Source organism: Xyrauchen texanus, chromosome 8, assembly GCF_025860055.1.
Source record: "Xyrauchen texanus isolate HMW12.3.18 chromosome 8, RBS_HiC_50CHRs, whole genome shotgun sequence".
Taxonomy (NCBI): Eukaryota; Metazoa; Chordata; class Actinopteri; order Cypriniformes; family Catostomidae; genus Xyrauchen; species Xyrauchen texanus.
Window position 1 is genome coordinate 27,739,837 of NC_068283.1, and position 288,358 is coordinate 28,028,194.

The following is a 288,358-nucleotide window of genomic DNA, read 5'->3' on the forward strand; positions in this document are numbered from 1 at the left end:
CATTTGCTTTCTTGTGACATTAGCATTCCTCGTAAGAGCCGACATTTCAGTGTCCTGACAATCTTTGTTAGTGACTTGCTGCTGCAGACTCTTCACTTGTTTCTTTAAAACAGCTATTTTTCCTTCCTGCTGCATGTGACTGGTACTTGCACTAGCACTTAGTATGGGCTTGTGTGTTACTACTGACTGTGGTTGCACTTGACTCGTCATAGCGGCAAATTGGGACTTTAGCTCTTTAATCTCAGCTTTAAGAGCTTGAATGTCCTTGTGTTTAGTATCATCCTCAATACTTGTACTGATTTTATGTACTCTGGTGGACAACCTGGCACGAGAAACTTCGTATTCCTCTTCAGCACGTATTTCGCTTAACAGCTCAAGAAAAGTAGGGGGTACTGTCTTTCTTTCCCTAATTCTCAGACGAAGCAGCATCATATCTGAGTTTACTGCACCTCTCAGTAATTGCTCGATGCAAACTTTATCTCGGAAGTCAGCCGGTATGCCTCCCCTCTGAATCACTTTGGTCAATGCACGCTCTAGCCGTCTTAGAAAATCTGATAATTGTTCCTTAGACTGCTGCTGCATCAGCCAGAATGCAAAATAGAGATCATCACCCTACTCAGCGGATCCAAAAGCTTGCTCGATGGCCTCCAAGTATTCTTCTGAACTAACAGCTGCATCAGTATCGCGCACTACTTTAACTATTTCTAAAGCAGGCCCTCTTAGACTCTCAATAAGCCTCCTTTTCTTTTCTTTGTCAGAACAGTCACTTTCTTCTACCATCAAATGTGCTTGTTCGATCCAATTTTCATACGGTTCTTCACCTGAAGGAATAGGTATTGTACTGGAAAACATTCTCAGACGTCTATAACCTCCACTTTCATTGGAAATTTTTCCTGTCTTTTCAAGCAGATCTCCAACAGCACGTATAATGTCATCAGGGGTGGGGATTCCAGCATCAGAGGGAGTAAACATGGCCTGAATATCCTCAAAGGTTTTCCCCTCACTGTGAAGGAGGGTTTTTAATTTCTTAGAAAAATCATCTGAACTATCATCAACTCCACTTGAGGTGACTATTTGCCAGGATTCAGTTCCTGAGGTGAGTGAAATTTCAGGAGGAACTTCTTTTGGATCAACTTTCTCTTTACTTTCACACAGCACTAGAAAACACTGTAGCTTTTCTTTGAAAATTCTGTCTCTTACTCTTACTCGACCAAGGCATTTTATTGTCTGCATTGTTTCTTCAATTTGTGCTATATCCCTTTCTTCAGGGATGACAACCATCACAGCATAGTCTTCGTTCAATGCCTCCCCCTTACACCAGCCCCGAAGCTCTTCTCTTAGTGTTTGCATAGTGACTATTACTGCACTATAGTTACTGAAAAGAAAAGGAACTTCATCTTTCCGCAAACTTAAAATATATTAGGGAATTAACATGGGAAACATCCCAGCGGTGCCTCCATTTTATGTAGCGCTCCTCTCCCGAATTTAGATGGAAAAGGCCCTGAGTTCTTATTCTCTCTATTTCTCTGTGTATTTAATTTTCCCTATGTATTTATCCCAAATAAAACCTACTTTAAACTCTTAACTAGATTAACAATTTTTGTCTCTTCTCAGTTAAATATGTACCTTACTATTTTTACTATAGTTAAAATTACCTTTTCCCTCAATAAGGAAACAAAACACAATACAATACAATGTGATATATAAAATATAACGAGTCTGTTTTAATTAATTTAAATAAATGAAATCAATAAAATAAACAATACCCTTTTTACAATTATAAAATAACCCTTAAATTATCAAATGTAACACATTAAGTGTTTACAGTGTTCACAACACCTATTCACATTTCACTTTAGACTCGTTGTAACATAACACTCAGTTCTTACCTTCAAATATCACATCACAGGTGAAACATCCTGTAAATGTGACTCATAAACATAAATTATAACAAAATGTTTTCCCCTTCAAAATGTCAATAATCATGTGATATGATCAAACTGAACCCCAAAGTCTTTTAAATAAAATAAAATAAACGTTGCAGGCCTGTTACTTTGATGGTGCACGTGTTTTGAACAAGATGGATACCTCACTGTTAGCAATCAGAGTTTTTCTCCACATCCGAGAGGAAATCGCGAACGATCGGTCCATGGAACACAGCTACCACGATCATTCCACCGTGGCCAGAGGAACCACTGAGATATTCCAGGATCTCAGGGCCCTATCTGGGTCTTCCTACACCTCTTTGGCGAGAATCAGTCAACCCCCTTCACTTCGTTGTTCACGAAGCACATTTATGGTCTAACTCAATACGTGATCTCTACGACGGAGAAATCAAAACACAGCCTCTCGATATGCCTGTTACCGCGTATGAGAGAAATTGCTATCTCTCGCTGCTTAAACAATACACACACTAATCAATTAAAAGCGTCCTTTGCAGTAGCTTAAAGATTAGCGTTCGCTCTCGTCTAAACTTTTACTCACAGCTCCTCTCTACCGTCCGCCATCTCTCTTCTCTCCTCTCCTCTCTCCACCAATCACAGACATTATAACAGTTACATACACTTAAACCATCAGTTCACATCAAAGTTTTCGTTTCTCTTTTTTTTCTTCTTCATTGCAACATCAAATAACATGTAGATTCATTTTACCCATATTAAACATAAAATAAAATATATAAAATAAATAAACAAATAAACAATCCATTAAGATACCTTAATGTTTAAATCCAGGTTACATTATAACATTTGAACAGATCTACACTAATATTTTAGCAGGGCTACAATTCTGAAGTTAAATTTCTTCTCTATGCAGATGATCTGGTGCTGCTGTCAGCTACTGCACAAGGGCTACAGCAGCACCTGGACCTGCTGGAGAACTACTGTCAGAACTGGGCCCTGACAGTCAATCTGAAAAAACTAAAATTATGATTTTCCAGAAAAAAATCCATATTACAGGACACCAGATACACATTCACTCTGGAAAACACTGCAATAGAACACACCCGACACTACGACTACCTCGGCCTAAAAACCAGTGCTTCAGGCAGTGAATGCACTAAAAGAGAAAGCAAGAAGAGCATTATATGCTATTAGGGGCAAATTTACCCAAGTTGACATTCCTGTAACAATCTGGTGTAAGATCTTTGATAGTATTATAATGCCTATTGCTCTGTACAGATGTGAGGTTTGGGGTTGACTGTCTGGCAGATTACTCGAGATAGGACAAACACCCCAGAGAATCCCTGCATGCAGAATTCTGTAGAAACATTCTAAGAGTTCAGAGAAGAACACCTACTAATGCATGCCGGGCTGAACTAGGCAGATACCCCCTAATTATACATATTAAAAAACAATCCCTCAAATTTTGGACACACCTAAATTCAGTTACCCTAACACACTGCAACATGAAGCCCTTAAAACCCAAGAGCTGAAGCCTAAAACCAGTCCCCTTTGTCAGCTGGCTCTGAAACTCACAAACCCACTAACAACTAACAAACACCAGTTTCAGACCAGCACTGCTGAACAAAACCAGATCAGAATAAACCAAATCATAAAAGAAAGCAAAAATTCATATTTGGACCATTGGGAAAATGAAAGTAAAAACCAAAGCAAACTGGAATGTTATTGGGCCCTAAACAGAACATATAATCTGGCAGAATATATGCACACTGTAAGAGATCCAAAACAGAGATGGATCCTCACCAAATACAGACTCAGTGATCACAGTCTGAACATAGAAAAAGGCAGACACAGACAATCATGGCTTCCAAAGGAAGAACGAGTCTGTGCTCACTGTGACACGGGTGAGGTCGAGACAGAGACACACTTTCTCCTTCACTGTGAGAAATTTACAGAGGTGAGAGAGAAATACCTCCACAAACTCTCAAACCTCATGCCACAGTTTTCCAGTTTGGCAGAAACCGATCAGATGCTGGTGTTACTGGGGGAGGACCATCATGCATCAGTTGCAGCTAAATTCATTTTTGAGCTGCACACTCTCAGAAACCAATTACTGCCTTAATGTACTGCATTCACAGTACTTTTATTCTTATGTTTATAATGTTGTGTTAAATGCTTATTTTATTTTATACTGTATAGTGTATATTGTTATTATAGTTTTTATTTTATTTGATTCATTACCTGGCACCTTATTTTAATTATATCTTTATTGCTATTTGTTACCATTTTATTATTATTATTTGTCTTGTCATTATCTGTTCTGTGTATTAATGCTTTGGCAATATTGTATGTAAACACAATCATGCCAATAAAGTACTTTTAAATTGAAAATTGAAAATAGTATGTCACAAATTAAAGCATTTTATATTATTTCAAACAATCCATTGGTGGAAATATCTTACTGGCATGTGTCGGAAATTATCTAAACGAGTATACATTAAAAGAAAATTGCATGATCTTTACCAATTCAAACACCCAAGAATATTGCTACTATCGCCCCAGGGCCCGGTTTTTCAAAAGTAATCCACTAGGATTTTGGATAACGGATTGGATCAAATCTTGAAAATGGGTTTTTCAAAAGAAAAAAATGGATTACATAATCGGATTAGATCACGTAATCCAATCTTGGTTTTGATCCGGATCAAACCTTTAGTTTGGGTTTTTCAGAACTTTTTTGTATGATTTGGATCACTTTGATCCAAAAAATCTGGATTAAACTGATCCCATCAGAAGGGTGGATTCAGCGTGGATTTCATGCCCAAAATGTAATGAAAACTATAAAATGTATCAAATAATACTATATTTGGCTCATGCAGTATCTTACAAGATATCCTATTTATTCATAAGGTTTTAATTTTATTTGTTCATCCGTCAGGCTACAGTGATTAGGTAGGCTTTAACGTATTCAGCCTTTCAGTATAGGCCTACAGCAAAATAGAAAGAGTTTGGCTTCATAAAATAATCCCCCAAACAGCTGTCAAAATTGACCAAAAACAAAAAATTTTATTCTGTCACTAATTGATATATATATTCATCACAATCGAAAATATTTTTGTTTTTAGAATATTTATTAGTGATGCATGCAATGATTACAGAATAACCAAAAAAATGCAAAGAATGGCAATCACTGATTTTTGAAATCCAAAACAAATCCAAATCAGAAATAGTGTCTAACTATTGCATCCCTTGTTGCACGTCCTGTTTGCTCGTTCTGGCAGAATGCAGGAGGTTGGTTAGGGTCTCCAAGGGGCTCAGGTGCATCATTGTCAGCACAGAGAGGGACATTGCGCTTAGTAGCGATGTTGTGCAGGACAATACAGGCAAGGGTTATGTTGCATGCTTTCTGTGGTTCCGCTCTCAGGTAGTTAAGGCATGCAAAGCCTCTTAAGAACTCCATTTAAACGCTCAATTGCACATCTTGCTCTGCAGTGAGCAGTGTTGAAGCGTGCCTGCGCCGGTGTATTTGCTGTTAGAAAAGGAGTCATCAGCCATGGTAGGAGTGGGTAGGCACTGTCTCCTAATATTATGCCATCCGGTCTCTATATAGAGCTCTCCCTCAGGATGCGTGCATCATGGACAGACCCAGGCCACTTGACAACGCAGTTGGTGATGATGAGGTCAGCATCACACACAAGTTGGACATTGATGCTGTGCCTCCCCTTTCTGTTTATAAACTCCCATTCATTCTCACGAAGTTGCTTGTATATGCACATGTGTGCAGTCGATTGCTCCAATAGTATTGGGCATATTCCCCAAAAGAAAAAAGCTGCGCTTGGCCTGGGCAATCTGGTTGTCCTTTGGAAAAGAAACAAATTCATTGACCAGGCTGGCCAGTGCGATTGACACATCTCTCACCACATCACACACAGCTGATTTCACCACTCCCATAGAGTCACCAACAACTTGATAGAAAGTCCCACATGCATAAAATCGGAGAGCAATGAGGATCTGGTCTTCCACAGACAGACCGTGACTCCTTTGGGTTCTGTGTTGAAGTTTTGGCCTGAGAAGGTTCACAAGGTACTCTATATCAGCCTTCCCAAAGCAAAACCGGACATACTGCTCCTCAGTGGTGTATTGCTCCAGTGGCTTGGTACGTTCAACATACACCCTTTGACGGTATCCTCTCCTGGCAAAGTGGTGGTGGCGGTGGACAACACCTGCCATTTCACTGTCTCTCTGTGAATCCTCTGAGAAAGGCTGATTTATATGGCTGTGTAGTTGGTCTTTTCAAACACACCTATTACAACTGATCAGTTTTGGCTTGTGTTCAATTGAGGCAATTGGACCCAAGGCCTATAATTGATGAACAATGTTCACTATAGTAAAGCAACAGAACCATGGACTCAAGAAGCTGTAACTTCACTGCTGCTGAAACCAATGCACTACTAGAGGGTGTTCGGTGCCATTATGGAACAATAGTGGGAAGTTTTAATTCTGCTAAGGATACCAACAAAAAGAAAAATGATGTTTGGATTTTAATCACAGAAAATGTGAATGCCATAGGGTCTGGCCAGAGGAGGACCACAGACCAAATCAAATTGCGGTGGAAGAATCTTAAGGCCAGGGCAACAAAGGACCATGCTGAAGCCAAAAACCCACAAACAGGCAACAAGCCATTTAAGAGGGGAGATTACACAGATGTGGTCCTCGACATCATTGGAGGTGAGAAGTCGCAAGCTCTCCATGGTATTCAAGGTGTTGTAGGGGATGGCGAGCCTTGGATTGAGGAGGAGGAGAATCTGCCAGTTCCTCCTGAGGCTGATCCAGAGAGCTTATTTATATTGAATCTCAGCTCTGTTCCTGTGGAAGAAGCTGGATCCTCATTGGTTGAGCCAGTGGTAGTTGCCACAGGATCTCAGAGGAAAGGCTTGAAGCGCCCTTCATCAAACAAAGATGATGATTACAAGGCACTTCTGCAAAAAGAGACTGAAAGGGCAGAAGCACAGCATCGTCTGGCAGAGGAACAACTGACTCTGACCAAACTGCAGCGAACCAAGGCCAGACTTGAGATCCGCCTCCTAAAGGCTACGCTCAGACAAGCTGGTCTCTCCACATCAGATGAGGAAGTCTGAAATTATTGTGGAGTATTTGACATTAAGTCTTTTTTAATTCAATACATCTATATTTGAAACTTGTTATAAATATCCTCAATGTACAGTGTTTGTGTTGTAGGTCTCAGATGAGCGGACTGCTGGAAGAGGATGACCCCACACTGGCTATTCTACTTGTTGCTCTTTATATATCTATAGTTCTACATTGTGATTTCCTATCCTGTTTGAGCACTGGTTATCCAGATTTGGTGATCCTGAAAAGTTCCTATCCGGATCAGATTGATCCAATCCGATGTTGCTTTGAAAAACTGGCTCAAAAGTAAACCGGATTACGTGATCACGGATCGCAAAAAAAAGGATTACTAAATCCGGATCAATTTTATCCGGATTAAACCTTTTGAAAAACCGGGCCCTGGTGTCCAATCCGGAAGGCAGAGATCAGATCAGACCAGACCTCTGGGGCAATTTCTTCCACTCGGACTAGTTTAACACTCATCTCTCTGCAGCAATGTCAGCGCTCAGGACGGTGAGTTCAAAGTGCATTACACTTATACTGTATCTCGCACTACATCTCCAAATCCTTCTATTAATAATTTATAGATCTGTCTAAACACACTCGTCCTCTCTAGATATATTTAACAGAGGGTCAATCTTGGCGTTTAAACTGCTGATGATCGAAGTTACACAGAGCTTCCTTATTTCCTGGACATTCTTCACGTTATTGAGACACTTGAGGATCTCTGGATTAAACATCAGAGATACATTTTTTGATTCTTACTCTGAATTGGTCATTGTTATGAAAAAGTGGCATGTAAACATTATGAATACGAACGCCTGTGCGGTCAGTGAGAGAAGTCTTTGCGCTTTCCACATAGTTCCACATGTACGGAAGAGGATTAGGGCCAAGCAATAATTAAAAAAAATAAAGCCATCTCGAGATTAAAGTCATTATAATGCAAGATTAAACTCGTTAAATTTTGAGAAAAAAGTCGAAATACAATCTTGAGAATAAACTCGTTAAGTTTAATCTCGCATTATAATGACTTTATTCTCGATATTTAATGAGTTTATTCTCAAGATTGTATTTAGACTTTTTTCTCGAAATGTATCGAGTTTAATCTCGCATTATAATGACTTTAATCTCGAGATGGTTTTATTTTTTTATTATTGCTTGGCCCTAATCCTCTTCCGTACACATGCATTCATACGTAGACGCGTTTTATTTACCAAAATATGCATGGAGTTTGGCAAGCAAGATCACCCTCCAAATCAGCGAGCTATTATGTTTCACAGGTTCATGTATTATGTGTTGTTATTTATTAATTATGCAAACAAATATGAAATAAAACGTCAACGATAAATGAACGCAACAGAACGCGGGATTATCGAGACTCGATTCTAAAAGTCGACGTTCTAACCTGACATGGCGTTTAAAGTACGTTGCGCAACGGTCAAATACGTTCCTCTAGTCATTGTTTACGCAGAAAAAATGTATGTACTGAATGTGTCAAGTCTATCAGCAGGTAAATGCCTCTATTTCATATAATAGGTTGTTTTTTTCTTTTAAGGCACTGAATGGACGCTTTTTCAGCCTCTCCCTCTGTCATTTGGGTCGTTACGGTTCGCAAGTTCTTCCTTCAAGGTATTCAACAAACTAATAGAGGTAGTTCTATGCCATTCCTGTTTCCCATGCCACCACAACTCAGCCTTGGCCACAGATCAGTCTTGTGACTGTGTGCGGGTGGCACCGCTTATGTAACGGTTTTCACTTTTGCCTCAAAGTGGAACTATCATGGTTTATGGAGTGCTGTTTATCAAGTCTTTTCCAGACCTATAAAGTTTTACAACTTATCCTGAGTTGGATTTCCTTGTGAAGTTCATTGTGAGATCTGACTTCTCTTTCTTTCTTTCTTTCTTTGTACCTTTGCTCTCTTGCTCTCCTTCTTTCTTCCAACAACCCCGCCTCCCTTTTACTCATTGCAATTTAATTGAATTTTCATGAAGAGCTTGACTGGCATGATGAATCCAGAGTCATTTTTCAAATTCTTGTGCAATCAATGATAATTAATTAAAAACCTTTACACCTCTCCACACACCCGCTGTACTCCCCGTCCCTCTCTCTTGCCATTTTCCTTCTCTCTCTCTCTCTCTCTCTCTCTCTCTCTCTCTCTCTCTCTCTCTCTCTCTCTCTCTCTCTCCTTTTTTTTTTTTTTTTTTTTGTGTGTGTTAGGCTGCAGATCTCACTGTAGAGAGGAACCCTGTACTGAAGCCAAAGCCAGATCCTTCTACCCTTGTGTTTGGCAAGCAGTTTTCAGACCACATGCTGACCATCTATTGGTCGGCTGCAGGAGGATGGCAGGCCCCTGAAATTAAGCCTTTCCAGAATCTGACCCTTCACCCTGCTTCCTCAGCCCTGCATTACTCCATAGAGGTGAGGAAGTGTGCTATCCACATAGATGTAACTTCTTTTATTGTCTCATTTAGCCAAAAGCAGCTGGAATTTATTCACTAAAATTCATTTCACTAAAATAAATAATAATTGACGATTACATTCCTTAGAGGAATAGTTCAGCCAAAAATGAAAATCCTCTCATCATTTACTCACCCTCATGCCATCCCAGATGTGTATGACTTTCTTCTGATGAAGACAAACAATGATTAGAGGAATCCCTCAGGTCTTCTGGTCCATACAATAAAAGTGAATGGTGATCAGACCTTTGTAACTCCAAAAATCACATAAAGGAAACAAAATTAATCCATGCGATTACAGTGGTTAAATCCAAATCTCAGAAGTTATATGATAGGTGTGGGTGAGAAACAGAACAATATTTAAGTCCTTTTTAAACTCTAAATCTCCATTTTAACTTTCACTTTTGGATGTAAAAGTGAAAGTGGATATTTATAGTAAAAAAGGACTTCAATTTTGATCTGTTTCTCACCCACACCTATCATATCACTCCTGAAAATATGAATTTAACCACTGAGTCATATGGATTACTTTTATGCTGCCTTAATGGGATTTTTGGTGCTACAAAGGTCTGTTCACCACACACCGCACTGTATAAACATACTGGGCTGAAATATTCTTCTCAGAATCTTTGTTTGTGTTTTGGTGAAGAAAGTAAGTCATACAAATCTGAGATTGGGGAGGGTAAATGATGAGAGACTATTCATTTTTGGGTGAACTATCTCTTTAAGAGTTATTTGACCTTGGCTTAATATTAGTTAATTTATATCAAGTTTAAACTGTAGTGCTTAGTGATAATGTTTTAACATAAATATCCAACTGGTGTTCTTGGTAGTTTACACACCTTTTCTTTTCCTTTTTTTTCTTCTTTTTTTTCTGATCCTTTTTTTACTTTTTTTGTTTCAGCTCTTCGAGGGTATGAAGGCATTCCGAGGAGTAGATAACCACATCCGTCTCTTCAGGCCCATGTTGAATATGGAGCGCATGTACCGCAGTTCTGAAAGGAGCTGTCTGCCTGTTAGTCTTTATTTTACCCCGTTGAGTGCTTAAAGACTTGATGCTCTGTGAGATTATCACTTTTCCACAAAGCCAATCTGTGGGCTGTTTCTTCTCCCATCTCCTTCAGCGTTTTCTCTTCCTCTCTCCATCTTAGTTGTTTGATAAGGGCGAGTTGCTAGAATGTATTAGGAAGCTGGTTGAGATCGACCAAGAATGGGTTCCTTACTCCACCGATGCCAGTCTATATATCAGACCAACCTTTATAGGAATTGAGGTAATTTCATGCCTCTGAAAACTGTCCTCAGCCAAGAGCAGAAAATCAGCTGTTGTAGGGTTTTTCCATCCTAAATGTTGGTGCACATGCTTTGGTAACACTCTTGTATTTCAGCCTTCTCTAGGTGTGTCTCGAGCAGGCAATGCTTTGCTGTTTGTCATTGTTGGACCTGTTGGACCTTATTATGCCACTGGAGGATTTAGTGCAGTGTCCTTGCTTGCAGATCCTCGGTAAGTCAGGGCCTGCAGGGGAGGTGTTGGTGAATACAAGATGGGAGGGTGAGTTTTTACAAAAACATCCCTTCAAAAGCTTTAAGGGGTCTTAAGGCCTCTGTACACTTCCTAATAAATCAAAGAATTGTGAAGTGATGAATGGGTGTGAAGTCATTTAGAACTAAATCTGGCCAAAAAGGCGTTTTTGAGTTTGTTTCTGTTGTTCGTACTGGTAGAGTATGAACAACAAGGCATGTTTTGTGTTGGAGATTCCAGGGAACCGACTCAAAAGAGATGTTCATTTGGGATTTGGCTTCACTGATAAGTCATGTTTTTTGTGGTAGATTCCAGCGAACTGACTCCAAAGAGCCATTCATTTGGGATTTGGCTTCACTGGTTGTACATGTTTTGAGTTGTAGATTCCAGGGAACCGAATCAAAAGAGCCATTCATTTGGGATTTGGTTTTACTGGTCTGTTTCATGCTGTAGATTCAAAGGAACCGACTCAAAAGAGTCATTCATTTGGGATTTGGCTTCCCTGGTCGGGCATGATTTGTGTTGTAGTTTCAAGGGAACCGATTCAAAAGAGTCGTTCATTTGGGATTCGGTTTTACTGTTCTTGCATGTTTCGCGCTGTAGATTCAAAAGAACCGACTCCCAAGAGTTATCCATTTGAGAATCAGACAACACTGGTTGCTGTGTATGTTTCACACTAATGATTCAGGAGTGGTGTTGTGGCGCCACTGTATAGCTGTGAAGGAAACACCGGCATAGTATTTTAGTGTGGTGTACCACGGAAGGAACACCACTCTAAAATACTATTTCATTGTTTCGTGCATTGCTATTCAGTGGTGCTACAACACCACTTCTGAAATTACAGTGTGTATTGGCTGAAAAATACACGCTCAAAAACTGTTAAAGGAACCAAAAGTCAGTAAATCATTCGGTTCCGGTAAACAAATTGAACCGGTTCTCTGTTTTAACCCTAATATGTCAATATAACACAAAATAGCACAATCCAGGATAGAGGTTAAAGTTGTTTTATGTTTGTGTGTTTTAAGGGTGAGATCATGAATGGCAAAAGAGCAATTACAACTTCACTGGAGCTTTGTAATTTGTGCCACATATTAATTTCCCTTTTGAATGAGTCAAGACAAACATCAGTGTCTATTATTAGCACCACTGCCAATTTATAGTTCTTAGGATTAGCTTACATTACAGATTATGCCAGAAAAACTCAGTTGCTTGTATAAGGACCATAGTAGGCTTGTATATAGCCTACTGTGCATGAGCAACTTGGATTTGTTTTAAATCCTATGCAGTCTGACCCCTCACACTAATGTGCCACTGGCTTCTGTTTATGTGATGACTCTAATGATAATGCCTAGATGGCTGGTGTATTTATATTATGAAATCACAATAGTTTTTTTACTGTTTGTTTTGTCATTGTGTCTTTGCTGCCTTCTTGGCCAGGTCACTCTTGTAAAAGAGGATTTTCTCAATTAGTTATTTTTCCAGGTTAAATAAAGATTACTGGACTGTTATAAACCTGTGTGAACATGAAATCATTGATTTGTGGCTGGAATGTACCTCTGTAATGTTGTCTTTATTTTCCCAGTAACTATGGGCAGACAATTGCTGTTCAGAGTGAGGCGGCCAAGAAGGGCTGTCAACAGGTCCTATGGCTGTACGGAGAGTATGAGGAGATCACTGAGGTCGGAACCATGAATCTCTTCATCTACTGGACCACAGAGAAAGGAGGTGAGGAGTGTGTGAGAGGAAGAGTTGCTGGTAGAAACTGTAAATCATAGATCATAGCAATCCTAGCTGTTGAATTGAGGGATGTGTGTTTTAGCACCTAAAATTTAGTGCTCTTGTAGACAGATGTAATGGACAAGTAGTGGCACTTGTTTGAGGGGATACTGTACTAGGGCTTGGCATAGCATACAGTCATACTACTCATACTATTTTGTGTCTTAGTTATTATCTCAGAAATAAATGTTATTTAGCATTTTTAAACATTTTTGTCTTAACTGTTATCTGTCCAATGTAATAATGAGTTAAATATTATTATTTTTTTAAACTGCAGTGGATTATTGCTCTAGGTATGAGTAGTTTTGAATAATGTAATTACAAATACTTCCTATCTCTCCGCCACCTTCATGTACATTTTTCCTTAGCACTGTGTTGATGCTTGTTTCCCTCTTCTGATGATACATTTCAATTAATCTCAGTGTGATTGTTGACATTTAAAGATAATTTAAAGGTATTTTTATAAATTGTGTTTTCCAGGCATGGAAAAGTCATTGAAGAAAATAAAATCTATTTCTATAGTGAATTGTTTTATTCTTCTATTTTTTTTTCTCTTCTCTAAAATATTTCATGAGCTGCATAATGACCTTGTTTAGAGTAAAACTTGCTCTCAAGCGATGGTGATGTCTGTTTTGTAAGTGAATCATTCTTTTGTGTCTGTTCTTTTCAATCAATTTGTTCACAAGTCAGTTTTCAAATCAGTCAGAATAAAAAGGATTTAAAAGAAATCTGTATACAGTAATCCAAAATGCCTGGAAAAGTAATGGAAATTAATTGGTCAAAAAGATTTTGAACCTTCTATGAATGATTATGCTTGACTTATGGCACAAAATGTCTCAATATGAATGTGCTGCTTTGAATACCTGTGTCTTTGTGTCTCTGTAGATAAAGAGCTTGTCACCCCTCCACTAGATGGCATCATTCTGCCAGGAGTCACCAGGCAATCTCTGCTGGACCTGGCTAGAGAATGGGTGAGATAAAGGGAACTGTGTGTGTGTGTGACTGTCTCCAAGCAACAATGTAATACATGGTTTGATGATGTGTGTTTGTAATTGAGGATTTAATTTTGCCATGTATTTCAGCAGCCCTTTTCAGTTAAATATTTTGCTGTCAACATCAGAGTTTCATTCAAGTACTACATACATTCTTTACTTTAAGGGATAGTTCACCCAAAAATGAAAATTTCATTTAATCACCCTCATGCTATCCCAGATGTCTATGATTGACTTTCTTCTGCTAAACACAAATATTGTTTTTTAAAGAATATTTCCGATCAGTAGGTCCTCACAATGCAAGTGAATGGTGACCAAAATGTTTAATCTCCAAAATACACATATTACATACAAGGCAGTGTAAAAGTAATCCATAAGACTTCAGTGGTTTAATCTATATCTTCAGAAGCGATATAATAACAATACATTTTTTAGTCTTTTTACTATTTAGTTTTTTTTACTATAAATTCTCCTTCCTGCCCAGTAGATGGCGATGTGCACAAAGAATGTGAATTGCCAAAAACAAAGGATGAAAGTGAAAGTTTCTTGAATATTGAGCTGTTTCTTACCCACAATTATCATATTGCTTCTGAAAACATATATTAAACCACTGGAGTCTCATGGATAACTTATGCTTCCTTTATGTGCTTTTTGGAGCTACAAAATGTTGGCACCCATTCACTTCCATTGTATGGACCTACAGAGCAGAGATATTTTTGAACAAAAAATTGTGTTTGTGTTCTGCTGAAGAAAGTCGTACATGTCTGTCATGAGGGTGATGAAATGTATAGATATATATAGGTATTACCATCTGTTGCCATAACTGTACCATGGTACTGCCATAGCTTTTTTGTAAGGGTTGTGTCTTTTTCAGGGGGACTTCAAAGTTACCGAGCGCAAAGTAGTAATGAAGGAGCTGATAAATGCTTTAAATGAGGGACGTATTCTGGAAGTCTTTGGTTCTGGCACTGCATGTGTGGTGTGTCCAGTTGGCAGTCTGCTCTACAGAGGACAGGTACAGTAGAGGAAATGCACACTTAATTTGTATAATGCAAATGTCCATTTCAAACTTTTTTTCCAGCTTTGAGTTTGTAATGAATATTTACACGTTTACAGAAAACCTTGTTTTTTTTCCTTCTTTTACAAATTTTTAGACCTACCAAATTCCTACAATGCAGAATGGTCCATACCTTGCAAAAAAAATTCCATAAGGAACTCACTGACATGCAGGTATAGGAACTCTATAGTCTCAATACATTTGGAAATGCTCTAGAAACTTGTGTGTTCTTACAGTGTGTCCCTACTTTACCTAAACATCTCCACTGTTTCTGCAAGCACAGTATGGACGCAAGCAGAGGGACTGGGCTCCGCTGGTTGTCTAGCTTATAGCAGTCTGGAAGCTTGTCAGGTCTCAAGGGCTGAGGATGGACAGAGGCCCAGAATTACTTTAGCGGCTCTAGAGACCACTAGAAGAGTCAGGATGTGAGAATCTTAAAGTGCACTAGGCTGTACATTATCTATACAATATTTGAAGTGTGTGTGTGTGTGTGTAATATGTATTTGCTGAACATTGAGAATGTATCAGTTTTAACTTATTTCTTGTGTTGTTTTATGGTGACATGGTTAGAATTCCCTTCTCCTGATTTTTACTTGTGAACATCCCTAATTTATTTTTTCCCTTATTTTAATCTGTATGATCCACATCTCTCCTCATCTGTCGAAGTGCCTGATGGAAATGGCTGTTACTTTCTATTCAATTTCACTACCGTTAGCAGTTGTCTTTACTGTACTGAGGGGGCTGCTGTATTCACAATTAATTTGTTTTGTTCTGAGTGTTTTTGGAGTAGATGTCATTATTTTTGTCTGTTGCTGTATTTTTACAAATAAAGGCTTTTAGCATTAATTACATAATGGCTAATCTACATTTGTTTTGTTGGGTCTAGGGAGTGGGCAATATGACCAAAAAATATTTTAAAAAAAATTATGAGTAATTCACAATACTGATTTGTATCTCATTGTAGTTGCATTTAATAATAAATAAATACATACAAAATCAACATAATATATATTAATTAACCATACTGTAATGCCTATTTTTGAATAATCCAGTTAGCAAATAAAGTACTTTATAAATGAAAATTACTTCCAATTATATAATGTTCTAATTATTTTGCACTTGACATAGTTAAAGTAAAAATGTTTGGTCAATTTGATCAGTTTCGTCAATTTTATCAATGTGGTTCATCAACCTTACCATAATGCTAAATTTCACATTATTCCACATTTCAGTCTGATGTTATTGACTAGTAGTATTATTATAAACTTTCCTCAAAAGACCTGGGCCCGTATCCCTAAAGATTCTGAGAATCCTCTCAGAGAGCTCCTAACTTAACCTAAAAATTCCTTGCCAGGAGTTTTAGCTTAGAAGTGATTCCAGAACATTTTCAGTGAACTCTGAGCAAGGAATGGATGGAAAATCCTATCTTAGTGAGGAGGTGTGGTTGACCCCGTTGCTAGGTATGAGTCATCATTTCAAAAGCCGTGATTGGTTGATCCTACAAGTTTGATGAAAATGAACTTTTGGTGATAATGAGCAAAGGATGTACCCTCAAATCAATAAACATAATACACTCTAATCTTATGCAGACTGTAATTGTAAATAATATTTCACATTCAAGAAAATATCTGGAAAATGAATAGTAAGCTGTAGGGGTTATAGCCTAACATTAGAATCTAAAATATGTGAAAACTTAAGCTCATTACACCCTGTTCAAATAATGATTTGTGTCTTATTTGCTCATATTAATATCCTAGCTGGCATATTTTGTACTTTCACTCCCATATGGACCCCATTGAAAACAAGATGGCCTATCTCAAGGGGCTGTCCTTAATTAAGTAGAAATTGCAACGTTACAACTCAGTGTGGTCTTAACGAGGGTAACACGGCTCAGCTTTTATCAATGTCTGTGATTGCTGGCTGGTCTATTTATGAAGGCTTGTTAACAAATATCCTACAAACACAGAAAATGGAGAAAAAAAGGAATCGCAAGCCGAACTGGACTGAGGAGCAAGGTTTGTTGCTGGCCCAGTTGGTGAACGAACATAAAGGTATGTTACGAGGAAAATTTGTTCCAACTGTCACTAGCCAAGGCAAGAGGCGCGCCTGGGACACAATATCCCAAACAATCAATGCCTCTTTTCCACTGGTGGTGCGGACAGGCGACGATTGTGAGAAAAGGTGGTATGTGCTGCAGTCCAAGGCAAAAGATGAGATTGCAGCACACAAGCGGGAATCCTCACTCACAGATGAGCAAAATACTATAGCCTACCACATAATCTGGCAACTTGCTCCTGCTGGCAAAGTTAATTTACATGCCTAAGTACTGTGTTCATTGACTGTTTCTTTCTAGGGGGTGGACCACCTGCAAAGCAGCTGTCCCAAGTGGCCGACACTGTCTTTCAAGTCCTGGGACACTCTGAGGTCAGTGTCACCGGGCTGCCAACAGGCACTGACACGTCAATGATGCAGGCCCTTGAAATGCAGCAAAGGTGGGACACCGGGTTATTCATATCAACAGTGTTTATTCATTGCAGAAGCCATTTCATGTGTTATCCATGCTCATTGTATTAAATTAATTTAATCAAAACAATAATTAAACTAGGCCTATGTATTTCTGTAGCATGGAGCCATCACAAGAACTGGGCCCATCAAGTTTGCCGACAAGATTGCCGCCTGAACCATCTGCAGCTGCTACTCAGGATAGCCCGGCGGATCAAACACCATTCCCATCCGCAGCACCTGCTCCGTCAGCATCCCTGCAGGAGAGAAGATTGCAACTCACAATTGATCTGTTTGAACAACAAAAAAAAAGTCCTTTCCCTTCAGGAGGAGTACTACCGCCTTAAAATTGAACACCTAAAAAATAAACCATTTAGAGATTGTGTTCTGTGTCTTGCATTTAACAATTGCAGGTGATGTGCAGTAAAACTGTGGTAGTTCTTAATACCATCACAAGTTCTCAAATGACATGGGGCTACAGCTTGCCTGAAATGTAAATTTGAGAAGTTTGCCCTGTAAGGCAGTCCACTCTGGGCTAGGTTCCCCTGTGGAATGTGACTATCTTCTTCACCACCATCCTCAGCGTTGTCTTCATCCTCATCGCCATCCTCCAGAGGTTCTGCAATCTGTCTAATCTTGCAAATATTGTGTAATATTGCACAGGCTATGATGACTTTGCTGACTTTTTCAGGCCTCAGCCGCACCTCTCCGTGGAGAACATGAAAGCGCCTCTTAAGCTGGCCTATGTCACGCTCCACCACCGCTCTTGTTGTCTTGTGGGCCCTACAATAGAATACAGGCCTTTAATTATTTGATGAAAATATTGCACTACTTGGATGCTCTAACATATTGCTTGCATTTCATTTCCATGATTTTTGTATTGTTTGGCTTACCTGTTATAGTTTAGTTGGGGCCCTTGGCGTGGCTGGAGGTAAGGTGTAAGGAGCCATGGTTTGCATGGGTAGCCACTGTCCCCTAACAAGTGGCAATTAGCTGGCACATAGCGTCTCTCAAAAAGCTGTCTGATGCCACTCTCGGAGAGCATTCTCGCATCATGTGTGGAGCCTGGCCATCTAGCCACAATGTCCAAAATCTTACAGGCCGTATTGAACACTATTTGCACATTGATGCTGTGGAAATTCTTCCTGTTAACAAAGACAGCCTCGTCCTCTGATGGCGCAATTATTCTCACATGTGTTCCATCAATTACACCCACAACGCCAGGGAATCCTGCAATGTCCATAAATGCCCTTTTATGTGTGTGTAAAGTGCGGGCATCCAGGAATGAAACAAATTGTGTCACAATATTAGGTTGTGACAAAGCTGTCAGTGTTTGGGTGATGACTCTGCTGACGGAGGATTGGGACAGACCCAAGTCATCACTGCTGCATTGTTGCATTTTCCCTGTTGCCAAATACCTCAGGGTTGTGATTACTTTCTTCTCCGGTGTAAAAGCGTTGTGGCGTCGAGTTGAAGTAATTGCATCTCTAAGGAGATCCACCACAAACATGATTCCTGCTCGATCCAATCTGTAGCGTCTCAATAATTCCCTGTCATCCAGTGTTTGCAGGACATCTCTCCTGCCTCCTCTGTTGGCCATTTTGTGCAGCTGCTTAGGGGAACTCCTAAGCCACTAAAAGTCCTCTTCCCTGCTCTTAGCAGATCTCGCCTTAGGAGCCCTTTTAAGCGCTAGGAATCTTGAGGAATAGCTTTTATATTAACTGGGATTTTCGTGTCACTTTTAGGGGAAATTCTAAGAAAACGTCATGACTCTGAGAATTTTCTTAGAATTTGGCCGCTAGGAGCCACTTTTTGCACAAAAATTCTTTAGGGATACGGGCCCTGGGCCCGTATTCACAAAGATTTTTATCTTACAACTAGGAGTTCTCCTAAGAGTTTTTGCTTAAAAGCTATTCACAAAACTGCTAAGAGCAAGATTTAATGTAAGAGTAAGTCGGAGTTGACAGATAGATCGATCGATCCCTGAAATGAGGGAATTAATGCTGTGTCATAGCTAACACTATGGGGTTATCCCTGCAGGCGTAGCTAATCTCTGAAACACTTTAAAATCTCGGCAATTTTAATTGGCAGATAGCACCTTATATAACAGCGCTATCTCCTCCGAATATTCGACTGAAAGGTGCAAGTGATACTCGACCCTTGTAGCAAAGATTCTGTAGCACTGCCAGTTTATGCAGCATGTTCCCTCATTTCAGGGGACCATAATTACAGTCAAAACCTTATCTTCCCTTTCTACTCGATCATGAATGCTGCATAGCTGACACTATGGGGAATGTTACTGATTTGCATATGTAACCAATGGGGTAGTAAAAAGCACCAATGGAGTCTCCTCTTCGCATTGCAATAAGAAGGGATAAGCAGAATGATGAACGGATGGATATATACATGGCGATGTTTGGGTAGCACAGTCATTGTAGGATGAATTAAATCACTACCATGTGTGAAAATATATATATATATATATTTAAGCAATATCACATGAGCAAAAGTGTGATATGGCCCTACATCAGCACTGCTGTGATTCGACCGCAGGTAATTACAGCAGTGCTGATGTAGGGCCATATAGCACGATTGCGAGTGTGATATTGCTTATATACAACAGTTCAATGAACAAGTACATTTATAAAAATTAGGAAAAACCGAGTACAGTCATAAAAATGCATTTGTGCATGGAACTACTTTATTACGTATCCATTCAGAATCTGCCATTGCTGGTTTAAAGCAAATTATGTGTCCAAGCCTCCATTAGTATTTCAAAATGTTCACTTCAGAAATAGTATCACGGCTTGTAATTCAACGGATAAACAAGGATAGACGTGTGTGTGTGCGCGCGTGTGTGCGAGAGAGAGAGATAGAGAGATTGAGCGTGTGCGAACACCTGTTGCCACACAGAGATGCTTACAGCTTTCTGAAGGTCAGCTTTCTCAGTGGAATATAGACGTCCAAGCGAGGTATTCCTCTATTTTGGGGTAGCCGGTGCGCAAATGTCATTCACTATAGAAACAGCTTTGTCCTCAGCCATTTTAAACAGTATGTATCCAATGTGAATAACGGATTCACTTTAAGTCGCCAACTGGCTCATATTACACACAAAATGATCTTTAACCACCACCTGCTGGCTAATATATGTATTTCTATATTTCAAAAATAAAGACAGTAACTCCTAACACATGTGCACTATGCTTACACTTTAGTTTAGAACAGCACAAACACAAGCGGAGTGATAAATACACTGAAGCGTCCGAGTACTGATGCTGACACAACATCAGTGCTCATGGAACGTCTCTTGTCCAATCAGATTCAAGGACCGGAACTAACTGTGGTGTGTGTGTGTGTGTGTATATATATATATATATATATATATATATATATACACTACCGTTCAAAAGTTTAGGGTCACTTACTCATTATTTATTTATTTTTTTAGTTGCTCCAAAATTTCAGCTACTTTTAGGCTTCAGATTTTTTGTGACTATGGGCCCAGACATCTTCTCAAGCACTGCAACAATGGAAATAATACATAAGGAAAAGTATCCATACACAATTAACACTTCATAAGACTCTTAATGATTTAAGTCATATTTTCTATAACAGTAGATTAACCTGTAACTATGTTGTTTCGATAAAAATAAAAAATAAATCCATTCTTAATAATTGGTATTAGAAGTATTGCATAATTAGTGAACAGCAGCATTTGTGGTTTTTCTTCATGTAATGTTTTTGATTAGGATCTGATGTAAATGTGATACAACTTTGTGTACTGCTACAGTGGTGTTGCCCTGTGATTGCTTTTAGAACCAGTTGAGACTGTTCTTTGCAGAGGAAATAATCCATAAGTAAAAATATCCATCAAAAATGAACACTTTATAAGGCTCTTAATGTTTTATGAAGTAATCTATGTAGAGAATATTTTAATATCTGAAGGCAAACATGGCAGGTTTGTTTCCTAATATCAAACCTGATATCATTTGAACAGAATTTTATATATTTATTTATAAAAAAAAAAAAAAAAAAAAACGCTGCCTGAATCAATTGTTGGAACATGGCACATTGTTTAGCTGTTTTCTTCATCAGTGGTGGTTAGAATGTTAGGCTGTCTAGCCGTTTGAAATGTTTGACTTCATAGTGCTTTAATGTTTGAAAACTCAGTACAATTCAAATGGGTCACTTCAGTTTTGTGGTTTGTGCTGCAATATGGAGAGAACCTGAATCGACTAGCGCAAGTGAACAAGCTCTCCACTCTCCTGTCTCTGGATCAGAAATGGGAAGTCTGCTGCAGGACTCGAAAACGAGTGTGACAATCACTTGAAACAGCTAAGAGTATTTGAGAGATGAATAAGGGAATTTTCCAAATGCCATTTTTGCGCCCATGAAATGCACTTCTAAGAGTCGCTCCAAACAAAATTAAGGAAGTTTATTTTTTCACAAGAATTTTAGTGAATGGAAAACTCAAAATGCAATGCCATGCTTTCTTTAGAGAATCCACACCAAGAGCTTTGTCCTTTGTAGTGAGTAGGGCATAGGGATGATAACTTTTGATTGGAATTCACCCTAGGCTTTCCAGGCCCGCCTGAAAAACCCTGTCCATGTTTCTTCAATTCTAGTCTCACGCGAAGCCCTTCCGCCTTCTTCCATTTTTCTGACAAAATGTGTACTGTGTATGTATAGAATGAGGTGCACATTTCCTGCCACGGAACCACGATTGAGACGATAATCAAAAATGTGTACCGTTGTCAAAATTCTACAGGTTCTACATGCCTACCTGTACATCGCCCACCCCTATACTTTTAAAAGAAAAAAAAAATCTTGTTGTTTTTACAAAACAAAAAATAACAAAAAACTGGCTGCCAGAATAATTATGTAAAAAAATACAGTAAACATATATTTTATGGTGCAGTACTGTTGTTTATACCATTCAATTATATTATTATTTTATTAACCTTCTGAAACTGTAAAAATCTGTTTTTCACTTGATAATGTATTGTTTTTCACCATAGTAATTACAGAAGTGTACATGATGACAGGAAGTAAATCAATAGAGGCTCTTCTAAGAGTAATGATGAAGAAACATGTAGAGACAGTGCTCACTGTCACTCACACAAACACTAAACACCATCAGGGTAACACATGTGAAATATAAAATAATGCAATAAATATTAAATAACTACATCAAATATAACACAGAACACCCCAAAAGTTCATAACTGATATTAAAAATAAGAAGAAACAACTATTCCCATAGAATGTAATGAAATGTAATGGGTCACGCAGGAAATTCTGGGAACGCCCAATTACAATCTTTTTAAATATATTAGAAAATGTTAACATATATTTTACATTTAATGTTTTTTACTGTAGCATTTTTACAGTCTTTTACCATCAAACTTACGGGCATTTTTCTCCCCAATTTGGAATGCCCAATTCCCAATGCGCTTTAAGTCCTCATGGCGGCGAAATGACTTGCCTCAATCCGGCTGGCGGAGGATGAATCTCAGTTGCCTCCACGTCTGAGACCGTCAGTCCACACATCTTATCATATGGCTTGTTGAGCACATTATCGCGGACATAGCACACGTGGAGGCACATGCACTTTGTTAGTATTTGGATTTTTTGCCCATTTCTCCAGACAGAACTTGTGTAACTGAGTCAGGTTTGTAGGCCTCCTTGCTCGCACATGTTTTTTCAGTTCTACTCAGAGATTTTCTATCAGATTGATGTCAGGGCTTTGTGATGGCCACTCCAATACCTTGACTTTGTTGTCCTTAAGCCATTTTGCTACAACTTTGGAGGTATTCATTGTCCATTTGGAAGACCCATTTATGAACAAGCTTTAACATCCTGTCTGATGTCTTGAGATTTTGCTTCAATATATCCACATAATTTCCCCTCCTAATGATACCATCTATTTTGTGAAGTGCACCAGTCCCTTTAGCAGCAAAGCACCCTCACAACTTGATGCTGTCCCCCCCATGCTTCAAGGTTGGGATGGTGATCTTCAGCTTGCAAGCCTCACCCTTTTTCCTCCAAACATGATGATGGTCATTATGGTCAAACAGTTCAAGTTTTGTTTCATTAGACCAGAGGAAATTACTCTAAAAAGTAAGATCTTTGTTCACATGTGCACTTGCAATGCAATAGTGCAGTGGCTTCTTCCTTGCTGAGCAGCCTTTCAGGTTATTTTGACATTTGACTAATTTTACTGTGGATAGAGATACTTGTCTACCTGTTTCCTCCAGCATCTTCACAAGGTACTTTGCTGTTGTTCTTGGATTGATTTATACTTTTTGCACCAAACTACGTTTAGTTCTTGGAGACAAAATGTGTCTCCTTCCTGAGAGGTATGATGGCTGCGTGGTCCCAAGGTGTTTATACTTGTGTACTATTGTTTATACAGATGAACATGGTACCTTTGCTCCCAATGATGAGCAAGACTAGTGGAGGTACACAATTGTTTTTCTGAGGTCTTTGGCTGATTACTTTTGATTTTCCCATGATGTCAAGTAAAGAGGTACTGAGTTTGAAAGTAGGCCTTAAAATACATCCACAGGTACACCTCCAATTCAGTGCACCTCCTATCAGAATCTAACTGGCTATCATTTTCTGGAATTTTCCAAGTTGCTTAAAGGTACAGTTAACTTAGCCTATGTAAACGTCTGACCCACTGGAATTGTGATTATAGGCAATTAAAAGTGAAACAATCTGTGTGTAAACAATTGTTGGAAAAATGACTTGTGTCATGCACAAAGTGGATGATCTAATCGACTTGCCTGAACTATAGTTTGTTAATATTAAATCTGTGGAGTGGTTAAAAAAAATGTGTTTTAATAAGTGAATGTAAACCTCTGACTTCAACTGTATGTGTTAATATGATTTAGGTGTGATACAATTCCTTAACTTTATCTGTGTAAAGAAATGTCCAATATTACAACTTTGTTGCCATGACGATGCAACACTAGTAAACTCTAGAAATGATTTTATCAAACTAAAATCATGGAAACATTTATATTTATGTCTTTTTGAAAGGTATGTACTGACACGTTTATAGACTGGTTTTATTCACTTCCATTCTTAGTGCCTTGTTATAACCATGATTTTCGACTGATCTTAACTTGGATTAAACCTGGAACATTCCTTCAAGATTTTATAGATTTTAGAATATTGGAAATTACTTAAATAGGCTTTGTTTTCTTCATGCCAGTTACATTCTTGTTTTCTTTTGATTTTGAGGTAAAAAATATGACTTGGATGTATATTTGTGAGATCCACCCTATTAGTGCGTCTTCTGAAAGAGGCAGAATTGCTGGAGATATTCATGTCCTGTCTGTTCATTTTGTTACAGATAACATGATGGCTTTGAGAAATTTTTTGTTTAAAATGTTTTATTTAATCAGATAATAACCCATATTCACCAATGTTATTCCCCCACAGCCCCATGTTAAACTTTACCTTCAAAAGACATTACAATATTTTTCAACAAAAAAATGATATTATGTATAATAAAATCCATAGAGTGTATGTATATTCTATATAGTATAAGTAGAAATGATCTATATATTATTGTTTTTCTGCAATATAAGTCCAAATAAAGATTCCATAAAGAGTAATATAAAGTCCATTCTGGTTTGTGGTCCAAAGGCAGCGCTGGATCTCTGAGCCGTAGAAGTTCATAAGCTATCTTAGATTATATCTGTCGAACAATTCTCTCTCACACACTCTGGCTGCCTTTTGGAGGGTCTTCCTCAAAGAGAGCCAGCTTGCTCTCACCCAGAGGGTTGTAGATGATGCTGTCCACCTCGCCGCCACCATTAGTCGTCTTCTGGAAGTGGATCTCCAGGTGGTCCTGCAGGCTTTCGGGGTCCATGATGGCAGGGATGCCTGTAAGCTGCACTGTGCTCTGACACACTGAGTCACATGTCTGAAAGTGAGCAACAGTTAGTTTACATAAATAATAACATTAGGAGTAAAGTGAAAGAGCTTCACTTGAGAAATATAAGGCTGCTGAGAGGTGATGTGTGCAATTTTCAGTTTTTGTGTTTTCAAACAGATTTCCCAAAACACTATCCAGTCTATCACTGGCTGATGGTCCAGTTTGTCCCACCCCAAGTTCATGCTATTGGTTGATCTCAATGTTGCTATTGTGAGATGGTCCGGATGCTCAAGCACACAGCAATGTTTTGATAGTTGGCTTACTTTTTGTTATCTCCAAATATTAAGCTTGGTAGGAAACCAAGAACATTGAGGAAAAAATACACACTTCACCTTTAAACAGAGCTGCAAGGCTTTCAGTTATGTCTGTAGATCTACATTTCCTTTATAAATCAGCAGACATAGGCTGCGTCTTAATTCGCGTACTGTCAGAGTATGTCCTGCATTTGATGAAGAACTAATTTCTTGGCCATTAAAAAAGTTTATTCTTTAGGTATGCAGGTGAGTAGTATGAATACAGAAGCAGTCCCATGACCCTAATATATTGTGTAGTAACAACAACCACAAAAACAGACTACTCTGATTTTCTAAAACAAGTACAATTTAACCACATGGAACAACTTTGTTGGTATATACAGCATTTGCAGTTCAAACAGATGCCGGTCTTGTGTTTCTCAGACATTTTTTTTAAAAAAGGGATGTCTCAGAAGCTTCCATGGCACAATGGAATAGTAAAGTGACCAATGGATGCAGAAGCTCTTTTATTATACGTTTTATGAATACAGAGGATTCAGACACTACTCTTTTGACATAGTGCTTTCGGCATATACTACATAGTAGGGAAGTATGCATATTCAGACACAGCACTAAGTACTGACAGCTTTTCTTTTCATTGGCAATTCCCTTTACCTGGAGCCGTGAAATCTCGCCATTGAGGAAAGGTGTAACCTTCACCTTGTGCTTCTTGTTTTTCTCAATCTCTATCTCATGATCCTGTTTGTCTGTGAGACCTTTGGCAACTGAAGGACAAACAAACAGGAGAATTACAAAAACTCAAGGAGCTTGTCTTGAGATATGTCAAATTAAACAAATCTAGTTAACATACTATCATAGTCCAAGAAGGTAATGACCACAGAGCCGGAGTCGCGCAGCATGTCTATGTCCTCCACTTCGCCACCTCCATTCTTTTTCTTAGAGAAATGAATCTGCAGCTTGTCTAGTAGTCGATCCTCAGACTCTTTCTTTGGGAGGTTAGAGATTAAGATTCTGCGAAGGCAAACCTGTGTGTCCATCTAAGAGATGGAGGGACAAAGAGAAATATGGCTATATATAGGCAGCCTGCCATTTTAAATCATTTTATCAATCCAAAAAAGTACAATCTATATAAATGGAGGTCACATTTCCTACCTCAACATATCTGGGTACCAGGAACTGAACTGGTTTAGCCACCACATTGATGGTACACTCCCCAAGCTGCACCTGATGGTCCTTCATGCTCAAGATATTCTGAGCCACTAAAGAGTTAAGGTGGTTGAATCAGAAGTTGTTTGCAAGAGGAAAAGTAGCCAATAAATATCTCTGATATGCTGTTTTAAATGGTGATGAGGTTGGGTTTTTCTGACCACAACATACCGTCCTCTTCCTCAAAGGTAATCAGTGCTGTTCCCCCCTCCATCGGAAAAACTATACGTGGGTTCACATCAAAGCTCAGAAAATGTGCACCTTGAGCTGTCTCTCCATGAAATACAACTTTCTTCTCAGGCACTGCTGTAGAGATCTATGGAGCAGAAAAAAACTCAAACTCAGTGTGACTGTGTAAGGTGACGCTGTGCACAGATACAGATCTTAAGCCGGGTGCACACTGTATGATTTGTATGGGCCGCTACAGTTTTAGTAGTAGTAGTTTTATTGTCATTTCACTAGTACTTAGGGAAATACAAAAGAAGGAAATTTCATGTCTCATAGGACCACTGTGTTACATAATATAAAAACTATTTATACAACAGTTTGGACAACAGCCTGTCTGGCAGCAACAATCATCCATGCGATTATCTAATCAGCCAATTGTGTGGCAGCAGTGCGGTGCATAAAATCACGCAGATACAGGTCAAGAGTTCAGTTAATGTTCACATCAACCATCAGAATGGGAGAAAAATTTGATCTCAGTGATTTGGACAGTGGCATGATTGTTGATCCAGATGGGCTGGTTTAAGAATTTCTGTAACTGCTGATCTCCTGAGATTTCCACGCACAACAGTCTCTAGAATTCACTCAGAATGGTGCCAAAAACAAAGAATATCCAGTGAGCAGCAGTTCTGTGGCCAGAATGGTGAAAAGAATAGAATCTCAGAATGCTATTCTGAAATGCGGGTTGGTGCTTTTTTGGCGGCACGAGGGGGACCTACATAATATTAGGCAGGTGGTTTTAATGTTGTGGCTGATCGGTGCACATAACAATCCAAAAAATCGATTCCTATGAAGTCTTTCACACTGGGAGTGAGCATACGACAAAGTGAGCCAACAAAACAACGGTTTTTTTATAATCCGATTTTTTTTTTATCCTCGCCTGGCAATGAAACGTTCAAACAATCAAATCTGAGCCTCAGATCACGTACAGATTAATCTAAAATGCAAAATAATTGACCAACAGTGAATGTCACGCTTAGTAATCAAAACTGCCGATTTTGCACTACACAAGAGAAATCTTTAACAATCCCCAAAATACGTCTCAGACATACATCATACAGTGTGAACCCTGCTTTACAGATGTTGTACTAATTATTTAGGACTGAAAGCCAGCTGGTAGGTAGCTGTGCAGTGTTTAAACCTCTCTCCCCTGGCCTCAAGAGGCGCTCTAATGACTGATGCTAGAGGCTGTAGCCTTTAGCCTCCTCGTTAGTGCACCTGCATCCCATGCTGGTGACCCTGGTTTCTGAGTGGGTCGAGCAGGACCAGTTATATGACCATTGTGTTGAATGGCTCCGCAAACCTCAGTTTGCTGTTTCAGACTGTTGTTATTCATCTCCAGGCTTTCCAGCTCCTCCTTCATTTTTAAGATCTCCATCCTCAGCCTATTTTGTTCCTTCTGCGCAGTGCTCTTTTTATCCTGCACACAGAGAAGCCCATTTACACGGAATGGTCAGTTATTTTTTCCTGTTTAAAACTGTTTATTAGGAGATATGATGAGAGCCTATTTATTTACTTATTTACCTTCTCTTTCTTCAGAATCTCAGTATGTCTCTTGCTATCTTCCTCAAAAGACATTTTCCTCTCCAGTGTGCGTTGATTAAATTCCTTAGCAAAGAGTTTGCTGTTGTCTATGGCACTTATGATTATATTTTGTTCCTTTAACATAGCTTCATGTTGCATCTGTGGAAAGATTAGATGACATACTCAGAAATGTGCCTGTATTCAGGTTGACACCGGCTTTACACCTCACTCACACACCTTGTATTTGTTGATCTCCTTTATTATATCTTCCAGGCATGCCTTACCATCAGTAACCAGGGAGAAATCCTGAGTTGACAGACAGGAGCACAAATAAGGTGAATTTATTGAATACAGAATTTAATTCAAAAGTCTTTCCCCAGTAGGCTACATTTCCTTTACCTCTTCCAAAGACATCTTTGACAACACAATAACCTGTGAAAAAAAGACAGCACTGTTAAATAAGGCAGCATAACAACATTTATTTACAATCTGTGACAAGTAAACACCTGAAAGCATTGTTGTTCCAATCAAATCTTGAGGAATACCTATTTAACATCAGTCTAAGTTTAGGTTTGTTTAAGTTTAGCAAAAGAACTTCAATCAAGGTTCAAAACAGGAACTGCTTTCTGAGAAACCACAGTAGAAAATTGCATAATGTAACAAAGGTTTAGTCCTATTGCTCATTACGTAGCCTATAGTTCAACATTTTATTCTGATCAAACACACATGAATTCTGTTTAGTTTGGCTTATTCGCCTTTTCAATATTAAGAAAAATGGAAAACACTTTACAATAAGGTTCCATTTGTTAACATTAGTTAATGCATTAAGTATCATGAACTAACAATGAACAATATATTTATTACATAATTTAGTAACCTTTGTTAATGTTAGTTAATAGAAACAGAATTTTTTCTTGGTTAGTTCATAGTGCATTAAATAATGTAAACTACTACAACTTTTCATCTTGAAACTGTATTAGCCTATGTTGGATTTAACATTAACTATGATTAATAAATGCTTAATAATATTGTTCATTGTTAGTTCATGTTAACTAGTATTGTTAACTAATGTTAATAAATGGAAACTTATTGTAAAGTGTTACCAGAAAAACTGTGACATTAAACGCTTTCGCTTTGATTTTGCGTCAAGCACGACTACCCTAACGACAAAACAACACTTGATCTAGTTACTTGAGTTACTTAAAGGGACGTTTCGCTAATGCCGTTGTATACGCTCTCTCCTTTTTGTGTCAAGACTATTTTTTTCTGTATACACTTTTAAATAAATAGACAAGACAAACACTTACTGCGCACAAGCCGGAGGACAGATGTCGTTTCGCTTTCGTTTCCTCGGGCAGATAGGCCTATGTTGATGCGAGGCGTCCCGGTGACTCAAAATATATATGGAGTCCCACATTAACTATTAAGAGCAGAACCCTAACATGAGTCAAGAGACATTCATGCTGGGCTGAAAGCGTATGCTCTATCGCGAGCGCTTTCCTTTGCCAAAAGTGGCAGCACCATGGTACAGGGATGTTAACAGATTACCATGTTGGCATACGTAGTTTTACAATTCATGGTGCATGGCCAAAGAATCATGTTATTTTGTCTTGAACCTCATTTGCTGCTTGAGCAAATCCAAATCTTTTTACTTCTCTGATGTGTCTTTCCAAGCGCCTTCCAAGTAATCAGAAGACACGCCTCTTCTATTGATTGACAGCTACATGAACCGAAAGCGTTTACTGAATGCGCTATCAGTGGAGGCGGAGTTTAAACTACTGCACATTTAGAGGCACAATGTTATTAATTCCTGACCCGCATCCCAGGTGATTTGCGAGGAGAACGGTAAGTCTTTTTTCGTCTCTTATTTTTGCCTTACATTTTAATTCTTCATTGAATAAGTTAATGCAATGTGTTTTGTATTAAACATGGTTATGTGCTGTATTGTGCATCGCTTTTTTCATCTAGTGAATTATCTCATAAAATCATAAATGTAAATTCTAACAATAGTAAATAGCCTACCTCAATAGCTCACCTAAACGCGATCACCTGGAGTTATTTTAGATGGAAGTTGTATTATTTTGTAAATATCTCTTTAAATATACCAAACCGTATGTGGAGTATAAAAAGAATGTTTGTTTTCATTGGAACTCCATCTAGATCGGTAACTGGGAGTCCGCGGATACACGGGCCGGTCAATTCACCTTCAGCTGTTCCGGGTTGACAATCCAACGGGCGATTACTTTTAAACGCAAGTTAAATTAAAGTTTCACGTCTGTCTTTTAAAATTTAGGAAAAGTGAGTTTAAAAAAAGCACATGCTGCAATTAATAGATTAATTAGATAAATGGCAGGCGTATTATTTTGAGGATTATACTGAGGAGGAAATCGCTTCTAAAAAATGAATCAATGCATGTAAAAAAAAGTTTTACAAAAAAATCCCCTATTTTTCTTTTTTCTGTTGCATCATGAGTTTATGCCAAAACAATATGCTGAAACCAACGCATAACACACAAGGTGTTTTGGCAAACCTAAGAGGGAATTTCCATTTATTCAAAATGACAGGGAAACGAAATTTTTGGTTGGTTTTCTACCAGTGAGATACTTATCACGTCTAATCACGTCTGTTTTGTAGCCAAATTCCTTTTGCTATTTCTTTAACATACTACAACATTTCCTCTTATACACTGATACACTGAGAAGCCTATCGGTTATTGTTCATAGTTATCATAGTTTCTATCGGTGTGCATCTGGAGATGTGAAAGAGGAAGTGCTGTAAGGTATAAAACAAAATACTTAGCATAGGTTCATGGGAGGTAACAGGAAATAAAATATTATTAGAAATGTGAGAGCGTCCGTTGAACTGAAAATTTGAATTGTGACAATGCATCTTACAGTCACACACTTTACAATGTAGACACTGTACTTTAAAAAAAAAAAGTGGTAACATGCAATTGTTTCCTTAAAGGAATATTCTGGGTTCAATAAAAGTTAAGCTCAATCAACAGCATTTTTGACAAAATATTGATTACCACAACAAAAGTATTTGGACTCGCCCCTCTTTTTCTTAAAAAATTTAAAATATAAATCTGGGTTACAGTGAGGCACTTACAATGGAAGTGAATGGGGATCAATCCGTAAACATTAAAATACTCACTGTTTCAAATGTGTAGACACAAGGTGTAAACAATATAATAAAGATGTACACTATCGGTCAAAAGTTTTGAAACACTTACTCATTATTTATTATAATTTGTTTTTTTCACATTTTAGAATACTAGTAAAGTCATTAAAAACTATGGAATAACATAAATGGAACTATATGGGAATTATGTTGTGACTAAACAAAATCCCAAATAAATATTTTATATTATATTTTAGCATCTTCAAAGTAGCCACCCTTTGCCTAGATATTAAGCTTGATTCTTGCTTTTTTAAAGAAAGGTGGGACAAATTATTTAAATTTTTTTGTGGTACAAACATTATGCTACAAATGCTGTCAATGGAACTAAACTTGTAATAGTACACAAAATAAAACAAATAACCATTCATTCTTAATATAGGCTATATATGGTAATACAAGACAATGTGTAGTTAATGTGAACATTACACAATGCTTAAATGTTTATTGCGTATTATGTATTTATTAGTTTATTAATTATAGTACTTATAAAGTATTAACAATTTTCATAGTAGCCTAATGAAAAGAACATTAATGACACTTATTAATTTAAATACATATTTAACATAATGGTTTTTAGTGGTGTACTTACTTTTGTAAGTTCATGTGGGACTATAATTACATCAGTATTTTTATTGATTTATTTATTTTTATGGAAAAAATACAAATTTTACAAATGTATAAAAATTGAAATATAGGAATTGTAGAGACCGGGTGCATGTTTTAATTTTATTTTGTTTCATAATTTCACAGTATGCCCACCTCTTCAGACACTATACACCACTAGTGTAGCCTAATGTGGTTAAGGTGATTCAGACATAATACAAATATTTTTGACTTGAATCAAACCAGTTAATTTAGATGTTACCACGTGAAGCACATTTTTAAGGTTACCGCTTTACACTGGTACAATTGATAATCTGCAACTGTTAGCTCAGGGATCTATTTCTACTTGAGCTAACCCATACAAACTACTTTGTTGGTGTAATCTGATTTGTCAGGTTGATTTACATTGGGGACATGAATAAAACCAGTTAATTTAGGTGCTACCTCATGAAGCACATTTTATAGGCTACCTGACAAAATATGTATAATTTACACAGTAAAATAACAGGTTAATAACGTTCCATTTTCAAAATCCATCAGATTTTGTGAGCCTTGATCATTTTAACATTTTCATTTTTCCCATCCAGATGTTGAAACTGACAGTAAGCTTAGCACTGGTGACCCTGGTTGCTTGCTCGCAGTGTCCCAACAGTGAAGTCTGTGAGGCAGGCCAGTCATGCTGCCAGGCTCCCACTGGAGAGTTCAGCTGCTGCCCTTTCCATCATGTGAGAGAAAGAACTAGTAATATATATATATATATATATATATATATGAATACAATTTGTACAACCCTCATTTCTCTACCAAGATTATAGAGAGATTGTTGTTGTAATTTTAGAGTTTAAGTGTCAAATACTCATCACTTGTTTCTAGAATACTACTTCTAGTAATAGAAAGTAATATAAAGAAAGTTATAAATGGATTGAAATGAGATCAGACAAGAGAAGGTATATTCCTAAATTGCATCTGTAGTTGCGTTCATACAGAAGACAATGTGTTCTGTGGTCTTATTTTATTTGCTCAGTCAGATATTCTTGAATAGCACCCTTAACTACACACATTTAGTCTGTCAGCTCAGTCTATAAGGGTTATGATAAGGTACTCTTTGGAGTCAATATGCAAATTGCTTCACTAGTAAACTTACTGACTTGATTTGTTATTCAAAGTGTTCAAAGTAATGAAGCTATAATTGGGACATTTTCAGTGATGTGTGTGATGATCAGCACAAGCACATTTATGTATCTGTGTGTGTGTGCAGGGAGAGTGTTGTGAGGATCACCTGCACTGCTGTCCTGAGGGCATGCTGTGCCAAGTTGTGGAGTCCATTTGCTCGAATGCTACACATACACTGCCATGGGTGGATAGGACCCCTACTAAACAAACAGGCCATCCCAAAGTGAGAAATCATGTTTGAGTATATAAGACACTTTTCACAGAGTCTAAATATCAGTAACTTAAAGCTGTTCTTCATCCGATTGACAAAGAATAACCATTCTGAATGATCTCAGATGTTATTGGATGAATTGACGTGTTAATGATCCTTGTCCCTCAGCCGTTCAGAATGCTCCCCACGTTACCTGCAAGTGAAGATGACATCATCTGCCCTGATGGTTCCTGCTGTCCTGTTGAGTTCTCCTGTCTGCAGATGGCTTCATCATATGGGTGCTGTCCAGTGGCACAGGTATATTATTGCTTGAACTTGGGCAAAATTAAATCAGCTTTACAATGACCTCTCTCTTTAGGAAGGTGGTTTTAGTAAACCAAAAGCTCCTTAGAGACCAAAAAGAAAAATATTTGCAATTCAATTTAGATGAATATATAATTTGAGTGATTATTTGTTTTTGTTTTTTACTGAGTTTGTTGTATTGGTTTCAGGGCATTGTTTGCTCTGATGGGAAACACTGCTGTCCAAAAGGCCATGAGTGCAGTGCAGACAGCAGTTCCTGTGTCAAACAAGGAACACACAAAGGTATGAAAAGAGTGAAATAAGGAAGTCCAACTGAAGAGAAATAAAGGCAATGTACACTGATTAAAACATCTGTTATTCAGATGCACTCATGTTATTAATTCATGTTAACACTTTAAAATAAGGTTCCATTTGCTAACAGCATTGGTTAACATCAACTAACAATGAACAAAACTTTTACAACATTTATTTATTTTAGTTCATGTCAACATATACTATTACATTTTTAAATCAAAAGTTGTATTTGTTAACGTTAGTTAATGTATGAACTAACATGAAATAACAATTAACAAATGTATTTTTATTAACTAACATTAACAAAGATTAATAAATGCTTTAAAAAATATATTGTTAATTGTTTGTACATAATACCTAATGCATTAACTAATGTAAATGAATGGAACCTTATTGTAAAGTGTTACTGAATTCATTATATATACCTTACAAAACTTTATGGGAACTTGGTATTAGCCATCACTGCCATCAAATAAATAAATAAATGAAAAAAATTGACAAAAAGATTCTGAATGCTTGCACTTTTTAAAGGAGATCCCATATAAAATGGTTTTATAACAGTAGATAAACCTGGTAACTATGGTGTTTTGATAATAATAATAAAAAAAATCAGTTAGAAGTATTGTATAATTAGTGAACAGCAGCATTTGTTGTTTTTCCTCATGCAATGTTTTTGATTAGGATCTGATGTAAATGTGATACAACTTTGTGTACTGCTACAGTGCCCTGTGATTGCTTTTAGAACCAGTTGTTCTTTGCGGAGATGGGATGTCAGAGTGTCCCATGGACAGCACCTGTTGCGAGAAAGAAGTGAATGAACAATGGGCGTGCTGCCCCATGCCAAGGGTAAGGACAGATTTTAGTTCAAAAAATTATGCTTAGATCAGTGACAAAATGTAGTGATCATAAACCCACAAAATATTAAATCTTTGGCTATACTATTGAATTATAGTTTATAATATATATATACTATATATAGTATATATTATATATTGAATTATTTATATCTATCAATCATTCATGGAACTTTATAAAACTTTCACTCTTGTGGTAACATAATGCTGTCTGTTCTCTGTACAGCCACAAATACACCAAACAGGAATCTATTATTTTCCAATGAATTAATATTTTCACACACATTTACATCTCTTTTATGTGTGTTTTTCTATTTAGGCTGTATGCTGTGAAGATAGAGTCCACTGTTGTCCAGAGGATAGTGTCTGTGATGTAAAAAGCTCCAAATGCGTGTCTTCAACCAATCAAGAGCTGCCAATGTGGGCCAAGTTCCCTGCTCGCCTTAGGGCTGAATGGGAAGATCACATGGGTAGGCTATTTTCTCACAAATGTATAAATTGTTTGATGACTGCCACCAATATACGGTATATGTCCATCACCCCTCTTTCTCAGTCTTCACTGCTGTAGCTGTTTCTCCAAAAATTAGCACTGAAGCTGAAGCCACTACAAACGGACAAATCACTACTGATCTCCACCACATGACTTCATTGTCCAGTACATTCTCAGAGAGTACATGGAAATGTATAGATAGTCAGTGACTTTTGTCATTGAAATCAAAGTTGGAGTTTTCTGGCTTTTAGTCCATGTCTAAAAACTTTGAGGTCATCCACGCAAGTGTAATCTTCGATGTTGAAAATGTTTTTCCCTTTAAACAGAAATACATTTACAGTTTTTCTCATCCAGGAAAAACAGATCACAATATGGATGACTCATCCTGCAGATAAAATGTTCTCTAAACAAATGCTATCTACAATGAGAATGGCCCTTTCCTTAACATACCTGCAACCAACTAGCAAGTATCAAATCATGATTAATGGCAGTGACTTAACTAAAGCCTATTAGCTATTTAAAAAAAAAGTATGATCAAGCTGATATGTCCCGACCAAACTTCCTGTTTCAATAGGAAATATTGCAACACTGGAAAGAAATAATGCTCGTCAAGCGGTATCTTAAAGGAATATTCCAGGTTCAATAAAAGTTAAACTCAATTGAAAGATTTTGTGACAAAATTTTGATCACCAAAAAAAATATTTTGACTCGTCCCTTTTCTTTAAAACAAGCAGATAGTCCTTAAATGTCACCTTAATTGCATGAGGTCTTTTACTGTACTGTACCATTGTGTTGCAGTTTAAAAGAGATGATATATATATATATAAAACATAGAATATTTGTTTTATTCTGAAACTGTTTCTAAAATTTCTAGGGGCATCTGTGGATTCCGATTATAATGTTCCCTGCAATGACACTGCAGCATGTCCAGATGAAACCACATGCTGTAAGACTAAAGAAGGAGAATGGGCCTGCTGTCCTCTGCCAGAGGTAAAACTCTTAAGCAGGATCAGTGCACTTTACCCCATGAACAAGCAGCCTTGGCCTTGACCAATTTCCCAAATAACTAATCCTGGACAGTCATGTTTTGTTTTTAAATTACAAGTGTGCATTCATTGTGTCTTTAGGCGGTGTGTTGTGATGATTTCATTCACTGCTGTCCTCATGGTAAGATATGTAATGTTGCTGCTGGGTCATGTGACGACACTTCAGGCTCTGTGCCCTGGTTTGAAAAGGTGCCTGTGCGACCAATCAGCAGTCAGAATGTGGCTGACACACAAGGTAGGTGAATCCCGGAAGCACAAACACACGTGAACGTCTATAAACACACATGCAAAATATTTTAGTACCCTTTTAGTTGTACTTAATTAGTTTCTATTTTTTCTATTGTCTTCTGTAGATTCAGACTATAATGTCCCCTGCAATGACACTGCAGCATGTCCAGATGAAACCACATGCTGTAAGACTAAAGAAGGAGAATGGGCCTGCTGTCCTCTGCCAGAGGTAAATCACCTCACCTGAATCTGTTACTGACATAGGTTTCATTTATGGTGGGGGGCAGTGGGGACATGTCCCCACAACTTTTTACCTTGGTTGAGTTTGTCCCCACCGCTTGAATAAAATAGCTTGACCCATGTATCATACTAATAGTTTATATGCTCATTCATGCATTTATACACTGAACTATAAAATCCAGGGACTGACAGTGGCAGATGTAGAGAAAGTAATCAAATTAAAAACATTACAATGTTCCTTTAAGCACTTGAATTAATACAAAACATATTGCTCCATTAAACCACTGTGCAAATATACATTTTCTTCGAGAAGAAAGAATAGCAAATAGCAAATATGTGCTAATTAAATTGTTGTTTGAACTCTTTAAGGATAAATGTTACTGGTTGATAAACATAATTTAGGTTTTAAATGTGCATACATTGTCTTTGTAGGCTGTGTGTTGTGATGATTTCATCCACTGCTGTCCTCATGGTAAGATATGTAATGTTGCTGCTGGGTCATGTGACGACACTTCAGGCTCTGTGCCCTGGTTTGAGAAGGTGCCTGTGCAACCAATCAGCAGTCAAAAAGTGGCTAACAAACAAGGTAGGTGAATCCAGCCAGACTGATCTCACTGTTACTTTGCCGACAGTAGGTTGAAAGTTCTGCCTCTGAAATAGGTCTGTCTCACCAAAACACGTTAATTTACGTCGATTAATTAATCGAAAAATAATTTGCCGCAAAAATACCGCAATTAATCATGACCCAAAATATATTCTGTAATAAGAAATTCTACTACCATTGGAGCAATTCAAACTTAAAGTACCGCCTTGATGTTTTTGTGAATCCGTTGCAGTAAGGGGCAGTCAGCCTCAGCCTGGGTCTATACTGGCAATACGCCTTATCAAGAGCAGCGGCAGAGATGAGGCTCTGGAGAGCAGGCAGTACAGCCTTTCACAGATGATGCTTTGATGATAAAATACACTTGGAACGAACACAAAAGAATATAGGGATCTCGAGACCCATTTGTCAAAGTTTTAAACTGCTTTTAACTTAAAACTGTGTCTTAAAACTAGGCTTTTATGATACGAGACACTGAAATGAGACAAAAACTTAAATTGAGACATTTTATGTCTGTCTGACGCTAAGGCTGGGTATCGCGTTCGATACATTTTAAGCACCGACTGAATTGTCTCTAAACAATCGATTATTGAAAAATGTCTTGTTGTTCGGTACCAAATTTCAATACCTAAGGGCTTAATCTCTTCAACTTCAGTGATAAGCATGTAGCATGCTAGATATTCTCAAATCTAAAAGTGCCGGTGATTGGCTGTGTTTAGGCATCAAGGAAAAACAGTAGTTTACCCGGCTTACACGTCAGGCTTTAGTGTGTATGCATCTCAACCCCCATGGATGTAAAAGATGTGGAAAAGATAAAAAGTGTGGCTACATTTCTCCAGGCTTGATGCCAACAGCATGCGATGCAGTATTTGCGACAAGATAATTGCTGCCAAGACCGGCAACACGACAAATCTGATCAGTCAAATCATTTTATTGTCACACTACCATGTACACAAGTGCAACAGTAGGTGAAAGTCTTGTGTGCAGTTCCGAGCAACATAGCAGTCATGACAGTGATGAGACATATACCAATTACAGTAAACAACATATTTACACAACACAATTTACATATCAAATGTACACATAATTAAACAACACAATAATATTAATATACAATGTACAGTAAACAATAAACATAATATAGAATACACATACAATAAAAATAAAAAGTATATAAAAAATATATATATACAGTAGTTGTATTGTGGAGAATATAATTATGACAGTGCAGTGTGAGATATAAGATTAATAAAGTGCAGTGCTGATTATTGATCGTGAGAGATCAAGTGTTAAAAATTCTGATTGCTTGGGGGAAGAAGCTGTCATGTAGTCGGCTGATGCGGGTCCTGATGCTGCGATACCGCCTGCCTGATGGTAGCAGTGAGAGCAGCCCATGACTCGGGTGGCTGGAGTCTCTGATGATCCTCCTAGCTTTTTTCACACACCGCCTGTTATAGATGTCCTGGAGGGAGGGAAGCTCACCTCCGTTGATGTTTCTGGCGGTTCGCACCACCCTTCTGCAGGTCTTTGCGGTTGTGAGCGGTGCTATTGCCGTACCAGGCAGTGATGCAGCCAGTCAGGATACTCTCTACAGTACTGGTGTAGAACCGTGTGAGGATGTGGTGGTTCATTCCAAACTTCCTCAGTCGTCTCAGGAAGAAGAGGCGCAGGTGAGCCTTCACAACGGCCTCAGTGTGGACGGACCATGTGAGTTCCTCAGTAATGTGGACACCGAGGAACTTGAAGCTGCTGACTCTCTCCACTGGTGCTCCATTAATAGTGATGGGGCTGTGTTCTCCGTCTTTCCTCCTGAAGTCCACTACAAGCTCCTTGGTCTTACTGACGTTGAGGGAGTGGTTGTGCTCCTGACACCAGTGTGTCAGAGTGTGCACGTCCTCTCTGTTGGCTGTTTCATCATTGTCAGTGATCAGACCTACCGCCGTCTTATCGTCAGCACTTGAAGCACTTGACAGTGCACAAAAATGAAGCACTTGACAGTGCACAGAATACACTTAAGAGCAGAAAGTTGCTCCGTCTTTGACTGCAAGAAGACCGAGCCGGTGCAGTCATCCTCTCAGCATACTCCTGCCACAGAGCTTAATTTAACATGCTGTAACACAGTTAATGGATGGGCAAGGAGGAGGCGAGAACCGGCTTGTCAATATAACTGATAATTTAATTAAACTCAAACCAAAAGCACAAACATAAACACACATGACCCGTAATTCTCTCTCTCTCGGACCATCGTCACCGGCCGCCTTTATCCTTCGCGCGCCTCATCAGGCCAATTGGGGACCGGGCGCGTGATATTCCGACCCGGCCCCGCCCCCCTCTGCTCCACACTCCTCCTGGCGTTATCTCAGGCCGGGGTGCCACCGGCATGACGTACACCCCCCTGGGGAGGGGTGTATCTTGCGTCCCGCATGGTCATCCCCGCCTTCCTCTCCCTGGGAGGAGACAGGAGGGGGAAGACAACAACAACAGAAAAAAACAAAACAGGCAAGGGAAAAGGCCAACATGGTGCGACAGAGAGAGAGAGGAGAGAGAGAAAAAGCTCACTCACCGGTTCTCTGCTGTACCGTCGCGTGGTCCAAACCTTCGACCCCCAGCGAGCAGAACGCCCCTCTGCTTTTCTGGCAGCAAATGGGGACACTCCTCCGCCCCTGGCAGCGGCCCTACCGCTCCGGGCAGTCGAGGCGTTTCTTCCCTCCTCCCCTCGCGGACGGCGGTCTCCCTCGACCCCTCCACATCTCTGGGGATGGCAGGGCACTCCTCCGCCCCCGGCAGCGGCTCCCTCGCTCCAGGCGGTCAGGGTATCCAGTCCCCACTTGCCCCACGGACGACGGCCGTTCCCCGCATCCGGGCAGTCGGGCTACTCCGTTACCCGGCAGATGGCAGCGGCGCTCCCCAGGGTGGACGGCAGTGTCGAGGACTCTGCGACGGGCATCCCTCCTCCTTCCCGTGCTTCGGCACCAATGTAATACAGTTAAAGGATGGGCAAGGAGGAGGCGAGAATCGGCTTGTCAATATAAATGATAATTTAATTAAACTCAAACCAAAAGCACAAACATAAACACACATGACGGACATGCCCGTAATTCTCTCTCTCTCGAACCATCGTCACCGGCCGCCTTTATCCCTCGCTTTATCCCTATTCCGACCCGGCCCCACCCCCCTCCGCTCCACACATGCCCACTACATGAGTCCTCCTAAAAAACTTCTGATGAATGCAGCGGCACTATGACTGGGACACCGACAGGTAAGGTTAACATTTAACAAACCAACAAACAAAAACGGCTAACTTGTAGTGGTACATGCTTGTGTACATGTTAAATGAACGTTTCTGTGCACGGTGACATAGTCCTATAAACTGGGACCTACGTAACGTTAGATATTGTTTGGATGTATGGCTATAGATAGCTTGCTAAATCGATGCTAAAAATGCTTTAAGGTTGACAGTAACTGATAAAGTTTAATGTACATTAAACTAGTTATCTTGTTAAACTGTACTTAGGGTTGACTGAATTAACAGTTTAGCTTTATTGCTTTATTTTTTCCTCTTCACATTAATGTTATAGCCTCTGCCCCTGCCGACCCTGGCATGAGGAGACCAGAAGGCTCTGGAGATGAGTCTTTGAGTCTGTAAAAAAAGTCAACAAACTGAAAAAATCAACAAAAAAAAATTAAATGCAAAAAACCTCAAAAGTTGTTTTGAGGTAATGTTTGTAATCTGGTTTAAATGGATTTCATAAAATTGATATCGAAAAAAGTATCGTTTAGGAACCGGTATCGAAGTCAAGGTATCGGTGTCACGTTCCTGTGTTGTCTGCCCTATGTTCTCTGTTTCACTAATCACGTTTATGTCACGTTTCCTTGTTGTCTGCTCCGTGTTTTCCGTTTCACCCGTCACCGATCCCGTTCCATGTCACGTTTTCCCTGTTGTCCGCCCTGAGTCTCACTGTCCGTGTGTGAAACTGCACTTCCCACAATTTCCGGATCACGCTCCCAGCCCTGATCACTGTGTTATTGTCTGCACCTGTCTGTTATTTTGTCATTACCTTGTCTGTTTATTTAAACCCCGCTTTCTCCCCTTCCCGTTGTCGTTTGTTGATGTTCTATGTCTCCGCTCTCGCATGGTCTTAGTCTCTCTCCGTGTTCCCTGCCTGTCTGTCAGCCCGCTCGAGGTTACCCTGTCATCTGTCCGTCCGTGGTTACCCTGTCGTGTCATCTGTCCGTCTGTGGTTACCCTGTCGTGTCATCTGTCCATCCGTGGTTACCCTGTCGTGTCATCTGTCCATCCGTGGTTACCCTGTTGTTCTCCGCCCTCCGTATCCTCTTGTATTTAGTTTCCCTTTTTCCCATCGAGGACTTTCTTTTGTTCCTGTGTTTTGTTTATTCTGTTTTTTGGTTACAATAAAAGCCGCATCTGGATCCACATTCCCGTCTGCCTTCTCCTGTTTCCTCACATCATAACAATCGGTAATGAAATTTTTCGAATGATACCCAGCCCTATTTGACGCATATACTGTACATAGTAGGGATGTCCCCAAAGCCGAATACCTAATTCGAAAAGGCACAAATAATGACTTCAAATGAATAACGAATTCATCCGAATAATACAAAAAAATATTCGGAAGACTGATCATCGTGAAAATTACAAAGCAATGATGAGTCTGTGACGACAATATTACAATAGTGTAAACCTTATGAATGAAAATGTGCACAGTGTAATTTCAAGTTTATCAGATAGCTGCGGTCTCGACTCCTTTTCATTCTCCGTTAATTGAGAGCGTCTCAGAAATATAATCTTGTCAAGAGTAATATTAACTAAGTTACTATTTCATACACACTTGACACTTCTTAATATGTCAGTTAACACATTAACACCAATTATTGCACACAATTCACATTTAAGGATTCATAAACCAACTTGAGCGCAAAGCTGATTAACACTTTTTATTGATTCAAAAAAATTACACAGAAAAGCAAAACATATATTCACAGAATCAACATATAACCTCCATTATTTCCTTTCCCCCTCCCAATCCCCAACCCAACCCTGACCCTCAACAAATATCGCTGTGGTCACACTTGAATATACACACACACACACACACACACAAAAAAAAAGAAAGAAGAAAATATATATATATAATATATATGTATAAAATAATAAAAAACAAATTTGGTGAAAAATGCCAAATAGCTGCCCCATATTGATTAAATGTATCTAAGTTGCCTAGCCTTCAACATGACATTTCCTTGAATACCACTACCCTCCCCATCTCTGCGCACCACTCTTGAAATGAGGGAGCTCCAGCCAACATCCATCCCCTATGAATAATCTGTCTGCCGATCATAACACTGGCTAGGACCCAATTTTTTATGTGTTCATCCCCTATATTAATGACCTCCCCATCACCTTAAATACAGAGTCTGGGGCAAAATGAAATCTGAGTGCCTAATACGTACCACGTAAAACTCTGAACCTTCAACCAAAATTCTTGGATCTTAGTTTCAACACACTACCAAAAAACATGGGTTGTGGCTCCATCTTCTGATTGGCATTGCCAGCAGGTGGGTGTGTCTTTAAGACCAAGCCTATACAATTTATAGGGGGTCTAATAGAATCAATGTAAAATCTTAAATTGCATAAGGCGCACCCTTGCATCCCTAATGTAGACTTGACGTTTTTTTAGAATCTCCATCCGCCAGACTCTGAATTAGCAGGGAGTAATACACTAATGCCTCATGACCTTTTCCAAATGCAGTAATCACAATTCCCTGAGTATCTGCCACTCTAGGGGGTGTATGCTACTCCCAAAAATAGTACAGAGCAGGTAGCACAGCTGTAAATTCCTATAGAACTGAGATCTGGGAATCCCAAAATGTTGAACCATATTTTCAAAGGATCTCAACAATTCACACTCATATAGGTCATTGAGCATATTAACCTCCCTCACAATCCACTCTGACTAGCAGAAAGGGGACTTAATAATATATTATTTAGGGTTCAGCCATATGCTTGAGGCAACATTTAAATAAATGTCTGAATTAAACACTCTGGACACTTTTGTCCATACTGTGTGCAAATGCTGTGATTCTGATTTGATGTTGTGTTTTATGATTTGTTGTTTTGCTTTGCACTTCACGGCCACCGTAATAAACACATGTAGAACATATCTGCACGCCTTTACTTGTTCTTAAATTGTTTCTAACATTTTTAGGGGCATCTGTGGATTCCGATTATAATGTTCCCTGCAATGACACTGCAGCATGTCCAGATGAAACCACATGCTGTAAGACTAAAGAAGGAGAATGGGCCTGCTGTCCTCTGCCAGAGGTAAAACTACTCAAGCAGGATCAGTGCACTTTACCCCATGAACAAGCAGCCTTGGCCTTGACCAATTTCCCAAATAACTAATCCTGGACAGTCATGTTTTGTTTTTAAATTACAAGTGTGCATTCATTGTGTCTTTAGGCGGTGTGTTGTGATGATTTCATTCACTGCTGTCCTCATGATAAGATATGTAATGTTGCTGCTGGGTCATGTGATGACCCTTCAGGCTCTGTGCCCTGGTTTGAGAAGGTGCCTGTGCAACGAATCAGCAGTCAGAATTTGGCTGACACACAAGGTAGGTGAATCCAGGAAGCACAAACACATGTGGACGTCTATAAACACACATGCAAAATATTTTAGTACCCTTTTAGTTCTTAATTAGTTTCAATATTTTCTAGTGTCTTCTGTAGATTCAGACTATAATGTTCCATGCAATGACACTGCAGCATGTCCAGATGAAACCACATGCTGTAAGACTAAAGAAGGAGAATGGGCCTGCTGTCCTCTGCCAGAGGTAAATCACCGCACCTGATCTAATACTAAACCCTTCAACTGGATCAATGCACGGTACCCCATAGACAAGTACCTTGGCCATAAAATCTCTCTATGACATTGTCGCTAATGGATAACAATACTGGTGGACTGTTATGTTTTTGTAATAAGCAGGAATGTCAGTCAATAAGAAATCAAGTAATTGCATGGTATGCTAATGGATTAATCAATCAAATTAATTATGATAGCATTTATCAGTATTTGCTGTGAAAAATCCCAACATTAAGAACATTGTAGACATTGCATTATTGTGGCAGATGAGTGAAGCATTAGCATCTAAAACAGGCTTTATAAGTCAATAGATTATTTGTTTTATTGACATAAAAGTCACTATGCAATGAAGTATGTGATGACACTTAATCCACAGTAGGCTATACCACAAAGCAGTGTTGTACGAGAATTTATATGTAAATGAGCGTGTTATCTTTTTCTGTAGGCTGTGTGTTGTGATGATTTCATTCACTGCTGTCCTCATGGTAAGATATGTAATGTTGCTGCTGGGTCATGTGACGACACTTCAGGCTCTGTGCCCTGGTTTGAAAAGGTGCCTGTGCGACCAATCAGCAGTCAGAATGTGGCTGACACACAAGGTAGATGAATCCCGGAAGCACAAACACACGTGAACGTCTATAAACACACATGCAAAATATTTTAGTACCCTTTTAGTTGTACTTAATTAGTTTCTATTTTTTCTATTGTCTTCTGTAGATTCAGACTATAATGTCCCCTGCAATGACACTGCAGCATGTCCAGATGAAACCACATGCTGTAAGACTAAAGAAGGAGAATGGGCCTGCTGTCCTCTGCCAGAGGTAAATCACCTCACCTGAATCTGTTACTGACATAGGTTTCATTTATGGTGGGGGGCAGTGGGGACATGTCCCCACCACTTTTTACCTTGGTTGAGTTTGTCCCCACCGCTTGAATAAAATAGCTTGACCCATGTATCATACTAATAGTTTATATGCTCATTCATGCATTTATACACTGAACTATAAAATCCAGGGACTGACAGTGGCAGATGTAGAGAAAGTAATCAAATTAAAAACATTACAAAGTTCCTTTAAGCACTTGAATTAATACAAAACATATTGCTCCATTAAACCACTGTGCAAATATACATTTTCTTCGAGAAGAAAGAATAGCAAATAGCAAATATGTGCTAATTAAATTGTTGTTTGAACTCTTTAAGGATAAATGTTACTGGTTGATAAACATAATTTAGGTTTTAAATGTGCATACATTGTCTTTGTAGGCTGTGTGTTGTGATGATTTCATCCACTGCTGTCCTCATGGTAAGATATGTAATGTTGCTGCTGGGTCATGTGACGACACTTCAGGCTCTGTGCCCTGGTTTGAGAAGGTGCCTGTGCAACCAATCAGCAGTCAAAAAGTGGCTAACAAACAAGGTAGGTGAATCCAGCCAGACTGATCTCACTGTTACTTTGCCGACAGTAGGTTGAAAGTTCTGCCTCTGAAATAGGTCTGTCTCACCAAAACACGTTAATTTACGTCGATTAATTAATCGAAAAATAATTTGCCGCAAAAATACCGCAATTAATCATGACCCAAAATATATTCTGTAATAAGAAATTCTACTACCATTGGAGCAATTCAAACTTAAAGTACCGCCTTGATGTTTTTGTGAATCTGTTGCAGTAAGGGGCAGTCAGCCTCAGCCTGGGTCTATACTGGCAATGTGCCTTATCAAGAGCAGCGGCAGAGATGAGGCTCTGGAGAGCAGGCAGTACAGCCTTTCACAGATGATGCTTTGATGATAAAATACACTTGGAACGAACACAAAAGAATATAGGGATCTCGAGACCCATTTGTCAAAGTTTTAAACTGCTTTTAACTTAAAACTGTGTCTTAAAACTAGGCTTTTATGATACGAGACACTGAAATGAGACAAAAACTTAAATTGAGACATTTTATGTCTGTCTGACACTAAGGCTGGGTATCGCGTTCGATACATTTTAAGCACCGACTGAATTGTCTCTAAACAATCGATTATTGAAAAATTTCTTGTTGTTCGGTACCAAATTTCAATACCTAAGGGGTTAATCTCTTCAACTTCAGTGATAAGCATGTAGCATGCTAGATATTCTCAAATCTAAAAGTGCCGGTGATTGGCTGTGTTTAGGCATCAAGGAAAAACAGAAGTTTACGCGGCTTACACGTGAGGCTTTAGTGTGTATGCATCTCAACCCCCATGGATGTAAAAGATGTGGAAAAGGTAAAAAGTGTGGCTACATTTCTCCAGGCTTGATGCCAACAGCATGCGATGCAGTATTTGCGACAAGATAATTGCTGCCAAGACCGGCAACACGACAAATCTGATCAGTCAAATCACTTTATTGTCACACTACCATGTACACAAGTGCAACAGTAGGGGAAAGTCTTGTGTGCAGTTCCGAGCAACATAGCAGTCATGACAGTGACGAGACATATACCAATTACAGTAAACAACATATTTACACAACACAATTTACATATCAAATGTACACATAATTAAACAACACAATAATATTAATATACAATGTACAGTAAACAATAAACATAATATAGAATACACATACAATAAAAATAAAAAGTATATAAAAAATATATATATACAGTAGTTGTATTGTGGAGAATATAATTATGACAGTGCAGTGTGAGATATAAGATTAATAAAGTGCAGTGCTGATTATTGATCGTGAGAGATCAAGTGTTAAAAATTCTGATTGCTTGGGGGAAGAAGCTGTCATGTAGTCGGCTGATGCGGGTCCTGATGCTGCGATACCGCCTGCCTGATGGTAGCAGTGAGAGCAGCCCATGACTCGGGTGGCTGGAGTCTCTGATGATCCTCCGAGCTTTTTTCACACACCGCCTGTTATAGATGTCCTGGAGGGAAGGAAGCTCACCTCCGATGATGTTTCTGGCGGTTCGCACCACCCTTCTGCAGGTCTTTGCGGTTGTGAGCGGTGCTATTGCCGTACCAGGCAGTGATGCAGCCAGTCAGGATACTCTCTACAGTACTGGTGTAGAACCGTGTGAGGATGTGGTGGTTCATTCCAAACTTCCTCAGTCGTCTCAGGAAGAAGAGGCGCTTGTGAGCCTTCACAACGGCCTCAGTGTGGACGGACCATGTGAGTTCCTCAGTAATGTGGACACCGAGGAACTTGAAGCTGCTGACTCTCTCCACTGGTGCTCCATTAATAGTGATGGGGCTGTTCTCTGTCTTTCCTCCTGAAGTCCACTACAAGCTCCTTGGTCTTACTGACGTTGAGGGAGTGGTTGTGCTCCTGACACCAGTGTGTCAGAGTGTGCACCTCCTCTCTGTTTCATCATTGTCAGTGATCAGACCTACCGCCGTCTTATCGTCAGCACTTGAAGCACTTGACAGTGCATGGAATACACTTAAGAGCAGAAAGTTGCTCCGTCTTTGACTGCAAGAAGACCGAGCCGGTGCAGTCATCCTCTCAGCGTACTCCTGCCACAGAGCTTAATTTAACATGCTTTAACACAGTTAATGGATGGGCAAGGAGGAGGCGAGAACCGGCTTGTCAATATAAATGATAATTTAATTAAACTCAAACCAAAAGCACAAACATAAACACACATGACCCGTAATTCTCTCTCTCTGGGACCATCGTCACCGGCCGCCTTTATCCCTCGTGCGCCTCATCAGGCCGATTGGGGACCGGGCGCGTGATATTCCAACCCGGCCCCGCCCCCCTCTGCTCCACACTCCTCCCGGCGTTATCTCAGGCCGGGGTGCCACCGGCATGACGTACACCCCCCTGGGGAGGGGTGTATCTTGCGTCCCGCATGGTCATCCCCGCCTTCCTCACCCTGGGAGGAGACAGGAGGGGGAAGACAACAACAACAGAAAAAAACAAAACAGGCAAGGGAAAAGGCCAACATAGTGCGACAGAGAGAGAGAGGAGAGAGAGAAAAAGCTCACTCACCGGTTCTCTGCTGTACCGTAGCGTGGTCCTCGAACACTCCTCCACACTCAGGCGGACGACAGCCGCTCCAATCCCGGGCGAACTGGAGTCAAACCTTCGACCCCCAGCGAGCAGAACGCCCCTCCGCTTTTCTGGCAGCAAATGGGGACACTCCTCCGCCCCTGGCAGCGGCCCTACCGCTCCGGGCAGTCGAGGCGTTTCTTCCCTCCTCCCCTCGGACGGGGGTCTCCCTCGACCCCTCCACATCTCTGGGGACGGCAGGGCACTCCTCCGCCCCCAGCAGCGGCTCCCTCGCTCCAGGCGGTCAGGGTATCCAGTCCCCACTTGCCCCACGGACGACGGCCGTTCCCCGCATCCGGGCAGTCGGGCTACTCCGTTACCCGGCAGATGGCAGCGGCGCTCCCCAGGGTGGACGGCAGTGTCGAGGACTCTGCGACGGGCATCCCTCCTCCTTCCCGTGCTTCGGCACCAATGTAACACAGTTAAAGGATGGGCAAGGAGGAGGCGAGAATCGGCTTGTCAATATAAATGATAATTTAATTAAACTCAAACCAAAAGCACAAACATAAACACACATGACGGACATGCCCGTAATTCTCTCTCTCTGAACCATCATCACCGGCCGCCTTTATTCCTCGCTTTATCCCTATTCCGACCCGGCCCCGCCCCCCTCCGCTCCACACATGCCCACTACATGAGTCCTCCTAAAAAACTTCTGATGAATGCAGCGGCACTATGACTGGGACACCGACAGGTAAGGTTAACATTTAACAAACCAACAAACAAAAACGGCTAACTTGTAGTGGTACATGCTTGTGTACATGTTAAATGAACGTTTCTGTGCACGGTGACATAGTCCTATAAACTGGGACCTACGTAACGTTAGATATTGTTTGGATGTATGGCTATAGATAGCTAGCTAAATCGATGCTAAAAATGCTTTAAGGTTGACAGTAACTGATCAAGTTTAATGTACATTAAACTAGTTATCTTGTTAAACTGTACTTAGGGTTGACTGAATTAACAGTTTAGCTTTATTGTTTTATTTTTTCCTCTTCACATTAATGTTATAGCCTCTGCCCCTGCCGACCCTGGCATGAGGAGACCAGAAGGCTCTGGAGATGAGTCTTTGAGTCTGTAAAAAAAGTCAACAAACTGAAAAAGTCTAAAAAAAAATTAAATGCAAAAAACCTCAAAAGTTGTTTTGAGGTAATGTTTGTAATCTGGTTTAAATGGATTTCATAAAATTGATATCGAAAAAAGTATCGTTTAGGAACCGGTATTGAAGTCAAGGTATCGGTGTCACGTTCCTGTGTTGTCTGCCCTATGTTCTCTGTTTCACTAATCACGTTTATGTCACGTTTCCTTGTTGTCTGCTCCGTGTTTTCCGTTTCACCCGTCACCGATCCCGTTCCATGTCACGTTTTCCCTGTTGTCCGCCCTGAGTCTCACTGTCCGTGTGTGAAACTGCACTTCCCACAATTCCCGGATCATGCTCCCAGCCCTGATCACTGTGTTATTGTCCGCACCTGTCTGTTATTTTGTCATTACCTTGTCTGTTTATTTAAACCCCGCTTTCTCCCCTTCCCGTTGTCGTTCGTTGATGTTCTATGTCTCCGCTCTCGCATGGTCTTACTCTCTCTCCGTGTTCCCTGCCTGTCTGTCAGCCCGCTCGAGGTTACCCTGTCATCTGTCCGTCCGTGGTTACCCTGTCGTGTCATCTGTCCGTCCGTGGTTACCCTGTCGTGTCATCTGTCCATCCGTGGTTACCCTGTCGTGTCATCTGTCCGTCCGTGGTTACCCTGTTGTTCTCCGCCCTCCGTATCCTCTTGTATTTAGTTTCCCTTTTTCCCATCGAGGACTTTCTTTTGTTCCTGTGTTTTGTTTATTCTGTTTTTGGTTACAATAAAAGCCGCATCTGGATCCACATTCCCGTCTGCCTTCTCCTGTTTCCTCACATCATAACAATCGGTAATGAAATTTTTCGAATGATACCCAGCCCTATTTGACGCATATACTGTACATAGTAGGGATGTCCCCAAAGCTGAATACCTAATTCGAAAAGGCACAAATAATGACTTCAAATGAATAACGAATTCATCCGAATAATACAAAAAAATATTCGGAAGACTGATCATCGCGAAAATTACAAAGCAATGATGAGTCTGTGACGACAATATTACAATAGTGTAAACCTTATGAATGAAAATGTGCACAGTGTAATTTCAAGTTTATCAGATAGCTGCGGTCTCGACTCCTTTTAATTCTCCGTTAATTGAGAGCGTCTCAGAAATATAATCTTGTCAAGAGTAATATTAACTAAGTTACTATTTCATACACACTTGACACTTCTTAATATGTCAGTTAACACATTAACACCAATTATTGCACACAATTCACATTTAAGGATTCATAAACCAACTTGAGCGCAAAGCTGATTAACACTTTTTATTGATTCAAAAAAATTACACAGAAAAGAAAAACATATATTCACAGAATCAACATATAACCTCCATTATTCCCTTTCCCCCTCCCAATCCCCAACCCAACCCTGACCCTCAACAAATATCGCTGTGGTCACACTTGAATATACACACACACACACACACAAAAAAAAAAAAGAAAGAAGAAAATATATATATAATATATATGTATAAAATAATAAAAAACAAATTTGGTGAAAAATGCCAAATAGCTGCCCCATACTGATTAAATGTATCTAAGTTGCCTAGCCTTCAACATGACATTTCCTTGAATACCGCTACCCTCCCCATCTCTGCGCACCACTCTTGAAATGAGGGAGCTCCAGCCAACATCCATCCCCTATGAATAATCTGTCTGCCGATCATAACACTGGCTAGGACCCAATTTTTTATGTGTTCATCCCCTATATTAATGACCTCCCCATCACCTTAAATACAGAGTCTGGGGCAAAATGAAATCTGAGTGCCTAATGCGTACCACGTAAAACTCTGAACCTTCAACCAAAATTCTTGGATCTTAGTTTCAACACACTACCAAAAAACATGGGTTGTGTCTCCATCTTCTGATTGGCATTGCCAGCAGGTGGGTGTGTCTTTAAGACCAAGCCTATACAATCTATAGGGGGTCCAATAGAATCAATGTAAAATCTTAAATTGCATAAGGCGCACCCTTGCATCCCTAATGTAGACTTGACGTTTTTTTAGAATCTCCATCCGCCAGACTCTGAATTAGCAGGGAGTAATACACTGATGCCTCATGACCTTTTCCAAATGCAGTAATCACAATTCCCTGAGTATCTGCCACTCTAGGGGGGTGTATGCTACTCCCAAAAATAGTACAGAGCAGGTAGCACAGCTGTAAATTCCTATAGAACTGAGATCTGGGAATCCCAAAATGTTGAACCATATTTTCAAAGGATCTCAACAATTCACACTCATATAGGTCATTGAGCATATTAACCTCCCTCACAATCCACTCTGACTAGCAGAAAGGGGACTTAATAATATATTATTTAGGGTTCAGCCATATGCTTGAGGCAACATTTAAATAAATGTCTGAATTAAACACTCTGGACACTTTTGTCCATATTGTGTGCAAATGCTTTTATGATTTGTTTTTTTGCTTTGCACTTCACGGCCACCGTAATAAACACATGTAGAACATATCTGCACGCCTTTACTTGTTCTTAAATTGTTTCTAACATTTTTAGGGGCATCTGTGGATTCTGATTATAATGTTCCCTGCAATGACACTGCAGCATGTCCAGATGAAACCACATGCTGTAAGACTAAAGAAGGAGAATGGGACTGCTGTCCTCTGCCAGAGGTAAAACTCTTAAGCAGGATCAGTGCACTTTACCCCATGAACAAGCAGCCTTGGCCTTGACCAATTTCCCAAATAACTAATCCTGGACAGTCATGTTTTGTTTTTAAATTACAAGTGTGCATTCATTGTGTCTTTAGGCGGTGTGTTGTGATGATTTCATTCACTGCTGTCCTCATGGTAAGATATGTAATGTTGCTGCTGGGTCATGTGATGACCCTTCAGGCTCTGTGCCCTGGTTTGAAAAGGTGCCTGTGCAACGAATCAGCAGTCAGAATTTGGCTGACACACAAGGTAGGTGAATCCAGGAAGCACAAACACATGTGGACGTCTATAAACACACATGCAAAATAGTTTAGTACCCTTTTAGTTCTTAATTAGTTTCAATATTTTCTAGTGTCTTCTGTAGATTCAGACTATAATGTTCCATGCAATGACACTGCAGCATGTCCAGATGAAACCACATGCTGTAAGACTAAAGAAGGAGAATGGGCCTGCTGTCCTCTGCCAGAGGTAAATCACCGCACCTGATCTAATACTAAACGCTTCAACTGGATCAATGCACGGTACCCCATAGACAAGTACCTTGGCCATAAAATCTCTCTATGACATTGTCGCTTAATGGATAACAATACTGGTGGACTGTTATGTTTTTGTAATAAGCAGGAATGTCAGTCAATAAGAAATCAAGTAATTGCATGGTATGCTAATGGATTAATCAATCAAATTAATTATGATAGCATTTATCAGTATTTGCTGTGAAAAATCCCAACATTAAGAACATTCTAGACATTGCATTATTGTGGCAGATGAGTGAAGCATTAGCATCTAAAACAGGCTTTATAAGTCAATAGATTATTTGTTTTATTGACATAAAAGTCACTATGCAATGAAGTATGTGATGACACTTAATCCACAGTAGGCTATACCACAAAGCAGTGTTTTACGAGCATTTATATGTAAATGAGCGTGTTATCTTTTTCTGTAGGCTGTGTGTTGTGATGATTTCATTCACTGCTGTCCTCATGGTAAGATATGTAATGTTGCTGCTGGGTCATGTGACGACACTTCAGGCTCTGTGCCCTGGTTTGAAAAGGTGCCTGTGCGACCAATCAGCAGTCAGAATGTGGCTGACACTCAAGGTAGATGAATCCCGGAAGCACAAACACACGTGAACGTCTATAAACACACATGCAAAATATTTTAGTACCCTTTTAGTTGTACTTAATTAGTTTCTATTTTTTCTATTGTCTTCTGTAGATTCAGACTATAATGTCCCCTGCAATGACACTGCAGCATGTCCAGATGAAACCACATGCTGTAAGACTAAAGAAGGAGAATGGGCCTGCTGTCCTCTGCCAGAGGTAAATCACCTCACCTGAATCTGTTACTGACATAGGTTTCATTTATGGTGGGGGCAGTGGGGACATGTCCCCACCACTTTTACCTTGGTTGAGTTTGTCCCCACCGCTTGAATAAAATAGCTTGACCCATGTATCATACTAATAGTTTATATGCTCATTCATGCATTTATACACTGAACTATAAAATCCAGGGACTGACAGTGGCAGATGTAGAGAAAGTAATCAAATTAAAAACATTACAAAGTTCCTTTAAGCACTTGAATTAATACAAAACATATTGCTCCATTAAACCACTGTGCAAATATACATTTTCTTCGAGAAGAAAGAATAGCAAATAGCAAATATGTGCTAATTAAATTGTTGTTTGAACTCTTTAAGGATAAATGTTACTGGTTGATAAACATAATTTAGGTTTTAAATGTGCATACATTGTCTTTGTAGGCTGTGTGTTGTGATGATTTCATCCACTGCTGTCCTCATGGTAAGATATGTAATGTTGCTGCTGGGTCATGTGACGACACTTCAGGCTCTGTGCCCTGGTTTGAGAAGGTGCCTGTACAACCAATCAGCAGTCAAAAAGTGGCTAACAAACAAGGTAGGTGAATCCAGCCAGACTGATCTCACTGTTACTTTGCCGACAGTAGGTTGAAAGTTCTGCCTCTGAAATAGGTCTGTCTCACCAAAACACGTTAATTTACGTCGATTAATTAATCGAAAAATAATTTGCCGCAAAAATACCGCAATTAATCATGACCCAAAATATATTCTGTAATAAGAAATTCTACTACCATTGGAGCAATTCAAACTTAAAGTACCGCCTTGATGTTTTTGTGAATCCGTTGCAGTAAGGGGCAGTCAGCCTCAGCCTGGGTCTATACTGGCAATGCGCCTTATCAAGAGCAGCGGCAGAGATGAGGCTCTGGAGAGCAGGCAGTACAGCCTTTCACAGATGATGCTTTGATGATAAAATACACTTGGAACGAACACAAAAGAATATAGGGATCTCGAGACCCATTTGTCAAAGTTTTAAACTGCTTTTAACTTAAAACTGTGTCTTAAAACTAGGCTTTTATGATACGAGACACTGAAATGAGACAAAAACTTAAATTGAGACATTTTATGTCTGTCTGACACTAAGGCTGGGTATCGCGTTCGATACATTTTAAGCACCGACTGAATTGTCTCTAAACAATCGATTATTGAAAAATTTCTTGTTGTTCGGTACCAAATTTCAATACCTAAGGGGTTAATCTCTTCAACTTCAGTGATAAGCATGTAGCATGCTAGATATTCTCAAATCTAAAAGTGCCGGTGATTGGCTGTGTTTAGGCATCAAGGAAAAACAGAAGTTTACGCGGCTTACACGTGAGGCTTTAGTGTGTATGCATCTCAACCCCCATGGATGTAAAAGATGTGGAAAAGGTAAAAAGTGTGGCTACATTTCTCCAGGCTTGATGCCAACAGCATGCGATGCAGTATTTGCGACAAGATAATTGCTGCCAAGACCGGCAACACGACAAATCTGATCAGTCAAATCATTTTATTGTCACACTACCATGTACACAAGTGCAACAGTAGGTGAAAGTCTTGTGTGCAGTTCCGAGCAACATAGCAGTCATGACAGTGATGAGACATATACCAATTACAGTAAACAACATATTTACACAACACAATTTACATATCAAATGTACACATAATTAAACAACACAATAATATTAATATACAATGTACAGTAAACAATAAACATAATATAGAATACACATACAATAAAAATAAAAAGTATATAAAAAATATATATATACAGTAGTTGTATTGTGGAGAATATAATTATGACAGTGCAGTGTGAGATATAAGATTAATAAAGTGCAGTGCTGATTATTGATCGTGAGAGATCAAGTGTTAAAAATTCTGATTGCTTGGGGAAGAAGCTGTCATGTAGTCGGCTGATGCGGTCCTGATGCTGCGATACCGCCTGCCTGATGGTAGCAGTGAGAGCAGCCCATGACTCGGGTGGCTGGAGTCTCTGATGATCCTCCTAGCTTTTTTCACACACCGCCTGTTATAGATGTCCTGGAGGGAGGGAAGCTCACCTCCGTTGATGTTTCTGGCGGTTCGCACCACCCTTCTGCAGGTCTTTGCGGTTGTGAGCGGTGCTATTGCCGTACCAGGCAGTGATGCAGCCAGTCAGGATACTCTCTACAGTACTGGTGTAGAACCGTGTGAGGATGTGGTGGTTCATTCCAAACTTCCTCAGTCGTCTCAGGAAGAAGAGGCGCAGGTGAGCCTTCACAACGGCCTCAGTGTGGACGGACCATGTGAGTTCCTCAGTAATGTGGACACCGAGGAACTTGAAGCTGCTGACTCTCTCCACTGGTGCTCCATTAATAGTGATGGGGCTGTGTTCTCTGTCTTTCCTCCTGAAGTCCACTACAAGCTCCTTGGTCTTACTGACGTTGAGGGAGTGGTTGTGCTCCTGACACCAGTGTGTCAGAGTGTGCACCTCCTCTCTGTTTCATCATTGTCAGTGATCAGACCTACCGCCGTCTTATCGTCAGCACTTGAAGCACTTGACAGTGCATGGAATACACTTAAGAGCAGAAAGTTGCTCCGTCTTTGACTGCAAGAAGACCGAGCCGGTGCAGTCATCCTCTCAGCGTACTCCTGCCACAGAGCTTAATTTAACATGCTGTAACACAGTTAATGGATGGGCAAGGAGGAGGCGAGAACCGGCTTGTCAATATAAATGATAATTTAATTAAACTCAAACCAAAAGCACAAACATAAACACACATGACCCGTAATTCTCTCTCTCTGGGACCATCGTCACCGGCCGCCTTTATCCCTCGTGCGCCTCATCAGGCCGATTGGGGACCGGGCGCGCGATATTCCAACCCGGCCCCGCCCCCCTCTGCTCCACACTCCTCCCGGCGTTATCTCAGGCCGGGGTGCCACCGGCATGACGTACACCCCCCTGGGGAGGGGTGTATCTTGCGTCCCGCATGGTCATCCCCGCCTTCCTCGCCCTGGGAGGAGACAGGAGGGGGAAGACAACAACAACAGAAAAAAACAAAACAGGCAAGGGAAAAGGCCAACATAGTGCGACAGAGAGAGAGAGGAGAGAGAGAAAAAGCTCACTCACCGGTTCTCTGCTGTACCGTAGCGTGGTCCTCGAACACTCCTCCACACTCAGGCGGACGACAGCCGCTCCAATCCCGGGCGAACTGGAGTCAAACCTTCGACCCCCAGCGAGCAGAACGCCCCTCCGCTTTTCTGGCAGCAAATGGGGACACTCCTCCGCCCCTGGCAGCGGCCCTACCGCTCCGGGCAGTCGAGGCGTTTCTTCCCTCCTCCCCTCGCGGACGGGGGTCTCCCTCGACCCCTCCACATCTCTGGGGACGGCAGGGCACTCCTCCGCCCCCAGCAGCGGCTCCCTCGCTCCAGGCGGTCAGGGTATCCAGTCCCCACTTGCCCCACGGACGACGGCTGTTCCCCGCATCCGGGCAGTCGGGCTACTCCGTTACCCGGCAGATGGCAGCGGCGCTCCCCAGGGTGGACGGCAGTGTCGAGGACTCTGCGACGGGCATCCCTCCTCCTTCCCGTGCTTCGGCACCAATGTAACACAGTTAAAGGATGGGCAAGGAGGAGGCGAGAATCGGCTTGTCAATATAAATGATAATTTAATTAAACTCAAACCAAAAGCACAAACATAAACACACATGACGGACATGCCCGTAATTCTCTCTCTCTCGAACCATCATCACCGGCCGCCTTTATTCCTCGCTTTATCCCTATTCCGACCCGGCCCCGCCCCCCTCCGCTCCACACATGCCCACTACATGAGTCCTCCTAAAAAACTTCTGATGAATGCAGCGGCACTATGACTGGGACACCGACAGGTAAGGTTAACATTTAACAAACCAACAAACAAAAACGGCTAACTTGTAGTGGTACATGCTTGTGTACATGTTAAATGAACGTTTCTGTGCACGGTGACATAGTCCTATAAACTGGGACCTACGTAACGTTAGATATTGTTTGGATGTATGGCTATAGATAGCTAGCTAAATCGATGCTAAAAATGCTTTAAGGTTGACAGTAACTGATCAAGTTTAATGTACATTAAACTAGTTATCTTGTTAAACTGTACTTAGGGTTGACTGAATTAACAGTTTAGCTTTATTGTTTTATTTTTTCCTCTTCACATTAATGTTATAGCCTCTGCCCCTGCCGACCCTGGCATGAGGAGACCAGAAGGCTCTGGAGATGAGTCTTTGAGTCTGTAAAAAAAGTCAACAAACTGAAAAAATCAACAAAAAAAAATTAAATGCAAAAAACCTCAAAAGTTGTTTTGAGGTAATGTTTGTAATCTGGTTTAAATGGATTTCATAAAATTGATATCGAAAAAAGTATCGTTTAGGAACCGGTATCGAAGTCAAGGTATCGGTGTCACGTTCCTGTGTTGTCTGCCCTATGTTCTCTGTTTCACTAATCACGTTTATGTCACGTTTCCTTGTTGTCTGCTCCGTGTTTTCCGTTTCACCCGTCACCGATCCCGTTCCATGTCACGTTTTCCCTGTTGTCCGCCCTGAGTCTCACTGTCCGTGTGTGAAACTGCACTTCCCACAATTCCCGGATCACGCTCCCAGCCCTGATCACTGTGTTATTGTCCGCACCTGTCTGTTATTTTGTCATTACCTTGTCTGTTTATTTAAACCCCGCTTTCTCCCCTTCCCGTTGTCGTTCGTTGATGTTCTATGTCTCCGCTCTCGCATGGTCTTACTCTCTCTCTGTGTTCCCTGCCTGTCTGTCAGCCCGCTCGAGGTTACCCTGTCATCTGTCCGTCCGTGGTTACCCTGTCGTGTCATCTGTCTGTCTGTGGTTACCCTGTCGTGTCATCTGTCCATCCGTGGTTACCCTGTTGTTCTCCGCCCTCCGTATCCTCTTGTATTTAGTTTCCCTTTTTCCCATCGAGGACTTTCTTTTGTTCCTGTGTTTTGTTTATTCTGTTTTTTGGTTACAATAAAAGCCGCATCTGGATCCACATTCCCGTCTGCCTTCTCCTGTTTCCTCACATCATAACAATCGGTAATGAAATTTTTCGAATGATACCCAGCCCTATTTGATGCATATACTGTACATAGTAGGGATGTCCCCAAAGCCGAATACCTTATTCGAAAAGGCACAAATAATGACTTCAAATGAATAACGAATTCATCCGAATAATACAAAAAAATATTCGGAAGACTGATCATCGCGAAAATTACAAAGCAATGATGAGTCTGTGACGACAATATTACAATAGTGTAAACCTTATGAATGAAAATGTGCACAGTGTAATTTCAAGTTTATCAGATAGCTGCGGTCTCGACTCCTTTTAATTCTCCGTTAATTGAGAGCGTCTCAGAAATATAATCTTGTCAAGAGTAATATTAACTAAGTTACTATTTCATACACACTTGACACTTCTTAATATGTCAGTTAACACATTAACACCAATTATTGCACACAATTCACATTTAAGGATTCATAAACCAACTTGAGCGCAAAGCTGATTAACACTTTTTATTGATTCAAAAAAATTACACAGAAAAGCAAAACATATATTCACAGAATCAACATATAACCTCCATTATTCCCTTTCCCCCTCCCAATCCCCAACCCAACCCTGACCCTCAACAAATATCGCTGTGGTCACACTTGAATATACACACACATACACAAAAAAAAAAGAAAGAAGAAAATATATATATAATATATATGTATAAAATAATCAAAAAGAAATTTGGCGAAAAATGCCAAATAGCTGCCCCATATTGATTAAATGTATCTAAGTTGCCTAGCCTTCAACATGACATTTCCTTGAATACCGCTACCCTCCCCATCTCTGCGCACCACTCTTGAAATGAGGGAGCTCCAGCCAACATCCATCCCCTAAGAATAATCTGTCTGCCGATCATAACACTTGCTAGGACCCAATTTTTTATGTGTTCATCCCCTATATTAATGACCTCCCCATCACCTTAAATACAGAGTCTGGGGCAAAATGAAATCTGAGTGCCTAATACGTACCACGTAAAACTCTGAACCTTCAACCAAAATTCTTGGATCTTAGTTTCAACACACTACCAAAAAACATGGGTTGTGTCTCCATCTTCTGATTGGCATTGCCAGCAGGTGGGTGTGTCTTTAAGACCAAGCCTATACAATCTATAGGGGGTCCAATAGAATCAATGTAAAATCTTAAATTGCATAAGGCGCACCCTTGCATCCCTAATGTAGACTTGACGTTTTTTTAGAATCTCCATCCGCCAGACTCTGAATTAGCAGGGAGTAATACACTAATGCCTCATGACCTTTTCCAAATGCAGTAATCACAATTCCCTGAGTATCTGCCACTCTAGGGGGGTGTATGCTACTCCCAAAAATAGTACAGAGCAGGTAGCACAGCTGTAAATTCCTATAGAACTGAGATCTGGGAATCCCAAAATGTTGAACCATATTTTCAAAGGATCTCAACAATTCACACTCATATAGGTCATTGAGCATATTAACCTCCCTCACAATCCACTCTGACTAGCAGAAAGGGGACTTAATAATATATTATTTAGGGTTCAGCCATATGCTTGAGGCAACATTTAAATAAATGTCTGAATTAAACACTCTGGACACTTTTGTCCATACTGTGTGCAAATGCTGTGATTCTGATTTGATGTTGTGTTTTATGATTTGTTGTTTTGCTTTGCACTTCACGGCCACCGTAATAAACACATGTAGAACATATCTGCACGCCTTTACTTGTTCTTAAATTGTTTCTAACATTTCTAGGGGCATCTGTGGATTCCGATTATAATGTTCCCTGCAATGACACTGCAGCATGTCCAGATGAAACCACATGCTGTAAGACTAAAGAAGGAGAATGGGCCTGCTGTCCTCTGCCAGAGGTAAAACTCTTAAGCAGGATCAGTGCACTTTACCCCATGAACAAGCAGCCTTGGCCTTGACCAATTTCCCAAATAACTAATCCTGGACAGTCATGTTTTGTTTTTAAATTACAAGTGTGCATTCATTGTGTCTTTAGGCGGTGTGTTGTGATGATTTCATTCACTGCTGTCCTCATGGTAAGATATGTAATGTTGCTGCTGGGTCATGTGACGACACTTCAGGCTCTGTGCCCTGGTTTGAGAAGGTGCCTGTGCAACGAATCAGCAGTCAGAATGTGGCTAACACACAAGGTTGTTAAACAAATACTCCATATTCAAAGCAGTGAATCAAGTTCACACAGACTCATGAATCTGCATACGTATATACTTACAGTATATATACAAATCACACACTGTAACTCAACTAGTTTATTTGTTCTTAAACTGTTTCTATAATTTCTAGGGGCTTCTGTGGATACCGATTATAATGTTCCCTGCAATGACACTGCAGCATGTCCAGATGAAACCACATGCTGTAAGACTAAAGAAGGAGAATGGGCCTGCTGTCCTCTGCCAGAGGTAAATCACAGCACCTGATCTAATACTAAACCCTTCAACTGGATCAATGTTTTGTTTTTAAATTACAAGTGTGCATTCATTGTGTCTTTAGGCGGTGTGTTGTGATGATTTCATTCACTGCTGTCCTCATGGTAAGATATGTAATGTTGCTGCTGGGTCATGTGACGACACTTCAGGCTCTGTGCCCTGGTTTGAGAAGGTGCCTGTGCAACGAATCAGCAGTCAGAATGTGGCTAACACACAAGGTAAGTTAATCCAGCATGCACAAGCACACCCAAGTTAACTTTTACACTTACACACACACACACACACACACACACACACACACACACACACACACACACACACACACACACACACACACACACACACACACACACACACACACACACACAGAGAGAACATGGAACATTTTTACTATATTAAATTGTTTCCATCATTTGTAGTACCTTCAATAGATTCAAAAACTAATGTTGCCTGTGATGACTTCATGGACTGCCCAGATGAAAGTACATGCTGTAAGGCTGTAGATGGTAAATTGAGCTGCTGTCCTTTTCCAGATGTAAGTCTCCTCACTTGGAACCTCACTCTTCAGTAGACACTTCGCTAAGCCATTACATCTATTTATACTGTACTTCTTAAAGGGATAGTTCAGCCAAAAATGAAAATTCGGTCATCATTTACTCCCCCTCATGCCATCCCAGATGTGTATTACTTCCTTTCTTCTGCAGAACACAAATTAAGACTTTTAGAATAATATCTCAGCTCTGTTTGTCTTTACAATGCAAGTGAATGTTGACCAGAACTTAGAAGCTCCAAAAATGCACATAAAGGCAGCATAAATGTAATCCATATTTTTCCAGTGGTTTAATCCATGACTTCTGAAGCGATATGACAGGTTTGGGTGAGACAAAGATCAACATTTAAGTCAATTTTTTATAAATATAAATCTCTACTTTCACTTCCACATTTGTATTCTTTTGTTTTTGGCCATTCACATTCTTCGTGCATATCATCAACTACTGGTCAAAGGTGGAGATTTATAGTAAAAAAAATACTTAAATATTGCTCTGTTTATCACAGCTATCATATCGCTTCTGAATACATGGATTAAACCACTGGAGTTATATGGATTACTTTTATGATGCCTTTATGTAATTTTTATGTCTGTATGGACCATCAGAGCTGGGATATTCTTCTAAGAACCTTCATTTTGTTCTGCATAAGAAAGAAAGTCATACACATCTGGGATGGCATGAGGTGGAGTACATGATGAGAGAATTTTCATTTTTGGGTGAACTATTCCTTAAAGATTTAACAAATAGTTTCAAGTAGCAGTACACAGTGTTGTTTACAGGGTTAGTTCACCTGTAATTTAACAATCTGTGATATATTCACCCTCATGTCATTCCAAACCTCTATAGCTTTCTTTCTTCTGTGTACAAGAGGAGAAATTTTAAGAATGTTGATGCTGCTCTTTTTTCCATACAATGAAACTGAATAGGAATTAACAGCTCGAGTTTGAAATTGTACTTCTTTCTGCTCAAATATGCTATTTACAGTAATCTACTCTGTAGTGAATTAGGATATTTAGTTTAACTAGATTTTTCACTTTTTTGAAGAAAATGTGTGTGGTGCTTGACTCGCCCGTGCAAAAATCGCCACCGTATTGATGAGGCATCCTTCCAAGTAGTTGCAAATGCATTGCTATGCAGTTGCTATGGTGTTCTTGGTGATTGCCTGGGGCGTGTTTATGATTTCTGAGGCCCCAAGCAACTGACCAAGCTGGGCTCCATTTTGAAAATTTTAGCTTCACAAATTACATAAAATGTATTTTAAATCAATTTAATTTTAAATTCATCCTATCAACCATTGTAGCCAAGTACATTCAAAATTTGTAATTAAATAAAAATCCATTTAAAGATAATTATCGATTATATGTTTTTTCCAGTCCAGTTTTTCCACAATACAGTAATAAAAAAAAGCTATATTTACTTAAATTTTTTTGAACAGGGTGTGCAAAACCTACTACTTTTGAAATTCAGTTGTTATTTTTAAATTTTATAACCCAACAATTATTTATTGTTGTCCAGTTTGTCATTATAAAATGATACAGTATTATTTTTACTTTGAGGATTTGTTGTATAAAATAGTAATATATTCCTGTTTTACATTCACCTGGAGTTTATTTTCTGATGCCGAGACTGAATTTTATGTACACATCGTAGGCAACATCGGTAACTAACAATAAGGATACAAATCATGGCGGCCCCTCAGCACACTAGAGCAAAAGGAATAAAACCATTGCCATTTATCAAGTGCTGAAATTTGCTTGTTGTAGAACAACCTGGAATAATTGTAACAGTCCCCTCTTTGCAACCTGAACTTGCTCAGAACGTTAAATCTTTGTGACACCTGTGCAAAAAGCTTTGCCGCCAGGTAACTCCGCCCCTTCTACTATGTGGGCACATGCGACCGCTGAGTGCATGAAGTGTCCAACATTTCATAGTAGTTGAATATATAGTTATTTCACTTGAAGAAGTATATCATACGCATATTCATAGTACTCTTATTGATTAGCATATGTGCATTAAGTTCAACAAAATAGGGGACAAGACAATTTGGACAAAATATCAAACCAAGCTGCATTACTTTTAAACAGAAAGGCAGAGAAAAACAATAATCACACTTTTTGAAGTTTTTAGGTTCCAAACGATAAATCAAAATTAGGATACAAGAATTTGGACACTTTTTGGTTGTCAAATGTTAATGAAACAAATTATATTGTCTAAAATTGTAGTCATTAATGTAATATTTTGGATTATATTTTAAAGGTAATCTTATCTGATTTCTTTTAGATTACTTTTGGATTATGTCTAGCCTAATTGTTGATTATTTGATGTCACATGCATTTGAGTAGGATAAGCTTGAATCATTTTGACATAATGTTGCTTAAAATACATTCAAGAAAACTTTCTTATTTTATGAAAATATGAGAATTCATATGATTTCATTTGATGATATGTGTGTGTGTGTTTTACTTGTTATTTATCTGTTTCTGAGTGAGCTTAAAAAAGGCACTTCAAATGTTCTTACTCCAGCAATTTCGGCATTAAAAACACCATCCATGTGTGGTAACAGCTCAGACCAGTTATATTAGCAAATAACGATACACTAAAAAAAGTTGTTGCAAAAGCACATTTATGTATATTTTTGAAGGTGAGTACAAAAGTAATTTGTGAAAATAAAACTAATTTATGCAATCGGTTCGGCATGTATATGTAGATTACCACTCCATTTTCAGTGTAACAGCTTGTGCCTAGTGGCTAGTATCAGGCCTGTGTGTGGAATTCCATATGTAATTATGTAATCCAAAAATATAACTGCAATCTGATTACAAGTGTTTTAAGAATGTAATTTAATCTAATTATAAGTACTAGATTTTTGTAATCTGATTACATCTAATACATCATACACCTCTGGTATGCCATAGGCGGTTTGCTGCCCTGACCAGGAGCACTGCTGTCCCACTGGCTATGAATGTGACATGCATGGACGCTCCTGTGTTAAATCCATTTGGCTGCAGATGGACACAGTCCCACTCACCCACACTGGTCGCTCAAAGCCACAGCCAAGCATCTCAGAAAAGGACATTCAGTGTGGTGGGGCTTTTAGTTGCCTTGATGGTGAGACCTGTTGTCCATCCTCTGAGACCTCCTGGGGCTGTTGCCCATCTGCTAAGGTAAGCACTTAAACTTAGAATTGAGAAGTAAAGCCAGTTTACATATTTAGCACTTCCTCGTGAGTCTGCACCTGGTGCCAGGCAGAAATATATTTCATTTAAAGAAAGCAGTCAATGAAAGATATTCATCCAGACTCCTAATATCCTTATAAACTGTTCTCTTCCATCAAAGAATTAAATTAGCACAATGTCTTATCTGAGCTTTATTGATTTATCGGCTAGTCAATTTAAATGGCCTTTCTGCAGTTCTTTTCCTCTTTTCTTTCCTTATTATCTCTCTTTCTCTCTAGGCGGTGTGCTGTAAAGATATGAAACACTGCTGCCCTGCTGGCTACCAATGTGGTGAAGGTGGAGTTTGTACCTAAGCCACAGGCTTCAACTGGAAAAACTGGAGATACTGGAAGGTGTTCTATTCCAAAAACAAACAAGCTATGTTTATATGAAAACACTTGTGTCTGTCTAACTCAGATACACCCCACATTCCTTACAGTGTCAGACAGTTTTATTGCTACATTTATCAGAGTACTAATCGGAGGTAATCAGACCATTATTTAACTACAAAGGGTGAAATTGATTATTTTATTTACAGGGCTAAGTTTCTTGAGGGTTGAACAAGATAAGATCTGTCTACATTCTCAATTAGCAATACCAACTATAATGTTTGAATAATTGAGACATTCATACATTTTGTATGAGAATGTGCTATTATAGTAAAGTGTGTACAATGTGTTCATAATTTTATACAGTTTCCAGTGTTTTGGTTACTGCACAGTTTATATGAAGTTTATCCAGTTTATCCAGGAATGTGGTGTCATGATATAACCCAAATTAAGGCATAGATGGTGTATGTATCTGGTGGCTGTATTAATATACAAACATTATTGTAGGTCTCCTTTGGTTTGCAGGTTACATTTTTGAGACTTGACATCATGCAATCTTGTGATTATGGTTAAGACACCAAGTATACGGAAACATTTTAAATTAAACTCTTCAGATAAGACATCATGTTTTCTGTGTAACCTTCTATTGCATGTCAGGTCAAATCTTCCTCATTCCTATTTCCAGTGATGGGCAGTAGTTTCGCTACAAATAGCGAAGCTATTAGCTTAACTACATTTCTGAGTAGCTATATGGTAGCTTCGCTAGTTTTAAAATCAAGTAGCTTTTCAGTAGCGAAGCTATATTTTTGACAAGGTAGCGGTGTTGATAAACGCTACAACACTACAACATGCCTTGCACCCAGTGTTTACTAATGGCAGTTTTGAATAAGAACTAAAGATGTCTGATCACAAATGAATTGCTGTTTTTGAGTCAAAGTGATAGGAAAGCGGTCTGAAGCGGTTCAGTGAATTTAGACATCGGCATGTCTTAATATGAATTTACATGATTTTTTTTTTTTTACATACACACGTATTGCACTTACTTGTATACTGTATTGCACTGAACTGTTTTTATACTGTACAATGGCTTTGATAAACATCATGTGAATACATCTTTTAGATGCTTTGTCTATGACAGTATGCTCTGTGCATCTGCTGTTGAAAAAAAAGTAGCTTAAATATAGCACGCTACTTTTGGCATGTAGTTGTAGTATAACTTGCTACTTTCTCTGAATTGTAATTTTTAGCTGAGCTTCACAATTTCTTCTGTTGAGTAGTTGGTAGCTTAGGTAGTTACATTTTTTTAGCAGCTAGCCCAACAGTGCCTATTTCTCAATCACAGCAACTAACCCTACAACTGATTTGTGTAATTTTCATCTTTATTGATCTAGATGCTTGCTGGTTTAAAAAAAAAAAAAAAAAAAAAAGAAATGGACCTTTCCAAAATCTTGTCAGTTCTGAAAGAAAAATAAAATAAAATTGTCTCCATCTATGTTTATTCTCATTTGTATCTTCTTTTAATTTTTAATTAAACCCTATTTGATCATATTGGATGAACCTGTTCAAATTATATATCTATATATATTAATCTAGAATAAACATTTAATTTTTAAATCTTCTATAACTATAGAATGATTATGGAGTGGTTGTTTAAATTTTAATATACAAGGAATATTAGGGGAAAAAATTATGCATGGTGTTGTGATTGAACATATTCTTTAAGTTTTTCATAACTTTTAATCACCTGTTTGTATAGCAAATCTAAGGAGTCCAGCTGTTTGACAAATTAATTTTTAAAGTACACAGAGTCTATGTAATCTATGGCATAAAATGGCATGTAGAATTATAAACAAGTTATAAATTTTTTTATTTAAAACAGTTTTGCTTTTGATGAAGCGCAAAATGTCACACTGTAGGACATTGCTGTCACTGCTTGAAATGTTATGTCAGCTTAACAAATTGTTAGAAATAAAGACATTATAATCATATACTTTAAAATTATTTCTCATCAAACAGCAAGAATCAACCCCTCATTTAAAGGAAACTTAGATTCTTACCGTTTGGAGAAATCCCGGACGAGCCCCCAATTGTTAGAAATAAAGAGTCTTCTAAACGATAGCAGTGCCGTTTCTCTCCGTCTTTTATTGAGTCGTGAATCAAATCATTACAAAGCATCCAACGTTGCAAAGTAAAGAATAGAAAAGCTCCTTGTCTCCTCAATAACATACAAATATATATGTAAATACTGGAGGGAGTTCACTTCTCTAAACCAATAGAAACAGACATTACCTCATAGATAATAAGTCCATATGTCGGTCTCCTTCGAAACCCTGAGAGCCTAAATCCTATATGAAAAAGCTACTCTCTACTAGGGCCTGATGGACCATGCCATAGACATTCATATAAAGAACACAAACACACAGAAAGAAAGAAATAAGGAGAGGAGGGGGCTCTTACACTCAAGTTAATATGAAACAGATGTTTGATAATGTATTTGGAATGGAATGTCCCAACACAGCATTTTCTATCTTGGACAGACCTGAGATATACCTATTTCTGACAGAAATATAGGTGGGCCTAACTTAATTTAGTTACATTAAAGTTTTGACTATTCAAACACAAAGGCTAAAGCCTCTTCCAACCTTAGCTGCTATATGAGAATTATCTATGAAATCTCTCTGCCATGCAGTAATAAAAATCTGTGCGGTTTCAGTACAGTAAAACAAATAGGTATGGCACGCAGTCCCATCAACCGACATTAAGGGCGTTGCACTAAAATTAACTGACGTTGACAAAAGTAAATATGTACTGAACGTAAACGTTGTCTACAATTGTGCTACAAGCTATAAAGCCGTAGATGTTTAACTGTGCGTTTCGCTGACGTCATTACGCATTGACGTAACATCCTGCCCACACATTCTTTGATACATAGAACATATTGATGAACTGATTCCTCTTAGGAGGTTAACACCATTTTTTTTTTTTTTGCGTCACTCGTATTGTTTTTCTATGTAAACTAGCACTAGTGGACTAGCGGACACTTTGGACGTTGCGCCACGCTTTTTAGACGCCGTACCAAGTTACAAAGTACGTCTTTTAAACACTTTCAAACACGCGTCTCGAGATATTTGCGTTCTACTCGCGAGAACGTTTCGAACTGAACGCCCCCTCAGAACTCTGGTAAGGTGGTTCCATGTTATTGCACGATCTTTGTGTTTGCGATTACGCTGCAATGTGTTCTGTACCACTGTGGTGCACCTGCTAGAAGGCAGACGTTGCGCATAGTCTGCATTCAAAAGTTTGCCGACGTTAAATATATTTTTTAAGAGCTGTCTACTCCAACTCTCATCACATGTCGACGGAGGATTTGTCCACTTCTGACAGCGAGGCTGCCTTCGCGGGAGCCGGGGAGCGATGGGCGCCCGTGGGAGCGGTGGCCAGCCCGGAGGATGAGCAGTGGAAGCGGGACACGCAGGCTGGAGCAGCGTCGTCCGGCGAGACAGACATGGTAGCGAGGCTGAGAAAGCTTGAGGACGAGCAAGAGCAGCTGAATTCATCACTTCTCGCCCTAACATCACACTTTGCGCAAGTGCAGTTTCGACTCAAACAGACTGTCCATGCTCAAAGCGAGGAGAAAGAGAGGATGCTGCTGGAGCTGGAGGAGTTTGCTTTCAAAGGATGCCCTCATGTCATCGGGTGCAGAGTACAGGACGCCCAGATGTTGGAGAACTCTGTGAGTTGGGTTGCGTTCTGTCTCAGTGGTTGTATTTCAAAACCTAGTTATAATCCCTGTAGAAAAGAAAACGCTGGTTTGCTGGTCTTTGTTTTGTTGGTCTTGCTGGTCTCTCAACCTGATCATCTGAAAAGTGCTTGAAACCACTTTGAAAACCTGCCCAGACCCGCTAAGACAAGCTTACTAGCTTAGGTTATTTTGAAATGTCTGTGCTTCCAAACAAAACACACACTCTTACAATCATATACAATGTATTACAATAGCAACACTATAAAGAAAAATCGTCACGTGGGTTAATAAATATTGTATGGGCAGTAATTCATAATATCATCCTTCATCAATAGTAGCTAGCCAGCTATCATTTGTCAGTAGTCCGGTATTCCAGTTTTATAAAATACTTCATTCCCTTTCTCTAGCAACACTGTCAGTCAAAATCAACTTAAACTCATCATTCAATAGGTTATATAAATAAATGTTCAATAATGTCTATGCTTCATATGTGTCTTTTTTTACTTTTAGTATTAATCATGAATTAGTCCTTAAACAGTGACGGAGACTTGGCACCATTTCAATCCTCTATTTGTAAATGTTAAATTTAAATTGTAAAGATATAAATTAAGCTTTTTATACAGTTGAAGTCAGAAGTTTACATACACTTAGGTTGATGTCATTAAAACAAATTTTTTAACCATTCCACAGATTTCATATTAGCAAACTATAGTTTTAAGTTGTTTAGGACGTCTACTTTGTGCATGACACAAGTACTTTTTCCAACAATTGTTTATACACAGATTGTCTCACTTTTACTTGACTATCACACTATTACTAATAGTACTATTGACTATTACTTGACTATTTTACTTGACTATCAGTGGGTCAGAAGTTTACGTACACTAAGTTAACTGTGCCTTTGAGCAGCTTGGAAAATTCCAGAAAATTATGTCAAGCCTTTAATTGGATGTGTAACTTTGGATGTATTTTAAGGCCTACTTTCAAACTCGGTGACTCTTTGCTTGACATCATAGGAAAATCAAAAGAAATCAGCCAAGATTCAATTGTGTACCTCCACAAGTGTGGTTCATCCTTGGGAGCGATTTCCAAACACCGGACAGTACCACGTTCATCTGTAAAAACAATAGTACACAAGTATAAACACCATGGGACCACGCAGCCATCATACAGCTCAGGAAGGAGACACATTCTGTTTCCTAGAGATGAAAGTAGTTTGGTGCAAAAAGTGCAAATCAATCCCAGAACAACAGCAAAGGACATTGTGAAGATGCTGGAGGAGACAGTTAGACAAGTATCTACACTCACCTAAAGGATTATTAGGAACACCATACTAATACTGGGTTTGACCCCCTTTCGCCTTCAGAACTGCCTTAATTCTACGTGCCATTGATTCAACAAGGTGCTGAAAGCATTCTTTAGAAATGTTGGCCCATATTGATAGGATAGCATCTTGCAGTTGATGGAGATTTGTGGGATTCACATCCAGGGCACGAAGCTCCCGTTCCACCACATCCCAAAGATGCTCTATTGGGTTGAGATCTGGTGACTGTGGGGGCCATTTTAGTACAGTGAACTCATTGTCATGTTCAAGAAACCAATTTGAAATGATTCGAGCTTTGTGACATGGTGCCTTATCCTGCTGGAAGTAGCCATCAGAGGATGGTACATGGTGGCCATAAAGGGATGGACATGGTCAGAAACAATGCTCAGGTAGGCCGTGGCATTTAAACGAAGGGGCCTAAAGTGTGCCAAGAAAACATCCCCCACACCATTACACCACCACCACCAGCCTGCACAGTGGTAACAAGGCATGATTGATCCATGTTCTCATTCTGTTTACGCCAAATTCTGACTCTACCATCTGAATGTCTCAACAGAAATCGAGACTCATCAGACCAGGCAACATTTTTCCAGTCTTCAACTGTCCAATTTTGGTGAGCTCTTGCAAATTGTAGCCTCTTTTTCCTATTTGTAGTGGAGATGAGTGGTACCCGGTGGGGTCTTCTGCTGTTGTAGCCCATCTGCCTCAAGGTTGTGCATGTTGTGGCTTCACAAATGCTTTGCAGCATACCTCGGTTGTAACGAGTGGCAAAGTTGCTCTTCTATCAGCTTGAATCAGTCGGCCCATTCTCTTCTGACCTCTAGCATCAACAATTTTTGCATTTTTGCCCACAGGACTGCTGCATATTGGATGTTTTTCCCTTTTCACACCATTCTTTGTAAACCCTAGAAATGGTTGTGCGTGAAAATCCCAGTAACTGAGCAGATTGTGAAATACTCAGACTGGCCCGTCTGGCACCAACAACCATGCCACGCTCAAAATTGCTTAAATCACCTTTCTTTCCCATTCTGACATTCAGTTTGGAGTTCAGGAGATTGTCTTGACCAGGACCACACCCCTAAATGCATTGAAGCAACTGCCATGTGATTGGTTGATTAGATAATTGCATTAATGAGATATTGAACAGGTGTTCCTAATAATCCTTTAGGTGAGTGTATATCCACTGTAAAATTAGTCATATATCGACATAACCTCACTCTCACACTCTATCAGTGTTTAGCCTTGTAACGAGGTACTCTGGACTTTCCTCTCGTTCTACTGCAGTGTAAACTACTTCTCTGCATCACTGACTTATCTACTATCATTCCCGGACCTCACAAATGGATTTAATCTACGAGTTTTGCGAGTGACGCTTGATCTACTTCCTTGGATCTTCCTCACCAGTTTGTTCACGTTCCTCTACAAACACATAAAATAAGTGACTCTGTGAATTCCCAGTTTACCGGATCCCTACTCACCTGTTTGAAACTTACCTTCTGAACTTTGAGCATGCGCTTATGCTCAGGGAACGTGACATTGAAAATGCTGAGGATTCTTCTTGTCTGGAAATACTTACCATGTCCACTGTTTATGCACCTGACTCTCCTTTGATCTGGTGGGATGTCGAAGTTACCAGTTTGAGCACAAGATGTGCATTACCTTTGATCCAGTTTGATATTGATGTTACCTGTTTGAGCTTAAGATGTGAATTACCTTTGACTCTGTTCAACATTGAAATCACCAGTTTGAGATCAAGACTTGATTTACGTGTGATACTGTTTTGATATTGAAATTACCATTCTGAGCACCAGCCATGACTTCCTGTTATCCTGTTTGATATTGAAGTAACCCACTGAAGCTCCTGTTACCTGTTGAATAAACTCCCACACCTGGGTTCACTACAAACCTGACTCAGTTACACAAGTTCTGTCTGGAGGAATGGGATAAAATTCCTGCAACTTATTGTGATAAGCTTGTGGAAGGCTACCCAAAACATTTACCCCAAGTTAAACAATATAAAGGCAATGCTTCCAAATACTAACAAATTGAATGTAAACTTCTGACCCACTGGGAATGTGATGAAAGAAATAAAAGCTGAAATTAATAATTCTCTACAATTACCCTAACATTTCACATTCTTAAAATAGTGATCCTAACTGACCTAAGACAGGGAACGTTTTCTACGATTAAATGTCAGGACTTGTGAAACACTAAGTTTAAATGTTTTTGGCTAAGGTGTATGTAAACTTCTGACTTTAACTGTATATATGTATATTAAAAAAACTATCAGCGACTATCTGTGTTGATTTTTGCCGTTAACGGAGTTCCAAAAATCAACTATCTGCACCGATTAATCGTTAAAACCGATATATCGGTCGACCTCTACACTCATTAATGTTTTGACAGGTCCCTGTTGAAGAATCCAGCATAAGCTTTGGTCTTTACTGGTCCAAGTCTGGTCAGGCCGATCATGCTGGGAGATCAGCTAAGACCAGCAAACCATATTAGGCTGGTTTAAGCTGTTTTTTTCCAGCAGGGGTGAACACCAGCAGCACTAAGAACACACACCAGATCTCAACTATAGCTCTAAACAAATGCTTTGTTGCTGAGTGGAATTAAACTATCTCAAATGCATGTAATATACAATGTCATCAGTCTTGTTTTGTTCCAAATAGGCCTGCTTCGATGCTTCTCAATAGCCTTTGCAACAATGTGCACCTGTGATACACCCATGATAACACAGACCTCCTCCCACCTCACATGCACCCCACAGTCAGCCAATATAATCTCCCTGTGCTGCTCTCTAATGACATTCTGTTCTTTTGTTTAATGGCCTCTGTCTGTGTCATTCAAGTGCTTCATTGTATTTGAGTGTTCCTTTGTGTAAAGTAAATACTGCAGAAGGAAAATGTTTAAGTCAGTCTTTCTCTGCATTTCCTTCTGTTATTTCTCATATGCTGGAAAATCATGTTACTCCTAAGAGAGACATATTAAAATGCTTTCCTTTCTCTTATTTCCTTCTCTGCGCACACTTTGCTTGCAGGATGAACTGGTGAGTACTATGAACCTAAACCCTGTGAAGTCCATACTTTGTTTTAGTGGTGCACTGATCTGGAAATTTGAGGCCGATACCGATCTCAGATTTTCATAACACTAAGATCGGCCGGTCATAATATGCCATTTGCCACACTTTTGCAAGTTATATGCTGCAGTTATATGTTTATTCCCCACACAGTAAAATTACAGTAACACTTTACAAAATGGTTCCATTTGTTAACTAACAATATTACTGTAGTTAACATGAACTAATGAACTTAATGTTAGTTAAACATATATCAATACATTTTTTAAATCAAAAGTTGTATTAGTTAATGCACTATGAACTAACAATGAACAATTGTATTTTTATTAACTAACATTATGATTAATAAATGCTGTAAAGATATTTTGTTCATTGTTTGATCATGATACCTAATGCATTAATGTTAAAGAATGGAACCTTTTTATTAAGTGTTACCAAAATTACATAAAAATTACATTAATGTGAATTGCTGACATTTATTTGTATTGAAAACAGTTATTAATAGTTCTGTTGTCAGTATCAAAAGGTCATTGTGACATACTGGCAACCAAAAACTATGAGAGCATTACACACAGCAGAAATGTGTTAAAAAATAAGAAACATATAGACATTTCAAGCTTTAAAACTGCTCCAGTCAGAAATCATTAATATCTTTGGCGTTTTGCTGTAACACAAATCACTAAATATTAAGTAAATGCGTGAAGATGTAGCACTGAGATGAGTGACTGATGAGATGCTGAGAGAACTTGGAGAGCCACATGTTTGATTGACACTGCGAGTGAGCATATTGAACGGAGTGAAGATGAAAGTGTTCTCGATTCCTCAAACAGTCTCTATCGTTCAACACAACATCTGATTGTCACGACTCGCATTACATCACATATACTCATATTTGTATTTGCGTATTTATTTGCTGTTTAATTAGTTTTTATACCCATTAGCAGTGTCTTTATCCTCTTCGTGCTCACAGTGCAGTGAGTCAGAATTATTACCGTAATGACTAGAAAATGGGCAACTTAATATTCATACGCGTGTAATTCTTACACATTTTTAACCTCTGTCATGCTTCAATGGCTGAGCAAGTGCTCATTCATTAGAGGAGCAGTGTATGTTAGGGCTGGGAATCAATTCCAAAAATAATAGATTCTGAGGCATTGGGAATCGAAAATCGACTCTAATGTTTGGAACCGATTCTGCCTGGGAAAATTGACTGAAATTTTTTTTCCGTGACCACCGAACTACTACACATTACAGAAGCCTTTACAGCACTCCTTTAATTCACAAAAGGATTATAAAATTACTTCAGCTAAACGATCGTCAACCTAATTCTGAATCTTTTGCAGTTCGTCAGCCGTAAAATATGCTCCTTTAAATCTGTATGATGCAATTGCATTAGCTCGTCACATCAGACAGCTGCTTTCCAGGCCTATACTGTATTCCGCCAGTATTTTACTTTGGATCAAAATCATTGTAGGCCTATAGTAAAAACTTCTCCGATGTTGCAACACCTGTCTGCAGGAGTTGGCATAGGAGGATCAAGTAACAGCGAGTTAGCTTCCCAGTTTTCATCAATAAATTGGTAGGTTAAAGTTTAAATGATGAATGGACTGCACTCATAAAAGCAAGAGTCTAAAATGTCTCTATACATTCTCAATATTTTTTACAGTAGGCCTATGTTTTAAAATGTTTTGCATATTTGTTTTTCATTCTTTTTACACAATTTTACATAAAAATGATTCTATGAAATCAAATTCAAAACCAACATTTTTAATACGCATTATGAAAAATATTGTAATATTATATTAAATAAACCAGTACAAAAACCTGGATTTTAAAATAAAACATAAGTGTAAAATAAAATGAAGTGTATATTTGGATGTTTTTATTTACTGTAGCCGTCAAAAGGTAGTGGACAACTGCATACTAATATAAACCTCTTTATAACAAGATCAACTGATGGGTGGTAACAGGCTATTTCAATGTAGATAAAAGTTCCCTTAAATGGATCCTGAAAGAAGTGTTGCACTTTGGGATGTGCATCAAGGACCAAATTTAATACTAGAATAGACCTATAAATCGTAAATGTCATTCATTCTTAAAATGAGCTGTTTATTATGAGATTTAACTTTACCTCCCTTTTTTAATAGAATCAAATCCAAAATGTCTGGAATCGAACAGCCCTAATGTATGTGCGATAACCTGCATGCTGCAAAAAAGATTGGCTCTAAATCTAGACACGATCGGCGATCACGAAAAATTATTTCGTGGAAATCATTGGTGCTCGTGCGGTCGCGGTTCTCATCATGGGAGAGGAATTACGAGTGGAGCCGAGCGGCTTACGAGCAGCTCACGATCTCCTGATCGTTTTTAAACTGTCTAAAAAATGTGGCCGTTGTCGGCTTGAATTTGTGTGGTGTGTGTGCGGTTGAATGAGCCGATTTGGCAATCTACCTGAAGTTGACCAATCAGGAGAAGGTGTTAAAACTCACGATCAGTGAAAACGGAGTGTTCATGAACCTTTTACACATTTGGAGAAAACTATGTTTTCCCCATATCGTGCACAACCACGTCACTGTGAAGGATTCTACAGAAATGCCATGCTGTTCCCTGCTCTTCAAACAAATAATTTGCCTTACGGGTTGCGTTAGAAAACTAAATTTATCACCCTGATGGAGAGGGTTTTAAAATTTCCATCATGGTCTATTTTTATTCGTCATATTTGCATTCATTTCAGTTCTAGGGCTTCGTTTAGGGCGATTTGTTATAACTGAATATGCACACGATAGTGGACATGAAAGAAGATTTATTTTTAACTCTCCATGTGCGAGTCTGGTGAAACAAAGGACTTCTAGGTTGAAAGTTCTACCGGCCAATTAACCGAAGCACTAAAACAAGATTTTTAAACTTTGCTGTGTGCGGCTTTAAAACATGGACAAGACTTCTTCAGAATGTCTGCTATCAACATGCAAGTAGTGACACAGATGAGAAGAATTCTAAAACTAAATAATACAGGTAGCCTACTCCACTTACATAACTCAAAATTCTACACAAATTGTCATGTTTGCGCTTAAAATTAAAAAGTGTAACCTTCAGAAACGGTGCACGAATTTTGCACACTTTTTAATTTTGTACATTTTGTGCACTTTATTATCATGCAGTAACTGACAGTAACACACTGATGTTATGATTGATGTATACAGTCATGAAATATCACAGCCTCCCTTCGAAATCTGAATCTCTCAAATGTTGGACAGCATTTGTAATATCCCATTTTTTTTTTTTTAATCGGCAGATGAGTTTTCAGCTAATGCAGCCCCTGGCCATGCCAGTCTTTTTTATTTATAAATAGCAAGCTACGAGGAATTAAAGCAATGTCCTTCTCTGGCTTTATGTCTTATAATGATAAATAGTGCAAATATCCATGCGACTTTTCCGGAATTTGCCAGGTCGTTAAGTCGTGTTGTGTATGATGCACCTGTACGGTTTTCAGATAAACTGACTCGTAACGTGTGCAGGGTCTCACGACCTCCCGAGTCTCAGAACTGGCATGGTGTGTGCCTGGCTTAAGACGAATATCGGACTATTTTGATTGGTGGCTGATCGATCAGTGCACCCCTACTTTGGTGTAGTTCCCTCAATAGGAGAGAGGATGAACTACTCTTTCTCGTTATTATGTTAGGCAGTTACATTAAGTACCTCCATACATAATGAACAATATTAGCATTACAGGCCTGTAATTCCTCAATGATACAATTAGACTACTTACCTTAAGGCCATTTTATATGAATATGTTGTGTAAAAAGCAAGGTCGATTTTGAATTGCAAAACTGGCTAAGCAATGCTAAACCAATTGAAGCAAACCAATTGGCCCATTATCCTTCTCCAGAGCAGATGCAAATATGATCAGCTACAATGTAAGCAATTTTAAGTTTGACTTTAGGCTAAGATTATGTGTTCATGCTTTTATAATATGCAGAGTGAAAGAGAGAAGAGGGAGCGTTTGGAAGCTCAGAGAAAGAAGCAGAAGGAACTGATTTTCCAGCTGAAGACCCAACTTGATGACCTGGAACGCTTTGCCTACCAGGAGGGAAGCTATGACTCATTGCCTCAGTCTGTCGTCATGGAGAGGCAGAGGGTACGTGTTGTCCGATAATACCCTCTTACACTGTTGACATAATTCTGAAAGTTATTTTTTCTTTGGATCTCATACACTTTAGATGGATAGGAATAGTAAACATTACCCTAAAAACCATTGTTGGGGCAGGTGGATGATGTTCATTAGTATATGTTCATCCTAAATAGGTGATCATTGACGAGCTGATCAAGAAGCTGGATGTGAACCTTAATGAAGATATAGGGAACCTTACTCCAGAGGAGCTCCGGCAGAGAGTGGATTCTGCCATAGCTCAGATTGTCAACCCAGCCAGAGTTAAAGAGCAACTGGTTGAGCAGCTCAAGACCCAGATTAGAGACCTGGAGATGTTCATTAACTTCGTACAGGGTGAGGAGTTCTGCTTATGCTTGTGCTTATGCTGCAGAGCCCACTGTATTTCTGTTAGTGCATTCTAGTACATCTAGTTCTGGCCTATGTAAACTATGTTGTCATTAGTTGCCTTTGTGTTTGGTGTGCCCATGTAAAATAAATGCATTCGCTGTCCCTATCTTGCCCTTCTCAGATGAGGTGGGAAACCCTCTGTTAAATGATGGTGCAAACAGCCAACAGGCCCGAGCAGCTGGACCAAACACTGGAGCCACTAGAAGGATGAAGCAAGGTGATTGCACTTCAGTTTGTTATATTCTTATAGCTGCATATACTTTCTTTATTAAAGGTGCCGCTGTCTGTTTTTTATTGGAGTACTACACATCAATTATCTCTTCAACCTAACAGATATCACTTGAAATAGTTGTCTTAAGAAATCAAACCTGTCTCTTTCATTATGTTTAATAATGCATAAATGCACTTTTATGCATAAATGCACTTTGAAAATGTTATTTCAGTCAGACTAAAACAAGTAGTGTTCTTTCTAAAAATGGTCATGTAAATGCTTTAGTCTATTTTATGTGAAGTTGAGCTACACAGTGTGATTATAGCTTGGCTTCATCTTGCGTGTATACATGTTAATCAGACCACAATTGGTCTCGGCGTTGTCCACGTACTCCGAAAGACAGAGGTGACATGAAATGTGTATTACTGGCACTTCCTCTGCTGACTGTCTTTTTTTAAATATTTGAATAGGCTTTGTGCCCTGTTTACTTGGACAGACAGATGAAGATTGTTGCTTGACCATGCAAAAACCAGCTGTAGCTTGATTATAACTGCGCATGTAAATGTACTGGGTGACAGCCCTAAGTTAAATAACATTTTCATGGGGCTGACCCACATTTTGTTTTAGCCGATCAGGAACACTTTCTGCGCACAAATAATTTTGCTCGTTCAGGATTGCTTGCATATGCCTACATAATGTTGATTACCACCAAAAATATTTCTACTTGTCCTTCTTTTATTACAAAAAAAAAACATAATTGCGGTAACAGTCAGGCACTTACAGTGAAAGTGAATCGGGCCTGTTCATAAACGTAAAAATACACATTGTTTTAGAGGTATAGCCACAAGGCGTAAACATCGTGGGCTCTATTTTCGTGAGTGCGCAAAGTGCAGAGCTACGTGCAGGGACCCTGCACTATGCACAATGACGTCCTTTCCAATTTTCATGAGAGCGCTAATTCTAACTGCAATTTACATGCCAGGCCAAAGCGCAAGTGGCGGTGGGTTTTAGAGTTTGCACTTTCTGTGGGTGTATTGTATGTTAATGAAGTGGCACTAAGCGCAACTTGCTATTTTCCTGAGATGTTTCAAAAGTGCTAAAATGTGCTCTTTTTGATTATATTTTTATTTCTTTTGAAATATAATTTTAATTCAATAAATGAATACAATTTTTCAAAATCAAAATTGACTGGTAGAAGTGATGAGTGTACCAATACAGTCACTATTAATACTGAAATTATAATTATTAATACAATTTACATTCCCTATAATTTAACATAGTGTACATCCAAATCCTGATGAGAATAACATTTTCTAAGCATTTAAAAGGAGCATGTCCATATTTCTATTATTCTAATTCATTGCATACAGTCATTAACACTACCCAATTCTTATTAATGTGCTGTCTTTGCTTTTTTATATTGCTGGAGCAAAAAGGAATGGACTATATAATAGGAAGAAACTCTGAATTCAATTGCACTTAATCCAGCACCTTAGCGCATTGTGCGTACGATTTCACCAAAATCCACTTGTGCCTAGACTTAGTGCATGCTTGCACAAAAAATCAAAACTTCATGGCCAAGCCCATTGACTTTGCGCTTATGACTTAAGGCATAGTGCTGCGCTTATCACTAATGCTCCTAAAATAGGGCCCCATATGTGTTAAAACAATTTTAGTGTGATAAAACCACTTTTTAACCCTATATGTGTAAGTTATATCCAAGATTACAAATTTGTAGCTATGACGGCATAACATCATAAAAACCCTGTAAGTGATTTTATCACACTAATATCATGTAGTACAGAGATTGGTTAACTCTCAAGTCATGTTAATGTGTATAATGTTTACGTCATGTGGCTATACTTTTGAAACTGTGTATTTTATGCTTATGGATTGGTCCCATTCACTTCCATTGGAAGTGCCTTTCAGTAACCGCCATTTATTTTTGTATTTATTTTAAGTTAACGAGCGACGAGTCGAAATTATTTTCTGTGGTGATCAACATTATGCCACAAATGCTGTTGATTGCTTTTAACTTTTACTGAACCAGGAACATTCCTTTATAATAAAAGATTACATAACTACATGACTACTACAACATTTAGGATAAACAGAATTAACATTGACAGTATGAACACCAGTGAAGTAAGAAAGACTGTTAAGGGTTGTAAATGTTAAGATTTACATTAAAGCAAATAAGAATTGAATTGTAACTTTAAATTCTTTCTTGCTCCCCAAAGTGGACCCTGAACAGGCGCAGAGGATGCGAGAAACAGGGCTTCAGCTGATCCAGAAAGCCTTAGCTGTGCTGCAGATATTTGCTTTGAGCCAGTTTGGATGCGCTGCGGGGCATATGCCCCAGAATGTGTGGTCTCAGGGGGGCGAGTCTCAAGATTACGGCCCTCTGCTGAAGAAACTGGATGGAGCTGTGGAGCACGTACGTCTCCAAGCCTCTCGCCAGCAGCCGGCCCCTCAGGTGGAACATGTGGTCAGTTACACCACCTGCCTGTCACCAGGAGGACCTCGGGACGAACTCACCGCTTCTGTACGAAAGGAGTTGGCCGTGGCACTGCGGGACCTGCTAGCCCATGGTCTGTACACTCCTTCTCAGGGCATGAGCCTGGTGCTGGCGCCCATTTCCTGCCTGTTGCCTTTCAGCGCATCTCCACAAACCTTGCATCCATGGGAACTCTTTGTCAAGTACTATCGCTCCAAAAATGGCCAGGCCTTTGTGGAGTCCCCTGCCCGCCAGCTCTCGCAGTCTTTTAGTTTGCATGTAGGGGACGGTCCCGTGACAGTCACACCAAAACAGTCTCTGTTATGGGCCATTCATACTGTGCTTAAAGAGCATGGGAGATATAAACGTAGTGTAGACTCCGAGTTTAAGGCCTTAGTGTGCATGGCACTCAATGAGCAGAGGCTTGTGTCCTGGCTCAACCTGCTGTGTAAGTCTGGGACGTTAATACACTCGCACTACCAGCCGTGGAGCTACATGGCCCAGACGGGCTTTGAGGGTGCTTTGCGCATATTGGGCCGCCTCAGCCATCTCAGGTTCAGCCTACCTGTCGACTTGGCTGTCAGACAGCTGAAAAATATTAAAGATGCTTTTTGAGCAAACTAAAATGCTGGAAGTTTGTGTAATATAGAAAAGGGTATGCAGTTGAGTATGCTATAGCACTAATTATCTGATTAAAGGGATAGTTCATACCAAAATGAAAATTCTTTTGAGGTACTCTGATAGCGCTTTTCCACCAACATGGTTCGGGGGTGGGTTCCTGGGCCGGTGCGAATTCTTGAACTGTTCTGCTTGTTTCCACCACAGAAAAGGCGGTGCGGGGCCGAAAACCTGGTCGACACCGGCCCCAATACTTGCTGGTAAACAAAGAATCGCAGATGTCCTGATCTCAGTCATTTATTATATTTGTCAACTTTGTTAGCTTTCCTTACACTGTTTTCCTCTTAATTTGTGCATTGTGTTGTTCAGTAAGGGCATTTTTGACCAGCTACTCTACTTCAGAAGATTGCGGGCTATCTGTCAAGTAAACTTAGGGATTCTCAATAAAGACGTAAACATAATATTATATGCTATGGCAAAACTCCAAATATAACCATCTGCTAGGGCTGGGCAATATGGCAAAAAAAAATCTAACAATATTCTTTTTCATATCATTCGATATCGATATTTATCATGATATTGAATCACATTTGCACATTGCACATTTTTTTAATTTCCAAAAAAAGAACAGAAAACAAAATCCTTAAAAGTCTAAATAGTCTTTACAAAACTGCATTGGGGGCCCAGACACAGCCAATGCAGTGGTGTCCGAGGGATCTTCTATGAAAATATTACAATATTTTATAGAGTTTATCAATTGAGTGCAGTTGGATATGAATGTTATAAGATGATCTGTTCATTTTGAATCATAATAACAGTATATATATATATATTAGATTTTTTTTTTTACATTCAAATTATTTTCATATTTCTTTACATACAGATAAGTATGGGGGCATAGAAGCCCTTGTGACTGAGGAAAGATACTTTATGGGGGTTCAGGGAGAAGTTCTCCAGAGAGAAACTTTTGAAAATGGAACTGAAATCTATTAGTTTATTATTAAAGGCTTGGAACATATTAATAAATAAAATTGATTAATAAAACTAAATTTATAAAGAATTGACTTTATGGTCTAAAGGCGCCCTGGAAACACGCACCTCATGTTTACATGTGGGGGAAAAGAGGATGCGGGTGCGGCCCGGGACAGGGCATCATTGAGGCGTGTTTCAGTGCCAGAGAAAAATATTCAAGAATACAGCGCAGAAAGATCAGATATGATGTAACAGGTACTGTTGTTTTGTCGCTCAGCACGCACCAGTGGAAACATACGACAAGAAAGACAAACTGCTAGTGTTTTTAGCAACACTCATGTCTAGATGTAGAACACAGGCTAAATATCGAAAATTACTCAAAAGCTTATCGTCAATATTGAGTTTTTTTTTTTTTATCACGATAAATATTGATATCGTTTTATTGCCCAACCCTACCATCTGCTACACCAATGTTAATAATTATTCCACTGTAACAGTTTACAGAATTTACCAAGTTAAGCCATAGTTCATACAAAATAATGTGCTTGCATTACCTGTCGTCTTTAGCGTAGATGTCATCTCTGACAATCTTGTTAAGCAATATAATACAGTTGGATTGCATTACTCCGTATATTAAAATATGCCATCAAAAACAAGAGTAAAAGCTGATTTATGGGCAGGTAAGGTAGTCGCGTAACTCATTATGTCACCATTTGTTTCTGAAGTCAGTGGAAAAGTGCAGCCGGCTTACAGAAGATTCCAGATTGCCCTGGGCGTGAACCAGCTGACACAGGCTCAGCACACAAGCCATCGCCATATTGGTGGAAAAGGGCTATCAGAAGAATGAGTACTCTGGAATAAGAACAGTTAATATAAAAGTTCTTTCAAAATGAAGCAATTTAAGTACTTTTTAAAGGGAGGGTTAACCTATGAGATGGTTCACCAATGTCTCATCATTTATTCACCCACATGCCAACCCAGATGTGTATGACTTTATTTCTTCTGCTGAACACATAGATTTTTAGAAGATTTTCTCAGCTCTATAGGTCCATAGAATGGATTGTGATCAGCACTTTAAATCCTCTAAAAACACAGACAGTGAGCATAAAGGTAATCCATATGACTCCAGTGGTTAAATCAATGTCTTAAGAAATGATATGAAAGGTATGGGTGAGAAACAGATCAATATAGAAGTCCTTTTTTGCCAGAAATGTTTCTCTCTGCCAAGTAGGGGTGATATGCATGAAGAATGTGAATCACCAAAACACAAGAAGAATGTGAAAGTGATCTGTTTCTCACACACACCTATCATATCGCTTCTGAAGACATTGATTTAACCACTGGAGTCTTATGGATTACTTTTATACTGACTTGTGTGAATTTTGGGGGTTCAAAATTTTGGCACCCATTCACTTGCATTGTATGGACCAAAAGAGATTAAATATTCTACTAAATATCCTCATTCGAGTTCAGCAGATGAAAAAAAGTCATATATATCTGGGATGGCATGAGGGCGAGTAAATTATTTTTGGGTGAACTATTCCTTTAAGGCTCAACATTGATTTTGGCCCACATGCCTCCTGTCTCCTCTTAACTTAAGAGGATGATGAAGGCAAATGCTGCACCAGTCACACCTCATAGGTTCAATTTAGGATAAATTGCTTAATTCAGTGACCATGAGCATGTGACTGCATCCACCTACTATACATGCAGTCATGCACATTCATAAACATGTAACTTTTTGGTGGATTTGTTATGGCCAGCTTTTACCAAAATCAACAATACTACTGTATGTAGATTTATTACTTGAACTCTTCTCAAGGGCCGTGTTAGAGGTCATTGTGTATGTTGGAGATCATCTACTGTATATAAATTAGGTAAACATGAACTAAAGTGAAATGTTAACTGACCACTTTAATGCGATTTGTTTAGTTATAAACCTTATGAGGCCAAGTTACAATACAAAAACTGAGATTGTACTAAATTATTGGACAGTGGTTCACCCTCAACAAATAATATTGCTTTTCATTTAATAGTGGTTTGTATTTGCATTACTTGAGGTCTTAACATTTCAAACACTGGAAGTGTGCATATCAGGTTTGGGTCATTTCAGCTCTGTTACTCCTTGTGTGTCCTGATCACTGTCTGAGAAGACCATGCATGCTGGTGAGACCTCACCTAGGTCGAACAGTACACTTAGTATTACTTGTCATTTAGTACAAAGTGAGAAAAACAATAACATATAAATTGTCAACAATGTTGGTAAATCACTGAATTCTCTCCACTGCTTTCATTCCACTGCCTGGCCCATTTCAACCAGTTGTCACTTGAAAATGATTGTAGAAAACTGATGAGATTATCAGAAACCTGTGAGCACATGAGGTCAATAGAGTTAATCATATAACCATAATGAATATGAGACTGATTTGCTTTGCATTAATATTGACTGAATTATATAAATTGTATGTTCTGCCACCATTCAGAGGCTCTGCTTGAATATGTGTTGTCAATTCTTGTTTTCTGCTCTAAAATATCGAATGTACAATCATTGAAATTGTATCCTGCAACCTGATTCCACATTACTTATTAAACCACCCTGAATACTGATTTAACAAATGTATGGAGGAAGAGGGGGTGGTTCTTACCTTCTCCAGTAAATTGATTCAGGTTTCAATGTATTTTCCTGCACCATCCAGATATGTATGGATGTTTGTGATACATTTTTCTTTCTTCATCTTTCTTCATCAAAACAGAATTTAAGACTTAGGATTTCATTTCATGCCTTTAAACTATGCAAGTGAATGTACTCCATTTTTTGATGGTCCAAAATATATATTTAGGGTGCATCAAAATAATCCATAAGACTCTTGTCGACAAATAAAGTTCTTTTGATTATTTTGAGCAGTAATGTGCTTCCTGACTCCTCCTACACGTGACACATAACCCTACCAACAATTTTATGTCATCCCTCTTATGAGCGCACGTCACAGAGATGTACGGAAGCGAGTATACAAGGATTTTTTTGTTTCTAAAAATAATAAATCATTTGCATTCAGAAGAACTATATTTGTCGACTGGAGTCGTGTGTATTAATTTGATGCAACCTAAATATGCAATTTGGACCGTCAAAAAAGTACATTCACATGCATTGTTTAAAGGAGAAGGCCTGAAATGAAATCCTAAAAATCTTAAATTCTGTTTTGATGAAGAAAGAATCTCATCAAAACATTGTGGATAGCCTGAGGGTGAGTACATTATCAACAAATTTTCATTTTTGGGTGAACTATTCCTTTAAAGGAGAAGCAGCACCAAAACTGAGTGTTTCTGACAGAGGGTCAGAATGAAGGTGGAAAATCATCATGTTTTACAAATGTATGACTGTTTTTTTGTGCAAATAATGTTACTAATGTTATAAGTAAGCATGTCATGACCGCTTTATTGGTCTCAATTATGCCATTTTATCTTTTCTTTGTCTGGAAAGACAATTGGCCTATTTTCTATCCTTTTGGTTCATCTTTGTGTTCATACTGTATCTCTTAAGGAATTACTGTTCTGTTGTGAATCATTGTTTTATTTGGCACACTCAAATTATACCTTCTTGCTCCTTCCATGACATATCAAATAAGCCATGATTTAAAAACAATAAAAAAAACATATCTTTGCCATGCTTTTGGCAAAAATAGAAAGATTAATATGGTAGAATAGCCATTCTGAACTCCGTCAATTCAATTATCTTTCTCTTTCATCCTAATCTGTATTTTTCCTAGAAAATCTTATTAAATTTGTAACACTTGACAATAATGTTCCATTTGTTAACATTAGTTAACAACATTAGTTAACATGAACTAACAATGAACAATACTTTTACAGCATTTTATAATCTTGGTTAATGTCAATTTCAACATTTACTAATACATTTTTAAAATTAAAAGATGTATTTGTTAACTTTAGTTAATCCAGGAACTAACAATTAACAATTCTATTTTTTATTAACTAATTGCTGTTAAAAATATTTTGTCCATTGTTAGTTCATGATACCTAATGCATTTATGAATTGTTGTGAAAAGTCAAATCAAATTTCCAGGCAAATTAAAAACTGTTTTGTTGTAATTGTTTTCAGTTCGCAAGAGTATCATCCATTTTTTTTGTTTTTACATTTCATTCTGCGATCTTGAACACAATTAAATTAATACAACTTAAAATATGTAGTTTTTTTTTGTTGTATTATTTAATTTTGTAAAAAATGCGAATATCTTCAAATTATTAGAATGGATTTATTTTTTGAGTGCAGTATTAAAACATTCTTGAAACGTTTAGGTAATATTTTATGATAAGGCAGCAGAAGGTGACTAGCTAAAATAAAAACAGTTCGGGCATGCTGTAGAACAAAGTCGACGGAAATACGTCATCCACCACCGGTGTCAACGGTCACGCTCGCGCTTTCCACTTCCTTTCCTGTTGTCGTCGGCCATAGAGTACCATCAGTAAGTTTCATACACGAGAAAATAATCCATATCCATCGACTAAGAAAGAAGCAATGTCGGTCCCACTTGCTTGTCATTAATAGAGAGAATATCCATATCAGTTACATAATATGTTTATTGACTGAATACAATAAAAACGCTAAGAGATAAATAGGATTGTCACTCCGTGTCTTACGAGAGCCTTTTTTCCATCTCCACGATAGCTAAACAAGTAAATGTAGTATGCGTTTATTATCGCTCAAATGCGATACAAGTTAATGTGTAAATAATATGCAATAAACCTGCATTGAGAAATGTTAAATACGTTGAAGATTGTACCAGTACCGTAAAGCTGTTTGCCTGGCTAAGATGTAATGACAGCTACTCATTTTATATAAATATGTCATTAATTTGCTACACTGTAAGTAAAATTACGTTTATAGTACCATTTAAGCCAGTTCAATTAGTGCATTGCTGTTTTCAGTGTTTGGCTATTGTGCTTGTATATTTCTGCTTCGTGTCTTTTTTTTTTCAGTATCCTGACTGAGTGGTTTTGCTCTTGATTCATTATTGTAAACATGTTTTTCAGAGATGGGCAAGTTTATGAAACCTGGTAAGGTGGTTATGGTCCTGGCTGGACGTTATGCTGGACGCAAGGCTGTGATTGTCAAGGTATGTACAGTAAGGTTTCACCCTTTTTTTTAGGGAAGAATGGCCATTATGTTTGGGTAGACTCCCATAATCTCATTTGGCATTTACAACATGACTGTTTTCAATATGAACTCTTGTTTTCAGAACATTGACGATGGCACTGCAGACCGTCCTTACAGCCACGCTCTGGTCGCAGGCATTGACCGTTATCCTCGTAAAGTCATGACAACCATGGGCAAGAAGAAGGTTGCCAAGAGGTCCAAGATCAAGGCCTTTGTCAAGGTTTTCAACTACAACCACCTGATGCCAACCAGGTACGAGCATCCCGAACAGTTGGAGGGAATGTGGAGCTCCAGTTAATGGACCTGCATGGTTCAGTGTTAGGATAGGATGATGTCTTTGGACTGATGTTAATGGATTTTTTTTTCAGAGTTGCATATGTACATGCCACTTCAGGTTTGTGCTGATTGACTCTGAGTGAACAGTGAAATATGCTTTCAGGCATTGTTCTGCCTTTTAGTCCTAATTGTCTAGTTAGTGGACTGTTCTTTATGGGCCCTTTTCACAGACTTTAATGACTCATTTCTGCCTTATTTAGCTGTGCAAGTCTAGCGAACTTTATATTTGCAATTTTTTTAGTTACTTAGTGAAGTCATATCAATATACTCTTTATGTTCCCCTTGAATTTTTTTCTTTTCCCATTTTCTCTCAATTTGGAATGCCCAGTTCCCACTACTTAGTAGGTCCTCGTGGTGGTGCTGTTACTCACCTCAATCCGGGTGGCGGAGGACAAGTCTCAATCGCCTCTAATTCTGAGATGGTCAATCCGCACATCTTATCACGTGTCTGGCTGTGCATGACACCGTGGCGACTCAAAGCACGTGGAGGCTCATGCTTCTCCGCGATACATGCTCAATTTACCACGTGCCCCATTGAGAGCAAGAACCACTAATCACGACCACGAGGAGGTTACCCCATGTGACTAACTAATACAGCTGCTGAGAGAATAACAGTAAATTTGACATCTCTCTCCTGACTGTCATAATCCATCTGGGTTGTAGAAACGTAATGTGGCATTTTTCTTTTCATGTTAGAGCAAATGGGTAAGCAAAAAATATATTTGTTGTGGTTTCCCATTCACAGTTTTTGAAGTTTACCCTGCAATTGTTACTTACGTGTACCAAAACACGGAAGTGTGAAAAGGGTCCATATCAGAGCACCTTACCTTTGACTGCATGCACCCTTGATAAATGTGTGGCACTCATGCATTAGATGTATTGAGCAAAGAACTAAAAAAGGTTTGGGTTTAAGCTGACCACTTTAAAACCATTAATCATGTGTAAAGCGGGAAATGCATGAGAGTGCATTGCGTTGAAATCATTTAAGCTGTATTTGCCACTCCACTTTCCTAGTAAAGCAGGAAAGTATAGAGTCTGACTAGATTGTTGTCCTCTCTTTTACATAAACTGATAAAACAAAATTTGGAGTCTTTAGTTTTTGTCTCTCAGGATCTTAATGGGTGTATATATTCTTGTGTCAAGGGTGCAGAATGGCACATCCAAGTTTATTCTATTTCTTGTGTAATGGTTGCCAGCTATCATAAGACATTCCTCATTACATGTTGTTTTAATTATATAGATTGTTATTGTCTTTAAAACTTGTCAATATTGTAATACCACTCTGACTGTAAAACATGCTTTTCATCTGCCCTATTTTTTATGTCACGTGAAAGTGGTTTTTGTCAGGAAAAACTTAAAAATACTTTGAAAAAAAAATAAAAATGTATTGGAAGATGAGCCCAGAAAAACTTTTATCACAAGTACAGTTAAATAATCTTTTACATAATTGACATATTTTATAGGACTGATAAACCTTTCCTTTTTACAATGTGTTGCATTTATCAATTGTTTGATTACTTCATGAATTTGCCATGAAATAGCCTTTGAGACTGATATGGCAATACATATCAGTTTTAATACTTGTGTCCTATTTCCTCAGGTACTCTGTTGATATTCCTTTGGACAAAACTGTTGTCAACAAGGATGTTTTCAGGGATCCTGCTCTGAAGCGCAAAGCCAGAAGGGAGGCCAAGGTTAAGTTTGAGGAGAGGTATGATTCTGTCCGCAGATGCTGCTCAAATGTTTAATCAGAAGTTTAGTCTTGGAAGAGAAAATAACACCTAAACCAAAGCTTGCTGACGACTTTGTCCTTTTTTATTTCTTTTTAGAAATAGTTCACCCTAAAATGAAAATTTGCTGATAATTTGCTCTCCCTCAGTCCTTCCAAGATGTATCTTTTGTATTCTTCATCAAAACAGAATTTAAGATTTTTAGGATTTAATTTTAGGCCTCCTCCTTTAAACAATGCAAATGAATATACACAATTTTTTGATGGTCGGCAGGAAGCGTGTCATTGCTTACAAGAGAAACTTGCGCAGACCAAGCACCGTTTACTGGGGGGGGGTCCTGACTTGAGATGGATTCTCAAGATTATAAGGGGGCTTTCAGACTCGGCACGTTTGCTGCGGTCCGATTCTGAATGCGATTGTTCCCGGTGACCCCCGCAGCGTTGGTCTGGTTTCACACTCGCTTGATTATATCGAACCCCGGTCCATTTGCATTCATCTTACGTCATCACAAACACGTATGGAGACACACAATGTGACACTTCATTTTTTTTTTTTGGTGCCATTTTTCACTGCAGAGTGAATGACAATTGCGTATATGTGTGCTTCATGGTGTAACTCATCAGACGTCCAGGGGAAGGTGGCTTGCTGCTGCTCGCAAACAGTGTTTTTTGAGGAGAGAGCTGATTGCAAGGAATTAATTAGCATCTTTGTTTACACTGCACGCTTGCGCTCATGTCTAAGGTGAAGTATTCTCCTCATGGACTTTACCAGATTTGCTAGTTCTTGCTGTGAGATGTTACCCCAATCATCCTTCAAGTCACTTGCAAGTTCCTGGACATTTCTGGGGGGAATGGCCCTAGCCCTCACCCTCTGATCCAACAGGTCCCATGGCAGAACACTGACATTCCTGTCTTGCAGGAAATCACTCACAGAATGAGCAGTATGGTGGGAGGGTCATGCCAGGATTAGCCTGCAGGAAGGGTACAGCATAAGATGGTCTTCCCTGTAACACACAGCATTGAGATTGTCTGCAATGACAGCAAGCTCAGTCTGATGATACTGTGATGCACCGCCCCAGACCATGACAGACCCTCCCACTCCAGAGTACAGGCCTCGGTGTAACGCTCATTCCTTCAATGATAAACACGAGTCCTAGCATCACCACTGGTGAGACAAACCGTGAAGATCACTTTTTGTCAGTCCTGTCTGTTCCAGCGAAGGTAGGTTTGTGCCCATAGGAGACATTGTTGCCGGTGATGTCTGGTAAGGACCTGTCTTACAACAGGCCTACAAGCCCTCAGTCCGGCCTCTCTGTCTATTGCGGACAGTCTGAACACTGATGGAGGGATTGTGCGTTCCTGGTGTAACTCGGGCAGTTGTTGATGCCATCCTGTACCTGTCCAGCAGGTGTGATATTCGGATGTACCGATCCTGTTCAGGTGTTGTTACATGTGGTCTGCCACTGGGAGGATGATCAGCTGTCCTTCCTGTCTCCCTGTAGTGCTGTCTTTGTCTTTTGTGACAGTTTGCACATTGCAATATATTGCCCTGGCCACATCTGCAGTCCTCATGGCTCCATGCAGCATGCCTAAGGCACATTCCCGCAGATGAGCAGAGACCCTGGACATCTTTCTACTGACTCTGAAAAAGAAAGATCTCTTTAGTGTCCTAAGGTTTTATAACTGTGACCTTAATTGCCTACCGTCTGTAAGCTGTTAGTGTCTTAACGACTTTTCCACAGGTGCATGTTCATTAATTGTTTATGGTTCATTGAACAAGCATGGAAAACTTTGTTTAAACCCTTTAAAAGAAAGATCTGTAAAGTTATTTGTATTTACAAAATACAGCATCTACAATCTACAGCAAAGACAATTCATCTTTTGTAGAGTGCTGCTCCTTGTGAACAATGACGCTCATCCTGCCGCCGCCTCCACGCGTGACGGAGTTGTGTAGATTATTTTGATGCACACTAAATATGCATTTTGGACTGTCAAACAAATACATTCACTTGCATTGTTTAAAGGAGGTGGCCTGAATTAAAATCCTAAAAATCTTAAATTCTGTTTTGATGAAGAAACTCAGATACATCTTGGATGGCCTGAGGGTGAGTAAATTATCAGTAAATTTCAATTTTGGGTGAACTATTCCTTTAAGAACAATCTTGTCTCGTTTTCAGCTGATCAAAACATTCTTTTTGAGATTGAGGTTGTGATAAACATGTATTCTGTATGATGATAATTAATGTTTTCACTTACAGGTACAAGACAGGCAAGAACAAGTGGTTCTTCCAGAAGCTCCGATTCTAAGCTTTCGTTGGTTTCACAAATAAATCTGTACAAATTCCACAAAGTATTCCTTGCCTTATTTTTGTTGACTTTGGGTACTGATTGTTTTATTTCTTGAGTTTTCACTTGATATGCCTGATCTCTGATTAGTTGAAAAGAGCATCTGAATTCACCAAATGGAATGCCAGAAATGTTTTCAAGGTTGTTCAAGATTCTATTTAAAAAGTGGCAAAAATATATATTTTTAATTAGTTTATTTTAAGATTAATGTATATTGTAAAACAGCCTATTGCTTGCTAAATCAGCAAAACTGTCTAGTGTGGTAATGCATAAAATGCTGGATGTAGCTGATATGGTGTCAGTTCCACAACAAATTTGACAACATTTTCTGAAAAGGATGTAGGAGTATTTGCTGTAAGAGAATCAGCAAATCTGACCTGCTGTGTGAACCATATAGCTATGTGTTACGTTATTGCTGTGCACACATAGAAACAAGAAGATCGCTAATGTACAAGTTTAGGATTTGAGAAGGAACACTTGATCATCCTCCTGAGATTAAGAGCCTGCAAACAAGACTTTGTAATTATATTGTGTATAAAGTAACAATCCTGTTAGAGAGTTCTGAGGTTTCACATGTAAATAACAATTTATCCGTTTATATGAATGTCTATAAAAAGTGGTGATGGAGTGATGTCATACTTTTACATTGCCATAACGAAGGTTTTTACAAACTTTATACACCCACATGTACACAAACCTTAACAGAGCACTATGGATTGGACAGTAAAAATAGTTATTTCCTGACTCGAGATAAAATGTTAGATTTGCTGTTTTTACACAGAGTTTACAGTAAGGCACTTACAATGGAAGTAAATGGGGCCAATTAATGGTGGGTTTAAATTCCGAAATGTGAAGTTTAGAATTTTACAAATGCACTTGCATTAATTCTTAAGTTAAAACTTATTGTAAAGTTGTCTAAATCGTAGTTTTTACGGCTTACAATGTTATGTCATCATGGAAACGAAGTTGTAAAACTGGATATACTTTACAGAGAAAATGTAGGTTTGAAATTTTAAATCATGTTAAACCCCCATTATTTTTAGATTGTTCGGCTGGACATTTTCATTACCATTTGCGGATAGGCGCCTTTCACTTCCATTATGAGTGCCTCACTGTAACCCAGAGAAAAGTATGGACAAGTCAAAATGTATTTGTGTGGTAATCAAGATTATTTTTTAACCTAGAATGTTCCTTTAAACAAAGGAATAGTTCTCCCAAAAATGAAAATTCTCTCATCATTTACTCACCTTCATATACCAGATGTACATGACTTTCTTCTGCTGAACTGAAATGAAGATTTTAAGAATATTTCAGCTCTGTTTGTCCATACAATGCAAGTGAATTGTTACCAAAATTTTGTAGCTCCAAAATCACACAAAGGCTGCATGAAAGTAATTCATATGACTTCAGTGGTCAGAAGCAATATGATCGGTATGAATGAGTCCTTTTTACTATCAATCTCCACTTTTAACTTCTTTTGTTTTTGGCAATTTGCATTCTTTGTGCATATTGCCACCTACTGGGCAGGGAGGAGAATGTATACATGGGAAGTTATAAAAAGACTTATATGCACTCAGTAACTTTTATCTTTGTGTGATCTTGGACTTACACTGACACCTTGCGGCTGGATGCAGCATCATTTAAAATCAATAGTTTTCAGTTTCAGATGCCATTGTAGAAATTTGGTGTTCACAGTCAGCGATCATTACTTTATCAATGAGTGTCAAATAACAGGACAGATACTGAGGTTAAGTTAGTAGTATTCGGCTGGTCGTGATTCTAACATATCAGCCCCCTAGTGTGGACCCTCTTCCTGTAGAATAAAACAGCTTTTATGAGGTTACTGATATGACTGGAGTCTTCATTTTAATATGAGTGGTCATGATTTCCTACATGTACTGCAAAAATTCAGTTAATGTCTTCAGGAGTAAAACTTATTTTTAATAAGGACAAAATTAAGTGTACCTTTAAATATTTACCTGTTTAACACCCACACCTATCATATTGCTTCTGAAGACATTATGCACATTTACATGCACACCAATCTGCTGGTTACTCCCAAAAATCAGACATAGCAAGAAATCCATATTTACCTGGCATTTGAAATAATCATGTTATTCTCTACTTTTGGTGTGAAACAGTGAAGAGGCATGCGCTCAACATGTGCCAGGCAAGGTGTTTACATGGCACGCAAAACTGCCTTAATGAGCAAAACTCTACCTGTGTTGATCAGGTTATTCATTAGCCATTTATGGCCTTTACAATGTTTATTTTATTAACATGACCGCACTCATTGTCGGCTTGGTATAATCGGTTTAAGAACGTGCATGTAAACGTGCTCACTGATTTAAAAACTGGAGTCATATGGATTACTTTTATGCTGCCTTTATGTGCTTTTTTTTTTTTTTTAAATGTAGGTACCCTTTCACTTGTGAGGACCTACAGAGCTGAGATATTCTTCTAAAAATCTTATTGTTCAGCAGAATAGCAAACGTCATACACATCAGGGATGGCACGTGGGTGAGTAAATGATGAGAGAATTTGCGTTTTGGGGTGAATTATCTCTTTAAATATTACACCAGCCTAAGATTGTTTGCTGGTCTGAGTGGGTCTCAATAGCTAGGTCAGGTTGGTTGGTTTTAGAGGGGTTCTGGGCACTTTTCAGCTGGTCACACAGAGGGAGCAGTTAAGAATAGCAAACCAGTTCAGACTGGTTTGGGATGTTTTTCAACAGGAGAATGAGCAAGCCAACCCTAACCGTATCTTTGGCAGCAGATCAGCCTCCGGAGGGCGCAGTATCGTCTCATTAGCGGCTGCTGGATGTTGTTTTGTGCAGTGAGACAATCCGACTGAATGGCGGAGAGACACTTCAGCATGGCAGAAAACGTCGAAATCCACGAAAACCCTCCTGTTTTAGATTAAAGGTGAGTTGTCTGCAGGAGAAAATTATTCTGAGCTGTCTCATCTACCATCGACTTCAAAGGGTCTTAGTTAATGTCACTGCTCCCTAAACATTGTCTTGCGCTATTACTGCTTATGAAGAGAGCCGTTATTGAGTAATCTAGTGTTAAATAATCATCTTGATATTTCATAACATGTCTGACGCGTTGTTAACTAATCATAGTTACCAGGTGAGTTGGTGTGCTTTCTTCTGATCAGGCAATATTTTAGCTTGATCAACTTCCTCGCATTTCTTTGGGTTGACAGAACAATTTGTTCTTTGTTTTTTTTTTTAATTGGAGCTAATAATTATTGCTTTTCTTGAGTTTAGGAGGAAAGTCATAATATTTGTTTTTCTGTAAGACTGTAATGGGCCTGCCAGTTAATTAGTTAATTATTCTGTTTTAGGTTAGAATTGAAGGGTTTACAATTATTAGTAAGTGATTACATTACTGGTTACTAGCATTGGCTGAATGCCATGATTCAGTTCCATAGACTGTAAAACAAAAATAGTTAACACAAAAATATCTCTGCTCACACTTCAGGTTGTTTTATTAGCTGTCAACAATTGCAGTTGTTGATAGTTGTACACATTTTCTGTCTGTCTGGATTCACAAGGAGAGAAATTAAGGTGCATGTTTGTCAATTTCTCCCCATTTAATAGAGTGAGATATCTGTGTGCATTACTCAATATTACAGTAATCCAGCATTATATGTGCAGCAGGCTTCTGTACTTCATACTGTAATAAACATTAATGGTCTGAATGGGTGTCCTTGGATTGAGAGGCCATTATACCTCTGCAGAGATGGAAGCCTATCAGCCCTTTGGTTATTTGCTTATAGATTAGTGGTGTACCGATCAGGAAAATTGAGGCTGATATCGATCTCTGATTTTTTTATTTTAATAAAGTTATATTCTGCAGTTATATGTTAATGCCCCACACAGTAAAATGACCGTAATGCTTTACAAAAAGGTTCCATTTGTTAACGTGAACTAATGAACTTAATGATAGTTAAACATAAACCAATACATTTTTTAAACCAAAGTTGTATTAGTTAATGCACTATGAACTAACAATGAACAATTATATTTTTATTAACTAACATTATGATTAAAAATATCTTTACAGCATTTATGTTCATTGTTTGATCATGATACCTAATGCATTAACTAATGTTAAAGAATGGAACCTTTTTATTAAGTGTTACAAAAATTACATAAAAATTACATTAATGTGAATTGCTAACATTTATTTGTATTGAAAACCGTTATTAATAGTTCTGTTGTCAGTATCAAAATGTCATTGTGATATACTGGCAAACAAAAACTATGAGAGCATTACACACAGGCAGGGTTGGGAGGGTTACTTTTGAAATGTACTCCACTACAGATTACAGAATACATGCTGTAAAATGTCATTTGTAACGTATTCCGTTTATTTATCTAAATACTTTGGATTACTTCTTCAGCACTGGTTGATTTTTTTTTTTCCGCTGGTTTTGACTATAAAACCTCTGCCAGTACAGTAAGACGAAATACACAGGTTAAAAATACATTCTTTGATAAACCTAAATATCTTATGCAGTGTTGTTTCTAAAACAAGATCAATCAAACTGATCTTGTTTTAAGGATTTTTAGATATTTTTACAGGAAAACAATACAAATAAATATTATCAAGAATATGATTTTTGCCCTAATATCAAAGGTATTTGAGGAAAAAATACTTTTTGAATGTAACTGTGTTCTAATTACCAATGATTTAAATTGTAACTGTAGTGGAATACAGTTACTTATATTTTGTATTTTAAATACGTAATCCTATTATATGTATTTCATTACTCCCCAAACCTGCACACAGCAGAGATACTTTAAAAGATTATATATATATATATATATATAAAACATCCATTTGAAGCTTAAAAACTGCTGCAGTCAGAAATCATTAATATCTATGATTTGTTTACTGTATTTGGCGTTTTGCTGTAACACAAATCACTAATTATTAAGCAAATGCATGAAGACTCTGTGCCGTTATGGTTAAAATGTAATTGCTGTGATTAGTGATTATGTGACACATGTTATTCTGATTTAATTTGGGATCCTCACAGAATAGCGCTGAGATGAGAGAACTTGGAGAGCTGCATGTTTGTTTGACACCGCGAGTGAGCATATTGAACGGAGTGAAGATGAAAGTGTTCATGATCTCTATCGCTCAACACTACTTCTGATTTTGTCAGGACTCACGTGCTCAGATTTGTATTTGCATGTTTATTTGCTGTTTAATGAATTTTATACCCATTAGCAGCCTCTTTATCCTCTTTGTGCTCACAGCGCAGTGAGTCAGAATTATTACTGTAATGACTAGAAAATTGGCAATTTAATATTCATACATTTAAAAAACAAAACGGCATATTCATGTGAATTACACTGTCTGAAAGTTTAAATTCGTTAATGCTTAGAATTGCCGAAGGCCCCTCTGACATGCTTAAATTTAGTAGTGTTTGTGTTATTCCCTGCATGCTGCAAAAAAAATCAGCCCTAAATCTAGGCACAATTGGCTGATCGAAGTTCACGGATTTAAGACGAATATTGGCCGATTTCGATCGGTGACCGGTCGATCGGTGCACCCCTATTATAGATTTTCCCCTCTGTATTTGTGGCATAAGAGTGTGTTTGGTTCAGGCTTCGGCACTTTGTGCATTTTGACTGGGTACAATCTAATTAAATGAATACAGCTGTGAATGAAGGCGTATTGCATGCAGAATACATCCAGGCTAGCACTGCCTGCAGCACAGTTGCTATCGGTCAAAGTGTCATGTTTTATTACATCTTAAAAGGCTGCGTATGTAGACTATGTGGAGGGTGGCCCACCCACAGCAGTGTGCTCAGTAGATAAGATATCAAAGCGCTGTGCCATAATGATCACCCTTGCCTCTAGTGGTTGTTTTTCTTATATATATATATATATATATATATATATATATATATATATATATATATATATATCTCAGTACTTTATTCTATAACGTTATTCTATAAAGTACTGACAGCATTTCTCCCAAATTCCAAATAAAAATATTGTCATTTAGAGCATTTATTGCAGAAAATGTCAACCGGTCAAAATAACAAAAACGATTTAGTGCTTTCAGACTTCAGATAATGCAAAGAAAACAAGTTAATACACATTTTTAAACAACACAATACTAATGTTTTTACTTATGAAGAATTCAGAAATCAATATTTGGTGGAATAACCCTGATTTTCAATCACAGCTTTCATGCGTCTTTGTATGCTCTCTGCTAGTCTTTCATATTGCTGCTGGGTGACTTTATGCCACTCCTGGCCCAAACATTCAAGCAGCTTGGCTTTGTTTGATGGCTTGTGACCATCCATCTTCCTCTTGATCACATTACAGAGGTTTTCAGTGGGGTTCAGTTCTAGAAATTGGGCTGGCCATGACAGGGTCTTGATCCGGTGGTCCTCCATCCACACCTTGATTGACCTGGCAGTGTGGCATGGAGCATTGTCCTGCTGGAAAAAACAATCCTTAGAGTTGGGGAACATTGACAGAGCAGAAGGAAGCAAGTTTTCTTCCAGGATAACCTTGTACGTGGTTTGAGTCATGTGCCCTTCACAAAGACAAATCTGCCCGATTCCAGCTCTGCTGAAGCACCCCCAGATCATCACTGATCCTCCACATGGTCATCTAATGGTTAGATGGAGACCTAGAGAGGTCTTCGAGCCACAGTGTCTCACACACTACTGTGAAATTTGGTGGAGGATCGGTGATGATCTGGGGGTGCTCTGAGAATTGTTATTTCCATGAAACGCATGAAAGCTTTGATTGAAAATCAGGGTTATTCCACCAAAACTCTTTCTAAGTTAAAACATTATAATTGTGTTGTTTACAAATGAATATGAAATTGTTTTCTTTGCATTATTTGAGGTCTGAAAACACTGTATCTTTTTTGTTATTTTGACCTATTGTTATTTTATTATCTCTAAATGACTATTTTTATTTGTGAGAAATGTTCTCCGTACTTTATAGAATAAAACAAAAATGTTTATTTTAATCAAATACATACTTCTAAATAGTCAATTCAGAGAAACTGATAATTTCACAGTGGTCTCGTTATTCTTTCCAGAGCTGTGTGTGTGTGTGTGTGTGTGTGTGTATATATATTTGTTGCTAAATTGGCAAAAACATTGCTTTTTAAAACCAGATGACCTTTCTTTGATCTGAAAATGATTGATGAGGTCAGTAGAGGTTCTATTTACAATGTTTAGCTTATACTAACAATGTTGTATAGCTCATATAATTTGTACCTTTGCTGCTTATCTGTGTATTATATACTTCTGTATCAATTGTTCACTCTGTCTTTCAGGTGGGCCGGCAGGATGGGGGAAGGACCTGCTGTCAGGGTTTCGGCTGCCATCACGCCCATGCAGCAGATGCTGGCATCTGGCACTGGAGCTGTACTAACATCCCTTTTTGGTAAGCAATCAAATCAGCATATTAATTTCTCTATTTAGGGGAAATTCTGTTTTCACTGCAAATGTCTGTGATGTCACTTCCTCCATTTGTCCAGTTTAAGCCTATGTTTCCGTTACATCCATTAGATCACAGTTCATGTATTGAGGCTAAATCTGTAATACACTCTGTCCCACCGTTTCTCTCCATTTCTCCCTTTCACTCTAAAGTCACACCATTGGATGTGGTGAAGATCAGACTTCAAGCCCAACAAACTCCCCTCTATCAAGGTACAGTTCTCATAAAGCTCATAAACAGACAGAATCTGTTGGCCAGTGAGATTGGCCTCGGGGTAATACAGCAAAATCCATTTACTCTACACCTGGTATATGTGATCCGTTGAGGGTTATCCAATGGCCCAGCAGAGACATGCTGTTTAACCTTGGTAGTTGCATGCATCCTGTGGCCCCTCGTTATTGTCTTTGATTTAATTCAGTCATTACTTCAGTGTTAATTCATGTTGATGAACCTCTTAAAGGAAAAATGGGAAACAGAGGATGTTTGAAATAATCTAAATACCGTTACTTTCAGATATTCTTCCATTTATAATTTTAATGTAAGCACAAACATGTTTGTAGCAGAATTATAAGTTAGTGAGGTACATCTGTTAACTGAACTTCAGATGTGCATGCCTCATGCAGTCTTTTAATATTGGTTGATATCTGGCACACACACTGAAGAAGTTCGGTGAAATCTTGTACAGTATACATTGTGCTTTTCCAAAAAATTGTAACTGTTATTTCCCTTTAAATCTGTACATAATCAGCTTGTTTTAGCACTGTGGATCATTTACTGGCCCTTTGTTGCTGTCTGGGACGCTTTGGTATGGATTAGCGTTTACACAACAAATGAAATCTGGTCACGAGCTAAAACTGTAAATGTGGTTTGAGTGGTCGAATCACAGGAAGTATTTACACTTGGACACTTCATGCGTTTTTACTATTCAGATTGCTATCCAATTGAATAAGCACATTCCATTTACACTTGGCCACACAAATAATCCGCATTATATGCAAATAGAACAGTTCACTTCCGTGATTATGCTAATTTGTAACGTGCTTTATTATTTGATTCCAAGTGACTTTGCCCTGTATGGGCATTTGTGTGTGAGCGCACTGTATTTTTCCCTTCGGGCTTGTCGTAAGTAAGGTATGTCTGTGCGCGTCAGCTGCAATCATTGTCAGTGTTCAGTTTTAGTTTCATCAGCAGTCTGAATTAAATAAAGAAAATGTTTCTCTTTCCAACAACATGTATCCGTTTGTTATTTTTTTTTTATTGCCCTATGCGAGACTCTGTAACAGCTGTTATCGCATTTTCCCAATGCTGACGAAGTTCTGTTTTCACTGAGTAAAGTTTGCATGTGTAACTTGAATGGCCAGATGCATTTGCACTTGACCGAGTTTCATGTGGAATGCATCTCAAACAACCTCCGGTCTTTGAGAATCCGTCTTGGAGAGCATTTACACTTGGTCTTTTCATGAAGCGACCAATATTAAATTTCCCCACAAATAGTTTTGGATCCGAAACGGATATACCAGGTGTAAGAAGGGCACATGCTCCGCTGTTTCTAAAATGTGGCTCAACTTTGATGTTTTCTTATTAGGGCTGCACAATTAATCGAATAAATAATTAAGATTACAATTACAGCTACCACAATTAACTAATCGTATTGGTTAATGAGTAATTAACAATTTAATTTTCTATTTAATGTGTGTTTTTGCAGTGGTTGAGCATATCACGTACAAGTTCAATGCTCGCTTCTTTGTACATATTTATTCAAAATTTAAATAACTTGTTTTTCCTAAGAAGGCCAATGTTAAGTTGACAGTTGACATTTACTGATAAAATAGCCACAAAGTAATTCAGAAACAGTTCTTTGCTTGTTTTGGATGTGTTGCCGACGTAATAGGGCATGCAGTTAATCCACCAGATTAACTGCATGCCCTATGTAAATTGTATTCATCGAAATTAAACGCAATTGCAATATCAAGGGAAATAATCGACAATGGTGATTTTTGTCATAATCGTGCAGCCCTATCTCTCATATAGAGATGCTTCTATTTAGCAATTGCACTGCAAGTTCCAATCAAATGCATAACTGCTTAAACATTCTTTATTACGTGGTCTTATTGTAAAACAGGTCAGTCTGATCAGTCATCACTGCTTCTTTCTGACTGGTTTTCTCTGCTCCACTTACCTTTTGAGAGATTAAGCTGAGATTTTGACAAGATGTGTGTCTAATACCAGCAGAATCAAGCTTTAGCTAATAACGTAGTGTAAGGCCTTTATAGCTCAGGCTTTTGTCTTCCTTCATACTGTGGTTTGCATTTGCTGTATGCACATATCTCTCTCTCATAGCCCTAGCAGCAGAATCAAGGCCCTGGACTGGGGTCATCCGGCCTTCAAAATGTGAGTATGTTAGAGCAGGCACTGCACAAACTGTCATCTGTACTCACAGTCCTCGCTTCACTAACACTAACACTCACACTAACTACCATTCAAAGAACTGACAATGCCAAACAACAGCTACATAGAAAAGACTTACTGTCCTCACTGTTTTTTTGCAAGTAATGAAATCGGATCTGTTTGTTCAGACTGTGTAGTCAATATCTGGTATATCTACATTGGTTGCCATTTGTTGTGAAGTGTCAGCACGATGCTAAGAGACATGCGAGAGTAGTGGTCATATTTATGTGTTTTTTTTTGTTGTTTTTTTTTGTTTTTTTTCTGGTAAGACTATAATAATAACTAAACTGATTTGAGTTGGATATGCCAAAAAAAAAAACTAACAAAAAAAGTTGTCTTTAAGGGTAAATACAAACTGGGGGCACAGTGCAAACAGACATAACACGTGCACAAACACCCCCCCCCCCAAGAAAGAATAGCTCTGCAAAGATGAAAGCTTCCTTAGACCTATATTGATATTTTTAAATGTACATTTCCTGAAATGAATGTTCACAATTGTTCATAGCACACTTTAGTAGCTGAATGAACTATAAACAGTAATGTGAATGCAGCAGGCAGTATGTGTGTCAATAAGTGGCAATTGACAACTCCCTCTAGCTATGTGTGGATCATATTGATTAACACCAACTTACAGTTAGGAAAACAGACAAGCATATTATTATTTAGTCCAGAGTGACAAGCATTAAAATACAGTAGGTATATCTTAAAAGTGTGCTTTTTGCCATCTAGTTAAGGGAATTCAGTTGAAAAAACAAACATGTGGAACATTAACCGAGCAAATGGGGAAAGAGCCAGGGAGTTTGTTTTTCTTTCTTTTTTTTATGGAAGGACTTACCTTGAACCTGTCTCGCAGAATGTCTAAAAATAGTAGAAAGTCTACTTGCTTGTGCCAAAGCTGGATTTGGTTTACACTGCTGTGGCATGGTCAGTGCCATGGTCTCTAATATTTATAGAACTTCTTATCTAAGGTTTCAGTCCTAATTGCCAAAGTCCTTTGAACAAAAAACAGAATATTTTTAGGAAATTCGTACTTGGAAAAGCACATGTTAGATGCGTTACATTTCTGTTGTATAAAGACAAATATACAGGAGTCACGCAGACTACTGACTGTGTAGACAAAGGGTTTTCAAACTAGGGTCTGAGGGGCACACGGGTGTCTGAAAAAATCTTTTGGACAAAAAAGGGGGATAGTTAAAAAACATAGATAAATACTTTAATTCTAAAACTATGGGGTTAATCAAAAAAAGAAAATTCTGTTGACAGCCATAGTTTTAAATCATAAGAAATAAAAACCAATCTGTATCTAATTTGATGTTATGAAAAAAAAAAAAAAAAATTTTTTGTTTTGTACTTCACTATTCTCTTTAAAGCTGCCTTGAAACAATATTTATTGTAAAAAGTGCTATCAGATACTATTTAGCAGAGATGGGCCAATTCTATTTAAATTAATGGGAGAAATTGGAATGCCCAACCAAGTAGCTCTTGCACCCAAAGGTCAACGGATGTAGAAAGTAAGTTCCACCATACAAGAAAAAGAGGCAATCACCTTTTATATACAGACATTACCTGTCAATCAACTCAAGAATGCACATTAACAATTCAAGCTGGGGAAATTGTGTGTTTTTGCATAATATGATGTAAAAGCACAATTTATTAGTCTAATAATATAAAATATTATTGCTGATTTGAAATATGTTCCTTGATTGTAATCTTGACCAACCGTCTTTTGAGATTTCATTCTTTCCCCATTCAAGTAGATAGGAGCTGCACTGGCATTACTGGAATTAGCCTTCCAAGAGCATTCCAAAGATGGCTGACAGTGGACTGACTTGCTAGAAAAACCTTGGTGCTATTCAAATAAATTTGAATTTAATTGAAAATGTTCAGGCTTAAACATCTAAAGACACAAATTAATAAAAGTATATATTTTCCATAATTTTCTTTAGTACAATGGCACTATTAAAGTCATTTATATAAATTTTGCATACATCTCTTTTATAATATCTTTAGTTTACTTTGTTCTCACTCTCAGGAGGTCCCTTGGGATCATCATACTGTATTTGGGGGTCCTTTGTTTCAAAAAGACTGAAAAACCCCTGGTGTAGACCATTGTTTTATTTTTGTTGTTGTAAATAACCCTATTGTGGAAATAGATTTATTTTAAGGATGTGCATGTGGGACATTTTTATTGCTCAAAAGTGCGATAGAGGGCAATAGAACAAAACAACATTAGTTAAAATGAACTAACAATGAACAATACTTTTACAGCATTTATTAATCTTTAGTTAATGTTAATTTCAACATCCAATTTTTAAATAAAAAATAACAATTGTATTTTTATTTACAAAGATTAATAAATGCTTAAAAAAATATATTGTTCATTGTTTGTTTATGATACTTAATGCATTAACTAATGTGAAAGAATGGAACCTTATTGTAAAGTGTTACTGGAATACTATATCTATAAACTGCAGACGTAGTAAGAGTAGGAAGTATGCTATTCCGAATTTAGCAATTGTGCATATGCCTCATATGCACTACTTCACGCAATTTTCTTTTTTTAAGAAAATGTTTCAAGTTAAAATAGTAGGTCAGAACTTCTCAATGTTATTGAACACAAGAATGCATCCTGTGTCTCCAAAACTCCCAAATCCTCTCAAATGTTACCCTGAACTAAAAGTCACTGTTTACATTGTTCATCAGTTCAAAATGCAGTCATGTAATTGTGTTTTCAAATTTGAATATGATTGACTCTACTACTTGGGCATTCCTACCCATCCCTAATTTATTTACAAAAAATAAGCCTTATTTTACAAATTATGTTTACATTAATTATTATTTTATTTTTTTGCTTTTAGGGAAATGTTTTCTCTATTGTAACGGCTTGATGGACCACATCTATGTATGTCAGAATGTTTCAACCTGTGCCAGCTGGTACAAAAACCCCACCCACTTCAGCGGCACTGTGGTAAAAATTCAGTTACTTGCATGGACGTTTCAAAATTTGTATTCCAGGTTTCAGAATCACACATACTGATGATGAATTCATGTTTTGTATGTCAGGATGCATTTGTGAAGATCACACGTCATGAGGGGCTCAGGTCTCTGTGGAGCGGACTTCCCCCCACAATGTAAGTGCAACCCCATAGTGCCAGGGAACAGTTAAAAATTAACTGAATTCTGACCTACTTTACTGTGCTACATCAGTTTTATAGGGCATAAATTTAACTCATGCTATAATATTTAGATTAGTCAGAGTTTGTTCATAGCTCGGTTTCTGTGTGGGCCTATTTTGGTTGAAGTAGTTCTGAATCCTTTTTTGTTTTATTTTGGAAATTGGAACAAAAGTGCATGCTGTATATGCAGCTCATGATTATGACTTTTTATGACTGATTATGACTGTGCTTTGACTTTGTCAAATAAATAAATGTCAAGTTAATGTTTAGATGTCTGAATTGACTTCACTGTAAACTAGTTCATCTGTTAACTAGAGCAGAGTGGGCTGTTGAACAGTTCATCCAGTGGTTGCCAGAGAATATTTCCACTGCCAACTGCCATGAAACATTGATCCTGAGTTGGCCTAAAAAGTTTGACTGTTAAAGGATAGTACACCCACAAATTAAAATTCTCCAATTTATGCACCCCTTTGTTGTTCCGAACCCATTTTACATATCATGGAACACAAAAGGAGAGATTTGAGTCAACATTCACTTGTATTGTATGGAAAAAAGATGCAATGAAAGTGAATAGTGACTGAGACTAACATACCGCCTAATATCTCCTTTTGTGTTTCACAAAATAAAGAAAGTCATACAGGTTTGGAACAATATCAGGGTAAATGATGAAAGAATTTCTATTTTTGGGTGAACTATCCCTTTAAATGTGACTGTTAGTGTTGATACTCAGTTCTTTAAAAATGTTATAATGCACAAGTTGTATTTTTGAATGCTGATTGGTACGTGTGTTTATATTTGTGTATGAAGGGTGATGGCAGTACCAGCCACAGTCATCTACTTCACTTGTTACGACCAATTGAGAGACTTCCTGCGTTATGGCATGGGCTATCAGGGGGATCACATCCCTCTCATAGCAGGAGGGCTAGCCAGATGTTAGTACATGGACACACATGGTTTAGACTCTTAAAGAAGTAGTTTACCCAAAAATATAAATTCTAAATATTAAATAAATATTAACGTCTCTCTGTGCTGCTTAGTGGGAGCGGTGTCCGTGATCAACCCTCTGGAGTTGGTACGCACAAAGATGCAGTCACGCAGGCTACCTTACAGTGAGCTGATGGTGTGTATCCGCTCGGCTGTGGCTCAGGATGGCTGGCTGTCACTCTGGAGAGGTTGGGGTCCCACTGTACTACGGGACGTGCCCTTCTCCGGTCAGTGACCTGTATACTGCCTGACAGTCTATGATGGCTAAGGGACGTTTTGCATATGCAATGTATAAATCTTGAAATTTTTTCCCCTCAGCCCTGTATTGGTTTAACTATGAACTTGTGAAGGCACAGCTGTGTGAGAGGTATAGGGTCCCACAGACCTCTTTCACCATCAGTTTTACTGCAGGGGCCATCTCGGGAGCGGTGAGTATCTCGTGGTCAATTTTCCTCACTCTCAAATACAGATATGTTTGATGGTTGAATAAAGTGACTTATTAAACTGCTATCTGGAATTCTCTATTCTGATTGGTCAATCGAGCCATTCAGTTGTCAGATATTTCTGAGTAATGACAGCACATCAAGGAATAAAGTGATATTTCACTAGAAATCCACGTGTTGCCAGTCATCTTCCCACTTCTTGTATTCAACTAATACAATAATTTAAACTCATATTTTATGTCCTCTTGTTTTTGCAATACAAATACCTTAAAGAATTTAGACTCACACCAAATATTATTTCAAAAACAAAATATTCATATTGTGCAATTTAACATTCATGGCTTATTTTAGTCTAATAAGGTTCTGCATATCTTTTATCGGACACAAGAACATAAAAATAATCTGTATCAGTATTTGTTGTAAGAAAACAATTTTGGTCACTATCTAGATATGAATGCTCCTAAATTAATATAGATGCATTGATGTGTTTACGTAAGTCAACTGAGAAAGATAAGAGAGACAGGGAGTACAGGTGAACAGTTTTATATCTTATCGATGTCAAAACAAATGATAAATATAGGAGAGAAAACAATATTAGGAATTGGAAGGTTTTTGTGTAAACTATCATTCTACATTGTAGAAGTGTCCTGTAACTGACTTGGTTTTGCAGTGCCGATATAATTGTTAAATTATTCTTGAATTAATTGAATTAAATGTATAAAATTTGCTATCTTTTTGCTGAGATAATGTTTTTGCCAAAGACATTTGTCCTCTTGGATGCTGAATATATCATTAACATCTGACGATTAACTTAATGTCCAGCATACTGTATTGCCCTTTCTTATCAGATTTGATATAATATACAGTGGGTACGGAAAGTATTCAGACCCCCTTAAATTTTTCACTCTTTGTTATATTGCAGCCATTTGCTAAAATCATTTAAGTTCATTTTTTTTTCCTCATTATTGTACACACAGCTCCCCATATTGACAGAAAAACACAGAATTGTTGACATTTTTGCACCTTTATTAAAAAAGAAAAACTGAAATATCACATGGTCCTAAGTATTCAGACCCTTTGCTGTGACACTCATATATTTAACTCAGGTGCTGTCCATTTCTTCTGATCATCCTTGAGATGGTTCTACACCTTCAATTGAGTCCAGCTGTGTTTGATTATACTGATTGGACTTGATTAGGAAAGCCACACACCTGTCTCACAGTGCATGTCAGAGCAAATGAGAATCATGAGGTCAAAGGAACTGCCTGAAGAGCTCAGAGACAGAGTTGTGGTAAGGCACAGATCTGGCCAAGGTTACAAAAACATTTCTGCTGCCCTTAAGGTTCATAAGAGCACAGTGGCCTCCATAATCCTTAAATGGAAGACGTTTGGGACGACCAGAACCCTTCCTAGAGCTGGCCGTCCGGCCAAACTGAGATATCGGGGGAGAACAGCCTTGGTGAGAGAGGTAAAGAAGAACCCAAAGATCACTGTGGCTGAGCTCCAGAGATGCAGTCGGGAGTTGGGAGAAAGTTGTAGTAAGTCAACCATCACTGCAGCATCCACCAGTCAGGGCTTTATGGCAGAGTGGCCCGACGGTAGCCTCTCCTCAGTGCAAGACACATGGAAGCCCGCATGGAGTTTGCTAAAAAACACCTGAAGGACTCCAAGATGGTGATCAATAAGATTCTCTGGTCTGATGAGACCAAGATAGAACTTTTTGGCCTTAATTCTAAGCGGTATGTGTGGAGAAAACCAGGCACTGCTCATCACCTGTCCAATACAGTCTCCACAGTGAAGCATGGTGGTGGCAGCATCATGCTGTGGGGGTGTTTTTCAGCTGCAGGGACAGGACGACTGGTTGCAATCGAGGGAAAGATGAATGCGGCCAAGTACAGGGATATCCTGGATGAAAATCTTCTCCAGAGTGCTCTGGACCTCAGACTGGGCCGAAGGTTCACCTTCCAACAAGACAATGACCCTAAGCACACCGCTAAAATAACGAAGGAGTGGCTTCACAACAACTCCGTGACTGTTCTTGAATGGCCCAGCCAGAGCCCTGACTTAAACCCAATTGAGCATCTCTGGAGAAACCTGAAAATGGCTGTCCACCAACATTTACCATCCAACCTGACAGAACTGGAGAGGATCTGCAAGGAGGAATGGCAGAGGATACCCAAATCCAGATGTGAAAAACTTGTTGCATCTTTCCCAAAAAGACTCATGGCTGTATTAGATCAAAAGGGTGCTTCTACTAAATACTGAACAAAGGGTCTGAATACTTAGGACCATGTGATATTTCAGTTTTTCTTTTTTAATAAATGTGCAAAAATGTCAACAATTCTGTGTTTTTCTGTCAATATGGGGTGCTGTGTGTACAATAATGAGGAACAAAAATGAACTTAAATGATTTTAGCAAATGGCTGCAATATAACAAAGAGTGAAAAATTTAAGGGGGTATGAATACTTTCCGTACCCACTGTGTGTGTATATATATATATATATATATATATATATATATATATATATATTTTTTTTTTATTTTAATTTATTTTTTTATACACAGATAGCTGCAATTCTGACCTTGCCGTTCGATGTGGTGAAAACACACAGGCAAATCCAGTTAGGAGAGATGGAGACTCTCGGAGGTATTGCAACGTCTATTGTTTCACCTGTTAAGTAATTAACTCATTAGCAAAAGTTGTTTAACCAAACCTGAATATTTAGAAACATGATGTCATTAAGTGACAGGTACTTTAGGCTGTAATTAATTATAGTTGTCAGGCATCAAATTTTAATGATATTTGGACATTTTACAGCAGGCTCTGTGAATAAACCATCCTCCACTTGGAACATAATGAGGAATATCTGGACTGACATGGGGTACAGGGGATTGTTTGCAGGTAAGCTCTAGTAGTTTTAGTAGATGCTTCATTTACTAATCATGTCTACATAGGAATTTGTGCATAAAATCTGCTTACTAATGTTTTTAAGCAGAAATATATGAAAACACACGTATGCAAAAATCACAAACCCCCAGTGTCTTTATAAACATGGAATAACACAAAATGAATGTGTGTGTGTGTGCCCGTGCGCATGTGTGTGTGAGAGAAAATATCTTTTACCTACTATTTATAGTCTTATTTCAAAGAAACCAAAAATATGTACATTAAAGCTCAAGCAGGGATAGGGTCCATCCGTGTTCACTCAGCAAGAGCGCACAAATGGCTTATGCACTTGTTGTGCTGTTTTAAGACCGCGACAAACTAGGGCTGTGCGATAAAACAATATCGATATATATCACGATAAAGAAAATCCACGATAAGCTTTTGAGGAATTTTCGATATTTGCTGCATGTCGCTAAAACACAAGCAGTTCGGCTTTCTCGGGCTGCGTTTCCACTGGGGTGGACGAAATCCGCTCAAAGGCGCTCACAGCGCTAGTAGAGAGCTTCCTCCGCACCGCTGCCAATCCTATGATCCACCTTGCGTGCATGACGCTCTGCTTTCGTAGGAATTAATTGAAAACACTCTCCGCTTCGCTCACAACGTGCCAGTGGTAACGTAGGATCAGACTGGATGAACTTGCTTATGCTAGCTGCCTTTCTAACAATTAGGTTACGTCGGACACCGGATTGATTCCATCCGCACCGCAAGACTTCATGACAACGGTTGCGTCCTCTCATCATCTCTAGTGAAGCGCGCGACAGAACAACAGTGAAGTGGACAACAGCTCTGATCTTTCTGTATGGTTTCAAAGCACCTTTTAGACCAGGGTGTGCAAACTTTTTCTACTGGGGCCAGATGTAAAAAGAAATCGTGTCGGGGGCTGCATCGTAAAAAATAAATAACAAAAAAGTTACTAGATGCGATGCAACTAGATTGCCACAATTGCATCATATTTATATTCCATACCTATATTCCAAGTTTGAATCACATTTTTTTGATCAATAAAGGATATTTCTCTCAACAAGAACACTTAATAGCAATAGAATAGTGATGCTGGTTCAGAAATTAGGAGGCTCTGGGCAAAAATTCCCAAAAGTGACACAATGCCCTAACGTTCAAAATGTTGGTGTAAAAAATGCCCTAGGTTCTGTTTTTTTTAATACCATTTGATAAAGTCCTTAAAATTCTACTTTAAGAGTAACATAACCTGTTATGACATAAAATAGGTTTTAATAAAAGAAGTACATTTAACACCGTGAATTTTATATATTTAGAAACTATGCCCTCATAAACATAAAAAAATACCCCTGAAAATTAAATTCAGTGGGCAATTATTGGCCCCTTTATCGAAAAGTTTATTTCTGACAATGCAGTAATTTAACATTATATGAAATATTATACTGGGCTATGTTCAATTCCTATTTGATATTATGTTTTAACTTTAAGGTCCATGCAATGCAAAGCACGTAGAGCTGCTTCTGAGCAGTTTTGGGTGTGACACTTGGGTGTGATCTTAATGATCAGAATATTTTTCTGCTTTGACATTATTCAAGGAATTGCTCCTTATATAGTAATTCAAACAGTTTCTGTTATGTTGTTACTTCTATTACAAATACTATTTTAATTTTCTATTTTAATTTGATAACAAATTTTTGCGCTCTATATTTAACTTGACTGACGCGCAAGTGCAAGCTGAGCGTGTGCAGTACACGGAGAGATACACAAGTTTCTCATGCTCTCTCCCATGTCCTAACTCTCACCTTGTGATGGGAAATCCATGAATCATTTTTCATGTTTCAATGAAACATCAGAACGAACCAAATCACTACAACGAATTAAACTTCCCAGCGCTATAGAGGACGTTATAGAAATGTCTGCGCTCATTAAACTTGGTGCGGCCACTCGCGCTGCACATGGACAGCTCTTCTCAGTTGCATGATGCGTGGTTATATCGGGATATTTTATCGAGAATGAGTACATGAGCAAAAGATCTAACCTGATATCAGTCCTTTCACAAATGCAGAATATTTTTTGTGTGGTGCTTCTTCCATTCATTAAAAACTCCTGAACTCTTCCAATGTATGAAGCTGGTGGCAACTAACGAGAACACACTTTTGGAGACGATGCGTTTTGAAATGTGGCTGCACGAGCCAGCGACACTCAGTGTTCAGAATATTAATTTGATAAAATGTGTCAATAGCGGGACAAAATTTCTAGAACCTTTCGCGGGCCACATCAACGCTGTCGGCGGGCCATAGTTTGGACATTCCTGTTTTAGACCATAACGTTTTTCCCTTCTAAATGTATCTTTATTAATCAGCATGTTACGAGCCTTTAATAATAAACAAATCGATTTCTGTTCTAATTTTGTGAAAATTAACTAAAAATTACTAGTTGGTAGACTAGTCTCTCACTTTAATGAAAATATACAAATGTTTTTTACAGTTTTTAAAAAACTTTTTCTAAATTTTCTCTTGGGACAGTCCTGAACCCACATTCAGCATCATTCCACAGTCACAAGGGATTCTATGCACTATACTTGGGTATCTGAATCTAAAGAAATAAATATTTCATTTTAATGTAAAAATATCCCAACAAATACTGGACTGATGTCACTATGCTTCAGAACAAACAGATGATCTTTTAACATTCATTTTCAATTGATAAACGGTAAAAAACTGTAAAATTGGTAAAAGATCCCACAGACCCCACTGCTTTGGCCATCTCTGGACCCCCTGTGCAGTTTTATAGAGATTATTTTGACTGTTTAGAATTCATTTTTTCTTCTTTTCTTCCATCAACTTTGAAATAAAAAAAAAGGAAGTGCAATGTGTAAATGTAGATTGTGATAAATAACTATATCCAACATTATGAAAAGATTATCGTGATAACAATTTTGGCCATATCGCCCAGCCCTACGACCAACACCCCCTGGTGAACCGGGTTGTGAACCAGCGGGATGCGTGCATTTATCAGACCCAAAACCCATCTGCTTTGGTGACCTTGAGTTTATCGCACAATCTCCATTGAGGCAATGACTAATTCAGATGTCTGCCCTATCAACTTTCAGTGGTATTTTAGATGGCTACTATGGTGATCATGGGTTACAGGGAATTAGGGTTTGATTCCAGAGAGGGAGCCTGATGATCGGATGCCACATCCAAAGAAGGCAGCAGGCGTGCATAATATTTATTTCCACATTGAGTACTGCCTTATGTAACACACATACACACAGCCTGAACCCGTAGATGATGAGATAAATAAATTCTCCTGCTCAAGCTGCACTTCAAACACTCCAACCCAAGTTCATCCAGGATGTGGTACATATTGTAAAATTCAAAATTTTATAATTTCTATCAAATCATCAAAACTTTTATGTTTTTTGACCTTTGCTTCAGCAACATCCTACCCTATACATTTACAAGTTACCAGGTGCGGTAATGCTGAAAGCCCTTACATAGAGATGGTTTGGATGTGTTTATGTAAATTACTACCTTTGTGCACACGCTACTTCATTTAGAATAATCAGGATTCATTAACATTAAAACAAGTTTAAGAACAAATTAATTTGTGTACTCACATTTTGTGAATCTATTCATGTGTATAAGTATGCAAAGTCCACGCAATTATTTGAATGAGGCCCGTTGACTTGATGACTTTACCTTCTTAAATAGAGACACAAATCAGTTAAGTGAGGACTGCTTATAACAGTAAAGATTTGAATTATGGCTGTCAATCGATTACAAATTGTAATCAAATTAATTACAGGATTTGCCGATTAATTGCATATATAAATACAGTATTTGCTGAGAAAGGCCCTCTAATAATAATAATAGTTATTTTAATTATAAAGATAATATGGATTTATAAAAATAATCCAGATAATCAAAATGCATTACATTATTGTGATAGACGCATAAAGCATTGATAAGGCAAAACAAAAGTGACTTTAGAAGTGGCTTTTTTTATTTACACATTATTTAACATAAGCCTATCATTGGCCTTTACTCCACAGCTATTCATTTTGCTGTTGAATTTGCCAATTTGTCTGAGATAGATGTATTATAAGGACTTTTCTAAGAACGTTAATATTTTTAACTCATTATTTTTTATCAAATTAATTGTTCTGAACTAATGCTTTACACCGACAGCCTTATGTAAAATTATGTGAAAAGATTTTTCTTTTTTTTGTTAAATTACTCTCTTGGATCCCAGCTTAGTATGCTGGGACAGCAATAAATAAGCTATTCGAGATTTTTTTTCTAAAAGTGTATTCAATGTGGCACTATCAGAAAATTTTCTTGTTTGTTCGAACATCCTGATGCTCAACCAAGGGAGTACGTTTTGGGAGTGGTGTTACAGGAAACCTTTTTGAAAACAGTCATTTATTTTTGCATTCCTTCTGTGCTAGTGGCACCAAAATGACACCCTTCACCTTTTAATGTTTTAACAGCAATTGATGTTGAATACATATTTAGATAAACCAATTTTTTTGTTTTCAGGTTTCCTCCCAAGAGTGATTAAAGTTGCTCCCGCCTGTGCAGTCATGATCAGCACTTATGAGTTTGGGAAGACCTTCTTTCATGAGCGTAATCTAAACCAGGCACAGTGTGGACTCTGAAGTGGTCATGAGGACCTACTGTTTGTCATTTTTTTTTCCCCTCCCATAAGGACCACGCTCTGACGCTGCACCAACTGAAGCAACGCACTGAAAATCCACAGCTGCAGCAGCCCTGAGAAAAAGAGACACACCTCCTTTTCAGTATGGCTGTTCCACTACAGTAAACACTGATGACTTTAGCCTAGCTTTTTCCGAGTCCCTTTTTTACTGAAAGAAACTCTAATTGTTGGGTGATATACCCACCAGGAATCAAAAGCTTCCATTGCATCTGGGACCTAAGCCCTCAGTTGTGAACCAGTGACAATACACAATATACACCAATACCCTGTGATGCCTTAAATAGAATTTTACGAAAGCATGCTGGCATAAAAAACTTCCTCACGATACCCCACCTATTGAAATGGCTGCCAGTTGGACTTGGCATCCAGCTTGCTGTACCTGCAGTACATGACTTTTTCACGTTCATTAAAGACACTGTGATGCCCTCTACTGTTCATGTTAAAGAACCTCACACAGAATGGATAAACCACTCATTGTTAGATTTTGTTCTTTGTTTTCAGTGGGACAATCCCATTTTGTTATCTATTTTTCTTAAAAGTAATAAGTCAGATTCAAGTCTGAAACCACTAGACTTGTCCTTTGTGGACCAAAACATCTGTGACACTGTTGGTTTAATTTCATTCCTTGAAAATGGAATGCACCCTTTTTGTTTAGTTTTTTAGACCAGATGATTTCTAGTGTGGGTTGATCCCTGGTCTTGTTCTGTGAGTGTGAACTACACCAATTCACTTCATTTATTTCAAATATGAACAATAAACATAAGTAAACATACTGCTGACTTGAAATTATTACACTGTGCTCAATGTACCGAAAAGCTTATATTTAAGAAAAGCATCACTTTCCATACATGAATCATACTGCATAACTGAAAGTTACTGATTGCATTTCAGAGTGAATGTGAAAATGTATCTTAAAAAAACAATGAAAACAAAACAGACCTATGATTGCTTATGAAATATGATCAGGATGCTTTACTCTTAAATGTAAGAGTACCATTCAAGCAAAAATGAAAAAATGAATTTTTTTTTAAGGATTATGTTTGTCTGATAATTTTAATTAATATATTCTCTAATATTTTGTTATTGCACACTTCTGTAAAGAATAAAAGTTTCAAAATATCAACATGTGTTATGTTAGTTATTGATTTGTTTTGGTGTATCATTTTCTTATATTCACAAATCAACCTCATTTGTTCTTAAAGGACAAGAACATAAGCCTTTTGGGGTTTCCATGCAATAACCTTTTTACATCAATGATAATCATATTTAACAGTATTAGTAAGAATAATACTAGCATTAATACATGAAGGGGAACACAGCTACAACTGGTCTCATCTGGTCACCTAGCCAAGCCAGACAGGTTTGCTTGATGGTTTTAGAATGGTTTTGGGCACTTTTGAGCAGGGCAAATTGCTAACCTTACAGTCAAACAAGATGAGCACGAGCTTGGTCAGGCTGGGAAACCAGCTAAAACAAGTCAGCCAGCTCTCTCTCTGCTGGGTATTATTAAGATTAAAATAATTTCCTCAGTCATTTTCCTCAGCTGTAATTTTAAACAGAGTATTTAACAGCATGAATAACCACGGTATGGGAAGATTTTTGTGTGCAGTACTAAACTGTAGTCATAAGCGACACCACATAGGGGGAGTAACGTCACACACGAGAGCTGGATGCGTACGAGGTGACGCACACACGTACGAGCGCGTGTCCTTATATATTAAGAAGCACCGCCTCTCCTTCGCTCTCTTTCAATCGGATGAACCAGTGACAGAATGGTGAGTTTATGAAACACGAGTCGCTTGTGCAATCCAACCTAAATCAAACCCATCCTTTCGTTTGTACTCCCATTACGTGAGATTTATACCCCCTTGAAAGTAAATTAATGTTTTGCAGTTAATATAGTTTGTATACTTTTGAATATTTGGCACATGTGACTGTACCGTGATGGAAAATGGCAGCGACCTGCTTTGTTTGTGCTCCCAATGGAGATGAACGATCTATTCCGTTTTTCAAAAATATTAAATGTAATGTGATGTAAAAATAAAACCGCTGTACTAAATGGGTTTCCACTTTTCTCAACGACGTGTACTTAGAAATTGTTAAGCTGCGTACACACTGCCAGCGACTTTATCGCTGCAGGTCGCCAGTGGCTGGCGGTGAAGTCGCTAGTGGGTGTTCCCACTACTGGTTGCCTAGTAACGTTTATAAATGACGTTCACGGATGTCATTCCATTGCTGTTGACAGCGAATCTCTTTTCTTGCCACTAAAAACAAACATTTTGTAGGGAAAAGACTAAATATAAATGGAATCAGTACATAAAATGCTTTATATCAAAGATGAATGAGAAACAAGGCGTGCTGTTTGCCAGAGCGGCTGTTTATCTGCGGCGAAAATGCAAATGTCGGTCTGTCTGGGTCCATAAAATCCCCGCGATCTCAGATACACCTTTCCACGCAGTATTTTTCTTTAAAATGTCCTTGTACGTGGGAAGAGACATATCCTAGAGCACTGGAACATTTCTAACAGCAAGAATTAGCCTTTCATCCATCTTTCCGTTACTGCAGGAGCTGAGAGAAAGAGAAGGATCACGTGAGCTCTCCCGTCGTCTCTCCTATTGGCTGTCGCTTCCGTTAGTCGCTCCAAAGTTGAACTTTTCTCAACTTTGTCGCGTCGCTGGACACGCCCACATCTAGCGCCAACGGTCGCGACAGCTCGTATCGCCGGAAGTCGCTGTGCTCGCATTGAAAATGAATGGTATTGAGTCGCTGTCGCGCGCGATGTCGCTGGCAGTGTGTACGTACCTTTACTTATGAAATAGTAATACGTTTCTAAGGCCCATCATTGGAATTGTGCTAGATAAGTAAATACAAGTTGGGTAACCGCAAAGTTTTAGGGTTTTACGTATTGTCGCTTAAATTACGCATTTGTGTTTCTAGTCTCACCGCAAATTTTCGGCCCCACGCCACGGATCTCTGGGCTTCCTGCCACGCAAGAGGAGCCGTCGCCATCGTGGCAAGGTGAAGAGTTTCCCCAAAGATGATCCCAGCAAACCGGTTCACTTGACTTCCTTTCTCGGATACAAGGCTGGCATGACCCACATTGTCCGCGAGGTCGACAGACCTGGCTCAAGTAAGTGCCTGTTTTGCAGTTCATAGTAATAAGACCTTGATCCATGTATTGGAAGCTAACTTTGCTTGTTGGGTGTCTGCTGATGATGAGATTCTCGACGGGCGGACATACTTGGGCCTCAAGCCCATGCTGAATGTCGAGTACTGAGAGCAGTTTCATAACTTCCCCTAGTTGGCCTCAACAGACTTCTTAAATGTGGTATTGCTCACATTCATCTATCTAATGTGACTTGATTACACAAGTATTTGGCTGGTCATTTGTTTAACATGGTAGCCCCCATGAGAGCAACCCTCTAATGTAGAATAAAACCACTTTTATGAAGTTACTGATATCTGGTGTAATCCACTCATGTATGTTATGATTTTTATACAGGTTATAAAATTCTGGATCTTACTGGAGTTTTTTGGAGGGTGTGCACCTTATAAATTAAATTAAAAATTTTTTTTTTAAGAGTGTTGTTGCAATAGGCCACAACCTTAGTTTTTTTTAAACCTGGGGAGACTGAACTTTGCAAATTGTGCTTTCTGTGCCCACTATCAGAGGTCAACAAAAAGGAGGTGGTTGAGGCAGTAACCATTGTGGAGGCTCCTCCCATGATTGTAGTGGGTGTTGTTGGATACGTGATGACTCCTCGTGGCTTGCGCTCTTTCAAGACCATCTTTGCTGAGCATATCAGTGATGAGTGCAAACGCCGCTTCTATAAGAACTGGTAAGATATGCTGCAGATTACATTTTTGGTTAGGAGTTTGTCCATGTTTTGGAGCTCAAAGTTGCTGTCTAGATTAAACCATTCCATGTTTTCCTGAGCCAGACTAATGCGTCGGTGTGGTGCAGCTCCGCTCAGGTGCCTTGTGCCCTGATGAGCTCTGGGCTCCTCTGGCCAGTGCAAAGGTCTCCTTAGAAACTGTGCCATGAGCCAAAAAGATGAAGTGCTGATGATGCCCTCTTTACTATGAGAATGGGCAAGCAGCCATGCCCAGGTTCCTTCCACTGGTCTATTGGACTATGAAGGTTCTGGAGCCCACCCTCTTTTGCTTCTCTCCCGTCCCTATCTGCCATCTACAGGTACAAGTCCAAGAAGAAGGCCTTTACAAAGTACTGCAAGAGGTGGCAAGATGAAGAGGGCAAGAAGCAGCTGGAGAAAGACTTTGCTTCTATGAAGAAGTACTGCCAGGTTATTCGCATCATTGCCCACACACAGGTGAGCTGTAGCTCTATCAGTGGAATGTCTATTCTCCAATCTGAGACTTGAATGGTTGTGGGAATTTAAAGACTTCGGTTCTCAAATCATAAGCATGAAATCCTGACTGGTTCACATATATGTAGATTAGATACTATCTCTTAAGTGGTTTAAAATGCAGATCTGTTGTGGGGAAACTTTGCTAACCTCACTTTTTCTCTGAAGATGCGCCTGTTACCACACAGGCAAAAGAAGTCTCACCTAATGGAGATTCAGCTGAATGGAGGTTCCATTGCTGATAAAGTTGACTGGGCCAGAGAGAAGCTTGAACAGTCTGTTCCCATCAGCAACGTCTTTGCTCAAGATGAAATGATCGACGATGTTATTGGAGTCACCAAGGGTCATGGATACAAGGGTATGTTGACTGTTAAATGTACAGCCAGTCCCATGATTCTAATGTGACTTGACCAGCGTTGTGCATGTAATGATGAAAGACATGGATTTATCGCGTCAGGCATGGCGCCCGAAATGCATGAGGAAATATCCCATGCTGCCTTCCTTCTGATAACATGCATACTATAGATTTTCTCTAAGTGAGCTTTAACCTGTTAACCTGCACCCCCACTCAGGGGCTCACAGCTGAAAATGACATACCTGAATTAAAATAAATATAGCTCCTGAGAACAGTGTACCACAGGCACAATTAAGGTCTCTTTGGAAAGAAGACACTTGGCACTCTACTAACAATAAATCAGAGTTGATAATGCTCAAACAAATAAAAAGTTATAAAAGTTGAAGTGCCTCATAAATAATGTGAACTTCAAAAAATGTTTTATTATTTCATGTACAAATATATAAAAATAGACCTGGAGGAATCCAATTAGGTAAAGGATTGAAAGCCACAAGTCTCTCAGTTTATATTTCAAATTTGAGGAAGATATAATGAAAAATGGGGTTCCTGCAAGCTTTTTTCCAAGACTATGTCAGTTCCCTTTCTCCCTTCCCTGCGTGAGGCACATCCCCAGAAATGACATCCCCAAACTAAAATAATTGTAGTTACTGAACAATTTGCTCTACATGCACAATTTAGACATATTTAAAAAGAAGACACTTTGGAGTTTATTACCCAAATGTAAAAGTTGAAAAAACTTACACAGACAAACATTTATAGAATTTAAAGTGTCTTGAAGATAATTTGTACTGCAAGTAACATTGCATTATTTTATGAAAAAATAAATGAAAACAAACCTGGAGGAATCCAGTTGGGTAATTGATTGAAAGCCACAAGTTTCATTAGTTTATATTTCACATTTGAGGAAGATATTATGAAAAATGAGATTTCTGCAATATTTTTTCCAAGACTATGTCCAGGTACCAAGAAGCCTCCTTGGATACCTCAAAAAGCAACCTAATGACCAAATGTTATGAAGGGTACTGCAAGCTATTTTAGTCATCATATACACTGTTCCATGCTTTTTCAATTATAAAATAATCCACACAGCTGTTGCATGGGAAAGAATGGAAAGATAATTAGCACCGCATGTCAAGTAAATAATTCTGTATAGTTTTTATGTGGCTGGCCATTCAATCAACAATCAAACTGATGGGCAGTCGCTTAGACAGCATTCATAAATCAACAATCAAACTGATGGGCAGTCGTTTAGACAGCATTCATAAATCAACAATCAAACTGCTGGGCAGTCGTTTAGACAGCATTCATACTAAAGGTCGTCCATACAATCAAACTGATGGGCAGTCGTTTAGACACGTATAATGTGTGCATGTTACATAGCAACTCACCGATGTAAAATTGGACCATCTTTTCCGTCCTCAAGCATATCACCCTCGACGCTGTCTTCACTCTCCTCAATCGCTGCTTCGAGTGATCGCAAATAAAATATCTTCAGCAGAAAAAACTTCTTTTGACGATCCATTTGATGAGATAATCCGTCCAGTAAGTAAGACGCGAAAACAGATGTTGACTGGGGAACCGTCTTTTTACTATGGCTTGTTTGTTGTCAAATGACGGGGTGTGGTCACAGCCTACGTCGCAGGTTAGCTCCTCAATAGAGAGTGGCTGATTCAAATAAATAAAAAACATCTTGTTCACGAGGAATTTAGACTTCCCGGTATCGTTGGAATCGTGCACTGCTTGGCTACATTTTCTATCAGTCATATAATTTAAATTCTTTCATTGGCTTTCGTTGTAAAGACAAAATAATAGGATCAGCATATCATGACGCCAAAAAACTGACCGCAGTGTTTGGATATTTTGACCTATATATTGCCTATCTTTGTATTTGTGTGTGTGTGTGCGGTCTTAATTTGTTCATTACACTCTAAGCAACACACCCATATAACGCTCGGCTACCGGAGTCTGTTTTTATGGATAATTTTATTGCATAACCGACAAGTATGATATTTCACCCTGAAGAAACTCGATGTAAACAAAGGAATAACCATCGATGTTATAACGTTATTGTTTCTTTGGACTAAAAATGCTCTATGGGATGTTATTCAGTAGACCCTCACCTTTCCATTCAATCTGGAACTTTTAGCAGTGGATGCGTGTGTGGCTCGTTATTACGACACTACTGGTATGTACTCCGCTTTTGATTACGTGTGTTTTGATCTGTACTGCTTACATAAATGCAAGAAATACATTCGTTATAAGATTTTCATCGAAAAACAGAGCTCTATCATCGATGCTTGAGGCTTACACCTTTAAAATGATATATAGTTTGCCAAGATTAATGATGTTCTTTCACGTTAAATCTACTCATAAACATTAAACTTGTGGGGGAAAAAAACTCTTCCGTGCGCTGGCGCTCTGGCAAAGGTTAACAGGTTAAGTGCATGTTGCTGATTTCTATGTTTCATTTCTGTAGGTGTGACAAGCCGTTGGCACACAAAAAAGCTGCCCCGCAAAACCCATCGTGGTCTGCGTAAGGTGGCCTGTATTGGAGCCTGGCATCCTGCCCGTGTGGCTTTCTCTGTGGCTCGTGCTGGTCAGAAGGGTTACCACCACCGCACTGAGATCAACAAGAAGGTGAGCCCTCAAGAATCAGTGGGCTTCATAAAGGACCAACTTTGCAATTTCCCTTTTTGATACAGTTCTCATGGGTTGATTTTTCACACTTAGATCTACAAGATTGGTACGGGCTATCACACAAAGGATGGAAAATTAATTACAAATAATGCCTCAACTGATTACGATCTGTCCAACAAGAGCATCAACCCTCTGGTGAGTTCTATATCTGCTTAAAGACTAGTGATTTGAAAGCAATTTAAAACTCTTGTAAATGTTGACTGACTATTTATTATTATTATTATCAGGGTGGCTTTGTGCATTACGGTCAGGTGACCAATGACTTCCTCATGCTGAAAGGCTGCGTGGTGGGAACCAAGAAGAGGGTTTTAACTCTACGCAAGTCTCTTTTGATCCAGACCAGCCGCCGTGCACTGGAGAAGATAGACCTCAAATTCATTGACACCACTTCCAAATTTGGTCATGGACGTTTCCAGACCATCGAGGAGAAGAAATCCTTCATGGTGAGTGTACCTGCACTGGTCTCTCCAGAATGTTATCCGTCTTCTTTTTCTTTTTTTTTTGTTCTCGTGTCAAGCCTGAGCTCTGCTGGTTCACAACCTGGTAATCTGTAGCCTATCGTAAACTGGCCGTGCTTTTCCACTGACCTGGGAGCTGAACGGTGGTGTAACTGGTTACTGTCTACATGGTAGTTTCACATGACTACCTCAAACATAAACATGGTGTGCCAGAGTGTTTGCATACAGCTTTAACTCCTAATGTTTTTGAGGTCATATTTAAACTTATGGATTAATGCAATCCATCGTTATTTGCTCTCTTTCCAGAGACATCTACGCTAAAGACAACAGTAGTGTAATTACAATGTATTGTAAAATATATGGCTTGGCTTGCTAAATTCTGTAAACCGATACAGTGGAACCGTTAACATCAGATGGTTGTATTTTGAATTCGCACCATCCCAGGAACCCAACTTTAACTATAATGGTGGAAAATGGCTATCAGTGACGTCGTTCTGCTCCCACTGCTTTGCTTTATGGTCATGTTTCGAGGTTCATGCAAAAGGTCCATGTGGAGAGGCTATAGAAAAAAATGTTTCTCCCATGGGCCTCTGCAGATCCAGTGCACTGTTCGTAACCTGTTTCAGCCCATCAGTCTGAGATCTGGGTTCCATTCCAGTGCAAAAGAAAAACGCAGTGAGGCAGGGGAGTAGTGCCCTTTTGTGCTTTTCTCCCTGTTCACTCTCTGATGACAGAACCATGGTGTTAAGACTCAGTAAAGATGCGATATTAACTTTTGTAGTGTGCCCACCGCTTCTAACTGATCTTTTTCTATTAACAGGGACCCCTCAAGAAAGATCGTATCACCAAGGAGGAGATGACATAAGTGCTCTGCTCCTGGTCCGTTTGTGGCGTTGTCATGGCAGTACTGCAGAGTTGTTTAATAAATTTAAGAAATAAATAACATTGAGTGCAGTGTCTATTTAAACCAGTATCAATCACCCTTTTCAGATTTGTGATGCACAAGTTTAACCCAAAAAGTAAATTATCAACCTTTTCATGTTTATAATCAAGGCTATTAACATTGAAATTTGCAAGCACTTAAGGTTTAGTGGTCTAATTGACAGCATTCGAATTTGTTGCACTTTCTAACCGCACATTTGACAAAAGCAAAAATACTTTTGTAAGCTAAAAAGTGATATAACGTATACATGTTGTTTACCATCTGTATCGGTCAATTTTAATAAGTTTGTAATATACATGTGCGTGCCATAGAGATGGAAAATCTAATCTTCAGCCTTGTCATTTCCATTAAACAAGCATGGCACTACGTATTGCTGGAAACAAGTGTCTAAAGAGAATGGTCATAATTAGTGGTGCTTGCAAAGCATCACTATTGTAATCTCACATACTTATTATTATACTTTTTATTTTTATTTTTATATCTCTTAACAAAACTTCGGCACCTAACTCGTCCCGCACCGTTTGGCGTAGACCCACGAATGAGGTGTCAAATCGAACGGCCTATTGAGGACACATGTGCTATGACTTTTATAAGCTGATCGGGGTACGGAATTTCCCCAGGGGCAAAAAAACGCTGAAAAATCCCATAGACTTAACATTGAGAAAAACTTTGACGCGCCACAGCTCCAAGCTGAGGATTTCAGTAGAAACGTGTGATTTGCCACATTTGAAGAGGCTGGCAGGCTCTGTAAGAGCATACCTCAATATGGGGTAAAAGTTGCACCCCTGGGGGCAGGAGCTGCCCAAAAATGCCCCAATTGACTTATAATGGTGTAGGACGGCCCATGAAATGAAAAGGCATAGGGATTTGTATTGAACATAGCTCTGGATCACAGTGTCATAGAGACGAGGGGTGGGCTCATTTTACTCAGACAACCAATCAGTCTCTCTGGATCAATGTGAAGCTATCAAGCCACGCCCTAGCAACCATTAAGAGCACCTTAGCAACAAGTCCCATAGACTTCTATTGAAAAAGATCAAAGGGATATCTCAGGATAGAAGTGTCATAGAAACACAAGGGTGGTCTCGTTTGACTCGGGACAGCAAACAGCCAATCATGCATCACTTCAACACTTCCTAGCCCCTCCCTAGCAACCATTGTCGAGCACCTTAACAACCAAAATCCATAGAGGGATATCTTCCATTCTGAATGTCACAGAGGCATGGGAGTTGGTTTATATCATTCATACTGACAAGCAGCCTTTGGAGATTCATGATTGGCAGCTGCCAAGCCACTCCCTAGCAACTACACAGAGTACCCTAGCAACCGTTTAGCAGTAACTATATCTCTGCACCAGAAAATCAGAGAGACTTCTGGGTTGATTTATTTCAATCAGGATGGCAAGGAGACTTGATAAGTATCACTATGTTAACTGCCTAGCAACCAGATGGGGTTACCCTAGCAACCGAGTAACAAATCACATATCTCTGCATCAGAAAACGTAGAGACTTCCGGGTTGACTTATTTCAATCAGGATGGCAAGGACACTTCATTAGTATCACTATGGTAACTGCCTAGCAACCACATGAGCTTACCCTAGCAACCGAGTAACAAATCACATATCTCTGCATCAGAAAAACGTAGAGACTTCCGGGTTGACTTATTTCAATCAGGATGGCAAGAACACTTGATTAGTATCACTATGATTACTGCCTAGCAACCAGATGGGGTTACCCTAGCAACCGAGTAACAAAACACATATCTCTGCACCAGAAAATAGTACTGACTTCCGGGTTGATTTATTTCACTCAGGATGGCAAGGACACTTCATTACTATCACTATGGTAACTGCCTAGCAACCAGATGGGGTTACCCTAGCAACCGAGAAACAAATCACATATCTCGGCACCAGAAAAGAGTACAGACTTCCAGGTTGATTTATTTCAACCAGGATGGCAAGGACACTTCATTAGTATCAATATGGTAACTGCCTAGCAACCACATGGGGTTACCCTAGCAACCGAGTAACAAATCACATATCTCTGCATCAGAAAAACGTAGATACTTCTGGGTTGACTTATTTCAATCAGGATGGCAAGGACACTTGATTACTATCACTATGGTAACTGCCTAGCAACCAGATGGGGTTACCCTAGCAACCGAGTAACAAATCACATATCTCTGCACCAGAAAATAGTACTGACTTCCGGGTTGATTTATTTCACTCAGGATCGCAAGGACACTTGATTGCTATCACTATGGTAACTGCCTAGCAACCAGATGGGGTTACCCTAGCAACCGAGAAACAAATCACATATCTCGCCACCAGAAAACAGTACAGACTTCCGGGTTGATTTATTTCACTCAGGATCGCAAGGACACTTGATCACTATCACTATGGTAACTGCCTAGCAACCAGATGGGGTTACCCTAGCAACCGAGAAACAAATCACATATCTCGGCACCAGAAAAGAGTACACACTTCCGGGTTGATTTATTTCAACCAGGATGGCAAGGACACTTCATTAGTATCAATATGGTAACTGCCTAGCAACCAGATGGGGTTACCCTAGCAACCGAGTAACAAATCACATATCTCTGCACCACAAAACACTACAGACTTCCGGGTTGACTTATTTCACTCAGGATGGAAAGGAGCCATGTATTGTATTACCTTGGTAACTGCATAGCAACCACATGGGCTTACCCTAGCAACCGAGTAAAAAATCACATATTTCTGCACCAGAAAATCGTACAGACTTCTGGGCTGATTTATTTATGACCATAATTTTTTTTCTTTTCAAGTTACAACATGCTGTTTGACGAGTTTTGCCACGGCAAGCACCACTCACATTTTCTTCAGGAAATGTACCTATCTAGTTTAGACTGCATTTGCATTTTATAATGAATCTAGCATATATATATATATATATATAAAAAATTTTTTAAATGGCACTTAACCTATGATGTTTGGGTTAAATCTGACCCGGGGCTAAATGATGCTGGTTTTCAGTGAAGCTTCCCTTGAGTCGGTGACCCTAATTTTAATCTCTTCTATGTAAAGCACTTTGAATTACCATGTGTATGACATGTGCTATATAAATAAACTAGCCTTGCCTTGATAACTTTGAATTTGGAGGGTCCTATGGCCGGTTGCTCTTGCTATACGTAAGTTAGAATTTGGCCTAGTTGTGGCGTAAATGGGCATTAAATCACAATTTACGCACTAAATATTTGAGCGTTGCATCATTCAATTTAGGTAGCATGTAACCTATAAACATACGAAATCCTCTTGACCAGGAGTAAAACGATAAAACAAATAACTTTTTTAATGACATCAATGAGCTCATGTTTTACTTGACCGGCTTCAGTCCTTTCGACATGTTGGCACTCCTTTACATTTACGGGAGAAAACTGAAAAAGAAAAAACACTTCTGCATGTAACCGATCTAATGGTGCCCTTTCCTTTGTACTCCGCCCGGTGTCAAGATTTAACATTAAATATGAGATTTTAAAATGAATTAATGTCTTTTTTTTTTTTTGCCTGTTATATTGGTATTTATTTATTGCCCCTTATTAATTTTAGATACATGGGCTAAATATACCATTAATGAAATCTTGTTCTATGTATCATATTTCAATGGGGATATAATTTATTACAGCTATTGTTACAAGAGCAAACAAGGTTGGACATCAACCATAATTTTATCAAAGTGAAATTCACAGCTTTTTTAACACTTCTGTGTACAAAATTGAAGGCTGCTTATCGGGTCGGTATGTAAACCTCATTATGCAACTACGTATGACTTTAGGGAGAGCTTAAGACCAACTTTTGCAAAAGAACAGGCGGTGCAACCAAAATACGCACCGACTTGGTTACGAATTAACTAGTAGTTACTAAGCCATTAGTGTGAACTTTACATCCAACTTAAGAGACCTTACACACACTGCACTTTGCGCTCCATTGTCTTGTCTCCCATTCAAACGCATCCAAATGCAACAGCAGAAAGTAATCAGTCAAGTGTTACTACAAGTATGAAGGAATTACTAATGATCTGGACCATTATTTTAAAGTAAGGGTCACGGTGACACGTTAATTAATGAGATTGTACGGTTTCCTTGGGAGTTAAAGGTTATTTGGACCATTATTGTGAAAAATATTATAAACCATTAATAGTAAATGAGGTGTTACTTGTAAGCTTGTAATGAATACCCAAGTGTTTGTTCCTACATTTTATTCATTTAATCAAACAGATAGTTAAGAGACATTCGCAGACATTCAAAACATTTTTTTCTTGCACTGAATTATGACTCGTTTAAATGAACATTATTCCATAGACTACAAACCTTTAGCAGGATAATGCTTATAATTGCTGGTGCTTATGGTTACTACACATTTTAAAAGTCTTATCTCTTAACATAAAGTGAAACAAATAAATTATGTGTCTAAAGGACAAGTGTGATGTTCTCCACAAGACTTCAACAGAAAACCAGCCTGCAGCATGAGGCCGATTCCACATCTGTACTTCTGCCAGCCCACTCAGTAAATACGTAGTTTTTATCAAATTAATTTGACATGTTATCTCCTTTGCCTTTGTTCGGTCTGATCAGAACAGAATGTATGTTAAAATTTACCACGTGCAGGCAGAGTGGCGGGAGGCCGGAGCAGTTTCAGCACGAGCATTGAATATGGCGAACCCTGATATGATTTGAAGCTTGATGGACATGACACGCATTATTTTTTTTTCATTGGATCCATTAAGATACTCAGGAAAAAAAATGCACTTCACTTAAAATTAAACACTTCTTGTAAGATTAACCTACATTATCAATGAATAAAATTAAAAAAATATTTTGGAAAAAAAAAAACCTGTATATTGAAGTGTGTAGGCTACTCATTAATTAATAATGCGTTTCCATGACCCTCACTTTAAAATAATTAGCAATTCCTTCATTTTTATGTGGTAATACTTGACACATTACTTATGGGTTACCAAAATTATTTTAAAAAGACCTCCAGCAATATCAAACCTGACAAAGTTAATCATTTGTAATGAACAGAAGAGATAGCCCAAGGAATACGCACATTTTGGTCACATACATCTGTGTGCTGACTATGATACTCTCTACCAGACACTAGCCATGATTTAGAGAGCGGTTACATTCATAAATTACTTTCCACAAATAACTCACTTGAGGCGCATGTTTCTCTGAATGTGCATTTCATGATCATGTTCACAATAAAAACAATCATTCACATATTAGACACATGTTAATGTTTTGATTAGTAATTAATTAGTAGTTATTTCAAATTCCCTGGTGTTTCATCATAACTAGAGTAGGCTACTAGAAACTTGAGTGGATCCTTATATTCAGCTCACAAAAATGGTCAAATATAATTCATCTTAGATATACTGTATGCTTGTTGCTACTTAATTACTAACATTAAATAATCTTTTATCTTAAAATGAAACCGTCACTAGAGGTTAATATGCATGTGGATTTGCTGGTTTTTATCTATACCACATGCTTGTTCATGATTAAACAGTTGTAAAGTTATTACGTGCTATGTGGGGAAATATATTTGTCCATTTATTATGTTGTGCCTGTCCTTCTTCAATATCTTTAAATACTCAAACCATGCAGATAAACAATAGCGACGATAGCCAAAATGATTTAATATGTTGTATTATGAAAAGTTATAAATATACTATACACTATAGATCTCAGCCACTGTGACCACTATTTAAATTCTAAAAAGTATACTCTATTATTAAGCCTAACATCTTACTCTTGTCTTACAACTCATTAAAATATCAGATTATTCTGTGAATTTTTGGTAGGGATTCACTGAGGTATTTTTGTGGAATCGTGTACATCTGACATAATTATTAGCCGCGTTTCCACTGTCACACAAATATGTGTTACAGTGAAGGCGTGCTTGTGCACTAGTGCACCAAGGCCAGTTACGTACCCACTGTAACTTCCGGCTTATTCTGGGCTAACGGCCAATGGCTTTTGGCCCCCTGATTACCTTTGGGCCAAATAAGACCACGGATTGAGGTACGTTCAATGTCAAAGTTGGAGTTTAGCGAGACACTCTTGCTGTGTTTCATTGCAGTCGGATGTGGTTTCTGCCAGATGCTTGGAAAATGACTTTTGAATAACCAAAACTGCAACACTACCATTAGCATAACAGAGGTTTGACTGATTCCTAGAAACCCAACTGATAAATAATGCTGCTACATTAGCATTTGTGCTACAGGTATACGATCATCAAAAGAGAGTTTCATTTACCGTTTTTTTATACACCAGTCTCTGCAAACGTTTGTTAAACAAGCTTTCATGTCTTGTAATGAAGGAACTTTGACTCATTGATAGATTTCATTTAAAAAAAGCAAATGTTTATCACTAACTTTGTGCATCTCTGGGTGCCGACATATTTGTGTGACGTCACACACCTACATCTAAGAAAAAAATAAATTGCGGACACATTACAAATCCGTTAAGATGCACAATGGACAATGTATTAAAGGCGGGTTGTATGGCAACGTTATGGGGCTTTTGGCCCGATGGTGGAAATGCGGAGCGATTTTGCTCTCGCTATTGACCCCGACTGACCAATTTATGGCCCTGGCACGCACTGGCCCGATAGTGGAAAAGCATTCAGTTCAAGAACGTGGTATATGAGGTGGGGGTTGGAGTGGGTAGAAGGGGACCCCCCCAAGAGCTCTTACTCAATTAGAACACTGCTTTTTCTTTATCAAAATCAGCAAATATTTCACCTAAAAAAGACATGAGTAACAGAAACGTTCACCAGGGGGCAGTAGACATCTAATACATTGCATACAATAGGGTTTCACAAAATATTTATCAAAGATTTACTGAATATCTATTGTACATGTGTAGTACCACAACTCACAAATTGGTGGCGCTCTTTCCAGTTAAAATGCTATTATAGAAGCCTTTATTCAGTGTGAAAACTTGTAGGTAAGCCTATGACAATTTTCATTTTCATAAGTTATAGATAAGTATGCTGTAAATGTACTGAAAATCTATTGACGTCAATACGGGTCATTTTTGATCCAAACATCAAATGTGTCATAACAGAAGTGTTACATTTTTCTTTTATTTGGCCTTAAAATGTCTTAAATTTCATTAATACGAACCAGCAGATAGCCTGCAACAATTGGCTGCTCCTGTTTAAAAGCATAGTATGTTTTTGTGTTGGCCAATTTAAGTTAACATTCAGTCTGTTTGTGTTGGTATTACAAGAGTTATTGTTGGCTGCACATCAATACTTCTGTGATTGTAAATGGTGGTATCTGACTGATCACTACTGTGTCTGTTGGGGCCCAAACCCATACTAAATCCGAAACTAGACAATCTTGGAAATATAATTGAATGACTATAATTAATTCATCAAGAGTTTAAGAATGCAAAACAGAGTCTGTTGTTTGGCCTCTTATTTTTAATATGGGACATATTTGCCCTCATTCCTGTTGATTCCTTAAACTTAGATACAAATCAAACATAAATTTTGACATAGACATGAATAGAGAACCTAGATGAACTTTATTCAAGTTTTCTTCTGTGGATGACCTCTGAGAAAGCTTGCTCCAGGAAAGCAATGCTGCAGAACAAGAACTGGATCAATGCAGCCTTGTGGATCCCCCTTACTCAGCAAGAGTCCTGGCCTTCAGGTATTTGTTCGATAATGAATGTTGTGTATCCCGTAATTAGTATTGTACATTCACAAGGTTTCTCTAGAGGACAAAAGAAGTTTATTCAGAATGAGGCTCCAGAGGCCCACTCTAAATTTCAGCTATTGCCTTTGTCAAAGCACTTGAAAGTGTAGTTTAGCTTTCCAAGAAGTGTTAAGACTGAAGAGTACTATTTGTTGTATAAAGTAAATTGTATTTTTCATTCTATCGTTTGTGCGTTTCATATTGGAAAGTGTAATAAAAAGCATAATGTCCTGAGATGCGTTATAACCTTTACATAGCTGAAATTAAATTTACAAGCAGTTTACGTGGTGTAACATGCACCATCTAGAACATCTAAACCAATCTACATTTATTCTATTTTTATTATGCCCATAATAATGAGCATATTATACGTTAATATGCTCATTATTATGGGCATAATAATGAGCATATTATACGTTAATATCAGACATCAAAATCAAAAATATATTTGCCACGGGAGTTGATTTTCGGGGGTGTTTTTAATCTTTTACTGTAATGTTTTATACTAAAGACTAGCATTCTGCTAAACTAAACTAGGTCTTGAATACAATTAGTAATAACTCTTAGAAAACAGATTAAAAAAACATTTAAAGGGAAATTAACTACAAGAGTTTCTTGGACACTTTTGTACTATTAAAAACGGACTGGTTCAGAAACTGAGCATTAGTTTATTTAAAATGAATCACTGAAGGCAAAAAAGGCACAAAACTGCTGAAAAACTTGAAACGGTGACCAGTTACTGTACATAAGAAATACGCTTTCCCTTTGTTATATACTGTATATGGTACATGGACATTTTAACCTAAAATCTTTGGAATTTAAAAGTTCCTGAACATGTTATACTGTATGCCCACAGTATACTGTAGTGCCCACATAGAGCTCTTAGGTTAATAAGCTCCCACTGTAATTGCTTCATTCTAATGAGGAATGACAGACTGATGTGGGCAGTACTCTGAATTCTACCTTCTATGTCATGTTCATCTCTCTCTCTCTCTCTCTCTCTCTCTCTCTCTCTCTCTCTCTCTCCGCTCTCTCTCTCTCTCTGTCCAACTGCAATGCCTCATAGGTCTGCTATACAGCAGCTATGCCCAGATGTCCACACCAAAATAAACACATTAAACAGCTGGCTCTCCCCACTCCATTTGGCCTGCAACCCACCCCACTATTACATAACAGTTAGATGAGGGCTTCAGCGGACTTTCATTGCTCCATAGTTCTTCTGCCAGTTCTGCTCTTGTGTGAACTTGGTTGTAAGTTGCCATGAAATGGGTTGGCAAGCACGGTTTTTCCCATTTTTATTTTTTTAAATTTTTTTACCAAAAAGGTCTATAATACATGGAGAAAGCCATCTGTTAACAGTGACTAATGCAACTTATCACTCTGGACCCACAGGATAATTTCATGACAATGCTGATTGTCTAATGGCACCATGAGAACACACACTGTCCCAAGCACTTCAATAGCAGCCGTCTAGAGCTGGACAGACTAAGCTGATAAAAAATGACACTGAAAAAAAAACTGGGAAAAAATTTCATCAGAGAACATGGCTGCTTTTGAATGGCTGTTAAAAAATAAACAAAATTGTTTTCTGGCTCAAAATGGTGTAATTATTTCATCAAACAGCAGGGGTAAACGGAGCCATGTTATTGAATCAGGAAGACAAGGCTGGATCTGTTAAGGACTTTGACCTATTAAGGCTTGCCCCTTAAAATAGCCAATATGAATAAGTTTAATTTGGCAACTTTTAGGAATGCACTAGCATATATAGCATCAAAGCCCCCCAATTTTTATTTCATGTGGTCTTTCAGACAGCGGCAATGGCTTGCTTAGCTTTGCAAGGCTTGGAGGTTTCGTCCTTGAGAATTGAGCTCCATGCACAGAGAAGAATACGTACAGGCAGGCTGGCCTGCATCCCTCTGATCGTTGGGGGCATCAAGTGTGGATTGAGGATTTTGTTTACAATGGAGTCCAAAGGGAACTCACCTAATGAAGCCTCTTTGTCCTCACTGACTCATTGCAAAAATGCTTCCCCCATCATTTCACAGTGTAATGAGAAACAATCTGCACTCTTGGCAAGAATTGCTTCAAACACAACCCCTCATAACTCTTCCAGCAATATTCAAAAGAATTTATCAAGGATGGCTCCCTCGTTTTTTATATGCTTAGACCTTGGAGTGTTGTCATCACTTTTTTGTCACTGCTTGTCTTTTCTCAGTTTTTTCAAAGGGAGAGGACTTAGACTTCAACAGACAGTTTCAACATCAGAGAGCAAGAGCGAGAGAGAGAGAGAGAGAGAGAGAGAGCGAGAGAGTGAGAGAGAGAGAAAGAAAAATGGAGGGGAAAAAAGAAGAGAGGTGCATTGGCATTATATGATGCATGCCCTGAGAGTGGCAATGAGCAGGCCTAGAATTCACTAGGAGAAACAATAATGATGGAATGTGTAATAAAAAAGAGAAGCGTATAGATGAAAGGGCCAAAGCGGTATTTCATTGTGGCCGTGGGGCGAGTCAGTGAGATGACTGCGTTGGTCTTCTCTTTGCACTGTGCAGTTATGTAAGGAGCTCTGGCAGGGCATACAGCTATTTCCCCATACTGCCCTATCTTCTCCTCTCCTCTCCACCCCTCCTCTCTCATGTCCTAACTACCCTTTACATCAGCTTGTTTTTCTCTCTAAATGGGCTGGTAAAAGTTAGCACTATCCCTGATTTCACTGTTTGTATAGTATGCAATATGATTCATGCAAGTGGGTGTGCTATAATCTTGGTATTTGCAATTTGATACTTTTGATATTTTAATATTTCATAATCCTTGATCAGGTGCTTATCCTTTGTCACATTTCTATTAGCATTTGAGGAGGAATCATTCTCTGTCAAGGTATACTTCTAAGGAAATGTCCAGACTAACACGTTTTAACTTCGCTATGCTTATGGCTCTTGACCACACTAGGATGGTGTTTTCCTCCACTGAAAACAGTGTTTAAAAAAACCTTTGGAAAACGTTAGTAACGATGACGTCAGGACACTGAAAATTATAAAAATGTTTAAAACTTAAACTTGTAGAATTTCTATCTATCTATCTATCTATCTATCTATCTATCTATCTATCTATCTATCTATCTATCTATCTATCTATCCATCTATCCATCTATCCATCTATCCATCCATCTATCTATCCATCCATCCATCCATCCATCCATCCATCCATCCATCCATCCATCCATCTATCTATCTATCTATCCATCCATCCATCTATCTATCTATCTATCTATCTTTCTCGTCCGTCCGTCCGTCCGTCCGTCTGTCTGTCTATCTATCTATCTAAATTGTTAGTTCATTGTGCCTTATATTTACTAATGTTACGCTATAGAACCTTATTGTAAAGTGTTACAGATAATTTATTTATATATTATTTTCAGACATGAGGGGGAGAGACAGTGGACAGCCCTTGGCTTGAGTCTGCTTGACTGCAGCCCTAATGCACAAGTGCTGCACTGTGGCATCAGTATTCTGTGCTTGTTCCTATGGACACAGCATTCTGCAAGTCAGCAACAGCATCACCAGACTACTGAACAGGAGAAAGGCCCAGCACACACTTTCTCACCTAACCACTAGAGGGCAAGTGACACACAACTGTGGTACATCCCACTGTCTGCATATTGTGTGTGTGTGTGTGTGTGTGTGTGTGTGTGTGTGAGAGAGAGAGAGAGAGAGAGAGAGAGGAGGGAGGGTTGGTCATCTTGCTGAGCAATGCGTGATACAGTTACTAATTAGCCATGGGCTGTTCATCTGTTCTGTTCATGTGTGAGAGAGTTGAATTGTTGGTGAATAATGTTACATTTTACTGAGTGTCAAAGATATCACATCTTAAATCGTCCCTAGTCAGTTGGTACATTTTGTTCAACTCTGCATCTAGACCAATTCAGTTCTCCCTCTCAGTGGTTCTTTGGTTATGTTTTCATTCTAAGCGATTTGCATCAGTCAATCAATCTGTTGGGGGCATTTATTTTTTGGGTATGTGATTATAAGATTAGCAACAAGATATTGAAAATTTTATTGCAAAATAGATATATACAAACACCTGTAGAGCGTAAAGAGAATGATTAGACTGCATAATTCACAGTATAGCATGGGAGCATGGGGCTCTTTTGCTGCTCTTTGTTTGCCATGACTCTCTGATTGGTGGATCTTTCTCAGCAAGTTTCAAAGGTATTGTTGGTGCATTCACATCATGTTAGAATTACCGTAAATATGAGATTCTGACTTATAAAAATACAAAACGTATCCATGCTATACTTTACATCGGGTTTGATTTGGTCAAGGCAGCATACCGGCACGCTTACTCCTCAGTCCTACCAAGAGACACTGAGTGGTGGGCTGCCTATTATAGCCCAGGACTCCTCCCCCTTGGAGACAACCACTCACAGGTAAGTATATATATTAACATGTACTACAAATACACACTATACACATATACAGTATATACAGTATAGTCAACATAAAAGACATAAACATCACTATTTTAAGGCACTATACATCATGATTGACATGAATTATGTTAATTATGATGTACAGTGTCTTGAAATAGTGAGATCCCGCACATTTTTTTTAATGTCTCACAGTGGACTTTAACACCCACTGTATTACAGTTCTTAAACATTTTGCAACAACACACAGAGGTGAATGAATGCAGTTATAAATATTTTGTTGTTATCAAAAGCAAAAGCGTTTTTGAGTGTTGCCATAGAAACAACTAAAACAGCTGAGTGACTCCAGCCAGGTCTCTTAAGCAACCAAATTGACCCGGTTGCTAGGGAGGGTAGAGTCACATGGGGTAACCTCCTCGTGATCGTGATTAGTGGTTCTCGCTCCCAATGGGGCACATGGTAAATTGTGCGTAGATTACGGAGAGTAGCATGTGCCTCCACATTATTTGAGTCTCCACGGTGTCATGCACAGTGAGCCACATGATAAGATGCGCGGATTCACTGTTTCAGAAGCGGAGGCAACTGAGACTTGTCCTCCGCCACCCGGATTGAGGTAAGTAACCGCGCCACCACGAGAACCTACTAAGTAGTGGGAATTGGGCATTCCAAATTGGGAGAAAAGGGGATTTAAACAAATACACAATTAAAGATGGCAAAAGCACTTTTTTGTTGCACCAGTGGATAAGAATAAGTGCTTCACTTTTACACATCATATGATGTCTTAATGCATATTATCAAACAAATTATTAATTAATTTCCTTAAAACATAGTACGAAGGGTGAGTTATTTGTTGACTGTCACATAGCATAATAATATTATTGAAATAAAGCACTGAAGTCGAAATAACTTCCTATCATCTTTAATGTCACACACCCCTTGCAATATCACAACTCCGTTACTCATCTAGAATTCAGAGTTTCCCACTTGGATAAACAACTTTGCTTGATCATTCATGTGCTTTGATCTCGTAAATATTAAATTTATGAGTCCGCTTGAAGGGAACAACAATTTAAGTAATTCCAACAGGATGTAAACGCAGCATGTAGTTCTTCACCAGCAGTGGCGGGCCGTGCATTTACATTCTAGGACTTCAGTGTGATTCATGACATTAAGAAAACTCAGTTTCACAATGAATAAGACACCCTTTGCCTTTGGGCATCATACATTATGTCACAGTTAACTAGTAAATACCATTTGATATTTTAAAAACACGTCCACGCACGAAAGCCAGAACTTGAAATTACACAATGTCCAAGCAAACCTAATTTGAATTGCAGCATGACATCTCCCGAACAGACATTCAAAAATCATAATTTTACTAGAATCTACCAAGGAGGTCTATAATATCTAATAATATTTGCTATTTAAATGTTGCTTGCAATATATTTTATTTTGTCAGGGTACACGGTTATGCTGCGTTCCATTCAAGTTGGATGTGGGATATTCCTACTTAATATCTCCGAAGATGAATGCATTCCATTCCACGATATTCGGAACTGCAACACTCCCGTTGGCTTAGCAGAGGTTTGACTCTCATTAGAGATGTCTCCTAGCAACCTAACTGAAACAATGCTGCAGCGCTAGCATTTGTACTTCAGGTGGATTATCAAAAGAGATTATAATGTTTTATATACCTGTTTCTGCAGGTGTTTGTTAAAACAAGCTTTAATATCATGCAATGTGGAAACAAACTCATTTATCGATATTATTTAATAAAGTGAATGTTTATCACCTACTTTGTATATCTCCCTGAGTGTCGACATGTTTGTGTGACATCATACCCCTGCATCTTGGTGATATCAGAGTTGAGAATTTCTGCATGAGCCAAGAAGTTGTAATTCTGACTTCAAGATGCATGTCATTGCACTTTTCCTAGTAGGATGTTGTAAAATCCGACTTTCCAATTTGAATGGAACGCAGCATTACTTTTCAAAACTTGATCCGACACTGAATGTTCAAGCAGCCTAATGTAACTTAGAAAACTCTTGATGTTTCAGGATGTTTTAGGTGGGTCTGTAATACAAGTTTTAAAATGTATAATTTTTCAAATGATGTGTCAGAGTAAAAGTGTGTTGATATCAAAACATAAGAGGGTCTGAGTAACAGAGAGAAAAATGAGTATTTATAAAGTCATAATCAGCCATTGAAGTCATGATTTGTGTAAAAAGGAATAAATCACACAGTTGTTGTAGTGACTCTAGTGTTCATTTCACCAGGAAACTGCAGGGAATTGTACCTGGAGACACATATAACAAGTTTTGCAAAAATGAATGGGATTTCTACTTTCGGAACCCACCTGTTGTGCTCTATAGCCAGAACTAACAAAATGGAACTCTCTTGTTCAAGTAAACGTTTCTATCCACCAGTTTCCTTTTAGTAGTCTGAAACTCTTCCTGATTTGGGTTAGCTCAGTACACAGCTGCTATAAGAGACATAACTAAAAAATACACTTCCTTGTCAGATTTCCTCTCGGGCTGTATGACCTGATGATAGATATACTACATTTTAGGATTGGCGGAAAGTTGCTATTGTGATTATATAAGTGTAGTCCGAGCTGGAAAAATAAAGGCAGCAGCTGTGAGTGTGTGCCTTTAGTATTCCCAGTCAGAAGGGGACAGCATGTTCCTGAGGTCTCTCCAACCACACATACACAGTCACGTCTGGATGCTGAAAACCACTGCCTTCACAGGCTTTTCATGGATGTGAGATGGCAAGTCTGAATCTAAAATTTGCGTCACATCCTGTCTACTAAGATGCCTTCGTCTGGCCAGATTTGATGGTGCCTTTGATATCCATTAATCCTGTGTGTGCGGTTCTGTGGTTGTTTGAAAGAAAAAAAATGTCGTCTGATGGTGGTCAGTTGAAAACAGCAAAGCAGTTAGCTTTTTTTCTGCTTATGACTGGATTTGGTTTGTCTTAGGTATGTCTAAAGCTCACTTGAAATAGTTTTAGATCATTAGACAAGATGTTATGGTACCTTGAAACACTGTCCGAAAACAGCGTTCTTACGAGGTGCCTTCATACACATAACGCTGCCTTTGAAGTAACTGACTGACTGCAGTAGCTTTTGGATGCAGCCACGTCTTGCTCTCTCTCTCTATGTCCCTTTCTTGCTTTTGCTCACTCTTTACTCTGATCACACAGCACTGCAGAGAGACACAAGGCACGTTTGATCACCACAATGGGAGAGAAAGGGAGGGAGAAAGGGAACAGATACGGGTGGATAGACACACAGAGTTACGGGGAATAGGAATGGAGAGAGAGAAGACACAGAGTGAGGTGTCAAAAGGAGAGGTAGTGGAAGGAGAAAGCTGAAGATGTGTAGACAGTCACTGAGAGGTACACAGTAAGGGGCTAATACCTAACATCATGTCTCACAGATGCAAAATTTGTATGCAAAAAGGGCAAATATTGACACTCTGGGAAGGGATAGGGAATAAAATAGAGAGAGCGAGAGAGAGAGAGAGAGAGAGGGAAAGATAGAGATAGAGAGTCAGATCCAAAAGAAAGATCTGATGCAATGAGAACTGTGTAAAGATTTAGACTGGAGAGGAGAAAAGAGACAGACGTGTGCTGCAGTGACGTGTGGTGGACTTTTGAAATGAGGAAGCAAAGGCAATTGTGAATTCACGTTCAATTTGATGTTTGCACGGCTTATGGAACACTATTATTTACCTTACACTATCAACAAGAAAGCACTACTGTCATATTTTGTGTGTTAACATTAACATACTGTTTATTTAAACCAAGTCACATTTAAGTTCTCTCAAAATGTTTACGCATTTATGCATTCCATCAAAAATTACTACAAGGCACTAGCATGTGTAATTCGTGCTTACTAAATGTTGTTCAGTTTTCGCAAGTAAACACATTTTAATGTACATTTTTATTTGACACAATTCTACCCTGTTCATTGTATAAGCATTTTATTTGAATAAATGATAAATAGAGAGTATACTATACTGTAATAATGGAGTGACTATTAGCACTAAATGTAAATAGCACTAAAATGAACAGCACCAATGCTCTGGTGGAAACACAGAAATTAAAGGCAAACTGCACCAAGTGTTGCTGCAGTCACGTGATGTGTAAAGATGCTGTGGATGTTTTTTTTCCCGGGTTCAATTCCTCCTTTTGCCCCATTTTTCCCCATATTATTTCCTGTCTCTACTCTTAATATTTCCATTTATACTAATGTAAAGGGATCAATGGAAAGGAGGAGGTGAGAACCGGCTTTTTAATATAAATAATAGTTTTAATGATAAACTTAAAAGACAACATAAACACACACATGACGGACATGTCCGTTAATGATCTCTCTCTCTCCCGCATGATCCCCTGCAGTCGACCTTTATCCTGGAGGCTTAATTAGCCTAATACGGGACCGGGTGTGTATGATCACGACCCGGCCCCGCCCTCAGCCCTGCCACAACTATTTATAATAATAAATAAAATAAAAATAGATAAAGGTTTATTCCCTCACAGTTTTTTGGTAATGTTCGGGGAGTTGAGAGAAAGGTTTATTCTGGGTAAAATTATTAATGGCTTTACTATAGTAATATTATAGTAACTTTTTTTTATTTGGTGCAACCTGTAGATTTAATGCCATTAACCATGGTGTTACTAGAGTGATATGTTGTTAATATAGAAACCATGTTTAATTTTGTGCTTACTTTGATTTTACTACAAAATATCATGGTGATATATGGTTACTGTAGTAAAACTACAGTTAATATTTTTAAGGTAAGGTTAGGGTTAGAAGTTGGTGTTGGATGACTGTGGGACTCTAAATAAATGCAATAAACACATTGCAGAGATGTCATTATACTGTATGTTAGTATTTAATTGGGAGTGCAAATAGCATCTAGAAAACACTTTCTGTTGCTATATAATAATACAAAATTATGACTAAGTTTTCATTTAGAGTGTGAGTTGACCAATCAAAATTAAATCATGACCATAACTCCTAAACACATAAAAAAAAGAAATGAAAGAAAAACGGTGATTCTTTGATAAGATTACTCGACAAGTCAGTAAACTTTCAGAAATCATTTTGTTTGTTCGTTATTTCCTGTCGGCTGTTCAGAATAAAAACTAGAAAGGTCTGATTCTTGAATGAATCACTCTTTTGAGTTGATTCTTTATAATGAAAGTGTTAAATCAACTTGCAAATCAAACTGAACCAGTTAGCTGTTTATTTTGAATAATATGGAGAGTTCACTCACATGCTTAATTGTTTAAATGATTTCTGGTCTCTCTCCATGTAAAACATGAACGGGATACATTAGTAGAAAGAGATCAAAAATAGTGCGTTATGAAGTGGATTATTTACCTTAACAACTGAAACCATCCCTGCATCTTATCGTTTGTTAGCCATGAGGAAAGTTGTTATTAGTTTCAAACTGCAGCTTATGCACAACCCTTTACTGCAGGCAAACATTTCCACCCAAAAGAGTATCTAAACAGTACAAAAATGGAAAAAGTCCAACAAAGATTACTATGATAGTACAATGGTATTCCTCGATGTACCTTCTTACTATATTACTATATTTTGTGAGTATAAAATGATACAAATGTAGTGTATGAAAATGGCAAAATTCAGTACCAAGGTGAAGGCCCATAACAAAGTACCATGGTAACACCACAATAGACTACTTTGATGAAAGGGGAATGTACCCTGAATATTATACACACACACACACACACACACACACACACACACACACACACACACACACACACACACACACACACACACACACACACAAACATCTGGCATTATACTTTTAACATGTGGCTAGCAGTGTTACTTCAGTGTAGCTTTCAGCTATTTATTTTTATTTTAAGCTCATTTTTGTTGTTTAGTTGGTAGCTTAGTTACTCTTTTAGTAGATTGCCCCACACTGGATAGATCCTAATAGGCCCTGATAAAATTTCATTCGTAAACAGTTGTGAAAAGTGCTTAGTGTGCCGTGTAAGACTGTTATGTCCATGTTATTGATCTTAAACTGCAGACGTTTGGTGTACTTCAGATGTTACCTGAGATTGGCAATACGTTTATTTCCTTTACCGTTAGATTGACAGGACATTCTTTTACTTTACACTCTAATTGTCATCATCCTACATGCTTTAATAGTCGATATGACATCACAAGCCTGCCGGTCCACCTTTTCGTTTGTTTATGCAACCCTCACCTTCACGCAACACTTGGAACATCAATAGGAACACAACGAACCCAACTGAAGCAAAAATTGACGCTGCCTCATGCTGAAACTTTATCTGCTGGACTGTCACTTTAAAAAAAAATGTATCCCTTATTTCATAATATTTTTTTTGGATTGTCGATAATTTTCTCATTCAAATATTTTGGGAGGAAAAAATGCCCCTGACGATGACACACATCTCTTCTTCCTTCTAAAACTGTATTTCAGAGCCACACAGTGACAGAAGGGTGTCGTTGGAGAGGGGAATGCAGGTCTCGTTGTTTGCCTTCAGCAATAGCACCCACACACAAACACACAAACACACACACTGAAATCACTGCAAACCCTACACAATCACATGAACGCCTGCATCTCTGCATTAGTGCATTGTTACATGAGTACAGCAAAATATTACAAAATATAAACAGGTCTTTTTTTCAGCTATTTTAAAGCATAGTATATTTGAATTCAGTATAAAAATCCCTTTGGTATCCATCCATCATTCTCTATGAAGGAAAGAAGATTTCTTAATATCTCAATTGTTTCTCTTGTTGACAACAGTGATATTAAAGGGAGACCAAGTGAAGATACTAACTTAACCCTCCTCTTTCTTTCAGGTCATTCTTTACCCGGGAGAGGAAGATAATAATTTTTAAATACCACTTTGTTTTTAGTACGGGAATCAAACTTTGTGACTGTGTCAAGACTATCAAACTAAACATATTTTTTTTAAATAAAATTGCTACATATTTTGTGTTTGTGGGTCAATTTTGACCTGGGCATCAACTGATATTATGTTGATTTATTTTTTACATCTATGAATGAGATTTTTTCTTATAAATACTACATTTAGCATCTTTCCCATACACTCACACGCACATTTTTATCTCTCACTGGGACTGCATGTTGTGCACACACACATTTCTGTACAAAACAGACATGACAAATGTCACAAATGAAACAAATGAACTAAATTAATAGCTAAAGGGGGTGTGGTGAGCGCAAAAGTTCATGCACACATTAGTCTAAATAGGGCTTGCAAGAGGAAAATTAATAGGTCCACATTTTACTCAGCTACTGATGATCGACAAGATTACAGCAGACATTCGACAGTTAATTTTGCTTAAAATCATAGTAAAGATATATTCATGTGGTATACTTGAGTTATACAGTTGTTTTTGATGATGTTTAGTTGAAAATGAATATGCTTTCATAAATATTGACCACCAAGTTATATTGTGGTGGTATATGAGTGGTGGTGGCGTAGTGGGCTAAAGCACATAACTGTTAATCAGAAGGTTGCTGGTTCGATCCCTACAGCCACCACCATTGTGTCCTTGAGCAAGGCACTTAACTCCAGGTTGCTCCGGGGGGATTGTCCCAGTAAAAGATGCACTGTAAGTCACTTTGGATAAAAGCATCTGCCAAATGCATAAATGTAAATGTAAATATTGAGCAGTTATGACTAATAGGAAATTCTTTTAAATTACTAGTAATTTTCACGTTGGATGTTAATATACATTTAATATTTTGTTGAATTTAAATAACATTTAATCACACAGAAGTGTTGATTAAAAAAATGTCTTTATGTGTATCACACTGGTTTTGATATAGTTAATGTATATTTTTAAATGTCAAATAATTTCAAAATTGTATTATTTAAAAATAAATAAATGGCATATTAATTCATGGTTCAAACACAACGGCCACCACCATTGTGTCCTTGAGCAAGGCACTTAACTCCAGGTTGCTCTGGGTGGATTGTCCCTGAAATAAGTGCACTGTAAGTCAATTTGGATAAAAGCGTCTGCCAAATGCATAAATGTAAATTCATGACTTTTGTATTTGGCAGTTAACATGACAAAAAATATAAATCTTATTACAAACATGAACAGTTAAGAAGTTATTAATTACTTACAATATAGTTTTTGATGAAAACTATCAGGTTATGAAAGATTTATAAGCTTTAATTGCACCATGTCAGAATTATCCCGCAAATGCAAAGGGTGTATACAGATTCTGAACACAATAGGAGGATTAACTCTTTTGCTTCTCAGCGGCGTCAGAAATTAAATTTACCCCTGGATATGATTTTTCAGAGGCATTTTTCCATAAACATTCAAATTATTCTGTGTCATTCTTTTATTCAGATACTTATATCGGATAAATGTACCACATGTGCTTTTCACACAAAAATGGTTACTGAATCATTAAATGGATCTGAACTTATTTTGGTGAACGTAGTCAAAACATTTGGATACATTTAATTCCATCAATGCACAGAGTAAAAAGTTTAATTGAGCACATGCACAATTGTGATTATTGTAATTGATTCAATAATTTATGTTGAGGACCAGCTTGTGATCAATCTTTTATTGTCATGTGTGAAACAGAAGCAAGTGCTCCACAAGATGCCCTTTAATTTAGAAACATTTTGCAATACTTGAATCTTTAAAATTCTACAAATATTAAAAGTAAATAATATGTATATATTAATATAATACTTATATCATACTTACATATTAATATATACTGTAATATATTAATACTGCACTGTAAGTGTTGGGTGAGTGATAGCCACCAACTAACATTTCCAGGGTTAACAGCCATGGTGAAAAAACATCTAAACTATTTGATCAGTACAGCTCACACGATGACGAGCAAACATTTATTCATTTTGGTGGTATTGGCCAATTTACTGACACAATAGCTAGGTTTTGAAGCATGAATTAAATATTTTGGGTGAGATGTGACGTCTCATAAATCAGTTGTGACAATTCCAATGACAGTTTAGAGAATGTGAAGACTATTTCAAAAAAATGAGCCAAAGCGATTGAGAAAAACTGTAAAAGAGAATCTCTCTTCTAAACAAATCCAGAAAGTATGGACAAATAGAGGCAGTAAACATACGGTGTCAGTATGTACTACCAGCACATAGTCTGAGAGACAGTGGCTCATTTGAAGAAAACTAAAGAGTGAGAGTCCATTAATCAGCCAGTAATTTTGATCTGGGGAACGTTGGGGCTATTACCCAATGATTGATTTGTCTGTTTAAATCTGTGTTTTTTTTCACAGTATTGTAATGAGGAGAGAAGGGGAATTTGATTTGCTGTGAGAGGAGAGAGATGAGAAGAATGGAAAAGTTGATGCGTGAGACGTCAGAATGAGAGGAAGGAGAAGAAGGACAGATCGAGTGATGAATGTGTAATGAAGAAAATGTAGGAGAGCAAGAGGAAAGAAAGCAGTGACAGCCAGAGATGGAGGGATGGGGTATAAGGTAGTATGCAAGTAGATGATTCACAAAAGGAGAAAAAAAATTTGAGATTGTGCAGGGGAGGCAAATTAAGGACATTAAGAGCATGTTGGCCCAACAAGATGCAGGAAGATGGATGAGGGAATACAGTGAGAGTGGGAGAACGAGGGAAGCATTTTAATTCAGAGAACTAAAACAAATGTGTAAAACACTGCTTGTTTGTGATGGTTGTAATTTCTTACCCTCTTGGGTTCCTCCATCGAGGGAACAAAATGGCTGTTGCCTACACCGTGGGTTGGATTTTGGCATATATTAAGGATTTTTTTACATTAGAGAATTACTGTGTGTTACCACAGAGAATGCAAGAGAATTCAGGTCTCTCAGGAAAGCTCATTGTCTAGATTGGCATATTCTCTGATTAAGCACAAATTCATACTTAGTTATAAGAATAACAAAACAAAACCAAAGCCCTTTGCTGCACTCTGAAGCAATTCTTTCCTGCGCATGAATCCGGTTACCTGTTACGCACACATTTATGAGGAAAAACCTTCAAGCAAGGGTGTTGAATCATGAAAGTGCTGCTTTTAAGAGAATGCTTGAGTAGGTCACTCTGGCCAAGATTGACATGTTTTATTACAAACCTGTGTTCTGTTTCTCGGGAACACTGCACACATCCCACTGTGTCCCTGTTTGTCTCTTCCATTTTTTCCTTGTTCTTCCTCCAGGTGTACTCCATCAGAGCAAAGAAGAACATGTTAACATTATTCACACCTACACACACACACACACACACACACACACACACACACACACACACACACACACACACACACACACACACACACACACACTTTCACAAACAAGTCAATTGCCTTATGACCAAAATCTGTGCTTTCTACAGCTGATTCTGGAGACGAATCTTGGGAATTTTTTGGAAGGAATTTAAACATGGCATAATTTTACAATTTATTTTTGCAAAAAGTGTCAAATAATTATGCTTTAACATGTTCCTCTTCATTCCAGCATATATTAAGTATATAAGTATATTATAAATTCCAATTGTGAGAATATTTTGCCAATAATCAAGCTGTTCACTCCACGGCAATCTCCCATTCATTCCTATGGGAAGTACTGCAAAACTTTTCAAAACAAGCAAACGTAGACAAGTGGGGGTGCATCTTTGCCATGGGTCAGTTAGCCAAAATGTTTAATAAAGAACAAGAACGGCAGGGGGGGGTGTACAACTTTGTGAATGAAAGGCATTCAAATTTAGCAGAAATCTGCTGAGCTTTCCGTGGAGTTCTGCGAGCGCAGATTCTGTGTGGGCCTACACATTACTACAGCAATGGATACATTACATACTTAAGAGACTGTTTACCACATATAGATTAGCCTAGAACAGATGAGTAATTACGTGGCCTGTTACTTTGCTTCCCTACTGTTACTTAATCATGTCTGACTCATTTGGAAAGGCTCATGCTCACTCATAACACTGCCTCCTTTCCCGCTGTTTTACTGTAAATGGTTCTTGAAACCTCATCAGCTGCGTGAGGGTTTGGGTGCTTTAGAAACAGAGAAGTGGTGAGTTTGTTCCCCCTTGGGTTCGTCTGTTTATTCATCAGGACTTGATGCATCCAAGTTTAGGATTATTCTGTTTTGGCACCTTTAGGTTTCATTTCAAATAAAATGACACATTAAAATGAATCCAACGAAATGACTAAGGCGTGTGATTCTGGAAAAGAACAAATGAATAAAAGAAATACATGTACATATGAAGAAATAACTCAGAATTTAAAAAAGCAGTTTTGTCATAATTTTGTTTGTTTGGTTTGTCGCCAAAAGTATATTATTATAATGAATAATTATAATAATAATACAAACCAAAACAAAAACATTATACAAAACATTAATATTTAACTTTTTTTAACATTGCTTTTCCCTTTATAATTATCATTATCCTTTAAAACTTAAGTTTCAAGAGCAGGTTTGCTGTAAATTTATAGCATGCATTTTATCTTTGTATTCGTGAGTCACTTAGCTTCGTTTCTTGTAATATTTCGTACTTTATTTGTTGCTTGCTTTCTTGCAAGTATTTATTTAGAGTTCTGCATCCTCCTCTTTTCCTCCCCCCCTTCCTACTTCCTTTTTTTTTCCATCTTGGCAGTCGATTCTGGAGTCTTTTAGTGAACTCTGACCCCTTTTTTGCTTGTGTCAGTGAAGGGGATCAACATATGCAGGTTTTGTTTTTGCTCCCTTGACGACCGAATGCGAGAGGAAAAAAAGTGGAAGCAAACAGGGACTGAGAAAAAGATGAGAAGGTTCTTTTAAAAGAATAGATTTTTGTCTAAGGTTGAATGTTTGTTTTCAGTCTTGAGTAACAGCAGCTTTGCAGCGAAGATGTTCTGTGATCTTATCCATTGTCCACAGACGCTCAAGGACACCAAGTCTCTATTCCAACAGATCATCACCCGGCAAACAGAGATTTGACTTCTCTGTTTTCTGTCTTTCTCATTCTATCTTTTTTTGCCTCTGAAAAAGTCTTGATTATTATGTTAAATTATTTATAAAAATTAATACATACACATATATACTATATGTATATATATATATATATTGTTCCTTTTGTAAGAGATTGCAGGCTGGGCTATTTCTTACAGAAAACCATACTGCAATTGTTCACAGTTTATATGTAAATAACAAATGAACAAATAAATAAGACGAATGGAGATGGGAAGAAGTCTACGAAGCAGCAAGTAGCTTGTTGCTTGTGGTAAAATACTTTCTTAACATAACAATGTCAAATCAACATCACAAGCTACATCTCCCATGTCACAGGCCAAAACAGCCCTTCTGCACATCTCTTTTTCTCTCTCTAACTTAACCTCTCTCCATTTTAAAACCAGACTAATTTTGTCAATGGTAAATGGCAAAATCATGCATACACGTGTAGTCTTTGATTGAAAAGTAAAAACCTTCCCGTTTCCTCTAAATCATGAAAACTCATGGTACATGATGTTTGATCTGTAATATTCTGGGTCTCAACGCCTCAACCCTGCTCCGTGCTCCTATCTCCCTTTCTCCGCTATCTGCATGGAGGGAGGTTGGGCCTCATACAGGGGTGGTACGTCGGTTGGCTGCGTTAGTGTGGGATGAGTCTTTCAGGTCCTTCTGGACGCAGTTGTGGACCTGCAGGAAGTTGTGGTCCCTCTCAGAATTGTAGGTGGTGGTGGGAGTGCCGTGGCTAGCCTTTAGGGTGTCTCCCCCACGGGTCAGTGTGTACATGGAGATCTCGGTGGAGGGCAGCGCTCCGAAACCCTTCAAGCCCACCGGCGAGGCATCACGGGAGTGCGAGGGGTCCGTGGAGCGGGATGAAGAGCGGGAGCGGCGCCGGTAACGGTACCGGTAGCTGGGGATGCGTGTAATAGCAGAGCCTTGCAGGTAATCTGCAGCTCGCGCGCCCGCCCGCAGCTCCCGATGCCGGTCGATGAACATGTGCACGGCCAGCACGCCCACCATCTCAGCCATTATAAAGGACAAAGCACCAAAGTAGAAACTCCAGCCATACGAGTAACTGTTCTTCTTGGAGTCACTCTTTGAGGGATCCCCTGCATTGGCTGATATGTACACGATCATGCCAATAATGTTACTGAGGCCTGTGGAGAAGAAGAGAGGAGATAATTTAACACCTTGTAGAAAGCAATACAGTTCATTACTATAGCATTCTGTTAATGCAGTTCCAACATACACTGGCGGCTAAAAGTTTGGAATAATGTACAGATTTTGCTGTTTCAGAAGGGAATTGGTACTTTAATTCATCAAAGTGGCATTCAACTTATCACAAAGTATAGTCAGGACATTACTGATGTAAAAAACAGCACCATCACTATTTAAATGTTTTATTTATTTTTTATCATATCTAGACAGGCCCCATTTCCAGCAACCATCACTCCAACACCTTATCCTTGAGTATTCATGCTAAATTGCTAATTTGGTACTAGAAAATCACTTGTCATTATATCAAACACAGCTGAAAGCTATTTGGTTCATTAAACGAAGCTTGGCATTGTCTTTGTGTTTGTTTTTGAGTTGCCACAGTATGCAATGTCTTATGGTCAATATTAGGTCAAAAATGGCAAAAAGCAAATAGCTTTCTCTAGAAACTTGTCAGTCAATCATTGTTTTGATGAATGAAGGTTATACAATGCTTGAAACTGCCAAAAAACTGAAGATTTCATATAAAAGTGTACACTACAGTCTTCAAAGTCAAAGGACAACTGGCTCTAACAAGGACAGAAAGAGAAGTGGAAGTCCAGATGTACAACTAAACAAGAGGATAAGTACATCACAGTCTTTAGTTTGAGAAATAGATGCCTCACATGTCCTCAGCTGACATCTTCATTGAATTCTACCCACTCAACACCAGTTTCATGTACAACAGTAAAGAGAAGACGCAGGGATGCAGTACTTATGGGAAGAATTGCAAAGAAAATGCCACTTTTGAAACAGAAAAACAAAAAGAAAAGCTTAGAATGTGCTAAGAAACAGATAATTGGGCTTTTGTGGGATCAGCTAGACTGTAAGGCGCATGAGAAGACAACATCTATGGCAAGTATAACAGAAAGAATGGGGTGAAATGTCATTGAGTATCGGGACAAACTGACAGCTAAAATGCCAAGGATCTGTAAAACTTTCATTGCTGCACGTGGAGGATTTTTTGGAATGAGAACTCATTGAAGTAGTTTCAGAAGTTCAGAATATTTAAAAAAAAATCGTAATAGTAATTATTGATGTTATTAATGTCCTGACCATACATTGTGATCAATTGAATGCCCCTTGGTGAATAAAAGTTCCAATTTCTTTCCATAAGAGCAAAATCTGTACATTATTCCAAACATTTGGCCAGCAGTATATATGTCTGAGATTCTATTGACATAAGAGTGACATAAGCTTCTTTTCCACCTTTGGGCCTAACGGTCTCGTTGCCGGTCAGAGCTTGTTGGCACTGTAACGGTTTCATTTTCCACTGTGGTGCAGCGAAATCAGAATTAGAATGGACTGTGAGTTGCCACAACTCTGCTAGTTGACTAATCGACTAGTCGTCCAACAACTGACTAGTAGAGGGATCAGACTACTAACTTTAATATTTTAGTGACGGCAGTTTTAATGGGAGCACAATTCTCAAATTAATTGAGATGCAACTCTGGAGAATATTTTTTTGTGATTATAATTTGCTTTGCCTTAATATTAACAGTTAATATTAGTCACAGCAAAACCCTCTGCAAGAAGTTTAATCTCTAAGTTAAGTCCATTTATGTACTGCTGCTCTTTCAGTTATCAAAGCGCAGCATCAACAATACATTAAAAGACAATCACTACATTAAATCCTCTGCTGTGATTAATGTTCCCATATTTGTGATATGCTTTGGATTAAAGTCTTTTGCTGATTCTCTCTGACACTGCTTAAATAAATAGTTGCAGTAAAAAAGGTTTAAACTGCTTCATGTAATGTAGATGTGTACTCGCATCATTATCTTGCAGTTCGTTGCTTTTCGATGCGCAGTGTGGATCACTCTGAGACTCCCAATTGCTCTGGTTACGTTGATGCGTGTCATTCTGCGCTTAGAATGTGCATAAGCGGTTTTGTGGTGCTCTATATTGGAGCCTTTCTTATTTTTTACTTCTCCTACTTTGATAGTTTTGTGCAATAAGCAGTGTTGTATAAAGTATCCATTTGCCATACTTGAGTAAAAGTAAAGATACCTTCATAGAGGCTGACTCAAGTAAAATATAAAGTAGCTCATTAAACCCATGGCAACTTATTTGTTTGGTGGTGCTCATCATTTATTCACCCTCATGCCATCCCAGATGTGTATGACTTTCTTTCATCCGCAGAACACAAACAAGATTTTCAGAAGAATATTTCAGCTCTATTGGTCAATTCAATACAAGTGAATGGTGGTCAGACATTTCACGCTACAAAAAGCCCATTAAGGGAGCATAAAGGTATCCATACTACTGCAATGGTTAAATCCATATCCTCTTAAGCGATTCAGTTGGTTTTAGGTGAGAACAAACCAAATTGTAACTCATTTTCACTGTATATCTTGCCATTCCAATCTATAGGCATAATCATGATTTCAAGTTTGATTTCACTTTCTAGTGCTTGACGCATATGCAGAGCCCTAGATGGTGCTTTAGGAAGTGTAATCGAGCTTCAAATCCTGATCGCTAAGGAGACTGCTAATGTCAAGGTTTAAAGTCGAAAAAGGCGTTATATTTTGGTCTATTCTCACCCAAAACCAATTGGCTCCATTCAGAAGACATTGATGAAACCACTGGAGTCTTATGGATTACTCTTATGGTGCATTTATGTGCTTTTTGGAGCTTCAAAGATCTGGCCATCATTCACTTACACTGAATTGACCTACATAACAGCGATATTCTTCTGAAAATCTTTTTTGTGTGTCTTTGTGTGTTCTGCTGAAATATTTTTTTAAGTCATACACATCTTGGATGGAATAAGGGTAAGAACATTTTGAGAGAATTTTCATATCAACTATCCCTTTAATGGCACACTCAAATCACATCAGAATGATCATATTTATGGGATGAGTGTAAATGAACACCACAGTCCATCAAAATTGGAACATTGAAGGAGGGAGTTGAGCCATATTAGAGACCAGAACAGAGACTTGTGGGGGTGGGCTAATAAGCAGCCATCCAGAACACCCTGGCAACTGCATAGCAATGTGCTGAAACACAGTTAAAACAATTTAACTATAGCATAGCAACAACTTGACAACTACATAAAACACCCTGTAAACTGCAGAGCAATGTGCAAAAAACACAGCAGAGATACCCTTGACAACTGCACAGCATGCCCAAGCAACCATCCAGAAAACCCTAGTTACCACATACTGTACAAAGCATATATAACACTATTGCATCCAAAAGAAAACATCATGGTTATGTACGTAACCTCGGTTCCCAGAGACGAAGGGAAGGAGACATTGCGTTTACTAACGCATATGGGAGTGCCTTCATACACAACTTATTTGAAACCTCTCTACAATAATGCCAATATTCTTATATTGGCTATGGTGTTTGAGCCCCACCTGTTTTGACGCGAAACTGACCTCTCATTTAGGCGTGAACTGACAGCTTTAAAACAGGTGCACAGACACCATTTCCTCATAATTTCTGACTGAGAACAAGGAGCGCATTGCTCGTGCCTCAAGAACTCAGAGTCTTGAGGCACGCCTAAACACTAGGCGTGCCTCGAGACACGCAATGTCTCATTCCCTTCATCTCAGGGAACCGAGGTTACGTACGTAACCGAGACGTTCCCTTAAGACTTCAGTCCACTTGACATTGCGTTTACTAATGCAAATGGGGAACAGAATCCCATCACGCCACACTACACGACATAAATTCCTAGAGAGGAAACATGGCGGTGCAGTCTTATGGGACGGCGACTGACATGTGTATGCCACAGTGAGTGATCCTCATGATGGCCAGGAGGAGAGCACTCATAATGAATATATGAGCTATAGCCATATAGTATGAATTACTCCTTATGAACCCGGCCGGGAAGGGAGTTTATTTATAATGAAGTGCTTGTGACTTATGGAATTATAACAGCATGAATGCAGGCAGTTGTGTAAATGATACGGAGCCCGTACTTAAAAAGGGGGCATAAGTATATATATATATATAGATAATGTATATATATGGCCAATGAATAGCAAGTGCTCTAAACAGAGAGGACTTGTGAAGAAAGAGACGTTACGTCTAGGCTTACGAACCTAAACCTTGTGAACGGGTTTAATCGTCTTGCTCCTTTTAGGAACTTTATGATTAAATCATGCTTGCCTATAGAGGTGCCGGCTTCATGTGCGTGATACGCAGATATAGTTGCCACATATACTTTGAGCGTTGACGAAGTGAGTTCTGCGTCTAATCGCTTTTGAAGAAATATTAGAATTTCATGAATGGGGCAGTTTACTGTGATCTTACTATGTGACAGACACCAGTCAGTGAAAACCTTCCATTTTAGTGCATAGAGGCGTCTTGTGGATGGTGCTCTGGCTTGTTAAATGGTGTTCATGACTGAACATGTCAGTTCTGGCACATGTAGTGTGCCCCGTTCAGTGGCCACACATGCAAGTTCCACAGCTGGGGCTGGGGATGCCAGATTGTGCCGTGCGCCTGAGAGAGGAGATCCCTCCTCATCGGTATTTCCCATGGCTGATTGGGCCATTTCGGCGCAACTAACAGAACCGTTTCCTTGTCCTCCCAGACTTTGCATATGACAGAGTGGATCAGGCATACCGGAGGAAACGCGTATTTGTGTTTCGGCGACCATTTGAGTGCCATTGCATCCGTTCCCAACAGGCTTGGGACTTCGAATACCAAAAGGGACAGTGGGCATTCTCCACTGAGGAAAATAGGTCGATTTCTGCTTTGCCGAATATTTCCCAAATCCTTAACACCGTTTGAGGATGAATTCTCCAATCGCCCGGTATCACCACTTGGCGTGACAGTAGGTCTGCACCGTAATTCAGGCGGTCTGGGACATATGTCTCTCTCAGGGAGAGGAGATGATGCTCACTCCATAGGAGGAGGTGCCGGGTCAGTCTCAACAGTGGCGGTGAATTAATTCCACCTTGGCGGTTTATATATGCCACAACTGTCATGTTGTCTGAGCGAACCAGGACATGACAGTTCACTATTTCTGACTGAAAAGCCTTCAAGGCTAGAATTGCAGCCGATAGTTCTAGGCGGTTGATATGCCACACCCTCCTCGGACCTGTCCAGGTGCCGAAAGTTGGGCGCCCATCGCAAACCGCCCCCCAACCTGTGTTGGAAGCATCCATAGTCACCACTTTCCACCTGATAATTTGCTCCAGCGCCACACCTTGCTGGTAAATTGCAGGAGCTGTCCATGTTACCATGTAGCCATACAGCGGCGGGATATAGTGATGCACATGCGCTCTTGGTGCCAAGCATGTTGTGGCACACAGCGCTTCAGCCAGCACTGAAATGGTCTCATGTGTAAGAGACCTAATGGGATGACGGCCGATGCTGCCACCCTAAATCCCAATGCTTTCTGAAACAGCTTCAGAGGAAGTGTTCTCCCCAGTTTGAACTGAGAGAGACACTGTAGAATGGCCTGAACGCGTTCACTCGTGAGGTGCGCGCGCCCGCTCGTGGAGTCGAGACAGACTCCCAAAAAGGAGATATTTTGGCTGGGAGAGCTGTCGAGATAGTTCAAGATGCGTACGCTGCTCAGTCTCGGAGGGGCGAGATCTGCATCGATGCACTTCGTAATTGTGCGAGGATCCAGAGACAGTCCAAAGGGCAGGACTTTGAATTGATGCGCTGTTCCCTCGAACGTGAATCTCAAAATAATCCTGTGGTGTTGTACAATTTGAATATGGAAGTACGCATCCCTCAGATCTATTGACGCAAACCAATCGTGTGGGCGTACATGCAATATAATCAGTTTCTGAGAAATCAATTTGAATGGGCTCTTTAAAGTGCATGATTTAAATGTCTCAGATCCAGGATTGGCCAAAGTCAAAAATGAATCATTCAGACCGCTTTTTTAATCTTTTCGTTCAGTTCAAAGGAATCATATTGAAAAGATTCGATTCAAATGATTCTTTCAACTAATCACACATCACTATCGCCGGTCTGCATGCATTTTTGCACATACAGCTGTTATTTGTTTGTGGTGTTCAGTCGCAAAAGTAACGAAAGTGTCTGGAGAAATTTATCAGAGTAAAAGTTTACATTTTCTCTTAAAAATGTAGTGAAGTGAAAGTAAAGGTCCAAATAAATAAAATACAAATATTAAAAAACTGTATTTAAGTACAGTAACTAAGTATTTGTACTTCGTTACTATACACATCTGGCAATAAGATGTTATAGTTGTTTAGTCAATATTTTTGTTGAATATCCGTTAGTTACCATGCTGAAGTGCAGCGCTTAGCATTAGCTTGGGGGTAACTGTCCTAATTACAATTAGCTAACCATGCTAAGAAATCATGGCCGGGAACGGTTTGTAATCGTACTGTAACAAGCCTTGTTATAATGGAAATGCTACTGGAACCATTATTCACCATGTCCGTTCGGCCCGATACTGAAAAAAACACTTATTATGTCAGAGTACTACTTCTGTTTGTTCCTCCAAGTCCAAGTCCAAGTCCTGCTTTGAGTGACATTAAAGTCAGCATTAAACAGCATTCGCAACCTATTTTCTTCTGTAATTTGACATATTTCAAGTGAAGCAGGATATTTTAAAAGAAACAAATGAAGAGTTGGAATTTTATCTGTCATTAATTGATTAGATACTTAAAAGTGGATGTTCCAAACCATATTGGAGATATACCTGAATGTGAGTATACTAATACAATGCCTTAAACGCTATTTGGAAATGTGTTAGCATTCTTCAATAGCCTGTACAACCTAGAGATATTAGAAGAAAAGGTAAAACGTTTCAGAGATGGAGCAAATTATTACATTTTGGTAAAAGATTATAAAGACGAACTGCATGAATAGCATGCACTGATGAACTGTGCACTATAAACGACCAGGAACATTCAATTTCAGGTCAATTTTGATTTCACAATGACTTTAAGTGACATAAACTCAACATTACATAACTAATGACTTGTTCAGAGCGATGTGCATGGAAGTCATATAACTCTGTACTCGCATAGCAAATTGCAATAAATTCTGCAAGAAGTCTGAGGGTGGATGAGCCAGTTACAGTTTGCACCTGATCATACTCTGCAGAACGGATGTGGATGACAGAACCTTCCTCACAAAACGAAATGAAAATGCCCTCTAAATAGCAAGGTTAACACAGCCGACTCCAGAATATCCTGAATATGACTTAAACCATCGGCCAGAAACTAAACTGTGAGTGTTTTAATTTGTCAGATTTGTCACAACACGTTAAGAAAGAGATCAGAGTGAAAAAGTGATCTTAAACACAAGAGCTTAGAGTGGGTGACCTCACAGGAACATGATCTGTGGCTCGCTACTGACTTCAGTCACACTCTGCTGGAGTTGTCTGTGACAGAGTGAAACCACCGTGATGGATCATTGGGAAAGTGTGTCAGGGACACCATATTTTTAGAGTTTAAGTCCCACAAGGCCTCTCTAAGCCTAGCAACAGAATGAGTAGCAAAGAGAGACAGCAAAAAAGAAACTGCCTACTGTATAGATCCAAGGCAGCTTTGTTAGAAAGTCTAGTGCAAGACTTTTGTTTGATATTAAATGCTCAACAAGCCAATATGGGGGTTGTGTTTGGTTTTCCTTATACATTTGGCCACATGGTGTACTTTTCTTCTCTTTATGATTAATTTACGTGCTGATGTGCTCACCTGCAGACACGAAGAGGATCCCTGCACTGAGGATGATATTGTGGCGGGACTTGTAGAACTCGCTGGCAGCTATACACAGGCCACCCATGAAGAGCAGGATGACGCTGAGGATGGGGAAGATACTAGACGCTCGTACGGCCCCTGGATATGGAGAAAGGGAGAGGAGGGAATTCAGAGTAAGGTTGGATTGAGACACAAGTTTAGAAGATGTTAAAAACAGGCTGTTACTTTTTGAATTGATATGAGTACAGAACACAGTGTAGTGTGAGAAAAGGAACGAGACAGATTAAGAAAGCTGCCATTTGGGGTGATTTTAACAGCTTTTCTTCTCAGCGCTAAGCGCAGCCAATCAACACTTTGCCAGTAGAGTAAACAGCTCTCACACCCTTTTAAATATTCCTGAAAGAGGAATCTGAGGTCAAGAGTCTCACCAGACACTTGTGTCTCACACAAACACTCTCATGCTTCTCCAAGCCTGAACAAGGCCAAAGACACCCAACCATTTACAGATGCCATAATTACCGAACATTTACAAAATAACAAAACAAGACATCAGCACGAGTTGGCTTAATTTGAGCCATGACATGACAAGTGAATGTGTTAATGAATGTTATCAGGAATCTCTGCCAAGACTTCAACTCTCCAATAAATTCATCAACCCAATATTTTTCAGCTTGAAGGAATAATTTGGTCATCATTTATTCTCCCTCATTTAATTGTTTGACTTACTTTCTTTGGTAAGTTACAAAAGAAGGTTAGGCAGAATATTCACACTTTTCCACATGAGAGCATACTGTGACTAAGGCCTGTCAAGCTCCAAACGGACCAAAAAAGTACTATTAAAGTACCTTAAAAATAGTCCACATGACCCATTCTCTATATTCCAAGTTTTTTGAAAGCCATACAATAGCTTTATGTGAACAGACAAAAATGTATGTAGTTTTTCCACTAAAAATCTTGCCTTGCTCTGAAATCTATATAAATGGTATATTATAAATATGGGGAAAAGAAAGTTATTTGGGTTTAGAATGGCATTACGGTGAGCAAATTGAGTTTTTTGGGTGAACTGTTGCTTGAACTACTCTTGCAAGCATATGGCTCTTACGGTACTTCATAGTGAATGGATAGTCTGTTAACTCGTTCATGGGGTTGTGCAAGGTAAGGAAAGAGTGACGGGCTTATATCATTGGTGGTTTGTAATTATTCAGTGGAGACCATTCCAGTGGTTGTTCAAAATGTGGCCCTCGATCTCTTCTTGCAGAGTAGGACATTATATTCCAAAAGTTCACTTTGGCCATACTTTCCTTTTTCTTACTTCATCACAGCATAGTTCGCTCCTACCCAGTTCTTCTCACCAGTCTTTCTTAATTCTCACTGCTTACTCATCTCTTACTCTCTTCCTCCTCCATCTCTCTCTCTCTCTCTCTCTCTCTCTCGCTTTTAAAATACTTGACATGCAAAGTTATGCTTTCATCAGGCTAGTTAAATTTTCACCACCCCATCTACTTTGCAAGCTCAGCAAGTTTTTTCTTTCGATCTCGCTCTTTCCTGTGCTGTAAGAGCTGATGTGTGGACAGCATGACAGTACTGTGAACTCTTGCTGGTAATTATTTAATTCTATAATTATATAATTATAATTATAAATTAATTGTGCTGGCTTAAGTGAGGACTAAGGATCCCTTTTGGGGTCACTTGCAGTCATGCTTTACCCCAGCACAAGAAAACCACTGCACTCATCTCATCTACTGCAGATCACATTAGAGCTCAAAGTCAACTATCACAACATTGTGTTAGTTTAACTACTAACCCTGCTGAAAAAAACTGCTAAAACCAACCTAAGCTGGTCTCCCAGGCTGATCTGCTGAAAAGTGTCAAGTCAGTACCAGGCTAGGAGACCCTGGGTTCAGTTTTCTTTTTTTTTATTAGAAAAATGCCATAAGACAGAAATACAAGCACTTTTAAAGGGTTAGTTCACCTCAAAATAAATATTATATAATCCATTACTCACCTTTGTGTTGTTCCAAAACTGTATGACTTTCTTTCTTCTGTGGAACACAAAAGGAGATGTTAGACTGAATGTTAGGGACTGACCTCAGTCAACATTTACTTTCATTGTATGGACAAAAGGTGTAATCAAAGTGAATGGTGACTGAGACTTGGCATTCTGCCTTATGTGTTCCACCGAATAAGGAAAGTCACGCTGGATTGTAATGATGAAGTAATTTTCATTTTTGGGTGAACTATCTCTTTAAATAGTTATTCTATGAATATTTAACTTGAAAAAATGCATGGCATACATGCTGTGCTAAATGGCAATATCTCATTTGCTGCATGTGTTATATAAGGTGGGAGTTTTCCTCGTGCACTTGCCGCAGCTCTCCCCCCACCCTTCTCTCTCTTGAGAAACTGAAACGAGACCTCACTCGAAGTGATGAACGGCATTTTAATTTTCTTGCAATTTGTTCAGTCCTTTCCTATCTGTCTCCTTCCCTCTGTTTTTCTCTCTATCTACTCAAGCTTACTGAGCCCCTCATAATTCTCAGTGTCTTATGATTTCTTTTCCCACATTGATGTTCTTCTAATAAGACCATATGAGGCAGAAATGGTCATTTTAACATATATTTTATTCTTTGTTTCAGATCACTTCCTTTGCAAAGAGAGTCTAAAATAAATGCTCGCTAAGTATACAATGCAAGTCAGGATTTCCACATTTTTGACCAATGACTTTTCCATGACCTTTCATGTCATTTGTGATTACTACTGAAAAAACACATCTGTGTAGCTGTGCGTTTACTGAATGAGCTCTGTGCTGCACTTACTTATACCACTGTATCATTTTATTTCTGTATTATTTCCATTTTCTTCCCATTGTTTTTTATTGAAAGTTTTTTTTTATTAGTTTTGTTACTTTTTATTTTTATTTCTTGTTCTTAACTGGTTTTAAAATTAATTTTTATGTGTCTTGTATTTTTTTTATAAAAGTAAAAGTACTTACCATTTGTGTATGAAATGTGCTATACAAATAAACTGACCTTGCTTTGCCTTGTCTTAGTGGATACAAATTTTAAAGAATCCTTTTATAGAGATTGCACATAAAAAGAGCAATTTCTAGCAGCTTAAATATTTTAGAGTAATATTTCAGAATAAATATCACTAGAATATTAATTATTCAGAAACTCAGTATTTACTATATTAGAACATTCAGTATAGAAATGTACATTACTTTTCCATGACTTTTGATCAAATTAATTTCCATGACTCTTCCAGACCTGATATTTCCAGGTTTTCCGTGAATGCAGAAGTAAAAAAAAGAAATTGCAATTTGGCTAATAGCTTTATTAGGAGCTACAACATAATGGTGTATTATGCTGTAAATTGACCTGTAAAAACGATAGTCTCAACTCACTGATATAAGTGACGTGCAAATTAAAGAATTACAAACCGTCCACTAAAGAAAACATAACGATTGTTGTATCTTTGAAGAACTTTGGTAGGGATTTTATCATCAGAAGTTTGTTTAGGATTCCTCAGTTTCACATAAGTTTAATATTCAGCACATTAATCCTCCAAAATTAAAATATGAGGAACAAAATCACTATGTATCTTCATGATTTTGTGACTGGTGCAGATTTACAAGATCATATTCACTCTGTATAGTTATACAGTATTATATAGTTTATGTATACTGTATTTTATATACTGTATGATGGTGTGAGTTGCTCAATGACCTGCACTAATGCAAAAAACAAACAAAAAAACGACAGATAACTAATTCCATTATTATAGGGTCAAAAATGTATTTTTCTTTAAAAAATTATGCACAATACAGTTTCATGACCAGTATGAAATGTTTTGGCCTGTACATTTCCTTGATTCACTTAGCATTGGCAGGTGTGGCAAATAGTTCATTTAGAACCCTGTTTTCAACTAAATAAAAGTGGATTTTGCCTTTAGATGGATGTCCTTGCATGTTCTTTCTCCCTTCCTGCCTTCCTAACCTTCTCTCTCTCCCTCTCTCTATAGGATGTAGAGTTTCTGGTAATGGTCTGATTAAATATTAAGGTGTGCTGGGTGCTGACCTGTTGCCCTGTATCACCATCCTCCCAAATCTTTTTCTCCCTCCCTCGCTTTCTGACACACAATCTCCCCCAATCTCACATTATCCAGGGGATATTGACATGGCCAGTGACAGCACAGAGGACACACCACCCCATTTCATCCATCAACCTCATTCACACAGACACCAGAAGGCAAGAGGAGTCAGGGGCAGGAACGGATGTGAGACAGAAGCTGAAAGTGGAAAACAAAAATATAATAAACCAAATCTATCGATTTTTGACACAAGTGTTTAAAACAACAGGCCTGAAGGTGACAGAAGTATCCTCGGAGACCTTGCTGCCGGGTTGATTTTCAGCCCCGGGGACGTGGCTGCAGTGAATATGAGTCTCAGCAAACGTTTTCAAGCTCTTAGTTAACAAGTATTTTCCATAGATGGATTAAGAAAGAAAGAAAGAAAGAAAGAAAGAAAAAAAGAAAGAAAGAAAAAACTATTGAATATTTTTAACTTTGTCACACTGAGGACCATTTAAAAATTAGTGAAAGGCAAACATTTTGTAAAAATAGTAAAAACCTTAAAATGAATGGTGACCAGTTATCTAAGATATAAACTTAAACATAAACATACATTCATATACTGTACAGAACATTCAAATGAATTTTAAGCAAAAATTTTAATGCTGACAAAAAAAAAAACTAAAAAACATCTAAGGACATGTTATGCAGTCTGGACAGTCTGGTAAAGAACTAATCTTGTGTTCCACAAAATAAATAAAATAATATTAAAGAAAAGTTACAGAGAGTAGATGACGACTGAATATTCAATTATGGGTGAGCTATCCCTTTAAATGCTTTTTAATCCCTTTTAAATTATTTTATTTTAATGAGAGTGATGTCAAACCACAGGACCATTTAAAATAAACAAGTGAAGGCAAAAAGGTGATTAAAAATCTTGAAAATCATAAATAAAATGACCAGTTACAGGACCTAAAATGTGATTTTCCTTATACATTCCATATACACAAGATTCTTCATGGTCAGCGAGAAGCTAAAACAGACAGGCTGAAGACATTCATAGAAATGCTGTAAATCTAAAACACAGACTTCATACACTATAGATACGAGGGCTCATATACTGTAGACATACAATCACTCGTAAAAATCTCCAGCCTGCACTCTTCCAGAACTGTGACCTTGGCTTTGACCTCTCGGATCAGGCAGCAGTGCTGTCTCCATGGCTGCAGAGGCTCTGGAGGAGGAAGAGAAGTAGGAGTGTTCCAGATACTCCCCAGTCTCTCTGCATTGATCACAGCTAGAAAATGACCAACCACAGCCTGTAGCATTCTAGTTTCAGTAGTGTACTTAGACTTTCCTCACATTTCCCGCAATTTTTTTCTCTGAGTTGTCTGTGCAATCGCTCGCAGAGACTACCGAGCAATTATTTAATCATTTATTTATTTTGTCCATTTGTGTTGGTGTATTGTTAAAGTATAATATATCTCAGATATCCCTGCCCTTAAACGGCAAGTAAAAACAAATCATACCGATTTATTACTTAAAATTGTCAGTCAGATGGCTCTTCCTGTCCAAGTGTGCGGTTCTTGGTCAGTTCAAGCTGCTATACGGCACAGACTTTTTGTCACCGTCAAAGGAATGAGACTCGCACACATCTTTCTCTGTCTTTTGTGCTCTGTGTGTATGAGACTGTCTGAGTATAGTGGAATGAGGACTTTAGGATGAAAGTTTCTTGGGGAGCTGGACTGATAATAATGCCTCAGGGTGAGCACATCTCTCTTGGCAATCTCTCCCCAAGCATGACACTGGCACAGAGCACAGAGACATTTTCACACAAGCACCGTGCAGCGTTTGAGGGTCTGTCAGGAGCAGAAATGGTGCCTGGGGGGTTGTTATTAACATGGGGGAATGGGCAAAGAGTAGAGGAGTCGGGGCAAGTCAGGCCTGAAGCAAGAAAAGGAGGAGTGGAGCAAAGCGGCTGTGCTTGTTGTTATGCCACCTTCTATTAGAGCATGCAAGGCAAGTTTATTTATATAGCACATTTCATACACAATGGTAATTCAAAGTGCTTTACATAGAAGAGATTAAAATAAGAATAAAAAAAATAAGAATAATTGAAACAGTTTAGAATAAAATAAAATAAAATAAAATAAAGTACAAACAGTCGGACACACAGTGGCACAGTGCTCATTCAGTAAATGCACAGCTAAACAGATGTGTTTTTAGTCTGGATTTGAATGTGACTAATGTAGGAGCACATCTGATCTCTTCTGGAAGCTGGTTCCAGCTGCGGCTGGCATAATAGCTAAAAGCAGACTCTCCTTGCTTAGAGTGAACCCTTGGTATTTCTAGCTGATGTGATCCTAATGATCTGAGTGATCTGTTGGGTTTATATTCAGTGAGCATATCTGCAATATATTGAGGTCCTAGCCCATTGAGTGATTTATATACCAGTAATAATACTTTAAAATCAATCCTAAATGTAACTGGGAGCCAGTGTAAAGACCTGAGGACTGGTGTGATATGTTCATATTTTCTGGTTCTGCTCAGAATCCTGGCAGCAGCGTTCTGTATGAGCTGCAACTGTCTTATGGTCTTTTGGGAAGGCCAGTGAGGAGTCCATTACAATAATCCACCCTGCTGGTGATGAAGGCATGCACAAGTTTCTCTAGGTCTTGACTGGAAACAAAGCATCTAATTCTTGCAATATTTTTCAGATGATAGTATGCTGATTTAGTTATTGCTTTGACATGACTACTGAAACTAAGGTCTGACTCTAGAGACACACCAAGATTCCTGACTTGATTTTTAGTTGTATGACCCCTAGCGTCAAGGTATGCATTCACCTTGAGAACGTCATCTTTGTTTCCAAACACAATGACTTCAGTTTTGTCTTTGTTTAACTGAAGAAAGTTTTGGCACATCCAACTGTTTAATTCATCAATGCAATGGCACAGGGAGTCAATGGGGCTGTAATCGTTAGGTGATAGGGCTAAGTAGATCTGTGTGTCGTCTGCATAGCTGTGGTAAGCAATTTGGTTCTTTCTCATTATTTGGCTCATTGGGAGCATATACAGGTTGAATAGGAGTGGCGCAAGACTTGAGCCTTGAGGAACTCCGCATGTCATGGACGTCCACTCAAACTTATGGTCTCCTATACTCACATAATAACCTCTCCCTTCTAAGTATGACCTGAACCATTTTAGGACCATCCCAGAAAGCCCCACCCAGTTTTCGAGCCTGTCAAGAAGTATGTTGTGATCAACAGTGTCAAATGCAGCACTGAGGTCGAGTAGTACCAGTACTGATAATTTGCCTGTATCAGTATTTAAGCGAATATCGTTTATTATCTTTATGAGCGCTGTCTCTGTGCTGTGATGCGATCGGAAACCAGATTGAAAATTGTCAAAGTATCCATTTGAGTTCAAGAATTTGTTCAGCTGATTGAAGACAACTTTTTCAATGATCTTGCCTATGAAAGGCAGATTTGAGATCGGTCTATAGTTGCTTAATATGGTCTTATCCAGATTGCTCTTTTTCAAGAGGGGCTTGACAACTGCAATTTTCAGGGAGTTTGGAAAACTCCCAGAGAGAAGTGAGGAGTTTATCACTTCTAGAAGATATGCTTTTAAACAGTTGAACACACTTTTGAAAAAAGATGTGGGAAGTGCATCAAGGGCGCAGGTTGATGTTTTAAGGTGCTGAACGGTTTCTTCCAAAATTTTGCCATCAATTTCTTTGAAATCAGACATAGTAACTACTTTCTCAGGTTGTGGTTTGATTTGCCTGACCCCAGCACAACTCAAGGATGTGCTGATCACCTTTCTGATATTATTGATTTTTTCAGAGAAGAAAGAAGCAAACTCACTGCACCTGCTGTCTGAGAGCATTTCACTGGGAATCTGGCTTGGGGGGTTTGTCAGTCTCTCTACAGTCACAAAAAGAGTGCGTGTGTTGTTTAAGTTGCTGCTTATAATATTCGAGAAGAAAGTCTGTCTAGCTTTGCCTAGTTCCATATTAAAAGCATGGATGCTGTCTTTGTAGATGTTATAATGGACTACAAGTTTTGTCTTCCGCCACATGCGCTCTGCTTTTCTGCATTGTCTTTTCATATTTTGCACTGTTGTTGAGTTTCTCCAAGGTGCTTTTTGTCTGCCACTCTTCTTCCTGACTTTCACAGGAGCAATATCATCAATTACACTTTTAACTTTTGAGTTAAAAGAATCAAGGAGTAAATCAACAGAGTCAGCAGATATACTTGATGTTAAAGATATAGCCTTCATAAATAGTACACTAGTGTTCTCATTTAAGCATCTCTTCTTGACAGACACAGATCTAGCTTCAATGGCAGGAGAGATCAATATATCAAAGAAAATACAGAAATGATCAGACAGTGCTACATCCTTAATAACAATCGATGAAATGTTTAGACCCTTACTGATAAGTATATCTAGAGTGTGTCCATGATTGTGTGTGGGTCCATGTACATGCTGAGTCAGATCAAAAGTTTTTAAAACAGTTATGATTTCTTTTGTCATATTGTTTTCTGCATTATCTATGTGAATGTTAAAGTCTCCAGCAATGGCAAAACAGTCAAACTCTGAGGTAATTGTTGATAACAGTTCTGTAAAGTCCTCAGCAAAGGATGGAGAGTACTTTGGAGGCCTGTAAATAATGATAAGTAAAATGCGTGGAGCACCTTTTAACACACTACCCAGATATTCGAAAGACGAGTAATTCCCAAATGATGTTTGCTTACATTGATAGACATCTTTAAAAAGAGCAGCTAAACCCCCACCTCGTCTACCTTCTCTGCAGACACTCAAATAAGTAAAGTTAGGAGGGGATGTTTCATTAAGGACTGTTGCACTACAGCTGTCTTCTAGCCAAGTTTCATTTAGAAACATAAAATCCAGGTTGTATGTGCTTATTAAGTCATTGACTAGAAGTGATTTATTTTTAAGTGAGCGGATGTTTAAAAGTGCTAACTTAACAGTTTTTGTCCCCATAGCAATCTTAGTTTGGCGTGTAATAGGCACCAGATTAGATGGGTTTGCTGAATGGCTTTTGAAGGCCTTAGACTTTCTATGATGTAATCGAACAGCAATAGAGAAAGATACAGGCACACTGGGTTCCCGCTTGTTTTGTAAACATTTGAGAAAGTTACTGTTATCATAGCGGGGACCCAACACATATCACTGAGAGCTGGTATCAGTTGTTTTTGGTTCACCTCGAGCAGATGGAGGAGGGTGTGAGCCCTGGCGTTGTGGCAGAGGTCGAAGAGCTCTCACAGGAGGAGGGGAGGGCGAGCTGGACCACGCAGGTGCTTGAGGGGCCTGACGTTTTTGCTTGATATCTGGGGGCTTGCAGCAAAAGAGTGGGATAGTTTGGTTCCAGCATACACCAGTTCTTCCATTTTCTCTGAGAAACACAGATGTGGAGATGCTGGAGAGAGGGATAACGTGTCTGGTGAGAGGGGCTGTAATATGCTGTCCTGGTTTCCCTGGATGTTTTCCAGAAAGTCGTCCTTGGGTGCTGAATCTTGGAGCAGTTCTAATATGTCACAGTCTGTCTGTGGTGAACTTTGTGGGCAGGGCTCAGATGAGATTGTGTCCATGAGCAGAAATTGTTGTGGCTGAGTGGTGTTATCATTGTCCTTGTGTGATTTGTCAACTGCATGTCCATTCAGGTGCTGAAGTGAAGTCCTGTGGTCATTCATACTGTGTCCAGGTGTGTGTGTGCCATTCAGATTGAGTGGATTGGCACACACTGCAGAAGGATGATTGAGGGAGAAGTAGATATTGTCCTTTAGCAATCTTGAACCAAGTTTGTTTGGGTGGTGGCCATCCTGTCGAAACAGTTGCCTCTGACTCCAGAAAAGATTGAAGTTGTCAATGAAGTTAACTCCCTTTATATTGCAGGTTTTTTGCAGCCATGTATTAAGCCCAAGCAACCGTGAAAACCTGTTTGTTCCTCTTGCTGGAAGTGGTCCACTGATGAATGTTTGAACTTTCAGTCTTTTAAGTGTTTCAAAAAGTTCATTGAAATCCTTCTTAAGGAGTTCTGATTGCTCTTTATGAATATCATTCTTCCCCACATGAATGATGAGTCGATTTGCAGTCTTATGTTTCATCAGAATGTTCTGAAGTTCCCTGTTTACATCCGAGGTTGTTGCTTGTGGAAGGCAGCATGTAGTTGTATCCCTGCTGCTAATGTTTCTGATTATGGAGTCACCCACTATCAGAGTCCTGGGCCCGGCTGCGCTCTGAGCTGAATGCCGCTGTCTGCTTCGACCTTGAGCGCCAGTTCACATCAGTGTTAGCTACTGGCTGATTCAGTCTGTGTTCGATCACATTCATCACGTTTGGGGATTCCTCATTCATTAATACTTCAAATCTGTTCTCAAGATGTATAGGCGGTGGTAGGAAACCAGTGTTTGCAATCCTTGTCAGAGCCGTATCTGGGGTAGAGGATGCTACTGCGGCAATATGAGATTCTCGTGACAATCTGATGTCTCGAGTGCCTTTTGGTCTCGCTCCCTGTTTTTGCCATCGATTTGTAAGTCGATCGGCTTGTTTCTCTACACTCAGTATGGCCTGTCGAGAAGCACTAGATTCATGGGACTCACCGGCTGTATGCTGAGGGTGTCCATGACGAAGCTCTGTTGTGTGTTCCGTCTGGTTTGGTGGTCCTGTAAATAACTTTGTTTCAAGAACTGCAATCCTTTGTAAAAGTCTGTGGCAGTTAGTGCAGCAAGTAGATTCCAGAAGAGGCATTTTCTCTTATCCTTTTGAATGTAGGCAGTTGTGTTTTCCCTTCCCTGGAATGAAAACTTTCAGTGGGAGGCTGGTCGGATAAAAGAATTCTGCTTTTTTTTTTTTTTTTTGTAGTAGTCCAAGCTTTTGAGCACTGTGCTGATTTGTTTAAGTTAAAATTAGTTAAAATTAGTTGATAAAAGGAGATAAAATATGAAAATATAAAAGCGATAGAGCAGTAAGCAAGAGCGTCCGAACAGAAAGATATATGTATGCACATGCTGTACAAGTGCTTTTAATAGAAGTTGTCCTCAAGTCAGTCTCAGGGCTATTGTTTAAGTTTCAAAATCATTGCTTAATGTTGCTGTGTAACTATATTTGCACAGTTATGCTTTTGAAAGGGGTCACTGTTAAAAATGGATCTACAGCACGCATTATAAACAGCATGCTCAGCCTGCACGTTCAGGGTGGAAGGTTGTGAGCTGAGATTCTTATGGCTGTCTTTCCCATATTGGACAAGAGAGGGAGACCTGGTCAAAGTGGATTGTTGGAAAAGTGTGATTATCTGAGAGATAACAGCTTCGATTTAGGTGGTGGTCTGTGTTTAGCTGATAATAATAAAAGAATACACACATCAGCATAAGGCTGCATACATGAAATACATGAACACCTGCACAGCATTAGTAGTAGCTATTACACATGAGCCATAAGTAATGCGCTCTCTCTATCTCTCTCTCTCTCTCTCTCTCGCTTTCTCACACACACACACACACACACACACACACACACACACACACACACACACACACACACACACACACACATGTTGTGTTTCCATGTTTTATGGGGACTTTCCATAGACATAATGGTTTTTATACTGTACAAACTTTATATTCTGTCCCCTAAACCTAACACAACCCCTAAACCTAACCCTCACAGAAAACTTTCTGCATTTTTAAATTTTCAAAAAACATAATTTAGTATGATTTATAAGCTGTTTTCCTCATGGGGACCGACAAAATGTCCCCACAAGGTCAAAAATTTCGGGTTTTACTATCCTTATGGGGACATTTGGTCCCCACAAAGTGATAAATACACGCTCACACACACACACACACACACACACACACACACACACACACACACACACACACACACACACACACACACAGACGTGACTGCACAAACCTTCTTCTTGACAGTCTTTGAACTTTGCCTCTCTCTCTCTCTCTCTCTCTCTCTCTCTCTCTCTCTCACATTCATTGACAGCATTGTGAAGGAAAATTAGCATTCACACTTAATCAGCCTCCCACAGGCTTGAATGTGCTGATGTGCAGGACAGGGTCATGCTAATCAGGTGCTTTAGCTTGCAGGCACATTGATTGAATACTACAAATTCTTATTAATCTCGCTCTGGCCCAACACCTTGCTCTCTCACAACACATGCACACTGCAGCCCTATCATCACCCATCTACCTGTACACAGCTACATCTGAGCCATCTCAACTGTGCATGCAAAAAAATCACACTTGACTTCGCTCACCTCAGAACAAAATGACCCCATCACAACAGAAATGTGACCCATTTTGGGGTTGTGGCCCACCAGCAGGACAGATGCTGGCCAAATGTATGCCCTTCGCAGAGTTCCGCGACCATCAGACAACGGTTGTCCACAACTGGTATTGGGTCCTTGAATAACATAATGTGCGAGGAAGGGCAGCTGGTGGAGTTTCTGGTGCTCCCCTGGGAGTTGGTTCCCTAAGCAGACTGTGTAATATGCATATTGAAAATATATATATTATATATATTGCCCACCAACATACTGTGCACCACGTGGATATTATCCAACACCCTGTCCACCAGAAATGCATTACAAGAATGGCCATAGGCTGTTTTTTGCAAACACGTTGACTTATTGAATTACACATCTTTTAATACAGTCAAAGAACACTGGCAATAGCAGAGTAAAGCTATGTTCTTTTGAAACAGATCAGAACACTCACAGAGTATTTCCTCTTAACATAGGCCTTGTCTTGTCACAGCATTTTCTGAGTGAGTGAAAATTGCCACAAACACAGTTACAGTACTTATGCAATAAAGTAGTCAACACTTTAGTTAATTTTAAGCAAGTGGTGAGTATTGCTCTCAAGATAACGCAATTCTAGTGAAAATGCTTTACAAGCAGGAAATTCCTCAGATCTCACTCCATAGAGCAACTGAAAAATTTTTGCATGTCCACAATGTACTGCCATATACTGTATTTCCTTGAAACACCAATAAATGCAAGAAAGGGCAGTTCACCCAAAAATTTAAATTCTGTCATTGTTTACTAACCCTTGTGTTGAATCTTTTCCATGGAATCAAAGTGAATGGTGACTGAGTCTGTCATTCTGTCTAACACCTCCATTTGTGTCATACAGGTTTGTAACAACATTAGGCTAAATTATTGCAGAATTTACAGAAGGTGGGTCTGCCTGTGGTCTCACAATGTTTATTGTAGTCCCCCATGTTCAGCTGTCATGTGCACTAATGTGTTTTTTGTATTTTTTATTTTAACAGTAGTAAATCTAATAGATCTACAGGATCTAAAGAAACCCCCTGAGAGAAATTCAGCCATTTAGATGATGTCATACAACACATGACATAATCTGAATGACTTCATCACTGGTTACAAACAAACACACATATATGACAAGTTTAGTACTAGCTTGACCTATAACAGTGGAATTTTGTGCACTGATAGAACTATACTGCAAAAAAGAAAAGTAAATAATATGGCAAAAAAAAAAATAATAATAATTATTGCTGTTACCCTGTTTGTCCAAAAGCAGTCTTCATACTTGGTATACATTTCTACAACTTGGTTTCACGCGTGATACTTCTATGTTCTGTCTAGATGGTGACACCTCTTTTGCAGTGCCTTTTGGGCATTAAAAATGACTAGTTTTTAGTTTATAACTGAATAGACTGAAAAGATAAATAGAAATGTATCAGAAACTACTGAGAAACAATGGAAGAAAGGAAGTAAGTATACCGATCATCGATATATATATATATAAATAAATAATGAAAGGAAGAAAAAGACAAAAAAAAGTAAAACCTTTTAAACCTAATCTATTAAAATTTAGCAAGCAGGCAAATCGACCAATGTAGTAACTGGTTTATAGATTGGTGTTGTCACCAGCATAAAGTACATTTTTTTCCATTGTCCTTGCTTGAAAATGTAATCAAGCACTGCAGTACCACAATCCATAATAAAATGCCCCATTTGAGTGGCTAATGAAGTACCATGCTAAGAAAGCTATCTGGCTAACTATCGGTTCAATAAAATATATTAACTGTCAAGCAAGAAAAACTCCATCTCTGGGTCGGTTTTAAATCCTTTCAGATCTCAGAGTTGTCGCAACCTCCGAATAAGCCCAGCTGATGTTGTTTCATGTTTTATAATTATGGGCTCTGTCGCTTTCCCTTATTCCTTGAAGACTGGGTGATTCCCCAGAGGATTGCCTTTTTGAATGATCCATGGTCAGTTTTGCTAATTTGTTGCATCAACAAGCTTTCAGCTTCAAACTACTACCACACATATCACCGTACATACACACATGCCTGTAGTGGCTTCTTTTCTTTATTAACAGACGTGACGTAAACACGCACGGATGACTGACAATGTCCCACCAAATCTGTCCCGAAATATAAATATTATTATATGCTTACCATAATGAACCAGGGTAAGGCTAAAACATGGTTTAGAAGATGGATTTGTCTTCCACTCCAGACCCTTTACCTATTTCTGATGCGCTCCACTGATGTAGATTTTGCATGTTCCTACATCACTATTGTCTCTTCTGATCTCTTTAATAACGTGTAGTCTCATCCATCCTTTTCTGCACTGCATCTCTTCTCACTCTATAGCTTAATGAGTGGCTCCTGTGAACCCAGCACAGTATACAGTGAATCAATTCACATGACCTACAGGACAACTGTACTTTAAATACATCAATAAAGCAGAGCATGGCCTTTGCTATTGTGATCATGGGCCAGTTGGCGAGGCGTGGGCCCTGTACTCAATCTCTATAGGCCGAGCAATGTCATATCAGGTGACACCAGCAATGGCCTGCATGTGTGTGTGCATGTGTGCACACATGTGTGTGCGTGCTCCATGCCCAATGCCTCGGGCTTTAGTGGCATGTGTCCCTTTCCCCTGCCACTGCAATGATGGATTGTCGTTTATGAAGTAAGAAAATGATAGAGAGAGGTTTAAAAAGAGGCAACGGGTTGTTTCAAATGAAAGTGAATGGTGACTGGAACTGTCATTCTGCATTATATCTCCTTATGTGTTCCACAGAAGGAACTATGTCATATGGGTTTGAATCCATATGAGGGTGAACAACATGAGGGAACTATCCCTTTAAATCCCTGCTTGCCCCATCATGGACAGGTTCTCCCTCTTTAATTGCCATCTACAATAGTACCAGCCCATGCTCTGACTTGAGCTAACCTACTGCAGCCACGGCACATGCAAACTCTGTTCGGCCAGCGCCAGCCTCATTGATTTTATTGGCCAGTGCTTTGGTATATGTGTGTCTGTGTGTGTGTCTGGGTCATCCAGTCACAGCCAGTTTTGGCCAGAGTCAGCTCCTCACTGCGTGCCTGTGAGGGTGAGAGCCATACTCTGACACTCCTGAACTCCTGCTGATGGTCGGCATGCAGATTCTGCAGTCCATGCCAACTATCAAAACAAATGCAAAAAAACTTTGTCTTTTGGTGTTTCGTATGGGCACTTATTGCCCAGTGGACTTTTCGAAAATAAAGTCCTTTAAAAAACTTTTCTCACTCACTTTACAAAGACATTGATCAACAGTACAATTCCCTAATTCATAGGAGAATTTAGTAATTTTTTATTTTATTTTCCTTAACCAACAAATGTGATTTTCCCCACTTCTCAAATTTTCTCAGAATCAGGTATTAGTTTTATCAGCAATCAGTGTTTCAGTAGTTCACATGTTAATATAATCATTGAATAGAGGTAAAGGTAAATGGATTTGGCTGGCTGTCCATAGTGGAGGGCTTGAGCTCAAGACTCGACTCGTCTGAACTTTATTTGAGTTGAGTAATAAATTGACAGAAGGTGCAGTTGTGGTGGTGGAGAAATTCTAAAAGATTCGTTGCAGCAGTGAGTTAAGCAGCAGTTTATATATACTTACTCTGGCATTGTGATTGGTTGAATTATATGAACATGCTTTTTTGTAGCAGATTTTTGTAAACTCCATTAGGTAGTAACTGATTTCATGTCATTCGAATGATGTAATCAGATCAGAAATTGTGTAGATTACATTACTTTTTAAAATGTGTATAATCAGATTAGATGCATTTTATGGATTACATGACTACATTTTCCAATCAGCCAACAGCAATAACATCTAATAAGTTATATAAAAGTAATCAAATTTGATTACCTAAAAGTGTATTTGAAACGATTGTTACTGATTACACTTTGAATCATGTAATTTGTTGTCAGTAATGGATTACATTTTAGAATTAATCTACCCAACATTGTGGATTGTCTGATATATCATTCTGTGGTGGAAATGACGGTGGTGGAAACTACGTTTAAAACATTTCTGGAACAAAATGTCAGGCTCCTTGGTCTCACTAAGGCTGATTTCATTGCTAGCATTTTTTGGAACTGCAATACAAACAATTAAACAATATTTTAACTCTTTTTGTGTAATTTGACAAAATATTCCTCAGTAAAATATTTTGTGATATTTTTAAATGATTTTTACCTTGATTTTTATGGGTTTTCTTTACACATCAAATGTCTCATATTTTATTGAGTCATTGACACTGCCTTCTTGTTTTCACTTAATACCAACTGAAATGATTTATTTTTATTTCACTCGCATAGCATAGCTCGGATTAGCATAGTTGTAATAATGTAATAATATTAATAATACGTTTTTTATATTTTAAGATGGAAAATCTGGGTATGGTACAAGGGTAATACAGTGAGATCTATCAGTGAAAAGGCACCCAAACATTAGCAAAAATGAGTTTGGTAAAAAGTTTCCAAATTTAAATGTAACCTTCATATAAAAAGAGGTTCACTTATCATATTAATAAAGTTTTTTTGCAAAAAATATATTTTTAAAACATGATCATTTTCAATCCTAATTCTGACCCTCTGTCAGTTTTCGTGCTGCTAGTCCTTTAAGACTTGACAGTAAACACCCACTGTTATGATTGGCTCTTGACTGACCTGTACTCTCCTTGTCATCTCACTGCTCACCATTACTGGGCGGGACTACGGAAGTGATAAGATAAAGTAGGCATTGATGTGTTGTTGTGGAGGCAGTCAGATGCAAGTGTCTACCACAGTGTGACATCACAATGAGGAGGAAGTACAGAACAAGTCGTTTAGGCAGTTTGGTTTCCACAAATGCTCTTTTTGCTGTGAGAAGGAAGTTTTGAGTTCTGAAACTTACAGTGTTTACAGAAGTACATAGAAGTACAGTGACTTCAGTCAAAAGATCAAGGAATGTTCCTTTCCTCATGTCATGACCCCATTTCAAATCATCCTCTGAGACATAAAAGAGCCCATATTTGGAGAAACAGCTCATGTCCCTGTTTTGAAATCCAGATTTGTTGTTTAGAAAAATCATAATTTTTGTCAGTGTGGTTTAATGGCCAGTGTTTGTGGAAGACTGGCGTTTACTTTATAGCATGTTTTAATAATGCAGGCTAATGCTAATACCATGGTTCTCATTAACTGCACCAAGGCAAAATAAAATTGTGAAAAGAGGGAAGAAATGGAGGGCAGGGCTTACAGTAATAGAAAAACATGTTAAATGGAATTCAGCCATAATCTCTTTCACTGTTTCAACCCTTACTACCCTTCACTAGCTCTCTCCTCTTCATCTTACTTTCTGTGTCCCATCTTGCAGGCTCTATCTTTCTCTCTCTTCCCTTTTATTTCTTTCTCTCCTTCTCTTTTTTGTTCTCTCAGTCCCTTCCCCCTCTCTCAGCGCTGTTTGGTCCTCAGTAATTGGAAGATTGCTGTTCTGACACGACATGATCTAAAAACCCACTGGCGCTTCAGAATGCTTCAGCACTGTTATATAACTGTGTGTGGATGTGTGAACTTCCTGATTCCACTGCCTAGGCTCTGCATACTCGTGATCACTCCAGCAAAGAGAAGCCTGCCACTGATAGTGCTTGTGTGAATGTGTGTGTGCTCTTGTGTGTGTCCTTCCATTGTGTATGCTGTAAATATATATGCAGATGACATGTTGCTACTGCTCTTTAGATATTTCTTTCATGCTAACCCTCAACAAGCCTATGGGTGCTTGAGAATCAGTGCACAATTCCCCCATAATCAAATGTGCATGAATCCATACAGTAATTTTGCATGCAAGTATGCAAATGTTGGCTTCTAAAAATACAGATATGAATATACATAGGAGTTTATGTGCAGCATGTGTACAGATGTGAACACTGACCTGTTTTTATTCCCCCAGTACACCCCCTGCATTTTCACAGTGTATATTTTCATGGTAAATTCTTTTGTGGGAGGTTTAACTGTATCACACCCTCCATGGCATCACTTATGTGTCAGTTCACTAATGTAGTTGGTTAATTTTGGTACAGATTTCTTACATAACAGCTTCATGACCATAGAGACAAGAGCTCACCACACATCTCAAACCATAGTCTCTTTTCCAAAACACACAGCACAATAATATTCTTTAGGTGCAGACTGGAGTCCACTTGATGTCACAGTTTGGTTTGTTTGGTTGATTTATTCTGTACTCAGTTGCTTACCCTTGCTCACCAAAGTCTGCTTGAAAAGGTGGACTTGGGTATGATTCATGCGAACTTCAATACTATTCACAGTTATAATCATAATCTGTCCTAAATCTGGTAAGTGAACCACTATTGATGATGTATTATTTGTGTATGCTCTATCAGTAATGGAGAAGATACTTGCCGGAGTAGATACTTTTCAATCTTTTAATAGTAAACGCAGAAGTGGATCAAAAGCTGGATTGGAACAAATGCTGGTGTGGAACAAACTATAAAGCTTAGCTTAACAAAATAACAACACAACGTAACAGTTCAAGGACTGACAAAGGAATGTACAAAACAGAAGTGTATTTATAAAAACAAGGGCAGATGATGGAATGGAGGACAGGTGAGGAGAATTGGAAACAGATGGAAGTGATGAGTGCAGTGAATTTTGGGAGATGTAGTCCGGGGAAACATTTTAAAATAAGTCCTAGGAAAACATGAGGGAGACAGAAAGTGAGTGAAAGAAAGTGGGTTGAAGTGCATTTTTTTCTGATCTGTGGGTTGTTCAGGATTTGATTGTTACATCAATGTTGTAAAGTGGCCAATATAATTTTGCCTTAGGTACACAATACATTTTTACATTTTAATATTTCACACTTTAATATTGGTAAAATGTTTCTCTCCACATGGAATGTTAATGGGATGGGGCACCTATAAAAAGATGGAATGTTGTATCTGTCCTTAAGTGTAAAAATGTGTAAGTGTAATGTTCCTTCAAGAAACGCACCTTTCTTCACAGTAAACTGAATAACTTAAGGCATGGGGTGGCATGTGTTTTGCGGTGCTGGTTTGAATAAGAGCAGGTGAGTCATCACATTGATAAGTAAACTTTTACAATTCCATCCATCCATCCATCCATCCATCCATCCATCGATCAACCGCTTATCCTGTGTACAGGGTCGCGGGGGGCTGGAGCCTATCCCAGCTAACATTGGGCGAAAGGCCGGGGACACCCTGGACAGGTCGCCAGTACTTTTACAATTCAAATGTCTCAAATCAAAGATAATTTAGTCATTTGACAATGTGGAAGTCATTATTGTTTTGGCTGAAATACAGGGGCAAATCCTTATTTTGGCTAATATTTTTGTACCCAACGCTGATGATCATTGATGATCACTTTTTATAGATCTTTAGGGGAAGCTACAAGGCACTGGGATCCTCCAATATATGGATTAGGGTGGAGACTTCAATCTTTTAATGGATCCTATCCTTGATCATAGTGATGCAAAAGTATGTAGAGCATTTAGAGCAACGTTGACACTTATTCCATCTACCACTGACTGCTCAATTGGGAACATTTTATTTTCAGATCATGCTTTGGTGTGTTTAGAGATGTTGCCGCATATAGAGAAAAAGAAAATCATATAGATGATTCGAGTTCGAATCCAGGGTGTGCTGAGTGACTCCAGCCAAGTCTCCTAAGCAACCAAATTGGCTTGGTTGCTAGGGAGGGTAGAATTACATGGAGTAACCTCCTTGTGGTCACTATTAGTGGTTCTCACTCTCAATGGGGCACGTGGTAAGTTATGCATGTATTGTGGAAAGTAGCCTGAGCCTCCACATTCTGAGAGTCTCCACGGTGTCATGCACAATGAGCCATGAAATAAGATGCATGGACTGATTGTATCAGAAGTGGAGGCAACTGAAACTTGTCCTCCACAATCCGGATTGTGGTGAGTAACTGCAGAACCACAAGGACCTACTAAGTAGTGGGAATTGGATATTCCAAATTGGGGATTAAAATAAATAAATAAATTCCTCTTGCTTATTTTAAACAATTTTATAGAATATCTAAGTTCTTTATTTGGAATGGCAAACAACCTCGCTTGCATTTCAGTAAGTTGCATATACCAAATGACAAAGGAGGTTTAGGCCACCCCCAAATTTAGTTTTATTACTTTCCTTTTAATCTTAAGACACTTGGCCCATTGGTCTCTTCCTCCTTAGAGAGTCCCTCCTTGGTACTACATTGAACAAGCAGTCCTTGCCCCAATCTCACCACTGCAAAGTCTTTGGACAGGGTCATGAAACATCAACGTATTATTCCACGCTGATTCAGAGTCTTGTGATCGGGTCTTAACCATTCTTAAGAGGCAGGGCTGGACTGGGCAGAGAAATCGTCCCGGGCGTTCATTGTCCTTTTCTGCATATCACTGCGCCGTTTTGTGGTCCGGTTTGGATAACGCGGCAGCTCATTTTTGCTTATCGCGGCCCATTCGACCCGCCCCTGATCGGTCACAAAGTGCGTAGGCCCACCGGGAAAATGCCTGGTATGCCAGATTACTAGTCCAGCCCTGTTAAGAGGTTATGGGAAAAATATTTGAACTTGGTATTGGAGGATAAACTATATCTAGGGATGCAAGGGTATGCCTTATTCAGTTTAAGATTTTGCATTGTTTCTACTGGACTCCCTCTAGATTGTTTAGGCCTGGTTTAAAAGACAATCCTACCTGCTGGTGATGTCAGCTGGAGGATGGAGACATAGCCCATGCTCTGTGGTTCTGCGCTTAGCTTCAAGAATTCTGGTTAAGAGTCCAGAATTTTATCTGTGAGGATTTAGTTACTCAAATTTTCATTTTGCCCTAGACTATGTATATTGGGTGATGGGGCTGTTATTAAATTAGGTGACAAATATACTAATAGCTGGGTTCAAACTAGCATAATGATTGGCAAAAAAATGATTTGTTGAGGGTGGTAGTCAATTGGCGCTCCCTCATTTCAAGAATGGTTCACCAAATTGGGCAGGGTGGTGGCATTTGAAAGGATGTCATATAAACAGTATGGCAGACTGGACACGTTTGGTAAGAAATGGGACAGGTATTTGTCCTTTCTGGAAGGCTCTCAGTGAGGACCATGTGGAGAGAAACTAAATTATGTTAGTACTAAAAAACTGTGTTAAAACTAAAAATTACTTGTTATTTCATTATTTGTTTACACAAACAATATTAAAAAACAAATAATTACTTGTTTTTCGTAATTTCGATTAATAAGTAAAACATAAGAAATTGGAAAATAGCCACGAGAAACTGAGCATTTTGATTATTTGATTTCACTAATATATGGCTTGAATATTTCATTTGCACGTATGGGTGGACCTGAAATGCCCCTTTCTTCTCATTGGTCAACCTGCACCATCATTTTTCTCAATGCTATGAGACAGAATAAAAGTTCTCAGCTGTTTAATTGTTCAGATGAATTCGTTGTTAATATTACATTCTTTACCATTTATTCTCCAAAACTCACCACTTTTATTGCAGCTGAGCTATCTCTCTTATCAAGTAGCCAGATTTATCAGACAGCCCAACACATAAACCTGCTGCCTTTGACGTTGCTCCAATTTGAAAAAGCATGGTTTTAAATGAGATGATGAAAATAACCATACATTCATACATTCTCAAGACTATTGAAGGATATGCCTACATTGTAAAAACATAGGCTTACTCACAAATAACAATATTTAATAAAATAAAAATCACAGGTTGTAGAAGATCGCTAAAATGATGGCTGGACATATGGATGTACAGTATTCACTTATATTAAGAAGGAAAACTTCACAAAAAATTACTGAAACATTATTTTACCATTCCAAAGGTCAGTGGCAGTTCTTGTTACTTGGTGCCCTAGGCGTGATCCGATATGGCATCCTCCTAAACATCCCCAACCCCATACAATGCCCCCTTAAAAACAAACAAACAAATTATTGTATTACTTGTTTTTAATAACATTTTGTTATGGAACTATGCTTTAACACACAAAATAGATAAAAGGGATAGTTCACCCAGAAATTAAAGTTCTATAATCATTTACTCAACCTAATGACACCCAAGATGTGTATGAATTTTTGCTGAAAACTTTTTAGAAGAACATCTCAGCTTTTTGGCTTTTTATCATTCAATGCAAATGAATGTTGGCCTGAACTTTGAAGCTCCAAAAATCACATAAAGGCATCATAAAAGTAATCCATAAGACTCCAGTAGTTAAATCCATGTCTTCAGAAGTGACATGATAGGTGTGGGTGAGAAACAGATCAATATTAAAACTTCACTTTCTCATCTGAAAGTCACATGTGATGACTGTTTAGTTTCACTTTCACATCTGAAGATTTAGAGTAAAAAGGGACTTAAATATTGTTCCCTTTTGGTCACATACTCGACATTGTGTCGATGTAGTGACACTAGGGGTTGCTCTTGAGAGCCCCGAACACCTCCCATTCTTTGAGAAAAAGCCAATGAGAATTGGCGAGTGGAATTTTCATGCCACTCCTCCTGACATACAGGTATATATATATATATATATATATATATATATATATATATATATATATATATATTAATCAATAAAAAGTGTTGATTACAAACAAGCTACAATTTCCAGTGAGTAGCGGTGTAACGTCACAAAGCGATTAATTTATCAAATTGTATTCGAACGCATCACCGGAGCCAAGTGAATAATGAAATTGGTCATTTAAACCATCCTCTCTCTCTCTCCCAAATGGAAATCCAAATCATTTCAGTGAATCAGTTTTACTGGACAGTTCATGTAAATGAACCGGTTAAAATAAATTATTCAGTTACTGTATATTGATCATTTGGAATCAGTTCGTTCGGATGGTTCATGTTAATTCAAATAAATTATTCATTAAACCATTTGAGCCTCTCAGTAGACTTAAAGGGACATTGCCAGAAACCACTTCTTTTTTTAAGTGAAATATTTAGTTAATTACTACTGTTGATGACAATATTTCCACTCAGTTATAGACTGATATAAACTTAATATTAGGGATGGAAAATAAAAAGACAAACCATATCGACAAATGGACAAAACTTGATATTTCGAAATTTGAAATATTGTTCCCTTTCAAAAAGCTACACTTATGATGCTGCGCTGAGTTAGCGCTTTGGGAACAACTTTAGGTGTGACCAGCTGTGAATATGTTTTCAACTTGTCAATGAACATTGACCGGAATTTATAGTCTCTGCCGGTGACATCATTGGCTGCACCTGTAGCAGGGCTATAAATAGATGTGTCACAGGTGCATCGTCAGATCTTTTGTCTTCAGATCACTCTGTGTGTGTGTGTGTGCTTCATGAGCCTGTCAGAAACGTTCTTCTTTCCTCTGTTAGGAGTTAGAATTGTTAGGCAATGCGCAGAAACATTTCTCTTTCTCTTTTCTTTAAAAAAAAAAGAAGAAAAAGAATGAATGATAAACAAAGCAAGCGGTTTTGTTTTGTGTGTTTGGGGGAAAAGCATGCTGCTCTTGCATTGTGGCAGGGCGGGTGCAGGCATTGCGATCTGTTTACAGTCAAAATGCTTCACACTCGTCTTGCTTAATTCCAAGAGCCAGCGCCCACTCTTTCGTTGTGGGGCTCTTGCATAGATCTGGCTAAGGAGCGAGAGACGGGTCCGTCCCTATCGCTCGCTCTCTCCCCAGATCCAGCTGATCCTTCTTGTAAGCCTGAAGCTCCCCTCGGCGCCTCTTCGGTCCAAGAGGGGGACGCTGAACCTCTGTACATTCCACGCACAATAATAAAGTGGCTGAGGAATTACTCAAGGTGGTTACTTGGGCTGTGGCCAGACTATAGTTAGACTGGCCACGTGAACAAGAGACCCCCAAAACACTCAAAACTAGAAGACAGATTTCTGTCTGGTGACCAAAAATAAATTAATAAATAAATGAAATAAATAAATAAAAAAAGGGAAGGGAACACTATATCAGTCCCTTCCTTTCTTCTATGACCTCCATAACGAGCATTCTCATTCATGGAGGAATCCTTATACTTCCCGTGTCTTCGTGCCTTCGACGTTGACATATTCGACTATCGTGGGTGCTGAGGCTTGGGGGTATTCGGAGATGCCGCCGGTAGAGGAGACACTTGCGGGTTATATCTCGCCTGGCTCGGTATCATCGCTAAAGAGACCCACTCTCCCCACAAATCTGTGCAGCACCACCTCCACACTTGTGGGGAAGGCTTATCAGGCAGCAGGTCAGGCTGGTGCTGCCCTGCACACTATGGCAGTGTTACAGGCATACTAGGCTAATCTGTTGAAGTATTCGGTGATGCCGCCGGTAGAAGAAACACTTGCGGATTATCTCTCGCCTGGCTCAGCATCATCGCTAAAGAGACCCACTCTCCCCACAAAGCTGTGCAGGACCACCTCCATGCTTGTGGGGAAGGCTTATTAGGCTGCAGGTCAGGCTGGTGCTGCCCTGCACACTATGGCAGTGTTACAGGCGCACTAGGCTAATCTGTTGAAGGGCCTGAGGGCGGGCACCACGGTCAACGAAGAGGCTTTCTCTGAGCTTCGTCGAGCCACAGATCTGTCTCTCTGCACGACCAAGCAGATGGCCCGTGCCATTGGATGGTCTATGTCTGCTTTAGTCAGCACGGAGAGACACTTATGGCTTAACCTATTGGGCATCAGAGACAAGGACAAAACTTTCCTTCTCGATGCCCCAGTTTCACCTTCTGGCTTATTTGGTGACGCTATGAATATAGTTATCACCAGGTTCCAGGAGTCAAAAAGTCACGAGGAAGCCTTTGGGCAATTCCTTCCTCGCCACACTCAGGGGGAGGGGCCACCCAGCCCCGCCCCGGTCCTTCTAGACGGAAGGCTCAAAAACAAAGCGTGGCAAATCGTGCTCCCCCTCATAAAAACTGGGGGCCGGTTCGTTGCCCTCAGCAGCCCCCAAAGCAAGACCTCATGGCAGTTATTTAAAAAAAAAAAAACCCTGATGGTTTTGCACCCATCCTTGTGGGGTTAGCCCCCCCTTGGGATGGGTCACGTGAATCATCCACCTGTACCCTCCTGATACCCCCACGAAACCGCTCCATTCCCACCGCCTCTGGTGTTTCGCGAGTTAGCGGTTTCCAGCTAAATGTTGGGTGTTCCGTTGCTTCCTGCCTTAGTCCAGGACATGGGACACTTGACATCCCTTCAACAGGAAGTGTCAGAATCTATACCCATCTCAGAGAACCTGGCAGCGTGGAAACTACTGCCAGGTGGTTCTATGTGGGTCCTGAGAACAGTATAAAAAGGCTACAGAATTTAATTTGTTCGCCATACTCCGCGTTTCAATGGCGTGGTTCCCACTACCGTGAAACCGGAGCAAGCATGTTTACTGTGGAAAGAACTGCAAAATCTCTTGGTTAAAGGGGCCATAGAACATGTTTCCCTTCCAGAGAGAGAGTCAGGTTACTACAGCAGATAACTCCTGGTTCCCAAGAAGGATGGGGGGTTGTGTCCAATCTTTGACCTTCTAGGATTGAATCGCTCCGAGGGCATTCAAGTTTAAGATGCTAAGACGGTCGTGTCTCAAATCCAACATCTCGATTGGTTGGTCACGATCGATCTCATGGACGCATATTTTCATATAGGAAGTCTGCAACAACACAGGAAGTTCCTGAGGTTCTCTTTCGGGGGTGAAGCTTTCCAATATCGGGTTCTTCCATTCGGTCTAGCCTTATCACCCCGCACATTCATGGAATGCATGGATGCAGCACTGGCTCCTTTGCGACTCCGGGGCATCCGCATTCTGAATTACATAGACGACTGGCTCATACTAGCACAGTCACAAAACTGGCATTACAGCACAGGGATATTGTCTTAGCTCATCTGGTTTCTCTGGGGTTGAGGCTCAACGCCAAGAAAAGCGTCCTCTCTCCCACTCAGAAAACGACCTATCTGGGGATCGTATGGAATTTGATCACAATGCGGGCACAATTGTCTCCCGCTCTAATCGAGTCCATTCAGAACACCCTGAGCAAAGTCAGGCTAGGCCAAGGTTGCACTGTTCGTCAGTATCAATGAGTATCAATGACTACTAGGTCTCATGGCAACTGCGTCCTCAGTGATCCCTTTGGGCCTTTTTGCACATGAGACCATTTCAGTTGTGGCTCAAAGCCAGGGGATTTCATCCAAGGGCCAATCCCCTAGGCTGATAAGGGTTATGCGCTGCATGCTACGTACCCTCTTCCTCACTTTGGGTCCCACTCTAGGTGCGTCTTGCCGTCGCAGGTTGCTAACAACAGACGCCTTCCTGACGGGCTGGGTAGCGTTCTTAAGTGGTCATCCAGCTCAAGGGGAATAGGAGGGTCGTCAGCTCGATTGTCACATTAACTGTCTCGAGTTGATGGCCGCATTTCTGGCCCTGAAATACTTCCTCCAGAGGCTCCCATGTCTTGGTGCGAGTGGACAACACAGCGGTAGTCTCTTACATAACCATCAAGGAGGTCTACGTTCACGCCAGCTGAACAGACTGAAACGACAGTTTCTCCTTTGGGTCCAGGGCAACCAGAGCAGCTTGTATCCCTGGATGCCTGAATGGGAGCAGATTTACTGACAGAAAATACCGACGGGGAGTGGAAACTCCACCCTGAGGTAGTGGAACAAATCTGGTTGAGATTTTACAAGAGCAGAAGTGGACCTCTTCGCCTCCAAACAGACAGCGCAATGTCCCCTCTACTTCTCCCTGAGTCACCCAGCCCCCCTGGGTCTGGACGCGATGGCACATACATGGCCCAAAATGCACCTGTATGCGTTTTCTCCGGTTCTGGCCAGAGTTCGCCAGCAAGGGTCTTGCCTCTACTGGCCGAACAGTGTATGGTTTTCGGAGATAATATCTCTCCTCGACGGCTCGCCTTGGGCGATTCAGGACAGGAGGGACCTTCTGTCTCAGGCGCAGGGGATGATATTTCATCCCTGGCCCGAGTTGTGGAACCTTCATGTTTGGCCCCTGAAGGGTACCAACTGAGGGACACTGGGCTTTCACCTGAAGTTATTGAGACCGCTCTCAGTGCTAGGGCTCCTTCCACCTGGAATGGTTATGCCAATAAATTGGGTGTGTTTGAAAGGTGTTGCACTGCACGTAATGCAGATCCAGTTAACTGCCATATTGCTTCAGTTCTGGAATTCCTGAAGGAGAAATTGTCAGCAGGCACACGGCCCGCAACTCTCAGGGTTTATGTGGCCGATATGTCTTCTTGCCATGCCTGATTGGCTGGGTACCACTGGGGAAACATCCTTTGCCTGCTCACTTTTGTTTGTGAGGCAATGCGACTGAGGATTTAGCTATAGTCCTTGAGGTTCTGGTTGAGACCCCATTTAAACCTTTGAACCTCTAGAGTCAGCGTTTTACAAGCTTCTGACTCTCAGGATGGTTTTTCTTATGGCAATCACCTCTCTAAAAAGAATAGGGGATCTACAGGCTCTGTATGTCTTGCCAGGCTGCTTAAATTTTGCCCCAGGAATGGCTAAAGCAATTTTGCACCCTCACCCTGATTACCTGCCTAAGGTTCCTTTCTCGATCTTACATCTGGTCACTCTCGAAGCCTTCTACTCCCTGCCGTTTACAACGCCGGAGCAGGAAAGACTTCACAGACTTTGTCCAGTCCGTGCCCTTCAGACTTATGTCCACCGCACTAGTCAGTGGCATAAGTCAAGGCAACTATTCTTTGGCATGGGGGCCACAACAGGGGGGCGGTCGCCACCAAGTAGACTATGTCACATTGGGTGAGGGACGCTATTGCCCTGGCCTATGAGGCGTGCGGTCAAGCTTAGCCAGTAGGTATCAGGGCTCACTCTACCAGAGGGGTTGCCTATTTCTGCACATTTTCCTACACTGTTTATAGGGTTCGCACAAGGTCCTTGAAGTGCTTAATGTGCTTCAATTTAGCTCTTAAAAATGTAAGTAATGGAGTACCTGGAAAATCACCTTGTTTAGTTGAAAAGAGCCAGAGATCAAAACGGACCATTTCTTCCGTGTAATGTGTCTCCATCAAAGATGCACTACCCTCTCATTGAATAATGTGTCTTTTAACATCCTTTCTGTTCTTTATAGTCAGATAAATAGAAACAAATATATATATATTTTTTTTACCACAAATAGCATGAATACGCAAAAAAACTGAGACTTGTCTCTCGTTAATAAATTAACTGCAACACCTTTGCGAGTCTCTGAGATGCTTGTGACAGTACCATTATAGCACTTGCTATATTACTTGTAAACTGTACACATTATTTCAAACTCATATCAGCTCATATCATTATTATATATACAATTTCAAGAAATAATATTAATTGATAGAAAGTACAATTTTTATATTTTTAAAAAGTTAAAATGTTATTATAATTATTAAGACAAACTAATTATTAAAAAATAAATATACACTTTCACATAATTTTTCAGGATAGGTTCTGTTCAGTTCTGTTGCTTGTTCTGCACCTGATCAGCCTATCACTATTTTGGAAGACTTTTTATTTGTGATCTTTTCTTATTGTAAAAGGTATGAGAAACTCTTATTATTTAAACTTATTTAAGATTTGTATTGTGTATTTATTGGTAAAAAGTTGAAAAAAAGGCTATAACTTTACACAGAAAATGTAAGTGATTTGATCACACTAAAGTCATGTTAACACAGATATTGTTTATGTCTTGTTGCTTTTGAATCAGTGAGTATTTTAATGTTCAGAAATTGATATTATAATATTAAAGCTTTATATTATATTCTAGTCAAAGCTATAGCTAGTTTCTGAGGATTCAAAGCTAGTTTCAAAGTAGCTTCCACAACACTGCTCCCTGTGACACCTATTACAGTATAATGATTTTTTCATAGCTGCTTCTCTCAAAATAAATTGCCTTCAGAGAGCAGCTCACTTTCTACGCATCTCTGCAATAAATATGCAGCAAAAAAATGCAAGTGTCATTCAGTGCATGTCAATTTTGGTGGTAAATTTAAACCACGTATAAAGACCATGAATAAAACTGTCAAGGTTGCATCTTCTCTGAGCCATTACCTAGCTACAGTGGTAAACACTGTGGTACTCACACAGTTTTACATTTATGACACAAAGATACAGAAAAGAGACCAGTGGGGGCAGGGCTAGGAGTCAATCCAAGTATGAAAAGTTTCTTTCTATATAGCTTATTCTGTAGATCTCCCATAAATCTACTCTAACCCAGGACTCAGTCGATGACCAAAGGTAGCAGTGAACATTATGTCTGTAAGGATAAGACATAGACTGGCAGGGAGAGGAGAAGTAGGAAGATTAGGAGAGAGAGTAAGAGCGACAGAAAGCTGACCTATATAAGAAAGAGGCTGAAATATTTATGGAAGTGAGTGTCCTAATTCACAAGCCACTGGGAGCATTGCGGCCTATTCCTCCAATTGCAGCTAAGGAAAAGGACAAACACACATGCTTTCATATATGCGTACACACACACTTACGGGGTGTGAGGTCTGCGGTAATCCCTGCTTGCGGGTCATCTCCACCAGTGCTCGTCCACTGGTCTCAGTGACAGAGCCTCTATCTAGCACCGAATGGGTGTCATTCTATGGGCCAATTGGCCAATGTCAGGCTTGTTATTTGAGCCTGTTATCATAGCCATTTACTCTAAGAAAGTGTAGACGAAGATCTGTGGTGTTAAATACGGTAAATACTTCATAAAACTGCACGAGGTGCACTTGGAAGTGTTTAGAAGTAATTTTCCGATCACTGATAAAAAGTTGGATTAATGGAAAAAGTTATGTTAGGGCAATAACTTTTGAAAGAGAATTTTGAAACAGAAAGAAAGCCCCCTAAGTTTTTTTTTTTTTTTTGTTTTTATGTGAGTTTGCACGCAATGTGTCCTGCTCAAACCGGCTCAAATCTCAGCACCCATCCAGCAGCAGAAAGGTTGAGACACACTTGGACAGATCCGACTCAGACGTAAGCCTGCACACTCAGATAGTGAATGCTTCATTATGACAGTGTCAATTAACAATGAACCGCAATGGGGTCAATGGCGCTGTATAACTGTGTAACCTTTCTTGTTTAACTGTGTAATCTGTAATCATAGCCCTAGTGAAGAGTCAATTACAGCAGGTCAGCTTCCTGTTTGGATTGATGCATGATGCTTAGAAGAATCTGTACTGGGATTATTGTATGGTAGTCTATCTTGTATAAACATCTAACCAATGGGTGTTCATTTAAGTAGGTTAAATGGTTCTGACAGGCTGGGAAAAGGCTCTGAATGATTGCTAAGTCTCTTTGCTATACAAAAGATTCTTATTGTAAAATTACACTCTCCATGCTTACAAAAAGAGATGAACTTAGACCAGCATGAATCTCCTTGTTTTGGTTAACCCCCTAACCCCCATTGTTCTCAGTTACACAACAGTTCCAGGACCTTTAATTACTCTGGGTTGTTACCATGTTGCTTTCAGTCAATTCAGGCCTTTGTTTTGAGGACAGTAACTGATAGCCCTGCTTGTGAATTTAGGATTGATGCGTTTGGCTTGTTTGATGCTCACTGCCTGGGTCTGCTTGAGCAGACGAAAACAGAGTGGAAATCAATGCTGTGTGTTTACGAGGGAGCCAGTGGAATGTAATCAGGCCTAGTTGAGATGTACTGTACAAGCTGGAGTCTGCCGCTCCTGAAAGTCTAAACAGAATGAGAAAACATTCACACTCTCCCGCAGAGCACCCTTATACTGCTGAACAGCATGAGAAACAGAACGATAGGTGGAACTCAGTACAGACTATGAGATTGCTTAACATACAGCTTTATTGCATTACATTTCCAGGTGAGATGTTTAATTCCTGTCAAAAGCTGGCTAAGAAACACCTTCCCTAAATATTTTCGACTGTTTTAAACAATGCATGTAGGTTGAGTTTTTTCAGCAGTAACAGCACTAGGGCAAAAACACACCATCTTGATATTGAAATGCTTTACAGAATTAAAATTGAACATGGTAGAACAAGATGGTGAGAACATGAATACCATCAGATAAATATTAAGGAGGTACTCACGTAAGAAGTACTCAGAGGCATCTGCTTCATAATCTGTGTCTTCTGGAAAGTGATCTATCTGCTTACACAATCCTTTGAAGTTTCCTGTAACAGTGAAACAGAGAACGGAGTTAGGTTTGTCAATTAAAAAAAGCACTACATTTAAACAGTATTCATTTGAGAGGGTTATGTCATACCCTCTATAAGTCAAGGTCTTTTTGCTTTCATGACCATTTTCCACCCTCTTTCTGACCCTTAGAAATGAACAACTTTTTCAAATGTTTCTCATCTCATTTAGTTCTTCATATATTTAGAAATATTTATCCTACATGAATGTCTTCGAGACATATATATATGCCATCATTAAGTTGCGGAAGTGTGGAGCAAGCTGTATTTGCAGCTTAGTTTCTAAAAAGTAGGTTTTCTGACTGGTGAGGAAGTTTTGAGTTCTTAAAGTCACAGTATGTTCCCTATCAAAAGCTACACTTTGATGCTGCGCTTGATTTAGTGCTTTGGGAACGTCTTTTAGGAGTGACCAGTTGTGAATATGTGTGCAACACTTCAATGAAATTGACTGGAATTCATAGCCTCTGCTGGTGACATCATCAGGATGTGCCGGTACCAGGGTCTATAAATAGATGCGCCACAGGTGCATTGTCAGGTCTTTTGTCTTCAGACCATTCTGTGTGTGTTGTGCTTCTCAAGCCTGTCAAACTTTCTACTTTCCTCTGATAGGAGTTAGATTTTTTAGGCAGTGTGCAGAAAACCTTTTTTCTTCCTAAATATGCGCAATAAACAAGGCAAACGGTGTGTGTTTCCGTGTTTACGCCATATGGCTGAAGCGGACACACACCAGGTTTGTTTTGTGTTTGGGGGAAGAGCATGCTGCTCTTGTGTTGGGGCAGGAGCATTGCGAGCTGTTTACAGTGAAAATGCTTTGCACTCGTCTCGCTTACTACCGAGAGAACGCAAAATCATTGACGTGTTGCACACCTATTCACAGCTGGTTACTCCTAAAAGACGTTCCCAAAGCGCTAAATCAAGCGCAGCATCAAAGTGTAGCTTTTTCAGTGAACAAGGGTTACAGTTAAGTAACCTGAGACGTTCTCATTGTACATTGAATTTTTTTATTTCAGACGATCCAGGAGATTTATCATGAAATGTCCCTTAAAAAGTGCCCTCTCCATTACTTTTCAGAGGGTGATAACCTTGTTCAAAAGACCATCATTGCTGGTAATTAGCATATGTTGTGTTTTGGATGCAGCAAGACACCAGTAAGGTAATGCCAGTTGACCAGTATTTTTCTTTCTAGTGAACAGCACAATGATCCACCATCTAGAGCAGCACCATGGATATTCATGCTGGTCTAAGCTGGTCTTTTCAGCTGGAAAGGGACACTGATTGATGTGTAAACCCAGCACACATGGACTCAGTTTGGGCTCTGCAACTCAAGCAAGCCTGATGATGCTGTTCAGAGCAGAGGCCTATCGCAAAGGCCCACCAGCGGCAGACGGCACCTTGTAAACAAGAGCAGGACAGCTGGTGAAGATCTGGAGCTGCACCAACAGCTGTGCTATGAGAAGCTCATCCCCTAATGTCCGTTCATTAGGCTTACTGACTTGCTAGTGTACAGGTCCAGACACTTCTTAGCCTACTCATTGAAGAACCTGCTGCCCTCCGATACAACCCTGGCCCATAGCATATAACAAGTCAGTCCAGGTGAACAGTAAATGTGGGCCTGCAAACAGCCGCTATTACTACTGTCTTTGATGTGCATGGATATAAACAACGGGCATGGCACCAGGAGCACAGTGCCAAGCTTCTGAAGTTTTTCAACCCTCCCCCGATTACCTCATTGCTCTCCCTCCTTCATCCCTATTTCTCTTTTCCTCCCTCCCCTGTGTTTCTCTAATGATTTAATCAGGTTTTTTTCTTCTTCATGGTGCCAGGTGATGCTGGAGATATTTTGGCTAGAAGGCAGAACATTAGTGGCATGATGTGGAGATGAAATGAGAGTAGAGGCCTATCAAAGACGCGCGCTTTCATGTAGGAGACAGATTTACCCTACTCGCTCAACTCCAAACAGTTTGTTCCACTAGGGCAGCAGTGTCCAAACTTTTTTGGTCTGGGCCAAATGCAGAAAAAAATAAGGTGCATAGGGCCTTATCACTGTAATTATTAAAAAAAATTCTAAAAGCTACTAGATTGCCACTATGCATAATTTTTATATTGTATGCTTAATATTATGCAAGTTTGAATCATAATATGTGCTTTATGGTATGCTCGTGTAGGCCCTACATGTAAATAAAGGATAGGGTATTTCACTCACAAGGAACTCTTATAATGGAACAGTGATATATCTTATACAAAATATTATACTTGTTTATTCAAATTTGTATCTCTTTCGAAGTCCATTCAGTGTCACTGCAAAGAACATATAGATCTGCTACTGAGTGTTGGGTGTGACTCATCACAATAATCAAAATCAAATTATATTTAATCACTTTATGAAGTTATGCAAGAAATTACTCTTTATTTTTCATGGAATTACTCTTTATAGCTATACAATTATAACTTCTGTTCTGTTGTTACTTGTGTTACAAATACGATTTTAATTATTTGATCACAATTATTGCACTTCATTTTATTTTGTAGATGTGCATGTGCAAGCTGAGCGCATGCATCAGGCACAGATGTGTAAGTGTTTTAAGCACTCTCTCCTACAGTATGTCCTCACTCAAATGGTGCTGAGATGCCCGTGAATCATTTTCTTGTTTCAACGAAATATCAGAATGAACCAATTGATTTTACTTCCCAGTGTTACAGAGGACGTTCTGGAAGAGTATGCTCGGTTTGCAAGTCTCTGTGCTCAATAAACTCTGTTCAGCCGTGCGCACAACAGCAGCTCTACTCAGTTGTATGATGTGAGTTATCAAGACATTTTAACAAGATTAAATACATGAGTAAAGTATCTAACCTGATGTCAATTCTTTAATAAATGCATCATTCTTTCTGCGGGGCACTTCATCCTTGGAAATAAGGAGTATTCCAAACTCCTGTTGAACTCCGCCAGTGGATGAAGCTGGTGACCACACAGAACTCACTAGTGAAGATGATGCGCTGTGAATAGCGGCTGCACGTGATAGTGGCATCCAGTGCCCAGAATATGAATTTCAGATCATTTCTCCATAGCGGGCCGCATCGGAGCAGTCGGAGGGCCACAGATGGCCCGAGGGCCGGACTTTGGACACTCCTGCACTGGGGTTTCAGGACAAGCAGAAAGATAGCAGACACACAGTACCTTCTGCTTTTGACAAGATTACACTATTTATTTAGTTTTATTGTATTTTTTTTGTTGCCTTTTTTGGCTTTCAATATTGGTGGTTTTCATAATGACAGCTTTTGCTCTAAGAAAATAGAATAATAAATTTTAAAGACACTGAAGCTGAAGCTAGGTGTTTTGAGTGTACATGGAGGAGAATCAAAAGATCATTATAGTTCATTGGTAATATTAAGTAGTTTTTCTATGTTAAAATACAATACCCTATTTAAGTTATTAATAGTAAATGTGCATACAAGAAGTAAGCCATTTTAATTTCCCTGAAAAGTGTTAAAACTGTGGCTAAAAATCACTTTGAGCATTAACTTAAGCATCCCGTCCAGCTCAACACAGCAACACTGGCTTAATCAATGGCATAAGTTTTGGGTGGGACTGACTTTGTTTGATAACAAATAGAAGATGTTGAGGAATGTTCAGGAAACCTGTTTATGGACACAAATGTATGGACAAATGACAATTTAAATTTCCATTATTTCCATGTTAAATGTTATACATTCTATAGAATAACAGTAGCATCTTTTACTATAAGTTTTTCAGATATTGAATTTTTCGCTGTTCAAAAGCCGAGTGAGGTCGATTTTAATGCATTGAATGAATGTGCAACATGGCTAACAGCATTATGATCAAACTGATTCAAGGGTTTAAACAGTGGTTAAATGGGAACCCCAGCATGCACACAGTGTTGGGTGAGACATCCCTTAATCATCAGAGGATCAAATATGAAAGTGCTAAGTGTGTATGTGTGTTTATTTGTGTGTGTGTTCATTGCTCTGCTTCACCTTCCTGTGCTCTGGCACACAATCAAACATTGCACATTGATTTCTATCAATGAGCTCTGCGGCAATTAGCTGAAGCAGGAGTAGCATGGAAGAGAGAGAGAAAGAGAGAGAGTTAGAGAGAGAGAGAGAAAGAGAAGGTGAAGATGAAAGGGTAGAGCAGGACAATAAAGTAAGGAAAGAGGGAAGAATAGAAGAGATATAAAAATCATAAAGAATGAAAGGAAAGTTATACAAAAAAAGTGCCTATTGATTTGTACACAGTATAATTAGGAACATAAACCTCTTAACAGCTGCAATGTTATATCTATACTCTGGTTTTCACATATAGGCACTGTCTTTTCTTATAATAATTTAGTTTTTAATCAACAAATTTTATTCTTTTATCTCAGACGAGGAATATCAAAATACAACTATCGATCACAAAGTTGGAATACAACAGTTATATATATAAAATCAGAATCTATCTGTGTTTCACATGTCTCTCACATAGTCAATGCCACATGATGCATTTTGTCATTAGCTAAATGAGGCACAAGGACCTTAGGGTCAACAGAATATTTAATTTGATGCGAATGAAAGAATGAAAACAAAGCTGTAAGAGATAGATTTCTTGATACACATTTAATTTTCACAGCCCATTTTCCAGAGTTTTTCATCCACTGGCAGTTTCAACGACTGAACAATCAATGTCCAGGTACACAACAGTAAATCCACTGAACAGACTGTACGTATATCCCTCACAGCCTCGTTTTAAGTGTGGTGTCTGACTAAAATCTTGTATGGAGAGACTAAAACCCTATTTACATTTATGCTTTTATCCAAAGCGACTTACAGTGCGATTATTACAGGGACAATCCCCCCGGAAGAACCTGGAGTTAAGTGCCTTGCTCAAGGGCACAATGGGGGTTTGAACCAGCAATCTTCTGATTAACAGCCCTGTGCTTTAGCCACTACACCACCACCACTCCAGACATTTAAAGTAAGCAAACCTTATTTTTCTAGGTCTAGCTGGCTAACCAGGAACCATCAAACTGAGAGCAGCCTGTAAGATTTCATAAGGGCAGTTCTAACAGGCATTCTGTGTTTATAACATTGAAATTGCAGCCATTTATTAAACTTATATCACTAGCAAAGGTGAGTCAGGTGACCCTTGAGTGTCCAGGGCTGATGAAAACCACAATCTGCATCACTGACAGAGCAAGTCTTACTTAATCACTGTAATGGCTGAGAGGGGTCATTAGATCCCTTCCTCATAAAGCATGTAATTATCATTATGCTTGGGGGGAGGGGTCACGAGAAGAAGGAAAGACAGTGGAGATGGGGAGGGAGGGCAGCAAATTTATGAGTGCTTGTGCAGCAGAAATCCCTGGTCAACCCACGCACCAGGCTTTCCCGGTCAGCATCAGTCGATGAAACACCATTCCTTGTGTTCTCACTTTCATGCCCTTTCTCTCCCTTCACTGGATATTTTGTCTTCATAGTCACTGTTTAAGAACAGAGGCCATTTTTAAGTTTTTTAAGTGGATTTTTTTAAATTATTAGACATTATCTGTGGTATTAAATGCCTTAAATGTTAAGGGTGGGAAGAAAATCAGCAGGTACAGTACCTGACAATACAATATGGAGATCTGGGTCATTATATAATATTGTGATTCTTCATATTTAGTGTATAGTTATTCAAAGCTGTGATATATTGTGATATTTTGGTCCTTTTTTCTTCTTTTATCTGGATTGGATTTTGAATTTGTGCAATTATATTCTCATTTTAGTCTAATAGATACAATCAAGTGGTCATTGACATAATGCTGCAATATGGTTTGCAAAACAAAAAGTAACAGTGTACACATCTAATGGCAAAAAAGCTCAGCGTAGGTGCTCCTACAAAAAAGGGGAAAACAGCTTCAATAGAAAAAAGTCTGCATACCAAAGCACCAAAAATAGAACATTTAGGATAATCCCACCTTGGTGACATTTCAAGCCCCCATGTTCTTCATCAGACCATCTAAAAATTAAACTACAAATATGAATTATTGGTGTGAGAATATTTATATTGTATAGTGAGGCTAGATGTAAATTTTCCCCACCCCTATTTAATGCAATTCATTTGTTTTTCTAAAATTCTAAAGTAAAAGATTAAAGGGATAGTTCACCCAAAAATGAAATTTCTCTCATCATTTACTCACCTCATACCATCCCATAGGTGTTTAACTTTCTTTCATCTGCTGAACTCAAATGAAGGTTTTTAAAATAATTTTTCAGCTCTTTTGGTTCATACAATGCAAGTGAATGGGTGCCAAAATTTTGAAGCTCCAAAAATAGCCTGGAGCGATGGAGCCACTGTCAGGGGCGGAGGAGCGCCCTGCTGTCCGGCAAAAACGCAGAGGGGTCGAGGGAAGACCACCACCCGCGAGGGGAGGAGGGAATTGACTCCCCGACTGCCTGGAGTTGAGAAGTGTCCCCACGGGCCGCCAGTAACGCAGAGGCCGCCAGTAACATTCTGTCCGCTGGGGGGGTCGGAGGTTTGACTCCAGTCCCCCTTGGGAGAAGTGGCTGTTGTCCGCCTGAGAGGGTGGAGGAGTGATCGAGGACCAGGCGACGGCACATCAGAGAACCGGTGAGTGATTTTCTTTTTTATCTCTCTCCTCTCTCGCTCTCTCTCTCTCTCTCTCTCTCGCTGTCGCTCCATGTTTGCCTTGGCCTTGCCCTTGCCCATTTTTTTTGTTTTTCCCCTGCTGTCTCCTCCCAGGTTGAAGAAGGCACAAGGCAATGCAGGAAGGCAATGCAAGGAGGAGTGTAGCATGGAGGATGGTGGGGCCGGAATGACGCACGCCTGGACCCCTATCAGCCTGAAGAGGCAAGTGAGGGATAAAGGCGACCAGAGACGGCAGTTCGGAAGAGAGAGAGAACTACAGGCAGCTGCCCTGTATGTGTTATGTTTGTGTGTTTTTGTTTAAGTTTATCATTAAACTTAATTTATATTGTCAAGCCAGTTCTCGCCACCTCTTTTCCTTTATAAGTCCTTTACAATGCTTTAAAATGCTGCCTGCGTACGCAGCTTGCTAGGTTTGGAACAAAGCCGTTTTGTCTACTCAAGATTGAACTGGAATGCTTCTCACTCCAGTAACTACAGTATATCTAGCTACAGTAGCTGTCTTCACTATTTCTTTCTCATTGTTTCATTTTCCCTTTTGTCCTTTTGGCCTTTTCAAGATGAATGGCCGCAGAAAAAATGTTAAGCTCGTTGCCCAATGAGGTTAGATTACTGTGCAAAAAATTATGATTTTTACTTTAATTGTAATCTTTATCTTGCCATGCTTTTCTTTTCTGCACAATTTCCATTCAGTGTGAAAGATTACAATAGGATTATTAGAGATAATTGGGAGCATTCTCCTACAGTCCTCCTCCATCTTCATATCCACCCTTCCCTCTGCACATTAGATATCTGAAGCTGCTCCCCTTAAAGGAATAGTTCACCCAAAACGGATCATCATATACTCACCTTCACGTTGTTCCAAACCTGTATGCCCTTCTTTAAAAAAACGGAACTCAAAAGGAGATGTTAGGCAAAATGTTAGGAACTGACAGTGTCAGTCTCCTTTCACTTACATTGCATCATTGCATTACATCTTTTTCCAAATAATGAAAGTGAATGGTGACTGAGAATGAACATTCATCCTAACTCTGCCTAATATATTTTTGTGTTCATGGAAGTTTGGAATGACATGAGAATGAGTAAATGACAGAATTTTAAATTTTGGATGAACTATCCCTTTAAGACACTCATTGTGCTGCCCTTCTCTCTCATAGTGCATGTCTGAGTGAATGGTAAAAAAAAAATCAATAAACGTTCCCTTCAACTGCTCATTTCCTTGCTGCTTCTAATAATGTCAAGCTTCTAGAACAACCAAGCATATTTATGTAATCCATCATCCATTGCTGTGAGACCCCTCTGAAACCAATGTCCTATCACAGAGCACTCAAATAAAGATGGACATGCAGAAGAGCCCGCCCACATACTGCTCCCCTCTAACAGTGATGTCATCTCTTTTGCCGAAGAGAAAATCAATGCTGTTGCCCACACAGTTAAAGACAGAGCTGAAGAGGGTTGGTTTGTGTATGTATTTGTGAGTGTGTGTAGGGGGTGTCAATCAATTTAGTTCAACTTAGAGTAGGAGTAGGCCACATTTTTTCTCTTTGAGAGGGAAAGCTTGGCTTTTCCATCAGACTCGGCCTCAACTCATCTTTCTTTTTTTTTTTTTACTGGCCTGTTGCAGGTGGGTGTAATAGCTTCAAAAGTTTACCAGCAGCCTCATGAGCCATGCATTATTAGTCCTCAAGTTTCCATGGTTACAGTTTAGGCCTATCTATGAGGCGCTGTATATGGTGTAAATCAAACTTCACTTACGCAAACATGTATGAAGCACTTGCATATGCATATGTAATTTACTCACACGTACATATATACTATGGAATGTTCAAACAAATACAAATGAAATGTTTGCACTCACCAATGTGAAACGCAGATCGACACACCTATATTACACTCACATACAATCTAGAAGCATGCACATTCACTTATTAAACGCTCATGCATATCTACAAACTCAGCGCATGCATACACTTATAAAACGCTCACACATACACACAAACGTCATGGTTACTGTTGTAACCTCCATTTCCGAGGGAACGAGACATTGTGTCGAATGTAGTGACACAACGGGTCTTTCTTGAGAGCCTCGCGTACCTCTGGATTTGAGAAAAGGCTAATGAGAAATTGGCAGACAGAATTTGCATGTCCCGCCCCTGGACATACGGGTATAAAGGGAAGCGGACGTGCGTCTGTCAGTCAGGTTTTTCACTGAGGAGCTGAGAGTAAGGTATGGCCGTTTACAGTGGTAGGTCTAGAGTCGTGGCAAGAGGAACACAACGTCTCGTTCCCTCCATCAGGGAATGGAGGTTAAAACAGTAACCATGACATTCCCCTTCTGTTACTCACTCGACATTGTGTTGAATGTAGTGACACAAGTGGTCCCATACAAAACCGCCAAGCTACTGCATGCTAGAAGTAGCTGTATCAGCCACACGTAACCCTCCACAACAAAGTGTTAAATAAAGTTCTTGGATTCCCAGCACCCCTGAGGGGAGAACAAGCGACATGACTATCATGGGAGCAACCGGACAGCCGTGGCCTTTTCTCTCTCTATGTTTCTCATCATAGAGCAAAAAGTGGCTGGGGCTATCTTAATGCTATAAAACGCGTTGGGGAAGGCGTTCTTTCCCGTTCCTATTCTTTCAGTGGGAAAAGACTATGCGGAAACCACATCCTGCCAAGGCTGGGGGGAGGTAACATATGGCCAATACGTCACATGTGTTTTCAAGACACACGTGGGAGTGGCACGGTGGTAGGTTCTACCTAGTAAGGGAGGAGCTCTACAAACACAGCGACCGGGGCAGAGAGACTTCCCAAGGGAGACGCGAGTCCACCGACAGGCGGACTGTACCGCGGAAAATACATCACAGGAGTTGCCTGAAGAGGGAATTAGGCCTGTGGATCCCTACCCCAGTACAGAGTATTTGAAACTCATAGTGGGTCTGGTTGCAAATTCCTCCACTGTATTTGCAGGCCAGAGGGCTAGGGAGGAGCCATCCAGGGAGACGAGTTAGTGTGATCTCCTGGGATAAGAGCGCACGTGTTTGCCTCAGTGGAGGGGAAAGGCGCTGAATGCAAGCGGTAAACCCGGTCAGTTGTTCCGCGTTACCGAGTTCTACTGGCTCGGACCTGACAAAACACGGGAAGAGACCGATTCAAACCCGAGATTATAGAATCTCGCAAAGGTATTGGGTGTTGACCAGCCCACTGCTCTGCAGATGTCTGGGGAAATGCGTACTTGCGCAGCCCCCGGGGCCAGCTGTGTGTCAGCATGTCAGTTGATGTGCCAATGCAGCGGGGGCCCTCTCTAGGAGGAATGAACTCCTGGGGGACTCCTGTCTGCAGAAAACAGTGGTCTGTCCAAGGGTTGAAAGTCTGACGGTAGGAAGGGGTGATTAACTCACGGTACGTGCCGTGGTGCCATGCCCATCTCGGGACTCGAGTCTGAAGCCAGTGCTGAAGCAGTCTCATATGCATCGACCTGAGTGGCGTGACTGCAGCCGAGGATGCCATATGCCCCAGGAGCCTCTGGAACTGTTTTAGAGGAACCGCTGTGCCGGGCTCGAAGAGAGCGAGGCACTTTAGCACCGACTGCACGCTCGTTCGTGAGGCGCGCTGAGATTGAGACTGAGTCTAACTCCATGCCAAGAAAAGAGATGCTCTGAACTTGAAAATATACTCTTTTAGAGGGGAAAATACTTCTCTTTTAGAGGTATACACTCTTTTAACAGAATCGCTGTCGAAGCGCCCAGGGACATGGACTGCACAGCGTGCAGAGAGGGAGAAAGCCGCTGGTAACGCGCCGTAGATCCAACAGCAATGCTCTGCTTGTAGTGGTGAGTGGAACAGTAGTGAGACAGATGCACGTCTGCTTCCCGTTATACCTGTATGTCCGGGGGGCTGGACATGGACTGTCTGCCAATTTATCATTGGCCTTTTCTCAAATCCAGAGGTATGCGAGGCTCTCAAGAAAGACCCCTTGTGTCACTACATTCGACACAACGTCGGGTGAGTGACAGAAGGGGAACTCAATAAAAGATACAAACAAAACATTAATTCATAAATACAAATTCTTTGCATGCACATTTCAGTGTAAAAGGAAGTCTCCATCAAATTCAACATGAATTTAAGGGTGATCTTACTAGTTTTAAAGTTTATTAGTGCTTTACTTGCATCTGAACATTCATTAAATTGACTTGCATGTTAATTTCATAAGTATGTGTGCACGTAGAGTATACAGCAGGGCTGGACTGGTAATCTGGCATACCGGCATTTTCCCGGTGGGCCGACGCTCTTTGAGGCCGATCAGTCCATTGGGAGTTTATGTCTGTGTGAGTGTTTAATAAGTGTATGTGCATGCATATGAGTTTGTATGTATGCATGAATGTTTTGTAAGTTTGTATGCATGCATACAGTTTGAATGTATGCATGATCAATTTATAGGTGTATACTGTATGTTTGTAGTTTATGTGTATGCGTTTCATAAGTGTAGGCATGCGTTGAGTTTGTAGATATGCATGAGCGTTTCATAAGTGAATGTACATGCATCTACTTTGTATGTCTATGTGAGTGTAATGTATAGGTTTATCGATCTGTGTTTGACAATGGTGAGTACAAGCATTTTAAATGTGTTTGTTAGAGCGTTCCATTGTATATATGTTTGTGCAAGCTATTTACATATGTGTATGCAAGTGTTTCATATATGTTTGCATATGTGAAGTTTGATTTATATCCTATACGGTGCCTCATACCTATCAGATGGCTATATTAAGCAGACATCAAGTCCAGCGTGACTCAAATGAAATAACCCATGCTGCAAAAAAACTGTTTTAACTGGCCTTTTTTGGGTGTACTATAACTTTAAGCTGACAGGTGCCCCAAACAGTATAAAACCACCAAAATAGACCCACATAACCTGCATAGACCACCTTAGACTAGCTTTAAAAGAAAAGTTTTCCCATTATTTATCACTTACCTTTATTCTGTCTCAAACGTGTATAACTTTCTTTATTCTGCAGAACTCAAATTAAGATATCTTGATGGAGACATGATGTGAATGTATCCGTACAATGCAAGTCAATGGGGCCAACACTTTCATGCTCCAAAAAGGACATAAAGGCAGCATAAATGTAATCCATTTGATTCAAGTGGTTTTATCCAAGTAGTCGTACAAGAAAGTCATAAGAGTTTGAGATGGCTTAATGGTGAGGAAATGATGGGAGAATTATAATTTTTGTGTGAACTTTTCCTTTAAGCTGTTTTTATTTTTCAGCAGGGAAGCTAGTGAACAATATGAATGATACTTAACAATGGTTAAAGAGCCACTAATGCCAGTACTGCATCTTAATAACCACAGACTTTGTACCAAAACCACACTCAGGTGTAGCGACTGCTCCATGGTTACCGTTGCCCTCGGAGATGGGGATGGATCGGTGTGGTGTTAATATCTGCTGTTGGTGTGCTAACGATGTGGCCTTAATTAACGACAGTGACAGTACAAGGAACAACAACAGTAATCGGTGTATTCATCTTAATAATCACCAGTTATTAATCTCAATAAACCTGCTGGTAAGGTGTGTGCTGGAGTGCATCACCAGGAGAGCTCTGCTTACGCCCTCCACAGCAGGTGTCTGCTGTGTTTATGTGTGTGCACATGTGCCCTGGCATAAATAATGATGCTGAAATGGTCTATGAGTGGTATGCATTTAGGATAGTACCAGGTAAGCTGTAACTGCTCCACAAATTGGGTTTTTGGTGGAAAATCCAGCTAAAACCAGCATCTTATGGTGAAACTACTTGATTGAAGCTGGTCACTGATGGTCATTAACTTGTACAAACTCGTTTAGGGTGTTGATCAGCAGGATGGGACTGACATAAACATAGCTACAGATGGTAATCACCTTGACTAACCTGGTAGAGACCTGTTTAACTGGTTAACCATTTTCCGGAACATAGATTGATAGGTTTTTTTTTCTCAGCACAGTTATTATTGAATTTATATAATCTTGTAAGCAGTTTTATTTTTTTGCAGTAATTCTGCTCATATTTTATTTTATTTTTGTACGTTTACGCTGTATATTTCTTTGTTTTTGTTTCCAAATTCTGCGCTTGGTTTTCCAAAACTTGTGAGTAGTAGTGATGGCTCGTTCATGAATGATTCGTTATAGAAGAATAAGTAGTCTCAGAGAGTGATTCGTTCATTTTGTTTTGGCCGCACATTTGCATTGCGCAACCTGTCATTCGTTCTTTTGTCACGTGACAGCCGTAAACGCTATGCATTGCATTGTTCACACAGGAAATAGAAATGATTAGTTCACCTCTGGTCCGAGTCATTTCTTCTTTTGTTATGCTTTTACGCTATGCACATACTGCTGTCACTTGACAAAGAACGAACTACTGGGACAAGAAGATTCCAGTGGTGAACTAATCATTTCTGTTTCTCATAATTTGTCCTTGGCTGCATTATACATTTTTCCTTATTGGGACTATAATCAAAGTTTGCTTAAGTAGATATGTTGGGGGGATTTGGCTATTGAAAATGTATCATTTTAATTTAATTCTGCTCAAATGAACAAAATGAATTAAATGACTTGAATAAAGATTTGTTCATTTTGCTGAACGAGACTCAAAGATTCAAGTCAGTAAAATTATCTGAACTTCCCATCACTAGTGAGTCATGTTTCATGTAAATCAGGAGGCGTTTTGCATCCCCATTGGTCCACTAGTTCTTGATCGACAGCTCCTCATCTAGCCAATCATTCGAAGAGGGGAGGTGATGTCACTCCAATGCAACTCTGACGGCTGCTGCTCAATATTATATTATTTGTGGTTGATAGATTCGCTGCTTGTGTCTGTTTTGAGTATTTTCTGCCAGCTCTAGGAATCAATGTGTTGTCCGAGTAGGCCATTATCATAGTCCGTTAACACATGTATTGAGTCAGCTGAATTTAATTAGTTTTAGTTTAGGTATTATTTAAGACTTCCTTGTTTGTAGGTTATTGGATGCAAATCTAAAAAAAAAAATAAAAACAAGGCTGGGTTGGTGTGGATGTTTGATGTATGTTTTTACTAGCTGTACCAATGTAGTCATGAGTTCAGAACTCAACTTGCCAGTCTTTAACACCCTCTTAACCCTAGAATGCAAAAAGGGGTCATATTGACCCTATGCGGTCAGATGTTTGGAAGATTTTATAAATACAAATATTTATTTCCTTGATCTATGAAAGCCTCAAAAGTCTAATTTTCATACTTCTTGGTCATAGTTTCAGAAAGATTTTTCTATCACAACCCCAAGACTGCATAAATGGGGTCAAAATGACAGATATGCATTTCCTATGGAATTTTGACTTCAAATGTTCAAGGAGACCATAATGGATTTGGAGTACTCAGATGATGATGATCCAGACTGGGTTGAGCTGTTATGATTGTGACAAATTGTTGTTTGGTATGAGAAGCAGATGATGTTTAGAACATTCCAGTGGAGAAAGCTGTCTGCACTATTAGATGTTTTGAATGTGTTTGTGATAAAGGCTCAGAAAGAGTCAGCTCAGGAGAAGTTGCAATTATTTTAAAGAATACTGATTTCTTTCTTATAATCTGAAAACATTAAAAGTTAACAAATGAACATGAATTAAACTTTAAAACCATTTTTTTCCTCCATTTTTCTCCCCAATTTGGAATTCCCAAATTCCAGTGAGCTCTAAGTCCTCATGGTGGTGTAGTGACTCGCCTCAATCCGGGTGGCGGAGGATGAATCTCAGTTGCCTCTGCATCTGAGACCATCAATCCGCGCTTCTTATCACACAGCTTGCTGAGAGCATTAACCGTGAAGACATAGCACATGTGGAAGATTCACGCTATTCTACACAACATCCATGAACAACACACCACGTGCCCCACCGAGAGCGAGAACCACATTATAGCAACCACAAGGAGGTTATCCCATGTGACTCTACCCTCACTTGCAACCGGGGCCTATTGTTTGCATAGGCAGACTGACTGGAGTCACTCAGCACGCCCTGGATTCGAACTCGTGACTCCAGGAGTGGTAGTCAGTGTCTTTATTCGCTGAGCTACCCAGGCCCTTGAACAATCTAATTCTTAAATTCTTGAAGATAAAGATATAAACAGGATACCTTTTCTTGGAAGAAATCCATCGAAACCAATATGGGTCATTTTGACCCTCTATGAATTTGTGTAGGTTTTTTTGGGTCATGCATTTTAGGGTTAACATCTCCTGTTGTGTGCAATGGAGATACATTTCAGATAAATCACTTATATTAGTCTTCTCTCCCACATTCTTTTTAACCCACCCTTGAATTGCTTCTCTACCTGCCTTTCTCGTCAGTGAAAGCGTGTGAAGTGTGAAAATTGTGTGCCTTTGGTACTGCTGTGCACCAACTACAGAAAGCAAAACACTGGGACAGCAGTCAGAGTATCTGACCCATCTCAAAGCTACAGAGATGATCCTTCACTCTTTCCCTCCACTGGAGAGCTAATCTGAGACTCCAGACCAGTTACCAGGAACCAGGTCATCAGAATTGACAGACCAAGTAAACGGAGAGAGAAAGCAATGGAGATAGGGACAGAGAAAGTGAAAGAAATTGATGGAAATAATGTTTGGGAGAAGATTATGCTAGAGTGGATGCCATTGAGTAAAAGATAGCAGAGAAAATAGCAGAGAAAGAGAGAGTCCAGTTTGATGATAAGAAGCAAAAGATCTCTGGTCTTATAGAATCACAAAACTGGTCTCATAGAATCACATTACTACACATTTTTGCCAAGTGATTTTTCCATGGCTTGTTGTATATATTGCAGCTGTTTCCTGATGAAATATACACTAGGGGTGATACAACAATTACTTTTTTACTTTCACACAAATCTCAATCAAACAGAAGATTATTAGTTCATACATGCTTACTTTTCACCCTGTACCTCACACATCAAAACACTTTAACTATAGCACATGGCTTGTAAGGCGATACATTAGCACTATATAATCAACTACATTAACAATCTAGCTTGAGTGTGATCAAATTTGCGCCATGGCCTAACTGAAAGAGTATTGTACTTGCAATGCAAGAGGAAGGGAGGTCGGTTTTATTGATTTAAAACTCTATAGAGAATTAACCTTAAAAACCTCTACTGTTTTTCATCTCACATTTGCTTTTTATGATACTATCAGTAAGGTTTAAGGTTAAAGTAGGGAGGTCAGTTTTGTTGATTTAAAACTAGAGCATTAAAGGAATAGTTCACCCAAAAATTTAAATTCTCTCATCATTTACTCACCCTCATCCCATCCCAGATGTGAATGATTTTCTTTCTTCTTCAGAACACAAAGTAAGATTTTTATAATTATATTTAAGCTCTGTAGGTCCAAAAAATGCAAGTTAATGAGTGCCAAATTTTTGAAGATCCATATAGTCATTATAAAAATAATCCATACTATTCCAGTGGTCTAATTAATGTCTTCTGAAGTGAAACGCTAGGTGTATATAAGAAATTGATCAATATTTATAACTTTTTTTTAACCAAAAATACACAAGGGTTGAGGTCAAACACATTGGCAAGTTCCTGCAAGAACTGATGAGTGAAAACAAAACAGAAGCAGTGTTGTTTACAACATAGGAGTATAGAGATCATGCGTAGATGCCTCATTCAGCTGGTTTGAATACGTCAACTCTGGCACTATCTTGGAACAGTGAACAAGGAGAGCTGTTTGAAATGGTTTGAATGTGAGTGAGTGAGAGGAGGAGATGCCTCAGATGCATAAACTTGTTTAATGTAAAAAAGTACCAGGGTCCATAGAAACAGCTGCTTGTATGGGATTTATGTATGAATATCTATGCAGAGGAAGCTTGCCTGCTTACGTCATGCAAAAGGCAGTTTGAACTTTACCCTTATCAATGCACAAACCAAAAAGCTGACTGGAAGCGAACATTTTTAGTAAAAAAATAAAATGTACACACACCTAGCGTTTTTGCTTCAGAAGACCTCTGGAATCATATAGATTATTTTTTATGATGGCTATATTTACTTTTTGGTGCTTAAAAACACCCATTCACTTGCATTTAATGGACCTAAAGTGCTTAAATATTCTTTGAAAAATATTAATTTGTGTACTGCTGAAGAAAGCCAGTCATACACACCTTGGATGGCATGAAGGTGAGTGAATTGTGAGAAAATTACATTTTTTAACCTTAAAAATATATCAGACCAACAATATTGATGACATCATCTTGCACTTATGGTATCCACATTTTTGTCCAATCAAATGCTTTATAGATTGAGAACAGCACTTGCTTATGCTTTTGAAAAGCAATAGCAAGATGCAATTCATGGTATATAGTTAGTATGCAAACTATTGGCTATTTAAAAGAAAAGGTTTGATACGTCCCATCCAAACTTCCTCTCTGAATAGAAAATATGTCAACACAGGAAATAAAAGTGCCAAGACATTTCATGGGTTCTTCAAAGGTGTATTCAGCTTTAATGTTGAAGCGTTTCACTACTTTCTGGTCAAACCCACCATTTCCACTGGTCCCTCTACTTTTCTCCCCAACATAAATAGAAGGAGGGAGTGGGGAACGGCAAAAAGCTCACACTTCAAATGTCATTCTGTCTATTTACTGCACATGGTGCCGCTAGTAGGACAACAGTTTTTCTTATCCTAGTTTCCAGGCAAACTTTTTTTGGGTCATCCTCAATTCATTTTTCACCTTCAAGAATAGAGCAGAAGAATGGAACAGACACATTCATTAAAGAAAGGACCAAAGACCCAGACATGTGAGACGTAATGAAAGGTGGAGATGTGCAAAATTTTAGGAAAGAATGCAAAAAAAGAAAGTGCATGACCGTAAAAAGGACTTGACAGTACAAGGAAAGAGGGCAGTGGACACATAGTATTGGCATGGCTCCTCGCCATGCTTTGGGAGAGAAAATACACAGGCAAAAGGAGGATAAGGGTAATGGAGGTAAAACTTAAATGAATAGAATGAATGAGGACACGGGGAGAGAGGAAAGGAGAAGAATGGGGTGTACAGCCAAATGGGACTGGAGGGCATTCTAAAAACAGCTAATCGGCATGTGCTGTTCTTTTCTCGCCTCCCTCTTCTCTTTATTCTTCTCTCAGTATCTACATCAGGATGCAGAACACTGCGTTCAAGTCGCCTGAAATGTGTTTAATCCCATATACACAGTGGAGAAGTCTCAGGGCCAGCAAAGCCTTCTCTGCTGGCCTAACATGCTAAATAAATAAATATTTTTCATCCTTTCCACTCTTAATTAATCTACAAACAAATAGAGAAAATCGAAAAGTTTATCCAGTCAGAATTTACTTCTTGATGCTTACAAGGAAAGTGTGACAACTGTTTCAGAAATCACATGACCAAAGCAGCACGAGACTCTGAGCTACACCTCGTCAGGTATTTAGAATTTCCACAGAGACCCTCAACACTGCAAATGAATGAGAAACTAAAGTCAGATTATCAGATTAATCCTCCAATCAAGATTGATTTATTTCTTCTTGGTGCATGTGATCTTTAGGATATGTCCCGGTCGAGACCTTCTAGCTGGCCTTGAGTGACGCAATCACATTTTATAAAGCTTTTTATAAAAGCGAGCACAAGATGTTGCTGACGAGTTGACTGTCATTAATGCCGCTATCGCCATTGAGAAAAAGATCCTTATGGATTTAAAAACACTAGATGTTCTGTATGACCATGTGATTGTTTAATTTATTAAACAGGAAAGGAGAACTGATCTCACTTCAAGTAAATTGGTAAGTGCTTTTTGCATTGTTATATCAAAATCATGAGTTTTCTAAATGTAAATTAGTCTCCTTGAACATTCAGTGTCGGATCATGTTTTGAAAAGTAGTGCTGCGTTCCATTCAACTCGGAAAGTCGGATTTTACAACTTCCTACTAGGAAAAGTGCAATGAAATGCATCTTTAAAACAGAATTACAACTTGCAGGCTCGTGCAGAAATTCTCAACTTCTCAAAGGCATAGGGAGTCTTTTTCGTTGTGAAACTGTGTTTTCTTAATGGTTTGAATCACACTGAAGGCCTAGACTGTAAATGCATGGCCCACCACTGCACATAAAGTACACTACACAAGCCGTGCTTTATCACATATCTAAAGGTTGAGTGTGTTAAAAGAGTAATGTGTCCAGTTCAAGTCCAGTGATTCCCATCTAGGGTTACACAAAGGGATAGTTCATATTAGGCTGTATGGTAGTCTACTTTAACCATCCCTTAAAGTAGGTTCCACTGTACTTCATAAAGATTATATTTTGCTTTGTTAATCTAAAACCATTTTACCTATTTAACTATTACCTTTGCAATATGTCCGCCAGGGTCATTACACTGACACGCACACCACAAGCACACACAACAGTGATTCTGTTGCTGCGTTCCCTATCAAAAAGCTACACTTTGATGCTGCTCTGATTTAGCGCTTTGGGAACAACTTTTGGTGTGACCAGCTGTGTATATGTGTGCAACACGTCAATGAAATTCAGTAGAATTTATAGCCTTTGCTGGAGGTTATAAATAGCCTCTGCAGGGCTATAAATGGATGTGTCACAGGTGCATCGTCAGATCTTTTGTCTTCAGATCATTCTGTTTGTGTTGTGCTTCTTGACTGTCAGAACTTTCTACTTTCCTCTGTTAGGAGTTAGAATTTTTAGGCAGCACACATAAACCTTTCTCTTTCTCTTTTCTTTAAAAAAAAAGTAGAAAAAGAATGACTGATAAACAAAGCAAGCGGTGTGTGTTCCCATGTTTACACTCTATGGCTGAAATGGACACACACCAGTTTTGTTTTGTGTGTTTGAGGGAAGAGCATGTTGCTCTTGCATTGGGGCAGGGCAGGTGCGAGCACGTCTCTCCTCGATGGCAATTCCGGACAGGAGGGACCTTCTGTCCCAGGTGGTTATGCGTGGTTATGCTGGTACACAAGATAGACTCTGATGAAAGATGGCGCCTCTGTGTTCGGCTGGCCATCGGACTCTCTTGTACTTATTGTTTTGGATATTTTTATGGATGTCTATCTGGGCCTCTAATTGCTGCACACGTTTGGTCTATGACCGACAGTTACTCTTGAACATTCGCACCTCTTTTATGGACTTTTATAAGTAGGATGTAGCGCACGTTTTTAATCAATCACACAGTAACACCACTACGCATACATTGGAATGTATTCGCCCGTGGCCGCCTATCATTTCATGGAGGAAACGTAGAAGGAAACGCGGGAGTCGGGGTGGACGCATCATCAGATTGAAAGCTACTGAAAGACTCAGGATCGATGCAAATCATATGTCGGACGGCGATTTCGTTGCCCGGCGACCGCGAGCGCTGGCTCATCGGTGGCTCCTATCTATCACTCCCCTGCGATGTTCGCCTGTCCATTTGGTTGGCTTACCTCGGGTTGGCAGTTGTCATCGGCAAAACGGTGTGAATCCCGGAAATCTACGTTCTTTGAAGAAAGGTGGAGCTTTCCCTGATGTGATTCATCCGCCCAAAATGGCACTGATCAACGCCAGATCCTTGGTCAACAAAACCTTCCTGCTCAACGACTTCTTCTCCTCTCATTGTTTGGATTTCATGTTCATCACTGAATCCTGGACTACGGTTGGTGACCTAACCCCTTTTTCTGAACTAGTTCCTAATGACTGTTCGTTTTTCAACACCCCCCGTCCGAACAGACGAGGGGGCGGGATCGTGACTGTTTTTAAAGACTCATTCTCTGTGCGATGCCGGCCGGTTCCTGTCAGTGCTTTTTCAAGTTTTGAAGCGCAACTACTTCATTTAGACTGGAATGGCCCTATTTTATTAGGGGTGATTTACCGTCCGCCACATTTACTCAAGGACTTCATTCAGCAATTTACAGAATTCATTGGAAATATCACCACAACCTATGACCGTTTTTTATTGGTGGGTGATTTTAATATCCACGTCTGTTGTCAATCTAATACTCTCTCAAAGGACTTTATAAGCCTTATTGAATCTTTTAACCTAGTCCAGTGGATAAATGATTCCACTCACATGAAGGGTCACACATTGGACCTTGTGCTTTCATATGGTATGGTGATTAGTGAGGTTGTAATATCTGATTTTATGCTTTCGGACCATAAGCCAATTTTATTTTCTACATCTCTTCCTTGCATTGCTCAAACCATCAGTGAAGATGTAAGATTATCTAGATCATACTCTCCTCTTTTTGTCTTAAATTTTAATCGAGCACTTTATGAATTCCTCCACACACTTGCTTCTGAACTCTCCACTAGTGGAACTAGATGCTGACCAACATCTCGGTCTGTTATACTCCACTTGGTTAAATGCCTTAAATGAAACTGCTCCGCTTAAGCCCTTCAAACCTAAACCGAAATCTGAACCATGGCTCAATGTGGATATTCGCTAATAAGACAAGCTAGCAGAAAGGCTGAGCGCAAATGGAAGAAGGACAAGCTACATATTTCACTTCAGTTATTTAAAGACAGCCTGTCAACCTACCAAAATGCTGTAAAGGCGGCAAAAGCTGCGCACTTTTCTGACATGATTATGGCTAACCACTCTAGACCAAAGGTTTTATTTTCTGTTATAAACTCGGTTTTAAATCCTCCGGCAAATGTATTGAATGATGTTTCGGATGAGCTATGTGAACGTTTCTTGAGATTTTTTATTGACAAAATATCTAACTTGAGATGCAATGCCAGCCGCTCTGCAACTAGTCAGTTGATGAATTCTGTTACCTGGGATGCTTTCGAGCCAATCACTCTGAATCTCCTCAAAGAAACTATCACTAAGATAAAACCTTCGTACTGCTCTCTAGACATCATCTCTCCTAAGTTTTTTAAATTGATTATCGATTCAGTAGGGCCAGGATTGGTGTCCTTTGTTAATAAATGCCTCCTTACCGGCTCTATCCCTGCTGCCCTCAAGGAGGCCACTGTCACTCCTTTGCTCAAGAAGCCTTCACTGGATCCCACCGTGTTAAATAATTTCCGTCCTATCTCAGTTTTGCCTTTTGTTTCTAAGGTGTTGGAAAAAGTTGTTCTTGACCAACTCCAGTCCTTTCTAAAATGCAATGATATCTCTGAAAAATTTCAATCTGGTTTTAAGTCTGCTCACAGTACTGAATCTGCTCTGCTGAGAGTGTTAAATGACATCTATCGCTCCACTGACACTGGTGACTCTGTGGCTCTTGTTCTTCTTGATCTGTCGGCAGCTTTTGATACTATCGACCACTCTATCCTGTTATCCAGACTAGAATATGATGTGGGGCTAAAAGGTGTCGTCCTCCAGTGGTTCCAATCTTATCTCTCGGGTCGTACTTTCAGAGTAAAGCTAGGAAATTGCTCTTCGTCTGCTGCGCATCTAACCTGTGGCCTTCCTCAAGGTTCTATTTTAGCGCCTTCTCTCTTTTCCTCTACATCTTACCACTGGGCACCATTCTAAGAAGACATGGGGTATCTTTTCACTGCTATGCAGACGACACCCAATTGTATGTTCCAATCAAGAGAAATGATCCCTCTGCCCTTTCATCATTGTTAGGTTGTCTGGATGAAGTAAAATTTTGGCTGGATAAAAATTTTTTGTTTTTAAATGAAAACAAAACAGAGATCATTGTTTTCGGGTCCACTGGTAATCCCCAGGCTGTTACCTTTGACCTAGGCAGACTAGCGGCATTTAGTTCTGCAAGTGTGCGGAACTTGGGCGTTTGTCTGGATGAGTCTTTAAATTTTGAAAAGCAAATCTCTTCTGTAATAAGCTCTAGTTTTTATCACCTGCGGCTGTTGTCAAAAGTCAAACCTTTTCTTAATCACAAAACTCTTGAGATGGCTGTTCATGCTTTTATCACCACACGTGTAGATAACTGCAATTCACTTTACTGCGGTATCTCGAAAACGCAAACAGCTCGTCTTCAACTGGTGCAAAATGCCGCTGCAAGATTCCTCACAAATGGTCGGAAAAGTGACCACATCACCCCAATTCTGAGGTCTCTTCACTGGTTGCCCATTCATTTCAGAATTGAGTTTAAAATCCTGTTATTTGTGTACAAAGCTCTATGCAACCAAGCGCCTAGCTACCTAACTGAACTGCTTCAACCTTACACGCCGTCAAGAAGTCTGAGATCAGGTGAAAAAAATCTGTTACAAGTCCCTCAATGCAGACTTAAACGTAGAGGGGATCGAGCCTTTTCTGTGGTTGGGCCTCGGTTGTGGAACAATTTGCCATTGGATGTTCGGATAGCCCCTTCTGTGATTTCTTTTAAGTCACTTTTAAAAATGCACTTGTTCTCTTTGGCCTACAAATAAGGTGCATATACGTGTATATGTATGTGTATATGTGTACATATATGTGTGTGTGTGTGTATATATATATATATATATATATATATATATATATATATATATATATGTGTGTGTGTATGGGTGTTTTTATAGATATATTTATACTTATATATTTTTTTCTGTCTATTTTATATTTCTCTCCTTCGAGTATGATACTAGTATTAAACCTGTTACTGTTTTCTCTGTTTTTATTTTCTACTACTGATAGTCTCTGAGACTGCTTGGACGTCTCCCGTTTTAAGGTGTTCTTAACCTTGTTGTACTGTTTTATGATGTGCTACTACACATGGTGTTGGTGTCTTTTAATTTTGTAGTTCTGTAAAGCACTTTGGTCAGTCAGTGGCTGTTATAAAATGTGCTATATAAATAAAATGAACTTGAACTTGAACTTGAGGTGCAGGGGACAATATTTCATCCCGGCCCGAGCTGTGGAACCTTCATGTTTGACCCCTGAAGTTATCGAGACCATTCTAAGTGCTAGGGCTCCCTCTACTAGAAGAAGTTATGCAAATAAATGGGGTGTCTTTGAAATATGCACAAAGGTGCAGTGCACATAATGCAGATCCAGTTAACTGCCAGATTGCTTCAGTTCTGACTTTCTGCAGGAAAATTATCAACAGGCACATGCCCCGCCACTCTCAGGGTTTACGTGGCCGCTCTATTGGCTCGCCACGCCTTGATTGACGGGGTGCTGTTGGGGAGACATCCTCTGCTTGCTTGCTTCGTTAGTGGAGCCATGAGACTGAGACCTCCTGCTAGGACCAGGATCCCTTCATGGGACTTAGCAATAGTCCTCGATGGTCTGGTTGAGACCCCCTTCGAACCTCTAGAGTCAGCGTCTGATAAACTTCTGACTCTCAAGATGGTTTTTCTAATGGCAATTTCTTCCCTAAAAAGAATTGGGCATCTACAGGCTCTGTCTGTCTTGCCAGCCTGCTTAGATTTTGCCCCAGGAATGGTTAAAGCAATTTTGCACCCTCATCCTGACTACCTGCCTAAGGTTCCTTTCTCGACTGTACATCCGGTCACTCTCGAAGCTTTCTGCTCCCCGCCGTTTACAATGCCGGAGAAGGAAAGTCTTCACAGACTTTGTCCAGTCCGTGCCCTTCAGACTTATGTCCACCGCACTAGCCAGTGGCATAAGTCAGGGCAACTATTTGTTTGCCATGGGGGCCACAACAGGGGGACGGCAGCCACCAAGCAGACAATGTCACATTGGGTGAGGGACGCTATTGCCCTGGCCTACGAGGCGCGGTCAAGCTTCGCCAGTAGGTATCAGGGCTCACTCTACAAAAGGGATCGCCTCCTCTAAAGCCTTCGCTAGAGGTGTCCCTCTGCAGCATGTTTGTGATGAGGCAGGCTTGTCCTCTCCGCACACGTTCATAAGATTTTATAGTTTGGATGTTCATGCCACTCCGGGCTCTTATGTCCTTGAGTCAACATCACAAGCTCATGTCCGAGTCCTCTCGCGCTCTTGTGAGCACAACTACACAACTGTAAGGGGTCCGGACACCCACAGTGCGGCGGAGTGGGTATTCTCGTTCCCAAATAGCTAAATTGGCGCAGCATCAAAGTGTAGCTTTTGATAGGGAACGTCTCGGGTTACTTAACTGTAACCCCTGATCCCTGATAAAAGCAGAACGAGATGCTGCGCTTCACTGCCGCAACGGGATGCCCTAGGACTGCTCTTCAGACAAAATACCTGATGATACACCTGTGTCTATTTATAGCCCTGTTAAAGGTGCATCCAATGATGTCATCAACAGAGGCTTTAAATTCTAGTCAATTTCATTGATGTGTTGCACACATATTCACAGCTGGTCACACCTAAATTTGTTCCCAAAGCACTAAATCAGCACAGCATCTCGTTCCGCTTTTATCATGGAACAGAGGTTACAATTAAGTAACCCGAGACATTCCATTTTAAAGTTTTATGCCATCCCCTAGCTAACTTCCCTCCATCTCATGAACTCGGATGTATGTCATTGCTTATGTTGTGTGAGTGCCTACTACTGGCAGAACCTGTGTAATGGGTTGAAATGGAATTGCACTTGAGCACATGATCACTTGGAGTCCATTGTCACACTTGCAATTGGACTAAAATTATTTTGTGGAATTATTTGCCTATTTTTGCACCTGAGAAGAAAATGTCTTCAGACATAGATGCAATTAAAGATTCAGGTAAAGTTTAGTTATAATTTTAGAGACTTACATATATATATAAATCTTGCCATGTATAAATTAACTTTTTATTAGAATTAATAGTTTGAAAGGATAAATCAAGTTTTACACAAATTATAATGTGACATTGCTATGAACACATAGGCTATGATTGTGTCAGTTTAAGGTAGCTACACGTATTATGCAGTTAAATCTAAATATAACTCTTCAAGACTGCTTAATTTATCTAACTTTGCCTACAGCGTAAACAGCTTTCCATTATATCATTCACTAGAGTTGTGTGTGGTGGGGGTTGATGAAGCCGATCTGCTGTTACGTCACAATCGAGTTGCATTGTGGGATATGGAGCTGCCTTAAGCGTTAATCTGTATAGGCTCATGTAGGCTCTGTGTAGGGTCTGTCAGCAGAAACTTCTTTTGCCCACTCAACAAAGTGGAACAGACTTCCAAAATGGTGGTGGGGATTCCCCCGAGGGGAAGTGCTTAAGGAAGCTAGCGAGTGGATGTTAATAGTGAAGTGGAACGTAGCCTGTGTCAATGATCAAGTGATTGAGAAAGGACAGCTTTACCATATTGTTTGAACAAAACAAACCCTGATAGGACCTGTGAAAAGCTGCATTCACTTGTCTTGCTGGAGTGAAGCATCAGCATCCGTCTTATTGGACAACGGACTCTATGCACAGTTACTTCCGCATTTTGCACATACATCCTGCACAGTGCTATCTTCCTACACTGATTCATGATTCAAGATGACTCAGGGGAAATTACTTTTCAAACATGTTATTTACAGGAGTTTTTGCTGATTACAGTGGATAATATCCATCGCACACTGAGACACGGATCTATTGCTCCATCCAGTAAAAAGAAGTGGGGGTGTAATAGCATGTATTTCAAGTTATATCGAGCACAATGAGGGTGAATATTCACAAGCCATAGACCAGCACTGGCTTAGCAGGTCCCTGTTTCCAGCTTCAAACAAATGCAGAAGTGAATGAAAATATATCTTTAACCATACCATTTGTCTAATAGTGTTACTTCATTAGTTAAATTTCAATTTCAGTATAATTTGCTGTAATGAAAATTGCATCCTGTTTCTAGGAGATTTGTCATATGAGTGGGAAGGCTCTGCCGAACTGAAGAAATCCCTGATGATGGAGGAATTTTTACGAGAAGTAGACTTTTAATACTTTGTTATTTTATTATCTTGTTATTATTTGGGGAATAAAAATTGTTTTTCTTCAGAAGAATATGGTGCTTCACTCATGTGTAATATCATGTTTTGACTAGGGAAAATTATCATAATTTACAAAAACTAAGAGTGCAGTGTTTTCTGTGAAGTTTCGTCACCTTGCAGATGATGATAAAATCTCTATATACTATACTATATACTCTCTATACTTAAGTTACAACCTGGGCTAGTTGTGGCATAAATGGGCACTAGGTCACAATTTACACACTAATAAATATTTGAGTGTTGCACCATTAAACTTAGGTAGGAGTTAACACTACATATGAACTAAATATTCACGGAAGACTCTGAACAGGAGTAACGGATGATATAAAAAAGCAAATTAATTTAATGACTTCAATGAGCTGGTGATGGTGTTGACATTTACTTTTAAGTGGCTCTTCAGCATGAAACCGATCTAACGGTGCAGTTTTCAGGGGGTGTCACCCGATGTCAAGTTTCAACACATTCAAAATATATACAGGATATTAAAATGAAGAAATTTCTATTTTTTCAGCCTGTTGTATTAGTATATATTTATCAACCCATTATTTATTTTAGATACAGTTCCAATATATTGTTATTTACATAGGGCAAATATACTATTTATCAAATCTAATTTTATTACGTATCATATTTCAATGGGGTTATAATTTATTACAACTGATAGTTACATGGAAAAAAAGGTTTGAACATCAACCCTAACAAGATCAAATTGAAATTCACAGCTTTTTAACACTTCTGTGTTCAAATTTGAACGGAGAGCATAAGACCTACTACTAGTTAAGTGTTGCATTAAGAACAGGTGGTGCAACCAAATTAAGCACTGACTTAGTTACAAAATAACAAGTAGTTACTAAGCCTTTAGTGTGAACTTTAAGTCCAAACTTACATGAGACCTTACGCACAGCTGGTGCAACCCTACCCAGCTGAGCAACGGACTGTACCTAACTTAATTTTCTAGTGTTTGTTTGGGCTCTTTTTGACATGAATTGCTTGTGTTGTTGCTGTATTTCTCACTTGTAAATCGCTGTACAATCGCTGGATGTAAACACTTTGCACACAGAAGCCTTACACAATGATACAGCAGTGCTCTGTCATTCTACAAGCTTCAAATCATATGCATTTACACTTATTGGAGATCACTGAGATCACTTTTATACTATTACTAAATAATATCACATTTGTAGTGATCAATTGTTTTATTTTAGAAAGAAGAGTAGCTTACTTACTTTCTCTTGAATCTTGACACTTTCGCTATTGCTGAATACGATACCAAAGGTTTTTTAATATGTGCCATGCATAGAGTCCATTTGTATAAAGTTCAAAAGGGTACGAATCATGTGAATGCGACTTAGCGATTGCTGTAGCGAATAATATTGTGGAGGATGAGAGTTTAAGAGATGTAATGCCCATTGCAATGAATACTCAACCTATAGGAATTATTTTTATTTTTATTATCTAACCTCACACATAGACTGTGGAAAACGTTTAATGTAACTTGAATTGGTGCTTTTTTTCATGTATGTCTTTATTTTATGGAATACTTATTATACTAATTATTATAAAACTTTATTATTACATACTGTTTTGTTTTCAAAGATGGAACTAAATGCATTTTGACAGGAAATTATATTTTAGCACCTTTGAAATCTGTGATTAATCACGATTCTGAAAAATTATGCAATTAATCACAATTAAATATTTGCATTGACTGACTGTACTATTAATAATACTAAATAATATACAGCATAGTATGAATTAAATGGAACACATTTCTGGTGTGATGCTGCTATACTTTACTGATGGGGCTGTGGGGGTGCAAAAGACATAAAAGTTGGGAAAAAATGCTATAGTCCTGTGGCAGGGCGGAGGGCGGGGCCGAGTTGTGATTATACACACCCGGTCCCTTATCAGGCTAATTAAGCCTCCGAGAGGGATAAAGGCCGATGGCAGACGGTGGCGCGCGAGAGAGAGATTGTTTACGGACATGTCCGTCATGTGTGTGTTTTTGTCTTTTGTTTAAGTTTAATCATTAAAATATTATTTATATTGACAAGCCGGTTCTCGCCTCCTCCTTTCCATTGAACTCCTTTACAAGTCCTTTTTTGTCTAACTTCAGAATTGCAGTTATAAATATGATCAATAATCATTTAAAAATGGAATGAATAAACTATTGTAGATTTGCTTTGTCTAAAGGAAATACCAGCCCTTGCAATGCTGCAAAAGAATAGTGTTGAAGTTATACCCTGTCTATACTGGAAGCAAGTGTTGCATCAAAGGCATATTGTAATCATTATAATCAATAAAGCTGTCTACACTGTAATCGTCCATTGCGGTGCATTTCGTTGCGGCGACATTAAACGAGTGTCCCATTCCATTTTTGTTCACTTCGACGCCAGAAGCCTTTGAGGCATAAATAAAAAACCGCATTATAAACCAACACACTCTCACTGCAAAATCATCAGGATTCGTATGACATTTCTAAATTTGTATAATATCATGTGACTGCACTCGTTTAAATTCCTACGACTTTCGCTACAGCCAATGACGTCATTGGACATCGTTTCCATCTTATACGTGACAATTACTTGCTTCTGTCACATACAACAGCTTCCTATCATGTTTACACACTTTACTGATTGGTTAAGTTTAGATAAGGGGTTTGGGTAAGAGCATAATATTAATTATTATGACCTTAACACCTCGTGCATGGAACTCACGTTTATTTCCACATTTAACATCCAGGAATTTGCATGTGATGAAGTCGTACAAGTTTATGCAACTAGTTATAAACTGAAAAATAAAAATATGTTTGAGGAAGATAACATCAATCATGATTCAGTATGTAAACATTACAATGATATCAACTCTGTTGGTTATAACTTTTGAATGGTTAAAATTCTTTCAATGTACGTCAATAGGAGATTCTCTTCTATTTGAATTTTTTTTTTACAAAAAATGGATAGCACAACTGAGGCTGAAATTATATACAAAACAAAGTCTAAATGGAGTCTGTATTTAGGGTGAGGGGTTTGGAACAATCCCCAGCCAGAATGATTGAGGGATATCAATTCAGTGCTGCCATAATAAATCTTTGCTAATGCCACGGGACTGTTGAATGGTTAGTACTAAATGATTGACAGATGTTCAACGGTGTGCAATTATTTTTCAGTAAACGCACAGCTATGAGGTAGTTCCAGATCATAACCACATAACGGTTCCATATCACTTCGCCAAATTATTTTAGTTATTTCAAAGAGCCGTACAGCCTGCCATGGCAAAATAACAAAGAAAACAAATACTTTGTCTAACCAAATCAGATGAAAATTACAAAGAAATGATATCATCCGAAATTACTTTTAACATCTTTGGAAAGCACTGTTGCTCTCTCTCTTGCTTGCTCAGTCTCATCCACACTCACTCACAAACATACATATGCACATACATAGACACTTGAGAGCAAGACACAGAACCTTGATGTCAATGCACCCCTACATCTCAATCAATACAACAGTTTTGCAACTGAAAAAAAAACATACAAGTTTAGCGACGCTACCACCCATCTTGCTATCTTTCCATCTTGATAAATACTGCCTTTGAGAGCCACAACAGATGCAGGTAATCACATGCCCCATCGCTTTCTCTCTCTCTCTCTCTCTCTCACACACACACACACACACACACACACACACACACACACACACACACACACACACACACACACACAGTTGTGTTTCCATGTTTTATGGGGACTTTCCATAGACATAATGGTTTTTATACTGTACAAACTTTATATTCTATCCCCTAAACCTAACCCTACCCCTAAACCTAACCCTCACAGAAAACTTTCTGCATTTTTACATTTTCAAAAAACATAATTTAGTGTGATTTATAAGCTGTTTTCCTCATGGGGACCGACAAAATGTCCCCACAAGGTCAAAAATTTCGGGTTTTACTATCCTTATGGGGACATTTGGTCCCCACAAAGTGATAAATACACGCTCACACACACACACACATACACACACACACACACACACACACACACACACACGCACACTCCAGTAAGCGCTTATAAGCAGTGTCAGCCTCCATTACTAGTTCTAATGTGATGTTTTTTAACTAGCACTGAAGATTTGGGCTATATTTAGCAAGATGCTGAATCCATGGTGTAAGAAAGTAGTTCTACTCACAAGAGTGTTTTAGTGACAAAAACCTGAAAATATCTTGAAATAAAAAACTAAAACAATGAGGTGTGGTAACTGTGGTATATGTGCAATAATTAACTCTTAATAATTAAGCAATTATTGAAAAACAATGCATACATTATCTGTGATGCAGATGTAAGGTATATCAGTCGTGGCAAAAAGCATGCCGACACAAGCTTTGCTCTGAAAACACATGGTTTACAGGGGGTGTGTTCACACTTCTCTTGCACTGCGTGTATACAAGTGTGTGTTCAGGCTTACTGTGGTGCATGCTTTGTAAAACACACAGAGTGACTGTGGCTAGGATGCTCTCATTAACACAAGAACCCTCACCGACCAGGTGCTAATTTGATTTAGCTCACAGCGGTCATTCTCCTACCACTGAGAAATGCCCGATCAAACCTGCTCCTCAATTCTAATACCACACTGACACAAAACACATGGTATGTAATATATTTTTTAATGCACATAATACACATTTACACAAATAGAAATTCCCTATTCGTGCACACAGATCTCCTGAAACCTGTGGTTAACTTCTGAGTATCCACAAACAAAAGTATACCAAAAAGTACCATGACAAACCCAAGGAATTGCTACCAGCACCATGCTATAGAACCACCATAGTACTTTTTTCTAGGTGAAATCAGACACAAAACTCCACATACTATCCTCATTAAGCTTCAGTCAAGATGTTCAAAAATCATGCAAATCTCAGAACATGAACTGCTAAAATAGTTTCCATTAAGCAGTGGAAGCCTTTGGACCCTCTGTGGCGCTTACAAATACTGTTATATATAATCGATGTGAAAGTTAGCTTACGCTATCAAAATCATGGCTAAAATGTGCACGGTTAGCGCAGGCATATACCGAGCCCCATAAATCGCCATTTTAAACAGCCAGCAATGGATCACACAGACAACTCAACTCCTATGTAAATCAGTTGGATCTTTTAATAGCAGCAGGTATGCTGGAGCATAGATCTGCTGGGCTACTTTTAATGCTCAACATAAAATATCACAAATCAAAGGCAATCGATTTTGCAGCTTCCTAAAGATTACTCTAGCAAAAGATAGGACATCATGTGAGTGTGAATGAGAATGGAGGGTGAGATGAGGATGGAGGAAGGGGGATACAAGAGCTGTTGATTTAGTTTATTATTATGAAATGATGAAAGAGCCAGCTCTGCACTCTTAAACGAAAAGGTGCTGCTGGTAAAATAATTAACACCTTTGAAAGACTTTGGCAATGAGGTCATTAGGTCCTTTTTGAAGGAGATGCAAAGCCATTCAGGGCAATGGCTTAAATCAATGGGGCTCAAGACAAAAATTGGTGGGGCCCCCTCCTCCCTTATGGTCAGTTAGTAGGCAAATCATAGTGGACCTTAGTAGAGATAGGGATCAGGATGGACATGGCGATATGATAATAAGACATGATTATATTGTGATTCTTTACGTTTAGTGTATAGTTTTTCAAAACATTGATATATTGCAAACTTTTACCCACTTGTTTCCATGTCACCTGTATTGGACTTCAGTGCTTTTGTGCAGTTACACTCATAGATTGTTCTGAACTTTTCTTTCAGTCGAAAAATTTTAAATAATTGAGCGTTTGTTCATATAATTTTTTTATATTTAGTGTGGAAATATTTATGTTTAATGAATAGTTATTTTAAATGCTGATATATTGCAATCATTTACTTCCTTGTTTCTCTATCATTTACATTAGACTTTAGTGCTTTGTGCAATAATATTCATTCCTTATTCTGAGTTTGGATTTCGGTCGAAAAGGCATACAGTAATTGAGGGATAGAGACATCAATGTAACTACAAATATTGAACAAATTTAAATGTAACTAAACATATTGATTCTTAGCATGAGAATATATACAGCACACAGTATTGTGAGGTAAAATATCTCAATACTCATCACAAAATGATAAGCAAATAACATTTAGACTTTGACACATTATCACATACAATAGACTAGTGCACATTATGAAACAGATTAGCGTTTTACAGACACACACACAGATCAGGTAGATGCCAATATGGACAGGTTATGTGAAATGCTTTCATCTTTGTTCCTTTTTACTTTTGTGTGATGAATAATTTTGGTACTGCCTTGGGTAACCACATGATGTCCAATGTAAAGTCTAGGTCCTGAAGCAAAACCAGTGGAGAAACACTGAATTATAGTAATATGTCCCTCACTGATATGGGCACAGAGTTTTGTCTGTAAATTATAGAAATGTGTCAGTAAGTTCCAATCAATGCAATAGCTAAATTATATCATATGCTATAAATGAACCTGTGCAAGGATGAGGAGGACCACAGCAAGTGAACCAGTAGTGTGTCTGAAGAGTCTTCCTCTACAGTAGTAGACAAGCACAAAGAAATCTCAATCATGGCAGGTCACTTACGTGAATAACTGACGTCTTCTGTAATGGCCAGAAAGTGTATATTATATTATCATGTTATATTCTTTTATTAATTGCAAGCTATGTATTGTTAATTTAATGGCTATTACTAGGGATGCATATGTTGGCAAATTCTTTTAATGGAGTAATTACCAATATTAACCTGTTTTTAACTGGTCAACTGCCTAAATTTCTAGCAATTAAACTTTCTGAGTGCAGGCCGTTGTCATCCAGACCTCTGCTTATGCAAACATGTACTGTATGAGTGTGTAGTCACACGTTATTATTGTGTAAAAATAACTTATTAGTACAGTATTTGCCACCCAGTGATCTTGATATACTTTCTGTATACTGTCCTGTGTCCTATGATTATTCAACCCACACAAGGAATGAGTATACTGTAGTATGATGTCACAAATTTGCCACTACCCCAAAAATGTTGCTTAATTTCTAGAAAAGTTGGAATGTCAGTGTGTTCAGAGAGATGAGGGATTTGAAGAGGAGTTACACCCTCAACAAATTGTCTTGTGTGACATATAAGGTTGTGTAAGTCCGTTTGGGGACCATGATGATTTGTTTTCCCAATAGCTTTTCTATGTAAACATGTGCAAAGACATCTTGGTCCAGAGTGCTGCATCACGTGCAGCAGCGCAACGTTTTAAGATGCGGTGTCTTGTTGAAATTGTACTTTAAACAACTCATCTTGAGAAACTTGTGTTGGCTTGTATTCATTCATCTATCTTTTTTAGCGCAAGAATGTGTTCATCTGAATGACCCGTTACACATTAAGGTAAGGCTGTAATCACCATTAGCATTGAGAATAGCCAATATTCCGAATAGCTCTCAATCAGAATGGTGTTTTCTGGGAATGGGGTTCTTAAACTTTTATACTGGACTACCCTAATCTTTAACATTTTGTCACATTCTTAAATGAAGGTGTGCAATCTGTCAAACTGAATATTCATGCTGGTTTAGTGCTGGTCTAGCTGGTGAACCAGGATCATTTTTCTCATGAAGGTGGTTAAGCTAGTGAAGAGGCCTGGTTGGGACATCAGTACACCAGCATTCCATACCAGGGACCAGCATCAAAAACACAACATATGCTGGTGAAAAGCTATTCTAGTCTTTTCAACAGGGCTCTCCTCTCCTCTCCTCTCCCTGTCTTTGTAAATAACACAACCGACTGACATAATCTTGAAAGAACAAGAAAAATGAGCTTGATAACAAAACACCACAACAAGCAAAATAACAGTTAGGGTAACAGTATCAGTTCCAGCACCAATATGAAATAATGTTGGTTTAGCCATAAGGAGAGCTTAAATCAAATGTCAGAACATGTACTACTGCCAATTCTTCCTCAGCAGCACACACACTCACTCACATGCACACCTCTCCAACCCTCCCCCTTTCGGCTGGATTGCCTTAGGCTGAATGATTAATTTGTTGATATTGATTTCTCTTCCTGAGCCAAGAGAACGACCAAGGGGGCACGTATCGTCTGTGTGCATGTATGTGAGATGGAACAGAGAGCGACTCTTGGATGACAAACAAGTTAAAGACAGCATGTGTTTTTTAGAGAGCAGAGGGTTTTGTAAGATTTACAGATTTACAAAAGAGAGGTTAAAGGAATAGTTTTCCATACAAAATATATAAACATCCTTAAAGGGATGATTCAACCAAAAATCTCATAATTGTTTCACTCTCATGCATCCCAGATGTTTATGACTTTCTTTCTTCTGCTGAACACAAATGAAGAATATAGAAGAACATTTCAGCGCTGTAGGTCCATTCAATGCAAATAAATGGTAGCCAAAACTTTGAAGGTTAATATTTAAGCTTTTACTATAAATCTTCACTTTCACTTTCTTCTTCTTTGATTTTGGTGATTCAAATTTGTTTGTGCATATCACCACCTACTGGGCATGGAGGAGTATTTATAGTAAAAAAGGTCATATATTTTGATCTGCTTCTCACCCACACCTATTCTATCGCTTCAGAAGACATAGATTTAAGCACTGGGGTCTTATGGATTACTTTTATGCATGATGTTTGGTCACAAGATGCAATGAAAACCTGTGAGGTTTGATGTTATTTATGTATCATTATTTTAATATTATTATTTATTATTATTACCATATTTGATTTAAGCACTTTCGTTTATTAATATTTTTTTATTTTGAGAGTGAATAACAACTTACAGTTTTTTCTGTTCATCACACAAACTGATTGAATCACTTCAGAAGACTTGGAATACAGTGCATGAGTCTCAATTTTACAGTTTCTTTTTTTTGTCCTTTTCAGGCTTGACAGATCAGAGTCACTATTCACGTAAACTATGGCGAATAAATCCTGCTAAGACTTTTTTTTCTATTCATCTTTTGTGTTCCATGGAAGAATGAAGTCATACAGGTAATGAGTAACATTAGAGTAACATTGACAAAATTGTATTTTTTGTGTGAAATATCCCTTTAAGTTCACCTCATTATCAACCTGTTTTGTTCTTCCTGTTTTAAGCATAAACTTAGCTTAGTTTGCTAGTTTTAGACCTATAATGTTGAATGAACAGTAAACTTAATTCACAATATACTTTCACAATATAAAATAATCTTATCAATTTTTCTTCTCAAATGAATTTGATCTTATTAAGGGTGTTTAGATACTGTAGACAAAAATACTGATTAAGATTTATTATGATTATTTATATCATTTTTTGCAGCAAAGAAGATATGACAAAACTACATTGATTATTCAGCCATTTCTGTGTTGTACTGTATGCATAGATTTGCATTGCAAAAACAAAAAAACAAAAAACGACCCACATTTGCCTTACATATGCTGCATTTCAACACTATATTTTCCTCACTACTATCAATGTGAATGTTTCTCCCATCATCCCGCCGTCTCTCAATCTCTCACTTTCTTTCTTCGTGCCTTTCTGCTTTTCTGCAGCCTTAATAGGCTGCTGCCGTTAAAGGTGTTAATTCATTCTCACACTATCTTCTTCATTCCCTTTCTCCCTCCCTCCTCTGTCCCCTTTTCTTCCTTGTGCTGTTGCTATGAGGCTGTGACTTGTGACGTTGCCCTCTCATCTGATTACTTCCTGATAGTGACACACAGAAGCTTGACGTAGAGTGTATGCCATTGGTCCCCTCCAAACACAGAGACAATGCCTATGTCACGCACAGACACACTCAACATCAAATGCAGAGAAACAGGCCATTGAGACCCATGAGGACACGTGGGAATGTGTTGTGCCAGGACTGCTGCTGTGACCCTCAGAGCATGTTGTTTGTCTGTGTTTCTGTGTATATGCATGTGTTTGAGAGAGAGAGACAATGATAAAGAGAGCAAATACGAGAACGATCTAAAGAAATATATTAATTAATTAATTAAGGCTGCCTTGCTGCACGTGACTTGGGCCTAAACGTTGCTAATGCTGCATTACATACTAAGTCAGATGGGGTATATTCCTATTCACTGACTATTATGGCAGTCCATTGGCCAGTGATGGGAAGATACAGTAACACTACAGTCATGCAACGTTCCAGATGAAGTCGGAAGTGGGAATAGTTGAGTTGAAATTTCCCACTTCTGACCTCAAATTGTTCCAGTCAATCATAGGTCATGGTCAAAGATAAACAAAACAAGATGGTGTCATGGCTCATTGTCTTTTGCCATTTATGGGCTGAAAAAAAATTGCATTTGCTCTAAATTCAGCCAATAAAAAAGCAAGGCAGTATATATAACATTATAATTGTATCAGATTTAAATGCCCTTTCAGAAATACTGCATGATAAAGAGACTGTATAGGATAAGACATGTCACTGGTATACTTATGACTGGGAGAAATTGTAACACTGGATATGGCAGGTTCCGGAAATCTCTGCCAGTTAAAAGAGCCCATCACTTTTTAATAGAGACATCATCTGTCAGTTTTAGTCGAGAACATGAATTAGCTGGACTAGCCTAAAAAATACTACTTTTTCAGCATGATCTGAGCTAAAAAAAGAAAAAAAGAAAAGAAGAAGCACAATTTATGATACAATTGATGTCAGTTCCCCGTCTGTCACTCACTTCGACGTTGTGTGTGTGAGTGAAGCGACACTAGGGGACTTCTTGAAGGCCTCGGTTACCTCTGAATTTGAGAATAGGCCAATGAGAAATTGGCAGAATTTGCATGTCCCTCCCCTGGACATACGGGTATAAATTGAATGAATCATGCATCTGTCCATTCTGAATTTTTCTTCGGATCGGAGCGGTTGTGCGATCAGCGAGCTGAGAACATTTACTGTTCCATTCACCTCTGCAGAGCTTACGCTGTTGGATCCTACAATGCATAACAGCGGCTTTCTCCTTCTCTGCACAGCAGTGCAGCTTAACCCCTGGGCGCATCAGTAGCGCTGCTAAAAGAGAATATTTGTAATATAGTTTATTTTCTCTAAAAGAGCAAATACACGGCTGGCGTTGAACATCCTTTTCAGGACGCGTCTTTATAAAGATGCCCTTACGCCCCTGTGTAGTTCCTGGATACAGTCGATTTCTCTACACTCCTGAAGGTCACAGGCGCTGCCTCGTGTGTCTGGGCAGCGATCACACTGAGGCGGCATTAGTGGATGATTCATGTTCTCACAGCAAGAACCTCACCATGGCAAGGTTGCGATCGCAGCCTTCCTTCTTAAGGAGTAACGCTAATCCAGCCACCCCCAAGTCGTCCTCCCCACAGTCTTCACAGCCAGACGATTGGTTCCTCGGGTCTGGGCGCCGCTCACAGCCAAGACTCCCCTGGTTAGGTGCATGATGAGCTGATGAGGTCGTGGGGGGCCCCTTTCACTGCCCGCAACCGACCTCCTCGCTCATCTGCTCTCACTACCCTCGATGGCGGGGTGACCCACGGGTACTCAGAGGTCCCCCAAGTGGACAGAGCAGTTGCCTGGGGAGGTTTCTCGTGCTAATACGGGGAAAGCACGATCAGACAGCACCGCTATGATAGCATACATAAATCGCCAAGGCGGTGTGCGCTCTTGTTATATGTCACAACTCGCCCGCCATCTACTCGTTTGGAGGTCTCAGGTCGTTGCGCACCACTCACATCCCAGGCAACCTCAACACGGCAGTGGATGCGCTGTTGCGACAAGGTATGCTCAGTGTAGAGTGGAAGTTCTACCCCCAGGTGGCCATGCTGTTTTGGGAGCGGTTCGGCAAAGCACAGATAGACATGTTCGCTTCCAAAGAGTCCTCCCATTGCCCACTCTGGTACTCCCTAGTGGAGGCTCCCCTCCCCTGTGCAAGGTCAGGGATACGAGGAACACGAGGACAAGGAACAAGTCACTCTGGTAGCCCCCCTACTGGCCCGCACGGACTTGGTTCTCGGATCTCATGCTCCTTGCGACAGCCCCTCCCTAGTGAATTACCCTGAGGAAGGACCTTCTTTCTCAGGTAATGGGCACCCTCTGGCATCCATGCCCATAGTGAAAAGAATGCCTTCCCCGATAGCTGAATGATGCTGAATCGAGCCACTGCTATGGCCGAACCTTATTCTCGGCTCCTCAGTGCAAAACCTGAATGGATAGATGCATGATTCCCTCCTTTTATACCCGTATGTCCAGGGAGGGTGTAACGTTAGCAGGAGGAGGCAGACGAGGGGTGAGGATCTAAGTGCGGGTTTTTATTGAACAAAGTGAAAACAAACAAGACTGGAACAAAGGAAACGTCCACGATGGGAAAAACTAAACCAAAACACGAAAACATCCAAAGGGTACACAAACTGGGTAAACAAGGCAAAACATCAACTTTCAGACATCCACAAACAACGATCAACAATGACTGACCAAACAACCAGGGTTTATATACAGAGGAGTAATGAGGACTAAACGACAATCAGGTGAGGACAATGACAAAGTGCTGGCAGTGATGAGGGCCGGGAATTGTGGGAATTGTAGTTCAAGACAATAGACTAGTGAAACATGGGGCAGACAACATGGGATCGTGACAGAGGGACATGCGATTTCTGTCTGCTAATTTTTCATTGGCCTTTTCTCAAGTTCAGTGGTAACCGAGGCCTTCAAGAAGTCCTCTAGTGTCACTTCACTCGACACAATGTCTCATTCCCTCCATCAGGGAACGGAGGTTACAATAGTAACCTAGACGATTTTATTGCTGATTTGCAATGTGTTTATAATTTTGACCAATTGTTTTGGAGATTTCTGTCTTTTCCCATTCAAGTAGAAAGGAACAGTACTTGTATCCACAGAAAATAGCTTCCCGGAGGTGTTACTAACATACCCAGTGACCTGACTTGCCTTAAAGGGACATTTTTCCAGAACCCCTCTGCCATTGGGTGCCTTCAAATTAGTAAAACGTAGCATAACATGGTGGTACACTGGTGAGGAGACCAGAGGCAGTTCTTTTTGAATGGATGTTAATGAAGGAGATGCTTCAGTACACCGAATTAACTGCTTTTGTGAGGAAACAGCTTAATGAATTGACTGCATGTCTGCTAATCTTCAACATGTTTTAATCTAAACAATCCTTTTGGAATTAACTATGTGTGGTTTGAGCTTACTAAAATAAAATGACTCACAGACGATTTTGCGACAAGTAGGTGTCAGTTTACGGCTCTCCCCACTCATTTGTATGGTATTCGCAAAGGTAATTTATGCTAGTTGACCGTTATGCTCTCTCCTATGGTAAAAATGTGAAGGTTATCTCTGTATAAAGGAATCTCTGATTAGTCACCGCCAAGAGTGTTAGTTAACTGCTATCTTGGGAATAACAGTCAAATGACACTTCTCACTGAAGTTGTGATTGATCGATCTGCCCTGACTTTACAAGCAGACTTGTAGTTGGAATTAAAATCTTTCTTTGGTCCAAGTTGCCTAGACTGTAGCTTTGCAGGTTTGTATTGTCAAAACAGATGTCTTCTAGAGACCAAATTATGAAGCCTAAGGACCCATGCAATGCTAGCATTTGTTTTCCAAGTGTTCGATTATTAAAAGAGAGGATAATTTATCGGTTTTACACACCTGTATTTTTTTTATTATTGATACATTTTAATTACTTAAAAGTTAATGTTTATCATTAACTTTGCACATCGATTATTTGATATCATAACCCCGCATCTTCGCAAAATCAAAGTTTAAATGAAAAGTCTGACTTTAAGTGGTGTTCCAATGCACATTAAGGACATATTTTGACTATGCAAGCTGAATGATTTGCAGCATTTTACTAGATATTTCTCTTCATATGATTTTTGAGCATTCTCTCAAAGTGCCTCATTACATTAACCTCATATCCCCTGATGTCACAGAAGCAGTGGCTCACTTAACTTTAGTGCCCATACTAGCTATGGTCACCCAAAGGGCCCTGAGAGAGCGGCTGGTGGAGCAGCGTGTGATTCTCAGTGCAGTTCAGCTGATTAATTGCTTTAATTAGGCTCATACAGGGGTGTACAGGGATGCATTGTGTGTAGCCAGCTGAGGAAGCATTGTGGACTTACAGAGGTCAGTGTACCTGGACCTCTTATCCCTGAGTGTGACTCCTGCTGCCTGATTTCCTATTGCTCTCCCAGAAAGAGAACGCACTCAGAGACTGACATCACTGGATTTCACTTAATGCATTCTGCTCTTTAGGTAACTTAATCGTAAAATGTTTAATATCTGTGGCATCAAGCGGAATTGCTAAAGTAATTACTTTTTTTATTGCTTATGGACTTTTAAGCAATTACTTATAGGGTAGTTGAGAGAGACAAGAAAGTTGTGGGGTATAGGATTGAGAGATTCTAACTTTTAGGGAAAAGTTACACACACACACACACACACACACACACATGTAGCACAAGCCACAGTGAAGATGAGAGGCACCTTGTCCTGGAAACCAATCTGAGAGAGCAAAGAGAAGCCATACTGCTCTTCATTAAAAATTCATATAGTTCCTTATTACTCTAAGAAAAAGACACACACACACACACACACACACACACACACACACACACACACACACACACACACACACACACACACACACACACACACACACACACGTTGTGTTTCCATGTTTTATGGGGACTTTCCATAGACATAATGGTTTTTATACTGTACAAACTTTATATTCTATCCCCTAAACCTAACCCTACCCCTAAACCTAACCCTCACAGAAAACATTCTGCATTTTTACATTTTCAAAAAACATAATTTAGTATGATTTATAAGCTGTTTTCCTCATGGGGACCGACAAAATGTCCCCACAAGGTCAAAAAATTCTGGTTTTACTATCCTTATGGGGACATTTGGTCCCCACAAAGTGATAAATACACGCTCACACACACACACACACACACACACACACACACACACACACTCACACACACACGTTGTGTTTCCATGTTTTATGGGGACTTTCCATAGACATAATGGTTTTTATACTCTACAAACTTTATATTCTATCCCCTAAACCTAACCCTACCCCTAAACCTAACCCTCACAGAAAACTTTCTGCATTTTTACATTTTCAAAAAACATAATTTAGTATGATTTATAAGCTGTTTTCCTCATGGGGACCGACAAAATGTCCCCACATGGTCAAAAATTTCGGGTTTTACTATCCTTATGGGATAGCACCATCGTCGTCAGCTGTTTTGTGAAGCAATACTGTTTGTATCTTGGCATATACTGAACACTGCACCCTTTCTGAATTATTTGATGCATGCAAAAGTAAGATACCAGGTGCACATCATTTCTTGATAAACCCAGCACATCCTCTACTTCCAGGACTTCAAATCAGTATTCTTCAGTGCTCTTCATAGCACTGATATCCAGATTTTGTCATTTACATGAAAGCTCAGATTTACATTTTTAAAGGACCTTCCATTCTCTTCAACTGCTCTTGTAGGGGAATTCTGCAAACAAAATATAAACACAAATAGAGACCTTTCCCAAGATATTGATCCTATCAAGTCATTCAAATGTAGTTAGTGGTTCTCACTATTACTATTTTAGAGAATTTCAAAGAGTTTTGGGGTTGGCATGGCCAACCACCCAGAATCGCTCTACCAACCACATAGCAATGTTCTGGCAACCATCCACAACACTCTAGCTTTGTGGTGGAGTATTTGCATGGTCAAGCACCACACACCAACTGTAGTGTAAAACTCAAAACATTGTTTGATTTTAGGCTGATTAACACTGGGCTTGCAACCACATTTTCCCTGAGATAGCTCGTCTTGTTGGATTCTCCCAGATGAAGTTGACAGTAGAAGTCTCATGACAGCAGTATGTTTAGCCAACAGCACCATTTGCTGTGACTGGAGGCTTTGCCAGCACTGGTCCCTGATGTAAACACAGCCATCTGAGCAGCTCTGCTTAACCACAGCACTGCTTGGCCCCTTTGGGCTCAGACCACCATACAAAGTGGCCCTCTATTCTTCTCAATGACTATGTTCTGAGTAGCATTCTACCATACTTCTCCTACTATTTCTGCAGTATATATATTATGTATACTGTGCACAGTATGTACATTTTCTGCATGCATAAAATACCCAGGTTTCCTACAGTACTGTTTTTCAAAAATATTTTACTGGGTGGAGCACTGTATCCCTCAATGGAATGCGCTTGACTTGTCCTTCCATTTCTAGTGTGATTGCAATGCCAAATGTTTAGACATTTTTACACAAAATTGAATTAAAAATTTGTTTATTTTCAATAAGCTTCCTGCTAAATTTAAAACTCAACATGATGAGGTCACATAACAAATTTAGTTTGATCATGTGACAACAACGTAGCATACTAATATTGTGTACACATCATGTTGGAATTACTGTAATTATAATATGACTACTCTGAGCTATGTCCTCAGAAATTATTTTTTTCACCACAAAATATTTAAAAACAAAGAACGTCCTCCATGTGTTTTTAAAATGTCAATTGGTATTATTAGTCAACTGCCACATACTGTATAATATGGCATATGGTGTCTTATTCATTGTGAAACTGTGTTTTCATAATGGCGTGAATCACACTGAAGGCCTTGACTTAAAATGCACGGGCCACATCTGCTGTAGCCAATAGCTTTTCAGCATCTAAAACTGGGAGTGTATTTTCATTACTGAATTGAATGTTCCAGAAGTGAGACAGACAATTGTGGGACACATAAAAACCCAGATGGAGAGAGGAGACACTTACACTATCAGAATGAGACACAGGTTACAATTTACTACCCATCAATAGCCCTCAAAGACTTTAGCAGAGCTACAACCAATACAGACACAAAGTGGACTGTTCTATATCATCTCCCACTTATAGGATGAGAAGAAAGAGGAGTGCTATGACAATATATGTATTTGTAGGAATCCTAATACTCTAGTGCATGTCTTGCACATTTGACCATTTAGAATAAGCACCTATTTAGACTAAATGCAGTTAACATGGCCATGTTGCTTTGGATTATGAGGGGCATGAAATCAATTATATTTGTAGCTCAATAAATATATTTTAGTCAAAGTAATAAAATGTACTTAATGAGCCCTATTTCTCTGTGTTCTCTAATAAATTAAAAAACAAATTGAGTTAATGTTTTCTTTTGGGATTTTGGGGGAAAGAACTCACAATGTTGGTGCTAGTTATGCTGCAAATTGGTGTGACTTCAGAAATTACTTCTGTCCTTCTTTTTACAGTTCTCGAGTGGACAACAAATGGTGCATCAGCAGATACAAACGGTGCTGAATGCAAATAATAAAATACCACCAATCATGTAGTCCTGTATAGTTAGAATAGCAAAATAAATATGCTTATCAATGTTTACAAGAAAGAACCTAACACTTCCCATCTCTTTTGTTGTTGACGCCATTCAAATTCTATGGTACTTTGGCACAAATGTATCTTTCACTTGGTAGAAAGCTACGCTAGCTTAATTAGATACATGGCAACATCCTCTAACCACAAATCTATGCAAGGTACGAAAAATACGATCCACATTTCATTAAGTTAATCTATACCCAGGGTTGTCACTAAATTTCAAGGGGCCCAAGACAAACTATTATGGAGTGGCTCCCCTTAAACTAGGCCCAATGAGTAGAGTATACCAGGGGTTATAGTGGGCATGCACCATCATCACAGGGCCCAGAAGGGTTTTGGCTATGTGTTTCGCTGTCCCCTCCTTTATAGCACAGACCCCTTCTGCATATCATGGAACAATTTCATGGCCCCCTCCAGCTTATTGCGTCCCCTTCATTATTTTGCAGCCCTGTTTCACAGCCAGCCCATCGGGAAATGTCCCGGTTCTCCCAATGGACAGTCCACCATCGTGGCTGATGGCCCTGCTTACCACGAGGATAAACATGGTTTGCACCGACCACAGTTTGTTTCATGCAGTGAATTATTGGCTGCCAAGTGTATAAAAACATTAAAATTCAAGAGACATTTTGGAACCACAATTGTCAATTTTCCTTTTCATTATTACCTATTTCATTCTTATATGCATCTGCACGCTAAACAGTTTTGGTATTGTGTTGGGTCGCTACTTAATGTCCAGTGAAAGCAAAACCAGTTGCATAGTTCACTGATCTATGGCACTGCCTGAGTTCTCCCTGTATACACACTGTTCTCATCTTCCTCCCTGCAGTCTTGTCCCCTCCCCCCAGCACACATATTCAGAGGGGTTGAGGGGTGTCTCTTGGCCGTATGCTCCTGCCTGGACCAAGAAGCGTGATTGTCAGCATCTCACCAGCTAGGTGCTAACTGGGAGTATGCAGAGGTGGAAACATCTCAGTCTGCTCTCCACACTCACACCACACACACCTGGTCACAGAGCCAGAGCCTTATTAATGACCGAGAGATAGGACAGCAGCTCAGTGTGTGAATACTCATGGCAAAAATGTTACATTACACACAGCAATATTTAGGGACATTTTAATGGAGTGTCTGTGTTTCCTCCTACTAAACAATACACTTGTGGCCGGTAAAACATAAAAGACACCAGCAAACTCTTGAGATGACATATAACAAAAGCAACATAAACATTTAATCCCCTCTATGAAATGATACTCTGCAAGGTGAGACTCACCAATAGGAAAGAATAACCGCAAAGAAAAACCCACGACTCAGATTTTTCTCCTGACAAAAAGATCCCAGTAATCTAGCGATCTTAATGTCTCAAACTGTGCTCAGATTCCAAAGCCTGCAATCAAAAGTCAGACATGTCAATATAAACTGAATTGTCTGAATATAATGACTACCTGAATATTTCTTATAAAGAATCTTCTAAGACTAAATTATCTGAGCTATGTTATTCACTTTAATGGTATAGCTCTTTACTGTTACTATATGTCAACAATTGTGTTATTTTTGTTATTTTTAAGGCATTTTAATATATAAGACAAAGTTGATACTTAACTGAGATCTCCAACGAGTCTCTGGAGCTATAAATGAGCAACCTCTGAGCAATTTTTTTCTCTTCAGGCAGTTTTATCCTGAATTTTTTCACCCTTCCTTTAAGCAAGGGAAATTATGTTCTGACCTAATTTCAACACACTTTATAAAAGAAAAATTGTAATTCAAATGTGCTTTGCGAGTCAGTGGTTTGTGGGTGTAAGTTGGGGGTATCTGATGCCATTCCCTCACTTTAGTGATGCATGGTGTTTGGATTCCTCTCTGACACAAAGCTAATGCGCTGTAATGGATTGCAAATGAACTGTGCCAAGGACACCACTAATTCATCACACCTGAGAGGGCTGCAGATTCTGCAGCTGCAATTGGGGGAAAAAACAGCAAAACGCTCTGAATTAAAATGAATGGAGCAGATATAGAATTAATCAGCATTTATGGCGGGATCTACTCGCACTGCTTTAAATGTGTAAAATGGCCATTGGTGGGGTAGAGGGGTAATTAAATGAACGATCCCCTTTAAACATTATCACAAAATTGGCCTAACACAGTCTACCACAGTGGAAATGAGATCAATTCTATATAATTGGTCTTGCTCAGTGTAATTGTCTCAAAGAGATTTTGGCACTCCACACGAGAGTGCATAATGTCGAGTGAAGTTTAATTTAAGTATAAATTACCACAGACTTTGGTTTGCCATAGTGCCATGGAGAACCTGTAAGTGTGGAGCTATAAAATGAGCTTTGTTTTTGTCAGATTACTTAAACATAAATATTAGACCAACATAGGTCTAAAATATTTTGCCTAACATAATTTGTGTTGTTAGGTACAATGTGTTGTTAGTCCATTTAAGAGACTGTAAGTCTATCCCTCACAGCCTCATTTTCATTCCCATCAAAAATTAAACGTGGGACTACTCTGGATAAGCTCTTTGTGGGATGTAGCTTCAAAAAATTGTATCCTTACACAGAGTTAAACATGTGCATTCATGTGCATCTGTAGTGTTACATTTATTTACCAACTATCATCTGTGATGTTACACTGCAGGGGTCACTCCCACACACAGGTCCCACTGTGTGTCCTCTATTGATCTGTTCCTTGGGTGCAAAGTGCAGGGAAACCATTCAGCATCCCAGCGCACCAGGACCAAGAGCAACCATGAAGCCTTGTGCTATTCTATTGCTCTCATTATCCTGAAGGAAGCAGCACATAGCTGAAGAGAGATGATTGGTGGAATGATAAATGACATTGCTCAGCTCCTCCCACCTGTAACAGGAATGTCATACAGTGAGGTTTATGACCATTTCTAATTTCAACACATCATACATTATTTACAGGGAGACGAAGTTAAAAATGGCTGAATTAAAGACACTCTGATCAGTTAGACAACATGATCACATGGAAAGTCTGACTATTGTTTCAGAATGTTCCAGTACCCATAATGCCCAGTTACTGACAAACGGCATCTCCTATCAGACATTTTTGCATTGGTTCAAGTGCATTCACCTTCTCCAGTTGAGCGACCTGTAGTGTTTTGTGTCAGCATTGTGAGAGACCCAAGTTTTCACCACAAGCGTGGTTTGGAGGTTCCATTTTCAATCTAAAAGATTACATTTTTTACTCCAGATATGGTTAGGTTTAGGGTTGGTTTGGGGGTATAGTTAATAAAATATACATTCCTCTTCACTGTTCTGGTGACACATTTGCAAAATTATTTTAAGTGGTTCCTTGGAGCAAGTTAAATATTTTCTCGAACCGATGAGGTTTTAAGGGTCTTAAATCAACAAAACCGACCTGCCTACCCAAAACCTCAAACCTATACCTACCTGTTAGTGTTTTAAAAGAGGCCACCCTTCTGAAAAGGACTCTTCCAAACTCTCCCACCTCTGTTTGTGATTTGGACTGTTCCAAAACATTCCGGGGAGTTGGAAAACAAGATCTTAAGGAGAGAGGATTTGTAGATGTGCTTGTAAATAGTGAATAATAGTTAAATTAGTCAGAAGTGTTGCAAGCTAAGGAATTTGTGGATTACATGTGTGTGTGCAACTAATTGTAAGTACATTTGGATATTTTGTTGCATAATACGTTTATGAGAGTAAAGATCGCTATAGCGGCATTCCATCTAAATATTTACATTGATTATGTTTTGCACATTATCCTATCACCTAAATATCATATGATCCTCCCATGTTATTTATCTCTACATTATTTAATGTTATATCTGCATTATAACGTGTAGACTTAAAAGGTGTCTCAGGGAACATGTACGGGCATGTTTATCTGGTGAGTTGGACACATGCGCTGTTAACAACGTGGGCGCTAGGCATGTTGTGTGGTAGCATAATAATTTTTATATATAATATTTGCTATATAACTAGTTCTCTAATGCCTTTTACCATGCTGCTTATATTTATAACCAGTATTTAAGTACTTATAGGTCTAGAACTGTTTATACATCTGTGATTTGTACATTTATGTTTATTTATATTTTGTATATTGCTTTATGTTTATAGAACCACACACAATAAATCATCCACAAGTACACCCTGGTGTGAGACTTAATGTTCTAACCGGAAATCCTGTAACCGTTCAATTACTCTGAACCAGAGTTAGAATCAAAAGTGAACAGCAGTTTTTACATGCCCTTCGAGCCGGATAGTGGAGTGTTACAGACATGTCTCACCCAGAAAGAGAAGCCCCTGCTGTGCGACCAAGGAGACGAGTTAACCCTCCAGCTTACATCGAAGACTATGTGCTCAGCGCACCTGGGCTTCGTCAACAGCAACCATGGTCGCCTACCTACCGGGGTGTACTGGAGGATGAACCACTAAATACTACAGGTTATTCCAGATCCACTTCACCAATCAGCCAAACATCAGAGTGTTCAGAATGGATAATGACCGACCAATGGGACAGCACTTCTGAAAAGCTGAGAGAAACAAATGCTGCAATGCAACGGCCAGTGAAACAGCTACCAGAGCTTGCAGTTATGATGGAGGAAATGAAGCGGGAGAACGCAGCCTTGCACCGGCAAGCCAGCCAGCTCCCTGAGATCATCTCAGCACTCCAAGAGATGCGTCAACAGAATGCTGCACTTAGTCACGAGCTTCAAAGCCTAAAATCTGAGCGGAGAGCTCCACCTGAGTCAGTCACTTCACCGATGCCATCATCATGCTCTCACTCTCCAGCAGTCCACATTCAGACTCCACAGCCATACCGCCCAATACCAGCCCCACGCTACAGGCTGACACCACCTGCCAATAAGAGACAGCCATGCCCAGCAGTGCCAGTGGAAAGCCCAGAGCTGATCGAGGACCTGAGAAACATTTCTTCCTCCTCACACGACAGAGCCCCCATTGCAACACAGTATAGCGACTCACCTCAGATTAGGTATGCTAACTCTCTCTCGTATTCTATGCCACCTCGGCTGCCTGAGTTTGTGGTCCCATCAGTTTGTGGACTGGAAGAGGCCAGCCCACGCAGAATATTGTTCAGAGTGTCTCTTACCCTCATCTACCCATGAGAAACCCTACAGAGGTCCAGCCCCTACCATCCCCTTCTTTACGTTTCCTGACCCTAGGGAGTTTTCAAGCTCAGCAATTCGCTCAGCTTTCACTCTTAATAAAATGTATGGTCAACCTCACCAATTAGCCCTGCAACGAATTGCTGAGCTGATGGATGGACCTAACATACGGAGTGGAGATGTCAAAGCCTTCAGGATGTTTGGGCTGCAGGTGCGCTCTGTTGTCAGTATGTTGCAACAGCTGGGCCACAAAGGTAGTGTACAGTTGGAATATGGATCACATGTGTCTCGACTCGAGTAAACTGCCACATGCCCGTAGGTTTAGTTTTAAGTGGTACACCCACCCTCTACAAATTACTATTCCCACATTGCTGGACTTTGCTGATTGGCTGGAATATGAGCTTCAAGTACAGGAAGACAATAGCCAGTATGCTTGATGCATAAAGCAGGAATTCCCAATAAGCCACAGAGAGGTGACAAGAGAGTCTAAGCAGCCTCATAAACTGACTACTATTCTGCTTGGAACTGAAAAGTCACAGTCCACACCTGTGTTGCCAGCCACGTCTAAACCAGTTACAGTTAGAGAGGAGAAGCTGAGAGCTTTTTGTCCATATTGCGACAATATTAAGCATAATTTAAATGGCTGTGTCAACTATAAGCTTCTCAGCAAAGACCAGAAGACAGACTGGATAAATACAAAAAAACGATGCTGGCGTTGTGGTCGTGGACATAAAGCAGCCAACTGCACGCTAAAGGATCTCTGCCCAATGTGTAACAAGAAGCACTTTTTGGTACTGCATGATGACAATGACCAAAGCAAACCACCTCAGCAGAGTGCAGTTCCTTCCAGGGCAGTTTTGTATGTCGACCGCCCAACCTCTGGCAGTAAAGTGCTGCTCAAATTGACTACGGTTCTGATCAGAAATGGCAACATAGCAATGGAGGCCTATGCAGTATTAGATGATGGATCAGAGCGCACCATCATTCTGCATGATGCAGTTAGACTCAAATAAGACTCATGGGAGAACCCAGGTCCTTCACGGGGCGGCTGTGACCTTTACGGTGTCCCCAACTGTTAATCCCAGTAAAGCCTACAAGATCCGTAACACCTTCACAGCCAAGGCACTGGGTCTGGCAGAACATACACACTCATTCAGTGTCCTGCAAAGGAAATTCGAGCATCTCGCTGAGCTACCTCTACAACAGCTGGACAATGTACATCAAGTGCTTCTCATTGGCTCTGATTGCCCCCACCTCATTACACCCAAACAGCCAGTCAGACTGGGTCCCCCTGGTGGGCCAGCGGCAGTAAGGACACGTGGGATGGACACTGCAGGGTCCAGCTCAAGATCTGAACAGTCATCTTACCCCTAAACAATGCCTCTTCACCTTGCTGCGACCCATCAATGACCTTTTTGCAAATGTAGAGAGATTGTGGCAAATTGATGTTCTACCTTTCCAGAGTGAAAAGGTGATCATCAGGTCACGCCAAGAAAATGAATCCATGCAACTCCTCCAGGAGAACACTGTGAGAATGGATATTGATGGTGTCCAGTGGTATGCTACTCCTCTGCTTCATGTCAGGAACATGCCTCATCTCTATGCACGTAAGGAATTGAAAAACGTCTGGAGAGAGATCCTGATTTAGCTGCTGCATACCAAGAGGAGCTGGATAAGCTAGTGCAAGCTGGTTATGTAGTGAAGCTAAGCCAGGAGCAGGTGGATAGAACCAGAGACTCCTGGTATATCATGCACCACATGGTGCAACATAATGGGAAGAATAGGGTGATCTTTAACTGTTCATTCTCATACCAATGGAACAACCTGAATGAGCTCCTACTACCAGGTCCAACTCTTGCTCCGTCACTTCTGGCAGTTCTTCTGCATTTCCGGGAGCACTCTATTGCCATCAGTAGTGACATCCATGGCATGTTCCATCAGGTACGCCTCTTGCCAAAGGATAGACCACTGCTGAGATACATCTGGAGAGATATGAAAGAGACAGAGTTCCCGATGTCTATGAATGGCAGGTACTGCCTTTCAGGATTACTTTCAGTCCGTGTTGTGCCTTGTTCGCTTAACAGAAGCATGTACTAGATTACAGTCAGCCTGGAGAGGACACATGGGTTTCAGTGGAAAAGTCATTTTATGTGGACAATTGTCTTCAGAGCTTCGCTTCCCATGACATGGCCAAGAATCGTGTTGACAAACTCTGTAGTCTTCTAGCATCTGGCGGATTTGAGCTACGACAGTGCTCAAATTACCCTTCAGTTATCAGCCATCTGCTGGCTGATATTCAAACTCAGAGCAGCATCCTCTGGCTCTGTGAAGGTCACCATGAGGCCCAGGACTCAACTCTTGGCCTTCATTGGAATGGTCAATCAGACACCCACTCGTATAAATGACGCAAACCAGACTGTTAAGTGCCCACAATGCGAAGCATCTACAAAATCCTTGCTAGCCAATATGATCCCCTTGGCTACATTGTACCATTCACCACTCGAGCTAAGGTGTTAGTAGAGAGGTTGTGGGACAAAAGGAGGGAGTGGGATGACTCACGGCTGGCAGAAGACCAACTGTTCTCTTGGAAACACTGGGAGAGTGAATTGGAAGACCTGCAGCACATCACTTTGCCCAGGTGTTATTGCAGCAAAGAATTGTATTAGGCAGCTTCACATTTTTTGACTCCACTACAGTACTGGCTTTTATCAGAGTCCTGCCGCTTTAAGGTGTTTGTGGGGACCAGAGTGGCAGAGATACAGGACTTAACTGAATCTGACCCCTGGCGTTACGTACAGTCAGGCTACAACCCTGCAGATGCCATTACAAGAGGGAAGTCGCCCTCTGATCTCAACAGAGACAGCAGATGGAACCAAGGCCCAGCATTTCTCAGACAGAGATGCCATCATTATCTCACATGAATCAAGACAGTGAGCTAAAAAAGTCAACCTTATGTGGACTGTTATCCTCATCTCTTTCACAGCCTGTTTTCACAACAGGATTATAAAGAAGCCAAGCTCATTGCCCTCAGTCGGATCCAAGCCGAGTCATTTCCTGAAGAGGTGTCCCACTTGAAATCTGGTAACACTGCCAAGCAACAGTCGACTGCTGTGCCTAGCCCCTGAACTAGATACCAGTACAAAGCTCATACGTGTTGGTGGTCGTCTCAGACAGATCGGTGAGCTAGAAAAAGATACCATTCATCCCATTGTCCTTGACCCACATCACCCGCTCACCAAGCTGATCATCAAAGACTACGATGATTGTTTGCATCACCCTGGACAAGAGAAGGTGTTTGCAGAGCTCAGGAGGAAATACTGGGTATTAAACCACATCCCCCAAGAATAGCAGACCTCCCTCCCGCCAGGTTGAGAATTCACCAGCCAGTTTTCTATTCAACTGGTATAGAATTCTTCGGCCCATATCTCATAAAGGTGGGACGCAGAAATGAGATAAGATGGGGGATCATTTTCAAATGTATGACCACCCGCGCAGTGCATACAGATCTCCTCGCAAGTATGGACAGTGATTCACTCCTTATGGCCTTTCGTCACTTCATTGGTCGGCAAGGGAAACCCTTTAAAATCCTATCAGATCAAGGAACAAATTTCAAAGGAGGGGATAAAGAACTTTGGGATATCTTTGCAGCTCTTCAGCCTGAGCTCCAGGCTCAACTTGCAAGCCAGCAGATTAGGTTCACATATTGTTTTGCGCTCTAATGAAAGTGTTTAGATTTATACGATTTGATTAGATATTACATTGTGTGTGAAATAAGATGAAAAGTAAATGTTTATAAACTGATAATTTGCCATTTTACGTTTATGTGAAAGGGAATAAAAGTCGTTATTGTAGCACCTCTATTGTTAATTTCACCAGAAAACTGTCATGACATGACTATGAGCGATGTAAAACTCATTTTGTGAAAATGTAGGTAGGTAACGTGATTCTATGAGACCAGGTAACTGAAAGCAAATGTGTCTTTTTTCCTAAGGGAAAGAGAGACAGATCTAGATAATAGGGTTGAGCAAAATTCTGAATTTAAGACTTCATGAGTTGTAATTTGGATTGAATTTGTCATACCTCACAGTATGCTGAATTGGAATAATATGAAGAGGAATTGACTATATTGCATTTCAAATAAATTCAACATAGTCACACAGCAGAGGACTTTAATTAGTCCAGGACAACAACAAAATAGGCAAGAACAGATCATTATTAGGTGTTCTGTTTATCATCATAATATGCATCATGTTTGGCTTCATTTACAAGAGTTTGGGTTAAATTAAAGCATTCTGGGAAATTCCATTTTTCTTGGATTCGTAAAAAGGACAGTTATATTATTTATATTGGTGGCAGTTGAGAAACTGAATATAATTTAATCTTTCTTTAACCTTTACCCTCTGTGTTGTTTGTATGATGTGTTTAATTCAAAATGAAACATTAAATGTATTTAAAAAGAAAAGCTACACTTTTCAATTCTATTAATTTTCTTTCCTTTTTACTCTACTTTAATTCCATAAATTGACATCCTGAAAGTTGGATTACAATTCTGCATCCTTGAGTTCTAATTGAATTTGCTCCCTCAATTCAAATTCAGGAATTGACAAGGCATTCTCAATTCAATTCATAATGTTGCATAACCCTGCCAGACATGGAGAGCAGTATACTCAATTACTTATGCAGATGAGCAGCCCCAATAAAGGATGACGACATGAAAACTCCTACATTTGTACCTGCAAACTATCATGTAGGAAAAAAGCAAAACCCAAAAGAGAAAACAAATGGTAGAGAGACTAGGTGAGGAAAGAGAAGAGAGGAGGCCAGAAATTTAATTTGGAACAGACTGTTCTGTTGCACTCTGATAACTGTCGCATTCAACCTGCTTTCAGAGCTGAATCAGAACAAGGATGATTCAAGCGGTGTTCCACCAGGGCAGTCTCTCAATCTAATATTAATATTGCCCCTGAGACACTCATTATGTTCCCTTCTGTCTGAGTGGAAGCAGAAGAGCAGAATTTTGCCCTCTGATTCTGAGGTTGGGACAGGACAACTGCATGCTGTATTTCAGAAATTCAAAGCGAGACCTAGCTTGCCATTACATCAGCTCTAAATAAGATAATTATCCTTCAAAACAAATAGATTCTGTCATTATTTACTGTAAGATGTTGAAAATGATAGATGTTTTAAAAACATTGCACTGATCTTTTTTCTGTTCATTTAAAGTGATGAAGCTTCCATTGGCTATTCCTCCCATTTTGACTAATGATTTTACATGGCTTTTCCAGTCCTTCATGATTACATGGTAAGGATTTTATAAAGACTGCACTCACAAAGAGGCTGATAAAATATTTTAGAGCTGTGCATAACTAATGTGATTGATATTTCCATAACGTTTTAAGATCTTTTACAATACATGCTCAAAATTACATCTGGCTATCACAATGACCAAAGTTATACCATGAAATGTGGCACAAGCTGCTAGGTTCTTTGATCTTGCTATCTGTAAGCTGATCAGCTTGCTCACAAGTGACATATTAAGCCAATTGACTCACATGGTGTAAACTGATAGGCACTTTGTCATGTAATCAGGTCTCTCTGTTTGTCTAACATTGAAATTGCTCAGTTTTGCAGATAAGGCAGTTTCACAGCAGGGAAGGGTTTTTTTCGATATCCACCTCCACACCTGCTGCACTTGTCTAGATCTGCTACATAGGGATTGTATTTTGACATTATTTCATATACATTTGAAAATGCCGTTTTTGAAATGCTCTCTGTCCACACTGCCATTTTTGAGCGTTTTCCAAAAGTTGCTCGTCCACACTGAAACAAATGAAAACGCTTAAGTGTACGTATGTAGTAGCATGTACGGCCTGAAACGCAATTGTTCTTGAGTTCCATCGCTGGAACTCGAGACCAATTCCGAGTAAACTTTATATCGCCTTTGAAGGAATGCAATGTGAAGGTTATACAAACTAACATTTATCTTTAGCAACGCTATCAAAGTGAATATCAGGCACAACAGCACCGCTATAACACAAGCCACTATATTGATTATTTTGGTTGAATGGATCACATGACTGTATCACATAATGCACAGCGTTTTCAAATGTATCCACTTGGAAGAGTGTTTTCAAAAAGCTCAGTTTTTGCTGACAAAAACACCGTCTCAGTGTGGACGGAAGGCCAAAGCATAGAGAAAAAGATGAATGAAAACATGTGGATATGGTGTGGATATGGCCTATGTCTAATTGTGTGGCAGAATGTCTTACATTTTGTCAAATGCATCAGCGGCATGTCCATATGCTTAAATCTGTATGTCCAGTATGTTCTAGCAGTAGCTTGTCTCTGTACTTGCTCTGCAGCAGCAGCAGCAGCATAGCAGATCTAGTCCACCATTCCAATATCCTATCAATACTATATGTCATACCCACATTAATACGCTTAATCTTTTCCAGAGTTGTCATGACTGAAATTTTGGAATTGCCTGATATTGCCAGATTTGTTTGAGTGTGGGATCTTTGAAAGAATAGCAACTGTACAGTTACATGCTAGTAGTGTAAAGAAAGTATGGCACTTCAAAAACTGACAACATTCTACATGGTGGTAAGAGAAGTCAAGGATTGAAAGAAATTGTGATATTGCTCTATGGGTTTTCTAACCTGACAGGATGTTTTGGCAATGTATATGTAGTAATTGGCCAGTGGCTGCAGAGTGTTTCTCCCATTGTTCCTCACATCACTAGTGTTTATAGGATAAGTGGATCATGGTATTGAAGTGTTACTTAGCGAAAGAAAGGCTGTGTCAGGCTTGCCAAAGAAATAATAAACTAGTCTATGATGTCCTCAATGGGTCGTAGATGGTGGTTGGGGACAGCTGGGATTGGCCTTTCCTGATTACTTTCTTAGTTGTGTCTAGAGGTGAACAGGGTTTTAGTGGGTGGAGGTATTGGTGTAAGTGGCCTGCTAGAGCAGACAGAAGCATGCAGTAGTGTTGTAATACTGTGTAATGCCACTCTGGACATGGGTCATAAGCCAGGCAGATACATGCCAGCTTGTTAATCCTTATCTGATATGTTTATCAGAAGAATCCCTCTCTGAGGCAGTACCAGGCAATGCAAAGGCCCACTGCATATCTATCTAGCTTTAGCTCTCTCACGCACATGTGCACACACAGAAAAACATCACAGCCTTAAACAAAACTTACAAGAGATGTAGGTTTTGGTTACAGTAAGGTGCTTATGGTGGAACTGAATGGGACAAGTTCCTAAATACACACTGAAATACACATTGTTTCTAAAGTATGGTCATAAGATGGAAATATAATGTTAACTTGATTTTGGTGTGATAATATTGCTTACTAACTTATCAGGGTAAAGTTATAACTAAAATTTCAACTTTGACACCAGAAGAATGCAACAGCGGTAAACCCTATAAGTGATTTTATCACATTAAAATCATGTAGAACATACATTTCTTACACTAAACTAATGTGAAATGTTTACTTCTTAAGGTTCTACTTTTGAAGCAGGATGTATTTTGTATAATATTTATGGACTGGTCCCATTGACTTTCACTGTAAGTTCCTTACTGTAACCGAAGTTGTTTTTTAATAAATAAATGAAGGGCAAGACAAAATCCTTTTTTTGTGGTAATCAACATTATGCCACAAATGCTAACGATTGAGCTTAACTTGTTTGAACCTGGAACATTCCTTTAATCAGTATTTTGTCTTTTTTTCTGTTTTCCTGTAAAAATATCTAAAAATCCTTAAAAAAAAAAAAAAAGAAAAAAAGATAAACATACTTTTTAGAAGCTAAAAAGACCATTTTATAAAATATATCTTAAAGTAACCCTCAGAGACTGAATTGATTTTTTATTTTCCTTTTTCCTCCTTGAACATGTTTTTGTAAAACACTGATTATAAAAGTCTTTAATTGTAAGCATGTGTTGTTTGGAATAAATTTTGTGTGACTTCTAAAAACAGTGGCAATCTTTGCAAAAATGTTTATTAAGCACATTTTTCTTTGAGTTGACTATTGTGTGACTTTAGCAAGCTGTGACATTCAATATGCAATTTATCTCCCCACCAACCTGATATAACCTGATATTTTATTGTTGAGAGTGTTGGAGTATCAGTTTTTTTTCTCACACAATTTTTTATAAAAAAAATATGTATTGTTTAATTGTAAAGATTTAAGCATATAATTTTTTTCTTTCTTTTAAGCATAAATCTTACCAAATTTAGAGACATTTATGCTTAAAACAAGAAAATAAAAACCAAAACAATTCTCAGAAAACAAGTCTTATTATTCCACAATGTTGCTTCTCAAGTGAATTTATCTTGCAATGATTAAATATTTTGACTGGAAACCCTTACATGACCAAACCTTTGATCGCAAAGCATGTTATTACTCCCTTGATGCAATTGACAAATACCAGCACACAGCTGCACTGCGGCCACACTGTACTTCAGTCAACCTGGAAGAACCCTGGGTATGAGACCTCACACACTTACTTAAAAAGAGCCACACTTTCTTAAAAGGTGAGAAAAATGCAAGAATATTTTCACCCCTCCCGCTGAGACGGCGCAGGTTTTTGTTTCAGACACACAGTTCAGCTGCATGCGAATGTAAAACAAAGTACACAAAGTTCACAGCAACTCAAAGCATTCAGGAGATTGATCAGTCTACTTGGAAATGTTGCTGTCACAGAGATTTGGAATGATACGTTTTGGGAAGCACTGGAGAATGCGAGGAACATACTGTAACTGCGCTTCCTTTGTCACTGTTCTTTGCTTTGCGGCACTGTTCCCATTTTGCTGTACCCTCACATCCATTGTTAGTCTAATGAAGATAAATAACGTAGATTACCTGTATTTCTGTGCTGACCCCATTGAAGTACACCTGGGTCTGACTTACAACCGTAATGGATGCGCCGAGTTCGGATGGCCCACCATTTACCAGCATTTTTTTCTATCCTGGCAATGTACCACAGTGCATGCTTGTGTATTTTTATAAGGTTCATGGCAACATATATAGTTGCAATGTAATGCTGATTCATGATTCATGATTCCACACACTATAGGAACACACCCTAATCCTCCATGTCACTGTAATGGCTCTGCAAGTGTTCAGAATTAGACCTTAACATGCTGTCATCTCTCACTGAAAGGTGATAGCAAAACAAAGTGATAACAATATATGAAGAAAAGAGAAGAAAACATTAAACCAAGTGGCATATACAAACAAATTATGGTAGACCTTGTTGTGCTTGTTCTATCATTCTTTTAAATAAATCTAAAGACATTTGTACATATAAAGTGTGAATGCTTAAGTTTAAAAATACTTTTTGGGCACACTGTATGTTCATTTAGAACTAAATAAATTGTGCTGATACCAGTAATAAATTCAAATGTATTGAAAGCAACTATAAAATATAAAGTTTGGTTTGGAGAGTGAACAAACACATGACCCAGCAACAAGATTAGCAATGGAATTTCATAGATGAAACCTCCAGTTAAGAATCGGCTGTTGGCCTGAATGAGATTTGCAATATTGCTCAAAGCAAACTGGTCAGAACAAGTGTAAACCTCCATAAATACCACATTTTATAAAGCAATTAAAGAAAGTCATCCTTAATATAGCTTCATCTCCTGTTAGACCCCTATCCTGTCTATGTCTATAACACACACACACACACACACAGACAGAGAGAGAGAGAGAGAGAGAGAGAGAGAGAGAGAGAGAGAGAGAGAGAGAGAGAGAGAGAGAGAGAGAGAGAGAGAGAGAGCAGTCTATCAAAGCAGCTAAACAAGTACACCAAGTAAAGATGTATATTTAGTGTAATGCTCTCCAAATTAACTGACATCAATAGAAAAATACTATCTTATCCTTCGTGTTGCCTCTTTTCTGTGAGACAGGAGGGTACTGGTGTAAAGTAGTTCACAATGTAACCTAAAAAATGTGTTTCATGTGATAACCTCTAGATTAACTGGTCAAAAATATGATTTAATATTACTAAATTAACATGAATACACTAAGTTACACTAAGAAAACACATTTTTAAGGGTCTGATAAAGTAGAAATGGCAATTTAAGGTAACAACATGCAGGTTACCACTTTTTACAGTGCTGCACATTATATACAGTATAAGTCTTTAGGTAGGCGTAATACTCTGAATTGGTCTATAGTGTATTTCTGTGTGGGTGGGTGCAAGAGTAGATGTTAAATATCGGAAACATTGGTAATATTGCTGAGGACAGTCCAGTGAGGGTGTTTCCTCTCTCTCATCAGTTTGGAACACTCAAGGGACAGATTACCCTAACACTCTTGCCCACCTGCATACTGTAAATCTATTCCTCCCCAGCAAATCATCTTCTGGACTGGCCACTAAGATTTACATCCTGGACTTCTTACACATGGTCTAGATGAGACGGAAGTGCAAGACTGGCACTGAGAGGCGGTCCCTGGTTATGCATAAAACAGTGTGGGTTGAAGGATAAGTGTTATTTTGCTGTTTCAGCTAATTGCTTTTGTCATAGTCTGAGTGTGAATCTGTGAATACGGTTCTGCATTTAAGTGGCAAAATCATCTTTTAATTAAGACTTATCATGGTCTACACCTAATTTAGCTAATAATCTGAGTATAATCAACAATATAAGTGTATGGTTTACTAAAGCTGTGCAACTAAGTCTTTTTTATTACATGGTACACTGAAAAAAGTGGTAACCTGCAATATTCACCTTAAGGATCATCTACTTGATCTAACACATAACTTGTATTGGTGTAACCTAATTTGTCACGTTGATTTAGTCAGATTAAATTACATTGTTACCTCAAGAAGTTTAAGTACCTATCAAAACATTTTTTTATTACATTTTTACAGAAAAGCACAATTTAAAAAATTCCAGGTTACCCATGAACATGGTAACTCTATCTCTCACTTTATTAGTTAATCAAACAGTATGCCATTTGAATTAGTATTCCTAGGATTTGACCCCTGCGCCTAAATTCAACATTACAACTTAAATATCTTTGTAATTGTGGCCTTTCAAACATCTGACAGCTGAAATGAATGTAGATGTCATGTAGAATTTAGAATTATAGAGCCAGTGACAGGGATGCAAGCAATATTAGAAAAAGAAGCACAGAAGCTAATAGGAAATATTTGATCAGGTCACACTTGCTGATTTGTTCACTCTGAAGGTGCCTTTAACTTGGTGTTTACAAATGTAACGCAAAGACAGGGTTTGCAAACCTTGGGTCATTTGGCAGACAAACCTTACAGAAAAATTGACAGGCAAACTTAAAGCAGATGTTGAGGCCATGCTCGCAGCTGTGGCCTAAACTTAGTCAACATATGGCCATGGTCCAGTCGCCAAGGAAGCTCATGCCTTCTCAATCATGATCAAGATCAGTATCCCTGCTGTTTTTTCAGTAATGGTAACTCGGTCAGCATAAATACGTTATATTTTGTCTTTGCATATTCAAAATCACCAGCCTACATTTTTTAATTAATGCTAAAAATGAGTCTATAGAGTATTTCCTCTTAGCTGAGGAACATGGCTGTTTTTTAGAAGCAGTAAAGGAAATGTAACCTAGTGCAACACAGAGACCTAGGCAATTATCTCTGACTCCTCTGTGCCCTAGTGAGAATGAAGAACATTTGTTATGCTCTGTAACCTCACAAGGTGACATTGCTATGCCAAAGTCAGCCGTCAGTGCATCCACTGGAGCATGACAGGAAATCAACAGTCCGCGTATTTTGACCTGAGTTACAGAGTGCATGGTGTATGTGTGTGGCGATTTTCCCAGGTATACTAACCAGTGAAAGACCCAGAGGTGTGCCCATAATCTGTGCATTTCTCTGCTTTCATATCAATAACCTTGATAACACAACAAAAGCGTTGGACAGCATTGTGTCAAAGATAAAATTAGAAAACCTGTTGAATTATTTACATCGGTATGCCGCTGTCCGTGGTGCTGAATATGGAGCCGCTAAAACATCATTACCACATAGCAGCACACTGGAGAACAGGCCTTAAAGAAGGGGGGCCAATGCATTTCTGTAACAGCTGACAGGAACACGTGTACACATGCTGAGATGGACCCTCTAATTAAAATGGGGGGTTCACTAAACGTCATCTGCCGTCGATGAAAGGGTGGAAAGTATAGGAAATGACAGCAGCAGCAGTAACATGCACTGGTCTTACCTTCCAAGCAGCAAGTCCTCCACAGTCCCGAATGGGTCATCACCTCTTCGTTTTTCTTGCTGGTCTCGTTCTCGTTGTTGGACTTGATCTTACACACGCCGCGCGAGTACAGCCAGTAGTCCGTGCCCACCGCGATGGTCATGAGACTGAAGGCAGCGAACGCGCCCACCGTGGTCAATAACATCTGAACTCCGCGGTCAAACACGCCCATGTTTCCGCATTCCATGAAAGGGGGACCCCCTTTCCTCTTGATGTATAGGAAATAAATATTTGAAAATTTACGGGACCAAACCAAATTAAAAAAATGGGATATATTTGAGCGAAAGGAGGGGGAAGGGGGTGGATGCGGTAGGAACCTTATGGTTGCGTTTGGGTGAACCGATTAAGGAAGAAATTGGTGAGCCTTTCAGGCTAATTTTTGGAGAGGAACGACAATATTTCGCCCGCTTTCCCTGCTAATGTAATGCTGTTTGAACACAGAATGATTTCACGCTCTGATAACGTTTGTCGCTTCCTTTTTAGAACGAGGTAAGATATGCAGCAGCTACTGCTACAGCTGAAACTTTCATTCACGCTGAATCAAAGATAATATAGCAATTAATTGCCAAGGCCTTTATTGACGGCCTAAGCATGCAATTCAAACGAAAACGCAATAATCGTGTTTATTTGGCGACTAATGAATATGATTTTAAGCCAATGTCGCAAGCAATCTGACAGGGGTTTCGACCAATACTCGGTTTTATTTAACAATTTTGGCACATAAATAGCCGGTAGCTATTTTGTATATTTCAATGTGTTCGAAAGTTATGATAAACACAGCCTTGGGAAGAATGTGCAATTCAGATGAAAATGACTGGCGTTAAATGGGTGGAGAGTTGATGGAGTAATGGAAGGCTTTGCTTCGAATCTGAATATATCTAAACAATTCGATGTGTTACAACAACTGTTGACCTACGTAGCTGCAAATTGCTTAAAAAACACGCCGTCCTCTCTTATTATCGCTAAGCAAACCCTAGTCTATTCTAATCAGGAGGGAAAGACGGAGAGAGAAATGAAAGGACAGGGAAAGCTCTATTTATATAGGAGCAGAAACGATTGGCTTTATGGATGGATGGCCAGGATAGTCCAGTTCAAAATCAAAGAAAAGAATGTCCAGAAAAAAGACGGATATTAATCTAAATATGCGGCCGCCGCTATGTTACATCGATTTGAAAAATCAAGTCAACGATGGAATGAGAAAATTCATCGAGAACAAAGTAAATTCATAAACATAAATGACGGAAATGGAATAAAAGAAAGAACTACTGTATATCCTTTTTCCTAAAATTCTGATCCCCAGTTTCCATATGTATCTCCTAGCTCTTTGAAGGTTTCTTCCGAAAATGGCAATATGCTGTTGAATAGGGTACCGTCGACGATCCGTTTGGAGCAGGGAGCATCCAGCAGAACGAGCCGACCATTACTCGTCATAGAGCAGGCTAGAGGAGACCGAGAAGGCGGAGACGCCGGAATAGCTGTTTTCTACGCCCGTCAATGATGCTCGCTTATCCAAATCCGCGTTGGCTTTTTCGCACCCAGATCTGGAACCAGTATCGTCCCGCGTGCAGAGCCCTTGAGCCATGTAAAAGAAAAAAAGACCTGAGATGAGGAACGCGATGTGCTGGGAACGAAGGATGCGGGTCTGGTTCTCTCTCTCCCTTTTGCTAGTGTGTTAATGAAGATTTTGGAGAGGGATGAAGGCAGGCGTGCTGTGGCTCGAAAAGAGGGAGAGAGAGAAAGAGAAAGAGGGAGAGCCAGAGAGTGAGAGAGAGAGAGTTAGCGAGAGAGCGGGTGCGCGAGTGAAAGAGAGAGAGAGAGAGTGTGTGTGAGAGAGAGAGAGAGAGAGAGAGAGAGAGAGAGAGAGAGAGAGAGAGAGAGAGAGAGAGAGAGAGAGAGAGAGAGAGAAGGGATGTGCGGCGACAGAAAAAGGCCGCTGCATGCTAGAGGGGTACAGGTTGGAGATTTGAACACTTCAAAGCCGTAGCAGTGCTTGCAGTTAAAAAGCCCTTACAGGTTGATTGAACTTAAAAAATTTATGGAAACTCGTTGCCCTAAAAAAGTTAATTTTGTATTGTTGAAAAAACAGCATATTTTAAGTTTAATGAACTTAAGATTTCAAATGCATTTAATTGAAAAATTTTGATTCATTGAACTAACAGTTTTTAATGCAGTGCAATTGAAACTTTAGGTACATTAAACTTAAAATATGTTGTTTTTTCAACAATATAAAATTAACTTTTTTAGGGCAACGAGTTTCCATAAATTTTTAGGTTATCATAAGCTATTTCGTCTTGACGCTATTACTTCCAGCGATTTTACACGTTACTTTTGCTCGTTCGATATTCAAGTTTATTGCACGCAACTAATTCCTTATAAGACACGTCCTTATTCGTCCTCCCTTTGAGCACATTAAATAGCGTATGAAACTACCGCCATTTCAAACGAAAGGGATAGTTCACCCAAAAATGAAAATGATCGTATCATTTACTAACCCTCATGCTATACCAGTATGACTTTCTGTCTTCTGAAGATTTTTTAAATAATGTTTCTGCTCCGCTCTCTCACAATGGAAGTGAATGGTGGGCAGAATTAAAAGCGCATAAAGTCAGCATAAAAGTAATCCATATGACTCTAGTGCTTTAATCAATGTCTTCTGAAGCAATATGATAGGTGTGGGTGAGAAACAGATACATATTTAAGTCAAGTCATTTTCACTACGTACATTTCAAGAGACTAATTGAAGCTCATTTCAAAGCAGCTTCACAAAAAATCATGCTTTTAAAAAAATGAAACTGTAATATCTATAAAGTCTTAGAGTGATCATTGTGTAGTTTAATTAAATATGATTGTAAATTATGTTTAGAAATTGAATAATTAAATAATAATTGTATTTATAACCCCAGTGAGCAAGCCGAAGGCGACTGTGATAAGGAACACAAAATTCCATAAGATGATCATTAATGGAGAAAAATAACCTTGTGAGAAACCAGACTCACTGTGGGGGCCAGTTCCGCTCTGGCTAAACAGCATGAATATAATGTAAATATTAGTTATTTATATGCAGTGCAAGTCATGGTTTAAGATTAGTAAACTAATTAACTGTTAAAGTCGAGTGTTTAAAAACAAGATTTTGTATGAACTGTAAGATTAATTACTAATGTCTTTGAAGTCCATCCTGGATTAACTGCAGAAATTCACATAGATGAAATTGTACTTTGTTAGTTGGCTGATGAAGGCTTTTGTTGCAATTAATTCATAGTCTATATGCCATTTCAAGAGTGTATAGTCCATCAATATACAACAGTTATGCAGTCAGAGCTCAATGAGGAGCATTGCAGTTCAACCGGCAGGTCATTTCAGTGGGTCCATCCTAAGTCCAAGGTTCAGGCAATGGCATATGAAGTATACAATGCCTTACAGTTGGCGTTGGCATCAGTTCATTCTCTGAAGTCCATTGTAAAAGATTGAAGTGATGTCTGGCTAGGCATCATCACTCAGAGACTCAAAGCAGTGGAGTCTGACACGAAGTAGTAACAGAGCTGGATCTGGTCGGCAATATGAATCCCAAGGTTGACACAAGGAAACATATAGAATAATATTAGTGAAGATGCATAACATTTTTCTGGTTCTGGCAGACCTAATTTAAGCAGCCTAATTTTGAGTTTATGGATAAATTAGTTGAATGTAGTTAGCTAATTAGCTTTGTATGTAGTTAACAGGGTTTTTAAATGTATACAAAATTTAACAGGTAGCCAATGTAACGATGATAAAATGGGGCTAATATGATCATAGTTCTTGGTTTTAGTCAACACTCTAGGCAGCTGCATTTTTGAAGTTTATTTATTGATCTTGCTGAACATCCTCCCAGTAATGCATTACAATAATCTAGTCTTAAGGTCATGTACGCATGATTTAGTTTTTCGTCATCAGTAATAGAGAATGTGGTCGTAACTTAGCAAAGTCATTTTTACTATAAAGTCTCCTCCCTGCCCAATAGGTGGCAATATGCACAAATAATGTGAATAACCAGAAAAGCCAGAAGAAGAATGTGAAAGTAAAAGTGGAGATTTATATTTAATTTTTTTTTTTATATTGATCTGTTTTTCACATATTTATCATATCACTTCTGAAGACATGGATTTAACCACTGGAGTGATATGGATAACTTTTATGCTGCCTTTATATGCTTTCTGGATCTACAAATTTCAGGCTACCATTCACTTGCATTGAATGGAACAACCAAGCTAAGTTATTTTTACAAAAATCTTCATTTATGTTCAGCAGAAGAAAGAATGTCGTACACATTTGGGATGGCAAGAGGGTGAGTAAATTATGGGAGATTTTTCATTTAGGGGTTTCTACCCTTTTAAAGAACTTTCTATCCTTTTAAAGAACAGACATGTCTGCATTTTGTTCTATTCATTTCACAAGAATGTGTTTGGTCTGAACGGCCCCTAGGAACATTTCCCTACACCAGCTCTTGCGAGTATTTCGAGAGTAATGAAGCAGACTGCTCATGTAGGTGCATGCCACACAATATAGCATGTTTGTATAGTTGGTTAATTAGGCCGAACCCACAATTCATAGTTAAACAATCGCTAAAGTGGGTCGTGATTAAAAAAAGGGTTCATTGGATTTTCGTGTATACCAACCCTCATTTAGAGTCCTTTTAAGTTTCATGGACACAGCAACCATCTAACTTCCCCCTCCACCGCCCCTTTCTCCTGACCAAAGGACATGCTTAAAATTCAAGTCTGGTACAGTGCTGGCCCACTCCTGATTCAAAGCCGCAGACGACAGAGATGAGGAGTGCACTGACAGACCTGAGGAAGGGGACAGGATATATAGGGTAGTAGATCTACTAAAGCAGGGAATTGGAGAGTGTGATTTCAGACCTGAAGGGAATGAATGAGGTAAAAATGCATAAAGACATCTTCGCTTGTGAACACGCATAAATAAAAACCACATTACAATCTAAACTGTGATTATCAATGTGGGTGGGCGGTGAGATGCTATTGTGTAAAGATATAAAATGAAGCAACATATACAGAAATATAGTATGCATAGTTTAATGGTGGGGACATAGATAGAGATGGTGTTGGAGCATGGGACAGAGACTGGCTTGTCTCCATCATTAGTCTCTGTGTGTTTGCCCACTCTGTTCCTGCACACTAATCCGGCCTCTATTAGCTGTGTCATGATCACTGGAATGAACAATGAGCAAACAGGAGTTCTGGCTCAGGCCACTGAGCCGAGAGTGTGATCTACTGTGAACCAGAAGGGAATGATTGAATAGACATGAGTGAATGGGTATTTTAAGGCCAGAAGTGTCTGAGATGGTACAGTGTACAGAGTTTATAGTGTAGTTGGTGTGTAGTGTCCACATGTTAACCAACACAGATGTTAAAACTGATAGGTATAATTCCTCAGATGTTTGAAATAATTTATCCGATCCCAGCTTAAGGTACAGAGACATCTGTAAGTAAGCCATTTGTAGGCATGTTCCCCGAGAAGCACTTTTGCTTGGTGACGCTGTCAGAGCATTGTTTGAATGACATGACTTCCCGACACAGCAACATTGACTCAACCTATGGTATTGGTTTGGGTTGGGACAATCTGTTTGTTCAACCAATGGAAGACTGGGCAGTATTCTGGAAAGCTGTTTAAACAGTCATTATTTTTGCAATAGAGCACATTAGTCAGGTTCTGGTGTCGTGCCGATATCTTACTCCCTAGCATCCTTATGTATAGTGCTGGGTGTGAGGGTGGGCTTTAGGTATGAGGATCAATCAGGTAGTGGGGAGTAACAATCTGGCGAGGAGTCTGCACAACACTGGAAGTAAAATCCCATCCATTTTCTCCAAAGGCAAATTTTTAATGACAGACTTGCTATGAGCTTTGATGTTGTTAATTGATGGATAATGCTCCTGCTGATGCCATCAGTCCATGTTATTTCAACTTTTCATGGTTCATGTTTAATAGCTGAATTCCTAGCGAAGAACCGGCTCAACAGTGAATGCCCACTCCCATGACACACTGTGAATGACGCAATCAAGTCAGTCTCCCTACACTCGCAAACTACTTATATTTAAAAGTCTGAATATTTTGCAATAAACTTAAAAAAATATATTGTTGCTATACATCTTATCAACAACATAAAAACAATATATATTTTTTAGATATTTCCATTATTATAAAATGTATTACTTTCTTTGCAAAGCTTAAAGGAATATTCCTTTAAGTTCAATACGAATTAAGCTCAGTCAACAGCATTTGTGGAATAACGTTGATTACCACAAATATTTATTTTGACACGTCCCTCCTTTTCTTAAAAAAAAAAAAGAGGCAAAAATAGAGATTACAGTGAGGGACTTACTATATAAGTAATTGGGGCAAATTTTTGGAGGGTTTAAAGGAAGAAATGTGAAGCTTATCATTTTATAAATGTATAAAAACACATATTAATTCTTCTGTTAAAACTAATGTATTATGTGAGCTTTAATGTTAGTGACATTTTTACAGACATTTTAGGGGTTTAGGGTTTGTTGACATTACATTGTCATGGCAATGAAGTTGTAAAATTGGCCTTTACACAGAAAAGGTTAGTATGTGATTATATTGCACTAAAATCATGTTTACACTTATATTGTTTATGTCTTGTTGCTATACTTATGTGTATTTTAACGTTTAAAAATTGGCCACCATTCACTTCCATTGTATGTGCCTCTCTGTTAAACCAGTTGATTATCACAAAGAATTGTTCTGGTAATCAACATTATGCCACAGATGCTGTCGATTGAGCTTAACTTGTTTAGAACCTGGAATATTCCTTTAATGAGATGGTACAAAGTCTTTCTAGCAAGTCAGTCCACTGTCAGCCAAATTTGGAACGCTCCTGGGAGGCTATTTCCAGTCATGCCAGTGCAACTTGTATCTACTTGAATGGGGGAACACTGTAATCTCACAAAGGTCAACATTACGATCAAAGAGCATATTTTAAATCAGCAGTAAAATCTGACAAAACTGGAATCATAAACTGTGCTTATTTACCTCATATCAAGCTAAAAACACAATTTTCCCGTCTTGTATAGCTAATGTGCATGAGCGTTCTCGAGTTGATTGACAGGTGATGTCTGTATTTAAAAGGTGATTGGCTCTTTTATCTGTAAGGCAGGACTACCTTTCTACATCCGTTGACTGTTGGGTGCTAGAGCTCCTTGGCTGGGCGTCCCAATTTCTCCCATTCATTTAGAAGTGTCCCATCTCTGCTAAATAGCCACTGAATGTAGTTCATTCCCTCATGAAAGATGTAACATAAGTACACAGTCTTGTTCCTTTGTTTTTGTCTAATTTTCAATATCAAATCAAAGTTTGTAATTTTGTGATACACCTCAGAGCTGGTTGATTGATTCATGGCTTAGAGCTATGGAAGAAATTCTTCCAGAACCAAGATGGCCAAAAATTTTGACAGGCACTGTTGCACTGTGCTATTGGTGCAAAAGTCTCTTCAGCTTTAAATTGCACGTATATTCTTATTATGCAATAATTTGTCTGAATTGCATCAATCATTGCCAACAAAGTATATTTACTGTGAAATAGTAGCTGTGCTACTGCTCTGCCTGTTATCAGTTTACAGCTAACACTTTTAGGTGTACAGAGTTTATTTTCAGAGGATTTAAAGTGATACTGAAATTCAGAGTGTCTCCATTATCCCTGAGCAATGGGGGGCGATCGAATGGTTTCAAATGCTGCTAAAACAGCTCTCTCATTGTGTAGCTCCTGCTGGCTTTGGGCCGCACTGAAACATGGAAAACACTGACTCTGGAAACCATTTCCTACAATTGAGGATGTTGTTTGCGTGCCGAAGGCCTTGTACGCACTCACATTACATCCTTCCCTCATGGACCTTTAATGTCAGCTCAACATTAGCATGCAAAAGACCTGTGCTAATCAACCGCTTGTTAAAACACCCCTTGAGCATTGGCTTAAGGAATGCTTAAACTGAATTGTGCGAGCAGAGAGAGAGAGCAAGAGGACTGTGGAAATGCAAAGTATAAGGTAGCTCTCTAAACTGCCTTTTTGTGTGTTTTCGTTAATTGGATGTGATTATGTGGAGTCGCTTGGTAAAACTTGCCTCAGGGCACACTCTGTCTTTGGGGTAGACACTATTTACTCTGTTGATGGACCCATAGATAATTGATACACTGGATTTAATACACCTTTCCTTTTTTATAGAGCAACTTTTCTCAGTATCCTGTGGATCATAGAATTATTATTTAGGGTTCATTATCCAATCCTGAGCATGACTCTTCATGGGCAGCATGTCTCTTTACTCTTAGCTCAGCTCGCCATCTTGCAGGTGTCCAGTGGATGCCATGGTAAGGTTGCGATGATACTGACAGTGTTGTCAACTATTTCTCATGGGAAGACTCCAAAGGCTCGCTAAAATGTCACTAAAATCACATGACGTCATTTATTACTGTACGTAAGAAGTAAAATTTACATATGTAATTGAATTGGTATAAAGAATAACGGCAATTCTTAAAAGGTGTAGAACCATATGTTGTTGTTTTTTAATTGAACTAATGATTTAACAATTAGTATTTAACTACTAATCATTTAGCTATCACTAACTGAATTTGTCAAACATTCAGACTGTGGGGGATTTCTATTTATATATTGATTGATTTTGTATTGATTTTGTTTTGTAATTAAACTGCATTATTGATCATTGACAAAGTTCAAAATGATCCTAGCAATAGCAACCAGGGGTTGGCAGCGGTGTAGTTTAGATTTTTTGGGATTTTTTAAATTATTATTTAACATGGATCTATATGCCTTATAATGACTCACGTGGAGCCAAGGGCGTAATTTGACTTGAACATTGGGGGGTTACAACGTGATGCATTTGCCCATGTTTCCATTTTTGGAGATAATATGTCATTTTCATCTGTTGTGTGATGCTGAACCATCAGTGTGTATTACTTGTGCCATTGTTACTGTGTCACAATACATTTTTGACAGTGACACCTCATCTGTTCATATCACATATCTCTACAATTTATTATAGATCAGGGGTTCATATCCATTCCATTCTCCCTCTCTCTTACACACTCTCGCCCTGCTACATCATTTCTCAATGCTTTTTTATCACTGTGAGCTGACTTTTCTAAACAAAGAGCATGCACATGAATTGTGGTTGAGATTGTCTTAACAAATACCAACAACATGTCAGCTTGTCATTCATTCGATTTATAGAACATCCGTATGCACAAATATCCATCTACTGATGGCATGCAGGTCAGTCATATTACTTGAAACACAGGAGGGCGCTAGAACACACAAAAAATTAGACATCCTTCATGATCGAGCTAATGTTATTTGCTTCGCCAGATGTGGAAGAATGTTGCTAAAGCAAACTACAAATGTCGCTAAATTTATTGCTAGTTGCTAGATGGCTCTTTTAATCGCTAAGGGGGGTTAAAAAGATGCTAAATCTAGCGACAAAGTCGCTAAGTTGACAACACTGCGTGGCTCTTTATTTGGCAGTTAGGCCCTATGATGTTTACACTGCACGCACCAGCAGGGCAGAAGCGGAGTGTATTTTTTTCGCCGTCAATAACATTATTTGTATTTACATTGAAAGTGTGAGCTGTAGTGCAGTGGGAGTTTCACTGTCAAGTCTAAACGTGCATTCAAACCAGAGGCATCGAGAGCGTCAAATCGACAGGAAGTCATTATTTTTCTATGACAGCCAGCATCTTGGGCAGTGTGGGCATCAGAGGAAAGTTCAAGTGCAGCCAACATTATGGTAATGAGCTTTGATGCGGTTCGGCGGCAACCTATTGAAATATAGAAGTGCTCTGCTCTAGCAAAGTCTAGAGAACACAACCGTGTAAACTTTGGTTCCCACCAAACATTAGTTCCGAAGACAAAATGGAGGAGAAACTGATTATTGCCGGGGCGGGTTTTCCCATAATATTTGATCTGTCTCCGTTTGCTTCCAGGGATATAAATAAAATAAAAAACGATGAGTGGACAAAGGTGTCTGAAATTGTTAAGTGTGCCACGTGAGTTGATGAAGTGGATATTAAGGTTTATATAATATTATATAATAATATATTAAAATATTTCATGAGGATATATGCTACTTGTGATATGTCGTCAAAAAGATACCAGTTGACATGTCTGGATGTTTTGTGGCCCCTTTAAATATAGTTCACAAAACCAAGCATTCTCAACGAACGTTGCCGCCTATTTCAAATACGTCAGAGCGTCCACGAATTTTAGATAGCGTTGTTGGCAGGGCAGCCAGAGCAAATTTCGACGCTCTCGCCGCCTCTGGTCTGAACGCACGGTAATAGTGCTGCGCTGCTCACGCTGAATTAAAGGGACAGTGCACTGTTGATGGACATCATGAAGATGAGTTGATATGAAAAATTAGATATTGCACAGAATAAGTATATACAGTATATAGTCTAGTGGGTTTTTTTATTAATGGAATGTTCCGGGTTCAATAAAAGTTAAGCTCAATCGACAGCATATATGGCATAATGTTGATTACCACAAAAATTCATTATGACTCATTCCTCCTTTTGTTTAAAAAAAGCAAAATTCCAGGTTGCAGTGAGGCCCTTACATTGGAAGTGAATGGGGACAATGTCAAGGGAATATCTACTGACAGAGACTCTACTGATAAGCGCATGCTCAGCTGCAATTGCAGCACCACAGACTTTAAGACTTGCTGGGGCAACCCCGGCCCCAAAACGCTCTTGGAGTGAATTGGATCCTCACCTCACGCTGTACTTCAAGAAGCAAAAATATGCTACTTGAACGTATAAAGCTTCCTAGTTGATGGAGCTCTAGCATTCAGAATGGTATCAAGTACAGTGGGGGATAACCCATCCTTCAAAAGTGCGCCCCATTGAGGGGCCATACCTGTAACTTTCACAAGTCTGGCCAGGGGTGCCAAATGCTGCCCCGAGCCTGAGACAACATTTCTGTTCTGACTGGAATCTCCCAAGGCACTTTCTCCTGGAGAGAGACCAAAAGAATGCACCACGCCAGCCTCAGCGTGGCACAAGAATGCACTGCCGATTGATATAGGACACCACCGACCTGTTGTCTGACAGGATAAGGACATGGTGTCCCTGAATCCCCAGGAGGAAAAGGTTTACTGCCAGCAGCATCATGAACATCTCCAGACAGTTTATGTGCCAATATTGCCGCTGGCCTGTCCAGACCCCGTAGGCTGCACGACCCTCGTATACAGCACCCCAACCCGTGGAGTCTGTCATTATAACTTTGCGGAGATACACCTGTCCCAACGGAATGCCTGACATCAGAAGGCGGTCCATTTTCATTGTAACAGAGTTCGGTAGAGCCCATGTGTCACTTTAAAGAGACGGAACACCTGCTTCAGTGGTTGAAGTCCCTTTTTGGATTTCATCCAGCAATGAAAATGTTGCGCATGCAATATGCCCAGGAGAATGAAAGCGGACTGTGATAATGAGCCCCAAAAGACTGTGAAAAGTTGTCACAAGGAGAATGGGTCCCACTCTGAACATCGCTAGACACCAGTGGAATGACAGAATGCGAGCAGGATACAGATGTGCCTGCATCGCCCATGAATCTAGCTCCCTAGAAACAGAGTCTGTTGCTTTGGAAAAAGGACACTCTTGACTATATTTACATACAGCCCTAGATTGCTCAGATGGCTGAGAATGACATCTCGATGTTGGGCAGCCAAAGTTTCCGAGCACCAACCAATCATCAAAATAATAAAAAATGCAGATGCCCTGAAACCTCAAGGGCATCAAAGCCGCATCCATGCATTTTTGTGAAAGTGGTGTCATTGCAAGTCTGAACGGAAGGACAAAAAATCTAAATGCATTGCCCCCGAAACCGAGTCTGAGAAAGCACCTGTGCTTCAATGCAATCTGAATATGGAATAAGCATCCTTCAAATCTATTGTCACAAGCCAGTCCTCTGGTTGCACTTGTGATATTATTTGTTTCTGCGTCAGCATTCTGAATTTACATTTCATTAGTTTGGAATTCAAACATCTCAAATCCAGAATGGAACGCAAGCCACCATCCTTTTTTGGGACCAGAAAATAATGTCTGTAAAAACTGCATGTGACAGGATGGAGGGTGGGGCCGGTTCGTGATTATACACACCCGGTCCCTTATCAGGCTAATTAAGCCTCCGAGAGGGATAAAGGCCATCCGCGAGGTGAGTGGGGACTGGACTCCACGACCGCCTGGAGCGATGGAGCAGCTGCCAGGGGCGGAGGAGTGCCCTGCCGTCCCCCAGAAATGCGGAGTCGAGAGAACTGGCTTGACAATATAAATAATAGTTTAATGAGAAACTTAAACAAAAGACCCAAACACACACGACGGTCAGCTGACCGTAAACAATCTTTCTCTTGTCGCACCACCTTCCGCAGTTGGCCTTTATTCCTCTCGAAGGCTTAATTAGCTTGATAAGGGACCGGGTGTGTATAATCCGCCCTGTCACACCGCCTTCTCTCTGAGAAGTGGGAATCTCCTCTATTGTTAATTTTTCTAAGAGAGAATGAATTATCCGAATCAAAAACAGGCTTCTCCAACAGAATATATCTGTTGGAACAACCCTGTTGAACAGTGATGGAGTTTGCCTGAATTGAATTACGTAACCATGCTTTATTGTTCGAAGTACCCAGTTTGAAATGCCCTTAAGCTGCTGCCAAGCCAACAGACGGGCAGACAGAGGGATTAATGCATTTGCCTGCAGCGTGACCTGTAACCACTAGAGGGCACGCTAGGCTCACTTTTGGCAACTGCCCCCGAACCAGCGGCACAGTAGAGGAAAGCCTTTGCTCCTCTGCTACTGAGGCTGGTTGAAGAGAATAAACCTTTTCCCTGGTATTTTGAATGGGGAAAAATTTACAAATATTGAGGAAATGTTTAGTTGTGAAAACTAGTTTTCAACAATGGCCCCAGCATTCTTTCTGGGGGGACAATTTGTGGTACTTATGTTCACTGTGTGTCTTGTGTACGCTTATATTTGATAAACATTGAATTCTGTTATAGACAGAGGCAGAATTCAGAAAGTTATTTTTTTAATGTTCACTCCTCAGCGCAAGTTATGGGAGAATATTGGGTGTTCAAAGCGTGAACAACAGTGAACTCAACCCGATACTGTTCGAAGGGCACAGATACGTTTGTACAGTCCGGTTTAATTCGCCGAATGGGGGCTCACCCTTTGTTTCCCTGCAAGTTTGTCAGACTCACTTTTGATGTCCTGCCGGCCATCTAAAAGGGGCCAGTCCAACATCCAAATGCCTACACAGACGCGCCCATGATGGCGGGAATGAACGAGGACCCCTATCCTTCTGAGGGGGTGCAAAACTCGTGTCTGGCGCCTTATGCTGTTCTCTGGTGGGATGCCATGAAGATACCGAATGGGAAATCCGACTGCTAGGAGGCAAGGCTTCAGCCTGCCTCTGGCAAGATCCTCGGATCCAATGGTGTCCTCATCCTTAGCGCTGAAGGAAACTGCAGTGCGGGCCTCAGGTCTAGGACTCAAATGCCCGCATGTAAATTCCACGGGAGAACATCTAGCAGAATCCGGGGAGAGTGACTGAGAGAACCCTAGGTTGGCATGCTGTTAGTGTCCTGATGTTCATTAAATCACACTGTGGGCAATCCAAACCCTCCAACCCGGACTGCGCGTGGTGAAAACCCAGACAGGCAATACACATGTTGTGGGAATCTTCACCTACGATGAACGAAGGTAAGCACTTCCAAAATTCCATCCAGTGATACCACTCAAAAGGGAGAATAAATATGATCCTCGCTTCAACGTCATTGGTACAACTACGACCAGAAGAGATTGTGCACCGAAGAACAGAAAATCTGATTCGATGGAGTGAAGTGAGTGCATTTATGGAGCCCATGACATGGCTCCCAGGGGCGTCTCTTAAGTGTCTTCAGCCAATAAATCTGTGTGATTGTATAAGGGCTTCAGATCACGTGACACTCAGGGCGTGTTCCCAGTGCGACTATCGACTAAACAGCTCCAGTTCCTACAATTTTTTTGAAGAAAAGGTAGTACAAGACGAAATAGATTTTTGTGGTAATCAACATTATGCCACAAATGCTTTCAATTTAGCTTAACTTGTATTGAACCCAGAACATTCCTTTAATTATAGCTCAATGAAAACAAAGAAAAAAAAAAAAAAAACATATATATATATATATATATATATATATATATATATATATATATATATATATATATATATTTTTTTTTTTTTTTAAAGACACAAAACCAAATTTAAATTATTAAGCAGACAGAGTTATATTATCTAAAACTACAGTCTACTACATATTATAGTATATATATTATATTATATTATATTATATTATATTATATTATATTATATTATATTATATTATATACATATCATATTATAAAATAAACAAAACAAAACTGCCTATTATATTAAATTATATTGGGCACAATTTGAAAGCGTTAACAACAATACCTATGTATATACATTCACCTAAAGGATTATTAGGAACACCTGTTCAATTTCTCATTAATGCAATTATCGAATCAAGCAATCACATGGCAGTTGCTTCAATGCATTTAGGGGTGTGGTCCTGGTCAAGACAATCTCCTGAACTCCAAACTGAATGTCAGTATGGGAAAGAAAGGTGATTTAAGCAATTTTGAGCATGGCATGGTTGTTGGTGCCAGACGGGCCGGTCTGAGTATTTCACAATCTGCTCAGTTACTGGGATTTTCACGCACAACCATTTCTAGGGTTTACAAAGAATGGTGTGAAAAGGGAAAAACATCCAGTATGCGGCAGTCCTGTGGGCGAAAATGCCTTGTTGATGCTAGAGGTCAGAGGAGAATGGGCCGACTGATTCAAGCTGATAGAAGAGCAACTTTGACTGAAATAACCACTCGTTACAACCGAGGTATGCAGCAAAGCATTTGTGAAGCCACAACACGCACAACCTTGAGGCGGATGGGCTACAACAGCAGAAGACCCCACCGGGTACCACTCATCTCCACTACAAATAGGAAAAAGAGGCTACAATTTGCAAGAGCTCACCAAAATTGGACAGTTGAAGACTGGAAAAATGTTGCCTGGTCTGATGAGTCTCAATTTCTGTTGAGACATTCAGATGGTAGAGTCAGAATTTGGCGTAAACAGAATGAGAACATGGATCCATCATGCCTTGTTACCACTGTGCAGGCTGGTAGTGGTGGTGTAATGGTGTGGGGGATGTTTTCTTGGCACACTTTAGGCCCCTTAGTGCCAACTGGGCATCGTTTAAATGCCACGGCCTACCTGAGCATTGTTTCTGACCATGTCCATCCCTTTATGGCCACCATGTACCCATCCTCTGATGGCTACTTCCAGCAGGATAATGCACCATGTCACAAAGCTCGAATCATTTCAAATTGGTTTCTTGAACATGACAATGAGTTCACTGTACTAAAATGGCCCCCACAGTCACCAGATCTTAACCCAATAGAGCATCTTTGGGATGTGGTGGAACGGGAGCTTCATGCCCTGGATGTGCATCCCACAAATCTCCATCAACTGCAAGATGCTATCCTATCAATATGGGCCAACATTTCTAAAGAATGCTTTCAGCACCTTGTTGAATCAATGCCACGTAGAATTAAGGCAGTTCTGAAGGTGAAAGGGGGTCAAACACAGTATTAGTATGGTGTTCCTAATAATCCTTTAGGTGAGTGTAGACCGCAAGTGCTGACAGGTAAACAAATGCACACAATGCATGTGTGATAGGTAATTTCAGAACTTACTTCAGTCTTATATTGACAATTGATGACTGACTATGGAGAAACAAAATACTCTTTTACCCTCAACTTCATTAATTAACAAAGGAAAATGCATTTACCACAGATGTTGCAGATGGTAAGTTAACACATATTCTTGGTGTCATTTTTGTGGGGAAAGTACTCAGAACTTTATAGATTTGTCTTGTGTTTGAACAAGGATATATCTCTATTTATGAATGTGCACATTGTCCTCCATCTCCCTCTTCAAGTAAATGATGTTTGAAATGAGCAGAGCTCATGTTGGCTGTCACTACATAAAATTATTTTACAAGACTACATTAGATTACACCAGCATCATGTAAATAAAACTTAATTACACTTAATTACAATCAAGTTTGTAACAATTATCAATAGCTCACTCCTGATAACAATTTCATAACTTGATTTTTTGAATATTGTGTCATTGTTTGCTGTGGAAGTTGTCATGATGCACTTTAGGTGGGTTTTATTCATCCCATCAGTCCCAGTACTTGTGGTTTTGGATTCTGTACTGACACATATCATCTAGGGATGTGCTAGAGTACTCGAATAACCGTTCTGCACCAGCTAGTTGAATATTAAAATCGTTACTTGAATATCACTAATTGATTTTCCTCTTTGCATTTGTCTGCCAAGAGCAACACTGAATTTAACATACACTAAACCCCACCATAAAAGCGTTTCTGACCAATCCTACCTTAGCAACTGCCTTCCTTAGTTTCCCTGCCTCCATTTCTCTGACAAGTGTTTGCCTTTTTACAATGAGAGCCACACTAAGTGTGTTTCATTAGTTTTAAGCGAGATTTTAGCAAAATTATCCAGATTTTTTACCAAAACGTTGCTGGGTCACTTGTAATAGTGACACATGGTACCTAGAGAGGATACACACAGTGTTTCTTTCTTTTCTTTTTATCTTTAAATGAATACTGAGAAGAGCATGCCATGGATTAAAGGGTTTAATTCTTCATTCCCAAATGAGCATGAATAACATCAGCGAGGACACCTACATTTCCTCCAAGGTAAATTAAATCAAACAACTTAACATTAATTAATTTATGTATTGGGTCATAGTAAAGGTTCTAGTAAATAAAGCCCCACCCCTTTCCGGGCTCTGCTGTTCCAAGTTTTTTCACCTAACTTCCTGTTTGTATTGAAGCTTCTGAGAAGAGTTGCTCAAAATGGATTATGTGTGGGAGCACAGAAAGTATTTTTCACCAAGAGTGAGATATTACTACGTGAAAATGCTAGTGAGTGTTTTTTCTGTCACTCTAAATCAGGGATGTCCAAACTACGGAGAGGTCCTAGAAATTTTGGCCCGCTATTGAGACATTTTTATAAAATTAATATTCTGAACACGGAGTGTCGCTGGCTCGTGCAGCCACATTTCAAAACGCATCGTCTCCAAAAGTGTGTTCTCGTTAGTTGCCACCAGCTTCATACGTTGGAAGAGTTCAGGAGTTTTTAATGAATGGAAGAAGCACCACACAAAAAATATTCTGCATTTGTGAAAGGACTGATATCAGGTTAGATCTTTTGCTCATGTACTCATTCTCGATAAAATATCCCGATATAACCAGGCATCATGCAACTGAGAAGAGCTGTCCATGTGCAGCGCGAGTGGCCGCACCAAGTTTAATGAGCGCACACATTTCTATAACGTCCTCTATAGCGCTGGGAAGTTTAATTCGTTGTAGTGATTTGGTTCGTTCTGATGTTTCATTGAAACATGAAAAATGATTCATGGATTTCCCATCACAAGGTGAGAGGTAGGACATGGGAGAGAGCATGAGAAACTCGTGTATCTCTCCGTGTACTGCACACGCTCAGCTTGCACTTGCGCGTCAGTCAAGTTAAATATAGAGCGCAAAAATTTTGTTATCAAATTAAAATAGTATTTGTAATAGAAGTAACAACATAACAGAAACTTTTTGAATTACTATATAAGGAGTAATTCCTTGAATAATGTCAAAGCAGAAAAATATTCTGATCATTTTGATCACACCCAAGTGTCACACCCAAAACTGCTCAGAAGCAGCTCTACGTGCTTTGCATTGCATGGACCTTAAAGTTAAAACATAATATCAAATAGGAATTGAACATAGCCCAGTATAATATTTCGTATAATGTTAAATTACTGCATTGTCAGAAATGAACTTTTCAATAAAGGGGCCAATAATTGCCCACTGAATTTAATTTTCAGGGGCATTTTTTATGTTTATGAGGGCATAGTTTCTAAATATATAAAATTCACGGTGTTAAATGTACTTTTATTAAAACCTATTTTGTCATAACATGTTATGTTACTCTTAAAGTATAATTCTAAGGACTGTATCAAATGGTATTAAAAAAAACAGAACCTAGGGCATTTTTTACACCAACATTTTGAACGTTAGGGCATTGTGTCACTTTTGGGAATTTTTGCCCAGAGCCTCCTAATTTCTGAACCATCATCACTATTCTATTGCTATTAAGTGTTCTTGTTGAGAGAAATATCCTTTATTGATCAAAAAAATGTGATTCAAACTTGCATAATATTAAGCATGGAATATAAATATGATGCAATTGTGGCAATCTAGTTGCATTTCATCTAGTAACTTTTTTTGTATTTATTTTTTAACATGTGGCCCCCGACAATATTTCTTTTTGCATATGGCCCCCAGTAGAAAAAGTTTGCACACCCCTGCTCTAAATGTTAGTTTTTTTCCGACACCTGCAGTTGATGGCTTAGTGGTTAGCACTGTTGCCTCACAGCAAGAAGGGTTAAATTCCCAGCTCAGCTGGGCCTTTCTGTGTGGAGTTTGCCGTTTCTCCCTGTGTTCGTGTGGGTGTGCTCCGGTTTCCCGAACAAGTCCAAAAACATGCAAGTTAAGTGAATTGGAGACTCTAAATTGCCCTGTTGTTGTGACTGAGAGTCCCCCAGCTACTGGTTTGTGTGCGGAAGGGCATCTGGCATACAACCTGTGCCAAGTCAAATATGCGGATCACGGATGGTCTGCTGTGGCAACCTCTAATAGGAGCAGCTGGAAGAAGATCCCGTGTAGTTGTCATGAAATTTCCTACAGTGAGAGCTTGTATTATTACACATGCGGACCATTATTAAATATGCGGACGACTCCTTCATAGTAAGTCTGCTCCATAAAAATGATAGAGGCCATGGTCCAATAATTGAAGACTTTGTCCAATGGTGTGAGGAGTCGCACCTTCAATTGAACATATCCAAAACGAAGGATATGTACATTGATTTTGGAAAAACTCCAGGATATGAGGCTATAACTATAAATGGTCAACTAGTGGATCAAGTACAATCCTACAGATACCTAGGGACAATTATTGACTCTAAATTACATTTTCAGGAGAATTGTGAGGCTGTCTGTAAAAAAGGACAACAACGTCTATACTGTTTGAGAAACTTTTTAATATAGATAAGACTATGATGACATTATTTTATCATGCTTTTATTGAAACCATCATATCTTTCTCCCTAGTGGCATGGTTTGGTTTTGTCTCAGCCAAGCACAAGAATCGCCTAAACCAAATTGTAAAATGTAAGTAAGCTGACTGGGGAGCCCCAGCTGCACCCCGCATCCCTGTATGCTAAACAGTTACAGCGGCTAGCTATGGCTATCAAAAAAAGATAGCCTACATCCTCTGAATGGGGAATTCCAGTATCTCCCCTCTGGATGGAGGTTAAAAGTTCCTGTTACAGAACCACAAGATTTAAAAACAGTTTTGTACCAGCGGCAATCACTCTGTTAAACAAACGGTAAAATTATTTGCACAAAACGCATAAGCAATTTATTTATTTATTTTTAACCTGTTTTTATATGTTTTAATGTTTTGTATGTTGCATGTTATGTTGTGGTCAACAAAGTTGGATGTCCTGACTCTCAGACTGTAAAACTAGTTTACCTACGGGTACCAATAAAGTAACCTAACCTAACATGCAAGTTCATATCATTAAAGAAAATTAAAAAGGTACTTTTTAAAATAAATGTTTCACCCTACATTTTTTAGAGGCTTAAATGTGAATAAAATCTAAAGATCTAAAATAAAACATACCGTTTTCAATATATGTGTGTATGTATAATATAGTTGCACCCTTCCCCTGTCCCGGTTTAATGCTCAAAAAATCTACTCACCTTAACACTAACATTATGGGTGAATGACACGAAATATGGCCAGCTAGAGGTGCCGTACAGAGATATTTTTAATGACTTTAAGTTGTCTCTTGGAATTTCATGAGCACAAAGGCACATCCGTATGTCCACAGTGTGAAGGAAATTATCTTGTTAATTTATGAATGTTTTAAAATCTCCCTAGTCTGCTTCCAGTTGTTATGATACCCCCTTAACACTTTAAAATGCTCATGATAACTTTTGACAACTCTATAACCTGTAAATCCACTTCACTAGCTAATTGCACTTTGACATCAACACATATGACATATAGATATCTGTATAGCGACCACTAGATCGGAAGTTCAGAGACAAAATGTTCATGCATTACGTATTAGGTGAATAAGTGGTTATTTTCTCTTACACTAATGTTATGAGGTTTATTAACACTATTAAAGGAATATTCTGGGTTCAGTACAGGTCAAGCTCATTCGACATCATTTGTGGCACAATGTTCATTACCACAAAAAAAAAAAAAAATTTCTTTAAAAAAAGCAAAAATCTGGTTCACAGAGAGGCACTTACAGTGGGAGTGAATGGTGGTCACTTCTATTTAAATGAATGGGATAAATTGGAACACCCAAAGGATGTAGAAAAGGAAGTCCCATCTTACAGGTAAACGAGCGGAACACCTTTTAGGCCCCATTTACACTGCATGGTTCAAGTGACCCAAATCCGATTTTTTCCTCTCATGTGGCACAGATCGTATATGACCGGTGAACGTGTAAGCAGGAAAAAACCGCATGGATTCCGATTTTCTCAGATCGCATTCAGGCCTCACTCATATGTGGTAATAAATCGGATATGAATCGGATACGTGCATTTGCGTGTGTCATGTAAGCAGACAAATCGGATATTCCCCAGTAAATGTCAACTCAGGTGGACGCCACCAACTGAGATCACGTGACTTATTATAGGCGCGATGGAGGACGAAGGAAACGCACAGTGGAGCAATGCGGAGGTTTCATGTCTTTTGAGTGTTTGGGGCGAAGAGACAGTGCAGGCAAAAACGCAGGGCTGTTATCGAAATAAATCAATTTATGAAGACATTTCACGAGATATGGGGAGGCACGGTTTGGAGCTCTTCACCTTCTGGCAGCTTGATGTACTCACGCATCATCTCATTTCGCATGGCATGGCAAAACTCCCGGACTATTAGGCATACTGATGCGTCACTTATGCCAAACAGATGTGCCAGTGTTCGATAACCAGCTCCTGTCGCGAGCCACCATAGTCCAACTCCAACGCGCTTCTGCACTGAGATTGCCTGGCGAAATGTTGTGTCCTCGTATGAGAGCATTGGTGAAAACCGCACACACAACATTTCAAAGTTTCTCGTCTCATACGAAAGTTGCTGACCCACAGTTCTTGACCCCAGGTTCCAACAACGCGATCCCACCAGTCTTGAGTCCTTTGCCGCATCCAAACCTCCCTTTGAACCGATGTTGAAGCGATCATCGCTAAATTCGCCCAGGCTGCAACAAGGGCTCTCCTCTTTTTTCTCCGCCGTACGAGACCAATGTTTTGCTGACTTTTTTGCTGACTTTTCAAAATACTGTGGAAAAACACTGGATAATTTTATTCGCGTCTTCATCCATTGCATTTCGTGCTGTTTTACTTCATTTTCCGGGTCAGAACGTCTACATTTGGTAGTTTCAGCAGTGTATGTGTAAATGCAAAAATCGGATACGGGTCACTTTTAAAAGATGATGTAAGCGTGTCGTCAAAAAAATCGGATATAGTCAGAAAATCGGATTTGGACATCAAGACCTGCAGTGTAAATGCAGCCTTAGATACAGACATCTGTGCAAGCACATAAGCTTTACAAGCTGAGAAAAGTTTTTTTTTTTTTTTGCGTAATCTGAGGTAAAGAAGCACAATTTAGTGTTGTCAGATTTTATGGCTGATTTGAAATATGTCCTTTCATCATAATCTTGGCCAGATATTTTAAAGATTTTGGTCTTTCCCATTCAAGATAGATACAAGCTGCACTTTTATGTCGCTTGCTTACAAAGAAAAATAACTTCCCGTTAGTGTTCCAAAGATGGTCGCCAAGTGAACTTATTGATAAAAAAGACTTAGAATTAGGGCTGTGAATCAATTTAAAAAACAACAACAACTAATTAATCGCACAGTTTTTTTTTAAATGAATCACAATTAAACGTGGTATATTGTACATTTAAAACAAACATTAATGTTCAACCATACATATTTTTACTTTATACTTTATCTCAAAGAACATGCAAGAAATTGGTTAGTCATTTCTTTTAATTATTTCAATATATTAAAATGTTCAGTTTTTTCAGAAAGAGTTAGACACAGGAATAAATCTTTGATACAAGTATGTATACATGCCATTAAATCAGATGACATGCTGTAAAAGTTGGAAAAATCTTCTGCCATTTTACGATGGACTTTTTTAATAATGTAATCAAATGGGCAGATTCAATTCATATAAATCTTAATTGGCAAGATAAACTTATGTCTACATTGCCAATGCATTATTAGACAATATACTTAAAGATATAACAGATAATAACATGTGAGTTTATAAAAATGTGATAGCCTTTATGTACATTCAGACTTTAGTCTTTACATTGTATGCATACCCTCATGCTGTCAGTATTGGTTGCAATGTAAGCTCTGGGTGAGTGCAAATGTTTTTTACTCTTATTTTTGTTTTATTTTCCCCCCATTTTTATTAATGCATTTTGTTTTTTTAATTTGCAAAAGGAAAGCAAAGTTAGTTGAAGTTATCTTATTTTGAAACAGTTCTTGGTAATGTTTGTGAATAAAACTAAATATAAATTTCGCATACACGTTATATGTGTTATTTTTAAATTACATTTTGATTACGAGTAATCGAGTATTCATTTTTGGAGGATTAGAGTACTCGACTACAAAATAGCTTGAAAATGCCCATCACTACTATCGTCCTGGATACTGGAAGTTTGTTTACTAGGTGCTGCTGCTTTACACACATATGTTTGCTTTTGTTATTTTTAGTCTGTGTTTTTCTCCGTCTCAAAATACACATAATATTTATGGATATTCTTGGATTCAATTCAAACAAATTTTCATGTGTTGTTGCGTTCTGGACTGTGACCTCTGGCGTGTGAACACTGCCTTGTGCTTGGGCTTGGCATTTGATGTTGCACCGTTTATCCGTGATCCATGCCATTAGAGCTGCAGGCCAAAGCGGTTTGTTTCATGACCCTAGCAGGGGCGTCTTGTTTGGACATTTTATTTTTCCTCTTGCATTTGTGTTCCGCAACTGCTTTCTGGTCCTTGAATAACGTATAACGTGCAAGTAAGGCCAGCATGAAGTATGTTCTGGTGACCCCCTATAGGGAGTTGGTGCCCTACGCAGACTGTGTAGTCTGCTTATAGGGAGCGGCAGTACTGCTTGCATTGTATGGACCTACAGAGCTGAGATATTCTTCTAAAAATTCTTTGTTTGTGCTCTGCTGAAGAAGTAAAGTCATACACATCTTGGATGGTATGAAGGTGAGTAAATGATGAGAGAATTTTCATTTTTGGGTGAACTATCAATTTAAGGCTGTGCAGGGGCTCTAGTAAATTATTTAATAATTTATTTGAACTGTTTTATATACTGTACACGAACTGTCCTATTAAACTGACTCTCTAAAATGAACTGGAGCTCCCAACACTAAATATAAGTGAATTGCTATTTTAACTGGTACATTATTTTAAACAATTCACTTCAATGATTTGGATATCATCACGCTATATTTGAGAGAGAAAGAATGGTTCAGGTGAGCGACTGAGCATGTTTGATTATTCCCTCAGTTATATTGCTGTGTTCGCATTACAATATTATAAATATAGTGTTTTGTGACAATTGCTACTAATTAGAAAATGTAACTTGTTACTGGAAAAAGTTAATGGAAAATACCTGAGCTACTGTCACGCTTTGGAAAATTGTAGTTAAGTTAGTAACGTTGCTACTTTTAGTTAGTTACTCCCAACACTGTTAGTGTCTATAGTTGCTACTGAGGACAATGCAGGTATGCATCTCTGACAGCAATGTTGTCAAGCAGTTAATTATTTTTTAAATATATGATTATGAATCCCATGCTAAACTTTCTTGTCACTGGAATGCTGAGTATTGTAAAGTGGTGATACACTGCACGGGGGGTGAGGAATATATTATATTGCCTGAGGGGAGACACAGACATACAGCACAGTATATGACTGCATCTGACAGCCTCACACTTCTGACTTACCATCTGCCTTCTCCAATTCAGCTCCTATTTTGGTGGTTGTACCCAGACACACACACATAGTGCTTTAACAATCTTCCCTCTAGCAAAATATTTTGCTCTTACTACTTCACCCTCTTCCCCTGACATCAGTACAGTGGACTAGAGTGCCCACTTTTCATCTTATATGGGGCAAAATTTAGATGGATTAATAGGGAAAACTATTCACCTGGCAATAAGCTCTGAACCGGTTTCAGTTTAGTTCTGCACAAACTTTTAATCAAACAATATTTGCCATTATTTTTCGCCAAAAGAAATGTCACTAGTCCAGTGTGTGATGTAATCTCCTTCCCCATCTCTCTTTGGATTCCATATTATCTCGATTTCCCACCCTCCCAGCCCCTTTCTCCTGTTCTCTCTGTTACCTAGTGTGTGAATCTCTATCCTGTTCTCAGACGAGGGAGAACAGAGCCGAGGGAGAATCAATATGTTTTCAATTTGCAGCAGCAACTTGCTCCTTCACATTCTAATTACAGCTTCTGCTTTTTCTCCGGGCAAGAGAATGAGAGAGCGGGAGAGATATGCCACACTGCCACAACCATTCATAGCATCTCTGAAACATCCAACTGTTGTAGTAGGTTTCAGCTGTCATAGCCTCATGCTGAATATGATGTCATAATTGCATTATGTAATCATTTCCACTATGAAAGCCAATCACCAGAACACTAATGCAAGACTTTCTGTAGAGCTTAAAGGGATAGTTCACCTAAAAATTCTCTCATCATTTACCCACCATCATGCTAACTCCCTTTGTTTCTTCTGTGGAACAGAAGAATTTTAAAAGAATATCTCAGCTCCGTAAGTCCACATAATGCAAGTGGATGGTGATCAGCACTTTAAAGCTCCAAATAGCACAGACAGTCATAGTAAAAAGAATCAATTTTTTTCTAATAATAGAAGAAAATTTCTCCATTGAAATTAATGTTTTCTAAAGCAATATGATCACTTTGGATGAGAAACAGATCCATATTTAAGTCCTTTTAAGTCCTTTGTACTATAGTTGTTTACTTATGGTCACTCTCCAATGCACGTTCATGAGAGTAATCGGTTCATGCAGCCTCTCATGTGACACAAGCATGTTGACATACATGCTAACATGCATGTATATTTAGATAATTGTTGTTTCTCTGTCTCAGATGCTGTTTTAACACACAGCAACATAATCAGAAAATTATGCACTAGTTATTGCAGTTGGCTGATCGCTAATGTAATAAAAAATATGTAATCAAGTAATTTGTAAAGTAAATATAATCTGATTATGCACATTTTAAAATGTAATGTTATCCAGTTACAAGTGTTTGATTTTCAATTGTGAATTTTCTGATAATCCAAATTACATGCAATCTCTTACTACCCAAGATTTATTAGAGACATGGGGGTGGGCTCCTTTTACTTACACCAGTATGCACCCAACTAGCAATGACATTGCAATGACACAGAACCCCCTAGAAACCACGTAGCAAATTGCTAAGCACCAAGAACACCATAGCATCCACATAGCAGCACACTGGCTTCCACACACAACACCATAGAATCGTGGCAGGGAGGTTTTCAAGCACTCACATTGTTGTAAAGAAAATATAAAAAAAATTTGTTTAAGAAACTCTGATTACACTTTGCAACCCAGGCAACTGCGCATGCACTGCTTATTTGCTCCCATATTTATGAACTCTTATACTGTCTATTGGTTGTCTGTTTTCTGAGGAGAGGAATAAAGTTACTTGGTAGTATGCTTTGTCCCTGGATCTGTATGAATGAGAGAGAGAAAATAACAGAGCAGAGAAATAAAGCATAGGCAAAATTTACACTGGGGCTCTGTTTCCATGGCAATGGCGACAAAACCTAAACCCTCACACACATACACACACTCTCTCTCTCTCTCTCTCTCTCTCGCTCTCACACACACACACACACGCACGCATGCACACAAACACACTGAAAAATACTAGGTATTACATGTCTTATACAATATGTGTCATAATAATTACCTTGGCACAAGGATCGCTTCATCCTTGTATTTAATCTCAATACTCAGAGAAAGTGTATGCTATGTGTCCTTCAAATGTGTGTGATGTGTTAGCTAAGTGTGCAACTTGATTGTGTTTAGTAGCATAAATAATTCCAGTAAGTTTCCAGGATGAATAACATTTTGCTATTACTGGTTTATCTTTCCTGCTATCTCCATTTTTTTAAGTTGAGACACCCATTGCACTCACTCGACATTGTGTCGATGTAGTGACACTAGGGGTCACCCTTGGGAGCCCCAAACCCACCCCAGTAAGATGGCCCCAGCATAGAGCCACCCGCAGAAAGCAGATGCCACCCATCTCTAGGTCGGCTGCCAAGAAAGGCTTCAAAGTGCCTCTGAGACGGGTGACCCAGGGAGCCAGGAACCTGCTGCACAGGAGCTGGTAAGCAGACTAATCCATACCCTGGTGGAGGGCCAGGTGAAAAATCTTTATTTACCTTTCTGTTGATTTCACCAAAAAGAGCGGGTCACACATTCGGTGTCCACGGCCGTCGTTATCACAACCACCGGGCACTGTTACTTTATGGCAGGCACGGCGATACAGAGGTGGGCCCCCGCTGTGGCACAATCACGGCCAAAGGCTGCGAGGATGATTTCCCTCCTTCCCTGTCCCAGACTGCGCCTGCGGTGGACTCAGTACAGCATTCTAGTAGCACCCTACTGGCCCACCCAGACTCGGTTCTCGGACCTCATGCTCCTCGTGACAGCGCCTCCCTGGTGAATTACCCTGAGGAAGGACCTTCTTTCTCAGGGACGGGGCACCATCTGGCACCCGCGACCAGACCTCTGGAACCTTCATACCTGGCCCTTGGATGTGACATGGAAGACCTATGTGGCCTAACACCCGCAGTGGTAGACAAGACCACTCAGGCCAGGGCTCCCTCTATGAGGTGCCTGTATGCCTTGAAGTGGCGTCTGTTCGTTATGTAGCCGCTATATCGGTGCACCACGATGCAGTAGATGGTAAGTATTTAGGAAGGACAACTTGATGATTATGTTCCTGAGAGGCACTAGGAGGTTGAATCCCCCTATATTGCACCTCATCCCCTCGTGGGACCTCTCTGTGGTCCTTCGGGGCCTACGGGGAGCTCCATTTGAGCACCTGAAGTCAGTTGAGCTAAAGGAACTCTCTTTGAAGACTCCCTCCTGACTGTGCACACTTCCATCAAGAGGGTAGGGAACCTGCAGGCATTCTCAGTCAGCGAAACGTGCCTGGAGTTTGGTCCAGAGTACTCTCACGTGATCCTGAGACCCCGACCGGGCTATGTGCCCAAGGTTCCCACGACCCTGTTTAGGAATCAGGTGAACCTGCAAGCACTGCCCTAGGAGGAGGCAGACCCAGTCTTAGCGTTGCTGTGTCCAGTGTGTACTTTATGCATCTATTTGGATCACACGCAGAGCTTTAGATCCTCCGAGCAGCTCTTTGTCTGCTTTGGTGGAGAGTGGAAAGGGAGCTGTCTCCAAACAGAGAATCGCCCATTGGGTCATTGACACCATTGCTATGGCATATCATGCCCAGGAAGTGCCATCACCCTTGGGGCTATGAGCTCACTCTACTAGGAGTGTGGCAGCATCCTGGGCTCTGACTAATGGCGCCTCTTTAGCAGACATCTGCAGAGCAGCGGGCCTGGCAACACCCAACACCTTTGCGAGGTTTTACAACCTCCGGGTTGAGCTGATCTCGTCCCGTGTGTTGTCAGATACGAGCAGGTAATTTCCCGGACAGCTGGACAGGTGTACTGCTTGCGCATAGTGCTTTTCCCCTCCCTGAGGTGAATACGTGTGCTTTTACCCCAGTCGTGTTCACAAAGTTGTGGACCCTGGATATCCTTCCTCCTTAGCCCTGTGGCAGGCGAGTTTATAGAGAAAATCACTGCGGCCCACATGTACTGGTTGCCCGTAGGTAACCCTGTGTGATGTATCTTCCAGACATGGTGTGGTCTCCACAATGTACTCCCCTTCGGAGGGATACCCCCCGACACAGACCCTATATGGCCCCCAGCTAAACAATTTTGTTCCTTTGGGGAGAAAAAATGTGAAGAGGCCACGGCACGGCCAAGCCGGTCCCTACTTTTGGGCAGTCTGTTCCCCGAGGTGCAGGGGGCCGTATGACGCCTTTAAGAGCAATGGGGGAGATTACGTGACGGCCAGGTGTGCTGGCTACGAGGCACACTAAGGTCTGCCCATCTCACACAGCCAGTCCACATAACACAGTTCAGTTAGTCATGCCGTTTTGTATAGGGACCCCTATATCAACACAACATTGAGTGAGTGACAACTAGTGAACATCCTGGTTACTTTCATAACCTCCATTGCCTGATGGAGGGAATGAGACATTGTGTCTTTCCTGCCACAACACTGAACTACCCGCTGAAAAGTCTGGGACCTTGTCTGGGCTCCTCAGAACAAAACCTGAATCAGTGATTGTAGGGCAGTTCCTTTTATACCCGTATGTCCGGGGGTTAATTCCCATTGGCCTTTTCTCAATGATCAGAGGTGTTTGGGGCTCCCAAGGGCAAAACTCTAGTGTTACTACATCGACACAACATCTCCTTCCCTCCATCTGGGAACGGAGGTTATGAAAGTAACCAGGACGTTTTAAAGGAAGGAAGGATACAAAGTAATGCAAATTATATTTACACAGCTAAGACAGTATGACAGTCGATAAGACAAAACCAACAGTGCTTCTAAAATGCTTTGTTTATTTCTGTAATGAATAAGATGAGCTGGGGCACCCTTTAGTTTTATAGTATTGTAAAATTGGGAGGGAGAGGTAAGTGGCCTGTGGTGTGTGCTAACATGCACACACACTGCTACGATCAATCAAATTGTGCTTGCTTCATTGATATTGGAATACTTGACCTTCCCAACTACTCCTTTCCTAGGAAGACTTCTCAATCCAATCCAATCAGCCTAACAGTGTCACCACCAGCACTAGGCACTATGAACACACAGCAAGAAGCCTCCACACATTCTCTCACACACACACATTTATCCAATCATAAATACATGTAATTCATTCAGCATGATGTAATTCAACAAATTGAAACACATTCACATTTTCTATCATTGTTTTCTCTTCCATATTTCGACTACTCTTTTCCTCTTGTTGCCATTATTGTGAACACTTAGAGAGAGAGAGAGAGTCTAAACTGTTCTAAGCTCTGGACCACAGGGGGTTTAAGAGAAACTTGAACTGTTTTTGTGCTTATTGGTATTATGAGGCCATATTATTGATGGCTCACTGCCAGTAGGGTATTACATTTTTACTTTGCTAGTAGCAGGCAGTGTAGTTGTTTTACAGCGCCCTCATGTGGACTGTACTTTAACAATCATACTAATAATTTGATACGTCCATGTACTGAAGATCTAACTATATAGGGGTAGACAGAGAATAACTGTAACACTTTTTGCTTTAACAAACAAATAATTATGAGAATAAAGACTTTTCACATTAGATGTATGTACTAACAAAATAAATACATAGTTCGTATTTTCAACTATTTGTATTCCTTTTATCATCACATTTATTACAATGGTCCACATTCCAGGAACTATTTTTACTCTGGGATGGTTGCATCACTAATTAGTAATGTGCCTGGCCGCCCGCCTGCCCGCAGGGTGTTCTCATTGACCTCTCTGCACAATACGACAGCTTTAAAGAATAAAAAAAAAATTTAGAAAATGTTTTATGTTTTAAAGAATATTTTATGTCTAAAAGAAAGCATATCAATTGAACTATAAAGAAACATCCAAATTTTTTATGGTAGAAACCATGTATGAATGAAAATATTAAACAAAAGAATTATATAATTTATCGTTCACACCATCATCTTGCATCCACTGCTGTGTATTGCAAACAGTCCAGCCTTCCGGTGACCCATATTCTTTAAAAGCCTTGCTGAAATACGTTTTGTTAACATGCAGCAATGAGAGAAAGATATGAATATCGGAACTCTGCAAAGTTTCATCTCCCGACCTGATATTTAGATGTTTTATTCAATAAATATATTTGTTTGGCCTGAACCGGGCATTGGGGGTGTGTGATGAGGAGGAGGGCCGGACTGTGAGGATTGACGCCCATTGCTGAATCATCCCAATCAGCCTGGAGAGGGTTAAAGAGGAGCAAAAGACACCAGTTCTTATTTTAGCTGATAGAAGCTCCTCTCGGGACAGACGCACTGGCACACAGCTGTCCCCGAGGGGCTGCGCAAGTATGCATTTCCCCAGTGAGCCTCCTTGCACTGGTATGTGCAAGATCAGGGAGGACGAGGAACAAGTCACTTTGTTGGCTCCTTACTGGCCCACCCGTACTTGGTTCTCGGATTTTACGCTCCTCGTGACCACACCTTCCTGGAAAATTCCCCTGAGGGAGGACCTTCTTTCTCAGGGACGGGGCACCCTCTGGCACCCCCGCCCAGACCTCTGGAAACCTCCACGTCTGGCACCTGGATGGGACACGGAGATCTAGTGAATCTACCACTTGCAGTCCTAGACACGAACAACCAAGCCAGAGCTCCCTCCACCAGGCAACTTTACGCCCTAAAGTGGCACTCATTCGCGAATTGGTTTTCTTCCCGAGCCGAAGATCTGCAAAGATGCGCAGTTCGGTCAGTGCTTTTATTCCTGCAGGGGAGGCTGTCCACCTCCACATTGAAGGTGTATATAGCTGCTATTGCGGCCCACCACGACGCAGTAGATGGCAAGTCCCTGGGTAAGCACGACTTGATTATCAGGTTCCTTAACCCTCTGGGGTCTGCGGGTGTTTTGAGACCTTGAGAAGTTTTGACATGCCTTGACATTTGTGCTTTTTTCAGTTGCTTAAAAACATATTAATGGCTAAAGTCTGATAACACTGTATTCAGCACAAACTGGGCTACAATAATATGTGAGCAACATGTATGTACATGTTTGTATTTTTAAGAAAATAACATTTATGCATGGTTTTTGAAAAAAGAATTGTTTTAAGTCATTGAAATAAGGCCATATAAGACATAATAAATATTTGTCCACAAGACTTTTAAGAACTGGATCTTGTAGCCTAGAGTTTTTGCTACAAAATTATGTGAAAACCATCTTGATCACTCATTCATACAAAACAATATAGTAATAGAACGTTTGTAAGACATTTTTGTTGTTGAAAGGTAATATGCGAGGAGGCGTGAACGATCATTAATATTGAGGTCATTTACACCTGAAGAGACAAAAGACGCCTCCCCTGGGCCTATCAATGAGGGATGGAGAATGAATGTGAGGAGACTTAATGATCAAAATCAAGTTTTAAGTTAAAAGAAGTAATCTGACTATACATTTCTTTACATAAAGACTTTACTTAATTTTAGACCTACACTACCGTTTAAAAGAAGTCTCTTCTGCTCACCAAGACTGCATTTATTTGATCCAAAATACAGTAAAAACAGTGATATTTTTACAATTTAAAAGTTGTAAAATGCAATTTGTGATCAAAGCTGAATTGTCAGCATCATTACTGCAGTCTTCAGTGTCACATGTTCCTTCAGAAATCATTATAATATGCTGATTTTCTAATATGGGCATATATAAAGTGCATTTTACTCATTTAGCCTGAACACATATTTGCAAGCACAAGCTTTGTTGATAATAATGAGGCAGCATAAACGCTAGTTAAAATATAATGTAAACATTCATATTATTTTTATATCATAATACTTATCATATTTATATCATACAGCATATAATTTAAATACCTGCTTTAGCTGAAACAGAATTTACATGTAACTAAAACTTGCTTATTAGGATTTATTTCAAATGTCAATACTCTGAATCCTGGCTGGCAAGTCTGGAAACAGTCACACTAGTAAAATATGTACATGTTTATTTAAATTAGCATGTCAGCTAATGAAAACTAAATGACTTAGTCGTCCGAAATTGTATCCTCAGCTGGATCAAGTCTCTCTTCAAAATACAAACGTTCATCGGAGTCCCGCTCTTCTTATGAGGAAAATGTTAATGCTTCCTTAATATCCAGGAGTTTGATCGCCTGTGTATCATTACAAACACACAGAAAAGTTGAGCTGTGTTGTGTTTACATTAAACCTCACCGTCGGGGGCATGCACCATTTCCCTTGATTGTCTCAGCACATTAGCGTATGAATGGCGCGCTCTGCTGTTGGTGTGATCACATTAGCTTTAATGAGTTGAGCCAGAAGAAACTGTACATCGCTTTGTTTCGTACAGATTACATTGCAGGAGAATATATGTTTCATGTTTGTGTGTTAAGTATTCACGGAGTTTCAGTTCATTTTTGTGACGTGTTTCAGAAATATGCTTGTGAACACAGAGACGTCTGATAGCTCACCCTTTTTATTTTCTTTATTTTACAAAAACACAAGGTTTTGTTGTTATTGTGAGTGTACACAAATAAAAGTAGACCCTTTATAGTTTCTAATGATGTCTTGCACTTATCTGTATACCCAAAAATGTATTTTAAGTTGTTTCTGCTGTAATGACGAAAATATCCAGCAGGATGTGCCGGCGCGTCTGTCGACCCCAGAGGGTTAAAGGCACCCGGAGACTGAACCCTCCCTTGGAAGGGACTGAAGCCTGTTCCCCCTCTTGGGATCTCTCAGTGGTCCTCACGGGCCTTCAGAGACCCCCCTTCGAGCCGTTTGATCTAGTTGAGCTCAAGGCCCTCTGCCTGAAAACGGCCCTCCTGATCGCGTTAGCCTCCATCAAGAGGGTTGGAGACCTGCAAGTATTCTCTGTCAGCGACACCTGCCTGGAGTTCGGTCCGGCACATACTCACGTTATCCTGAGGCCGTGACTGTGCGACGTGCCCAAGGTTCCTACGACCCCCTTCAGGGACCAGTTTGTGGACCTGGAAGCAAGCTGCCCCAGGAGGAGGCAGACCCATCCCTCGTTTCGCTTTTATCAGGGAAAAGGGGTTACAGTTAAGTAACCCGAGGTGTTCCCTATCAAAAAGCTACACTTTGATGCTGCACTGATTTAGTGCTTTGTGAATGAGAATACCCACGCCGCCGCACTGTGGATGTCTGGACTCCTTACAGTTGTTTAGTTGTGCTAATAGGAGCACGAGAGGTCTCAGACATGAGCTTGTGATGTTGACTCAAGGACATAAGAGCCCGGAGTGGCATGGACATCCAAACTATAAAATCTTATAAATGTGTGCGGAGAGGACCAGCCTGCCGCATCACAAACATGCTGCAGAGGGACACCTCTAACCAAGGGTTTAGAGGAGGTGACCCCTCTGGTAGAGTGAGTCCTGATACCTACTGGAGAAGCTTGACTGTGTACCTCGTAGGCCAGGGCAATAGCGTCCCTCACCCAATGCAACATTTTCTGCTTGGTGGCGGCTGCCCCCGTTGTGGCCCCCATGGCAATAGTTGCCCTGACTTATGCCACTGGCTAGTGCTGTGGACATAAGTCTAAAGGGTATCAGGATCACAGGAAGGACCAGCTGGATCTGGGGAGAGAGCGAGCGATAGGGACGGACCCGTCTCTCACTTCTCACCCAGATGCATACGAGAGCCCCACGATGGAAGTGTGGGCGCTGACTCTCGGAAGTAAGCAAGACGAGTTCAAAGCATTTGGACTGAGATCGCAATGCTCGCACCCGTCCCGCCCCAACGCAAGCGAACCGTGCTCTTCCCCCAAACACACAAAACAAAACTGGTGTGTGTCCCTCTCAGCCATAGTGCGTAAACAAGGGAACACACACCGCTTGCTTTGTCATTTTTTTCTAACAGAGGAAAGTAGAACGTTTCTGACAGGCTCAAGAAGAACAACACACACAGAGTGATCTGAAGACAAAAGATCTGATGATGCACCTGTGACACATCTATTTATAGCCCTGCTACAGGCGCATCCAATGATGTCACCAGCAAAGGCTATAAATTCTGGTCAATTTCATTGACGTATTGCACACATATTCACAGCTGGTCACACCTAAAATTTTTCCCAAAGTGCTAAATCAGCGCAGCATCAAAGTGTAGCTTTTTCATAGGGAACCATGACATTCTCATGTGGAAAAACATTACAATGTTGAAACCTTGCAGGAACATGTAAGATGTGGTAGTTGTCGGACTGAGACTAGTCCATCCATAATTTACCGTTTATGGAGTCTTGGAAAAAAAGAATGTAAAAATAATAATAATATTATTAATATTTTATATATATATTACTTATGACAGTCAACAGTTTCATAGCAACTAATAAATAAGGCTACATGGCTATTGTAACTGGACTGCTTTATTAATGTGTAACTCATCTGCATGCAAAAATCCTTATGTACACCATTTAGTGGTTAAAAATATTGCTTTAGGAAATCTTTAACCTGAGATGACAGGCGGGACAATTGTAGAAGGAGAAAGGAAAGTGAAACTTTTCATTACATGAAAAGCATAAATAGGAGAGTTCACTCTAACCTTCAGAGGTTTCCTCATGCAGATCTGATTAAATACTAAGAAATGGACACCAGGTGCATAGACTGTTTCCATTTAAAATAGTGTTAAAGAGAACTGTAGATTCCACTTGAATTCATAACACTTTTTGTTTGTAAAGAAAAAATGCATTGCAATAAAATGGCAATTCAAATATGTATTTGTTTTAATTTGTTGGATGTTTTGGTGATGGAGTAACCGTGGACTACATGTTATACACGTTTTCATGCCAAAATACCATAACATTTAGTTGGGTAATCTTTCATAAAATTAAAATAAATACATACATATTTTAAGTTTTATTAATTACATTTACTTAAACATTATACATTTAAATTTGATGGAATTTTGTTATGAAATTATAATGCATTAATCTTAAATAAAAAGGCAAAAAAAAAAATTTTATGCATTTACAAAAGTGTGAAAGAAATTAGATTTAAAATTAGGGAATTTCTCACAGTGAATAAGTAAAAAAAAAGCACTAAAGAAAAACAAAACTTGGTGAAATGTAATGATATCCAGTTTGATGTTATGAGATGCATTTCATTATTCTGTATTTAAAAACAAAGAAATATTTTCCTCATATTCACATGGCAAATTACAACAGCATGACGTGCAAATAAACTTTAAATAATAAGCATAGCAATTAGCTCGTTTATGTCAGATGATTTCACCTTTGGTCACAAAGGTGCAAACTGTGTTTGTGCAGTACATTTTGTTAGTACTGTAAGAAAATGGGGTAACAATTTATCAACAGTTTCTATATTTTCAAATAGTTAGAAATTTCAAGAAACATTTTTCATACTTCATGTTTGAATGGACATTGTAAAGAGTTATTATTGAACGTTATCGCATACAGTGTTACTGAAAATAAGTATTAGTAGAATAGCTCTTTCATATACTGCTAATGTATACTTGAGGGGGAGGAGCTAATAATATATGTATATATGTATAAATATAGCAAATTGTATTACTCAGGATTCATTTTATTATTGAAAAAACGCAATGCTCTCAGTCAATCCAAAATGTTCTTGAACCTCAAACCTGAATGTTTAACAGAGAAAAGTGAGTTTTGTCTTTCTCAGGGGAATATATGTGTGCATAACTAAATTACAAAAATAATTTCTCCCAACTCAATTGTTTATTCTCAATTTTTAGAGTAAGCAACAAATAAGTAACAAAATGAGAATTAAATAAAATTGTTGATCTTTCAAAAATATTCAGTGACCTATATAGACACCCTTTTTTTCAATAACTGCCATGAGCCTTCCATCCATGGAGTCTGTCAGATTCTTGATCTGTTCACGATCAACTTTCACTGAAGCAGCATCCAAAGACTCCTAAATGCTGTTTAAAGAGGTGTATTGTCTTCCCTTGCTGTACATCTCACATTTGAGAAACCCACTAGTTCTCAGTAGGATTTAAGTCAGGTGAGAAAGGAGGGCACGTCATTATTTCAAAGATTCAAGAATTGTCACAGCATCATTTGTGGCCAAATTAAGTGAAGCCTGTTTTGCCCAGTAAGTATAAATAAATTGTTTTAAAATATTTGACTTTTCAGTGTCAGTTAAATGTGTTTTATGGCCCATTTATGGCCCTGAGGTAATGAAGCTGCCTAATAATTATGCACACCTTGATATAAGGTGTTAGTCACGTTTTCCACACCCGTGCTTATTACACAAATACATACCACCTGAAAATGATTCAATCCAATAAGCATTCAAGTTTATATGGTTTGGAGTTGGAAAATGTGCATGGATATAATTGGATCAGAATACTCTCTTACCTAATAATTGGGTATGCAGTGTATATACGTGTATATATATATATATATATATATATATATATATATATATATATATATATATATATATATATATATACATACACACACACACACATATTTATATATACACAAATTTTATTCAGAAGTGCTGTAGCATTGGTTGCTGAAATCTCTGGTCTTTAGATGCAAAAATGTCGAATTCACTCATGCTGACTAATGTTCAGATATTCTTATTATCTACTAACTACCTCTGATTTAACTTTGTGGTACAGGGCACAATTGCAGAAGCTACTGTCAGAGTATGTTGTGGATCCGCTCCGCTACATTCAAACGGTGAGAGACTTCTGTAACAAAAGAGTATAAATGGACCCTTCAGAGAAAGACAGCGCTGAAGAAAATTAGATACATCAAGTACCAGGCCGACAAAATCAACCTCAAGTTTGAGCATGTTAAGCGTGCACAGACAAAGGCCAGGCTTTTTGGGGCTACATGTGCAGTGGTATTAAAGCTGACTCCAAAAATCAGGAGTTGGCAAAAGAGCTGGGGGCCATCCTGAAGGACATTCTCGAGGGGCTGGAGAAACTAGATGGTCATAACGTTATTTGTCTTCACTGGACGGAGTTTCCTGCCTAAAGGAGAGAGCCCTGAAAGTGTGCGAGCGGTCATCACAGCTGCCAGAATGGCCTGTCCTCTCCTCATCCACTTTAAGCGAAATGCATAAACCTTCTTCCTTCCTATAATCAGTAATGTGGATGTCCTGGCCTTTCAACTGGACAAATACATACGCACCACACAACAGCTTTGTGAGCGACTAGAGAAAAAGTTAGTTCTGATATCCCTGCCATTTTGTCCATTCTAAAAGGATAGTATCTGATTATCTTAGCATATCAGTACATTTTAAATCTGAGTCAAATCATTTTGAAATAAAAATTGAATGGGACAAAAGAAGAGCAATTTAATTATATAATGGTCAAATAATCTGGCATTTACTGAATTATCTAACATTTTATTTACACAATCAGATCTGAGAAGTCTTTGTACATTTTTTGCCATTTTTTTTTTATTTTTCTCACAGATCCAAGAGGTTTTTGTGGTCTGATGGCTTCCGTGTTAGAACTGTTCAGTTCATGTTCAATGTTCATGTTCTCCTTTGTTATTCAAGTTATTCAAATGTGAACAAGTATTTATCTGAATCTGTTTACAAATAGAAGAAGGGTGGAGATCAGTTTGAGCTTAAGTGAGAACTCCATGCAAAAAATGCTTGATCACTTGAAACAGTTGTGGAAAATAAGGTAAGACCTCTAAGGGAAGTGATTTCTACTGCAACCAAGATAGGGCTCCAGGAGGCACAAAGTGCTCGCAACATTCCCAAGCTTGCTGCAGACCTGCCTGACATTGGGCAGCTGTCAAAAAAGTCTGCTAAAGCTGGATTTATCACTTTAAATGCCCTCTTTATTGGCCTGGATGTCTTTTTTATTTGCAAAGACAGTATACTGAGTAAGTCTGGCAAAAGGGAGCAAGAGTGAAGCCTCTCAGCACATCAGCTCCAGAGCAGATCTGTGGAAATCTAAGATGGAGGCCTGGCAGAGGATTCATGATTCCTTATGCATAGGAATATGGAGGTTTAGGAAGAGCCAGGAAGTTTTGGAGAAACCCTTTTTTCCCTAACATTTAGAAATGTGCCCAAAGGAAATGTAACACAAGTTCATCTGATGATTGAAGTGGACTCAAGATGATCTGAAGTGGACGGCGCCATCTGAGTGGACTCAAGATGGCGCCGAGTATGGCTGCTGCGTTGCGAGCTCCGTTACAACACTGCGGTTTATTGTTTGTTTTGTTTACAGTTCTTTGTTTTTTTGTCTTGGATGTTGTCTGCCTTATTGTTTACGACAGACAAACGCTTTTGGACATTAGTTCTACAATCACACATCGAAAACCGGACTTCAAATTCCTTAATGCCGACCCGCTGTTTACAAACACGCCGGCGGAGCCCTTTGTCTGTGCTGCTCGGCCGCTGAAACGCAGAAGGAAAAGAGGAAAACGAGCCGGCGTTCTCATCAGAGTAAGACGTCGTGCAAATCGACCCCGCTACCCAGTATACTACTGGCAAATGTTCAGTCTCTGGACAACAAACTCTGCGAGCTGAGAGCCGGATCTCTTTCCAACGAGAGACGAGGGACTGCTGCGTTATGTGCCTTACAGAAACCTGGCTGTCTCACGGAGATTCCAGACTCGGCCATCGAAATCACGGGCTTTTCCGTGCACCGAGCGGACAGAGCGAAAGACCTCTCTGGTAAAAGCAGAGGTGGTGGTGTATGTTTTATGATCAACAAATCATGGTGTGATCAGAGGAACGTACATTTCATCAAGTCTTTTGCTCTCCTGATCTGGAATATCTCATGCTTCTGTGTCGACCATTCTGGCTGCTGAGGGAATTCACAGCGGTTATCATCACAGCTGTGTACATCCCCCGCAAGCCGACACAGACCGGGCACTCAGGGAACTGTATGGGTGTATAAGTGAGCAGGAAACCGCAGCACCCTGAGGCTGCGTTCATTGTTGCCGGGGACTTTAACAAAGCCAACTTCAAAGCAATCGCCCCAAAATACCACCAACACATAAAGTTCAACACACGAGGGGACCGGGTTTTGGATCATTGTTACTCTCCCTTCCGGAAGGCTACAAATCCCTCCCCGCCCCCATTTGGCAAATCGGACCATTCTTCCGTTCTGCTTCTGCCCGCTTACAGGCAGAAACTGAAACAGGAAGCACCCACCCTCAGAACGATCCAGTGCTGGTCGGACCAATCAGACTCTGCGCTACAAGACTGTTTTGATCACGCGGACTGGGAGATGTTCCGGTCCGCCTCTGATGACGACATCGAGGTTTACGCTGACAGCGTAACGTGTTTCATCAGGAAGTGCGTAGAGAACGTTGTTCCGACCAAAAATATACGGATATACCCCAACCAGAAACCATGGGTTAACGGCGATGTTCGCGCGGCACTCACTGCGCGGACCTCCGCTTTTAATTCTCCTAACACG

The 288,358-nt window shown here is 39.4% G+C and overlaps 9 protein-coding genes, 2 non-coding genes and 1 pseudogene across 13 annotated transcripts; 8 read left to right on the plus strand and 4 right to left on the minus strand.

Annotated features, from left to right (window-relative positions):
- Positions 1-612: 612 nt before the first annotated feature.
- LOC127648130 (paraneoplastic antigen Ma2 homolog) lies at positions 613-1,350 on the minus strand. The gene has a single exon (XM_052132728.1). The coding sequence runs from the start codon at positions 1,348-1,350 to the stop codon at positions 613-615; it is 738 nt and encodes a 245-aa protein (XP_051988688.1).
- Positions 1,351-7,523: 6,173 nt separating this feature from the next.
- On the plus strand, positions 7,524-15,656 carry LOC127647353 (branched-chain-amino-acid aminotransferase, cytosolic-like; annotated as a pseudogene).
- A 1,866-nt stretch (positions 15,657-17,522) lies between these two features.
- Positions 17,523-18,930, minus strand: LOC127648131 (putative nuclease HARBI1). The gene is made up of 3 exons (XM_052132729.1): positions 18,224-18,930; positions 17,902-18,113; positions 17,523-17,587 (listed from the first exon to the last, which is right to left on the minus strand). Exons 1-3 carry the CDS (start codon positions 18,928-18,930, stop codon positions 17,523-17,525), a joined length of 984 nt encoding a protein of 327 aa, XP_051988689.1.
- A 5,794-nt stretch (positions 18,931-24,724) lies between these two features.
- On the minus strand, positions 24,725-30,176 carry LOC127647355 (interferon-induced 35 kDa protein homolog). Its single transcript, XM_052131543.1, has 10 exons — positions 29,795-30,176; positions 28,887-28,919; positions 28,725-28,793; positions 28,488-28,646; positions 28,267-28,383; positions 26,910-27,054; positions 26,685-26,791; positions 26,383-26,569; positions 26,187-26,296; positions 24,725-25,266 (listed from the first exon to the last, which is right to left on the minus strand). The coding sequence occupies exons 2-10, from the start codon at positions 28,899-28,901 to the stop codon at positions 25,057-25,059; spliced, it is 1,119 nt and encodes a 372-aa protein (XP_051987503.1). The 5' UTR covers positions 28,902-28,919; positions 29,795-30,176; the 3' UTR covers positions 24,725-25,056.
- A 96-nt stretch (positions 30,177-30,272) lies between these two features.
- Positions 30,273-66,838, plus strand: LOC127647338 (uncharacterized). The gene is made up of 30 exons (XM_052131522.1): positions 30,273-30,332; positions 32,861-32,998; positions 33,532-33,669; positions 33,826-33,954; positions 34,149-34,242; positions 34,997-35,100; positions 35,428-35,578; positions 36,473-36,588; positions 36,726-36,879; positions 36,998-37,101; positions 37,545-37,698; positions 43,941-44,056; positions 44,195-44,348; positions 44,452-44,567; positions 45,042-45,195; positions 45,314-45,417; positions 45,861-46,014; positions 52,253-52,368; positions 52,506-52,659; positions 52,763-52,878; positions 53,354-53,507; positions 53,626-53,729; positions 54,171-54,324; positions 60,555-60,670; positions 60,808-60,961; positions 61,113-61,228; positions 61,320-61,473; positions 61,675-61,790; positions 64,722-64,970; positions 65,261-66,838. The coding sequence occupies exons 2-30, from the start codon at positions 32,861-32,863 to the stop codon at positions 65,333-65,335; spliced, it is 3,858 nt and encodes a 1,285-aa protein (XP_051987482.1). The 5' UTR covers positions 30,273-30,332; the 3' UTR covers positions 65,336-66,838.
- A 1,559-nt stretch (positions 66,839-68,397) lies between these two features.
- Positions 68,398-86,422, plus strand: LOC127647343 (RUN domain-containing protein 1-like). The gene is made up of 5 exons (XM_052131532.1): positions 68,398-69,083; positions 77,475-77,633; positions 77,801-77,999; positions 78,175-78,270; positions 80,505-86,422. The coding sequence occupies exons 1-5, from the start codon at positions 68,703-68,705 to the stop codon at positions 81,374-81,376; spliced, it is 1,707 nt and encodes a 568-aa protein (XP_051987492.1). The 5' UTR covers positions 68,398-68,702; the 3' UTR covers positions 81,377-86,422.
- A 339-nt stretch (positions 86,423-86,761) lies between these two features.
- On the plus strand, positions 86,762-91,942 carry LOC127647363 (60S ribosomal protein L27-like). The gene is made up of 5 exons (XM_052131555.1): positions 86,762-86,835; positions 87,404-87,486; positions 87,610-87,779; positions 89,464-89,574; positions 91,851-91,942. The coding sequence occupies exons 2-5, from the start codon at positions 87,406-87,408 to the stop codon at positions 91,897-91,899; spliced, it is 411 nt and encodes a 136-aa protein (XP_051987515.1). The 5' UTR covers positions 86,762-86,835; positions 87,404-87,405; the 3' UTR covers positions 91,900-91,942.
- Positions 91,943-94,695: 2,753 nt separating this feature from the next.
- On the plus strand, positions 94,696-115,230 carry LOC127647356 (probable mitochondrial glutathione transporter SLC25A39). Of its 2 annotated transcripts, XM_052131544.1 has the most exons (12): positions 94,696-94,862; positions 99,265-99,374; positions 99,581-99,640; positions 101,769-101,819; positions 104,735-104,844; positions 104,940-105,007; positions 105,860-105,984; positions 106,090-106,263; positions 106,355-106,464; positions 109,046-109,127; positions 109,299-109,382; positions 113,930-115,230. In XM_052131544.1, exons 2-12 carry the CDS (start codon positions 99,278-99,280, stop codon positions 114,046-114,048), a joined length of 1,080 nt encoding a protein of 359 aa, XP_051987504.1. In that variant the 5' UTR covers positions 94,696-94,862; positions 99,265-99,277; the 3' UTR covers positions 114,049-115,230. The 2 variants fall into 2 exon arrangements, with proteins under 2 accessions (XP_051987504.1, XP_051987505.1); XM_052131545.1 differs by lacking the exon at positions 101,769-101,819.
- Positions 115,231-115,850: 620 nt separating this feature from the next.
- On the plus strand, positions 115,851-122,927 carry LOC127647352 (60S ribosomal protein L3-like). The gene is made up of 9 exons (XM_052131542.1): positions 115,851-115,882; positions 117,045-117,237; positions 117,778-117,946; positions 118,303-118,438; positions 118,643-118,832; positions 121,306-121,466; positions 121,560-121,661; positions 121,754-121,969; positions 122,805-122,927. The coding sequence occupies exons 1-9, from the start codon at positions 115,880-115,882 to the stop codon at positions 122,847-122,849; spliced, it is 1,215 nt and encodes a 404-aa protein (XP_051987502.1). The 5' UTR covers positions 115,851-115,879; the 3' UTR covers positions 122,850-122,927.
- On the plus strand, positions 118,896-118,989 carry LOC127648494 (small nucleolar RNA U83B). Its single transcript, XR_007971175.1, has one exon. It is a non-coding gene; the product is annotated as a small nucleolar RNA U83B (small nucleolar RNA).
- LOC127648492 (small nucleolar RNA SNORA54) lies at positions 122,586-122,720 on the plus strand. Its single transcript, XR_007971173.1, has one exon. It is a non-coding gene; the product is annotated as a small nucleolar RNA SNORA54 (small nucleolar RNA).
- Positions 122,928-145,578: 22,651 nt separating the features above from the next.
- LOC127647357 (voltage-dependent calcium channel gamma-2 subunit-like) lies at positions 145,579-250,461 on the minus strand. Of its 2 annotated transcripts, XM_052131547.1 has the most exons (5): positions 248,719-248,799; positions 234,004-234,251; positions 187,471-187,554; positions 156,008-156,148; positions 145,579-148,267 (listed from the first exon to the last, which is right to left on the minus strand). In XM_052131547.1, exons 2-5 carry the CDS (start codon positions 234,107-234,109, stop codon positions 147,723-147,725), a joined length of 876 nt encoding a protein of 291 aa, XP_051987507.1. In that variant the 5' UTR covers positions 234,110-234,251; positions 248,719-248,799; the 3' UTR covers positions 145,579-147,722. The 2 variants fall into 2 exon arrangements, with proteins under 2 accessions (XP_051987507.1, XP_051987506.1); XM_052131546.1 differs by lacking the exon at positions 234,004-234,251 and having other exon boundaries at positions 145,582-148,267; positions 248,719-250,461.
- Between the last annotated feature and the right edge of the window lie 37,897 nt (positions 250,462-288,358).

Coding starts and splice junctions, on each gene's coding strand:
- LOC127648131 (XM_052132729.1), bottom strand. CDS start 18,930: ATGGCCAACAGAGGAGGCAGGAGAGATGTCCTGCAAACACTGGATGAC. Junction 18,114..18,223: donor CCCCAACTAAACTATAACAG/GTAAGCCAAACA, acceptor ATTCTATTGTAG/GGCCCACAAGACAACAAGAG. Junction 17,588..17,901: donor AGACAACGCTGAGGATGGTG/GTGAAGAAGATA, acceptor TCTCTCCTGCAG/GGATGCTGACGGAGCAGGTG.
- LOC127647363 (XM_052131555.1), top strand. CDS start 87,406: ATGGGCAAGTTTATGAAACCTGGTAAGGTGGTTATGGTCCTGGCTGGA. Junction 87,487..87,609: donor GCAAGGCTGTGATTGTCAAG/GTATGTACAGTA, acceptor TCTTGTTTTCAG/AACATTGACGATGGCACTGC. Junction 87,780..89,463: donor AACCACCTGATGCCAACCAG/GTACGAGCATCC, acceptor CTATTTCCTCAG/GTACTCTGTTGATATTCCTT.
- LOC127647343 (XM_052131532.1), top strand. CDS start 68,703: ATGTCGACGGAGGATTTGTCCACTTCTGACAGCGAGGCTGCCTTCGCG. Junction 69,084..77,474: donor CCCAGATGTTGGAGAACTCT/GTGAGTTGGGTT, acceptor TATAATATGCAG/AGTGAAAGAGAGAAGAGGGA. Junction 77,634..77,800: donor TCGTCATGGAGAGGCAGAGG/GTACGTGTTGTC, acceptor CATCCTAAATAG/GTGATCATTGACGAGCTGAT.
- LOC127647352 (XM_052131542.1), top strand. Junction 117,947..118,302: donor CGCCGCTTCTATAAGAACTG/GTAAGATATGCT, acceptor TGCCATCTACAG/GTACAAGTCCAAGAAGAAGG. Junction 118,439..118,642: donor GCATCATTGCCCACACACAG/GTGAGCTGTAGC, acceptor TTTTCTCTGAAG/ATGCGCCTGTTACCACACAG.
- LOC127647355 (XM_052131543.1), bottom strand. Junction 26,570..26,684: donor TGGTACCCAGATATGTTGAG/GTAGGAAATGTG, acceptor TCCATCTCTTAG/ATGGACACACAGGTTTGCCT. Junction 25,267..26,186: donor GCGAGATTTCACGGCTCCAG/GTAAAGGGAATT, acceptor GCTCACTTTCAG/ACATGTGACTCAGTGTGTCA.
- LOC127647356 (XM_052131544.1), top strand. CDS start 99,278: ATGGGGGAAGGACCTGCTGTCAGGGTTTCGGCTGCCATCACGCCCATG. Junction 109,128..109,298: donor AGAGATGGAGACTCTCGGAG/GTATTGCAACGT, acceptor GACATTTTACAG/CAGGCTCTGTGAATAAACCA. Junction 109,383..113,929: donor GTACAGGGGATTGTTTGCAG/GTAAGCTCTAGT, acceptor TTTTGTTTTCAG/GTTTCCTCCCAAGAGTGATT.
- LOC127648130 (XM_052132728.1), bottom strand. CDS start 1,350: ATGCAAACACTAAGAGAAGAGCTTCGGGGCTGGTGTAAGGGGGAGGCA.
- LOC127647338 (XM_052131522.1), top strand. CDS start 32,861: ATGTTGAAACTGACAGTAAGCTTAGCACTGGTGACCCTGGTTGCTTGC. Junction 37,699..43,940: donor AAAAGTGGCTAACAAACAAG/GTAGGTGAATCC, acceptor TAACATTTTTAG/GGGCATCTGTGGATTCCGAT. Junction 45,196..45,313: donor GAATGTGGCTGACACACAAG/GTAGATGAATCC, acceptor TGTCTTCTGTAG/ATTCAGACTATAATGTCCCC.
- LOC127647357 (XM_052131546.1), bottom strand. CDS start 248,944: ATGGAATGCGGAAACATGGGCGTGTTTGACCGCGGAGTTCAGATGTTA. Junction 187,555..248,718: donor GAGGACTTGCTGCTTGGAAG/GTAAGACCAGTG, acceptor TCACTGTTACAG/GAAACTTCAAAGGATTGTGT. Junction 148,268..156,007: donor GATCCTCTTCGTGTCTGCAG/GTGAGCACATCA, acceptor TCTTCTCCACAG/GCCTCAGTAACATTATTGGC.